We start from the raw sequence: 211,439 nt of genomic DNA on the forward strand, positions 1-211,439 counted from the left end.
CTGAACTGAGTATCAGCAGAGCCTGAGCAGAGAGGCACTGCAGAACAGCCCAGCTCCCTGAGTTTTGAGTCTGAAAAGTACAGAGCTGCACAAAACACAGCAGATGAGATTTGTTAGTACTGGCACTTCACACCTGCACTCAGATTTTGCAAGGACAGCAGTTCCTTGCAGATTCAGGTGCAATTATAATTCTCATTCACATTGATCTTTGATTGAGACACAGATAACTCTGGAACACCTGGGAACAGCTCTGCTGACAGATTCCCCCATTGCCCTCACTCCCCCTTCTGTCAGTTATTAAAAATTTCCAGCATAAGAAACATATTTTTTTAAACACCCAAGTATGCAATATCACTCTTAAAATTTCCCTCATTTCACAATGTTTTTTAAAGGCATAAATAAAGCTAACTAATTTTTATGAGTCTGACATTGTGGGCTGTTTTGTTCAGTTTTAACCCCAGTGCTCAGGATCTCCTGATGAATAGTTAAGAGAACTATGCACAAACCAGATCTCATCTGCAATTTAAAGAAAACAAAAACCTCTGCTCCCCCAGCATATAAATCATCTAAAAGCAACAAAAATACTTAGCTGCACTTCTCACGCAAGTAACATCTTCAGAAATTCTTTGTGCCTCTGAACGCTTGCTTGATTTTTGGATTTTCTAATACCCAGAACAGCTTATTCTTCAGTGTTTAAATACCATTATACAGCAGGTAAATAGTTTATTACCCAGCTTCTTCCAGATAGAGGTATTTCCAGAACATCTGCATGAGTAAAGCAAGAGGCTTCTTGCATAACTGCTCTAGTGGGGGGAAAAAAAAATCTCCTGAAGGCTTTTTAATATGATCTTTCATAATTCAAGTTCTTGGGAATTCATACCAAACCAGGAACAACGGATTCATTAAATAGTTCACTTTCACCTAATGCTTTCTGCATGCTTCACTCCTGAGCTATAAAGCAGCAAGCATCCACCTTTCCATAATGCTTGTGGTCAGGGGAGAGCTTTCCATTTGAAGTCAGAGGAAAAACCCTTCCCTCTTGTGCAGGTTGTGAGCCAAAAGAAAAGTTTTATGAACTGAGGTTTGTCCTCCCACCCTGTTCAATAGCTTAGAAGTGTCTGACTACGAAAAATTCAGGAACTTAAGGATTAAAATAAAAAAAAAAAAAAAGAAGGAGAAAAAAGCTTCCAGAAATATGTACTTAATTTCATTTTCACTTGACATGTCTTATTAAACATTAGAATTGGGCAAAAAGCCATATCCCCAGTCCTAGCCAGAAGCAAGTCTTGAAACACAAAGATTAGCATATGCTCAGTTAAGACCTGCTTATTTATTTTGCAAATGTTTTTACTGAATTAAATAAACCCACCCCTGACCATTTTATCACACAGGGATTTCTGCTTCTTTAAGACAACAACCTCCCCCATTTGTTTTTCTGAAGACAACACCTCAGTCTGTTGCCTGTTTCCCAGGCACAAGGGAGAGGATGTTCCCTAGGGCATGACAACTTAGTCACTTCAGATCTTGAAATATCCTTCCCCACCTCTATTTCTTTTTGCCTAATGAAGAATTAAAACCTGAATTTACATACACTGGCTTCTGAATGAATTTCCACAGGAACATCAACAGCCTCGCTTCACCTTCCACACACATGTGACCAAACACTCTGTTGTGTCTAAAACAAAAGGTTCTTGGCCTTTCAATTTCATTACCAACTTTAAAACTCCCTAATAACACCCTCCTGCTGCATTTCTAACCAAGAGAACTATCAACATGCATATAAACAGTGTAGTCAAAGTTTACACTTGTATCTACTGATAACACAAGTATTCCCAGAGGAAATATTCAGAAACAAGTGCTCAAAAAGCTCTAAGGAACCACTGCTCCCTACCCCAATGCCCACAGACCAGCTCAGGAGCAGCAACTGGCACAGGGACACTTGTCCTGTGCCAACAGGAATCATTTCACTCCTCTCCAAAGACAACCTGGGTTTTGTCTGTTGCATTTTAGAGAAGGGGATGGGATGCTTGGAAAGTTTGGTTATGATGGCCAGTTGTTTTCTGTCCTCAGGGCTGGACAAACACCAGAAAGATGAACACCACACACTCCCTGCACCCCTCACTTGCCAGAGTGACGCCTTCACTGGCCAGAGCCCTCCTCAGCACACACCAGCCTCAGCTTTGGTGCAGCAGGGTCACTTCATCTCCCACCTTGCTTTATACACATTTATTACACTAGAACAAATGCCTTCTATAAAAAAGATGTTGTAGAAAACCACGAGATTGTAAATACTAGATTTATGATGTTTGCAATTATATTTAATATTAATAGTGTATTGTTTTTACAAAGCAGTTGAAATAAAAAAAAAGAAAAAAGAAAAAAAGGAATAGCAAGAACCCCCCTGCCTGCTGTCTAGCATCAGTAATCCTCACTGGTTTGTTTACCATTTATAAGGAAAACATCATTCAAGCTGGCTTGTCACAGAGACTCCTCTGCAGTAACTGGCCTTTGGTGCAAATCCGTGGCATTTGTCAGATCACCTGTGGTTTTTGTGAAAGTCCTCTGCCTAAATTCAAGGTGTCTGCCAATGATAACATCCTTCTTCTCTAAAGGTCTGTGTTTAGCTGGAAGGTAAATCTGGTAACATGTCTGAGGACAGCAAATATCCTCATCTTACAGAGGTAAAGTGAGCATAGATAACTAAATTTGCCAGAAAGCCCAGATCTCACTATCCCAGGTACTTCACTCCCTCTCTACAGAAGAGTGAAAATTAACTGATTGTGCTGAAATTGCTTCTCTCTGCCCTCTCTGAGAGGATCAGCTATTTTTCTGGTTTAGGATCAGCCAATGCGTTACGATTTGGGAACGGTGTAAATCAAACAAACAAAAAACTGTTTGAAGTTAACAAGTGCACCAAGCCAGCCCCAAAGGAGTGCTGGTGACACTGTGACAGGCCAGCTGCAGGCAGTGAGACAGGGGGTGGGATCAAGCTGCTAGTGCCAGGGGACACTAGGGGGGTTAGCCTCATCCACCTGCTGACGGGCCCCGCCGGCCGGGCCGCCAGGAGCACGTCCCTCCTCCTTCTCCAGACAGGGGGTTATAGCCTGCAACACACAGGAGAAACCCACTGTCAGTATCCACCCTCCACAGCCCTTCACCAGCACACAGGGAACACCAAAAATACATCTGATAATATTTACACCTTGCTCATACTTCACACACACAGCATTTTAGGGAAAATGAAAGCACAGAGAACACCCAGACTTGAGAGGGCTTCTTTCTTTAAAAGCCATTCCAAAACACTTGTGTTTTAATTTGATCAATTTGGATTAAATGAAATTGAAATGAATTACCATTTGGTTTTTCTAAGTCTGCACCGAAGCTGCAGTGCTGCTCTGCCAGATGAACAGAGCAGCAACAGCAGCTCTTACAGCAAACTCTGCAGAGTTATCTGTCCTGCAAGAGCCCCAACAGTCAGGGACTTAAAACAATCCTTTATTCCAGTCCTGCAAGGAATACTCTGAAGGTCAAAAGGTAAATCCACTCTTTAACACTGCAAAGTATTTTTTAGAGCATTTGAAAGGCAAGCATAGGCAGTGAGGCAAATACACTTTAGCTGAACATCCTGATGCTGTAACCATGGGAAACTTCATCTCAGAACACACTCAGAAAGTTACAACTTGGCAAACATCTTCAATTTGTTCTGCACAACCTAGTAGCACTGCTAACCAGGAGGGTTACAAAGCAATCTGTTTCACTGAAACTCCCAGCATCACCTTCATCTTTGAAATTTGTTTTTCTCATACCAGCCAAGTTTTGCTTTCTAGCTTAACTGAGCAGCTGAGCAGCACAGATGGTTCTTTCACTTCATGCTGATCTACCTCAGGAGAAGATCTGAGACCTCTAATTCTGTAATGGGTTACTTAAGCAAGGACTTTGCTGAGGATTAAACTGGGACAGGTAGCAGCTGGAAGGGTGCCCAGAGCCAGCTGCCCTGACCCTGGCTCTCAGCACAGCTGAGCCCTGCACTCCTCATCCCCCAGGGAGGTAAATACCCCATGACAGAGGTACCAAAGACAGCTGACAGCACCAGACATCACACTCTCCTATTAAACCACCTCAGATTAATCAATCTATTTGATTCCTTCAAATGTCAGGGAAAATTCTCAAAGCAGAAATCCCAGCACTGCACTGTCACTGAGGTTTAGTGTGTTTAATCAAGAATCCACAGATCTCATGCATTTAATCAGGTCACTTAGCACTACACCCTAAGTGGGGCTCCTTTTCAGCCTGACTGAGGCTGCCTGGATGATCCACTCCACCACAGAAAATTGTCATTAAAATACACCCAAATGAGCACCTGCAGGTATGGCAAGGGCTCTTGGGCTGAGGGGAGAGGAAGCAGACTGTGGCATGGCCAGTGAGCCTGGCATGGGCAGTGTGAGGCCATAGAAAGCACTTCATCCATCCACATGGCTCCAGCAGGTGACTGAGTTCAACAGTGAGACCTTCTGGTGCTTTGTGAGAGTTGGTAAGACTGATACTTCTGCAAGATTTATACATTCAATAGGTCAGCACTGTGTTTTATGAAAAATGAGGTCACATTTTACATAATAATTTCTTTCATCATCTGAATCTACATAATACAAAGTAAAATACCCTCTTCCTGCATTTACTCAGTACTACAGGTGCTTTAAAGACAAGAGACCAGATACTAAATTATTGAACTTACAGAATAATGGGGGAAGGATCCTAGAACTACTGCAAGAATCTGTAATTCTGAGTGACAAAACTCTCAGTAAATTATGCCAAAGCATATTTACAAAAAAAACTGATCCTTTCTTTTCCCAGGGAAAAGCACTCCCAAAACTTCCTGCCAGCTTCTGCACAGAGGACAGAGCAGGCCAGCTGAGCAGAGATAAAGAGCTTCTTTGTGAGGAACGTTTTGTTTCCTCCTTGAAAAAGACTAAAATTATGTATAGAGTCCATATAAAGCAGGATAACTGCCCTGTTCCAAGCTCAGAGTGTCTGAAGGGCTCCATACTCACCCCCTCCTCTCAAAGGCTTTTTGTTCGGTTTCGATTTCGGGACTGCTGAGGCCGAGGCACCAGGTTCTACTTCTTGCTGTTCAGAAAAGCAAAAAGTTACTCAACAGGAATTTCAGCTCCCTAATCACAGGAACACAGCTGTGACCTGATGAACATGGCTGTTACCTGATTCAGTTTCAGGTTTCCTTTGTAGCTCTTCCCCTCCTGCATGCTCTCCCACATGGCGATCTTCTGTCTCCGCCGCTCCTCCTCCAGCTACAGAACAAATCCAGGACACTGGCTCAATCTGAGCTTTAACCTTAAAACCAGGACTCCAGAGCTAACAGAATCCCCAGAAACAGCTACAACAGACTTGTCACACTGTATTTATCTGATGCACCACCTCTGAGGTTATGGAAGAATTTACTCTTTTTATACAGCCACATGTCTCCTCCTCCTCGGGATGCACTGACTGAGCCTGCAGCTTCTTTGGCCACTTGATGCTTTAAAAGATTTTGAAGGTAAAACAGAACCAAGTGGCAAGTTTAAACCCTGAGTCTATAAAAAGTACTAAGTAAAGAATATTGCAGTAATTTAATGCACAACATGGGGTTTTACAGAAGAAAGAAAGGGCTTTTCCTTTGTTTTTAACTGCTAATATTACTTGAAGCATCAGCTACAAACTGAGGTCTGACTGCAAAAGCAAAACCAGAAGAGGTGGGATAATGATCAGTTATTACTATGCTGATCACACCCATTTTCTGCACTGCCCCATTCAGCAGTTTGCTATTCCTCGTGATCTCAAGCTGTAATTCAGACCCTTCTACTGCAGCAATGCCAAGCTACATTTCTAACACTTTATTTGCCTTTGAGAGCAGAAAACACACATGTGCCATGGTACAGTTAATTTAAATGCCAGCAAAACCCCTCCAGCCATTCACTGCACACACAACAAAGCTCCTGCAGATTTACCTGGGCAAAAATGAACACCAGGCCCACAGTGACCCTGGCCCACAATTACAATTTGCTGCTGTCCTTTACAGCAGAAAGGTCTTGACAAATGTATCAGTTAAAGGAAGAAATGCTCTCTGGTTACCTGTTTTTGCTTTTCTTTGTATTTTTCTGCTTGTGCATTCAATTCCTCTTGCATCCTGAGGCGAGCTGCTGCCAAAGCTTCCTGCCTTCTTACCACCACATCAGGCTCTAGGAAATCAGGGAAGAGTTTGCAAAGATACTCAAAGATAATCCTAGATGGTCTCCTCAATGAATAAAAGAGGCTCATAAAGAAAGGCTCACTTCTCTCCCTGCAGCTGTTCTGCAGAAAATCACAATTCAAGTTCAGTTTCCAGCTAATATTTTCTAATAATTTATAATGCTGAATTAAACTACATCGTGCTTTGCTGTTTTAAATCAATTACTTCAACAGGATTTTAATAAGGACACAAGTGTACCTAACCACAAAATTTAAACCTCACACTTCAAGGACACTTCCTTCTATTTCTGAAGGATTTGTTAGACACGAATTAATTCAGAAATATCACCCAGGCTTTGCAGGGACCATTTTTACCCAGAGAACTTCTTTTACGCAGAAGGATGAGGCAAGCAGCCCACATGCACTCCCACTCCTTCTGGCAATGGGTCCTGCTGGTGTCAGTGCAGCAGTGGATGTGACACCCTCCATCAGCAGAGAAATCACTGACAAACATGACACACATCTCAAGAGACACCTGGAGGTCTCAGAAAATCCACACTGAGTCACCACTGCTCTTCATGACTGACCTGTGAAGGTCAAAAGGAAAATTATACCCCCCAAAAAAAAGTCAGTGTTGCTCTGTTTTCTTCCAGCAGCTGAAGCGTCTCCACATTTGTTTGCCTCATTTTTTGTTATGATCCAGTGATGAATATGAAAAAGAAATGTCAGTACTTTCAATAATTTCATTTTACAGGCAGTTTGGGCAATTAAACAGCCACTTAATTATCATCACAAAAGAACAGCAGGAGGATAAGAGCACACAACTCAGATTTTACTGTGGGGCCAAGGGATCAGTGCCAAGCACTCGTGGATCTGGCAGGTCCCTGAGCACAGCCTGTGCTTTTCAGCAGGACGGTGACTGCGAGATCTACAACCCGTGCCACGCTCCCAGAGATAACACAGTGACACACCCCAAACGCACACAGCAGGGACTGCGAAAGAGCGGCTGCAAGGGGGTGATGAATATCCATAAAAGGTGAGTATTTACAGAGGTATTTTCTCCAGGATTTCGATTTGTGCGCTTTGGCTTTGTTTGGTACAGAGTTATTTGGTGACGGCCACAGGCGCTGCTGCCCTCAGCTCCTGCCCACCAATTCCCCACCAGGGGAATGTCCCGCTCCTTCACCCCCACACGCGATCCTGTGGGACACAGCTCCTCCTTCCACAAACGCCTCCCTCGGCCCAGCCTGTCCCGGGATGCCCCCAGGCTCGGCACCTCCGGTTCCCCGGAGCTCTCCATCCCAGCCCTCACAGCGGAGCTCCGGGGCCGGGCCCTCAGGAGCCCGGGGCACCGCAGCGCTCGGCACTCACCCTCCGCCGCCTCCGCCGCTCCGGGCCGGCCGCTCGGCCGCGCCGCCAGGCCGCGGGACACCTTCTGCAGCAGCAGGTACACGGCCACGGCGGCCAGCAGCACGTACCAGCCGTAGCTGGACAGCACCGAGCCCACTGCCGGGGGGACAGGCCGGGGGTGAGCGCGGGCCGCGCGGCACGGGGCCCGCCCTCACCCCCGGCCCGCGGCGCCTCACCCGTGTGCTGCAGCGCCTCCAGCCCGCCCCGGCCCAGCGCCGGCCCGGGCCCCGCCGCGGCGCCGCCGTCCCCGAGATCCATCGCCCGCCGCCGCCGCCGCCGCCGCCTCACGTCCGGCCCGCCCCGCTCCGCCAATCACCGCCCCGTCCGCCGCCGCCTCACGTCCGGGCCCGCCCCGCTCCGCCAATCACCGCCCCGTCCGCCGCCGCCTCACGTCCGGGCCCGCCCCGCTCCGCCAATCACCGCCCCGTCCGCCACCGTCTCACGTCCGGGCCCGCCCCGCTCCGCCAATCACCGCCCCGTCCGCCGCCGGCAGGAAGCGCCGCGCCACCATTGACAGAGTGCCCGGAGTGACGTATGGCTGCGCCGGCCAATGAGAGAAGGGGCAAGAGCAAGGCAGCCAATCAGGGCGCGCCTAAACGCCTTCCGCCCCGCCCCGCCCCGGCCGGGAAGCGGACGCGACCAGCGGGAGAAAAAGGGACCGCTCGTTTATTGAACAGCGAAACGCGCGCGGGCGGGGGCGCGCCCCGCCGGGGACACCGGCACGGCACGGGACAGGAACGGGCTCCGGCGGGCACGGCCCGCGCTACGAGCCGTTTGGCACTGTGTCCTCCTCCATTTCTTCCTCGCCGTCCTCCGATGGGCCTGAAAGGACACGTCAGAGTTTTAGGGCAGGGGCTGCTGACGTTGCTGCTCCTTTTCCCACCCCTCTGCAGAACAGTAATAACGGGGACTTTATTAGAGTTTAAAACCTCTGCAGAAAGGACAATCTGGTAGCCCTGACGTGCAGGAAACTGGTGCTACGGCCAGCCTGCAGCAGAGATCCACCTCTGCAGAGCTGCCAGGCTCACTGCTGAGGCACCGCTGCTCAGCAGAGGCCAGACTCTGCAATTAATCTAATTTTGTTAAATAACTGGGATGAACTCTGGAGCGCCCTGTTTGGCACCTGGCTCTGCAGGGAGAGCAGGGGACAGCCCGGAGCTGCCCTGCAGCCAGGCACGTCACAGGGCCAGGGGCGTGCTGCAGAGGTGACAAGCAGAGATGACACAGGGAGCAGGGAGAGGGCTGGGCTGTGTTTGGGAGGAGCAGCAGAGGCGGAGTGACCTGGTTTGCGCTCCCGGCCGGGGATCTGTCCCGCCTGCAGCAATCCCTTCAGCCGCTCCACCTCCGCCAGGGTCGAGGCGTTGGCGATGGCAGTCTGAGAAACAGAGAGAGAGCTGGCTCAGTCCTCACACAGCCTGGGCACTGCTCACACCACACACAACCTGGATTCTGACAGCTGAGGGACGCTGAACACCTCGGGAAGTTCTACTAAATTCTGGTTCTAGAAAATTCTACAAATGGCAAATCATTACCTCGCCCTCCACTGGAAGGACTCTAAGCTCAGACTGACATTTCATTGAAGTTTTCAAAATAGAGACAGGTCAGAAGAAAACTTAGAGAAAAAGAACCTAAACCAGAGCCAGGACACCCTGATCTGTTTGTCTGAACAGCACAAAGGAAACTTTTGTTCAGTCTGGATCCATGACAGCTTCTCTCCTGACATATTTACCTTAATTGCCTCCACGTCCCCTGGAGAGGGCCCAGTTTTCTTTTTGTCTGTTGGCAGACCAGCCCCTGGATTGAAGCTTCAAACGAATTAAAAAAAAGACCTGTTACACTTTTTGAAGAGTAGCTGCTTCTCTTAACTTGAAATGCTTCCAAACTAGGTTTGAAAGCATTTCATTCCATCAAGTGTAGTATCTTATCTTTGTTAACAAACTGATACAGTGAAGAACTGCCTCCTTCAGAAACACCAGCATCTTGTCCTCATTCCCCCCCACCTTTTCATCTGCTCAGAGGCAGAACTTTATTCATCAGGCAGTTGACAAAAGCTCTTCAGTTTGGATGGTGCTGAACACTCAGCTGCTCTGCTGCCATTACAAAAGCAGGGTGGATAAATAAAGAGTAATTGAAGATGGGGTTTCTGTTCCCATGTGTCAAATGTGTTATTACAGCAGCCTAAAGTAAAGCCTACATTAAACTGGAGTCATCTTAACAGTCAAAAGATAAAGGTTATCTGCTGCTGCTGCTGCTTTAAGGAGATCACCTGACCTGAATCCCTTTGCACTCACAAACTCGAGCTCAAATCCATCTATTAAAGGTTTAAATGCTAAATAAGTTCAACACATTTTTCTATTTAACCATGGATTTAGAAATGCTGTGATGTGAATTCTTATTACCAAATAGGTTGATCAAAACATGTGATGTACCACTTAGCAATTAAACTAAATAAATACATACTGTAATAGCTTAATTAAAGATTTTCATTTGTATTTCATCTCCTAACTACAGCAGATTTTGCAGTTTATTCCCAAAATAAATACATATATATAATTATATAAATATAATAAATATATAATTATTTATTTTGGGAAATAAAATAATTTGGCCAAACAAAACCAATCATCTAGGATAAAAACTCCACCAACCACAAATTAAATAATGGCCATCTCTCTGCAGTTAAATAACAAACATAAAATTAAGGTTTCCTGCTTGTTGACTTCAGTGAATCCACCTTGACCAAGCTAGCTCTTTCAGAAATACTTCTGAGATGTGTTCACCACCATCCAAAACTAAGTGCTTGGACAAGGCACTTGTGGCTCCCGGAGCTTTTGAGGCATCCTGCCAGCAGCTGATATTTCAGTTTTCTGCCTGATACAGCACACAAAGCCAGTGGTGTTTCTGAAGGAGGATGCCAGTGTAAATTTGTTTGTTTTATCTTACGTTTTTGCTCTCCTGGCAATATCCTTTGCAAGCTGTGCACCCCGTTTGCCCTTGAACATTTTCTCTGCCTCCTGTCGCTCCTACAGCGATACCACACACACACACAAAGTTAAGGTGAGAACATCACAGTCTGCAAAGCTTCTGTCTCGGCCAAGAAAGACACTGTGGCTCGTCCTCATCAGTGAAACTGGTACATGGAGACCAGATGTGAGAACAAGCAGATAAACATTGCCCAAATACTCAGAGATTTATCAGCCTTGTGCTGTTAAAATGAAGAGCTCTTTCCCACACTCATCCCCCACCCAGAGCTCAGGGCTGTGCTGTTTGCTCTTTCCTGCTCTCCTCCCAACACCAGAGGGACAGGAAAGAGTAACACTAAACAAAGGCACTGAAACATAATTAAACATCATTAAACAGATTATATTCCTTAACAGAATGAAACCATGAAAGAAAACAATGAGAGCGTTGTAGAGCCACTTACAGAGATTCAATAAAATTTACAGCTATGACAACAAGGTCGCTTTGAATTTGAATTTTCAAGAATGCAAAAAAACAAACCCAAACCCACAAACACCCAAAACAAACCACCCCAAAACAAACAAACAAAAAAAACCCCAAAACAACTAAACAACAAAAAAACCCAACATAACCCCCCACCCAAAAAGGCCTAAAAAAACCCCAAAAACAAACAAAACAACAAAAAAAAAAAACCCAACCAAAAAACCCAAAACAACAACAACAACAACAAAACAACATAACCCCCCCCACCCAAAAAAAAAGGCCTAATAAAAAAAAACCCAACAAAAAAAACCCCAACCACCTAAATGAAAAGCAAGCAGACTTACTTTGAGCTTCACTTTTTGAAAATCCAGCACTCTGACCTGGGGAACTTTATGAATTAGATATAATCTGTAATGTTTCTTATTTGTTACAGGATTCCTTAGAACGCTGTGAAGTAAATAAAGGTTACAAAATATTTTAAAACACACTTGTATTGAAATATATTAATATATTTGAAATGCATTCATGTACTTCCTGCTGTAACAGGTAACAACACCATGAAATAAGCTTAGTGACAGTGCTTTGATGTAATGGAAACTATAATAAAAACTTGCACTTTAGAACTTCAGTAGATTTAACTGAAGGATGACATAAAGAACAACCTCAAAATAATCATAATACTCCCCCAAATAACTGAAACATCATTTTTCCTGTCTGGACACTGATCAACTGAAAAGTCACAGGACAAACTGTGTTTCTTTCTGTCCCTCACACCAAATGTAATATTACTGAAAAGTCCTTGTTTATGTGTATTTTGAACTATTTTTTATCAACAGATTAAACCTTTTGGTTTTGGGTTTTTGAAGGTTAAGTTCACTTGAGCACTTGTGTGCTGGTTTCTAGAGATGTTAGATCTCATTACCCCAACAGCCTGTCAGTGATATAAAACTTCAGACATTAATTACCAGATGCTCATTAAGAGTAGAGCAAACACTTTATCAATTCAATTTTTAGACATAAAGGATCTGTCACAGCTCATCAAAAGCAGAGCATCCCAGCCCAAAGCACAGGGCCAAACACCAGGGGAAGAGCAGCTTTTCTTTGTGGGTTACATACCTCAGGTAAGTCAATGATTTAATTGTTGATAATGGATCCAGTTCACCCTGGGTAAAGAGAACACAGCAAGAAATTTTAAGCCCTTTTAGCAAAAAAAAATAAAATATTTGAAAACATAGCTCCTGAACTCATAACTATTTTAGAGATTAATTAAATCACAATTATTTTAATAGGAAAACCACTAAACTTTGTGACTGCTGTTCCACTGCATGATGCAAATATTGTTCATTAAAGGATGTACACCATTAACTACTGCCAAAACTTAGGATATTACTCTAAAGAGAAAGAACCAACTATTGCCAAAGGGATATGGCACTACTCTCAGGAAAATGGTTAATTAGAGGGATGAAAACCACAAATTTTAAGCTTGTTTAGCTTTATCCTGCATGACAGCTTACCAGTTCAGCAATGTTGTTGTTGGTGAGGATGAGCTCTGTGAGGCTGGGCAGAGCCTGCTCCAGGTTCTCACCAATCCGACTGGAGAACAACAGAAAACAAAGGTTTCACTTAGGGCAGGGATTAGCAATGGTGGGAATACAGAGAGGAACAGCAACAGAGAGGATCTCCCTGTGAACAACCCAGTCTGGCACTCGCAGAAGTTTGGGTGAGATCCAAAACACTTTTCTAATAAAGCTGACAATAAATCACTGCAAATATTCAGTGCAATATGAGATTTAGATCCATTCCCTTGCAGGAATTCCTTTTTTTTTGTGTCTTTATGGAGATGATTACTGAAATCCAAACATGGCCAGATCCAAACTCTGCATCTCCCTGTCCTGGCTGAGCAACAAACACTGCCTTTGGCACTGAATGAGGAAGGCACTGGAAGAGCCCACGCAGCGCTCAGTGCTGATTTTATTCCTGAAACAAACACCCTGCCCCTGCCCAGCTCTGAAAGACCCCCACACCTCTCTCCCAGAGCATTTCCCTCTGCCCAGGCCCCCAGCAGGCCAGAGCCCCTCACCAAATCCTGTTGTTGTTCATGAGCAGCGTTTTCAGCCTCCGCAGCAGCGGGAACCCGTCCAGCTTGCGGATCTCGTTGTCAGAGAAATCGATGGCATCAAACTGGTCCAGAGTGGCCCCCAAGTTCTCAATGACTGGGATTTTATAGCCTGGAGAGGGGGAGAGAGAGGGCAGGGGTTGGGTGGTGCCCAGAGCAGAGCGTGGGGGGGGCAAACTGGGATGGAGTGGGGGTGCTGACAAGGCTCAGACAAAACACCTCGGGATCGACTCTGCCCCACACGGCTCCCAGACCAAACCCTGCCCCTCAAAGCCAACAGCCCTCATGGCTTTTGGAATCCTGTTCCTCCCCTCAGCAGAACCCTGGACGTGTCCTCCGAGCCCAACCCACCTTTCTGGCACATCCCACCCCACCACCGCAGCACGTTCCTCCCACACTTCCCCCAGTTTCCCCTTCTTGGCGCTTGGGACGAGACGATTTTAGGTTCCTTCCATCCTGAACCGTTCCACCACTCTGTGATTCACCCCCTCGCATGCCCCGCAGGTTCCACAGCCAGGGGAGCCTCTTTAAGCGCCCCTCATCCCCATCCCGCGGCCACCACAGCCCCTCCAACAACCTCCCTGCCCCGCCTCGGCACCTCGGGAGGCGCCGGGCCCCACTGGGAGATGCTTCACGGACCCTCCAAAGCCCATCACAGCCCCTCCTCCGGGATCCAGTACAGTCCCACGGCCAGGCCCCGCCGCACACCCCATAACCCCCCATAACCCCCCATAACCCCCCATACCCCCGGGCCCCAGCCCTCGGCCCTCAGCCCTCGGCCGCCCCCTCCCAGCACAGCCCCTTCGCCCCGCGGGGCCCGCGCACCGCGCAGGTCGAGCTCCCGGTCGCGGACGGCGTTGGTGTACTGTGCCGCCTGCTCGATCAGCTCCGCCGTGAGCTTCACCATCGCGGGACACACCGGGACACCGGGACACACCGACACACCGGGACACACCGACACACCGACACACGGCCACACTCCGCGCCAGGCCGCGCCGCAGCACACCGCGCCGAGCGCCGAGCACGCGCAGCCCGGGCAGCCGAGCGCCGAGGCAGCGAACGGCACAGACCGCCCCTGCCCGCGTTCCCTCCCTCAGGGAGCGATACAGCTCCGTGCATCGCCCTTCTCCTGAGGGACTGATACAGCCCTAACACCCCATCCCTGCACTGCCCTTCTCCTCAGTGCCGATACAGCCCCAACACCTCATCGCTGCCTTCCCCTTCTCCTGAGAGGCCCATACAGCCCCAGCCCCCCATCCCTGCGTTCCCCCCCTCAGTGCCAATACAGCCCAGCACCCCACTCCTGTGCTCCCCTTCTCCTCAGTGCCAATACAACCCCAGCACTCCATCCCTCCGTTCCCCTTTCCTCAGGGACTGATACAACCCCAACACTCCATCCCTGCATTGCCCTTCTCCTCAGGGCCAGCTCCAGCCCCACACCCCATGGCTGCGCTCCCCACTCAGGGCCGGCTCCAGCCTGAGCCATGGCTCACGAGCCCAGGAGGGAGCTTTTGGCTTTGCTGTCAGCACAGGTGCCCCCAGAGGTTCCCTCGCACCTTCTGGTGCTTCCAGGCACAGATTTATCTGTAGGAATCCGGGCAGAGCAGGATCATGCTCCATGCCATGGCTTCCCTTAGACAGAACCGTGCTCAAGCACTTGCTGCTCCCCTGGGCACCTTCAGCCCTCGGTGCTTTCCATCCCCCCCAGCAGCAGCTCAGCCTCTCTCCTGGACATTGTGCTGCCCACAAGCACCTTCCCCCTGCAGCTTTTGGGGCAGTTTCTCTGTCACTTCCATGAGCATTCCTGGTCTGAGGTGCTGTGATGGGCTGGGAACACCCCACAGGCTGCAGCGCCACACACGCCCTTTATCTGTGAGACAAAACGTGCTTGCAAATGTCACTACATCCCCCTAAAGCGGCTTTGGGAATTTGGGGCACAGCAGGGAAGGGCTGGCAGTAGAGCTGAGGTGGCTCTGGCTGCTGTGGCTGGCCAGGAGCTCCCCCCAGGTCCTGGTCTGAGGCTGGGGCACTGCCTGGCACCACAGCGAAGGGCTCAGCTGGGGGTGACGGGGCTGAAAGTGACACGTAAAGGGACACCCCCAGACCCCCAAAATCTGCTGAATGCCACCATTGCTGCTGGGGAAATCCTTCCCAGGCCTTCAAGGAGCAGGAGGAGGAAGGATGATTTCTGTCTGCGCTGCTGTCGAGGGAAGGATATTTTTGTGAGCCATGACATTTCTGTGAACCCAGAGGATGTGATAACAGGCTAAACAGTGCTGCCACGCTTGGCACTGCTCAGGGATGGCTGTGCTTTTGTTTTGGGAGCTTCTCAGGGCATCACCCTGGGCACAACGCCTGCCTGCGCCCAGGACTGCAGCGTCAGAGCTGGCCCTGCCAGGGATCACTCAGGCGGCTCCTGTGCTCCCTGCTGGGAAAACTCCCTCACCAAAGCTGTAAGGGAAAGCACAGAGTCAGGTTTTTATAACAGCTGCATTTGTTTTATAACATAGGAGGGAGCAGGAACAAGAGGGAGCTGTCACAAGGAAAAATCCGAGAATTAGCAGCGCTGTTGTACGTGACTCAGGCATCATGCAGCGTTAAAGACAACAGAGACTTTAGTCATTTCAGGCATTCTTGCAAGGAGACTCCTTCCAGCCTCCTGGAAAGCAGGTCCTGCCTCTGACAAGGCCAAATAAAGCATGGACCTGTCTCCCTTAGCACAATACATGTTTGCCTCAGCTCTGCAGCCACAATAGAATTGTAATTGCGAGCAGATGGATTCTGGGTCTCAGACACTGCGCACAAGCTCTCCACAGTCCTTTCTTTGCAGTGGAAACTCAAAGCAATGATTTTTAAGATCTGTGCTCCCCACCTGCCAACTGCACAATGGCAGATGGCCGTGGCTGCAGCCCCACGGCCAAACTGCAAACGAGGACTCAGGCTGTGCTAAGATTTTCCAGAAAACAGCTATTATAGATTTGGCTTTGGTGCCAAGAGACAACAGAGAAATGAGCTTTAATAAATTGCCTAAATATGCATTTATCTGGAAGACACAGCCACTTTGATCCTGTGAGCATACCAGTCAGACTTTAATAGCTCCAAGCAAGTATTGCAACAGCTTGGAGAAATAATCTGAATTTTATTACTTTACAAGAATGATTTCTGAGGGAAACGCTGGAAGCTGATGTTGTTGCATGAATTCAATGTGCAGAATTTGTTTTTCTTTTCCTGGCAGGCTGGAAGGCAGCAGAAAGCAGGATAGAGCTGGGACTGCTGGGGACTGGTCATCTTAAATTGCATTGCCTTCCCCAGTGTGTATTTTAAGTTATGTCAAGATGTAAGAGTAAGCATTTTGCTTTCTTTGTAGCATTTCAGTACATCTAAATATACCAGGGAGCAGTATTTAGAGGCAAGCTGCTGTGAGCCAGAGAACTGGAAGGCTGGCACAGTGCTCCTGATCCACAGCTCCTGTTTTCTCACTAACACAGCAGGAGAAATGAAGTTTGGTATTTTCCACAAAAGTATTTTCCAAAGGGGCAGAAGCCAGGAGCGTGTCACCCCCTTTCTGACCTCTGGTTTGGCCTGAGACTGAAAGGGAAATCCTGCAGCAAAAGGAATTGCTGTGTGTGATTAATTCACATTTATCATCTGATTGTGAAGACCAACAAAATGCAGAGCCCACAGCTGCACATCTCTGAGAAAGCATCTTCCCTTGTCGGAGGGCTCCATTCTTTTCTTTTTTCCCCCACTTCAAAAGCTCAGTTCCAGATATCCAGGCACTTGGCCCATGGTTGTTGCAAAGCCAACACAGCAAACAAAGGATTCCACAGCTCCCTCCATGCCCAGCCACACCAGCAGCTCCTCTCCTTCCCAGACAGCCCACAGGGAACAGTGGCCCCGTGCTGGGAACTGCAGTGGGGAACTGGGGGGCTCAGGATGCTCCTTGTATGAGTGTTTGAGGGGAGCAAGCCCTGCTGCCAGCTCAGCCAGGATCCCCCACACTGGAGAATTCACCCACCCGTGCCCCAGCACAGCCCCAAACCCCAGTAAGAGGGCCCTGGGTGCACCAGCCCAGCCTGGCACAGGGCAGGTATTTGGGATTTGAGTTTCTTCTGGAGGTTAAAGACATTTACAACAACAACAGTGAGGTTTTTGCAGATGCAGCTCATCTGTTCCTGAGCATTTCTCCCATAGGTGCTCTGAACTGAGCAGGAGTTCCAGCCAGGGGAGCTGCTCTATCCAGCAAAGTGAGGATGTGCAGTGCCTCCAGTCAGGGCTGCATGAATTTGGAAAAAGCACAGATTCATTTGTCAGGGGAGATCAATAGTTTATTAACTTAAAGATCAGTTCACCAAAGCTCCATCTTTCCTTGGATTTGGTCCAGGCAGGTGAGGGCTGGAGACAGTGTGGCTTTCCCCTCCTCACCTGGCTGAGGTGAGCTCTCGTGGGCAAGCCCAGGCAGGGCAGGTGTCGTTGCAGCTGAAACCAAGCAGGGATTATCCCAGCTCCGTGTGGAACTGGTGACAATTCATACTGGGAATTTCACTGGAGAAAGGTTTAACTCATTAAAACTATTAACAATGAAAATCAGAACATGCAGCATAGGAAAGAGTGTTTACATATGTCTGGTGCAAAGAGTGGCTTTGCAGGGTCAGAGAGGAGAAAAGGAGAAGGAATAAGACACAAAAAGATACCCCACTCCCATATAAAAAATAGTCCACAGAGAAAAAAAACAAGGATTGTATAAGTTATTTTTTAAAAATCTGTAAAACAACATAGCCAAGGATATTTTAAACACAATTATATAAACACCACGTGACTTACTATTAAGAGAGAGCATGAAAAGGTTTGTTTCGGGGAAGGGTTTTGTAGAATTAAGTTTCCTGGCTGGATCCCTGGAATGTCTCATTTGGGAAATAGATGCCCAAGAAAAATCACTGCCATGAACAGGAGGATTTTGTGAGAGAGAGAGAGAGGGGTGTACCCAGCAAAACAGGGGGAGGATCGTAACGCAAAATGCCAAGAAAGATTAACTGGGGCAACATCTCGTTTAGAGGAAGGATTTAGCTTGTTCCAGAGCTGACTTGATCAGCAATGTACAAGCAGTTCCAGGAGGGAAATAAGGGAAATACATTTCGTGGTAAGGCTGGTCTGTGTGGACAACACCCCCTCCAAAACCCTACGACTCCTTGTAGGCACACACACGGGTTTTGCCTGGCTGCAGTTACCTGCAGGGCAAAGCCCTGCTGGGCTGGCACACCTGCAGAGCCTCGTGGGGCAGCTCTGGCTTTGGTCCTCAACCCTCCAGTTATTGCCAGGGCCAGAGGGAAGCGGTGAGCGACGGAATCCGAACAGGAGTGCCGGAGCGGGCCCCGCTCCCGAGCCGCCTGGTTCATCGTTTTACCTATGTACAGAGCTGGCAGTGCAGGGCTAGATCAGCTGGCACCTGGCACGAGAGGGTACCAAAAATGAGCCAGAATCAGCTCTTTCCTCAGATGTGTGAAGTCCTGCCTCCCTCGTGGCGAGGGCTCCCGCTGGCCGCTCGGAGCGGGTGGATCAGTGGGATTTCTGCGAAGAACCAAGTGTGTGTACGTGGATCATGCATTGGTCCCTGCTCACCAGGAGTGTTTGAGAGTGTTAATATCACCACTTGTCTGCTGCTTCCAGGCCTTGATCACTCAGGGTACGCTCCAATCTCTGCTTAACATATTGCTATAGAAACGCGCCGACAGTGATATTAAAGCTATCAAACTTACGAGCGAATGCTTGACAGCACCATGTAAACTCTCCCAAAGCTGAAAAAATAAACTTTTGTCCTAAACATTTGGCAAAACTGGGCTGGCAGTCAGTGGAAGTCCTGGATGGATGCAGCCGCTGAACTTTACCCGGCCATAAGACACGTCTGACAGCAGAACTGCACAAACAGCTTCTTTTCACAGAGCTTGTTTGATTTCACCATCTCACAGAAAGTCTTGTCAGCTGGGAGGCCGGGGTGAGGAACAAGAGAAAATGAGAGCAGATTAACATTTTAAATAAACAAACATTGCACGTAACAGGCACAGCAACTGTGCCAGTGTTGGGGGAGACAGAATTGAAAAGGAGTCACTTTTTAAGGGCATCTTTCACATGGTTTTGATGAAGGAAAAAAGGAGCTTTGCAGTGAGTGGGAGAATTAGCCCCAAGACTAAACTATAAGAAATACAAGTGCTTGGATATGTTTGAACAACAGGCAGATATCCAGAAGCAATGCCAGGTGAGCCACCTGCCCCCCACAGCCGGAGCCCAGCCCGCTGCAGCCGTGCCCCAGCAAGCCCAGGAGCTCCAGCACTTTTAGCTTTAAATGGTGAAGGGAATCCCCCAAACCTCTCATTTTTGCTACCAGGGGAGCACTACTGTGCCAGCAGCTCTGCCACTTACCATTGGTACAGGTTTCATTTGTCACACAGGAGCCACCGAGGAGGCTGTAACCTTCCTTACACCTGAGGCAGTTTCCACTGGAGCCCTCGCAGGCTGAGCAGTGGTCATCACACCTGGGGACAGAGACCTTGCTGTGGCCTGAGCCAGCACCAACACCCTGGCCAGGCCACCCTAAGTGGGCTGTCAGGCAAAATACATCTGCTGGCACAGCCAGACCAAACCAGAGGATATGGAAAATGGCAGATTTGAAGCTTGAAACGTTATTAAAGCCTTGGGTTTGGTGAGGTCAGCTCAATGCCCAGTGACAGATAGTGACATCCCAAAAGCTCTTGTCTTCTGGGAAGATTCAGTGTGACATGCACCTCACCAGCCATCCCAGCTAGAAAAAGAGCTGCAAAGGGAACCTGTGCTGCTCCCATCCATTTGATCAGAGCAAAGAGCTCAGCACTGTGCTTCCTGCCAGGGGACAGTGGCTTGTGGAGACTGTGCCTGAAATCTCTGAGAAGGGATGCTGGTCCCTTGTTCCTCCCTGCTGAAGAAACAGTGCAGGTGAGTGAAACCCCAGCAGGCAGGGATGGCGTTGTGTGTTCCCAAGTCAACTTTAATCCTTGCCTTTCATGTTTGCTTTCATGAGGCTGAATCCACTCCCACTCCCCACTTAAAGCGCGGAGCTCCGGAGAGAGTGGGAGCAAATTGCTGCCTCGCGGCATCTCCCTGTCTCCACACACAGCCCCGTGCTGGGCCAGGGAGGGGGGAACACTCCTCCAACCTGGCCACGGGGCGAACGGAGCGGGTTTAATTGAGAGCTGGAATATTTATCTAAACATTGCTGCTCCTCCCACACCTCCCCCAGAGAGCCCGGGGCTGAGGCTGAGCCCCTTCCACCGTAGCCCGAAGCCACCTTGGCTGGCTCTGGTGGGGAAGCGTGCAGCTCCCCTGCTCTGAAATCCACAGGCCAGGGGCGTGTGGGGTCCAGCCCCACAGCTGCCCTGGCTCCCTCATCCCTGATTTAATTTCCATCAAGCTGTGGGCTGTTTCCAGCATGATCCCATCGTGGCTGGCAGTGCTCCCCATCAGCCCTGGTTTGCTCTGCTGGTTCTGTACCTCTTGCAGACTTTGTTGGGCAGCCCGTGGCTGTCGGCGGGGTAGAAACCCTCACGGCAGGTGGGGACACAGCGCCAGTGGAGTGCAGGGCCCTCGGGGGTGCAGGGGGTGCAGTCCTCCTCGCCTGGCCCTGTGGGGACAGGGAAAAGGGAAAAATGGCACCTGGGTGGTTTTGGAGACAGTGCAAGCATGGCCACAGCCCCATGTGATGGGGGCACCAGTTTGGCTTTGTCTTGCTTGTGAATTAGATACTTGTTGTGCCATGGGGTCCTGTGCATGTGCTTGGCTCCCACCCCAAACAAATCAGCTTCCATCCCAAAAAACCCATCTGGGACCCAGTGTCTGTCCCTCTGCAGAGCTAAGAGCTGCCTACCAGGGCTCGGGGAGGAAGAGCACATCAAAATCCCCTTGGGGCCATCAGCCACCACTCCCAAGCTTGCACCAGGGTGGAAAAGAAGATGCTGAGCTGGGCCAAGGAGGAGCTGGAGGGGGAAAGTGCTCCAGAGAGGAGCTGGGAAAGCAGAGGGCCCCACTCTGATGCCTGTGTGTTGTGGCTGGACAGCAAAGCTCAGTGATGGAAATGGTATCATTAAAGGGCTTCCATGCACCAAGCTTGAGAAATGGTTATGCAGGAAAAGGAGGAAAGAAAAGGCTGGAAAAATAATTGTGGTGGAGTACCTTCACACTGACTGGAATAAGAATTAGAAGGAAAATAATTTTCTTCAGGGATTAAGAGCCCATTCCCTTCTAGCCTTGCCAACAAGATCAATAAATATTTTGGATTTAGACTAAGGCAATTGCCCATGTATGATAGAAGAGGTTCATGCCACTGAACACGGATTGTCTAGAGATCATATTATCATCAGATCTATGATGATTTTGAGGGCAGACACAAACATTAACAATGGAAAATAATTGGACTTGCAGGAAGCAAGAAAGGCAGGATTTAAAGGGAATGCTGAGCAATTTGAGGCAGCTGGGGGAAGCCAGCCCAGCACCGTGGGGCGGCTGGGATAACATGGGATAACACAGGATAACACACCTCAGCTGCCTGACATTTTTATCCGCTGCAAAGCCACCTTCCATCACCCTGAGAGGGTTTTACAGCCTCCCCCGCAACCTTATTAAACTGAAGCACCTGGCTTCGGGGAGATCGAGAAATAAAAAATGGCTCTAATAAAAATGTAAAAACTCCCCTAAAAACCTTTCCAGCATGAACATATACCTCACGGGACGTGCTGGAGACTTGGGACTGCTTTCCCTCAAGCACGCTGTGCCTCGGCTCAGGGGGGTGCAGTGGGGATTGGCACCTGCTGCAGAGGGGTTTGGGGTTTTGCAGGGGATGCTGTGGGGCCAAGGACATACCTGTGCTGGCGGGGCAGGTCTCGCACCGCCGGGGCTCCCGGCTCAGGTACATGGCAGGCTGACACTCTGGCACACAGCTCTCCCCTGCCAGGCTGCCAGGAAAGCAGAGAACATTTGCACCCAAAGCTACAGGATATGGGGACTCAACACAGCCCATTCCCATCTCCTCATCCCCCAGTGTCCCACAGTATCCTCAGCCTGCAGCGCAGGCGGTGTTGGAAAGCCAGCCAGCATTTTAGGAGAAATTAAAATCCTGCCTGGACCAAAGGGACAGCTGCCGGTTCCTTAATTAAGGATCCAGGAGGAAATAAAATTATTTTTTTCCCATGGGCAGCCAGCCAGGCTCTCCTGAAGACCTTTTGCACCAGCGAGGCTCCCCAGAATAAAAGGAAATTGGTTCAGTGCCGTGGCTGGGCCGGTGCTGCTTCGTGGCAGGGATGATTTGAAGTCCTGGCTTAAAAGGATATTGGACAATAAAAAACAAGCACCGTGTGGATTATGTCTGACAAGTGCCTCCACTTGTGCTTTTCCGAGGGAGTAGATAATCTTTTGGCAGAGGGAATTTCTTTGTCTGAGCGAGCCCCACTGCTACACCATGGCTCTGGCTCACAGTGCCTGAACAGTGCAGACTGCTATGGGATTGTACTTCCATGAGCAATTGGGGATGGAAAACAGCTTTTCCCTAGTGCTGACATTGGGCTCTGTGTCCCACAGATGCCACGGGGCCAGCAGCAGTGGCACCCAGTGGCCCTCAGAGGGTCAGGGCTGCCCTGTCTGCCCCTGCAGCGCTGGAAAATCACTGTCCTGTACTAACCCCATTCAACAGGTACATCAAATAAAATTTCAGCATGGATGAATCTGAGGGAAGGGTTTCTGCATTTTCAGGGAGCATTCTCAGCCTGCCTGAAGCAGCTCAGGCTGGTACCAGCTCTACACAGCACTTACCCAGCACCCTGGAAAGAGCTGGGGAAAATGAAATTAAATTTAAATCACGGTTTTCAGCTAAGAAAGAGACGCTAATCACCATCTTTAAATTCCCAGATCTCCAGCATACTGCACCACAGCTGCAGCACCATGGAAGCAGGATCTCTGGTCTTGAACTTAATTCACTCTCTTAATTTCCCATCGGTTTTCCCAAATTTAAACCACAGGTATGAGTGCTGCAGGTATGAACTCCTCCCGTGCTGGTGTTTTACCTGAATCCCTCTTTGCATGCAGTACATTTGTCTGCTTCGCCGACACATTTTTTACAGCTTTGATGACATTTCAGACAGCGTTTCTGACCTTTCAAAAAACAAAGCAAAGCAGGGAGAATAAAATCAGGATGGTGATTTGCAAGCAGCAGTCAGAGCTGCAAAGCCCCACTGCACCCCAGCACCAGCTCCCCAGGGTGGAAAGGCACATCCCTCCCCAGCAGATCCCTGCCATTGCAGGTGACCTTATCTGTCACCACTTGCTAAAAAGAAATATGCTTTGCAAGCAGCCATGATCATTAATTACAGTCTTCTAATTAAGTTGAGTACCTCTGCTTTGCACCACCCTCTGAACACCCAGAGGTTTCCCTCCTCCCTTCACCGTGCAAAGTGTGTCAAGAGGGAAATTCAAAGCCAATACTCAAGAATCAAGGTGTGTTCTCCACCCAGAGCACTTAAAATAGAAGCAACCCCTGCACGTCCTCATGCTGCAACTTGCAGGTGATAACCATCCTTACGTTCCTCGGCGTAGAACCCAGGAGGACAGAGCAGCAGGCAGGTGCCCATCTCGGGGTGGTGGTAGAGGTTCCTCTTGCAGGCCGTGCACTGGCTGGGTCCCCTCCCGACGCAGCGCTCGCAGCCCTTGTGGCACCGCCGGCACCGCCGGGCGCCGTTGTCGCCGAAAAACCCCGCGGGGCACGAGCTCACACACATCCTGGGGAGGGAAATGGTGGCACTGGCCTTTGGTGCCAGCAGCGGTCACCTCCCGCTCAGGCACCCGCCCCTGTCCCCTTGCTCGCTGTGTTTGGGGTGCCCCCCAGCCCTGGCAGCAACTGGAGCTCATTTACTTCTTATTCTTTGATTTACAGTGTCTTGGAAGTCACAGCTTTAATATGGAGATAGGGAATCTCTTGTCCCAGCTGTAGGTAAAGTTTCCCTGTGCCATCCCAAGAGGCTGAGGAGTGCAAACCCCAGTTCCTGACAGTTCAGCTGGCTGTCCCTTGGGTGTGGGTGACCTCAGCCTGTGAAGTCAAAGATTCTTCCCCCAACATGATTATGTGGTCAAGATCCTCCAGGACTCTCCAGCTCCATGTCCTCTACCCCACTGCACCCTAATTCAGGACAGGGATCCTCACGCCTCCTCCTCCACCCATTTAATTTCTCATACACTTCTTTTGCTATGCAAACATCTATCACCCACACCAAGCTGTGAGACCTGAGGAAAGGAGCTGCTGTCACCTGGAGACCCCATGGGGACACCCCACCACCACTCACCTGCCAGTTTTCACACTGCCCAGGCTGTAGTGGATGCAGTTCAAGCACTGGTCAGCATTGGGGCCATCACAGCCCTGGTCACCACACTCAGGGTGGCACGGACCTGAGGAGGGAGAGACCAGCTCAGTGTGGGAGAAGCTGAGCACCCTCCAGACATCACTGCCAGGATGCCCTGAGCACACCTTCCCTGGACCAATGGACACCTGGACCCTTCCCCCATCTTATTCTCTATCCTATATCTATTATATTTTAAATTTTATCCTGTCTATTCTATGGAGCTGCGTGGCTTTGGGTGCTTGTCTTTCCTGCAGCTCATCCTTCCCAGAATGAATCCCATCCTCTGGCTGAGCAGTGATGCAAGAGCAGCTTTGAAGGAGGGACCTGCTCCTCAGGGAGCAGCAGAGACACCCGCCCCTGCCTGTGCTGGAGGAGGGAAGGTGGGCAGAGGAGCTTTTTTTACCCCTCAGACAGCTGCACCACCAATTTGTGGCTGGGACGGGGCATTTTCCTACCTTCTAATTTCACCATCCTGCTGCCCCATGCTGGCCACAGGCCCTGCTCCTCCCAGCCCGCCTCAGCCCCAGGCAGGATCAGGCCCAGTTTTTATCAGGGTTTTCATTTTCCTGGGTACTCTGGGGGGAACACCGTGGCAGCTCAGGCAGCTCTTACCTGAATACTCCTCCTCCTCCTCCGCCACCTCCACCTGGCTCTGCAGGAAGGCGGCTCTCGACGGCTCCATCTCCGAGGTTGGCGCTTCCAGTGACCTGCCCCGGGACTGGGGCCCGCTCAGGGCAGTGTAGGGGTGCTCGCCCGTCCCGTAGAAGATGAGGCTCCACTCCTTCAGCTTCCCTGTGGGGCAGACACAATGTCACCCACCCCGCTCCCTGTCTCCCCCATCTCTGGGGGACCCGGTTTTGGGGGAAGCAGGAGGGTGGGCTGGACCATCAGGGTGTCACTGCTGGCACAGCAATGCCGAAGGGAACAGTGAATACCCAGAAATGTTCATGAGCCCCTGAGCTTCCAGCCCACACAAATGCAGCTGTTTAAGCCACTTACAAGGGATTTTTAATTCCATAACTCATCTGAAGAACTGCAGCATCACCACAGTCTCCGAGTCCAACACTGGAGAGAACCAGTAATTTTAAAAGCTCCACAATAGAGGATTATTTCTGTCTGACAAAAGCCACCCGGCACACACTGGATTATTTCTTGCTGCTGTTGGTCCAGCCCTCTCTTTGCCTGACACAACAGAAGTCTGAGCTTGACATCCCCCAAAACACTCTAGTGCACCTGGTGAGACCCCCCCACGGCCTTACACCCACACCAAGACCCTCCACAAGCCACATGGCTTAGGGGAGAGAGTCCAAAAATGCTTCTGCTTCTTTCCAATGCTGCTTTTATTCCAATTCCCCATCAATGCGAGTCACTTCATGCCTGCACCGTGCTTGGCTTTACCTCCTAATCCCTGTGTTACCAGGAAGGGCTTAAAATTTGCAATACCCAAATCCCTTGGCTCTCCCAAAGGCATGAGAGGACACACCTGCTGCACAGAGCAGTGCTGGTCTGGAGCCTGCAAAGGGCCGAGCTCCGGCAGCATCAGCTGGGGAAGTGCCTTTGCCAAAAGAATTGAATTTGTTTTAAATCTAAAATATCCTCCATGAGGAAAGCCCAGGCTGCACAGGGCTGATGTGGGGTGCAGCAGTACCAGCAACATGACACTCATAGTATTTAATTTATATTAAATTAACCAATTTAGTGGTATTAAATTAACATTTAATACTAATTTCTGCTAAGAGCTGGCAGCATCTTTCCTTTTTTCCTCCTGCTGTGCCCTCTCTCCTTCAAACCCAGTTCAGACTTTTTGAGGGGATGACTTAATGCACTCGTTTTCATTTTGTTTTGCCAAACCCTGATGCCCGTGAGGGGCTCAGAAACACCATCCACAAACTGTAAATACCGGGGCAAAAGCAGCTCTGTGGGCGCTTTGCTGCTGCTCTTTGAGTTCAAAAGATTTGGGGTGAAGGCAGCAAACAGAAACACTTTCTGTGCAATGCACCTCCATGCGCACCTCCCGCCAGAAAGTAGCGTGGGAGAAATTTTTAATATACTTCTGGCTTCCTATCAATGACTGTGTGGATTTAACACCCCCACAACACACGCCAGCCCCAGGCAGGATGCTTCATGTCCCGCTGCCCCCAGCCAGCGAGGCGGGGCCGGATCCTGCCCACACGGCTCCTGTGCTGGGAAGGGGTCAGGCAGCAGGCGGCCAAGCTGGGCAGGGGGGACACAGCAGGGTTGGGGACATGCAGGGGGCCAGCCTGAGCCCAGCCACCCCCCACCAGCATGGTGGCAGTCCAGGGAGGATGTCCCTGCGTCTGCAGCCCGAGGGGCATGGTCCCCTTGCGCCGTTGCACAACCAACCCACATGCCAGATGTCCCAGCAGTGAAGCAAAACAAACAAACAACAATTACAGCTCTTGGGTTTCCTCGTTTTGACTCATTACAGTTTAATTTTGGAAACCTGGCTCTCGGGTGCAGCCAGTTTACTGCTACTGCTGCTGCTGCTGTGAGAAAACCAGCCCCCAGCTCAGCCAGACCAGCAGCCTCCTGCGTTCAGAGCTAACATTCCATTCCCATTCTTGAAAATCTGGGCAATACAGTTTTGCTGAAGACCATAAAATTCACGGCAAAATTTACAGCCAAGCGAAGCAGCCTAGAAAGGGATTTGGGAGCAGGAGGGCCTGGTGGGCACTGGGGGATCCTTACCTTGCACGGCGGGGTTGCGCACTTGGGACGGCGTGTCATGGATCTCCAGGGTCCACTCCCCCGCCGCCCGCTCCCCCCAGCAGTGCACAGTCATGAACTCCCAGCCCTTGAAGCCTTCATTGGAGTGGTCAAACACCCTGCAAAGGTAATGCCACACACCAAGGAATGTGATTTTGAATGTCATATTTTATCAGAAAAGGTAGATGGGTTAAAATCCTAAATTGAGGATTTTGGGGTTCCCTGCACACACACACACCCTTGCACAAACCTCCCCTGCAGCTAAAACCTGCGCATGCTTCCCACCTTCCCCCCAAAACCCAAGAAAACTTACAGCAACCCCCTAAAGGAGGGTGCTGCCCAGCCCAGACACGCCGTGGCTCCGGCTGCTCTCACCTCCTGGCCAGGAGCTGTGACCGTGTCCCGGCTGGGGAGATGAGGCTGATCTGGAGGTCCCCCCGGCGCGGGTGGGCGATGCTGAGCCGCACCACGACGTGCTCCAGGTACAGCACGTGCTGCTCCCGCTGCTCGGCGCAGGCGCTGCTCAGCGTGCTGGCCCTCAGCACGTGGTCAGCTCGGATGTACCTGCCAGGGACAGGGCACGGCGTCAGGGTGGGGACAGAGTGCCCCTGGCTCCCAGGCATGGACGCCCTGTTAGATGAGACCCTGGTCTCCTGCTGCTTCACAGCAAAAATTATCTTATCTGCCACTGCAATTCCCAGTGTCCTAGCAGGGGAATTTGCTGAATTGCTGGATGGTAACCAGATGAGTTTGAAGTGCTTCGAAGATCTATGCCTTATGGGCTGCAAGGGCGCTGCTTTATTATAATTACGAGTGCAGCACTCCTCTTTGGGCTGTAATTAGTGTCTGTATCAGATAAATAGCTTCATGAACACACTTGGCTCTGCACTCATTCCTGTTTTGCATATGCAAGTCTCTAAAAGACTTTTCTGATTAACAACTGTCTTGCTGTACAGCCAGGCATTGGTAAATGAGGAGTGTCCACTTGGTCACATCCCTGATCCCACTCTTCACCTAGGAGGGGACTGACCTACCAAGGATGAGATGTGAACCTGAGCTGGAATAAACCTGAAGCCAAATTCAAAGAGAACCAAGACACTGGAAATTTGGTAATCTTTGCAACAAATCACCAGTTTTTGGTGTCTTCCATCAAGACAAAGTGTTCAGTATAAGGGTGGAGAGACTAACACATCACTGCTCATGAAGGACCCAGCAGGCAAGGTGGGTTTGGTCTCACACTGTCTGCCCTCAAAAATTCCCTGCTGATCACTCATCTGGGAAGCAAAATCTTGCAAAAGCAGGGAAAAAACCCCACCCACTGTCAAAGCTGGCCCTGGAGAGCTCTAATAGGACCTGCACTTCACTGAGCCATGGGCACAGACCCCACAACACTCACTTGGGCACCCTGTCCAGGCTTCCCACGCAGACGTGCTGGGGAGGAACCATCCTCCACTTCTTGGCTTCCACCACAATAGCATCAGCATCCACCAGCCCAAAGCCATATAGATGGCTAACTGGAAAGAGAGAAGACTCAGAAACCCTCAGCCTTCCCAGCAGGGATCAGGAGCTCCTCCTCAGTGCTTGGTGGAGCATCCCCCAAGCATCAGGGAATGTGGAGTTCACCCTGTTGGGATGTGAGGTGTTTCAGCACATGGAGCTCATCACTCTGGCCAACTTACATCCCAAATCCACACGGGCACCATGGAAAACCCATTGCTGGGAGCAGCCCAAGGAAGGCAGCAAGAAACTCTGCAGCTCAAGAGAGTCTCCACCAAACAAGTTTTCCAAATCTCCACCAAGCAAGAGTTCCAACATCTCACCCCATGAATTACTGCCCTGTCCTCCCTCCACTTAACAGCCTGAAGGTAGGAATGAACCTGATAGTGGCCACCCACAGTGAATTGTCCCGATAAGTGAAGCTCAGGAGACCTTTATTTTCCCTCGGCTGCCCGTTCTTGCCCTGCCATCCCCATGCTCTCTCACCTTTATGCCCTGCTCCATTGGTTTTCCAGTCGGGCGCTCGTAGGTGCCCCGGCCGCGAGGTTTTGACCAGCAGATGCTGCACATCCCTCCAGGTGAGCAGGGGGCTGCAAAGACACGTGGCTCATGGGGTGGCTCTGCTGTTCCCAGTCCTCCCAGCAGCAGCAGGTACCCCACTGAGTTAAAAAAAAAAAAAAACAAAAACCACACCAGCCACCCCTCTTTCCTTTTTCCTGCTTGAAAAAAAGCAAGAATTGATGATTTAAATGCTGACACCCTGCCACCACTTGAGGAGCCTGAGCAGAGTGGTATGCCCCACATGCCCATGGGAATTGCAGGATTTACTCCTGGATAAGGCCATTTAGCTTTCAGGCTCTAGGGTAGAAATGAAGCAAATTAGGAAGGTTTTCCCCATTTTTCTGAAGGAGGCAGAGAGCAAAGCTGAGGCAGGATGGTGGGCTCAGCAGCTCACTAATACACAGTGCTGAGCAAACCTTCCCTTTAGAGAAACAACAGCAAAAAATTGCTGGAAATAAAACCTGGGTTGTTCATTAAACAGAAAAATTAAACCCAAATCGCCTCTACCTCCCCAGGCTGGGTTTGTGTGTTCAGAGGTGCTGGACACTGAGTGCTCTGTGCTTCTGAGCCCCCTCATGACCCCAGCTCAGGGATATTGCTGGAGAATTTTCCTCACTTTACTTACAGTCAGTTGTTCGGCATCTCGAGCTGGGATTTATATTGCTCTTGAGCAACATTTAAAGAAAGAAATTCAATTTATTCTCTCTTGTCATAATGGAATGCCTGAGCACCAAGCTCTGGTAGTTAATGTTGCGGTTTATGCCTCAGCTAAACTATTCAGAAATTACATCTAAAGCTTTTAATATATTTGTAATGAAAACTGCATCTCCGGAAATGCTCTCACCCGACCTGGGTGTTGGGATTAAACCAGACGAGGAGGAATGGAGCCACAATCACCATCCCTGGATGAGAGTGCAGCACTGCCCTGAGGCTTATTCTTATTCCCAGCCTTGATTTTATTTCCACTCCATAAAAATAATAATAAGCTCATGAGAAGACACTCCATGAAGCAGCACAGGGATGCCCAAGGCTCTTCCTGGGCTGGGGGACCATGATGGAACCAGGATGGGACTGGGATGGGGACAAGAGGAAAAGAGCAGCTTGTTTGAACCAGGGGTGTGTTACTGAAAATCAGGTTCTGTGAGTTTTTGACATAATGAAAAAGTAGTCCTTTTTCCCCAGAAATGCAACACTTGCTGAAAACCATCACTCTGCTGACATTTCCCAATGTCTGTGATGTTTTCCGACTTTTTTTTCCTGGGAAGTATTTATAAAACTCCCATTGGAGCTGGCTGTCAGTGGTTCCAATGCACCTACTGAAAAGCCTGACTGATGTCACCAACCCCAAACTTTTCAACAGTGTTGGCAACACATGAAGAATTAGATCAATAAAACACCTGTGGGAAGATCAGATTCCAAACAACAACACTGCCAGAAAGGAGCGATTTAAAACAACTCTGTGCCATTTCGGTCACTCCAGAAGAAACAAAACCACCTTGTTTCTTTCAGGTTTTGCTCAGCAGGTGCTAAGTGAGGGAACATTTCTCCTGAGCAGGTTGCACTTACTTTGCCTCCAAAGCCAAGGCGATGATGCCCGCGACCATCGGGGCGGACACGGAGGTGCCGGTGTGGCCGTCGGTGCAGCGGTGCCGGAGGTCCGTGGTGACCTGTGAGACAGGAGCTGCAGCCCCCAAAACGCTCCCAGCATGGGCACTACCCCACCCAGCACCTCCAATTTGCTTGGGATGCTGCCAGAGAGGAGATGAGCCTGCTGGTATCCAACCCCTGCCATGACTCCAAAGCCATCAGAGGGCACAGAGCCCCAAAAATGGGTTGCAGATAATTTGGTGCATGAGAAAATACCCTGTGCTCACATTTTCCTTTGCTCAAAGGTGCAAAAACTATTTGAAAGGGGGAAAAATCCTTTTGGGTGTGGATCAGCTGGAGGATTATGTAGATGGAGTGGTGTGAGTACACATCCAGGAGTGCATGTTGAGCTGGGCCATATTAAACATTTTCCTTAATGATCAGCCACGATGTGACCAGGCCACAGCAGCTCTTGGGACAGGGGAAATACAGCCTGGGTGGCAGGGAAAACTGCACTGATCCACATGTGCACACACCTTCAGGCAGCTCCTTGGCTGCAGAAAATCTCATCTCCCAGTTTGGGGCTGCCACGCCCTTGTTAAATGCCTCAATCTTCCCCCTTTTTTTCTCTCTCAGGCTAAAAATCCTCAAAATTCACATTAAAAAAACAAACAAACAAACAAAAAAAAAAACAACCAAGATACAGTGAGCAAGCATCTTGGAGAACAGGTAAATATTTACATGGGTATTTTTGCAAACCTCCAGCCCTTTCACCATTTAGCAGGGAAAACACGACATCCCTGAGCAAAAACCAGAGCAAAACCCACTGCAGCCTAAGGACAAACCTAACTCTTACAGCTGAGCCATCACCCAGCCCAGCCATGCAGAAAACACCCGGGGAATGCTGCCCCACTCAATGCTGGGGCAAAACTCACAATTTTCCTCTCATAAAACGCCCCGCTGCTGTAGGTGGTGGCGAGGGTGGAGGCACATTCCTCCAGGTACCAGGGCTTGTAGCCGTTCTCGGTGGTGCTGCTGATGGAGATGGTGTAGATGCTGTTGGTGTAGCCATCACAGGAGCAGTAGTCACCCTCTCTGCCGCCGTTCCCCGACGCCCAGACGAAAATGGACCCCAGTCCCCTGCGACCCTGTGGGCACAGAGAGGATAGAAGAGGGTTAGAGAAGGTGTTTGCCCAGGATGAGAGTCATCTCAGCATGGGGAGGAGGGATAAGTCTGGTTTTGGGGTGTTTGTTTAGGGGTAAATCTGGTTTTTGGGTGTTTGGTTAGGGGTAAATCTGGTTTTTAGGTGTTTGTTTAGGGGTAAGTCTGGTTTTTGGGTGTTTGGTTAGGGTGGAAGGATGGGTCTCACCCTTCCCAGCGCTCAGCCCCCTATATCAGTATTCAGTCCCAGTTTACAGGCAGTGACTCCCCAAAAGGATGGGAGAGCCACCAGCAACAGGATTTTGGCATTTTCCATGGGGGAAAACATCTTGGGTACTCAAAATCCCTGGAGCACAGCATGGTGCTTTTAGGGATGGCCCTCCAGAAGGAACTGTCAGGGAATCCCCAGACCCCAAACCTCTCAAGCCCACAAAGCCCATAATGAACCAACCTAACCACCAGAATCCTTCTCCTAGACTATCCTTTAAGGTTTCTTTTGCTTGTCTTTTGTTTTTTAACTCCCACCCTTTTCTCTCCCCGCCATCACTTGGCTGGAACCTCTGATGGAGCCATCCCCACTGGGTACAGCTGTGACCACACTGGGAATTGGGGGGTGTGAGGGGTGTTCTTGCTGCCCAGACCTCCCCAGAGCCAGGGGAAAATCCCACCTGGCAGCAGCAGCCGTGGTGCCAGCAAGGGGCCCCTGAAGAAGCCAACACCAGGGGAATGAGCCCCATTCACTCCTCCATCCATCCCACTGCCGGGACACCCAGCAACAGCCCAGCCCTGCGGGGGGGTTCACAGCAAGGTGAACATCCCAAAAAGGAGGATTTTTGGTGAGCCAAAAGGGTTAGGGGCAGGAAATGAAGTGGCTGGTTCTCTTCCGTGCCCCACAAGGCAGGGCTCTCGGGGAGGATGAGCGCTGCCGGGCTTGGCAGGCGCGGGAAGCGGCGGAGCAGCCCCGGCTGCTCCTGCCACCGAGAGATTCCGGCGCTCGCCCGGGCAGATCTGGTGTTTACCTCCCTCCCACTGCTCTGTGGCAGCTTCCTCCACAAAAAATAATAATAACGACACTAATAATAATAAAGCAGTTTTGCACTGGAGGAATTCACCGGGATTTATTGTGGGCTTTAGGCGCCGGGGGGAGCGGGAAGGTTTATTACCTGTCTCGCCCCCCTCCTGGGGCAGAGGCTTTCTGAGCTGACCCTGCCTCTGGATAGACAGTCTAAGTCAGGCTCTTTCCTTACTTTATGAAAGTTTTCATTATCTGGGCTGCCTCCCAGCAAAACTGGGTGGGTATTTCCCTAGCAAAGATTAATAGAGCTGTCTGGAGCTCTGCAAGAAAAAGTGCAATTGCCAAGGGAATTACTGCCCTGCTCCACATCACAGAGAGCTCGACCCAGCCTGCCAGCCCACCAAGCCTGCTGCTGGCATCTCCCATCCCACTTTCCAGGGTTTCCTGGATCTCCAAGGAGGCAGCATCCCAGCCCACACGCTCAGCACAGACAGCGACCGTCCAGTTCACCCACACCAAAGTCAAAACAACTCCAAGGATGGGTCCCACTGCATGCAACCCAAGCTTTCCCAAATCACTAATCAGAGGAATAAAACCTGACACAATTGGCCAAGCACCTGGAGATGGAGCAATGATTTTGATTGGGATCAGAACACTGGGAGCCCAGATCTCCCTTTCATCCCTCGCCCCGAGCGTCACACCCACAGGACACAAGAAAGGCTCAGACCTGCTCCAAACCCACATCCTCTGATGCCCAGGCAGGGCTGCACTGGGGGAAAGTGGGTTTGGAGACAGCACGGTCACATGAGGACATGAACAGGCACATGATTTACACTACAAGAATGCACAGCTAACACCTGACAGCATTTCCTGGCAGAACAAGAGTTCACCACATATTGCAGCTCCTTCAGATTGGAAGAATCCATTCTTTCCCTTTGCTCTCAAACAAGGAACAATCAAGATTTCTCTAAGCAGACCCCAAACATCCAGCTTCTTAATTTGCTGTCCTTCTAAGACTATGCAATGCCAGTGAGGGTCTCCTGGCTGCTATAAAACCTGAATCTGGGCATCATTCAAACCAGGGACTCCCTCCCTGGCCAAGCTGGGGCTGATCCAGTTCACCCCAGCAGCTCATGGGTTGGCTGTGGGATGCACAGCATCTCCTGCATCCACAGCACTGCAGGGCCTGGGTGTTTGCCCAACAGCACTCCATGAATGACCAGGATAAATATCCCCTCGTTAGCTCGGGAACTAATAAAGTGTGGCTGGAGGAACAAGAAACAAGATGATAAATTACCCCAGCGCAGTCCTATCGCTAATAGATAAAGGTTATTTTAATGTTTCCATTAAAAACTCAATTTTAAGGATTTATAACTTGGTTACAGCTGTTTGCTCGGGCTAAAGGTGGCAGTTAACTATCTGCTTGCAGTTTTCCTTGTTATTTAAGGAGATGGAGTTGGCAATTATGAGTTGTGCATGTGGGATAGTGGGTGCTGCAAACACGAGGTGGCAGTGGGGGGACTGGGGTGTCCCCTGGGAAGCAAAACCAAGCATCCTAAGACAGTGGGGCTGTGCTAGGCAAGTACCCTGCTGCCTGTTTGCTCCTGCATGGAAAAGTAAGGTCTAAAAAGCAGCTTGTTCCCCTGTATTTACACGACGTGAACTCCCCAGCACTTCAATGGATTCCTCGGCAGGCTCACCGCCCCAGCAGGAAATCAAGTAAACAGTGGGAAAAACACTCCACCCTATTTTTAGATAAGAGGCCGCCCCAACTCCCGGCACACTGCGGGAAGAGGCAGCAGAGGAAGGAGTGGTGGCAGAGGTTGAAGTGGGGGCTTTACAGCCCAACCTGGGGCTGCTGGCAATGGAATCCCACCCCAGATTCTCTGGAGCACCAGGGAACAGCCACTGTGGAGCCCTGAGCCACGGTGACATTTACCCACAGTGCCCACCGAGCTCCCAAAAAGGCCTTTTTCCCAATGCTTTTAGCCAATATTGGGCATTTTTTTAAGTAACCAAAAAGGGAAGGGGCATCTCCAGCAGGGATTGGCAGCTGTCAATCATATATGGTGTTGGCTAAACAAGGACAACAATCAGATCCTGTGGCAACACCCCTGTCCCTCCCCAGCCATGACACAGCCACTTGTTCTGGTTGGAAAACCAAGGGAATGCTTAACGTGACAGAGGCCCCTGGGAAAGGATACCAGGAGCCCAAAGAGCATGGAGGAGAGGGTTGGACATAATAGGGTTTGGGATACTGCTGTTTCCATCCACACCAGCATCCAGGGGGGACATTTTGGGGTGCAAAGTTACCCCCCCAAGAACCGCTTTGGGTTTCTCATCCCGGCAGGGTTTTGCACAGCCTGGGGTCTCCCTGCTCTGTGCCCAGGGTCCCACCATCACCAGGCACCTCCCGCCGTCACCACCCTCGGCCGCCAAATCCACCGGAGCTCTTAGGGAAAACTAGGAAAAATTAGAGATGGTTGGCTCCCCCCACCCCAGCCCTAAGCTGGCATTGCCTCAGGGGCTGAGCTCCCATCCCTGTGCCAGACCCCGGGCCGGCCACAGCCCTTCCCACGGGACAGGAGGAGGAGGGCGAGCGCGTCTGGGCGCCGTGGGATCCACACCTTTTTAATGCCTTGCTCAAAAGCCTGTTTGGCCAATAGACCAGGTCCATCAACTGTCTTCCCATCATCATCTGGCCCCCAGCTCGCGCTGTAAATGTCAATGTAATCGGGTCTGATGCCAAGCGACTTCGCTTCAACAACATCTGTTACATCTCCATCTAACATACGAATGCCTAAAAGCACAAAAACATCAGACATTAGGGCTTCATGGCGTGGATGACAGTGTGAGGATTGCAATCAAAGGGCTTTGTTAACGGCGGCGGAAACCGCACGGCTCAGGCGCGCCTGGAATAGCTTCAGCCCGTGGCCCCGCATGCCAACAAGCCTGGCAGCAGGATGCTGGGGAGCTATGGGGAAAGTTTTCTGTGTTGCTGGCTTTGTGGCAAGTGATGGAGAAGGGGGTGTTAAAATTCACTTCCCCTGCTGGTGGGGAATGGGTGGTTGTAGTGGTACTGCATTCCCCAGGGACAAAATCCCCCCACTAAAATCCTCTTTTCTCCCCTTTTGATTCCTTAGCTAGTGCATTTCTCCACCTGGAAGATTTTGGTGTTTCCTGAACACTCATGCCCCCCAGCTTTAGGCACACTGGTGGGATGAAGCCTCTCCCTTTGAGTGGGGATGGCTGTGACTGTTCCCAAACCCCATCACTACCCAGCTGATGCCAGCAGTTCCCTGGAGAGGGAAAAGCCCCAGGAAAAAAACCCAGGCTGTGGTTTTTTTCAGAGCCAGGACCCCAACACATGGGACAACAATGCTACCTGGGATAACTCTCACTTTCAGCTGGGAATGCCAGCAGGCACCGGCCAGGATGCCCACAGGCAGAGCCCACCAGCCATGGTGGGATGGGCTGGGGGATTGCTGCACACCCCCAGCCTCTGACTGCTGCAATATGACAGCACAACGCCTTCTGCTCTCCATCACTCTTTCTCTGCTGGGTTTCCTCTCCATACAGTGGGTAGAGGGTGCCAGGCACCCCAACAGGCTGCCCAGAAACAGCCCTTGCAGGAAAAGCAATGCTGGAAATTTCAGCATCGTATTTTGTCAGCCAGGGAGAGTCTGGTTTATAAAAACGCATTTCCCCTTCCACATGTATTTTGTCTTAAAGCAAACAAATGCAGGCAGATGTCATTCCAGCTGCAGCTGCGCTCTGGACACCAGTCAACTCAAATATCTCCTTCTGACGCTGTCACCGACCAGCCAAAACCAAGCTTAGAAATGTAAAATCAGGGAGCAGAACTGTTCCCAAAAAATTCCTCTTTGTCAACAAGAAAACACAGGGAGAAGGGGCGAAGAGCCAAGCCCAGTGTCTGAGCTGCACACGACAAGGAAAGCCAGCTGAGGGAGGGGGTTTGTGCTTGTGTATGTGGCTGTTCTCATCAGCAAGCCCAAAATCAGCCTAAAGTCAACCCAAAGCCAACCCAAAGTCTGCCCAGACACTGCCACCCACAATGAGGGGCTCCCTGGTTAAATAATGGGGAGCAGGGGTGGGTGCTGCAAAATAAATGAGCTTTGTGTCACACAGGGAGCAACGACCTCCAAGGCGAGCGTTGGAGGAGAGGGAAGAGGAGGAGGAATGGCAGGAGCCCTTTCCTTGAGCAGTGATGTGTTTTGCCCAGGGCATATGAAAAGCAATGCAAGAGCACTGAAGAGCAGCCAGTAAAATTAGATGGGAGCTCTCCAAGTGTGACAAATAGGCTTCCCCAACAAGTTGTGCTCATTAATCGCTGCTTTATTTGTGTAATCCATCTAAAATCACTCTCGCTGCAGCTATAGCGTATTTTTCTCCACGATCCCAAACTTGATACGGCTCAGACTCTATTTTTCCCCTTTGCCTGCTCACGTTGTGGGAAGCCCCCAGCCCCCAGCCCTCTGCCAGGTGTCTTGTCTCACTCAACACCTCCCCAGCACACCCCTGAGGCAAGGCACTCGTTAAAGGGAGCAAATTAAAATGAGACCCAGAGGTCGTCATAAAGTCAACAAGGAACGCTCGTCTCCACAGCTGCTGTGGAGAAAGGAGCATGAAGGGAATGGCCTGATCCTGCAGGATCCAATAAATCCCACCATAAGCTTTGCCTTGCTCTGTTGCTGCTTGCTGCGTGCTTGGAGATGGGTTTTTAGAGGCAAGAAGACTCTAAGAAGCAAGAAGCCATCACACGTGTAGGGGGCACAGGAGATGGGATGGATGATGTGCCATAGCCCTTAAGCCCTGCCAGTCCACTCTTCACCTTCCCTGGGGTTATTCCTTCCCTCTGGGGATTTTCCCAGCACAGATAACCACAGGAGGTACTTGGCCAAGAGCAAGATCCCTGTGGACACTGCTCCCATACAGACACAACCCTAACACATTCTGCACAGCCAGGATGAATAAGCCAAAAGAAGGAATTAAACCCTGAATCCACCGGTGGACACTTGGTCCCTGCTGCTGATGGTCACATCTCCCAGCACTGGGGTGGTAGGAGGGGCTGCAGGAAAAGCCCCTCTCCTCTTCCAGCCATGCCAGGGATGGGGCTGATGCTGAAAGAACTCAGCTCCAGGCATTTGTCCCCTACACAGTTCCACCAGCCCTGTACGTGGGACACCACACTCCCACCCCCACTAAGACCCTCATCTCCCCAGGGTTGCCTGGGTTAGCCAGAACTGCCCCAGCTCAGCTAACGCAAATGAAGTCAGCAATGCTAATTAGCACTAGGATTGAATTTGGTGATAAAGATTCATTTGCTTTCCACACGTTATTTGAAGGGCTATGCATCTCTGACCCGCCATCTTCTTGGTGTTTTTTCCCCCTGAGGGTATTTTTGGGGTTCTCCCCAGGTCCCCTGCTCTGAGCAGCTCCTCAGCATCCCTTGACCCCCTAAATGAGTGACATCAGCCCTGAACCTCAGCCAGCACCACTGACCCCAGCAAACACAGCCACCCAAAAGGACAGACCCCACAAGAGCTGTTATGGACTTTTGGGGTGAAAACACCACATCCTCAATCCACATGCACCCTCACAGCAAGGATGCATCCCAAGCAGAAAGTTCCACCCTAAATCCATGGAGCCAGAGTCCCCTGCTTGCCACAGCACCCATCATTCTCCCCCAACACCCCTGGGACTCCCTGCACCCAAGGCACCAGGGAGGAGTCTTTCTCCTGGGGGAGCAGCATCCCACCTCTCCCCCAGGAGCGTGTTGGTGTGGCCAGGGTGGCCGTGGTCCCTCGGGGGGATGGTGAAGGGCAGGGGAGCCATGGGGGTGGCAGCCTCACCTCCGATGCGGGCGTTGTAGGCGATGCCCACGATGCAGTAGGAGTTGTTCGCCGCCGCCGCCACCTCCCCCGCGCAGCGAGTGCCGTGCCTGCAAGGAGGAAGCCAGGGAGGAACCCCCATCAGCTCGTGGCCATGGCAAAGGATCCCTCCAGCCACACCCCACCCAGCACCCAAAACCAGCCCCAAGGCTGGAGCAGAGGAGGAAACTGCCCTTACCCAAAGCCCACACCAAGCGGGTGGAGGAAACAAATGCTGAAAGCAATTTGCTGTTTGCATTTTGCACCTAAATCCAATTTGCTGTTTGCATTTCACACCTTGATGCAACTTCCTCTTAGCATTTTGCACCTAAATGCAACTTCCTCTTTGCATCTTGCATCTCTATGCAGGCTGCTCTTTGCATTCCTGTTTCCTTTCCACCTGTGACCATCCCACTTTAACTGAAGCCCAAAAAATGCATCCAAGCTTTATCATCTCAGCCACCCATCCTGACTCATGTGGTTCAATCTCCAGCCAGGGGAAGGAACCCCCTGGTGCTGTATTGGGTGGCTGGAGGATTCATTAGCAATTAGTGTGGTTGGCACCAGCTGAATTTGCATTAAACATAAGGACTCTGTGCAAAGCCCTTAACACAGCCTACTCTGCAGTACTGGGAATGGGGAAAGGGACATGGAAGACACCCCAGAGGGGACACCCAGCCTCAGGAATACCCCCAAACCCCTTGCTCCGTTACAATTATCATCACATACTTGTTCTCATTGCTGGCATCATAGCGTGGAGTTGGGTCATGGTCATTCCCATTAACATCATAGCTTGCAAGAGGATCCTGAAAATATTAGATTCACCATTAAATTCAACTTACTAAGTGGTTATGGTGACCAGTAGCTGCAGTGATGCCCAGTGCAGGCAAGCAGAACAGAAAATTACATTTCCCTTTAGTTTCTGTCTGTTTGCTCGATATAAATAGTTTTAGGCTGCAGTCCTGTGTGTTTCCTAGGGGAAATATCTTGCTACCTCAGGAACTGCTCCTCTGAACACCAAATCCTGCTGGGTTCAGCAGCCCCCTCCCTCCCACTGTGGCCATGTGGGGTTTGAGCTGGGGCTGAACGGGTTCATGCAGGTTTTTGGCTCTGCCCTGGTGAGCAGAGGGAGGAGGCTGCTTCCCAGGCAGCTGTGAAGGGAGTTCCCCCAATCCTCTTTATCTAAAAACCTCATTTCCTTCTTAAAAACACTCAAGCTTTTCTTTAAAAAAAATAAAAAAAACCACAACAAACCTTTTCCTCTAAATGTGCCAATGCACAGACTTTCAGCTGTGTTTACACACTGAAATTCTCCATAAATCAATCCATGGTGAGGATCAGCCCCAGCCCATCCCATCCATCCCCCAGCTCACATAGTTCTGCAGGAGGTCGGGGTGGTTCCTCTCAATGCCGTCATCCAGGATGGTGACCACCACGTTCTTGCCCGTGTAGCCCCTCTGCCAGGCTGCCAGGATGTTCATCTCTGACCTGCACCGACTGTTTTTATCACCGCAGTGCTACGGGGACAAACACAGCTGCAAAAGGGCTGCAACCCCATTCCAGCCCATCTAAGCAAACAGCCAGGCTGGGAGCCCATTTAATCAACCAGAAAATATATTTACAACCCACCCCCTGCCATATAACTTGCAGATTTGTTATAACTTTCCTCCACAGATCAAGCCCATCCAACAGCAGTTAATCCAGGCAATGCTATCTCCCCATTATTCTTTTCCTCTTCCATTTCAAGCACTATGGGCTCCTGGGTTTTGAAGTGCTCACTTCCTTTCCACCCTTAATTTTCAATGAATTTCCCTGTCAAATACAGATCGATGAAGCAGGCAGGAGAAAAATTATATTACAAATAGATGGCTGCAGCTCTGGGATGGGTAAAACACAGTGGTGCTGCTCCCAAGCCTTTGCAGACCATGAAGAGGGGCTGCTAACAAGGGTGAAACACTTCAAACCAAACTCTCAGGTGTATTAATTCACAATTTTAAAATCCTGCTGCCAAGCACATTTGATGCTATTATTTCATTACTGGCTGGGCTGAGCAAAGATTGATGATGCATTTGCTCGGAAATAAATGACCCCCCATAAAGCAGTGACAGAGACACCCACCAGGTACCACATGTTGGGCCACACTGGGTCATTGAAGGGCAGGGCATGTGGCTCCCCTCGGACCTGCCTCTTCACCCTCCTCTTCACCTCCTGCTGCTGCAGCCAGTCCACCTGCAAGCAGAGACCCGGGTCAGCACCACCCATGGTGGGAAAAAGGGGGAAAAAAGGGGAAAAATAAAGGGCAAAAGGGGAAAAAATAAAGGGGGAAAAAAAGGTTTTTTAGTACTAGAAATGGCCCAAACTGTTATAGTCCTGAGCCTGGCATTGCCCACTGAAATGGGATGTGGGATGCAGAAGCAATGCCAGCCTCAACGTGAACCACATGGTCTGGCAAAGCCCCATCTCTGTGGCCAGAGCTGCTGTGGAGACAGCAGCTCCATTTGGAAGGATGGATGGACAGACAGACAGGGTGAGCTCAGCTCGTTGTGCTGTCTGAGCCAGAGCAGATTCCTCTGCTGGAGCAGCAGAGCCCTGGAGCACACAAACGTTGCCTCGGAGCGCGTGCCTGAACCCCCCTGGCTCAGGGAGGCACAGGAGCACGCGCTGGATCCCGCTGGAGACAGACAGCATATTTCAGTGTTTAGTCAAAGTCTTGGAGAAGACTCAGGTGCTTGGCTTAGATTTTGGGCTGATCCTTCCTGCTGGCTGGGAGGCAGCAGCTCAGCCCTGAGGCTGTTCCACCTGGCTGCGGGGCTGCTCATCCTTCGAGCTCCTTCCTCCTGATAAAATAACAAAAACTGGGGGCTTTACCCAAGCACAACTCGCATTTCCCAAAAATATGTGACGGCCACACATGGCTGTGGCAGATCTCAGGGGACGTGGCCAGCTCCACACAAGTATTTTTGGCAGTGGCTGCGTGCGAGGTGGCCTTGGAGCCGAGCACTCTGACATTTGTTTGCGTTCCAGCGGGGCATGACACGCAGGGAGATCAAACGGGAAATGATCTGGAAAAGGCCCTGATTGGGAAATGCTGCTGTTTGCCCACGGCGCTGTGGCAGGAGCTGCCTGAGGTGCTGCTTTGGAAGCAGCCACATCCCATCCCCGTCAAACATTAACCACCCCCCAGACCCTTTATTGCCACACAAAGGGCTTTCCTGCCTTCAGCGTGGAGGTGAAGCACAAGTTTAGTGAAAAAAGGGTGTAAAAGTAATTTATAGACCAAATCTTTACAGATGTTCGTGCTGGGGGAGAAAGGAGGCAGCAGCCAATGAACTGTGAGGGCTGTGTGGCACATCCCTCCTTGCTGGACACTTTCTTCCTGATGGCTCTGGGTCTTTTGGGAGCTGCTCATGGGAATGTCTCTATTGTTGTGACTAAGGTTTTGTAACAAAAGGAATAAAAATACAAAGTGCAACTTTTGTTGAGCTCATTTATGTAAAACTGTCAGCTGAACTGAGTTCTTGCACAGTTTATTGCTTTGTGCCTCAGATGGAGGTGGATGTCAGAAACCCGACAGCTTCCAGCCTAGAGCTTGGGTTTTAAACTCATATATATTATGAAGAAAAAAACACTGTTGAAAGGGGGAAAAAAAATGTATTTCATAGAAAAATGATTTTCCACGCTGCCTTGGCTGCCGAGAGTGCACCGCTTTGCTTATACAGTGATGGATTTAAACACTGGAAGCAAAAATATAACTTCATGGTCTAGTTAAAAAAAAATAAAAATACATTAAATAGAGGTTATGGCCCAAATAACGGGCTTTTTTCCTTAAAGCACCACTCCCTGGCAGCATTTCCATGAGTCTGGCTGCCCAAGCCACAGCTACCACCTTTCCCTGCTGCTTTGCAGGATGCAGGAATGATGGTAAGGTGTGGGATTTTGGGGGGTTTTGCCAGGAGCTGCCTCACAGGGATGTCTTCATCTCAAACAGGCTCCTGATCGACCCCAGCACTGCCAGCCAGGAGTCGATGGAGTCATTCTGTGTGGACACAGAGAAATCAGCAGTTTAAGGACATTGATTGCAAGGAAGAGTTGATAAATCAATGTGGCTGGCATGGGAAAACAGGCAAGCAGGAAGGAGTCTGGGGCATCCCTGCAGCAGCTCCTGCAGCTCATGAAACTCAGATCAACTTCCATTACTGATCCAGGATGGGGAAAAGCTTCTTGGAAATGTAAAATAAAGGGGGAAAAAAGGCTTTTTAATACTAGAAATGGCCCAAACTGTTATAGTCCTGAGGCCCAGGGTCCCAGCTTTACCCTTGCAAACCTTAATTATTGCAGAATTACAGAATGGTTTGGGTTGGGGGAGACCTTAAAGCTCATCTCACTCCAAATCTTCTGCCATGGGCAGGGACCCCTTCCACCAGACCAGGTTGCTTCAAGCCCCATCCAACCTGGCCTTGAACACCTCCAGGGATGGGGCAGGCACAGCTTCTCTGGGCAGCCTGTGCCAGGGTCTCACAACCTTTGCAGCCAAGAATTTTTTCTTAGTATCTCTTCTTCCCCTGCCCTCTGTCAGTGTGAAGCCATTCTCCCTTGTCCTGACACTCCAGATCCTCATCCAAAGTCCCTCTCCAGCTCCCCTGGAGCTGCTTTAGGTGCTGGCAGCAATTAGCAATAAGGAGGTGACTGTGAGTGGCACCAAAGGACCCCATGAGGAGGCAGCACAGGCAGCCCCAAGCTGGGCCCTACACCCTTGCTGGAAACAGAACAAGAGCTTTTCACGTTTCCCTTCACGTTGCGATTTTCAGTGGATGAGGCCCGGATCCATGCCTGGGAGACTCCACCAAGAACAATAACCAGCACATGTGAGGGTGCAATTCCCTTTGCAGCTCCAGAAAAGCGACAGTCTAACTTATCCCAGTGGCTGTGCAAGAGTTAAAGTGGAGATCCAGGCTAAACAAGATGGTTCCAGCACATGTTTGCCATAAAGCACAGCAAATAATTCAGATGGGGTTGATTTTGCCATGGTGCATGGCCAGAGGCACAGGGACTAAGGCCATGGCATCCCCATGGGGATTAAGAGACTGGAGCAGTGAGGATGGAGGCTCAAGCACTGCATGGACCAACACGAGCATTCCAGTGAGCAAGGAAAGTTCATGGCAGTAAGAGCCCTAAGAGGGGTGGCACTGCATGGTGTGACCCCACTCTGCACCCCACCGTCCCTCCCCAGCTCCCACCACCGTGACCTATCCCCGAAATTGCTGGATTTGCCACATCCTTCCTCCCTTTCCATCACGTGCCACATCTCTTGGCTCACATCAGCCCCAGCAGGAGCAGCCAGCTGCCCCAAGGGTCTCCTGGGGCAACAGGGCAGCTCAGCAGCAGCATGGTCACACAAGGATCAGGACCCTGGCCGCGTCCCTGTGTGTCCTGGAGTCTCCCCTTTCCCAGACTTCTCCTGGGGGTGGAGAGCTTGGCAGTGGTCCTCCTGCCCAGCTCATGGCACCAAACCCCACAGCAAACAAATAACAGCATTGCAAACAATAGCCCCCAGAAGGCACGAACCACCCAACATCTGCAAACAACCGGATTGGCTGGTTCGTCAGGATTTCTGCAAGATTTGTTTCCATCCTCCCTATTCCAGCTCCTGTCCTCCTGCCTCGAGGTGATGTTTTCCTGCATGCATGCTAAGCTGGTGCCATCCAGATGCATCACTTAAACGATTTGTAAATGTACATGGGAGAGGGGGAGAGACATGCCAACAGGTTTTGAACTGATAAGAAAGGATTAAGAGAACAGGAGTTAATTGCTCCAGCTTGGAGCCCACAGAGCAAGGTAAGGTAAAGGTTAATACAACTAAAAGCCAATTGATTTAGTTTGCATTATAACCAGACTCATTTAAATGGGGGTATTTCAAATGCAGAGAATTCGTTGTTTGCTGGGATGCCTGTGCACCCCCTGAGGGCAAACAGCTTTAATTAAAGCCCAGCACACTTCCAGGGCACCAGGCTCCCCTCACCGAGGTTTCCCCCGCTGGCAAAGCAGCCACGAGAATGCCTCCTCCTCAAAAATGTGCTACAGACCTTGTCCAAATATTTAACAGCAAATCTCTCCGGAAAGCCTGGGGAGGGCAGGGCTGCTGTGCGTGTCTGGGGAGATGTGGATGGGACCGGGCGTGGAGTGGGCTGGAGATGTCTTGGGAAGGAGCATCCCAAGGGTGTGTGAGCACCCCAAGGATGGGATGGCCAGGCATCGCTGCAGGCACCAGCAGCTTGCCACCTAACCTTCACCAAAATGGCTTTTTCTGCTCTTATGTCCCCCTCTCCCAAAAAAACCTTCCCACCATTAACCCTTCCCATGCTCTGCACAACTCACATGTCACAGTGCTCAGAAGGAGCTGGGGGAGGAGGACAGGCAAAGAGGAGCCACAACCCTTCCCCACCACCCCAAACCCAGCTCGCCCATGTCCCTCCTTGCCTTCTTCCCCCCCTCCCCAATACTTTTGTCAATTCAGCTGCACTGAAAATCCCTTTGGATGCTTGCTCTAGGAAAAAAAGCAATGCAGAGCTATTGCCAAGGATTTCACACATAGCAACCATTGAGGCAGTAAGTGTTGTGGCAACTGGATCAACACCCTGAGCATGCAACAGCCTTTCTGTCCTGGAAAGCTTTTCCCCCTTTTCTTCCTCCCGGCTTGCAGGCAGATGTTAGTGTTTAGTCACTTTTACGTATTTTTCACCACCGGCTCTCCGTGCCCGTGCTCAATGAGTCACTCGTGTGTGCAGGGCTGTGGCTCAAGGGTGACATGTCATCCCGAGATGCTACAGCTCACTCTTGACCCAGACCAAGCCAACAGCCTTCTCGAGGGACAGGTGGAGGGGCTGGGGGACACCAGGGTGCCCAGCCCTGTACCTTGGGGTCCATGCGGAGGAAGTTGTGCGGTCCCCGGCTGCTCAGCGTGGAGCGCTTGAACGTCTTGCTGTGGTGAAAGTGGTAGTAGTCTTCCAAGCTTCCAATCTGTAAAAAAAGAGGTTGTTTGGGTGTTTGTTTGGGTTTTTTTAAAGTCTGTTTTCCCGTGGCTGCCCCCCCATTTTGTACTGGCAGCATCAGTGCAGCCGTGCCCTGCACCCCAAATCCCTCACTCCACAGAGCTCCTGGGGCTCGGGAGGATGCAGGATGCTGGCACGAGCCCCGGTGCCACCACTGTGACAAACAGCCTTGGTGGTCGGACGCTGCACTGGCACAACAGAGCCCGGAAAACATTTTTATGAATTTTCACCCATTAAATGCATCTTTGAAAACTGCCTTTCATCAGCTCCCAAGCAGAAATAATGAGCTAAAAATGAGCTCAGCAGCTGCGGCGCAGCCAGGGGAGCTGTGCCTCATCCTCCTGCCTTCTCCGCCCAGCGCTCCAGCTTCGCCCCGGCTGCACACGAGGAGAGGTGATGCCATCCCTGCCCGCCCCGGGATGCTCCTGGGATATAAATGTGCATCGCCTGGAGTGAGGGATGGCAGCATTTGCAGGAGAACACGGTGCCAGCCACACCACCCTGCCAAGCCCCGGGGTGGCTGTGCTGCCTCCGGCCCTCTCAGCCTGGCATCTGGAGACACCACAACTCCTCTTTTTTCATCCCAAAAGCACGGATAAAGTCCCGGGGCTATGCAATGAATCGAGGGATCTCAGCCAGACACAGCATGTGAAACATCCCACGGGGATGCACAGCCAGAGGGACAGGAGTGACCCAAAAGCTGCACTCACTGGTATGTGGCTCCCAGATCACATAATTTGGGTACAAATTGGGACTTTGCTTTAAATTCACTTTTGTCTGAGTTTGTTTGGGTTTTTTTTCCATCCCGCCGAAAAAACCCACATTCCATGTCATGGATGTTGGGAGCCTGTGACATTCCCTGTGTCTTGCTCACAGGACCAGAAAGGGCCATGCTACAACACCCATCTGCAACACACAAGGCAACATCTTTAAGACCATGTGTGACCCAGGGGCCAGGGTGACATTCCTGAGGCCAGACCAGGGCTGGTTGCAATGGAACAGCAGGGAACAAACAGGTTTGTCTGGATCAGATGCTAAAGCAGATGACAACTACTTACATCTTTATCACACTTGATACCTTGAGATCTGCCAGTGTCTCTTACAAGCATTAAATATTTAATTAGTCTTGCTCTGCCTTTTATGCCAGGATGTCATTTCACCAACTTTACTGCTGTTAGTGTGAATTTTATAATTTATTTCCACTCAAATTAATTTAAACCCTCCCTCTTCCCCCTTCACATTACAGCATAGCTGGGCGCTTTTTTTAACATTCACATAAAGAGGTTGCTCATTGCAATCTACATTTGCCTTTTAAACCCATTCTTCAAATCTATTTGCACTTAAAAAAGAGAAGGAGAGTGCTTCAACCTCTCCATATTTTAGGGAAACCTTGACAAGGCCACCCTGCCTGGAAATTGGAGTACAGGGCTTACCACAAAATCCTGCAATGGGTTTAGGATTGGAAGGGATCTTAAAGACATCCAGTTCCAACCCCCTGCATGGACAGGGCCATCCTCCACTAAACCAGCTTGCTCCAAGCTTCATCCAGCCTGGCCTTAAAGAGGGATGGGGCATCCACAGCTTCTCTGGGCAACGTGTGCCAGTGCCCCACCATGCCCACAGTAAACAATTCCTTCCTAGGTAAAGAATTTCTTCCTTCCTTTTCACAAATAAATGCAAAATTACCATGTGATGCAAAGCAGCAAAAGCACAGGGAAGGTAATGATCTCATCACAGGCTCTGGGGATACATAGCCAGAGCAGCAGGAAAAGAACTCTGTGCCCCACTTCTTTATCCTCCTGGGATTTATGGGCAGAAAAATAAGAAAAACCTTCCCATGCTGGGAATACCTTGAAAGTCTGAGCAGAGGTTGGTCCCAGTGGACCAACCTGGTAGCCCTCTAAATGCCCTATTCCATGTAAGATATTCTAAGGAGAAAAACTTGTAAATGTCATTTTTCTTTTAAATGAAAAAGGATTTGTTGTCCTCCTCGTGGTCACTCAGCTCAGTAAGGGTTCTACAATGCAACCCCATCTCACCCAAACCATTTATTCTGTTCTGGTGCCTTCCAGAAGGGTGGATCCAACAGAGAAGGCAGTGAGCCCTCCCCTCCTGGGGAACACCACCCATTCCTATCAGGGACAAGGGGTCCAGTCAATGAGCTCCTGCCTTCAGGAATGTAATTCTCAAATGATCACGGTTGTGTTCAGCTCAGTAAAGCTCAAGCCAAGAGCTGTGAGATGACAGGAATCCAGGAAAGCTCCAAATACAGCCCAAAATGAATCCCATCCCTCTCCTGCACTGCAGGTGAGACCACTGAGGATGTGTCAGCCCTTCCAAAACTTAGTGTTGGACATGGAAAAATTCATATAAACGCTGCAACCAGGATGGGAAGGGGGTCACCATCACCCCCGGCCAGCGGTGCTGCCCGGGGCTCCGGCACCGCACCGTCCCCACATTGCCCTCGGCCAGGGCCTGTCCCGGCTCGCCCCGGCACGGCACGGCACGGCCCGGGAACAAAGCCCGGCGGGAGGAATGAGCAGGCGTTCGAGGGTGTAAAAGCCGTTTCTTTTGTTTAGTTGTTTGCTTCACTTAAATAGAAGTTGACGCAAGTGATTCCCCGAGGGAAATGTCACTCTGCCATGACCCAGAAGGGTTTAGAGTGTCCTGGCTCGTGGTTTGGGCACGGGAAAACGCAGGGAGAGCTGAGCTGTGTGCCAACCCCAGCAGTGCCTTTCCCGGGCACTGCCGTGTCAGGAGCCTGCAGGATTGCATTGCAAAGGAAAAGATGTCACCAAGGCAGGGCTGAGTCTCCTTGCACCCAGCTGGGTCCTCCAGTGACCATCCCCTCTCCTCCTCCCTCACCACTTTGGACTCCACTCAAGCATCTTCCCAGGGTGATAACATCCTTGGCAGAGTTTTCCAGCAGGTTTTTTCCAGAATCAGGGCCCCTAGGAGGCAACACCTCGCTGGGGACAGTGCCGTCACCAGCAGCTCCACAAGCTGATGATGCAGGAGGAGAAGAGAGGGACACCCAGGTCCCCACGAGGCTCAACACACCATGAGCCTTGAGCACAACACTGCAAATGTCACACACGAGCACATGTGCAGGGAAAGCAGTCCCTCAAGGTTTAATCCTGGACAGGACCCAGTAGAAAAAGCCCAAAAGCCAGTGGGAAAAGCTTGGAGAGATGGAGGGCTGAAGGCAGGGCGTTGAGAGCAGCTGGGGAGCCCCAGAGGTGCACGAGCTCCCAGTATCCACGGGAAAGGCGGGAGCCAGGAACACCCTGATGCAACCACAGAAATATTTGCCTTGCTCTCCAGCCTGCACAGGGCTGCCCCGGGGAAAGGCTCAGGGGGAAAGGATGGATGCTCCAGTGGAGCCACATGGCGCCCATGGGCCAAATGCCTCCAGCATCACAGGGATGAGCTCACATAACCGGGATGCTGGGGAAGGAGGGAGGGGTAACAGATGCTCCAGCAGGGAAGGGACACAGCAAAACCCCAAACCAGGAGCTGACGTTAGGCTGATGCAACTTGGGAGAGTGGGAAGTTCAATCAAGATATTCTCTGCCTGAAGAGGGATAAACACTGAAAAGCTCTTTGGGTTGCACAACCACCTTCGCCCAGCCCTGTGATAGACGCAATTGAACAATACATGTGATTTTCCCCTTGGTGGGACGGGAGCTGAGCACGCAGGTAGGAGACTGAGGGTGCGATGTGAGGGGTTATCCCCCACGGGAGGTCACAGACACGGGCGCAGGAGACAATGCGCTCAATTCAGCCTCCCCCCCCCCCCAAAAAATTGTTTATGCAGCACCCCGTGACTTTAATTATAGTTAAAAGCAGGGTTGCGATATAAAGCAAGGTTATAATTTGTAGTCCGGGAGACACCTTGGGCAGGAGGACAACCTGAAGTGTCACCCAGCCAAAAAAGCGCCGGGCAGCGCCATGGCAGTAAACTCTGGAACAAACTCCGAGGACACCAGTCTGCATCTGGGATTGCAGAGGATGAAGAAATTGAAAGGAAAACGAGCTGCTGTGCGGAAAATCTCTTTTAAGACACCAGTGTTCTGCGGGGCTTTGAAAGCAAAAGTTCTCTGTGTTCCCAGGATCTCCGATAAAAACCCGGGCCAGAGAGTCCAAAGTTTGTTAAACCCACAAATACAACTTTCCGGGGTGGGAGGAACTTGTGCAACCCCCCAGCGGTGCGGGGCGAGGGCACCCCCAGGAGGGGCGTCCACCCGGGGGGAGCCCGCCCCCGGGCCAAAGCGCTCCGGCAGCATCCCCGCATCGGCCCCGTTCCCATCCCCACCGCTCCGGGGGGCTCCTCTCCCGCTCCGGGACCCCCGGCATCGCCTCGGTCCCGGGATACCGGGCTGCTCGGCGAGACCTCCGCCAGCGGGGAGATCTCGGGGTCCATCTCTCGCTCCTGGGATCCTGCCCCGGTCCCGGCAGTTCCGCGGGACCCCCGCCGCCTCCCCGGTCCCGGGACCACCGTCGGCTTCCCGGTCCCGGGAGTCCCAGCGCGACACCCCGGGCAGCTCCCCGGCGCCGAGCTCCCCACTCCGGGGATCTGCCGCAGGCTCCCAGCGCCGGAATCCCCGGCAGTTTCCCGAGACCGCTCCGCCTTTCCGATCCCGGGACCCTCGGTTCCTCTCCGGTTGCGGGACCCCCGGCACTCCCCGATCCCCCGCAGGCTCACGGTGCCAGAACCGCCGGCGGCTCCCCGGTGCTCCCGCCGGTGCCCAGTGCGACCCCCCAGCCCCGTATCCCCCGCTGCCGGTGCCCCAGCACCTGCCCGCCCCCGGAGCCCCCCGGCCCCGCCGCCCCTTACCTGCCCCAGGCTGATGTAGCCGTAGGCGGCGGCGAGGCGGGCGGCCTCGGCGGGGCCCCCCCGCACCCGCACGGCCCAGTGGTTGGTGTAGACGGTGCGGGCGGGCTCGGCGGCGGCCCCGCGCCCGGGCAGCGCCAGCGGCAGCGCCAGGGCCAGCAGGCAGAGGCGGGCGGGCGGCGGGGCGGCCGCGCTCCCCGCGCCGGGGCCGGCGGCGGGCATGGTGCGGGGCCGGGCCGGGCTGGGCGGAGCGGGGCGCTGCGCCTTTTAACCGGCCCCGCAGCCCGCGGGGGCGGGGGGATGCTCGGGGGGGGCGGGGAGGGCCCGGGAGAGCGGGCGGACGGGGCGGCCCCCGGCGCTGCCCCCCCGCGTCCCCCCGCCTGCCGCCGGGCAGCCCCGCTGCGTGCCCGGCGCTGCTCCCCGGAAACCCCCCCGCACACCTCTGCAGCCCCCTGCCCGACTCCGGGCAGCTCCCCGCACCTCTCCGTGCACGGCTCCGTGTCCCTTCCCCGCGTATCTCCGGACGATTCCCTGTGCCCCCCAGCATTCCCCCTACGCGTCCCGGCGCTGGCTCCCGAACAGACCCACTGCGTCCCCCCTGCATGTGACCGGGCAATCCCCTGTCCCCGCTGCATCCTCCCCTGCGCGACCCGGCGCTGCTCCGTGAACAACCACCTGCATCCCCCCGCGTCCCTCTGCATGCCCCAGCACTGCCCTCCGGGTTTCCCCCTGCGCCCCACTTCATCGTCCTTTGTGCTCCCGGTTCCCCGGGGCACCTCCCCTCCCTCCCCCGCAGACAGCCCCCGTGCATCCTCCCAGCTCTGCTCCTCAGGTAACCCATGGCACCCTCCAGAGAGAGCCCCCGCATCGCCCCCGCTTCCCCTGCATGCCCCGGCACTGCATCTTCTTTTGTGCATCTGCATTCCCCCCGGGCAGCCCTCCATGCATCCTCCCAGATCTGCTCTGCAGGTTCTCCCTGAACCCCGCAGAGCGACTCCCCACATTGCCCCTGCATTCCCTCAGCCAGCCCATCCTGCATTCCCTGGCTCCACTCCCCGCGTAGCCCCTGCATCCCCCTGGGCAGCCAGTCCGAGCCCCCCTCCCTCTCTGTCTCCCTGGAATGCGTTGGCACTGCCCACATCTCCCCCACCGCTCTCCCTGCATCCCCCCAGGCATCTCCCCCACCCCTCTGTGCTACCCCCACAGGCACATCCACTGCACCTCCCCCCTGCATCCCTCCAGCACTGCCCCACACCCCTGGCATCCCCCCTGCACCCCCAGGAGAACCCAGACAGCTCCTGGGCTTGGGAAAGGCCAGGAGGAACTGACTGCTGGGGAAGGGTTTGGGACAGGGGTAAACCTGGCCGTGCACACCCGAGGGGCACCACGATAAGCCACGGGCTGGGGCAGACGGGCTGGAGTGCTGACTCTGCCTCCCACGGATGCCATTCAGGGAACAGCAGGGACCTCGCGGGCTATCAGAAGCTGGGCTTTGTTTGGGGAAGGAGTGGCGCATACAAAGGCCAGGCTCAGGAGCGGCCCGGGATGCTCTCTCTGTTCCACAGCCCCCCCTGCCAGCGCGGGCCCAGGCCGGCGGGGAGCTGCCCGAAATGAAAGGATGTTTCAGTGGCATTGCACTCACTCACATCACACCAGAGCTTCACCTGAATCATATCTGAGCTTCAGAAACGTGCCCTGTCTCCCAGGGCCCTGGCACTGAGCAGCTGCATCCACAGGCTTTAGCTGGGATGGTCAAAGGGTGGCTGTGATTCCCAGAGTGGATGTTGTCTGTTTTCCAGACCCTGACCAGATTTGACTGGTATTTGGGGCACAAGCCCCACACCCCATCTCTCTGAATACAAACACCTTCCCGAGCCCCAAACAGATTTGCAAATCCTACCTGGGTGTGCAAGGCTGATGGGGCATCCAAGGAGCAGTAAGTACAACCCATCACTGGAGCTGGAGAGGAAAATCACAGTCTGGTGCCACCCACTTGTACCAGCCCTGCCACTGGACAGGTGAGCTAGTGAGAGTCTGAGCAAATAGGGAAGTACTCCCAGCTCAGCCGTGAGATTAATCCAAGGGAAATTTATAGGGAGCCCATTCTGCATCAGACAGGGCCAAAATCCTCTGGCAGTTCCTGCACTGGGCTGGCTTTGACCCATTTGCAGGCAGCAAATACACGGAGGGGCCAGATGGAGGTGAGTCCCTGTGCCACAGGCAGGCTTATCCCAGGAAATTACAAACATCAGCAAAATGGGGATTTGGAGGGTTTCTGTGTGCAAACAGCGTTGCGCTGGCATTAGGGATGTGACAATTTGCTGCCACAATTTGCAGGCACTGGGGAGTTTGGTGACTCTCACCATAAGATGTTGCTCACTGAAATCACTGTGGGTTATCTCTGCAGGGACACTGGAGCCTCCAGGGCTCACCACCCCACACGTCCTCACAGGGCTGCCCTGTGAGCACCCTGGGCAGAAATGATGGGTTGTGTGTGACCATTCCTTCTGATTATGCAGTGAGGAATGGTTTCCATTAGCACCAGCACATTGCAAATCCAATCCCCACTTCCCATCTGGTTTATGGGCTTTTCCTCAAGTTTCTCATTGATTAAGGTGTGTGAGATGGATGAGCAGTGCTGGCGGGTGCTGGGTGTGCTCTGTGTGTGATGCACGTCCAGAGAGATGCAGCGGGGCAGAGCCAGAGGAGAGGTGGGAATAGATGAAAGAAAACCCTTTGGTTTCAAAACATCCACCTCCCTCTGCCGGGGAAGGTCTGAGGAATGTCGGCAAGGGATGCAAAGTAGGGGCAAAGTATCCCCACAGGGAGCCGAGAAGGGCGAATGAGCTCTGGCAGCAGCAGGGAGGGTTTAGGTTATGGCAGCGGGAAAAGCTTTCTGAAGCTTTTCAGAAGAGAGTGAAGATAGGAAAGAAGTTGCCTTTGTGGGAGTGTGTGTGCAAAATCTCATTGTGTCTGTGCTAGGTGATAAAAAAATGGGCAAATCCCAGGAGAATCAGGCTAAATCCGTTTGGGATTGCTCTACATCCCACTGCAATGCTCATAGTGATCATCATGGCCATCAAAACCGAGCTACGAGTTACATCACAGACCTTCCATCCCAAGGCCATTCACAACTCCCGATGTGTGGGGAATAGTTACTGGTACCAGTAAAACCATGTGCCCAGCTCAGGCTGCAACATCATGTGAGCTGGGTGAGAGCCTTGCCCAGACGCTGACTGCAATGTTGGGACCCCAGTTTTGCTGCTCCCTGGTCCCTGCACTGCTCCTGACCCATCTCCCACTGACATAATTTTGAAATTCAGAGTGGCAATTTTCCCAGATGAACCCAAGGGACTTACCAGGGGTGTCAGGAAAGACTTTGGCCCCACATGCTTTGCAGTGGATGTAGACTAAGGCAGAGGCTCCAGTTAACTCTTTTCCTGGGATTATTTGAAAACCTGGAGAATTACGGTGAGCCACCATAAATTTTATGTACTGAGAGGTTAAACAGAAGCTGCTGCAAAGGAAGCATGGAAAGAGGCACTGCTGAACCAGTAACATTTAAACTCTCCTGAATAAAATTCATAATAACCCTGGCATTTTATATCTGTCCATGAATTACAGTTAAAATCCCACCACGTCCCACGCACGCTCCTTGCTCCGTAACGCAGTAAGATTACAGCAAAGAGCTGGACGAGCAGGGAAGAATGTAATTTAAATGCTGCTCCTTTGAAAACCAAGCCCTTCTTTTTAAGGCACGTTCAGAAAAGGAAAGTACAAATAATGCACCCAGAAGGTGCTATTTTTTCCAGGGGTGGGATGGCAGGGCTGGCACTGAGCTGCCTGCCCTGGGCAGCAGGATTGTCACCCTGTTCCTGCCTGTGGAGGAGGGACAGGACAGTGGGAGCTGTGCCTCTGCCTGCTCCAGTGCAAGGAGTTAAGCAAACAAAAGCCGTTTTGCAAACACCCACGGTTCAGAGGTGTCCCTGGGATGCCAGAACAGGGAAGCCACTTGGCTTGGAGCCATCGGCCAGCCTTGCTGGCAGGAGCTGCCCGGTGAAACCCCCAGCCAGAGGAGCCGGGGTTTTATCCTGTGCGTGATGAGAGCCTGTCGACATGGAGATTACAGCACAAATCAGGTTAAAACCCATTTATCTGACCCAAGCAGAGCCCGTGTGCTGGGATGTGCAGAGCCGTGCCGATGGCTGCGAACTTGTCCCGGTCTGCCGGGGAGCCCGACAAACCTCGGCCGTGCAGATGTGCACGGTGGGTAATCCAGGGCATGCAATAATTAAACAGCACACCTGGAAATAGCTCTTTCTGTAGCTCCCAGGCTTAACCAAATGAATGAAATTTGCGCTGGCGTAATTAAAGCAATGCGGTTCAGGATCTTGTCTGCAGCGGGGAGTTACTGCAGCTTGACTCTTCACTCTCCGGTGACAGCCACGTGGAAGAGCCCCCAGCTCCAGCCCCTGCACGGCTCGGCTCCAGTGCTGACTTCTCACCATCAGGGTGCCCATTAACACCAGCCCATTAACATCAGTTCATTAACGCCAGCCTTCAAACCTGTCCGGCAGCACAATGCCTCCAGCGTCCTCCGGCAGCTGCCCCGGCTCACTCCAGCACACAGCAGAGATGGCAAAGCACCGATGGCTCTCGGCTGCAGTCCCTGCTCTCCTCCAGGGACTTATAAATCTGCAGGAGAAATCAGTATTCTTACATTTTAACTGTTAAACCACGACACATTTATATTCACCATCTCAAACAATCTCTTTTTTTTTTCCTCTCTGCTTGCCCTTTTGGTGTCAAAAATAACCCCAGACTCACTAGTGGCCAGATGGTTTTGGGGATATTAATGGTAAAATCCTGCACACAAGTGAGCTGCCAGTGAAACTTGCCAGTGGAAAATAAGATTTGGAGCCTCCGTGGAGCTTCATCCCCATGGCTGATGTGTCACAGCAGCACTTGGCTCTGGCAATGCCACCGCTGCTGTCAGCGCGCAGCAGCCACCAGCTTTGCAGCTGGGAAAGCCCTGGGTGAATTCCCAGGAGATTCATGCTCACTGGAAAAATCCTGTCCCTGCCTTTTTCCTTCCCTTTCTAAATCTGGATTAAGCTTTCAGGCTGAAGAGGTGACACAAAATATGACGGAGAGGAAGGAGAGGATGAGGTGGAGCAAGGCCCAAGGAGGTGTGGACAAACAGCAGCTCTGTGTTGGTGCCCAGCCCTGGTCACAACACTGCAGGTACAAGGAAATTAATTTCCAAAATCTTGAAACACCCATTTTATAAATCTCTGACAGCTCTCAGTGAGAAATGGGGAAATTTACAGGGGAAAAAGCGCTCTGGCCAGGGTGGAAGAGCTCAGAAGCACAGGGATCACCATGGAGGACGTGCCACTGGTTTTCTGCCATCCAGCACCTCTTCCAAGCATTGAAGGCAGCAGCCAAAGGGATTTAAATGGGGGATTAGAGAGGCTGCCTGGCTGCAGTGATACACTCGGGGTACAGAGCATCCCCAGCACCGGAGGTTTTAGCTGTAATTAGACCAACATCTGTCCGGCCATGGTTGAGGCTGCGCAGTTGCTGTGCTGCTCCAGGCTGGGCTGGAGATTTCCCACAGGCTCCTCCTGCTCTGCTTTTCTGCAATTTCACAGATATCAGAATTTTTTTTCCATCTGATGAGTTCTTCCTCTCCAGAAAGATTAAATCTTGATTGTCAGGTACTGCTGTAGCAGGCAAGAAGATTTCCCTACCTAGTTCAAATGTCATACTAGTAAAAATGCTAGTAATAAAAAATAAAAGAGAAAGGGCCCATTATGGACTTAGGCCTGAAAAAATATCCAGAAGATGGATCCTGAAGTTTAGAAACAATTGAAGCTTGGTGGCTAAAGGGCACTCTGGAGACTGCTGGGCCCAGCACACACATTCATAGGGTGGGGAAATCAATCAAAGATAACTGACTGTGTGCTGGTCTTGAACTACAAAGGAACAAACCCAAGCCTTTTTGTCCATCTCAAATAGGTTTGGGGTTTATTGCTTTTTAGGAAATTAGGGCAAGGAAGGAAATGCCCAAGTGAGGGGTGGTAGAATGGGGAAATGCTTCACTTGGAGAGGGTGCTGGGACAGGGAGGAGACCGCAGGATGTGGAACCCACCCCACTTGTGAAATAGGAATCCTTCCACCTCTCCTGGTTGTTCCCACTATCCCACTTCATCTGAGAGCACTGCACCAGGGAGAAGCATTGGAGTCAAGACGGTGCTGGTAATAAACTGAGCCGAGCCAACCCCACCCCTGGAAGAGCAGGTCTTGGAAGAGCCGGTTACACCGGTGCCACGTGGGGCACGCGCTGTCACCATGCAGGGGAGGCTATTTCAGGCTCCCCCAAAGGAAGCACGCTGCTGCTGTTGGAATGATGGCTCCAGGGCTGCATTTGGAATCAAAAGCTGGACTCCCAGAAGGGGCTGGGGGTCAGCAGGAAGGGACAGCTGCTGTCTGCTCTCTATGGTGGCTCTGTCAGATCAAACATGACTTCTCTATTTCACCCCCAGGTGAGGTGATGTACCAGGACTTGGCTGTGACTGGCACAGGTTGAGCCTCCCCACTGCATTCTCACTTCCCAGCAAACCCCACTGCACTGGAGCAAGCACCAGGAGCAGAAACACAAGAGGAGAGCAATGAGCCTGGGGGTGGAGAGATGCAAAGATCAAACCAGCAGCGATTTCAAAATAAAATCCGACAACCCAGGGAAAACATGGTGTGTCCTTGCCGAGGCTATCATTTATGCCAATTAAAAAAAGAAAAAAAACCAAACTGGCATGGCACGAAGGAGAGCTGCGTGGTATTTCCTGAAAAGGGTGTGGGAAGCATCCTTGGAAAGCCTGCCCTGCACAATGTGCTTGCTGTTTCCAGAAAAATAAAGTTTGCTGTGACCCACCTGTCCCTGAAAAGCAGCTATTTAGGGCTGGAACATGGTCAGCCCGGAGTCAGTGGCTGGGTCTGTCCTGACTGCAGAGCAGCTGGCACCTTTGCCAGCATTTGGGGTTTGGCATTTACCTGCAGCTTTTTAATTGCTGCAAAATGTCTTAGAAAAAAATGCAGGAGAGCTGCCCAAGCACCAAGTGCTCACAACTGAAGGTCTTTCCTCCACAGCTTTTGGCTGATGGCCATTAACCCCAGAGCCGTGTCAGAAAAGGACAGGAGGGGCTTTCTCCTTTGCCACCTTTAGATTTTGGGAGTATTTTGACTCAGCTAGGAATCTGGGGGGTTTAGAGCAGCAGCATTGTGGTTTGCCAGAGAGACAACTGTGGGAGTGATGGGTGAGAACAGCCCTGTGGGACAGTGGAGGGGCTCTGCTGGCAAAGAACAGGAGGGCCCCCCTCGGGAAGGGACAGCTTTTGAGGGAGAAGGGAGTGTCCCATGGATGTGTGTCCACTCATCCCCTGACAAGCCAGGACCAGGACTCACTCCCCATCCCAGGGGCAGAGCATGCTTGGGGCTCACCAAGGGCATTTCTGAAGGTTTTGGGCAGCATAGCAAGACTTGCCAAAGCCTAATCTCCAAGTGAGCTTACCTTTGACATGGAATTTCAATGGTGGAGCGTGGAAAACAAACATAACCCCACAGTTTGGATGGGTTTTCTTTTGTCTGAGCCCCGCTCAGAAGCTGCAGGCAGGCGGTATTGGGTGACCTGACTGGATCCAGTGTTCTCCGGGCGGCCACGAGGCTGAAAGAGAAGCAGCTCCACCTTAGGGCAGGCGCTGGTGCTGGAGCAGGGCCGACCTCGACACCAATTCAACCATCAGCCATCATCTGTGCCAGGGACTGGCAGCATCTGCTTCAGCCTGCAGCCAGACTTGGAGCAAACACCAAGGTCTCAAGACTTGGGATCAGTTTGGGGCTGAAAATTTAGAGATTCCCTTAATCACATCGAAAAAAAAAATTCCCTCTAATGTTTATTTTCTTACTTAATGAGGTGGGGTAAAAAAAGGCTGTTTTCAGCAAATCACCCTTTGTATCCTGCAAAAGCACCCTGAGACCCACAGTGGGTGCAAATCCCACACAGAGAAAAACTCCACAATAATAATAACTCATCCTTGGTGGAAAAATAACTTAAAAAAAAGCAAGACAAAGCAGGGTTCTATGGAGCCCTGGACATATCTGGATCAGTCCCATAAAAATCAGCTGTTGTGGCATATTGGCTTCCCTGCAGGAGACAGCAGGAGAGATGTTAACCTGGTCTTGATTTGAAAGCTGCTTATTAGTCCTCATCAAGCATAATTATGCTTCAAAGCCAAATGAGATGTCCAACTGAATTCTGAACACACGTTAATGTTTTTAAATGTGAAAAAAAACAACAAAACACTATTTATTGAATCCCAGCCAGGCTCCAAATGATAAAATAGATGCTGCTAATGGCTCTGGGAAGGGAGGGCTGGAGCTTCACTGCAGCTTTGCCAATTAAATGGTTATTACTGACCAATTAGTCAGGAATCAACCCTGCTTTTAGTGATATCTGATTAAGTGCGTCCTGCAGATCAGCCTCAGTTGTTAACCAGGGGAAAGAAACACCTTCTCCCCATCAGCCCCCCCAGATACTCAGACTGGGCAGGGTTTGTGCCCACCCTGCTCATGAAAAATCCCTTTTTCTTCCAGCACTGCCACTGTCCTGGGGAAAATACATCTCAAGCACCCACCTAGGCACGGCAAAACCTTTCAGAGCCAGGAAGGAAATGGGAAGGAAATGAAGGAAAAGGGGAAAATTAACCACACGCAGAGGGTGGCTTCTCCCCCTGCAGCTCGCAGGTTGCTGCTGCCCGGCACATGCTGAGCCATGCCCATTCACAGGCTTTTCCAAATATTATCCCAATATTTTCTTTCAGTTCCCAGATAAATGGGCCTCTTCAGAAGGCTTTAAGCCCGCTCTGTTCCAACATTTTCTTTAAAGCAGCAGAGGAAACCTTTGAGTTGTGCCAAGCTGCTGAATCCTGCTTTCAGGGCTGAGCTGCAAGGGGTTTTCCAACAAAAAATAGGGGCAGTGTTGGGCTTTTTCCTTGTTTCATCAGGAAATATGAAGGAGGCCACATCACCCCTTAATCTTCCTTTCTTCCTGCCTCCTCTCCCACCCTACAGTCTTTCTTTCCTGTGCTTTGCTGTGGTTTTAAGAAATTTCTGAGCACATTCCCAGATTTCCATAGGATGCTATGGGCAAGCAGGAGCATTCCCCTGCAGAGAATCCTCCCTCTGTGTACCCCTGAGCCATGGGACAGGGACAGCAAGGCCACAGCACCCAAGGGAGCTGAGGAAAGTGCCTATGCAACAGCCAGGGAGGGTGGAGACAGACAAAACATAGCTAGCACAAAAAAAAGGAGCAAAATTTCAGAAAATGTCAGGACAAAGAGCCACGTCCTTCCAGGGACTGGGTGCAGCAACATGTAGAGGGTGCATCAAACCAAAATGATGCTGGATGAGTATGCTGCAAGCAGGGAAGCTGGTGAGGCTGAGCAGAGGATGACTGCTCACCTCCTTGCTCCAGGTGAGGAGATAGCTCTGGATGCCCTGGCTGGCTTGGCACTTGGGAAGAGGGAACAGCCACAGGGACAGGGCTGGTAAGAAGCTGTATGTGGATCTGAGGTGCAACAGGGTGAAGGAAGGGAAGGAAATTTAAAGACATGGTGGCTCTGGGAGTCTCTGATGGGCTGGAGGGGGACAAGAGCAGACCTGGCACAGGGGGACACTGCTCAAGGCATTTCCTGGCTTCTTACTGTGCCCTACACATCTACAACCGGTGCTCACAGGGTCTGGAGTGGGGCAAGGGAGGTGATGCTCCCCAGGCACTGGGGAGATTTGTGGGGTCCATGGCAATGTGTCCTTGGGAAATGCCACTAAGAACTCCAAAGCTGTGATGTGCAGGAGCATCCCCAAAGTGATACCCAAAGGGGTCCAGCCCTGGTGATGGGACAAGCTTGGTGACTGGGGATGGGATGTGGCCCTGTCCCTCGTCCCCAGCTGGGTTCCTCCTCCTGGAAAGGGGAAACCCCTTTTTTCCGGGCCACACGATGGGGAATGAAGAAGCCATCAGCCCCAGCAGACGTGGGATCCGTTGGGGCATCTGCCTGTCCCTGTCCTCTGCAGCAGCACAAAGGCTGCATCAGCTGATTGCCTCCCACCTTTCCTTTACCCCGGAGCACCCCTCGGGGCCGGGGCACTGAAATTCCCCGCAGGGCCGTGCCACGGGTGTCCGGGTGCAGCCGGGGGTGGAGCAGATGCCAGGGTCCCGGGGCCCGGGGAGCCCGGGGAGCCGCGGGGCTGGCGGCGGCCGGTGCGCCGGGCCGGCACTAGGTGGGGATGGCACCACGCCGCGGGGAGGAGGAAGGCGGGAGGAAGGGCAGCCCGGGCTGGGCTGGGCTGCTGCCCGGGGAGCAGCGGGGACTGCCGGGGTGGGCTGAGAGGGGCTGTAGGGAAAGGCGGAGGGGTGGGATGGGGCAGGGATGCGATGCTGGAGGCAGAGTGGCAGGGATGCTGGAGGCAGCGAGGAGCCGGTTGCACATCGGCGTTATTGCCAAGGCTGAGGCTGTCAGACAGTCTGAGGTCTGAGCCCCTCTCCTCGCACCACTCAGGCTCGTAACGGTTCTTACTGACGTTAATTACATTTTGAAATTTTAGAAAGTATTTCCCACGTGTTCTCAGTCAGATCTTCTGCATCCCACAGCTTGTTCCACCCACAGCTCTGTGCTAAGGTGGGACACCAGCACAGCTGGGCAATTGGTCACCAAGCTCTTGGAAAGGCTGGGAGGTGGCCACAGTGCTGGGAGAGGGATGCAAAGTGCCTGTGGTCTCAGTAAACCTCACTGCAGGGCTAAAGAGGGATGGGTCCATGTCAGGAGGAAACTCCACCACAGGGAGTGTTTCACACTGGCTGCTCGGCCATGCAGTACCTCCAGAACCTGGCTGGGCCAATGCAATAAGGCCTGCACGTGAAAGGGTTTACTTGCTGCAAATCTTTGCAGGACTCACTTGATCCAGTCCTACCTCATGAGTCACCACCAAAACCAGGGCACAGTGTAAATGTCACCCCCTCCCTGCTCACACCAAGACTCAGCTCATTTCCACGGCCACTGCACAAAGCAGCTTCAGGGAAAGCATCACCCTGAAGTCCTGATCTAAGAGACAGGATTTTTCCAGCCTCCTCCTGCAGGGACCCAAGCACTGGCAGCAGGAATTTGGCCATCAGCATCTGCAGGGAAACCCAGAGGTGAGAAATAACTGTTCATATATGTTTTTACATCAAATTTTGAGGAGCTGGCCTCATCACCGGGTTAGGTGCACAGACCACAGCCATGGTCAAGTTGTTTAATTTTTGCTTCCCCTCTTCTCAAAAAAAAAAAAAAAAAAAAAAAGCGTCAAATAAACCAGCCCAATCTTGCAGCATGTCTGTCAAAATCCATGTTCACCACAGAAATGGTGGCTCAGAATGAGCCACTGAGGTCTGCACCCTCAAATCAGGGGGCAAAGGAAGTCAGCACCACTGAGACAGGAGCACAAATCAGAATATTGATTTAAATGTAACTATTGATTTAACCCCTTCTGCTGCCTCTCTGTGTTCTTCACATGCTCATCCAAATCAGAGAGAACATAATTTCAGACAAACTCCATGGCTGCTTGCTGTGCAAGCCATCAGTCCCCAAAACTCACGAGTCCCTTTGTGCCCAGGAACCAGGCAGGGTGGCAGGTAGGGATCAGAATCAGAATGGCCAAAGAGTGCATAAAGCAGGATCTTATTACCAGGGGTCATCAGTGCTACAGGTACCAGATTACAGTTCTCTGAGGGTTTGTTTCTTGCCACAGCAAATAAAGTCAGGTTCTGAGGACATTATCATATATATATATATATAAAATATTTTTTTATATCCCAGCAGCTCCGGGAGGACCTCAATGCTGCATTGCATACAGGAAAGCTGGTGACTGCAATGGACCCAGAGGTGCTGCCTTACCTTAAACTCACCCAGAAAAGTCCCTCCAGAACCTCTGGGCTGCAGCTTCACCTTCTCAAAGTGGCATGCACACAGCAGAGGTGTTTTGGAGAGCTCCCATGCTTAGACAGAGTAGGGAGGCAGTGGGAGGTCAGGACTGTGGAGCAGGAAGTGATCCCCCCCAAACTCAGTCCAGTTTGAAAGCCTGGCAAGCACTAACACTAACAAACAGTCAGTGTGTTTATATCCCACCTTCCTGCTGGAGAGCAGGGGTTATTTTTGGCATATTTTGTCATTGGTGGAGATGTCAGTGAAGGCCAGGAACAGTGCAGAGCTGTTGGGAAAGCCCAGAGGCAACTGCCCCAGGCACAGGATGATGAGATGAGGGATGTGGGAAGCTGCTCCAATTTACACAGGGATTGGGTTTTGCCTGCAGGATGTGGGGCACAGCCCTGGCTTCAAAACACCTGAGGACTAAGAACAGCATGGACTGTCCTATTCCAGCCCTATTGCAGCCCCACACTGTTCCCATTCACCCCATCCAGCAATGGAGCAGGAGCGTCATCCTGAGCCCTCACCTTCCCACCTTTCCTGGTGCACAAACCATGGCCATCAGCTGGGCACCAACAGTGATGTTCTGGCACCATCAGTCACCTCTTCCAGCCTGCACTCGCTGTCTTTCATCAGGACTTACTGCTCATGCTGAGTTAAAACAGAAAGGATGAAGAGAGCACAAAGCAGCATCACTCTTGCCCACTTGCCATTGTGCCACAGGGCTTGGCCACATTCCTTAAAACAAGCTGCTGATTTAAGATCATTTAAACCACTCACCTCCCCTATTTTCCCCCAGCAAGTGACCTCCTTACCTACAGTTTTGGATCTGCTTTTTCCCTCCTGTGAGCACCAGACATCCTCTGCAGCCAGGACTGTTTTTCCCGACAAAACCAGCAAGATCAGCAGGGAGAGCACACAGGTTCCTGCGAGTGCTTGCAGGCTGATGGCTTTAGCAGATAGCTGGGTCTTCTCTTCCAGACATGTAGCTAAAATAGGGAGCATGAGTAGCTGGAAAGCCCAGGTCTGATTTGGGCAGAAGCTTGGACTGGTATCAGCCAAGAGGAAAACAGGTAAAACCAGGACTTTAGCAGGTCAGGAGTTACTGGCCAAACCTCAGACCAGGTGTGATAATCCCAACTGCCCCACTGCAGCAGGGAATGTGGCTGGAAGCACCATCCTTTCACATGGCCTGTCCATAAAGCACAAGATTTAAGCCTAGAAAGCTGTGGAGAGGTGAAGAGAGACCTTTTTCCATGGCAGTTCCAGATGTGTGGTCTCCTATCTCCTCCAGCCTTTCCTGCTGCTAATTCCCCATGCATTACCCAAGGATTTGGCCACCCCCACACTTCTTGTCTAGCACAGGTAGTTTGGAGTCCACATACGAACTGATTTAATCCCACAACCATGGTGTAGTTTATGAAGATGCCACAGGCTCTACTTGGCATCAAGAGCTGGAACTGAGCCCTACCTTTGTGCACCCATTCAGATCCAGCACTTTCCCTGGGCCTCTTTGTTTTAGCCCCAACCAAAAAGACGAAATTAAGAACATTCCCATTAATTCCCCATGCATATGAAGGGGTTGAGGACTTCTCCTCCAGCTCAGGAGCCCTGTGGCCTCACTGAGCCCAGCGCTGGCTTCTAGTCTCACAGGCATGCTCACCTCCTCTCTCCCCAGCGCTGAGGAGATAACAGGGCAATTGCCATAATGAGTCTCTGTCTGTCCAGCCCTGCTCAAAGCAATTAACAAAGTCAGGCACTAATGAACTTGGCTTCAGAGCACCCCGGAGATGGGTTATTGCCATTTGAAGTGGAGGAAAACCAAGGCAAGAGCAGGTGGAGTGGCTGACCCTGGTCACGAGGTACCTCGGGTTGGATGCAGGAGACAGAGCTCCCTGCCTGGAGCAGGGAAAGGACGGCAGGTAGACACGAGGGCGACCACAGCTCTCTAATGTGGTGTCTGTGGCTGGAGAGACTGGTTTGTCCACGTTTGGGAGGGCAGGAGGGACTCCCCACCCATCCCAGTCCTGTCTCATCCCTGAGTGGCTTTGGGGAAGCTGTGTCTCTGCAGCCAGAGCTCCTGACACCCACCTTGGTGGAACTCCTCTACATCCTGCACCCCAAGTTTCGCAAGACCCCAAATGTGGCCACTGAGGCACAGAGCAGCAGGACTCATGGGTCCCCTTGCAAAGAATCTTCCTCAGGCCATGACTCACCATCCCACCCTCCCTGGTGTCACTCGTGACTCCGTTTCACTTTGCTGCAGCAGCATTTCACCATCTCTTACCAATGCAGAAGACAACAGGCAGCCTGTCCTGGCTGCAGACACGTGCCCAGCACCTCTCCCTGCAGCATTTTTGGACCAACCTCCTCATTGTTGTGAACTCAACATCCTCTTGTAAACGACAGGTTCCCCTGCAGTGCTGGAGGGGGTCAGAGTGGGTCTCGCCAGGTCTGCCTGCAAGGGTGAGGATAGCTGATAAATCACAGGGATGTGGCCTCTGCACCACATGCTCTCACAGCACACACGTCCTCACATGCACGTTGACGGCATGCTAAAAATATTCTTCACTTTTTGACCGATTAAAATTTTCCAGGAGAGTTGGAACCACAGCCCCCACCCTATCTGTACAGCCAGAGGCTTCCCCTCACCTCCCCCAGCCCTGCCAGGAAAGCAGAGGATACTGAACAACAGTTCCGGTAATTTGGGGGTTTTTGGTTCCCTTAAAAGCCTGGCTAAAATATCATCTTTTTTCAATAGTTTATTTTGTGATGTCTGGCACCATTCTGGAGCTAAACTTGGCACCCTGTGTTGCTCTCATACACCCACTGAGAAGGCTGTGGGTGAGCTGGGATGATCCCACTTCCCACCCAAAATCCCATTTTGATGGCTCAGGAAATTAAACAAAGAAAATATGTTTTAAAACCAGCTCCCACCTGGTGTTAGGCAACAGAGAGCTAACGCTGGCTTGGTGACAGCTCTGAATGCTCATGGCCAGTCACGATTTTCTTGACATTATCTTTCAGAGCTGCCTGTTGTGCCAGGTAAAGAAGGAACCTGAAGGATGCTGTCAAACCCCCGGCCACTGGCCAGGCCCCTCTGTGCCATCACCGATGCTTGTGGCAGCATTTTCTTTGCCTAATTTGGCTCTTGGCCATGGAGGAGGAGCAGGAGAGGCACAGAAGGTGTTTATACAACATGGGAATTGTCTTGGTGAGACCAGAGCCTTTGCCCAACTGAGCTGAGCTGATAGGAAGGAGATGTCATCAGTGTGCTTTTGCTAATTATCACTAATAATTATTTGTGTGCAGTTTCTCTTAGGAGCACTAGTCCTGGCTCAGCCCCTGATGCTCTTGCAGCCCTGTGAAACTGGAGCAAACAGGAGGGTCCTACCCCAAAATCCTGCAGGTGACAGGAGAGGGAGGGCAAGTGCAGTGCTTGGGCCATGCCCTGACCATGGTGGTCAGCACGATGCATCCTCCCTCTTGATGTTCTCTCCCTGCTCACACCAGTTACAACCAGTTAGACCCTCTCTGTCCTCCCTTGGCTTTTCCGAGTGTGTCTGGTGCCTCAGCCTCTTGTCAAAAGCCAGATTCATCACAGCACAGCTATTAGCTGCTCCCTCCCATGTGAGATGTCTTTCTGCTGACATGGCAATCATTCTCCTGTCAACGTGCCTTGACAGTACCAGGATTTCTCATTTCAAGCCCTGGTGTGTCCCAGGGTGATTCCCAGCTCCTCCATTAACCCCTGGCCCTGCAGGATGGGGATAGCCTGCCCTGATGGATGATCTGCTATCCCTTCCACCTCTGGTTAGCAGAAGCTGCCTCCTGTTTTTCCTCTCAGCACTTGCCACACCTATGCAGAAGAGCATTTAACCTGGAGGTAGAGGGTGTCAGACTTTTATTCTCCTTTCCTTCTTATTTTCTGTGCTGAGAACAATGGAGGCAAGGTTTGCAGAGGGAGGTAATGTCTTTTTTTAGACTGACTGAAATAATTAGAAGAAAAACCAGGCAGGCTGTTGGGTACATGAGCCCTCCAGCAGGCCTGAAATAGCTGCAGAAGTCTGCAAAGCTGAACACCAGTGGAGAACAATAGCTCTAAGCATGACTAGTGTTAACCACTTCTGCTACCAAAGACCATTCCCCAGCTGTTCTCCTTGGGGCATCACCCCTGTGCCAAAATCCACTGTCCAGAGACCACCCCATGGCCAGGAGCCACTGCTGTGGCTGAGGGAGCCACGTGGCTACACAGACCTGAGCCCTGGACATTGCTCCATGGAGCATCCCTCGCCTCTCTCCACCCTGTGCCCTGTCCTGCAGCTCCTGGGGCCTGACCTGACCCCAGCCCCAGGGACACTGTGCCACCCCAGACCCTGCCTCACTGCCGGGACCCTGCCTGACCATGAGGACTCTGATTTCAGCCACTGTCTTACTACAGGGGTCTGGCCTGACCTCATGGGACCCTCTCTGATCCCAGGGCACCATGTGAGACACCAGGGAGCCCCCTGACCTTTGGGACCTGCTGATTTCAGGAACTCCCCTACCATGGGGTCTGGCCTGATCCCTGGGGACCCTGCCTAACCCCAGGATCTGTATGTGACCCCGGGGACCCTGCCTAACCCTGGGGATCCCATTGGACCCTGGGGACTCCGACAGACACAGGGGGCCTTCTGATTTCAGGGATCCTCCGATTTCAGGGATCCTCCGATTTCACAGACATTGTCCCACCACGGTTTTGCCTGACCCCTGATGACCCTGTCCGACCCCGGGAGATCTCTCCTACCCCGAGCTCCAAGTCCCGCTCCGGCTATCCTGTCATCCCCGGTTATTCTGCCCACCCCAGGCTCCACGTCCCACCCCGCAGCCGCCGTGTGACCGCACGGACCCCGCTGCTGCCCCTCCCCGGGCTCAGTCCCAGCCCGTCCCGGGGGCTCCCACCCCCGTCGGCGGCGGGGGGGCCGGGCCGGGCCGGGCGGGGGGGCCGGGCCAGGCGGCGGCGGGGCCGGGGCCGGCGGCGGGGGCATCCCCGCCTCCTCTCTGGCAGCGCCGGAGCCGCCGGAAACCCGGCGGTGCTGCTGCTGCCGCCGCGGCTCCGGCTCCCCGAGAAGTTGTTGCCGAGGGAGAGCGGCGGGGCCCGGGCCGGCAGCCCCGGCCCGCCCGGCATGCCCGTCCGCCCGGAGCCCAGCGGGGCAGCGGGGCGGCGGCCGAGCCCCTGAGCGGGCGGCGAGCAGCCATGGAGCAAGTGAGTCCGGCCGGGAGCGGGGGGACCCCGGGACAGGGAGGGGGGACCCCCGGGCCGGGCGGGAGAAGCGCCGGCCGGGACAGGGGGACCACTTCGGGGTGTTTCGGGGTGTTCGCCGGCGCTGGGACATCCCGCCCCGCTGCGCCCGGGGACGGCGAAGGAGATCGCGGGGCGGGGGGATCCCCATCCGCGGCAGCCCCGGAACGGCTCGGGCAGAGCCTCGGCAGCGCATCCCCGCAGCCCTCGGGATGTTGGACCCGGCCGGGTCCACGCGTGCTCGGGCCACCCGAGTGACTCCCGCCGGGGTGTTGTCCTGCCCTGCTGGAGCCGGGCCTGGGTCGAATCGCCAGCTTGGACATGTCTACGCACCTCCAGCCTTCCCCGCTGCTGTTCTGCTCCTCCTTTCTCTTTGGGACGGGTTTAACTCGGGGAAGGGCAGTGGTGCTTCTTCCGCACACGGTTTTCGTGTCCATGGGATCAGACACCCCAGTAATCCATCCCTGTGAGGATTGATTAAGATGCCACAAATTTGTTAGCAAGTTAAACAGGTCGCTTTCTCCCCTCGTCTGGCCACGCAATTATTCCTGCTTCCTTTCCTTGGATGAGGTTTTGCTGCTCATGCACAAAGAAAGCTCCCGGCAGGACGGACTGCCGGAGGACTTCAGGCTCTGTCTGGTACATGCGATCCCTGTAGCTGTGGCTTGTCTCTCCCCCCTCACACCCCCTTATTTCAGCTCCCAACATTCTGTGGCAAGAATGAAAGCTCTTTTAAAACAGCAGGGAGACGGCAAAGCAGCCCAAGTTGGTAGTGACTGAGAGTTGTTATTATCCGCTGGCATCCATGAAATTAATCCACAGCAGAGAAACTGCTTCCAGCTGGTGGCCGCCGGCCAAAGGGGCTTCACACTTACCCCAGCATTGGCTGGCCCTCTCAAGGGCTTCTCTTCTTTAGTGATACATGAATTCTCCAAGGATTGCTTGTAGAAGGGGTGTCAGAGGCAGTTCTGCAAGTTCCACGTGGATCTGAGCAGTTTGTTTCCAGTGAAACAATCTGTTCTGCTCCAGCAGGCTGGGGAGAAGTGGAAGTGCTAACAGCAAGGTTTGGGAGATAACGTGGAAAGGGAGAAAAAGAGTGGACGTGTGGGGATGCAGGTTGTCTCCTGGGAGTTGTTAATCAGCACCTTGGTAGAAGGGAGAGCGTGATAAGTGAGATGCTTGATTGAAGTAAAGTTGATGTAACTGGCTAAGGCACTTCTGTGCTCTGTGTAACTTTAAAAACACCACTGTGATTCAGCTCTTGGGGGTTTGTTTTGTTGGAAGACATGAAGACTGTGTGGGTTTGTGGGCCCATAAAATACAGGGCAGGGGAGAAAAAACTGCCTAGTTGTTAAATAAAAAGCCATCTTGTCTGATTTGGGTTCTTTGCTGAGCTGCAAAATGTGAGGCTAAACCAAGCTGAAGGAGTGGAACTCATGTTTCACTTTTGATGCCACCGTGATATAAAATGCAAAAATGGCTCCTTTGGGTTGGTTTTGGGAGCGATGCCTTTGGCCTGAGCCAGCATTGGGATAACTTGGTTCTTCCTTCATTTACACTGGCTCACTTGGCTGATGTCAGAGGGCTTCTTCTATGGAATTACCACAAGAATGAATCCAGCCCAAGAACATCCCAGGAAGGATATCTGAATATTTCTTGTAGAATGCTCATATGTAGCTGAGTTAACAGCAGCAGCTCATGTCTTTGTGTCATGCCCCCATTTTAATTGTGGAATTGCAGGCAGGGGACACAGGATGGATACAATGCCCTGCTGCTAGTGCCCTTCCCTGGCCAACCTCCCCTTGCCAATTTGGGGCAGGGCTGGCATAAAAATAATCTGCAAAAATGTCAGGCACCACCTCCAAGACTTCTTGCTTTTGCAGGAACAAAGTTTGCTGTTGAATCATCTGGGTTTTTTATGTCCTTAAGCTGCAGGTGAGGGATTACAGCACCTGCCCTCCTTGAGGGATGTGCTGGGTGTGTGTGAGGGGGAAGCTGCTGACCCAGAGCCCAGCAGCTCAGCATCCCTGAGTGCTGGATCTCACCCATCACATCTGCCTTGTAGCAGGGACTGGAGAAGGCAGCTCAGGCTCAGGTGACTCCTGTGCAGTGCAAGGGGCAGAGCTCTCTGCTTTTGGCTGTTGTCACTTGCTGAGAGCAGCACTCTCCATCTCATTCCCTCACCTTCCCTCTCCTGGGCTGCTCAGGTGGAGTCTGGAGTCATGGATCCTCTGTGTGGATGCTCCCAGCTGCTGGCACAGCAGGAAATCCTGCCTGTATGGAGGGTTCCCCCATGCATGGCTCCTTTCAGCAGGGATTCCATCAGGGCTCCTGAGTGATCTGGGGAGCTCCAAGGCAACCCTGCAATGCCAAGGGGGGAGGTGCAGTCCCTGAAAGGCTGGAGAGCCAGACCCCAAACCAGCTGTGCCCTCGCTGTGCCTTGCACAGAGGTGCCAACATGAGCCCTAGCTCTGCTGGGGCAGGTTGTTTTTCAGAGGTAGATGTTAGGTCTGCCGTGTCTTCACAGGGAGTACTTTTATTTTAAAACCAGTGTAGTTTTCACTCTGCAGAACAGAGCATGGATAGACATATTTACCACGTGACTTCAGCCTTTCTGCCAGGTGGAGAAAAAAAAGCCCAGCAAAAATTCACCTGCCAAGCAAAAAAAAAAAAAAAAAAGCCTTAAAGAGTGAAAACATTTTAGCAGTTGTTGGTCTGGACTCACTTTCATACAGTGAGTATGAAATAACTCTTCAATAAACTCTTCATACAGTGACATCCATGCACAAGTGCTACCAGGGAGGTTAAAGTCCATGCCCAATTATCTAAAAATGACATCAAAAGGGTTCTCGATCAGGAAACCAGCAGGTCTGTATTTGTGCAGGAATTGATGTTTGCTGAAGTCACAGATCTCAACTGAATACAACTTCCTGGCAACCTAAAAAGTCAAGTTTAAAAAAAACCCACCCTATGTAGTCCCTCCATTTCCCGGAAAACTTTTTGATGCTCAGTCATCCTGTATTGTGGCCATTTCAGATGCAGCTCAGTGTAACTGAAATAATTCTGCAAAAGGCACTGAGGTTGTTACAGCTTTCAGCCCATTTTTCTTTTAGGTGAAAGAGTTTGTTTGAGTTTCTTGTTCCCAGTCTGCACCCGAGCCTACCCGCAAAGCCCAGCCCCTTCCAGATCTTAGTGGAGGTCAGAATAAATGTGGGTGCACAGGGTGATTAAGCTGTTTTTGTTCTTTTTTATGGGTTTGAGCTCCCTCTTTGCAATAAGAGCTTACCCTGATGAAAGCTGCTGTCCAAGGGCGTGTTCAGTGGGAGTTTGGTACATGAGAACAGATTCGTTAGCAAGGCTCTCCTCCAAATTTTTTAAGCTTGTCCATACGCACTTGCTCTATCCTGGCTGTGGGAGTGTCCAGCTCTGACTCTGTTCCATGCACTTGGGATTTTCTCATGTTATGAAACAAGATGTCTGAGCTCCAGCTGGTCCAGTTTGTGCAGTGATGCCATTTTGGGATGTTTGGGGCTCTCTTGTCACACATGTTCTTTTTGTGTGCCAGCTTTCTGCAGTAGCATTGCTGCTATTACACATGGGGACATGGAGAAAATGAGTCTGGGGGACAGTGGGGTCCCTGGGAGGAGGTTGGAGGATTTGGGCTTGGCCTCTCCTGACAAATCACAAGGTTGGTGAGGTGATTGTGTAAGGGGATTTGGCTCAGAAGGGATTCCTCTTGCCTTGCTCCAGGGAAAGAGGCTTATTGAGGGGTCCATGGGGTGTGGGGAGCAGCAGGGTGTTCCAAGGGAGGGGTGCAGGGATCCTGCCTTTGTAAAGGCTCTTCCAGTGCACTGGAGAGGAAGAAAGCTTTCATCTTTAATCTGCTGGGAACATTTTAACGTGGATGTGGTGAAGTCCTGTCCCTCATGCTGTGGATTTGCCCACAGGAATTGGTTTGGGGATGGTGACCAAGCATAGATGCCTAGAAGAGAAGCTTGCAGAAGTGGCCTTGGACTGAAATATGAGTGTTGCTACTGATGCCAGCACAATCCATCATGCTGGGATTCATGAGAAAGCTGGAGGAGCAAAGAGGAAAGGAGGGTGCTCTCTTTCAAGATGCACTTGGTGCCTGAGTGAGCAAGGAGTACCTCCCCAGAGAGGGAAGCAGAGCCCCTGGGGAAGCAGAGGAACAAGGTGGACTTGTTGCCATCCCAGCAGTGTCTTCAGGGATGGCTGGGGTCTGTGCCCACTTACCAGTCCTGTGAGAGCTGGTTGAGTTTTCCTCTGGAAGATGCCAGTCTCCCGTTGTGATCTGGTGGGGAGGGACCACATTTGGTGGGTGCCAAATCTTCTCTGGGCTGGCTTTCTGATGATGGAAACTCCTTGTGCCTTCTGTCCTTGCAGGATCCAAAGGAGGAGGTCTCAGAGAAACCAAAGTGTGCTCCAACTGCAGAGAAATATGGCTGGATTAAAAAAAGCAGCGGGGGGCTCCTGGGACTGTGGAAGGATCGTTACATCCAGCTGAGGAAAACACAGCTCATGGTCTACGAGGACGAGGTATGGTCACAGCTAATGGCCTTGAATGAGGGGCAGGAGCAGGCCCCTGGGGACACATGCATGTCCCTGTGTTTTTTACTCTTCCTCCAGCCCATTCCTTTCAAAAGGCCTTCTCCAGATATCTCCAGGAAGGGTAAACTCTGTAAAACAGACAGCAGCTGCGTTTTAAATATATTATATATTATAAATATTTAGCCACTGAATATTTTGACAGAGCCATTGCCAGAATAAAAAAATGGGGGGCAGGACATCCTGTGAGAAGGTGAACAGAGTAAAGCTTTGGGAGGAAGCAGGATATGTGCAATGAGGTTTTGGTTTGGAAGGATAAAAGTGATTGTAGCAGGCTGACTTCCCACCTGCCACTTGAGGGGATGGCAGGCAACCCTGCAGCTGTTTGGCACCCCTCAAGCTGCTCAGATTGTTGCCAGCCAGACTCTTCAGGGTTTCTTTTAGCCACTGAAGGATGCAGAGTGAGGTTGCGAGTGCTTGCTATCCTCCTTAAGTCTGGATTTGGCTCATCTTTTCCCTTTACTTGAGCCAGTTCTGAGCAAAGGACCCCTGGGAGCCTTGTCCTGGACTTCCCTAGATAAACTGCATGCCTTAAGTTCATGGCCACACTTAGAGCTGTTTCCAGACAAACGAGGAGTAAGAGCCAAGCCAAAGCTGTCCTGCATTTTCAGGAGAGAAGAATGAAAAGTGCAGGGCTGGTCCTGCCGTGATGCAAAGGTGGCTTTGTCCCGAGCCAAGCCCTTGTTCCTGGGCTGGAAGCAGCTTCTGCAAGAGCAGAGTTTGCCCCAAAAGTTAGAAAGGACAGTGCAGAGCACAAGCTACAGCCAAAAGAGGTTTGAGATGAGGGGTGGGTAGGTCCAAGCCCTGTGCTGGCCTGTGTGTGCAGCAGGGTGGGGGACTGTGGTCTGCACAAGGACCACGTGCCTGTGAGGTGTCTGGCCCAAGAGGATTTGGGTCATGTGTGGGCATCAGGACGATATAAAAGCAAAATCATGTAAAGCGTCGTGTGCAGTGTGTCAAGGGAAGAAGAATGGGGAAATGTTTCAGCAGCTGCATTGCTGTGGTGGTTTCAGGAACAACAGGACTGACAGTGAGTTCAGTTCTCTTTTTTAAAAACGTACTCTTGCCTAATAAAGAAGATTTGTTATAAACAATTTAGGTTAAAGGGTACTATCTCTTCCCTTATGCTGAACACTCCTGCTCTTCCCAAATCCCAAAGCTTTCTGGTGTCATTTGTTCTTAGCTGTGAAATGTCATCAAGGGTGCAAGAATAATGACAGGAGAAGTCAGTGTCAGGTGATGAGCAGTTCAGAAGGCAGGAAAAGCAAGGGGGGTTTTCTTACCCAGAGGGATGAAGCCTGGTCCTGCAAACTGTTGGCTCTCTGTAGATCATTTCCCAGTGCCCTGGACACCTGTTGACTCCAGCTGAAGCTTCGGGAACTCGAAGATTCAAAATCTATAAACATGACGTAGGTTTTTTTTAAAGGGCATGCCTTTAAAAATAAGATACATGGAGGCTCTCATTACCACAAGGGAAAAGGAGGCTTTTAAAGTAAGATTAATTTTCACAGACATTCAGAAGAAGGAAAAATCCCAATCATTTAAAGGGTTATTTTATTATCTGGAGAAGGAAAATGGCATTTGTAACAACCAGGCATAATGTTTTCTGGTAGCCTGTGGATTGTGGTAACATCCTGTAATAAATTGCATCTGTAAGCTACAGTAGCTGCAAGGTCCCATTATTGTAAATAAGGGATCATGTTAATATCTATAGGCTATTAAACTGGCTTACAGTGAAGTCAAATGTCTTAGGAGAGGAAATTGCTGCAAAATTATCTGGTAGCACAATAGGATAACATGTGATTGTGCAGACTTACTACAGGGAAACCAAAGGAAATGGCAATTTTCTGCACTCAGGAGGGGTCTTGTTGCAACAGAATTGAGGCAGTTCATGTTTATTACTGTATTTATCTTCCTTTAATGTGAGTCAGGGCAGTGTGGCTGTCTCTGTCTTACAAATGGGGAACTAAGTTTTTGAGATGGGAAGGGTGGATGTCTAGGCAGAGTCTGTGGTGCAGTGTTCTATGGGGGTTTGCATTTCTGGAGTTCAAGGTTCCATTTTTCCCACTGGACCTTCTCCACCTATCTGTTCTGTGTGACCCTGGAGAAGAACACAGCATTCCAGACCATCCTCAGGCTGCAACATTTACAGATGGGATTGTTCAGTGCTTGCTGAAAAGGAAAGGAGATAAAACCTCAGGCAACAGGAATAAAAGGCATGTCTCCATATGTATCCTGAATTAGACTTGGATGGGTTAAAGGGGGGGTCAGCTTCCATGTGGGCAGGCAGGTTTGGAGGCTGAGCGTTTCAGCTGGTCTGAGCCCATCAGATTTCCAGGAACTGGGTAGAGCCTTGGACTCAGTGTGCTTTTCTCAGTCCCTCCCGTGTCCACCCCTTCACAAAGGGGTGCTAATGTTGCCTTTAGCAGTTGTTTCCTATGCAGGCTGCCTTGTTGGTGCAGTTGCATGAGCCTGGCTGCACTTGTAGCTGAGGTTTAGGTGCAAAACAAGAGCAGAGGGGACGGCCAGCACGAGATACAGACAAGAACATTGTACAGTGTTGCTGGAAAGTACAGTGTGAGCAGCACACAAATACCATATATCATCACCAGTAGCAATCTCCAGGAATGTGCTCCTGACCTACCCTGGGAACGTGCTCCCCAAGTTGCATCTCTAGTCAGGCTTTGGGTTTAGTTTAAAGCAGAGCCACCTCCTGAAGGCAAATGGCAAATGCTTATTGTGTTACCTGGAGCAGATGGGATGAAAGTCATCCCACATGGCTTCAGGTTTCTTTCAGAGGATGGGGAATGAAGGGAGATGGATTTCTTGTTCTCTGCTGTGCCTCCAGCACCCTGCATCTGTACCTTCACCTAAATGAAGATGCAATTAAGCAAGATGTTTGTATATTCCTTACCCAAATGTCAGGAAAGGAGGCACTGATGCAACTACAGGGTGCTTGGATCACAAGAAACTGCTGTGCACGTCTGCATAAAACAAGTGGGTTATTTTCTAGTGGGTTGTTTTCTTGTCTTCTTGTCTCTGCATATTCTTGCAAGAATAAAAAATCCTAGAGTTTTCTTTTTTTGCCTGAAGACCAGGCAATCCAATGTAGGGTGACTAGACAGATCAATATTATCACTTCATGGATTAGAAAGCATCAGTCTTGAGTTTGGTTTTTTTAACTCCTAAACAGTGCAGCTAGTGCTTAGACCTGTTTTCTTGTTGTTTTAGGGTTTCTTTGTAAGTGTATTATTTGAAAGGGAAAAATCTTACTAGATTCTAGAGACCAGAGGATCCACTTAGTGTTCAACAAATGGACACTTAACATCTACATTTTGCCCCTGGTAAAGGGATAGCAAGGTATACCCAAAATGGATTTGTTAAAACACTTTGAGAGCCTCAAATACAGAAATAAATGATTATTTCAGGTTTAGACATTTTACACTGAACGGAGGGTCTCAGCCCCTGAGTGTGTGTCAGTGAGGAGGTTTTTGCTGGGAATTATATCTTCATATAAATAAATATTTCAGGGAGTCCTTTCCCCCCACCTTTTTATAAACTTTTCATTAAGGAAATTTTTTGCCAGGTGTGATTCTTCGGTTAAGCACATGCATTAATATGTCCAAGTGTTCAGTAGCTTTCTTCTTAAGGACCAAGCCAATAGACACAGATATGTTTGTCACAGGATGTGCTCCATGAAGAGTTAATGGAATAGTTTTTCTGCATTAAATCATGAATGTAAGGGTTCTGTACCAGGATTGAGCTTGTCCAGAACATGTGTCAGGGCAGGACTCTGGAAGTGAGCTTGTCTCCGCATGGTGCTGAGTGTCCTCCAGGTCCCAGGAGGCTGAAGGGACCTGGGGACCTGTGTCAGGGTCGGGTCTTTTGTTCTTTATCTTAGTGTTGCAGGACAGACATAAAGGATCTCTTTGTGACCCAGGTAGGCTCATAGAGTGGGGATGGCTGCTTGCCAAGGGTAAAACATAGACAAAAGCCCCATTCTGGTGCTCCCTGAACTCAGATGCTTTTCCTTTGCCTCATACATGGAGTTTTTCTATTTCTCTGGCTGCTTTCTTCCCTGCTTTCCCTGAAGAAGATAACTCACTTGAAAAGTTCAGGTCCCTGAGATGAAGGACCATAGCTTGACAGTCAAGGTGTCTCTAGGAGACAGCATCCTGCATGTCCCCATCCTCTCTGCCCTTGTTCCCTGGCCAGGTCACAGTCCCCAAAGCCTCTCCAGGGAGAAGACAGGCAGCTGGAAGGCAAGAGGCAATCTCACAGCAAAACCACACCTCTCCACCCTGCCAAGTCCCCTTGTTCCCCAGCTTGGTGTTCCACAGCCCCGAGGACATGGTGCACAGCTTGCACAGGGTTCCTCTCCAAGAGGCAGGACGGATGGCATGAACAGGGAGGGTGACAGGGGCTCTGCTGGGGGAAGAGCTGCTCTTGAGAGCAGGGAGGGTGGGCAGGAGGCTTGGGGCTGGTGTGTGCTCAGAGTGCTGCTGAGCTCTCTGCATCCTGAGCCCAGGGAAGGAGCTGGGAGCTGCACCGGCCGTGCGGCAGGGCTGTAACGTGGGCGGTCGTCCTCCGAAGGCCAGGATGAGATCACCCATCCCCGAGGCATGTATTCCTGACCTCACCCTTCTCTGTCACTGCTTGGCCGCAGAGGGGTTATTATTTCCATCCCTGTCCTTTTGCAGTGACATTGCGATACCAGGATTGCAGCAGGAGCCTTCAAAGGGCCCGGTAGCGTCAGCAGGATTTTATCGGCTGGGTTTTGGGTTTGGGCAGGATTCATCTCCTCCTCCTAGCATGCGCTTCCCCAGTTCACATTCACCTACTCAGTGTTAAATGAAATAAACAGTAATGTCATTAGAATAATAAACCTAAATTAGATCCAGACGTCCCTCGGTGGCTCAGGACTTGCTCTGTGTACTGGCATCAGCTCTGCTGGGCCCCCATCCCCAGATAGGAGGGTTAAAAAAACTGAAACACAGGCTGAGTTCTGCACAGTGACTTAAATGTCAAGTGGTAAAGGGAGGAAATTCCCCGCAGCCCACTTCCCTCTGAACTCTCCATTCCCTGCCTCCAGCCACGCAGCAGCTTCCTGGCTATGACATGTTTCCTCATCCCACACCCCCTTCTCTGCTACAGGAATTGCTAAATACAAACTCATACGGGCACAAGGAGCTGCCTTGGGAGCAGAGCCTGAGCTGGGGGTGGTTATGGCCAGCGATTTTAATTCAGGATGGTACTGGAGAGGTTCATGAGCCGTGCTGACTGTAGCACTTCACTGGCAAGAACTGCTCTGAGATTCTCACTGCTCATTTGTGCTTAGCAAAAGGGAGCTGTGGTCTCTGCTGGGCTACTGAGACATGAAAAATATTATCTGCCCAGTGTTACGCTGCAATTCCTATTAGGGATGGTGCTCTGCAGCTGAACTGAGCCACGCACCACGTGTGGAATTTTAGTTATGTTACTGGGAGAAATGAGCCAAGATCGCGGCCGGCAGTCATCAGTGGAGATACTCCAGAGATAAATATTCCCCACTGAGATGCTGGCCCAGACAGTTTTGCTGGCTGTACAGGGCTGTATTTCCAATCCTAAGCGTTTTGACAGCTCAGACTGTGGCTGCAAGAGGACTGTGTCCATCACACGTGGCTCCTGCTGACCTCTGTGATGTGAAGACCAGTCTGCCCCAGCTCAGTGTGGCAACAGGGCTCCCTCTTATCCCTGCTCTGGCTCAGGCTTCCTGAGGGGGTTGCTTGGACCATCGTGATGCTTGTGTCATCTTCCCTGTGAAAAAGCAGAATCACATCTCCTCCTTTCATTGTGGGATGGAGGTAGTGTCACTTCTGGCTGCCTATCCCCGGATGAGGCCAACAGCAATGACAGAAGCTGGTGTTACTGTCCCCAACCTGTTATTTGCTCAGCCACTGTGGAGCACTAGGCCTGTAGCTTAAAGACCAGGGTGTTTTCTTAATGAGATGCCAGCCTTATTTATGGGGCTTTCTAGCTGCCTGCAGGTTATTTTTAAGGCAGAAGAGCTTTTAGACAGTTGCAAAGGGAAGAAATGCAGAATTTGATGGTCTGTGATTGATTTCAATGCCTCCTATTCATAATAATGTTTCATTCCCTCTCTGCAGGATGAACAGAAGTGCATAGAAACGGTGGAACTGGAGAGTTATGACAAGTGCCAGGAGCTGCGTGCACTACTAAAAAGGAAAAATCGTTTCATTCTAATCCGCTCCCCGGGTAAGAAGGTAGGATTGCCTTTCTCATCACCCTCAAGTTTGCTAACTCTAAAGTCAGTTCCAGCCAGCCCAGAGCAGATGAAAAGCTCTGAGGCTGAGCTCCTTGGCAGCTGGGAGAATGACCTGTAGCTGTGCAGGGTGTACAGTGTGTAAGAAGGAAAGCCACTGTCATGTAGATTTCTTTCTTATTGTGGGGAAAGCATCTTCCTGTGACTTGACCTTTTCCTCTTGATTTTTTTTTCCTGTCTTAGCATTTTCTTTCTTCCAGTACTCCCTAAGTGGTACTTCTTAGATCATTCCCTATGGTTCCTCCATGTCCTCTGAGCACCTGTGGATGCTGCAACTTTGCCCAAGTCCAGTGTCAGTAATTCCAATGCATGTACTGAGACAGTTCCTGGAGTTAGAACCATTGATCTGAGAAACTCCAGTGCAAATTTACTTGCAGCCAAACAGTTCCTAGGAGAAAAGATTTATTTTGCAGAATTCATTAAACCCTACATCTGTAGCTTCCTGCACAGCATCTGGTTAGATCCAGAAGCTAAAAACCAGGCTGGCATTGCATAGAGACTATACATGAATCTGAGCACTGGGTGTATGCAAGGACATCCTGCTTTACTTCCTATCCATAGTCATCATCACTACACATCTTTTGATGTTCTCCTTAGTTCCTACTTGCATGCTATCCATTTCGGCATCTTTACGGGCTAGAATTCTTCATTGTTGCTTTGGGGTGTCACACTTTGCCTTCTAATTTCAATGGGATATTTTTTGCCTTAGAGTTGTTACTAAATCTCCCCATGCAAATTGTGAGGGACAAAACCACATTCATCTCCATAAGAACATGAACAGGCACAAATACCAACTTGCTGCGTTCCCCTATCTCCATTTTGTTTAAATAAATGGAGATTGTTTAGTCCTTGTTGTCACTGTTGCTTATTCTTTCACTCCATTCACTTAGTGTTTATACATATAATAAGACCCCAGCTGAGTTCAGAGCACCATTGTGCTAAACTTCATTCAAAACAACAAAACAAGGACTTTCCTGCCCCAGAACCTGGGCTAGTGAGCTCCAGCAGAGAGCTGGAGCCCAGAACACATTAGGAAGGAATTCTTCCCTGCAAGGGTGGTGAGGCCCTGGCACAGGCTGCTCAGAGCAGCTGTGGCTGCCCCATCCCTGGAAGTGTCCAAGACCAGGTTGGACAGGGCTTGGAGCAACCTGGAATAGTGGAAGGTGTCCCTGCCCATGGCAGGAGGGCTGGAACTGGATGTTTTTTCTCTTCCAACACAAATTATTCTAGGATTATGTGATTCTAATTGTACACCTATTCCCAGGGAGGCCAGTAATACCCTGTGTGCTTAGAGATGGGCAGCATAGTAGGAGCAGGTATTATCTGCCAGTATGTTACTGAGAGAGAATTGTGTATAGCTGCCTATGTCTCTGCACTGCTCCATGAATCAATAGGGTGTGAGACCTGTTCCTAAACCTTTCATTTCTTGCTATGAGAAAAATAGGCCCAAACTGTGCCCAGAAGGGTAACTTCATCCTTTTGGCATGCTGGCAAGTTTACAGCTACCCTGTTTTTCATGCCACTGATTCAATGGAGACCTAGATAGAGGCTACTTTTTATAAGGCTCTTTCGGTGAAAAGAAGGGCTTTTATAAATGAAAAGTTCCCTGTTTGTGGCTCCCCTCCCACCCTTCTTTTGGCTGGGAATCTGGTGAGGGTGTTGACACACAACATACTTTGGCAGATGTTAGCACAGGCTTCAATTAGGAAGCCAACGTACACAACTGTCCTTCTTCTGTTTTGAAATTGCAGCTGTGGCGATATATATCAGTTAAACATTTTCCATTTGGAAGGCTTGCTGCCATCCACAGTTTAAAATCACCCTGTGAGCCAATTTGCCAAACCCTGCCACATCTTGCTAGGGTTTTTTTTCTTTTCACCCTCTCTCCTGAGCATAATGGTGAGGAATGAGTTTGAGGGACTTAGCAACAAGCTAGGAAAGGCCATTTCTGTTTCAGTGCACAAATCTTGAATGCAAGGAGCCCAGTTTAGTTGCAGGGGAATCCCAGTTTAAATCTTGGATGGGATATTTTTGAGCAGAGATGAATCAGTCAGTTAAAACTACTCTGCAGCTGAAGTTGCACCTGAATAAATAAGTTGTCCTGCTAAACATTGGTGGTTGATGAATGCACCCCAGATTCTGCTTGGCTTGTTGACAAGGATGACATTTTTGTTAAGCTGTGACAATATCAGCATGTCACACGCCTGCACTGGTATGGAACTGAAAGAAAGCACTGCCCCCTGAGCTTCAATTCTTCAGTGAAGGAAGCTGGCAGTGTGCAAAAGCCCTGTTCTGCTTAGAAATCTCAAATGCTTCATTCCATCCACAGCAATTAAGTGAAAACTTTTGGATGCAGAGAGCTGGACTTCTAAGAAAGGGCAGTAGCCTTGACCTGGAGACTTTAAAATGTACTACTCACAATGCAGAAAAGCAGTGTAGGTGATGCTTGGTGTAAACTCTGAAAATTACCAAGATTGGCACAAGTCTGGTGTTAAGTGGATCTGAAAAGCTTCAGCTGCAGGGAAGTATTAATATTGGGAAGAGAGTAGTAGTCAGGAAAGAGTCCACCAGGAAGTCCTGCAGCTCCTCAGGCGTCTTCACACCTGTGATCAGGGATGGAAACTTCCATTGCTTATTCTTCCCTCCATCAATTTTTGAGGTACCTGGAACTGCCTTCACCAGGGGCCCAGCCTGGAAGCTGCAGTAGAATGCAGTGAGGCTTGGGGGACTCTGCTCCTGGGGTCTGGCAGAGATGCTGCATTATTCCCAGGGGTGATGTAGCTCTTGGTTCAGCTACAGAAAACCACCAGAATCATCTGACAGTTGTCTCATAGAAGCATGGAATGGTTTGGGTTGAAAGGGACCTTGAAGATCACCTAGTTCCAACCTCTCTGTCATAGGCAGGGAGTTCCTCGTCTTCTCCTTTCCCCTTCATGATAGATAACCTGACAAAGTCATGTAGAAGAAGGCAAGAAATGACCTCCCATCTGGAAGATAGACTCTGCTGTCCTCATGGTAGTTTAAGATCTTACTGACCCAGCTTTGCTGCAGCTTCTGCTGGAGGTGACCACCCTATACCAAAAGTCAGCAGAAGGGAACACATCCCCCCAGAAGTTCACAGGCCAGTTTAGCCCAGCCCTACCAGGCTTTGCACTGAAACAGATAAGGACCAAGCACACGTTTGTGTCACCTACCTCTGCAGCAGATCTGCAGAATTGCGCAGCAAAGAAGTGTTGGTAACAGTCTTAAACAGCAGCTACAAGCTCTCCAGAGCTTGTCTGTAAATCACTTAGCACAGGTACAACAGACTGACCCCAGGAACACTTCTCTTTCCTGGAAAGCAGGCTTGGCATTGCCATCAGGCTGTCAGTGCTGGAGAAGACTGATGTCTCAGGGAGGACAAGGAGCAGTGAGGGAGCTGGTGCCCGCTGCTGTCACGGACAGTGATCCCTGTGGGAGCTCTGCTGCCTGAGGTCTCAGCAGTGATTCAGCAGGAGCTGTGCTGTGCTCTGAGTAACTGTCAGTAAATTGTGTAGCCTGCATTCATGGCTTACAATGGTCACTAGGTTTGGCCATGACAGCTTTTCCTGGCACACCAGCCTGTTGTTTATGGCATGACTCAGTCTCAGCTGGCTTAGCAAGAAGGAGTGCAAATGTGTTACCCTGCCTGCTGCCCTCTCATATTGGTGTCATGACTCTCTGCCTTAAATTCCTGCTGGAGAGCAGACCTTGCTTAATGTTTTGTAGGAAATACCCATCTTTAGATGCATCTGTTGGTATCTGTAAATATTCAAATTAGTAAAGATACAGACAAGAGAAATTAATTTGTTCCTTGTTTGCTGAGAGCCTGGGAGTCTCAGAGTACTGTGCAGAGTCCCAATGACAGGCAGAACTGAGACCAGCTTCTTCCTGCCTCTCCTCTGCAGCTTCCTGCTTTACAGAGAGCTTCCATCCTGCTTTGGGTGAGCTTCTTTCTCCAGTGCCTTGGCTAAGGACAGGAGCCACAGATGGATGCAGACAGACCAGGGACTGCCAGGCAGCAAAGAGGCTGTGGCTGGCAGCAGCCTGAGCACGAGCCTTGGAGCCCCAGCAGCCTGACTCTGCCTTGATGTCTGTGGATGTGTTATAAAAAGGAGAAAAAAAAATTCTAAGATACCTGGGCATTGGGAGGAACCTGCCCCTCTGTGTCACAGCCCCAGGGAGCAGGGCTGCAGCAACATGAGGCTGGCACTGCCCACACTGCCCTGTGGGTCCCACTGTGCTGCTCATCCTCCCTCACCCAGCTCCCTTCTGCTGCCACATTGAGTCCCTTTCTTTCACCATCCACTGGATCTGCATTTGATGGCAAAGGGTTGCGTGCCAGAGGGACATCTCAGCTTCTCATTAACAAGGAACCACCCCCCTGAGGTTCTCTCTGCTCTGCCACAGAGTTGCTGACACCAGTGCTTAGTCACAGACTGGGAGGCTTTATTTGGAATGCGGCACAGAAAGTGGCATTGGAAGAGGAAGCTTGAAGTGAGGCAGGAATCCTTCTCCTGAACAACGTGTACGGAGATTTCTAAACCCTGGTGCAGGCTGCCAGGTCTTTGCCAGGCAGTGCAGCAGCTCAGCTGCTCACAAGTAGAGCTTTCTCATAAGCTTTTATAATCACAAAGCTTTGGGCAAAATCGTTTCCAAACAAAAAAAGTTTTTAAGCACACACAAAACCAGGCCAGCTCGGACTAAAACAAAATCTGGCCGTCGCTCTGTTTTGGAGCCTTGCCTTCCCTTACATTCCCTGGTTAGAGTGGCTCTTCTGCATCCCAGACAAAGGGCTCTTTTTCCAGAGGGCTGTGGGTCAGGCCCTAACCTCCCCTCTGAGCTCTTAGGAAGGCATGTGGTCCCGTCACCTTACGTGCAAACTGATCAAATAAAGAATCTTTTCCTAAATTACTCCTTAACTCCCTCCTTGCCATGATGGTTGTGAGTGTCTGGCACTTGGAAGCTGTGATGTAAATCCATGGCACTGACACGAGAAATAAATACAGAAAGGAAGAACAGTTGGTTTCTAATAGCAAGAGTGGGTGTAAGGAGATCAGGCTTTAGTTCTGCAGAATTTCTGATGGTCCCTTCAGAAGTTGCTGAGACCCAGAACAGTTGCTGCTTTGTTGTGCCATGAGCAGGGAGCTGCTAAGAGCACTCGACTGTCAGTCACCATTAGCTTTGTGCCTCTCATTTAATATAGTCCCTGTTTTATATAGACACTGCTGTGATTTTGGAATGTGGGGCCTCATTTACAAAAAGGCTGAGGCTACAACTGCCCTTCAAGGCAATGGGAAAGTGTAGAGTACCTATAGGATGTTAAATACCCCCAAAAAACGGTTCCAGGCAAAACCCCCATGAGGCTGTGTTTTGAACAAGCCTCTCTGTAGCTCACTTCTCCACCTGGAAGAGGTGGATCATTTCAGTTGCCCTGAAAAGGCATTTGTGAAGCCCCCCAGACACTGTAGTGATAAGCAGCAAAGAAAAAAAGACTGTCAGGGGAATCAGTAATTCTGTTTTCAGGGCTGGAGCAGAGTGAAATCAATAAGACATATTGACCCAGGAGGATAAAACACATGATGGAATAACTCAGTAAGAAGTGCCACCCTGTTGTTAGGGATGGTGCTAGGAGGAGCACACACAGCAGGCTGACATCCCTGCAGCCTGGAAACAGTGGGAGTGTCTAACTTTTCAGTGCTTCATTTTGCAATGTTGCTGATGTCCTTTAGCACAGGACTATTCCTGTGTGCCTGTGCAGTGTGGATTAGGGCACCACTTGGAGCTGTTTGGATCCCAGCTGCTCTGCCATGGGGCCACCTGTAAGGTGAAGATGATATTTCTCTCACCTGGAGTGTACTCTGGGGCACAGCTACATAATACTGGTGAGGTGCTCAGAGGAAACAGCAGTGAATTAAATGACACCCTGCCTATTGTCACTGCTGTGGGCAAGAAGAGAGTGGAAACACTGGGCAAAGCCATGGGGCTGTCCTGGAGGAAGGGAAGGGCTGGCTGGAGGACAGGCCATACAATCACCCATCCTTCCTCCTCATTTGTGACCCATACTTCTTGCCAGTTCCCTCTTGTATGGCCAGCTCTTCCCTCCTTCTTGGGGCAGCTCTTCAGACTCCAGAGTGTGCCTGCCTGCAGTGTTCACTGCTGGATTTCATTTGCAAACAGAAAAAGATATGGTGAATTTTTGCACTTACATTGCTCTTATGCCTCAAGGTGTCTGTGCCAAGCTGGGTCAGGGTTAGAGCAGCCAATGTCAGTGCCTCACATTCCAGTATCAGTTCTGTTCTGCAGAGCCACAGGAACAGGGAAGCAGGCAGAGCCCACTGCATGCAGCCTTCCCATTCCTGGTATTCTGGAGGAAGTGGGAGATAAAGTGTTTTACTTCATCTGAACCAGCCAGTATGACTTGGACTTTCAGTCTGACTCTGTGCAGTGTGACCATTTGCTGTACAACTCACTGATGCTCCAAGAGCTGTTCCAAGTGTTTTGCAGAAGGGAGAAACTTACGTTTTTACTACTTTAGTAGTTACCAAAATAAAACTACAACAAAAAGCTGTCCAGCATAACAAAATCCTGTTCATGGGAGCTATGCAAAGCACAAAGGAATCTGTAGTTTAAACACAGGCTAGAAGTGGATGTTACACAGAAACTGAAGTGATTCAGAGGTATCTCTGAAGGAACACTCAGGCAAAAATTCTCTCTCTGCTCTTGCAGGTTCATGATATCAAATTCCAAGCTCCAACTTTGGAAGAAAAAGAATCATGGATAAAAGCTCTTAATGAAGGGATCAATAGAGGCAAAAACAAAGTATTTGATGAGGTAAGGAAACAGTGTCTGTCTGTTCTCATCCATGGCTCCTTTAGCTGAAAGGAGAACTTGCCTGAACTCTTGTTTTCCCCAACCTTCCTGCATGCCAGCCATGGTCCAAGGAAAGAGAAAGGTGGTGTGCAAGGTGGGGCAGGTTCCTTCCCTTCAGAGCTTGGGATCAGAGGATTTCTGGGAGTCCCCCTGTCCCAATGGAAGCAGCTGGTGCAGAGAAGCAGCTGCAGCTCTGATTGTGTAGAGCTGGGATGCAGCCTGGAGGGACTCATCTTCCCCACACTGCCATGATCCTCAGCACCAAGCAGCCTGGAAATGGAGGTACTTGGTTAGGATATAGCCCAGTCTTCAGGACTGGAAAAGTCTGAAGTGACTCAGTCCACCAGCTATTCTGCAGTCTGGAGAGAAGTCTGGTGGAAAGTTACTCCATGGCCCTGGCAAAACCTGCCTGCCTCTCAGCTGGCCCCAGCACACCTGCACTTTCAAATTCTCCTCCCATCCTGCTGTACAGAGGGGAGGATGAAAATTGCACAACCTAGAGCCTGTTTAACCTTGTCCTGAGCTAAAGCAAAGGAGCAGCATCTCTTCTGCAGTTCTTTCAGTAACTGAAAGGAAATGAACAAAACCACCACCATGGGAATGACACAAGAAAAAATGAGCAGGGTAAGGAGGAACAAGGAAATCAGCAAAACTGTTTAGCAAAGGAAACCAAAGCAATGAGTAAAAGTTCTGAGAAAAGGGCTAACTCGTGTAGAGACAGTGCTAGAGGTGTAAATGCTGAGAAGTTGGGCTTTGCTTTTATTCAGTACAGTGGGCAGTGAACTCTGCACACCTTCAGCAGCACAGCAAGAATCTCAGCAGCACAGGAGGAATCTCAGATCACCTCCCTGCCCTCTGAAGTGGGGTTATCCTCCTTACAGAGGGATCCAGCCTCTAATTCTCAGTCATTCCAGTAAGGATCAAACCTCAGATTTAAAGTGTTTCTACATAGGCCAGGCACAGGGTAATGGGTCAAGCCCTCAGCTCACTTGGATTATCTGTTCTCCCCTGAAGGAGCTGTAAAACCACTCTGCCATAACAGCCATTTTTCTCTTTAAATCCCTGTTTCACCCTCACCAGCTTTCCTTTTGTACAAACTTGTGGTACCAAGGACACACAGATATTTCAGTGTTTCTGGTCACTGGTGCTGCCCCTCCATGGGAAGCAGACTCCAGCCCTTGGCCATCACAGTGTGGGTAGACAGAGAAATACCTGTCAGGGCACTGGGACTTCCCTCCTTAGGAGTGCAAGGCAATGGATTTCTCATCTGATTCCAGAAAATAAATTTGTTAATTCAGCTGGATCTGCAATTAATCCAGGTCACTGCTCACACTTTCTCCTCAGCATCCTGCAGTCATTAGAGCTGTGGAAGGGAAGGGCTGAAACAAAGTGCTGCTGATACAGTTCACAGTCAGGTCACAGTTATTAATGAGCTTTCACCTCTAAGATGGAAACAGCAGTTTTGGTGCTGTGTTCTGCCACATGCAGGAGCTGGTCCAAGCACAGAGTGCAGTGAGGACAAAGTTCCTTGTGTCCTTTTTTCCCTGCCTCTTAGGTGGAGATAAGTTTAGCCATTGCAAACCTCTGAGACCTTAAATATCCATCACATACGTGCAGGGCTTTGCAGGCAGGCTGTAATTGAGCTCTGAGGTGAAGACTGGAGGTGAAATGCTTTAACATTTCATGTGTGACAGTGACAACTTTATAGACATGTCTTGAGAAAGTAATGACCCTCTTCCTTTTTGTTTTCCTGCTCTTCCCCCTGTTAAAAGGTGAAAGTGGACGAGAGCCTTTCCTTGGACCACGTGACTCGGGACAGGGTGAAGGTGTCCCACGGACGCCGGCCACCCACGAGAAGCCACCTAAAGGAGGTGAGTGCACCCTGTTGGAGTGAGCCATGCCACCAGCTGGGATCACTGAGAGCTGCTGCTTCCACTCAGGTACCCAGGGGAAACCCCAGGTACGGACAGCCCAGAGAAAGCTGACAAGGGGAACAACTTCCTGCAGGAAAGAGTGTGCCAGCACCTCTCTAATGAAGCTCCAGGTTCCCATAGATCTCTATCTGCTGCAGCACGGTGCCATATATTTAGCTTTTCATAACTCATAAGCTGCTTCACCATCAGGTCAGAGCCATTAGAGACTGAAGTTCTTATATTTATTTTCAAAGACGTGATAATTTTGTAGCCACAGTGGTCTAAAGGTAGAAGAACTGCATGGTCCATGGGGAGAAGCTGTATTTTTATTAAGCTAACTGGAGAAAGCAGATGAGCTTTCAAGCTTACAAGCCCTTCCCTAGGTCTGAAACAGAATACATTATTTTCCTAGGCAGTTTTATAGACTAACCTGTCTACTTTTAACTGATATTCTGGTCTGTCACTTAAAAAAAAAAAAAGAAAAAAGCACAAACCTGCATTTCATTTCCAGGGGAGAGGTTCTTACTAATGTTTGATTCCTGTGATTTATGAAAAAGTTTCTACAGACAGATTGATATTTTAGCAGAGCGTTAATTGCAAGCAAGGAAGGATTTTAAATCAAACCTTCTTTCTTCAGACTTCCAAGGCTCTGACTTATGTGCCTGCACAACACTCAGATGACCCTTGTGCAGAAAATGAGATGCCTTGAGACTTTTTACTTTGCATAGAAATGGAGGGAGAGTGTCTCTCCCAGAGAAATGCATGAGAATGAATCATAGATTCCCATCCTCCAGAAAACCGCAGAAGAAAACATGACAAAAGTCACAGCAACAATGAAGTGTGGATTCTGTTGCCTAATACGGGTTCAGTAAGGTGGGGAGCCCTTCCCTAGGCACAAAAACATCTCTCTTCCCTGCTCAGATCACTATTTTCACAAGATACCCCTGAGGTTAATATCTCTAAGATGTCTCACCCTCAGCCAAAATCAGGGGAAACCGACTTACAAATTTAGCAGCAGGAATGAGGAGATAGAGCCTGCAGAAAGATGTGTATCATGGCTGCTGGCTGCAGATTCATGAAGGAAATGGCATGAACATGGATTTTCAGTGTTCAAAGCAGGCCAGGTGAGGATGGGTCAGGGCCAAGCCACCAGGATGCAGCTTGCCTTGGGCTGGAAAGGCAGAGAGAGGCTTTAACTGAAGGCTCTGCACTGCAGGAGCCTGGCCCTGGCTGCAGCTATGCCTCCGTGTGGTTTTGGGTTCCTTCACACAGGAACTGTCACTGCGGTTCTCCTTGTGGGGCACTGAGCTTACACACTGCAATGTCTTTGCTAAGTCCACCCTTTTTAGGAAAAGCTCCCTGCTAGTGAGATTTGCATGCAGGCTGTGGTCTGAAGGAGGTTTAACCAGCTGAGGCTTGGCCCTGGTCAGGCCGGGATGACATTGGGTTAGAGGAAGCAAGCAGAAGGCAACAGGATTACAATCTAGAGATCAACTTGGTTTATGACAAGCTCAAAAGCAGAAGAGTGAGCCTTTGGGGGAGCACATTGTAAATGAACGGGGGAGAGGGATCCCACTACCACAGGACAAATAATAAAAAGGCAGAGCTTAACACTAGCACCCACAGGAAAACCAAGAAATTAGGTTATTGTGGTACAGGTTTTAAGGCAGTCTTTTCAAAAGAAGTACTAAAATAAGTTCTGCACTTTTCTTAGAATCAAGGGCTGGGTTGGAAGGGACCTTAAAAATCACCTTTGCAATGGCAAAGAACCTTTCACTAGACTAGGTTACTTAGAGCCCCTTCCAGCCTGGCCTTGAACACTCCAGGGATGGGGAGTCCACAACCTCTCTGGGTAACCTGTGCCAGGGCCTCACCACCCTTATAGTGAAGAATTTCTTCTGAATATCTAATCTAAACCTGTCCTTTTTCAGCCTAAGGCCATTCCCCCTTGTCCTATCACTCTATGGCCTTGTGAAAAACCCCTCTCCAGCTCTCTTGGAAGCCCCCTTTAGGCACTGGAAGGGGCTTCAAGGTCTCCCTGAAGCCTTCTCTTCTCCTGGCTGAAATGCCCCAACTCTCTCAGCTTGAAGCAGCAAGCCCTTGCTTGCCATGCTGGTTGCAAGGGTTTTGCACTTTAACTTGAAGTTAAAGGATGAAACACAGGATCAAGGATAGAAACTGAAAACTTTCTCTCTTGTTTTTCAGGCTGCCAAGTGTACATCAGATGGTATCCTGCGACTAGATCTGGATATAGTAGACAATGGACCACCAACCTTTGATTCCACTGTCAGTGAAAGTGACAATGAACCACCTCAGAAAGAAACTCCAAAGCCCCCTATGCCACCCATAAAACCCACAGGCACAAAAGAAAACCAGGAAGCAGAGAACAATGTTCCTGACCAGGAACATAAAAAACCTCTGTGTCCTCCACTGCCTCCAGATAAAAAGCTTAAGGAAAGCATCAAATCAAAGGACACTGCAAATGCCAAGGAAGAGGACTCTGGAAGTTCAGAGGAGAACATGGAAGAATCCCAAGCACCAAGTGAGGAGAACAAGGAGAACCTCATTGAGATCAGCAACAGGGTTATATCAAAAGCTCCAATTCCACTTCCTAAGAGTGTGCCAGACAAGCTGAAAGTAGCTTGGGACCAACCAACCATTGAACCTAAAAAGAAAGAAGACTTGGAATCATCAGGAGATGATGGCAAAGACAACCTGGCTGAGATTGCTGCTGCAGATGTTTCAAAGCCTCCTGTTCCTCCTAAGGTTTTGCCAGAGAAAATGCTTGCCACAGAGAACTCCAGCCAGGGTGACCTGGAAGCTGGGGGCTGGGAAGAGCAGGAGTCTGGCAGCTCCAAGCCCCCAGTGAATGGGATCACAGCCAGCGAGGTAGCAGAGTTCACATCCCTGGCAGCTGAAACAGAAGAAGGAAATGGGAGGACCGCAGCTGAGAAGGAACAGCAAACTTCAGCAGAAGAGACAGAGACTTCCTTAGCTACAGAAACAGACCACGAGAGTGTAAAAGCAACTATTGAGAAGAAAGATTCTACAGAAAACACTTCAGTTCTCAAACTTCGCTGCTCTTCTCTGGGAGACTTGCTCTCTGATTCCAAAAATAAACAGAGAGCACTTCCAGGCCAAGGTTTCCCGAAGGATTCCCATCAATGCATAGCTAAAATGGAGGAGAAGGTTGCTAATGAAAGGGAAAAAGCAGAAAAGCTTCTGCAGAAGGTTTTACGTGAAGGTTTGGAACAGGCCCAGGAGGGGAATGGACCCCCAGTGGTGGCAGAGACGTTGCTCAATGAGGCAGTAGAACAGCTTCGGCAAGCTTCACAAGTTTTGCAAGAAATTAAAGGTCTTGGAGAACTGAAAAAAGAAGGAACACAGAAACAGAAAGAAAAGCAAAAGGATCTAGTGACTCTTTACAGGAGAAGTGCTCCCTGACATACTCTGCAGAGACTTCTTTCCCAAAATCAAAGCTAAACATTTGCATTTATGATTTGTACCATTGCTAGGCCAGTGTTTAAAGATGGTGTTTTGCTGTGCACACACCATGTTTATGGGACAGAATTGAGCTTTCAGTTATAGCATCTTTCTTTCTTCATGTTGTACGTACCAGTCTGGTTCTAATCCTCTTAGCACAGCAGAAGGTTACAGGACAGTGAACAGTTTCAAAAATGTGAATGCTCTTTAAGAATTCTGTCCAAAGTCCTTTCAATGGATCAGGCTTTAAAAATTACTGGTAATCAGACCAAGCCAGATTTTTTGAAAGGATCAGAATGGCTATTCTAGCAAAAGCCCCAGTCTCTCTGTATTTACAGGCAAGCAAATACCAGATTACACTGGCACCTATCTGGTTTTCCCAGTTAAATCATTTAAAGATAAATGTAGTCAGTGTTTGTTCGCTTGCTGGCACGGTTTCCCAGACCACCTGGCCCAGTGACATCTAGGAATGTAAAGATAAATCATTTAATCTTCTCCAAAGATACTCATAAAACCACATCCACAGTTAAAAAGTGACCTCACACAGAGGCAAACCAAACTGGCCAGTTCCTGACTCCAAGTAGTGTCCCTGATGTGGAGCAGCTGCATGAAGGCACTTTGAGGCTGGCTCTGCAGTGCTTTAGGTGTGCTAAGCACTGTGTGAGGGAACACCAGCCTCAAAGCATCATTGCCAGGCAAGTATTGATTGTTCCTCTTTCATTAATAGGGAAATTGAGATTACACTTGGCCTGTGAAAGTGTCTTCTAGCAAGACAACACATTTATTATTGAGGAACGTACCTATCTGATAACTCTGAATTCCCTCAGCATTGTAAGGAACAAATAGCCAGGCATTTGGAGAAGCTGTGTCCAGGAGATCCCCAGGAGCTTCCTGGGAGAGCTGTCACAAAGCAGCTCCAGGGATGTGTGTTCCCTTAGTGTTGTCTTGGGATGTAACTGACAGGAGCATGCACATTAGCAGTGGGTCTGGGTGAGATCCCCCCTCCCATGGAACACCTGCTGTGTCCTGGCCAGCCTGAGAGCCATGGTTTGGCCCAGATCTCTCTAATTTACACACATGGAGGGAAAGGCATTTTGCACACAAAACTTTGGGGCTGGTCCCAATGGCTTAAGTGTAAGAAAATAAAAATGCATTGCTATAGAAAGGTCTGAGGAAGGCATTGCAGAAGGCTCCAGCATAATTCCCACAGCTTCCCTTGTCCACCACAGTTCTTGTGGTCCTCAGTGATTACAGCAGTGGTAAAATTGTGTCTCTGCACTTCTGCTATGTGGCCCCATGCCTGAGCTGGGCCCTCTCCCCTGTTCTCTCTCGTTGCTTTGAGGAGAATTGTGTGACAGCCCAGAGGGCTTCTCCTGTGCTTGAGCCAGGCTCTGGAAACATGGAAAATGGCAATCTTCCCAGTCTGGTGTTAAGGAGCAACGTGCTACCTAAACTCTTTTCTCTCATTTTCCAGCACTTTGTTCTTAGCTCATCTGTTTCTTTTTCTCCTAACTGCCCAGGTCCCACAAGTCTGCAGGGGGCTGCAAACACCAACCACAGCAGCAGTAAAGTTTGGTTTGAGCCTCCTCTTAGGCTAGGCATAGGTACTTCAGGTATGAGCACAGAAAGGTTGACTTTGGGCTTCCAGATACTCTGGTTTCTGCCACCTGGAGCCAGTGAGACAGATAGTGACCATAACTGATGCTTCTGCCTCTTTTGATTAAACTAGCCTTGGTTTTGGTAGTGAGTGCCCCTCTCAAGAAAGACATAGATATTGTATGAGAGTTCACTTGTTATTCTGTCACATGGAAAGTTCTACATGGTCAAACACTCAGGGCTCAGGTGCCAAAAAGTTTTGCTTTGAGGCAAGAAGTTTCCAATGTCCTAAGCCCACCCTCAGGCACACAGCCTGAAGCAAACTCTGGACCTGTGCCATTTGCTGCCGTGGGTTCAATGTGAACTATGGGTCATATTCACCTTTCCAGACACACTTAGGACAAGGGCTAAGAACACAGACAATATTCAGTGCCTATCTGCTATCTAAATGTATTTTTCTGCATGTGCACTTTTGTTTACCGAACACTGTGTGGTATGAATGTGAGCTGTCAGAACCTGGTGTGCACTGGAAGTGGAGGGACATCAGCTCCAGAGAGCAGGCAGGCTTTTGCAAGATGCAGTTCTGTAACAATAGAGAGATGGGGGAAAACCCAGTTCACACTAATGGGAGTATACACAAACCAGGGCAAACTCTGGGTACAGGTTCATATCCCAAAGCTGAAGGCCTGTCCTAAACTTCAGGACAGGCAAATCAAAGCCTGGCACTGAAATCCAGGAGAATGACAACAGCTTATGGGGTAGCTCAGTCCCTTAATTTATACACAAATGCTTTTCCTCTCTCCTGTTTTCTTGTGGCAGTGTGTTCTGTGGATACTCGTCTGGCAAAGCGCTGGTGAAAATACCCAGACATCCCTCTCTGTTACAGCCAAACCTACAGGATGTGCTTATATTTACTGTATATTTTTATATTATACTCAATATTCTAATGAATAAATGTCTGACATTTTACTGAATAGCCATCAGTAGGAATCCTAACAGATAAATACCCTCTACCTGTTAGGAAATGGGCAAATTAAATAATTTTACAACCTACAGCTAATTACTGTATATGCTGTACTAACAAACCTTACTGGACTTGTATTATGTCTTGTAAATAGGTATAACTTAAGTGGCATCTCTCTATCACCCAGTAACTTTACTGCAGCAAATGCTATAGTAGAGACTCTTGGTTTTAACTGGTTTTTTTTTCTAATAGATTTAGCAGTTTCATCCTAAAACATCCAGCCTTCTATGGCAACTCCCATCTTCAGTGTACATCCTGCCACCATGCACTTTTTTTTTAACCTTCCTTTAAACATGCGTTTAAACTTGCATCTAATTCCTGGCTGCACTAAGGCTAGGGGGTTTTGAGCCTCTGGGCTTGGAGTGCTGGAGTGTGAGTCTGTGTTTTGGGCTGTGCCACCAGTTTACATGTCTGTGACAGGAAGGAAGTGAGTTTGCAAGTGAGCAAGTGTGGATGACGATCTGAAAAGCAGCTGCTGCAGCCCGTGGAAAGGCAGCACTTTGTCTCCTGTTTGTAAAGAGCTTTGAGATTTGGCAATAAAACCTCCTTTTAAAAATCTGCTGTTTCAGAGTAACTTTGTCCTAAAGAGGAGCAAGAAAGTGCCACCAGAAGCAGCACATTAAGGCTTTGCTCTGAAGGAGGGAATGCTGCACAGGCTGTGGTCAGGCTGAGGTGAGCTTGGTGCTGTGCCAACCACAAGACAGGAGGAAGGAGAAACACTGGGGGCTGCAGCTGGCACAGAGCTGGAGCTGCTGCTGCACACAGGGCTGTTCCTGGCTCACCCTGCCTGCCAGCTTGGCTGCCCTGGCCAGAAAGCATGGCTGAGGCCAGGATTTCCTTCTGGAAAGCAGTGGGAAGTGTCACCTCACCAAGTGCAGTCTCCAGCAGAGCTGGCTCGGCTGCTCTTAACGCCTTCATGTGGACTCAGTGGTGTCTGCAGAATGTGGAGCCCACTCAGCACTCGTTCCCTTCGTGGTGAGCAACACCAGAGCCTTGTTCCTCTGCCCAGATGCCAGGAAGCTGCAGCAAGAGAAGGGGGTGGTATCACAGTTACTGCTTCCCTTCTGGAATAACAGGTCAGAAATGGGACAAAAGTAGGTAAGAAGTAGTTTCAAAAGTCACGAGGAAGCAGGGAAAAGCATGCAAGAGTACGTGCCATCCTGTTGCACAATAAGAACATTCATTTGGGTAAAAAATTGTGGTTAGCAAACCCTCTAACCCCTTGTTGGGAAAGGGGATGTTCCTCAAAGGAACCCCCAAAACACAGGGTAATTTATGAAGATGTACTGTAGAGAAAGGCATGCTGTTCTTCTCTCATAAGAAAACACACAACACATCATATTTCAGACTGAAATTGGTGTTGATAATGAAGGGAAATGTCTAGCACTACGTGAAATAATAAAATATGTTAAAAAATGCAAAAGGATACATACATAATATTGTCATATGAATAATTTGTCTGACTTGCTCTTAATTCAATGGATAGTTATGGTTTACTGGTTTGAAGGGACTGTCTTGTGCAATAAACTCTGAAACAGACAATGCAGCTCCTGGATTCCTTACTGTGATCCTAGAGAACTCAATAATTTTCTACTGAAAAGGAGTAGAAAGATCTCTTCCAGTCCCAGGGGACCAGAAGATTTACTACAGCCTGAGCTAGCCTACACTGATGACGAATTATTCTTGCTATTAAAAAAAGCGTGTTTTATCTTAAACATGAGTCATCAAGAGTGAAGCTCTCCAACATTTCCCCTTTCCAGTTTAAGACTCATAAAACTCGTAGATGGAAAGGTACCCGCAGTGTTTAGAGAATGGTGATCACTGTTTTGTTTTGCTGTGAAAATTCATACACTTCAAAAAGCCAGTGCTTAATTTATTCCAGGAAACTTAGTCACTGTGTTCTAGAGCCTTACCTTACAGCTACAAGCCACCATACTCCTGTGATAACCACTGGTAGGAGATGTTACAAAACATTAACAGACTCAAGGAATTATGAACCTCACAGGCTATTCAGGTCTTTAACCCTGGCTTTCCTCTCACTGGGGACTTGTGAGATGTGTGAGATGATCAGTGTGGTGCCCCTGCAGAACCTGCTCACACCTCCTCAGCCTGGTCTGCTCTCCCAAAATGGATCCTCTCCTTCTGGTCTACATTTCAGTTCTCATCTTTCCTTACTTTTCCATCTCATGCCCCTTCTCTGCCAGAACAACTAAGCTCTAGAAAGCTCAAAACTGTGTTGACAGAAACTTTCCCAAAGTTTTAGTTGTGCAGCTGCCAAGAAAATCCTTACTCCCACCGTCGTCAGATTCACAATCCAGTTTCTACATCCCCTGCATCCACAATCCCCATTTTTACATTCCCTATTTCCACCCCATGCTCATGAAGGATGTTTGTGCTTCAGAACATGGGCATTCTTAAAATGAATTTTAAAATTACTAGCTCAAAATAAATGAATTAAAGGCATCAAAATGTTCAAAGCTAGAACTAGTGGTGGTTTTTTTATAGTGTCTTCCAGTACAAAGACCTAAAGGTGTTTTGTAGCCATGAATTAATTTTGCCTTGTGATGCACCCAGGAGAGATGACAGAGCCTCTCACCCTACAGAATGAAGGCAAAGGCACAGAACATTGAAGAGGTGGGCTCCAAACCCACTCTCCTGCAGCAGATATTTTTATTTTTAGTCGGTGAACTAGTGACATTTTGCAATAAACATTGAATAACCAGAATATCCAATGACCACATGAAGTGCCTCTAAAAACAGAAGAAAACAAACAAACAAAGCCAATTCTGAGAACTTGTCCTTTGATGACTTTTGTAACCCTTAACAGGGATTGGGCTGAACCTCCAAATTCTGCTTGTTTTGGACAATATGACAGTTAAAGAACTTGTATTCCCAGGCCTTAAGTGGATAAGACATACTATAAAAATACTGTATATATCTATGATATATGATATGAAAGATATTGTTCATTTAAAACAAGAAATAAGAACTCGAAATATTTTGGAGATATTCTGGGGGAAAAGACAAAGCCATGTGGAGCAGAGACTATCAGGAGAGGAGGTCAGAGGCAGGAAGAGGGCAAGACGTGGGAATGCAATGCCAAGTACAAGCTGTCATTCATGGGTAAGGATATGACATTTATGCAATGCAAACAGATTCAAACTCTCCTTCCCCACAGAACTACACAGCAGGACATATCCAGAAATGAGGATATTTGAATGCTGATAACTGACTTTCCTTTACCCTTTATTGAAACATTTAATTCCCTCTTGGTCTCCCTCTAAATAGTTTCAGATGCTTGTGAAGTTCTTAACGATATTAATATTTTTCCTTTTCCACTCCACAAAAACTCTAAGTTTGGAGGAAAAATATTTTTTCCTTCCAGAGAAACGTGCCTTGCACAGAAAGAAATGTTTCTTAGAGGACAAATCCTAATCTGTTTTAGATACAAGTTATCTAGCACACCAGCACACACTGGGATATTTATCACTGAAACTGATAAAACATGAGAAGATCTCCCGAAGTCCAAGAGATATGCAAGCCAGCGTGACTAACTGGGCAAGGATCTGTGCAAACAAAACTGCAAGTTCCTCAGCTGTTTCATTTGCAACAAGAAGTGAGTTTTGAAATGCTGGCAAAGTCTTCTGGGTTTGTTTAGACCACATCACCATGACAGCAAAGCACTGCCCAGCTCTTCATGTATTGTACAGCTTTGCAAGAGACTGGTGAGGAGAAGCTCAAAGGAAAAAACATGGCCAGATGTCATACGGGAGATCACAGGAGATAGCCCAGCCCATGCATAACCTTTCTCTCCAACCACAGAGCTTTTGACAGGTTCTTTCTCTGGAGCAACGCTGAATTTTCAACAGCATGTATTGAATTTCCTGAGCAAGGCAAATATATTCCACTTGTTTTCCATGGCCAAGAGCTAATGAATTTGTGAAAGGTCAGCAGTGCAAGCAATAGTCATGTATTCAAAAGGCAGGACTGCTCTCAGCTTAGCCACACTTCTGCTCTTCCATCCAGGTGGGTTCAAAACTTTCCAGGGTGGAATCAGGGCCTCATGGGAGTTGCTGGTGAGAAATTTTCTGGCAAAACATTTTCAGGTCAAAACAGAAATGCCAGGCTGTTATCAGAGGACTGCAGATATGGAAAGGTGTGCTGGTTAAAAAACTACAAAAAATAATTTTGAGAAGCTGACATTTCAAAAGGTGACAATTTTGCTCTGCAGCTGGAAAACATGATTTCAACACTTTGGCTTACAATTTCTTAAGTAACTAACCCAAGCATTTTTTAAAATATGAAATTACGTATTTTGATGGAACTCGTGATTGCTTCTTGTTTTCTCACAAAAGTTTTAAAATTTTAAAAATGTTTTTCCTTGCTCTAGGTAAAGGGAAGAAAAATTAAGCCCTTGGGAAAGCTGAGAAGATGTGAAAGCTTTTTCAGTCCGATCTAGGCAAAGTAGGATTCCCGATCATTTTATTGAAAATGAGGCACAAGGTTCCAGCCTGGCTCCTCCTGCTCCTCAAAGGGGCATTGTTTAATTCTGAGATGATCCAGGCAGTCCACGAGCTATGGTCATTTATTTTGTCTCAAGACAACAGCAGCTGCACAGGTACGGGGTTGGTTTTTTAAATGAAATAAAATGCCCACACAATCCCAGTAAATTTGCAGACATCAAAAGGAATCCCCAGAACGTCAATAAGGAGTCTGGTCTCATTCCTGTACCAAGTTTGCATTTAAGAATGTCATGTTCTTCTAGTAAGCCGCTTGTTTGGAATCAAAGTATTTTCAGCACTAAACACAAGAGATGTAAATCTGGGGGCTTGCAGCCAAGGCCACCACTCCTATAGAATAGAAGGAGCACAGGCTGTTCTCTACAGCTCCTGTTCTGCTCATTGAGACAGAGGCAGAGGGCAACATCCACAGCAGCCCCATCCTGGTTAGACTGTGAGACACGTCAGCAGAACAGAAGGAATTGTTCAGCCTCCAAATCAAGACCCTTGGAGGACCCTTCCCATTCACCACAGTGAATAACAGCAAATTGAAATGCAGCCACTGCCTACCCCAGTTTCCTGGCATTCAGCAGATACTTGCATTGGTTAATTATCACCAGTCTTGTCCTATCTAGAGCTCCCAAATATTGCAACAAACTGCTTTAGGGAAGAACAAGCACACGGGGGTCTGAACATGCCAGAAATACCCTGGGAATAGAAAGCATCTGGGTTTGAAGATGTAGCATCATCAGATTGGTTCTGCACAAATGCACTGATGAGGAGAGCCAGCCACTGGGTTCTGACCCCAATTTCTAGATTCAGCAACCAACAGAGGCCAACAGAGTTTAATTATGATTTTTTTTCCAAGCGGTTGGGCACTCAGCTGAGTTCCTGGGGCTGTAACTCAGCTGTGTTACAAGCCATCTCCAGCAAGAAGGCACTGGAGCAGGAGGTAATTGAGGGTTGGCTCCCGGAGGGAATTTTCCCTTAAAAGGATAACTACATTGTCATGAAGAAACCAGCTCACTTCCACTGCCCGCAGAGCTTTTTGCAAGCACGGCTGCCAGAGCTGGGGCGGTGGCGGGTATTAAGAGCAGACAGCCAGGAGCAGCAGGGCAGTGCCTGCTCCCCACATGCCACAGCTACTGCAGCCTCTCTCTGCCATGCTCTGCCATGAAGGGCAGCAGGACACGCAGGCAGCCCCAGGGGGTCACCTCAGTGCCAGGTAACAAGAGGTCAACTCCCATCATCTGCTTGAGGCAAAAAGAAACCCAAGTGAGGGACTGCAATCAAAAAAACCAAAAAACAGTCACAAGAAGCATTTGCACTCAAAATGAGCAATATTTTCAGAGAGGGGAAGGCAGTGCGCCAGCTGAAAGTGTGCCAAAAAATATTGCCAATTAAATATTTTTCCATCAGAAAATAACCAAAATCCCAGGTTTTCATTTGAGAGTTTGTGGAACAATTCTTATCAAAACTCGTAAGATGGGATCCAGGAGAATGATGAAAAGAGCAGATCCCCATGGTGGCCTCCCACCCAGCAGCAGGCTGCTGGGAAGGTAGAGCCAGGTTGAAGGCCAAATTCCCCTCTGGAAGACTCAGCCTGATGACCAGCTTCCCATAATCAAGAGGAAACTGCCTTAGCTCTAACATAGCCCTGCTCCATACCCAGGATACCTCCTTGTCCTCTGGACAGCCCACCCACCTGGAGCTTTGCACTGTGCTCTCTTGTGCAGCTTTTACATGGAATGAAGCTGAAATGGGCAAGGCTGGGTTTGGCCCAGCTGTAATGGGAGGCACCAATTCCCACCTCGCAGCTAAAGCCTCTCTTGGGTGAGGTTTTCAACTCTGACTCATGCTCCTCTGGACTCTAGCACAGAATAAGTGACCTATCACACTGCAAGAGAAGGAAACAGAGACTGGTGTTCCCCTGCACCCTGATGAGAGGACAAAATATGTGCAAGTGAGCAACAGCCAGGTCTGAAATGAGCAGAGACTCCTGAGCTGGCAGTGCAACAGAGGCTTACACAGAGTAAAACACCATCCCTTTCTTTGAGGACTGGCAGCCCACACAACTCCAAGCAGCTCAAGTTCTTCCATTGCAGGAGGGAGTCCAGCCAGAGAGTAGGTGAGACAGATTTCTGGTGACCAAAACGTTATCACTGCTGGAAGTAGGAGCTCCTAGTACTGAGCAGCTTTAAGAGACAGACCACCAGCAACCTCCTCCAGACCACAGAGGTCAGCTCACGAGCTGCAGCAATTCTGCAGCTGCTCCCAGTTCTGCCTGGTGGTTGCTCCATCTGGTCCCATCCTGTTACTATCTTTGTGAAGTGTCCACTTGAAATAGTCCCATTTCAGGAACTCCACAAGCAGCCATGGAGATTCAGCACACTTCCTCTTTGCTTTAGGGGCAGAAAATTTTATTTTCTAATCAGTCTTCCTCTGTAGAAAGAAGTATTAAAAGCTTCAGCAAGGTAAGTGTGTTAGTGTCAGTAAGCAGAAACTCATCCAGAACAAAACAGCAGAAAGCTGGAGAATTACAGGTGGCTACAGGCACAGACTGGTTGCCATTTGGCTTTTCTTTTCTATGAGTAACAGCAAGAAAATGAGTCAGACTCTATGGCTGAGTCACAGTGAGTGAATATAAACTTGCTTTTCAGACCAAGAGAACTTGGGCAGGTGGAGGAAGAGCTCTGTATAATCTGCCCTGGATAAACACAGCATGGTCCCTCCATGTGCAAGTCCTGCTCCAGGGCCTAGGATCTGCAAACCTGTCCCAAAGGAAGACCTCATGGTGGAAATATATGATAAACATATGACAACATCTGCCTTCTGTTTCCTGTGCTGTGTACAGATTATCTCTCTCTACAGATAACCCTGTCCTTCTCAAAGAGAAAGCTGGGGTTGTGCTTTAAAACGCTGCTGATATCAGTGACAATTTGAGTCAGTTCATTCTGTACCTGTTCTCAGACCACGTGTCTCACCACATCTCAGCACCATCTGCTCAACACCTGAGTGATGTGATTACACATCTGCCCGGGGTTGTTTGTTCTCTCATCCCTCCTGAGCACTGAAGCCAGAGGCAGGATAGGCAAAGTGTGCTGTCTGCATTCACGTGTGCTCTCTCCACACACAGAGCGGAGCTGACGCCCAGCTGAGCTCCCCCACCTCCTCTCCACTGGTGTCATTATTTTCCATGTTGCTTGTTGAGCCCAGCAGTGAAGAAGCTCTGGGAATGCAGAAACCCATGTCAGAGCATGATCACCAGCAACTCCAGCAGAGGACTTTAAAGGGAAGCCTGGTGGGCTGCAGTAAAGTAAAAATCATCAGGCTACAATTTGACATCAGCACAGCTCCTTGCAGAACACATGATTTCGGCTGCTGTCCCAGCCCCCTCCCCCTGCCTCCAATTCCAAGACCATAAAATTACTCATTAGGCTTGGAACAAAACACTCTCGGTGCACTTGCATGTGGCTGGAGGCAGAGACAGATGTTTTGGGCTCTGGAAGAATATTGCTGAGGGACAGAAATGAAACACTTCCAAAGCTGCACTGTGCTTGCCTGCTCCTGTTGGACTGCATGGGGGTCAGACTAGAAGGGAGCAATGGCATCACTGAGCAACCCTTTGCTTCCACTTAGCTTTTATTAAATCCTCAAACACAATTTTCTGTTTCACTTCAAGTTTTGCACTGAGTCCTTCAGCAAGGCATAAAAGCAGCTCAGGGCTGTGCCTCTGGAAGTAGGTTTAGCACTTTGGGTTTATGGTTAAAAGATCCTACATTTCAGCTGCACTTTTGTCTCGAAAATAACAGGGAGAGATTGCCTTTAGGAGCCAGACAATCCTCAGAGGCCCAGGAAGCAGAGGATCCTCCCTCTTTTTACACATGCAGTAAAGTGAGAATAAAAACATTGCCTGCAGGCACGTCAGTGAGGGGATTAGGATTCAGTGTCCCGATTATAGCTTGGTTTATAGGAGGCAGCCGTTCCCACCTCCCATAACCAAACACTTGCTCAGTTAACCATCACATTCAAACGAGGGAGCGCAGTGACTCCAGCTCCATCACACCATTTCTCTTCTTAAATTCAAGAAAGAATATTCTGCCTTTAGATCCTTTCCTGCTACATTTGCTTTTGGTCATACAGTAGATGTTTTAAGACCATACTACTGTTACATTCCTGGCTTTGAAAGACCAGGTTCTGTGATTCCAGTAAGGCAAACAGTTCAAAGCACAGACACAATGCCCACTGCTACCTGATCAGCACCATGAGACACAGGCTGTCAAACCAGTAATCTCCCAGCTACTGGTCAAACCTGGTCCTCAGGCACTAAGAAAGTCTGAACACAATGGGCTCATATAGACCTCCCTCAGCCAAGCATCACACAAATAACCAATTTTTTCTCCTACAGTTATTTCTAAGGTATCATTCAGATAGAAAAGATACTGGGGAGGTGGTTTTTTGCCTCTCATGTACTCCTGCAGGATAGATGTGAGCCCAATTCTCCACAGCTGGAAGGAGAATATAATGAGTTGGAAGATGTAGTGGCCATATGTCAGTAAGCTCCATGTGGAGGCCAGGGATCGACAGGAGTGGTCTGATGGTCAGGAACAACCCCTGCCACAGTGCTAATTACATGTAAGCTTCACTTTCAGAGCTACATAGAAGCTTAAGCTCATTTATCTTTACAAGGGATTTAAAGGCCTATCGGCTTTGGGAAGTGAGAGTGACAGGAGAGGGAAGTGCCAAATCACCAGCTCAAACTTCCAGTTGCTGTTAATATGGACTGAGCTATCTGTGTCAGCACCATGCAGCACACTGGCAAGGCTCACTCACCAGCTCCCTGTCTGACATCTCTGCCTGGTTCCTTGAGACTTTTTCTTACCAACAAACAAACAAACCCTTCAGTTTCTCTAACATGATTTCCTCCCAATCCCATAATACTGGATTATTCCTAAGCCTAAAGCAAAGAACATCACTTTGTGATTCAGGCTGCTTCCTGAGCTAGGAGGAACAGCTCTGCTGAAATACCTCATTCTGTGCTGTCTGAAACACTACACAGCAGGAGCCGAGTCTGGGAAGACAGGAAAAATGGAATTATGGGCTCCTGAAATGGACACTGACAAAAACCTGAAATGTCGAGCTCACTCAGATGCAGTCTGTGTTTAATCCAGTCATCAGACAGTCTCTGTTTAGCTAAATATTTGACTTCAGAATTGGGCCTGAATTATTATTGGCAAAGCTTCCAAGCTCCACAGGTCCCTCTAACAAGCTGTTCCTCTGTGGAAGCCTTGCAAGGAAATGAATGCAGCCTTTGAGGAAACTGCTGGAACCCTTTTCAGGCTTCCAGAGTGGGTTTGTGGAGTCCCGTTAGGTGTCCAGGCTTCTGAAAGCTCCGTATGTTGAGTGTTAGAAGCTACAGGGCTGATGTTTGTGTGCATTTCTGGGATGTTCCCAGAGGAGTTCTGGCTCCGCAGCATGTCACAGGAACAGAGTTATCAAAGAAAGCACCAAAAATAACCTAGTCTACAGAACAACTAAAAGCCAAACTCAGACAAAAAATAAATAAGCTGGAGCCACACATGAAGCCATGTAGCCAGAGCTGTAACGTGTATTCCATTCTAATGGGACGTATCTGAACGAGCACAGAACTGGCATGGTTGGTCCCTTGTGAATACTCACAGCAGGGACATAAAGAAGCACAAACACAATTCCTCATCAATGGCAGCTGTATACCACAGGGCCCAAAGGTCTGGCTCAGGTGCTGCCAGGCAGAGCCCATGGTTGCTATCTCAGCACACTGGGCAGTTTGACACCCTGTCACGTAAAAACAGTCCGTCAGCACTGAAAGAGGAACGTGGTCATCCCCTCTCCCATGCAATATTCAATTTCCATCTGTGGCAGCACATGCCAAAAATGACAATCCTCCAAGGATGGAGGCTGTTCCTCACACCAGGCTCTCCTGCTATGGGCAGCTCCAGAGAAGCAGAAGCTTGGCTTCCCAAATTACAGGCAGCTGCAGGCAGGAGGAGTCACCTTCCAGTTTTGCTTCCAAAGGAAGATTATAAATTAAAGCCCAATTTGCTAAACCTCTAGGTAAGCAACTGTTTCTGCATAAACACATACTGGTTTGTGGGCTGTATTACATGGCTAACTGCAAATCTGACTGGCTTGAAAATCACACTGTATACAACTAAACCAGGGAGCTAACAGAGGCACATTTTAAAATTACACAGATTTAAACAGCCTGGCTCATTATTTTTGAATGTGATAAAAAATAATGATTATCCTAAAGCAGTACCTAAAAACTGTGCATACAAAATAAGAGCACAAAATTCTCTGACAGAGAGCTTCACTTCTAAGTGGGAAAGAGCACAAAGCTGGCTCAGCTAAAATTATTCGTCAAGTGAAATAAAGTCGAAGATTTTAATACCATCCTGAAGATGGGGTCAATGTCTGGAATATTTTGCAAAAAGGGGTCAAATTACCACCTCCCCCTGTCATTCTTTGTGCTACAACATTAGTGGAAAAATCCAAGAGCTGTTTCAGGTCTGTTAGCTAATAAATGGATCACCAGGCGAATGTTCAGTGTCGTTAATAAATTGTCAGAGCATTTTGTACTTAATATCAGCAGAAAGTCGTGGTCCCTTCCTCCCCTGAACACATACCACTTTGGGAAGGACAGAAGGAACTGCCTACATTGCCTTTTTTTCTGCCTGCTGGAAACATCCAAGCTCACAAACAGATGGGAACTCTCAGTGCATCTGCACTGTTCCTCCTCGGAGATCAGCACTAACCCGCAGGAGAGCCGTGGGTGATGAGTCCTGGCTGATTCAAGCTCTGGAAGACAATGACATTAACAGTGGCAGTTTAAATCCAGACAGCTTTCCATCCAAGGATCTCTTACAGCATAACAAAAGGCTGGCAAGAGCCAGAGGTCCCATCTACGGCTGGGATGCACAGTACCTCCACAGTCCGTGCAAGCAGGGATTATTCCCTGCCCTATTCAGGGCTGTTTCCCCAGCCCCCCGGCACTGGGATACCCAGTGGGAAGGGCTCAGCCCTTCTCAGTCACTCCTGCTGGCGCCGTTCCAGTTTGTCTGAAGACACTTAAATATTCATCGAGAAAGCGCAAGACTCCGTCTTGCCGGGCACACAGATTGCTCCCCAGGGAAACAGGACACCTGCCTTCTCCACTCCCTGCTCCATCAAATCATTAATTATTTAAAGTAACAGGAAGGAGCAAGAACAACTCTCCGCATCAGACATGCTTGCAGCCCGTTGTTTGCGGGGCTCTCTGGGGTCTTGTGTGGCCCGAGGTTTGCATCTCCCCTCCGGCAGAAACAAGGATCAAGCCCGGCTTTCCCCTTTCCTCGGGGAGGATGCTCTACCCGCTAAGCTACCATACAAAAGAAAGGCTTCCCCTTTATCCAGACAGACCTTATGTTCACTTTTCCTACCAGAGAGAGTGTCTTTTTTTTTAAAAAAACTTCAGCTTGAAAAAAAGGCAAACAAAACACAAATCCAAATCTCTGAGAGAAGCAGCTATCCATAAACCTCCACACATTCTGCATTTGTTCAAGAGCTTAGGGTTCACCTCTCCATTTCACAGCTGGGCAGGCCAAGCCATAGTGATCCAACTGCATCAGCAAGCACTTGGCTACTGAATCCATCGGTGATGGGTTTGAATGAAATGGAAACCATTGTCTCCCTGCCCTGAAGACAGTTCTGGTGTAGCTGTGAGCACAGAGGGACATGTTTGGAGAAGCAGAGGGTCTCTTCTTATCTGCTTACCCTCATTTTCCAACACACCAAACGCCCCACTCTCTCTCACAGGAGCAGCACGGATCCACACAAGGGTCCCCGAGATCGGGATGTACCCCAAAACTGTCCCGAGCCCAGGGAACAGCCCCATCTGCACCCTGGACCCTACTGCTAGAGCAGGAAGTCGTGGCAGGTGAACAGCACTGGCACCCTCATGTGGTGACAGGCATCAGAGTGAGCTCACAGCCAAAATCAGCGGTACACACAGAGATACTTCTCCAGAGGGACTTCTCCAGGGAGTCCTGACAAAGACCACCTGTGGGCCAGCATGGTCTAGGGACGGGATACAAACCTGATGTCACCTCTCCTATTCTGAGACCAGCAGCAAAGAATGACAGAATGATCTCGGCTGGAGGGGACCTTAAGGATCATCCAGTTCCACCACCTTCCATGGGCAGGGACACCTTCCACTATCCCAGGGTGCTCCAAGTCCCACCCAACCTGGCCTTGGATGCTTCCAGGGATGGGGCTTCATATAAGGTCTCCCCAGAGCTGTCTTTTCTCCAGGCTGAACATCCCCAGCTCTCCCAGTCTAGCTCCAGAGCAGAGGTGCTCCAACCCTTGGAGAATTTCTGTGGCCTCCTCTGGACTCGCTCCAGCTGCTCCATGCCCTTCTTATGTTGGGATCTCCCAGAGATGGAAGCAGTATTACAAGGGGGGAGTACTGTGAGGGACCCACAGAAACAGATCTGGTTATGCCCTCAACATCAGCTCACCCTGGTTTCTTCCTCATCATACGATCAAAATGGAGAACAAAATAAAAGATAAAAGCAGCCCAGACGCTGAAACCGGGGAATTCACTAAAACTTTGAGGGAAAAGCTCTTTTTCCCCCTCCTGCACCTGCTGAGGGATGTGTGGTAAGAAGAGCACCTCATTCCCAGGAAACATCAATCCCTGAGCCTTGCTTTCAGCGGAAAACAAAAACAACCCCCCGTATTTCCTGCTGATTAGAAATCCCTCTCCTCCCAAATTGCTCTGGAAACAGAATTAAATTAATTTTAAATTAAACCACCCACCACCTCGAAGCAGCAGAGCCACGCTGAGGTGAGGAGCGGCACCTGGCCGAAATGGCGGCAGCTGGATGTCCCCGCTCAAGTCCTCCCCAGACGGCCCGAAAATGCCGTGCTTGCCGGGAAACGGGCTTGTTTTGTGATCTTTTGCTTTAAAGAGCAGCAAAAGAGCAGCTCGGCGGCGGCGAGGTGGCCCGCGGGGAGGCGGGGACGCGCCTGTCAGCCGGCTCTGAGGCGGCGGGGACGCGCCTCAGCCCGCCCTGAGGCGGCGGCGGCGGGGCCGCTCTGTCGCGACATGGGGGACGACTTGGCGTCGGAAGGCGACACCCGTGAGTGGGGCCGAGGCGGGGGCTGCCCCAGCAGGGCGGGGGGACCAGCGCCGTGAGGGGGGTTCGTGTGGCAGGGGCGGGCGGGAGCCGGCGGGGCTGAGGGGCAGAGCCGGGATGCCCTGAAATAGAACCGGACACCTGAAAATCCGCTCGGAAACAAAGCAGGTGGTTAAACCTACCCGTGAATCAGGACTGCTGTTGTCCAAAAGCATCCTGCACCGCTGAGATGCTGCACATAACCCCGCACTTGGGGTTTTTGGCCTCCTCGGTCCCTCGGTCCCCATCCCAAGTTGTCTTTGTGCCCTGCAGCCCCAGGTGGGGTTCGGTGGATGGGGTTTGCACGTTTCTTTACATGTCTTTCTCCTCCGTTGCTGCTTTTCTACATCTCTTGCATAATAAACTGCCTGTGAGTTGGTGCATTGCATTGAGGGTAAATAATTTAAAATGTTTTCCATGCTGTTTGTGATAACTGAATTCCTGTTCAGTAACTGAATTCCTGTTCAGTAAGCTATGAAGTACCCTGGAATCTGAGCTCGAAAGAGAAGGAACACTGCTAAATATCCACTGCAATGTTGCTGTTGGACAGGTGCATGCCATGATGAGGAGTGCATTTACACTTCCAGAGCTGCTGTGGGTCTTAAGTAGGAAACTCAGACCATCAAACTGTTACTCATGTGTTGCTGAAAATAAATAAATTGTGGTTTCTACAGCCTTAGTGATGCCAGATTTGTTACTGCATCTTCAATGCTATTGCAAAGAATAACTATGGTGGTTTGGCATGTCTTGGAAATGATGCTTTGTGTGTCCATAAAATGTAAGAAAACATTTCTGTCACCTGGACAGCAGGGTCAGCAGCATTTGCTTAATTGGAACATAGGATTTACTCCACTGAAGGGAGATGCTTGTACAAGGAGGTGTTATGTGTGTAGATATTGGTGTTAATAATTAACAAAATCTCAGCGTGTTTTTCACAAGGTCTCTTGATATTTCCTCTCAAATGAAGGGTCCATGCAGGGTGAAATGCAATCCTGTTAACATAGCTGATAAGGTGATAAGAGAGTCTTAATATACAGTATAGGAAACCCTGTTTCTTGCAGAAATCAGTGTCCAAATCCTGCTGCCTTCATTGTAGCAGCAGGTCCAGCACTCTTGAATTCACACTCTCAGGTGACCATGTCTAGTGTTAAGTGGATAAACACACTATTGAATGATCCTGTCTAGCATTAAAATTTGTATTATTTGTGTTTTTCTTGAACTAAAGTTCTTTTTGTTTGAAGGTTCTTTTTGTTTGAATGGAAACTGGAGGATGAGGTTATACCTTTGTTGCTCTAAGAGTCCACGGTAGGGATGCCTTTCTTCTGTGTCCTCCAAAGAGATTAATTGTGCTGTTTAGGCAGCAAGTCTCCTGGTTTTCTCCCTCAGAGAAAATGAGGTGGAATGGGAGCAATAATATGTTTTATTCCTTTTGTATGGCATGTGGTTAATATGCAGTTGATGTGTTGGAACAAACTGAAGTTGCATTGAGCCCCTCAAACTGCAGCCTGGGTTCTGGAGAAGTGTAGAAGAGAGCAGAGCCTCTGGGCCAGCTCTTCAGCAGGATGTGACAGGCTAAGGGTCTGACTCAAGCACTTCTTGAAAGAATTCCCCAAAAGCCCTAGGACAGAGACTGAGTCCAACAAATGCCGACAGCAGCCTTGACAAAAGTCTTCAGAGCCTCCCTGTTGGGCTGTGGCAGTCACAGCCTTGCTCTTGTTTCTTGGCAGAAAGGTTTATTTGATGAAGAAGAAGATTGCTGGGGCAAGGCCCAGCATGGAGAGTAAACACTCTTAAATTGTGCCTAACTGTGCAGGACAAATACTGCCAGTCATGGTAAATTATGTGCAGAACTGCCACGGTTTATTAAGAGATGCAACACTAATCACAGGCCAGGCTGGCAGTTTTGTGCTGCTTGGCTGGTTCAGGTTGCCTGGAGGGGCACCATGTGCAAAGGCCTCCTTGCAGAGCAGTGGCATGTGGGTGCAAGGAGGGATAGAGGAAAGGGTCTGTGTCATCTCAGAGCCTTCACACTGACTCTGGGCCTCAGAGGGTGCCCAGAGGACATGGACCTCATGGATCAAAAGGTTTTGCAGCTGGAGCAAATCCATGCACAGAAAGACACTGAATTAGAAGAGAAGTGGGTAGGACTGGAAGAGCACTGATGTGGCACAGGGGTAGTCAGGGAAGGAGAAACAGTGGTAGAAATATAAATCCAGCAAACATGCCAACATCAGTAGGGCTGGCATTCTTGATGGAAGAATCTTTCTGCAGTCATCCTTCCCTGAAGCCACGGAGGCCGGTGAGATGAAGGGGAGGTTTGTTGGGGCATGCTGCTCCATGCCCTTTGCCAGCACTGGTTTAATGCTCACTCTTCTGCTCTGCTGCAGTGCTTCAGTCAGAGAAGGAGTTCCATGATGCGGCGAAGCGAAATGATACAGCCAGGATGGAGGAACTCATCAGGAGAGGAGTTGACATCAAAGCCAAAAACAATGTAAGTCCTGGGTTTTTCCACCTCCACGCTGCAGGAAGTGCTGGGGGCGTGTTGCAGAACTGCAGCTCCTTAATGCTACTCTTCTCATTAACTGCTTAATTTGTCAAAACTTTAAAATACAACACCCAGTGCCAAATAGGGCCTGTGGCAAGCATGGAGTTTTCACAACACACTCAGACCCCCAGAACTATCATCCTGGCCACACTGGAAAGCTGCAATTGCCAGATAGATATGATTGCCATGAAAGGCTCTGATTTTGCTGTCTCTGTACAGTAAGACTGTGGGACAAACTCTGTTTCTGGTGGAGATTTCCCTGTTGACTAGTAAGTTCATGTAGATACAGGATTGCCCCCATCCCTAGTGTTTCAATCTGTCCATTTATTGTCAGCAATGTTCTTCACTCTGTGCTGTCATTGTAGTCCAGAACTGCAGCTCCTGAGCAGAAGGTGACTGACACCTCTCTGCCTGGCAGGAGAGCAGAGACAGAGAGCTGTGTCCAAAAAAAACTGCACAGTGCGAGAAACTCTGGCTCTATAGATGGCCGAGGACATTTTAGCCTTCAGAAAGGCTGGTGGATGCACACACGCTGCACACCTCAGCCTTGCCTGCCTCTGTCCTTCCTTGCAGGCAGAGCGGACTGCCCTGCACTGGGCTGCAGGAGCAGGGAGCGTGGATGCTGTGCGGCTGCTCCTGGACCACGACGTCCCCGTGGATGAGGAAGACAGTGTACACAGTGCCTTGCATGTGCTGCAGATGTGTTCAGTGCTGGGGCAGCGAAGGGACTGGGTGCTAGGCCAGCAGTTACAGACTGCACCTTAGCCCTGGGTGGGTGGCACAGGGCGGCACGCTGCTGAGCAAGGGGCTGGAGCAAGCCTTGTTGGCACATGTGTTTGTGCTCTGTATTTTGGCTTTTTCCTTGCATGCACAGTGACTTGGAATAGGCTGGTAGAATCTGTGAAGTTTTCCATAGAGCATGGGGATGCTTGGCTTCTTCTGATTGTGTTGGTGAGTCTTGTAGGATGACAGTGGCAGCCAAAAAGTTTTCTCTCCCCCATACAGCCAGGCTAATACACACCATTAAATAGGTAGTAGATGCCAAAAAGCAGGTCTCTGCTCAGTTGCTATGAATATCTGTGACAGGAATAATAATAATAATTGGAGAAAGTGCCACTAAAATGTATACCAGTGAGAAACAGATTTCGAAAACTTCATTAAGCTAAGAAGACAGCTCCCCTCAGGTTGGGGATGGTGATGGCTGCAGTTTAACTGTAAATATCTTTTTTCTTTTTTGCCCAGTTTGGAATGAATGCTCTTCTCCTGTCTGCCTGGTTTGGTCACCTCCGTGTCCTGCAGATCCTTGTCAATGCTGGAGCCAAGATTAACCGTGCCAATAGGGTGAGGGTCTCCCCATGTGGATCCATCACTTGGCTCTAGACAGAGGTTTACCTGTGAGCTCAGTTGTGTGTGACAGCATCTGCTCTGGGGACTGCCATCTGCACTCGGACTTATCCCTGAAGCAGGTGTAATAGTTGGAGCTCTGGAGATGCACACAGCTTCCTCACCTCATGTTTGTGCAGTGCTGATGTGGAAGGTGTTACAGAAATGGGAAATGGGTTGAGTGAATCAGCAGTCCTTGTATTCTAAACCAGACCTTGTCTGGGAAAAGGGGGATTAATATTTCAGTCATAACTTGCTGTTTGCAGCATAAGGAATTTTAGTCCTGGAGGTGCAGGGAGGATGAAATGGGCCTTTGCTAACAGGAGCAGTTTGTCAAAAGAGACTGACTGTCCCACAGTCTTGGACTTGTTGAATGAGCAGTCCTTTGTCTCCTCTCCAGAATGGCAGGAACCTGCTTCACTGTGCAGCTCAGAGGGGACACATCCAGGTCATGGAGTTCATCATGGAGGACTTGGAGGACATGTGTGTGGATGAGACAGACAAGGTAGAAAGGCTTTTCACAGCTTTGTTTTGTGAATTCTGGTCTTGCTGTGCTGAGCTTAGCAGGAGTGTTGCCCTTGGTCTTGGGAAAGAGAATCAGAGTCAGACACTACTCCCAGAACTCTTCCTGCAGAGTAAGCTTAGGGATGATGGGGATTCTGGCTCTGGTCAAGCTTCTTGCAGCAGATGATCTGATCTAGTGCTTTCTGAGCCTTTTGGACTGTGTTTCTCTGTTTCCTTCCAAAGATGGACAGGACAGCGTTTCACCTGGCCGCAGAGCACGGGCAGATGGAGGTGGTGGAGTTCCTCATTCGACTGGGTTGTTCTCACAGTGCCAAAGACAAGGTAAGGGCACAAAACCTCATGCAAGGGAGGTGAAGTCCAAGGATTAGGGGATGTGAAAACCAGGGAACAGAATTCCAGATGGGGCTCAGGCAGGCAAGTTGTCCACAGTTGTTACTATGGCTGTGGTATGTCAGGGCTTTTCTTCCCTATCCACTTCAAGCCATTTTCTTTCTTAGTTCATGATTTCTCTCCAGGACTTTTCAGGCAGGATACACAGCAAGCCTGGTGGACCATGCTCCAGTTTAAGGTAGGAGGGGTTCTACCCTCAATGCTGCAACTGTAGGAAGATTGCTTCATATTTGTGCTACTGGTTACAACCTCCTTTTCAGCCACACTGGATATACTCTGTGCAAGGTTGTTGGTATATGAACACTCAGTCCTGTGAGACATATGTTTATAAAGTAATGTTTACTTTCAGGAAGAAAATACAGCATTGCATTTAGCTGCTAAAAATGGACACCTCTCTGTGCTGGAGAAGATTATAGATGTCGGAGTGGGCCTTGATGAAAAAAACTCAGTAAGTACACTTAAATTAAATCAAAACCACATCAGTTTTGCCCTTTTCCCCCCTAGAAATACTCTCCTGCCACAGTTATCAGGCTGAAAAGCCAGTATTGACAGGATGGGTCTAGAAAATAGCTGATTTTATCTAAAGCCTGTGTGGGTAAAGGCAGGTCACACTTGCAGAGTATCAGTGAAAGGCAACATCCGTCTTGGACCAATTTCCGGCTTTAAAGTGTTGCCTTCTCTTCCTGCTGTATCTGCACACCTACCTTATCACTCCATTTAATCTCCCTTTCTCTCCCTGACCCTTGTACATTCAAGTGCCTAAATGGTTATTGAGTGTGTTTTAAACTAAACTTCACTGTGCTTTAAAGTATTGACTTAGTCCCTGAACATATGGGCCTTCTGTTTGAGATCTCTCTTTTGACAGATCCGCTCTGGAAAATTATGTGCCTGGAACACAGTTAATGACTTAGATAGCAAATATTGGCTTAGTATCACTGTTATTTATTCCAGGGCATGCTCCCAATTAAGTTTATCAGCATTTTTTTTAGTCTTATTTGGTTACTATCTTTGAAAAGTGTATTTGATTGTGATTAAGATCTGAAGGAAAGGGGGAGCGACCTTCTGTGGTAACTGGCAGCATTTGTCTACCCCCATGAGCTGCCCTTTGTGCAAAGAGCAATAATAAAACCAGATGAAATCACTAAGGAATTCTGCTTGCTTGCTTCTGTTTTCTTATAATGAAATGAGCTGCAGCCCTCAGAAGGGAAAACCAGTGATAGAGGGTTACAGGTTTCAAATTCTGTCTCTGGGCTATTCCAGGAAAATGTTTTGTCTTCACTGTCCATGTGAAATCCTTTTTGGTTTATTAATATGCTGGAGGGGAGGAAAGATGGTGAACACAATGTCTGTCTTGTGGCCCACAGCTAGTGACATTCAGGACAGAGCAGTACTCTGGTATGTCCAGGGCAGATAATTGTGTTCTCTATTTTCATAACAATCACCTGGAGATCCCTGGCCCTCAGAACTGGTACTGTAACATGTCATGGATTCAGAAGATGGGGTAGAGTCTGTGACTCATTCTGCTGCTCAGTCTTGGCCTTGTCTACAGAAATGCTGCTTGTGTCCTTTCTTGCCTTGTGCAGGAAGGACTCACGGCTCTGCACCTGGCTGCTGAGGGGGGACACAGCCACTGTGTGAAGCTGCTCGTGGAAATGGGTGCTGATGTCAATGCCCAAACCCAGGTTAGCTCCATGGTGGTGATTCCATTCCCAAACCCTACTTTGTGGATTTATGCCCAGACCTGTGGCTTCCCAGGTCACCCATTAGAGACAGAGGTCATGTGGAGCCCTGCATTCAGGAATAGCACAGGGAGTTTAGAGGAAGGTAAACGTGGTTTTGTACAAAGAGGCAGGTGAAGCTCCCTGGGACTGGTTTGGCTGGAGACAATCTCCAGGAATTTGTCAGAGCTGGGCCATAGGACTCTTGCAGGAGGGAGCAGGGAGCTCTTTGTGGGTAGTCTGTAATAACTGCAGCCTCTGGGAAGAATCCCTGAGTAACACTCCTCTCTTCTGACTTCCCTCTCAGAAAAAGATGAACTGCCTTCATTATGCAGCACTGCACGGCTATGAGGAGATAGCCAGGATCCTCATGGATGCAGGAATCCACACGGATGCTCTCAATCATGTGAGTCCCTCTCAGTGCTGTCACCACTAACAAAAAGGGTAAAGCCAGTTCATGGAGCTGCTCAAGAGCACAGAGTGACTCTGGAAGTAGTTTCACCCATGGAGACTACTGCAGTACTAGTGCAGTATCCCCACCAGCCCCCAGTGCAGACTGGCAGCTGTGATAGAACAGGATGTGCTGGGCACAGCATGGTCCTTTCACTGCTGTGAGCTAAGCTCTCCCTAAGTGCAGGATCTTCTTTCCACAGCAAAATGCATCAGCAATGCACATCGCAGTCCTGCAGAACTTCCCAGCCATGGTGAAGCTCTTCATCAGTGCAGAGTGTGACCTTGACATTCCAGATAATGTAAGACTGCAGCTCCTGTTCTTTGTGTTTGAAATGTGAACCCGTTTCATGGGGATTTTATCACCTTGGGGACAGGATTAAAGAGGAGTGCTTTAAAGTGTGGAGAACCTGGAAGTGCAGCTTAGGAAATGTGAAACCTGTGAAAATATTCTAAGTTTTGCAGTGAGGTAATCACTTGAGGGTGTTCAACATGAGGGCAGTGCTGTGTCCCCTGCAACATTGCACAGTCAGGCTCTCTCGTCCTTGCTGAAAGCAGGTAGGAGGAATTTCAAGATGGAATGTATTCTGCAAAATGTTTGGAGGGCTGAGAATTGGAGGCAAGCCTGGAGGTAGCTGGTTGTCTCACCAAACTGTAATTTTCTGAATGAGGGGCTTTGTGTAGCTTGTTTTGTTTAATCCTCATACTTGTAGTGATGTTCTCTACTGATGATACTGTAAAATTGACACATTTATATTCAGTTTTACTGGTTTCCATTAAACAGTCCCAAGCTCCTCCTGGTAGTGTTCTGTCCTTCCAGCCTCACACTTGTCCTTTTCTGAAGTGTAGCCCTTTCTCCCTCCTTCTGCAGAGGCAGCAGACCTCACTCCACATCGCTGCAGAGCACGGCAGGCAGGACATTGCTGAGATGATTCTCATTGCAGGAGTTAATCTGAAGCTAACAGACAAGGTAAAGGTCTCCATGGGTGAAACAGGTTCTGTGGAAGTATGGAGGGAAAATATAGATGAATGGTCTTCGCTAATGTTTTTTGTAATTTTCAAGGAAGGATAGTAATATTCAAATTTGGATATTTCCAAAGATAAGCCCTTAAAACACAGCTGAATAGGTTATTTTGATGTGTTTTCCAGGAAAGAAGTGACTGGTTCTTAGACAGGTAGAAAATAGATAACACAATGAACAACTCTTTCTTTCTCAAAGTTGTTCTAGTTCCTTCTACTTGTACTATCATGAACAGTAGTAGCAAAGATTTCCTCAAATAATGGTAAGTAATATACCTGAAAAATTACAGCCCATATATTTTAATAGGTTGAAAGGATCTGTTTGGTATAGATCTGGCACAGTTCTGGGACTTTTGGCATCTAGTAAAACCAACAGAATGAATTTCAAGAGCCCTGAAAATGTAGTCTGTGCCCAAAAATTCTGGAAGCCCTTGGGCAGGGATTAAAATATTGTTTGCCATTTGCATTGGGATAGAGCAAGTGCAGACCTGAAGCCACCTGGCTGAACTGGCCTTCAGCTGTGGTGGATGTTTGTCACCTTCCAGCACTGTGGAACTGCAGTGACACTCAGCACAGGGGGCACATTAACACTTTCCTGTATGAAATTGGGTTTCTGCTCACATGTTCTTCCTGTTATGCCTGGTGCCTGGGTTGGCTCACTTGCCTTCATGCAACTTTCAAGTCTCGTTCTTTTCTGCATTCTGTTTTTAGATAGAAATACAAATCTCCCCCTGCCCAATCCAAAATCATATTCATGAAAGGAACATAGCCACATTTTCATAGTCTCATCAGCCTGTGCTTCTCCTAGGAGACCATTTTTAATCATGTGTATCTGGAGCCTGTAAAGTTAATGAGGTTGTATAAATCACTTTGGTTTCATGTGTCAGCAAACCTGCTGTGCAAAAGGCTATAAAATACCTTGGACTGCAGGGCTGAGCTGGTTCTCTGATGGTTGCTCTCATGTTGGTGGGTTGCAGCTTTTCCAGTTGGTGGGTTGCAGCTTTTCCAGTGGCTCCTGCAAAATAGGCAGATCTCTTGTAGCAACAGAGGAGATGCTGCAGAGGCTGGAAAGCCACTCCCCATGCCCTGAGTGCAGGAGCTTGACACCAGCTCACATCTGAAGTTCACAGGTGGAGAACAGGTCCTGGTGGGTGCATTCCTCAATAGTCCATGTGCCAGCTGCTGCAGATGCTGGGTGGCCATGGACATTGTACCTGCTAAGGTACAGCTCATTTTTCCTTTCTAATTTCAGCAAGGGAAAACATCTCTGGATGTTGCTGCCCGAGGCAATCACATCATCTTGGTGGACATGATTATCAAAGCTGATCGATTTTACAAGTGGGAGAAGGTGAGCAGCTTACAGAGCAGCCCCTGTGCTTTCTCCTCTCCATTGAGACTCCACATACCAGCTGTCAAAGAAAAAGAAATACAGGACATCCCGTGACAGCCTGACCTCTATTTTCATCCCCTAACTTAAGAAAAACAGAAGTCCTCACCATGCCAACAGCATCTACTTAAGGCTTTCCTTGTTTAAAAAGGCCTCTGCTGTTAGAAATCCCAGGCAGCACTGCTGAGAATAGGGGTTTCCAAAAATTACTTAACAGCTGCTCCCAAAGGGATAGAATTAGTTCCTTTTCCCAGAAGGAGAAGCTGAAGGACTTGAGCGAAAAAATGCTTGGCCTCAGGTCACCAAAATGGGATTTTGAGAGTTTTTCAGCAGTGGAAGGAGACAGCTCGTGTTGGAGTCATACAACTTCTCCCTCAAAGTGCAGCCTCTCAGCCCCAGTCTCCCCTCTGAAACCCTGCCTACCCCAAGCCTGTGCCCAGACCAAGCTGAGCAGAGTGAAAGTACAGCCCAATGTCACATCCCCTGCGTGTTCTTCAGAGTTTGGTTGTCCTCCCATGGCAGTGCTCCAGAGGGGGAAGCAAAGGGAGGAAAGGAGAGCATGTGCCTGTGGCTCAGGTGCAGCTTGGGAGTCATGCTCAGTGTATCAGCCTTGCATTGGCTTCCCATGCAGCCCTAGAGAATGTCATGCAGCCTGGCATGTAAGCACTGTGAGCACAGCTGATGTTGTAGGGAAGCAGATTTAATTAAATGATTCTGGCCCAAACCCCAGATAAAAGAAATGCAAATTGTGATCCACATGGGCTTCCACAGCCAAGTGGCCATTAATGGCGTTTTAACCCTGATGAGCACAGAGATGATAATAAAGAGAATTAAAAAAAAGGAGCTGTGCCAGAAATAACTCACAGGGCCCACGGAGCTGGGGATGTGGGAGGCTGCAGAACCACAGGCACTGCTGCAGCACCCCTGTTCTGGCTCTGCAGGTCAACCTGAACAGCGACTCCAGCTCATGGGTGGCAAAGGACTTGACCTTTAAGCAGGATCACAGGCTGGAAACACAGCACATTCGCTCAGTCATGTGGAGATTAGCCACTAAGTACCTCAAACCCGGGGAGTGGAAGAAGCTGGCACATTACTGGAAATTCACCGATGACCACATTAGGGCCATTGAGCAACAATGGACAGGTACAAAAAAGCTTCCCAGGTATTTTCCTTTCTTTCCTTGCACTTTGTTTCTAGGAGATAAAGCTGCAGTAAGAGCAAAGCATGAAGAAAACCAGTTGGTTTATTTGAAGCAACTAAAAGATTAGGTTAAAAATTCTGGTTTTACTGAATGTGGAATTACCTACACACTGTAATTTGTCTAGGAATAAAGCACGCAAGCAGGGGAATTAGTGGTTCTTTACTCACTCCTTAGGAGACATTTGGCAGGCTTGTGAGTTCTTGCTACAATTCTTGTTCTACAGAACACAAGAAACTTGCTGGGTTTACTTTTTTCTTTTGAGTAACAGGAAGGCAGTGAATTCTTCAGAATTTAAGAAAAATATTAGCAGAAGCAGGGTCCGAGGGTCAGTAACAGATCACTGATAGTTCTGGCTGTGTCAAGAACTCTGTAGTTTGGATGATGAGCAAGGGGCCAGGCTGTGCTCTGAAGACAGAAACTATTGCCATGAAAGGCTGTGCAACAAGCCCAAGCTCAGCCATAGCCACTCTGTTAAGTTCCACATAAATCCAGCAGTCACATCACAACCAGGAATTAAAACCATGCTTTACAGCCCCCTAGTAAAATCCAGAAAGGAGGGAGGGGTGTGCAAACCCACCAGAGCAGTGAGTGTGGGATTTCATCTGTGGTTTGATCCCGCCAGGCACTAAAAGCTACAGGGAACACGGCCACAGAATGTTGCTGATCTGGCTCCATGGTGTGATCACTGCAGGAGAAAATCCAATCAAGGGACTGTATGAAGGCCTGGTGGGGATTGGGAGAAGAGACTTAGCAGGTAATACTTTTGTCTTCCTTCAAATAATGCACACTGAGCATGATTTGAATTAATTTACCCAAATTCTGTGCTTAGACAACATACACAGAGGAAAACTTCAGCGAAGCCAACTCACAAGGGCTGAAAGCACCTGCTCTGCCCCCTTGCTTCCACTACATGTAATCTCTTTCTCTTAGGTTTGATAAGTGAACAGATCCTGCCACGGCTCTATTGTTCTGTGCAGCAGATCATTCTCTCTTACAGAAAGTATCAGGAAAAAAGCAAATGCAGACCCCACCTCTCCACGGAAGTGCACAGCAATGTAACACCAGGAGCATCCTCGGCTGGTCTCACAGCCACAGGAGAAACACTTCTGTGCTGCTGAGAGAAGGCAGATGCAACCTAAGGGCTTCTTGTCACAAAGTGCTGGCACTGCTGCACCCTTCTGGACAGGAACTGACAAGGGTAAAACAAATGGTCATGGGCAAAAACGCCTCTACACAGAAGGGAGATTTTTATCAGCAATTTCAAACGGTCTGGGCACTGCAATGAGTTTGGTGAGAGAGCCTTACTTGTCATATTGCATCAGGAAATACTACAGTTCTACTGTAACTTGTCTACAGCACAGTTTTGTATATAAATTTTCAATTGTCAAGTTTTTAAGTTAATGAGGGCAAAGGCTTTGTTCTCAGGAATGTTCTTTACTCACCTTATATGTGGGGGTGCCTCATGTCTTAGGCATGTCCATACATTCCCACCATAAGAAGAGAACTTAAGCAAAATCAAAGCTACTCTTTGGTCCTTTTGGAACCTGAGGGGTTGTGATCTTTAATGCTTTGACTCCTCACAAAAAGTTTGAGAAGAATATTAACATATGCTGTTTATAAATGTACATTTAACATGTATGTTTATAAATTAAATAGGTGACTCTGACCTTTTCAAAACATCTTTTCTTTTGTCATGTAATCCTTCATACTTATTTTTTACAGCATCTCAAGGGGAAAATAATGTCTGTATTTCAATAAATCTAGATTTTACCCTTTAAGTTGCAAGTTATATCTTGTCATCTTTATTAAAAAAACACCACAGCATTTCTTCTTAGAGCTAAACCAGTACAACCATATAGTTAAAGCTGGAGAGGAATTCAAGCAGGTGGTGGTGGTTTTCTTCATTTCCAGAGGTGTTTGTAGAGGCAAACCAGGACTGCAGTGAGCTCAGCTGTTGTTTTCTTGGAGTCAAAACAAGAGGCACTTGCTGAAAGTGAAGTTTTATTGAAAACCATTTTTAAGCAGCAAGAAAGTTAAAAATTCAAATGCTTTATTTCAAATAGAAACAAACTAACTTACAACACAATGAACAAAGCAAATAAGTGATGGCAATATTGACACTTAAACATCTTTTAAATCAAATATTCAACAAAAATATATGTCAGCTTATAAGTACACAATCTGCATGTGGTAATATGTACAGCCAAGTGAAAAATATAAAAAGAAATACCGTTCTGCTTAAGAACATGATACAGTGAAGACTTTGGTAGAAAAAATGTCTTTTATTTTTAAAAGTGTAGTCTTCTAAGATGCTTCCTTGAATCCAAAGACCAAAAATTAAACAGATCTATCCCATTACACTGCTGGAGGTTGGTGTCCACGGGTAGTTCAGCGACTGTTGATCCTGCTGGAATCACACAGTGATAATCGGCTAACGCAAGGGAAAAGGCAGAGTGGGAACAGTTGATTGTACACAGGAAGACCACCAGACCAATGCCTCTGTTCCACTGGCACTCCCAAGCCTACTGCTCCTCTTGCTCGTTGCTGGTGTGAAGGCTGATCTTTTGGACTTCCAGCTCGTCTGCACTGACCATGGAGGGATCAATGGCTGCGTACCGGGTGCCGTGGAACTGCAGCAGATGGATCTGTTGGGAATAACACAGAAACAGGAGTACAGTGTTTTGGTAAAAGAGAAACATTTTTTGAGTAACTTTTCTGAGGGTGAAACCACAGCTCTGGAGTACAAGAGTTCAGGGACAGAAAACCTCCAAAGCTGGCCCAGCATGGACACAGCTGCTCCCAGCCCTGCCCTTATCAGCAGCGCAGAGCACACAGGGAAGTTAAGTAACAAAAGAAGCTCAACAGGAGTTTCCTTCTGCTGTTGTGGCTAAACACGTTCATAGACTGAATTCAGGAACTCACTTGAATGTACAGGTTGACCTCGGCACTCCTGCAGAGGTAGGGGAAGTTGCCTCCTGTTTTGAGGTGAGCTCTTCTGGCATTAGGGTAAAGCTTATACATTTCTTCTTTTGCTTCCGTTGAAAGCGCGCTTTGGTCGAACACCTGTGGAACAAGTCCCAGCAGTGAGTTCTGAACCTCAGATTTTGTTGTTACATCAGTTTGGCTGCATACTGCTCCTAGAGGAGACCCTCAGCTTCTTTGTGGAGTGGTGTTAATGAAACAGAAAACAAGCAAACCTGGGCACTGACAGCTAGCAAGCCAATACTGTAATATTGAAACATATGGCACAGAATATCTAATTCATAACACAGCATAGAAAAGCCAGTGTTGCCCAGTCAGCAGAAGGCTTCCATAAATAGGAAGTGACATGCTGCAAATGCTTGCTAAGTTGCTGACTGAATAGTGTGGCTCCACCTGCCAAAGGGAGGAAATAGTGTTTAATTTAAAAATTGAGATTCACTTACATCCATAATGGTTACAGGGATGTCTCGGATTTTGTGGGGTTCTACATAGGAGTTCTGGCAGTTGAGGGTGAGTCTTGAGGCCAGCTCGCTCTGGCCCAGGCTCTCCAGCTTGCAGTAGAGAGAAACACTGATTAACAACATATTTCACTGCAGGAAGTTAATGCAATATTAATAATACAGCCAAAGAGAAGATAGTTTTAAGGGATGAAGGTTGTAATTCCAATTTAGTATTACTCTGCAGGAGACAAATGCCTAAAACACATTCCATGAGTTGTTCCTGCCCCCAGAGCATGGCCTAGAGATCTATCCCAGCATTTTCTCCTTTTCCACCTCAGTTCCTTAACTCCTCTTGATTGACACAAATAAACAGAACTGAGGTAGAGGGTCAGTGAATCAGTTAAACTGCTGGGGCTGTGACAGTCAACACCTGCTAAAGATCCACTTCCCACTCCTCCCTCCCGGGTCAGTGAATGAAGAAAGCAGCAGAAATATCTCCAAGCTCCCAGTCAGTAACTCCAGAGTGACACCACAGCCATCAGAGCTCACCTACCCTGTCCACCATGAAATCAATCCCATCTGCCATCTCAGGATCTAGAGGACCAGATGCAAAATTCCCAAGGACAATTTTTTTCAGCATAAAAGCAGGCATCAGCCAAAAGCTAAAAGAGAAATAAGAGGTAACAATATCTTCAAGCACCAAGGACTCAGCATCAAGATGCTGTATTGTAAAATGCTTTCTTTCCTTGCAGAGGCTTTGTGGTTTAACTTCAAATTAAATCCTTGAAGAAACTTCTAGTTACATGGCAAAAGTATACTTTAAACATGGTGAACAACGCTCTTCTTGCTCTAAATGGTTTTGTCAGACAACAGGCAGAGCTCTTAAATCTGACCACACATACACAGAGGATCACAGAACAATTTGTCTAATTCCACACTCTGGATTGTTAACATTTGCATTCTCCTTGTGGTGTGCTTTTAGAAGTCACAAGTATTCCATCCCACACCTCCCTCCCCAGGCTGGAATCAGGTTAGACACATATCCAACTAATCAATGTGACATTTCACTGCAAAAAAATTAATGCCATGAGTCTGCTTGCTATCTTCTTTACCTGTTTGCTGTCCACGTCTGATTGAAAATAGAAGTGTCACTGAAGGCATTACACAAGATCAGAGACTGGACTCTGGGAGATTTGTGTGTGTATTCAGCAAACTTTTGAGCCAGAAAGCCTCCCAGAGAAGCTCCAAAAAGGTGAACCTAATGCAAGGAAAAAAAAAAACAAACAGATGATGAAATGTGACCTCTGAGCAGAGTGTTTCATTACAAAAATAGGTCATTCAAGTTGGCCTTGTCCTTATAACCCATTTTTTGAAAGAATCACTGTTCCATTCATCTCCTGGCTTTATGTGCAATATAAATGTGATAAATACTAACAAAAGGAAATGTTTCCCAAAAACTCACAGTGTTAATTTCTTTGTGTTCATCAAACTTAAGAAAAAACCCAAATATTTCACTTTGTTCTCTATAGCTATTCCAGCCCAACAGACTTGACTGTGCTGTTCTGTACTGTGTGAGTTAGGAAGGATAACTTGCACAGGATCTCACAGAAAATGAAGTTAACCCATACAATTTAATAGGCCTGGAATAGCAGTTGAATTCAGGTCAAGTATGACAATTTCCAGGGCCATTCACCTTCAAAAATAAACTAGTTTCAAATGTGAAATTGCAACACAGCCTCTTTATTTACAGGCTGTATTTTTGTATCCTATTTTTTGCACTGGCTCTTAAATGAGGCTGTTTCAAACATCAGATTTTTATTGCAGCAATTTGTCCACTGCCTTGTCTTGGAGCACTCACTTTATCCAGCTGAAGGTGGTCTAAGAGTTTCCTGAATCCATCACAGAACTCAAGGTGATCCCAGTACACTGGATACTGCAACTAAAATAGCAGAAAGTTAGAAAAAACTGGCTGAGATCAATCTGCTCCAAAGTTGTACCAGTTCCACATTAAAGGTTTTGAGACAGTGCTGTGCCTCTCCCATGTCATGAAGTTCCTCTTCAAGGTCCCCAGAGCCTGAGGGTGCCAACACCTCCCCCTCAGTTACACAAAAACACACCAAGTGCCACAGAGCAGAGTGTGCTGGGAAAGTGCAGCATTGCCTCACCCTGGGATCAGTGGCAGGGGAGGCTGGAATGGTTCTTCAGTCATTTTGTAGCATGTAACAGAACCTGAAGTCATTAACTGCTGCAAAAGACAGTGGTGCTGCTACAGCCAGGCTGTTTAATGTATTGTACAAATCAGCAGTTCAGCTCAGGAGCTGAGGAGCCCCAGAAGAGCAGGCTGGTAGGATTTAAGGAGTGAATCTGCAGCTATTATCTAAGAACCATGTTATCCACCATCCCAGAGGAAAACATGGAAACCCTGAATTAACTCATGTGCTTGCCTCAGGGCTAACAAAGATGCAGCTGGAGGCAAAAAATACTTCTGTCCAGGACACACAAGGAGAAAAGTAGGCTGAGAAGTCAACAAGGTTTTGGTAAATGCTGCTGTGGACACAGAGCAGATTCCAGCCTGGATCCATTTGCTAACTGCCCTGTAGTGCAACTCAGCACAAAGATTTTTGGTGGATTCCCTACGTCAAAACTAAGAAGTTCATTATCCAACCTCTAACCAGAGCAACAAGCACAAGTCCACACCCTTTGACACAGGAGTGAGAATACTCACAGCAATAACTCTGTAGCCCCATCCAGTCAGTGCCAGAATTTGCTGGAAAAACACATCTGCAGTCCCACTCACAGGAGGGAGAAATATGAGTGGGCAGCGAATGCTCCTTGGCCCTGCATCATACAGTGACCAGACTTTGCTGTCATCATCATCTACTATTATCTGGAAAGAGAGGCACAGAGGGGAGAAGAAACACAAGAGAAGTGAGGTTCTTCAGCCAGCTTCCAGGATGGCTTCTAGAAATTTCCAACTTCTTGTAAATGTTATAATACTTAAGACCTTCTTTTACTCTTCTTCACAATAGCTTTCAGGCTGTTTTCTAACTGGAATGACAATGTGGGTACAGCTGGAACACAACTGTGGCCACACCATGAGACAGAATATTTTGTGCATGGTGAATAAGCTGGATAATGAACTGCACATCAGGAAAGACCCAGGAGATCAGTTCAGGGTACCAAGAGCAGCAGCTGGAGGCTGGAAGAGCCAACACTGCCCCCGGGACAGCTTTTTAAACAACCATTGATATTTGTATCCATGGACAGAAGATGTTGCAGGTCTGGAACCATGCAGGCTTGTGGAATTAAGCAGCTAGCACCACAAATTATTGATCTGAAACACTTACAGAAACAGACACACACACAACTCCCAGAGCAGCACTGCAGGGCTGACCTGGAGGGAGAAATTCTTCCATCACCTGGCAGCATCTCAGGAGCTTCTGGATTGCCCAGGACAGAGCTGGCTGAGGGAGATTACTCACACATGAGGTGCTATCCTTAATGAGCAGCTCCTCATACAGTACCACAAGTCCTAGCAAAATGAGTGCCTTCAGAAGTGTTAAGAATTGTGTCTTCTTTTCTAGCAGCACCACAGCCTGACTTGTTTTGACAAGGCCTGTTCTACCAGAAACTGCTTCTATACTCCAGATGTTTTTTCAACTCCACAACCCAGCAGAAGCTGCATCTTGTACCAGATCAACAAGCACAAACCTCTGGGGAAAGCCTGAGTCAAGCAGCCAGAATGCATCTCCTCTATATCAAGATTTTATAGCTTTTTCAACAGTAATATACTAGCACAATTTGCTTTTCCAACCCAGCAGTTAAGCTTCTCAGCAATCAGAGGAGAAGAGTGTATCACAAATCAGATTTGCTTGACTAACAAATCTGCTCCTAATAAAGCCAGTATTTCAGGCTCTGGGAGCATGTGAGAAATCACATGGTAACATTGTTTTCTAAAGTCTTTATAAAAAAAGTCAGTTTGCATACCAGAGCCTCCAGACCACTGAAACCATTTAAACACCAACCTTGTAAAAAAGCCCTCCCAATCCCCCCCACAACAACTCCTTGCACACAACCCCTGGGCTCCAGGCCTTGCTGTTCTCAGCTGTAATTCCATCAGCAATCTGGATCCATTCAGGGTGGCTACTACCAAGTTTACCTTTAGGAGTATTTCCAAAGGCACACCATAGCCTTTGAAAAAACAACACCAAAGTTACTTCATGCCAAGAGAGCTGAGGCTGAGAGATAATGTTTCCTTCCTTGAGCCCAGACAGTGAATCAATGGTTTAAGCACTTGTTCTGGTTGATTTCTAGCCACATGCTGGACAGTTGAACTCCAGCTCCTGAGCTGTGTAGGCAGCAGTGTGGTTAATTCCTGACTTGGGAGGTCACCAACCTTTTTCTTGTTCTGGTTATCAATCAAGATCAGCTACAGTTCACATAGAAGTTTTGTAAAACCTGCACTGCCTCAAAACAAAGAACAGAACTTTTTAGCAGGGCCAGGGTGTCCCTTGATGAAAACTTTTAGGAAGGACTCAGATAAGAGCAAGTGCTGTATGAAAATGCAGGCAGACAGGCAAAGCAGGAGATTTGGTTAAAAAATGTCATTTTCTGTGCTGTACTTCCTATATCTGAGCAGGGCAGGAAGGAGCTGTGCATTTCCTGTGCCTGTCAAGAGAAACATCTCAGCACATTCTCAAACAAACTGCTCTGGCTCTGCTTCCTTAGGCTGATCTGACAGCAGTTACCAAGGCTGGCCATTCCCTCCTCTGTACTGCCCATGCTTTGCACTTCTGGGGGGTAATGCAGGCAAATGTATTCCCAAAGACTGCTTCAGAGATTAATTACATTTGCAATTTGAGCTTTTTAAAATTCTTTCTCCAATAACCAGGACTAGTCTGTTTGTTTCTTCATACCCCACATTCAGCCCTGTGGCATCCTTTGCCTTCTGAGGAGGCAGAAGCACTCAGGGGGTTAAGGCATTCCCGAGGCTGAAGGTCACCAGGTCACCATCAGCTTCAGCTTACACACATCCCCAGTTATGAAACCCTGAGCACTGGCAGCAGCTGAAGGCAGTGGCTGGCACTGAGCTGCAGCAGAACCATGTTTCCTTGGAATTAAAACCTCCAGCTCCTTCCATCCACCACCTTGCACCCCACCAAGCAGAGCCATGGAGCACCCACACATCTTTGCACTGGCCCTGGCTTTGGTGACCCAGGGAGGCACTGCCTGAAGGCAGCAACAGAGCACGTGGGGTCAGCAGCAATGCACCTTGCTCATCTACAGAAGGCACAAACTAGAAAAATTAATGAGAATGCTACAGCCCTTCCCTAAAGGTGCTTCTGCAGCCCACACAGTCATGCAGGTAAGGGAGCCACACAAAGGTCAGCTTAGCCCAAAATCAAACTGTAACACACCTGAGGCCAGACAGAACACTGCTGCTCAGCCTGCAGAGCCACAGCAGTGGCTGTGCTACAGCAGCAGGGTGCAAAGGCAGGGCTGTCCCTCTGCCTGGCAGGCTGGGCTGCTGCAGGGCACTGTAACCACAGCCCCAGCACGCCTGACCTGCAGGAGGTACACAGAGCTCTGCTGGGTCAGTACACACTGCAGAGAGCAGAAGCTGGGGCCCTGCACACCTCAAACATTCTCCTGGGGCTCAGTGAAGGGCAGTGGGGAAATCCAAGCAAGAGCAGAAAGTGGTTGGACCGTGTGATTAAGCAGAAGAAACTGTCTGGGTTTTTCCCCTGTGGTTAAGGACATTCCCACTCCAGGAGCCTGCCTGACTGCTGGGAAGGTGCCTTTGGACATTGCTTTGGCCCGAGGACACCGGGCAGGAACAGTGGAGGTGGCTCTGGCAGCTCAGTCCAGTGCCCAGGCAGCTCTGAGAGGCCACACAGGCCTGGAGCCCCTGGAGCCCCTCCTCGGGCAGGGCTGGCACTGGGAGGGCAGGTACTGCTGCCATGGCTCACAGCCCAGCCTCTGCTCCCCAGCACAGGCAGAAGTGACCTCCAAAAGCATGGGAAGATGAAGGGTGTGTTTTCATGCACTCACATGACACGTGGGACAACAGTTCAGGAGATAAAGCAGCTCAGCAGCACAGCCACAACTGCTCTGCGTTAACCACACTGAGTCTCTCCCCCTAAAACAGCAGAGGAGATATTTCACCCACAAGATGTACATACCTTTTTAAGAGGAACTGTGCTTCTGAACCAATTATAGTCAGGAGAGACTTTAATCTCTCCCATGATGTTTAGAAAAAACCCAGTTTGGGTCAGCCTGAAAAAGAGAGAGAATGAGAAATCAATAGCAGTTTCGCCGTGGGCAGCTCTCCAAAGCTGGGCTATGTAAATAAAGCAGGGCTGATTTGCTCTTATCAGTTGATGGCACTACCTCTGACTCACACCAAGTTCACTTTTGCTCAGTTTTCATCAAAGCATGCAATTATTCTCCCAAGAGGCAGTCACCTGACTGCCTTACTGCACCAACCTAATTATGAAATGATGATGTTTCTGTAGCAGCATTCCCGTGTGACAGCTGCAGAGAAAGGCAATTGTGTTGCAGGCTGCAAGTGGCTTCAAAACCTAAAGCATCTTCTTGGTTTCTTTTAAATTGATAAGGCACTCCAAGTTTATAGCTAATAAATATTCATACAATTCACTCAGGAATTCACACCACAGACAATATTTCATGAAACTACTCAGTATTGAGGTCATGTTTTTCCATCTGAGTATAACTGACCCAAACGAGTCCCAAAGCACCTCAGGAACATCACCTGATCCGAGGCTTAATTTACAGAAAATCCTTGAAATTTTCATTCTATCCACACAGAAGCAGGCTCTTGTCAGGAGTTACCAATGAAGAAATCCTTGAAGCACACCAGTTAATACAGCACAAATTGATTCTGAGTTGGATCCACACAGGAATGCCACTAATTCACTCCCCAGCCAGAATGTCCAAGCATACATAATGAGTATCTTATAATACTCCATTAATTAGTAATAAACACTGAGGTAGCTCCAAGATTTAACTGTTTGGGGTTTTTTTTTAAGCAGTAAGAGACCATTAGCTTCCATTTATACAACAAATAGCATCAAAAACTTCTGAAGTTTGCAGACTCAACAGCTTCACCCTGAAAGCCAGCTGCCTTGGGAGATTATTTTCATGCATTCACACAGCACCAAACATAGGAAAACAAAGAAACTTTTGCTCTTGTTACTTAACAGTTGCCAAGTCTAAATCAATAGGTTTTGTTTCTTAATTCTTCATAAAATAAGACCTCGTTGTGTTCTGTGAGTCACTCCAATTCTTTTGTCCCTGCAGGAGAGCTGCTGGTGGACAGCTTAACCAGTTTATGGGGTTACAGCTGGATTCACAGTGAGCTACAATTTCCTCATCCTTCAGTCTTCATTTGCCACCTTCCAACTGCAGAACATATTAATTCTAAAAGGGAAAGTACTTTCTAAACTGCAAACACACACCTTCCACAGAGCACGTGCTACACCTCCCATGTTCAAAGGTCTGGGGTGGGATGTTCAGCTGTGGCTGCTGATTAAATTTGGTGTGGTTTCACTCTAGTGCTTGCTCTGCTCTGCTCTCTATCCAAGTCTGGCAGCAGGTAAAATTACAGCTAGGCTAAAAAGTGTCTATTCCAAGAACCTGCAGAGCAGGTGCAAGGATGCTTTCCTGGGCTGGGGGTTTGCAATCATTGGATTAAGGAAAGCATAGCTCACACCAATTCCTCCCATAACCACACAGCAATGGCTCCTAAAAGCTCTTCAGCTTCAATGTGACAAAACTGTGGCACACAAACTACAGGAAATGCCTTATGACACTCATTATCCTGGTCTGATACAGTGGCAGGGCCAGGAAGCAGAAGTCACAGACTCTGCAGGGACACAGAGGGGACTCCTGCCGTGCCCACCCCTCTGCTTCTGCCACCTCATCTTTCAGCACCCTTTGGCTAACTGCTGGGGCTGGCAGCTGTGCCACTGCAGCTGGAAAGGAAAAGGCCCCGTGCAGGGGGACCTTGTGCTGGCCCTGCCCCTTGCCTGGCACCACAGCGAGTTTAGAGTCCACCTGGAACCCGAATTCTGAACTTCCCAGTTCACCTGTTACCTCTCATGGAAGCGAGCCACTGGCCACTAAAGCCTGGGCTGATTGCCACCAGCTTTCTTCTGCAGGAGCACCTGTGCTTGCCACTCCTAAGCACTGCCTTTCTTTGCAGGCAAGAGGAAACCTGCACTAGAGACTGCCCTCTTACTGAAATGGGCTTCTTTCCTCCTTTGCACCGTTAAATTTGTGCACACAAACACTCACACTAACAACAACCACACGTGCTTTCCAGCCAGAGAAGCTGAACCGTGAACTCAAAACAGGGATTCAGCTACTGAAGGTAACTCAGACCACAAAGAGCCTGATGAGCAGGCTCTAAACACCCAAGTTTCACTTTCAGTAAAACCAAACAACCTGAAGAACTTCAACCTTTTAAAAACAATTCCTCTGGAAGAACCACCTAGGGATGTGCTCAGAGCACTTGGTAATAATCTCCCTGTGAGTTATTCCACCACACTAATGACACTCTCCATCCATTATTGATTTGAAAAGACAACGAGAAAGAAGATTTATGGACAACTGGGATGCGGCAGCAGCACCTTCCCCTCTCCCCCAGCCCCTGTTCCTTCCCCTCAGCCACACTTGGCTCCACAGCAGGGAGAAGGGGACAACCCCCGCAGCCCCAGCTCAGGCTTCCCCCGTGCAGCACAGGCAGCCCCTTCCCCTCAGAGACCCCACAGGCGGAGCCCCCGGGGCGCTTCGGGCCCCGCAGGGCCGCGTCCCGGGCCTGTCCGCTCCCTCCCGCAGGGCTCGCCCCGACCCCGCTCCGGAGCCCGAGACACCCCCGCCCCGCACAGCCCCGGGCCCCTGCGGCACGGCCCGGGCAGCGGAGACCGCCCCGCTCGCCTCAGCGCCCGCCCGGCCCCTCAGAGCTCCCCGCTCGGGCAGGCCCGTGTCTCCACGGCGAGACCCCCGCCAGCCCCACCGCTGCTGGGCGCTCACCGGCTGGCAGGGCCCGGGACCGAAGAGCACCGGGACCGAGGAGCACCGGGACCGGGAGCAGCAGGATCGGCAGCAGCAGGATCGGCAGCACCGGGGCCGCTCTGCCGCCGCCGCCGCCCCCCGCGCCCAGCCGGGGGCACCCGCCGGCCGCCACTTCCGGGTGCTGCGCCGCGCCGCCCACGTGATCCCGGGGCGGGGCGGAAGCGGCTCCGCCGCCATCGCTACCGAGGCGGAAGTGAGCGAGGCGGGCGCCATCGCTACTGAGGCGGAAGTCACGTGCCCGCCGTGTTAATTCGTGCATAAAATTTGCGTTGGAAAGGGGTTTTTAAAAATTCGCTTTGTTCCACCCCGCCATGGTCAGGGTCTGCCAGATCACGTTGTTCCAGGCCCCGTCTAACATGGCCTTGAACTCTTCCAGGGATGGGCCGCAGCTTCCCGGGCACTCTGTTCGCTGCGGGGCAGCTCAGGTTAATTGAGGAGGGCGACAGGTGATACTGAGTCATTCGGCTAATGAACAGGTGGAGTCAATTAGCCCCGTTTAATTGGTGTGTAATAAATAGAAGTTGAAGGTGGGCTGAAACAGACTTATAGTTTCCTGCAGTTGTACGTGTGTTCTCTGTAAGGCATGCCTAAAGGATTCGCTTCATTAAATAATATATATTTATACAGTGCTGTTCCCTGTTTGAAGACCACCCCGCAACACGCGGCATCATTTTATATTCGTTCTCAAATCGCTTCAGTTTGCCTAAAATTTTTCTGCTCCCGTCTCAGCCTGATCTTGTCACGAAAGGCCTTTAAAAAAACCCATGTCTGTGATCTAAGAGAAATATTCCTCTCACATCGCACTTGGAAACAGAAATTAAAGGGCGGAATCACAGGGAATAAACACACCTGGACGGCGCGCGCAGGACAGGGAAAGTCGGTGCGCAGACTACATTTCCCGCAATGCCCCGCGGCTCCCGCTCACCCATTCACCGCTGGGACTACACTTCCCATGACACCCCGCGAGGTGTGTGCGCTGACTCGGGGCGCGCTGCGGCGCGATGCCCGCCGGGACTTGCAGTCCCGCGGCGACGCGCGGCGCCGTCACGGGGGCGTTACCGGGGCGGGCGGGGCCGCACCGTCGCCAGCGAGGCCTTGTCGGCGGCGGGGGGAGCCGGCCGGGCCCGCGGCCGCTGCACCATGTCCGCCTGCCACAGCTGCGCCGCCGCCGCCCGCCTCCTGGGCTCCACGCTGCCCTCCGCCCGCAGAGGTAAGCGCGCCCCGGCCCTGAGGGCAGCGCCGGCCCCGAGGGCAGCCCCGGGCCCGCCGCTGCCCTTATCGCGCTGTGACAGCGGCGGCCTTCGCCCTGTTTTCCCTCCTTTCAGCCGTTTTCTGGGGTGAGGGCGGCTGCGGGGGGTTTGCCCCGGCTGCGGGGAGGTGGAATGCGGGAATCGAGTTTATTTCGGCAGAATTGATGCTCAGCAGCTGCCGGCCAGTGTGCTGCTCTGCAGTGCGAGTAAATGTGTTTAATTGGATTAAAAAACGGCTTAGTTGCCTTAACTAATTAAAAGCCTGCCTTTATGGTAGCCTAAACTTGAAATATTTCTCATAGAGATGGGCTTAGCAAAATTAATTATTGCCAACTTGATAAAAGGACGAGACTGTGCCAGCTGCTCCCTGGAAGCTGAGGGCTGTGGGAGGTTGTTACTTTTTTACTGTTTTTCCTCGTTTACGCTTTTTGTGGTGTTCTCGGGGTGCTGAGAGCAGATAAACCATGTGCTGCTTTGGGTGAAAGGCAGAGCGCTCCCAAATTCTGCTAAAAATTCTCTCTGTTGCCACATTTGCAACAATATTTTCGATTCCTGTACCCTCAGCAATAGCCTGATGAGTCAGAGATCATTTACTGGCAGTAAGAGGTGAGTTAACCCTTTGTAGGTGCATTACATTTCTATCTCAAATATCAGCTGAAAGGTTCTAACCTGTGCTTTCAAACCCAGCCTGTCTAGAGCAATCAACTTCAAAGCAAGTCCTGTTTGGAATTCATTAGAGAATTATCTTTTCTAAAATTGGTGGGGGTTTTGGTCAGGTCTAAGATCCAAAAGGATTATGTAAAAGAGCAAATGAGAATAAAATGCAGGTAGAGCAATACAATTGTTTATCCATCAGCTTTCAATGAAAGCTGCATTTAAAAATAAATGTATCTTACTTTTGTGTGTCTTTTATGTTAAATTGTGTCATGTGCCAGGTGCTTTGTTTGCTGTTGCTGGTTGGTGCAAACCCGAGGGAGTTCAGAGTGCACAGATCAGTGTGATCACTCGAGAGTTATGTGGGACAGTTCCAGTTTGTCACAGTGTCCTGTCACTTTCCTGAGCAGTAGATGCCTCCAGGATCCCCCAGGCCTGCCCCAAAAGTCAGTATTTATTCTGTCAAATATCAGTTAAAGGTTAATAAGGTGTTAAGGAGCTTCCCATCGTTTCTTAACTCACAAATCCCAGCACCCTGGATTGGTTCCATTGGTTAGGGACAGTTTTGAAGTCAGTGCTCCAAAAAAACATCACCTGAGCCCCCTGCCAGGTGAGTGTGAGCACATCCTGCCAGCTGTTACGTGTTGGGACATTTATCAGAGGCTGGATCCCTCCGTGGCAGCTGCCAGGCTTTGGGCTGGAACGTTGATTTCCCCTGGAAATCTCCCTCTGGGCTTACTGACTCAAGGAAGTCGTGGTGATAACTTTCTTATTGCTTCATTGTGTAATTATACAATGATATTTTGTCCAAAAACACCACTCACAATAAGCACATGAGGCTTTTCATGCTTGGCCACAAGCTGATGTAGCAATAATATGATTTTGTTTTTCCCCCTGGTTTAGTCTTCACAGCTCAGTGCTCAGTGCTGTGTCAGGTTCCACAGTTCATCCCGTACAGTGCTCAGTGCATTCTCTGTCTCACAAGAGCACTCTGAATTAAAATTATTAAAATGAGGACTGAAATGTTCCAGCTTTTGTGTTAGTGCCTCAGGCCACATCCCCAGTGTTACCTGTGTGACTCCGGGTTTTGTTCAAGCCAGGCGAGCTGCTCATTGTTGGATTTTCAGGAGTTTTTCTCAGTTTCTACACCAAATCTCAGTACCGGGGCCATCTCAGAGGAGTGAGCCTCCACGCCAGGGAGCTGCTCAGAGCAGCTCTTGCCCTGTGAACACTCCCCACAGCTTGTTCCTCCCTGACAAGTGCACTTGGCACACGGGGCTGTCAGAGTTCCCTGCACATCCACTTAAAAGACACAACTGCTTCTGAGAGCCAGCCAGCGTTTTCAAGTTTTCTGTGGTGTTTTTGCAGCTTACCCTGTGTAATCTAAAACGTGTTGCAGTGGCACTCAGCAGAGGAATTTAAAATGGGGAGGCTCATTGATTGTTATTCCTCCCTCGCGTTTACAGACAGAAGCAATGCTGTTAAGAGATTTTTAGAATATTAATTTTTAGTCATGTTAAAAATAGCACAAGTCATCTTCGGGTTAGGGACTCTTAAGCAGCATGTAAGTTAATAAACCAGCTTCAAATCTCATTTGACTCTGTCATCTTCGTTGTGACTTTGCAGAGCCTGTAAGAGTTTTCCTCGTGAATTATGGTTCCTCTTCTTTATTTTTCTCCCTTCTTATTACAGTAACAAGGTGAATTTTCAGAATATCCTCTTTCAGCTAAGCTCCCATCTCTTGGTTGCTGTAGTTTCCTCTTTCAGAGCAAACCAGCTGTGCTTCTCTTGCCATTCTTACTTTTTCTTATTTTTTTGAAGAGTTTCTGGGTTTTCCACGGGATTCTCTCATCCCTATAGCAACAAACCTGTGTGTTGTCAGCAAGTCTGTAATTGCCATTGTTGCTGTACAGCTCTGCTGTCAGTAAGGCACAGAGTCCCTACCAAAACCGGGGAGCCAAGTGAGAAATTTGCCACTTTAAATGCGAGAGATGAGGTACAGATCCCAGGCTGCTGTGGATGTTGAAATCACAAGCACAACATATGCTGCCTCACGTCATACCCTGCCATGAAATGCAATCCTGCCCGTGTTGCAAGAGGAGGAAAAGGCTGTTTAGTTTCTCAGGGAGGGTTTTTTCCATGTTGGCAGAAGGAATTCCAGCAAAGTGAAGGTTACGGCGAGTTTGCCGGTGCCGGCCCGGGGGTGAGTGCCAAATAGGGCACAGCTCCTCAGGTTCCCTCAGCGCTGCTCTTGCTGCCAAGAGCTGCCTCAAATTCCTGGAAACTAATTTTTAGTGGAGTTCCCAAGTGGAAGCCAAATCCAGCCGTGCAGTTATTGAGTCTGAAACACCTGATTTCTGCATAATAAAGAGACTCTTCAAAGGTTTCGTCTTTATTATTTCACAATAAAAGCTGTAAGGTGATTGTGTTTATCGTTCTCAGGATCAGTTTCATAACTGGGATGTTCCCTATTTCGTGCCATAACAGGATTCTAAGTTGTCTGATGTTAGAGGATCTGCAATTATTTTGGGGTCTTTTTTGGACAGCCAAGGTAGCTTTCAACAAGGTAAACATTAAGGTGGTAAAGATCATTTATTTTAGATCATTAAAATCTCTTCAGAGCTGAATTCTGTTGCCAAAACCTTTAAGCTCCACTTAAATCAGTTCTGAGATTTGGTGGCAATGGAATTAAAACAGGAGAATTTTAATATTTAACTTTCTTTTTTTTTTGTTGTTTTTTCTTTTTGTTTTTTTAGGTATTACTTGTGGTCGAACACGCATCCCCGTTTTAGGAAAACTTGGGACTTTTGAAACTTGTTCTCTAAAACGAATTCCTCTCAGAAACTTTTCAGAAACACCAGCATATTTTGCTTCAAAGGATGGTGCAAGCAAGGATGGTTCTGGAGATGGAAGCAAGGTAATTTCCACAAACTGGGGGTTTCAGTAATTTATGTAAAATGTCCCTTACATTTTTAAAATTTTTTTACTTAAAATTAATCTCAAAATTTTGGCCAACTCCTGACATTTCTAATCCCTCAAATTGCTGCAACTGGCAATGAAGAAAAAATAAATTGTATTGTGAATTTGTTAGGAGATAAACCTTGTCAACATCCCACAATGCTTTTCCCAGTTTTATAGGTCTTTTTGCTCAGTGTAAACTTGAAAACTTTACTTGATGTCATAAATCAAGAACAGGATTTCAGGGAAGAGTAGTAATCAGAGCTATTCTCCTTCAAAAGCCTGGTGCTCCCAAGCAGACTTTTTTTAAAGTACATTTTAAATGTTTCTGGGTTTAGAACTGGTTTGTCTTAAGTAAGACGAGTCAGTGAGGACATGAGCTCACCTCTTGTTAGTCAGTAGTAGTCTATTTTTATCCCAGTCATTCTCTGTAATTATAGTTAATAAACAGCTTCTTCAGATAAATGATTACCTTGGAATAAAACTGCTCTTTAGTCAGCAAATAACATTTTGATAGTTCACAGGCAACAACTTTGCCTTAGTGTGGTGTGTTGTGAACCTGAGGAGCTGTCCAGGTGACACAGGTCTGTTCTGAAGGTAAAATTAAACTTCAAAAAATAAATAAAAATATAAAATAAATTAATAATTTTTTTTTCTTGAATAGGGTTGTAAGGAGAAATCAGTAGTCAAGACAGGTTTAAAAAATGAAGAACTGCCTTAGAAATGGGAAGAGAGATTTTTGCTGTTTCCTGAAATATAATAACTTTTATTAATCAGAGTATGAAGGCATAGATACAGATATAAGTAAAAAATGCAGTATTTCCAAGCACTTTGAAATTAATGTTTTAACATAGATTACTGCACCTGCCAAGGAAGTGAGAGGAGCTGTGGCTTCAGAAACCCTTAGAGTCCACACAGTTGAGATAATAAAACACTCTCTAAATATGATTTGCTTTCTTGTCTGGCATTAAAACACACTATTAAAACACTGTTGACAGAGCTTGTTATTGTTCTAGTGCCAGACAAGCAGCTCTAATGCAGGTGTGGGATACCTCTTCCACGGGCATCCAAGACTGGCAGACCTGGGACATGCAGATGTATTTGTAAATAATTTGCAAATGTAAAACACTTCCCAGTGTTTATGTCACATTATTCTATGTATCCAAAGCCTTTAAAAAATCCTGACAATAGCTACTTTGTCATTCAGCTGTTGCAAAATTCAAATTTTTTGATTCCATAAGCACACTGCTAAATGCCTGCTGTACCAGCTCCATTGTTTGGGGCTAATTGTCTGGAAATCTCTTTTAGAAATCTGTTGGTGAGGGTGGTGGTAAAAAGTCAAGCTCTGGAAGCTCTGGGAAAGGAGGGAACCAACTGCGCTGCCCAAAGTGTGGGGACTTGTGCACACACGTGGAGACCTTTGTGTGTAAGTTTTCCTTCAAACTTCCTTGTTTTAAATGGGCACAGATGTGACTTTGTGATTTAACACAGTCCTGATGGTGTGTGGCAGCCTACATGGTGTCAGAAATTTTGTTGTGCTTAGTTTGGCCTTGTTGGTGTGACCAACATTTATTGTCTCTGTGGGTACATTTGTGTAATTCCCATGATGTGGGGGGGGATGTGGTAGTGGAATTCACATTGCATCTGTGAAAATGCATTTTTAAAATAGTTCATGGCATTTTATACTTAATACCATTTGAACTACAGATACTTTCATGTCTCTATTATATAAGTTTATTCTTTATGTATGTGCGTTTGTGATGTCTGTGCTTTCTTTCCTAAATAATATAACTTTAATCCTGCATGTACTATAACCAAAGTGCTTATCCAGCAGAGGAATTAGTATCTGACAGATGGCTTACTAGAACAGTCTTCCATGGCAGAGTCAGAGCTATAATACATTCCAAATAGCAGGCTGGAAAGTCCAGCTAGAAAATCCAAAATCCTTGTTCTCCAGCTGCAATTGCTCCTTTTTAAGTATAATCCAAATTAATGCCATTTATTCTTTAAGTTCTATCAGTCTTGAAGATATTTCATACCTTATTTCAGCACTAGTGAGACCAGCTTAGAAAACAAGAACTTCTGTCAGAAAGCAAATACCCACTGTTAGCTGGTGGGGCTCAAGGAGGAAGTACCAAGTCATAATCAGACTTGTGCACTAAGAGGCTTAAGACAAGGTCACATAAACGTGTTCAGCAATTGTTAATGTAACAGCTGGCAAAATAATGAGTGGATGTGCTGTTGTTTGCTGTTACTCATATAAAATAGTATTTAAAATGATCAAATGTCACAATGAATGACAAGACAGTTCTGTAACAATAACAATCTATTTCTTTAGAGAAAGGATCAGTCCTCAGTAACTTTCTCTCCCCAGGAATAAGGTTGTTTTTCCAGTTTGTTTGAAGCTATAGGCAACAAGGTATTCTGCAAAACCTGGCAGGAGTTCATGGAACTGGAAATCTGATCCTGTCTGGTGTTCAGTGTGGTCTCTCCCTGGACTGGGTGTGGTTGGAAACGAAAGGATTTTTAATCTCATTTACCTTCTTATGATTCATGAGCAGGCAGAGATGTTTTTGAAACTCTCTCACTTCACTGGTGTGTTTCCCTTGGTGCTGCAGTTTGTGCTTTTGTCTGGAAATACCATTCAAGCACTGTCCCAGAATGATCCCTGGAAAGCAGAGATGTGATTTAGTGCTCTGTTAGTGTTGTTGGGAACACTTAAGCATGCCTGGAAACTTCCTTGGGAGCAGCATTTATTCATACCAGCACCATGGGAGAACATTATTGATAGATGCAATTTAAAATTCCCAAGTAGTGAACCCACTTGAATTGCAGCCTCAGAATAACACAGGTTCTGTAAACAGCTTGGGACTGGAAACCCACTTTTTTCCAAAGCTCCTGGAGTCCTGGTGAAGTTTTTTCTGGACTTGTGTTGTTCTGGTTTAGTCTGTTAATTTGAGCAAACTGCTTCCCAACCACGCTCTATAAAGCAGCTGGAAAACAGAAGTTTTAATTATCATAAAATTTATTTGAAAAAAGAAAACAAAAACTAAGAAAAAATCTGTCCAATTCTGCTTGAAATGAATAGGTTGCAAGTTGTATTAAGCCTAGTGTAACTTGATTTTTTTGTTGTTGTTGCTTAGTCAGGAAAAATGATGAATTTGCACAGTTCTGGTTAGAATTGCCAACCTGCAGAGTCTTAAATAAATATCTAAAACCAAAGGAAAACATACAATTAGCATTTGTTTCAGTTTAAATATTAGATTTTCAGTCATTTTGAGAGAAGCAGGGAAGCAAAATACTGAATAAAAGCCATGTTCATTAGAAAATCAATTGCCAGTGAGTGGCAGTGTCACAGGCTGGTTCTCCAGTGGAGTTGTTTTTGATGGAGCTTCTCTTTGTATCTGCAAATCTTGCAGAAAGATTTGCTTGGCAATGGTTTTTCAGCAATTAACAATGAAGGGAAAATTGTTTTGCTTTGCCTTCCTTTCTCAGCAGTTCCTGTATTGTTTTGGCTCGTGAAAGTCTGTGAGGAGAGTTTGTGATCAGTGAAATAAGACTTGATCCTCGGATGTGGAGTGAAATCCAATAGCTGAAAGCTGATTGACATAAGAAGCCTTATCTGGGTGCTGCTTTTACTGTCTCCACCTGATGCCATCAGGTTACTCCACCCTCCAAAGCAGCACTTCCCTGCTATTGTACATACTCAGAAGCTTCCCTGCTTTCTTTTTCCTGGTTTGGGGTTTATTTTTTACCTTAAAGTAATTTGATAGCAGCCCATTATCTCAACCCTACAACTCTTTTTAATTTTAATCCTCTGATTATTTCTGTTTCCTGTATGTTTTGTAAAAACCTGCCATTTCTTTTTGGCAAGATCAGCTCACACAGACTTTAGAAATGCCTTTGCTAATGCAATATCTGTGGCAATGTTGTCTGATGCAAAACAACATTTGACTTGCATTTTGGCACACTGGAAATATTTGCAGACACCTTAATGACAGGGAGGTAATTTGACATGGATGTTCTTTGTTGTGCTTTTATGTGTTTGCTAAAAGAACATATGAAAACCTGACAGTATTTAGGATTAGCAAAGTTGCCTGCAACTCAATTGTGTATTTTTTTTTTTTTAGTGAAGTTTTAAAGATGCCCCATAGTACTCTTACAGTCCACTCCTTATTTTCTGGGGTTTTTAAATCATTCATGTGGCTCTGTAAAGGGCCCAACCATTCTCATGGCTGTTGTATCCTAAATAAGCCTTGCATAAGGAAGGAGAGCAGCCTCATGGCACTGTAGTCATCACAAATACCCGAGGTGTTTTGAGTGAGCCCTGGGAGAAAGCTTGGGTTGTTTTTTTTCCCTACAGTATTGTTGCTAAATAATAGTTACATAAGAGGAATGGGTTTGTGCAAGTGGATTTCCATCACATTCCCATGAAGCAGATAACAGTAATTTGGAAGGTTGCCAGGAGAACTTCCAGGCTGTTACACAGAATTTCTTTGAAGTAAAGTTAATAAAGCTGTGCTGGTCACCGTTTTAGTTGCTGTATTCTTAAAGTAATCTGTTGGTCTTGCTTATGCAGGTATAAGGTGGGATTATTGGTAAGGAAAACCCCTCCCACTCCTCTTTTGCTGATGCCAGTCCTGTGGGAGACAACAAGTTATAAATAAGCAGCTTGTTTATTGCTAGAGGGTGTTGTTACAGTCAGCTGCTGCTACAGTGTTCAAGCCATTCTCTAAAAACTTTCTATGATTTCAGAAGTTCTGACATTGAAATTTTCATAGGGTTGTTTTTCTACAGTTACTTTACTTTTAATTAAATTAATTTACTAGTATATTTCTTTTCAATTTATCCTATTGCTCATAATTTGCTTTTAGTAGCATAGTAGTACAGCTAGAAAGGATCTATTCTGAATTACTTTAATTATTCTTCTCTATTGTCTGTTTTTATTATTTCAACTTTGCCAAAGGAAAAGAAGAGCAATGCAGGTTCTCATTTTCAGGCTTATGAAACCAGCCTTTGCAGATTTCTTGAGACAGAGTTCACAAAGTCAGCAGTAGGAGGGTTTAGCTTTTGGAATTTGAAAGAAATTTGTCCTAGTCTTGACAGTAAAAATAAATAAGCAGAAGATCTTGCAAAACATCAAAGTCCTTGATGGTTTGTTGCATACCACAGCTGCCTCTTGTTGGGGTGAGCCCTTTGGGTGACTCAGCCCTGATCCCCGCAGTGTTCCAGAGGCAGAGGGATGCAGAGAGCAGCAGCTGCCAGAGCCCTCCTGTGATGCTGTCTTTGATACTCTAGACTGCTTCCCTGCACTTTAGTCTGTGCCTAACCACAATATTTTATTTTGTTGTCAGTTTGAGAGTTAGGAACATTTCCTGCACGGCTGAAGCCTTCATTAATTTTGTCTCTCTCAGGAGTGTGCTGCTAGTGGATGAGTATCAAAAGGAGTTTTGTGTTTAATCCATTGTCTGGTTGCTGCCCAGCATTCTGATTTTTTTGGGCAAATTGTGTTCTTTCTGTGTCAAATTTCATAGGCCAATAGTAGCTTTTAAATGTTCTAAGGTGAGTGAGGGAGAAGTGTTGTGTAAACAGAGAGAGGCTGTGCTGTGTTACAGGTGCTTGTTCTGTGTGATGAGCTTGGACAGAAGCAATTCCTCTTACTGTTTTGTTTGACTTTTTCTGCAGCTTCCACCCGTTTTGTGAAGTGTGAAAAGTGTCACCACTTTTTTGTTGTCCTGTCAGAGGCAGACACAAAAAAGAGCATCATTAAAGAGCCTGAGTCAGCAGCAGAAGCTGTGAAATTGGCATTCCAGCAGAAGCCACCACCTCCACCGAAAAAGGTATGTCCTGAATTCCAGCCAGAGTGCCCTCCTGTTGCAGCATGGAGAAATGCTTCCTTTAATCTGCATCAGGTGTGCAATGGGCTGCTGGGACAGAGCAACAAACAATAAAGATGATTAGCTCAAGATTAAACCTTTGTGAGCTGTGTGACCCAGCAGAGCACTGATAAAGGGAACAAGTAGATCCAATAAAGGTATTTGAGCTTGTTTTTCTCTCTTTGTCTTGTGGTTTCATTTTCTGCTGTGACCTTGAGGCTGACCTCAGCCCTCACCAACCATAGTAACTTTTCTTTCTCACTGTGGCCTTGCATTCTGTATTTTTCTTTTGGCAGCTTCTTTCTGTAGCTGCAGAGCCTTTTGTTTGGTGTGGATTTGGGTGAGAGCTGTAGCTGATTAACTTGTGGCCATGGTCCTTCTGAAGTCACTTTGTTTCCCTCTGGAGATTAGTGAGGAGGCCTTTTATGTTTCTCAGTTCTTGGTGGACTGTAATGGTTATTCCACACAGCTCCTTGATAGGCCTCTTTTAAGAAAATAAGTGGTCTTAAAATTTCTGTTCCTCTTAAAAATTTGGGTGAAAATAGCAATGGGCTTATATATTCATAGGTCAGAAGTGACAGACACAATATGAGTGTGTAAGCATCACAGTTTTTAAGTAAACTTATCAGCAGGAATATGTTTTGTATTTTAGATGTTAGTTTCTGTTTCTCAGGTCTGTAGCAGTTCAGACCAAAGTCTGTCTTGGGCACAATATACTATTTTTCCTTTTTTGCTGCAAGATGATTTAGAAGTGTTACTGAGATTGAGCTGTTTTTCAGATTTACAACTACCTCGACAAATACGTTGTTGGTCAGTGTTTTGCCAAGAAGGTGCTGTCAGTTGCTGTGTATAATCATTACAAGAGAATCTACAATAATATCCCATCTAACCTGAGACAGCAAGCAGAAGTTGAGAAACAGACTTCTTTAACACCAAGAGGTTTGTATGATGTTTGGTATTTTTCTGCCATAAATTACCATTTCAGGGCTGTAACTTGAGAAATCTGAGAAAGGTTTTACCCTGACTCTAGATGTTCTATAATTGAAATGATCTATAATAATTTCTACTAAATATAATTTTCACTGTGAACTTCTGTGATTTATCTAAATGGTAATCAGAAGGTTTATGGTGCTTACCATATTAAATGCTTAGCCCTTTTTTCTGATCCATATTATGGGGTATCCTCCTTTAACTTTCTAAAGTGAGTCTCCTAAATTTTCTTTCTAATCTCATTTACTACTTAACTGTAAATCTGCTGCTGAATCTGCAAGCAGCAGTGCAGATCAGGAAGGTGATATTTTTCATAGGTAAATTGATGAGTACTTGGATTTCTAACTTCCCTTGCTCCTGCTGGCAGCATCTGCTGGTCACCACAGTATTGTTCCATATCCAGCAGGTGTGGATGGAGTTACTCTTGGCAGTACTTTTGCTGCTGAGTAAGTGTGTAGCTATGTTGATCTAATTTATTTTTAGAAGTAGGATTAAGTTACCATCTCTGACTCAAAGTGTACCTTGGGTGGTTTTTTTAAAAGGTGTTTTGTTCTATCTTGCAAAAGTTACCATTATAAACCTCCTTTTTTTGAATTAACATAAGTCTTTTAAATGAGGAGGGAGCATTGGTAGCACTGTTCTGGTAATGGTAAGAGAGCAGTTGTGTACCTGGCACCAGGAATTTCCTGACCCCCCACAGGGAGATAACATGATCCATACCCACAGAGACTGATGTGAATGTTTACATATTTCAGAGCTCTGTCTTACAACAAGGAACATTGTTACACTCAGGGAGAGTTCAAGGAAGCCTCTTCAAACCAAAATTGCTACTCCATTTTTTCCCCTTCTATAATTGGTTTTAAAGTGAAAATCTAATTAGAGGTAATAGATTGCTGTTTTTAGAGGTAGATAGCTTGTTGACATTTCAAAAACATGCAATTTGGGGTTTGGGTTAATTTTGACAGCAATAAAAAATAGCTCTGGGGATTTCTTGTCAGAAATACATTCATAGACAGTGATGAGATGTATTCAGAAGAGGGCAAGAGGTGGAGAATTTATAAGCTTTTATAGACTTACTTTTTTATGACTGTTTTCATCCTCTCTCTTAGAATTAGAAATCAGAAGACGGGAGGATGAGTACAGATTTACAAGTAAGTGAACCCTCTCCTCATGTCCTCCTCTGCAATACCTACTTTATGACATGGAGAAGAGTCTTTAGTGACTGCTAGTTTGAAATGTTGGGTGAAGTCCAGTGCTTGCACTTTTTTGTCATGGAAATCCACAGCTTGGGTTTATTTCTTCTTGTATGTTAAAAAAGAATTATAAGAAATTATGTAAAAATGAGTAAATTTGTAAGGAGTGAAAGTTTCTCTTGCTTTTTAATGTAGAGCAATGCTTTTAGGTAATCCACTGTGCCATTGGAAATGCTTTTCCTATATGCCTCTGCAAAAGTGTGGCTGGAGTTCATGTTTGTGTAATAATTGTACTGTATTTCTGTTGCTTTCCTCTCTGTAAGTTCTGTACAGAGAGAATTCTAGGCTTGCAGAAGAAGCTTGCTGTTATTGTGTGTTTAAAGCAGTGACAGACCTTGTTGGTGCTCAAACAGTGCTCTTATTGTTCTCTTCAGAACTCCTGCAGATTGCTGGAATCAGTCCACATGGTAATGCTTTGGGAGCATCAATGCAGCAACAGATGAACCAGCAGATACCTCAGGAAAAACGGGGAGGAGAAGTACTAGATTCAGCCAATGATGACATTAAACTTGAAAAAAGTAATATTTTGCTGCTTGGACCAACTGGATCAGGTATACAGCTGCATGTTTCTATAGGTGTCCTATTTTTCATGGAATTTGGTGTTAATGGGTGATTCTCCTCTTCTGTGATTACTCAGATTTGGTTTATAAGAAAACTAAACTGGATTGGATTCCAGTGCTTTCATGCCATGTTAACACACTGAGCTAGTGGCCTTAAAAAGGAATAAGCTGTATTGTGTGGTTTTCTTTTTTTTTTTTTTTTTTTTAATGCCTTTATTTACTGACTGAATAAAAGATGCCACTTTCACTAAAAAGTGGCAGTTATAGTTTCACTGCTTTAGCTGGCAAGCTGAAATGTTGCAGTTAGTGCTGTTTCACCTCTGGGACAGATTAGTTGCAGGGAGTTGGAAAGAGATTATTTTGTGTGTTCATAAGACTTGGGAGTGTTTGTGCTGAAGTGATGGCATTTTGCAGACTATTTGGGAGAACATTCACTAAACAATATTTTAATTCTGTTTCTTCCCAACTTCAAAGCAGGAGCAATTGGACTTTGCACTGCACCCTGAGTGTCTGCAAAGGACTACTGATTTATTTAATCTTTAAACTCTGCAAGTACATGTATTATGGTTTTTATATTGTGTGACATTTTGTGATACTGTATGCATTTCAAACTGCCTTAAATGTGCATTATTAAACTGAAACCAGAAATACAGCCTGCCAATGTAAAAACCACTGCTTATGAAAGCTATCTCCCTTGGAAAATATTCTTAAGATGTTGGTATGATTTAGAATGTTTAATAAGGTAAATCCTTGAATGGTTTGGGTTGGAGGGTACCTTAAATCTCCCCTTGTTCCACTCCTGCCATGGGCAGGGACACCTTCCACTATCCAAAGTTGCTCCAAGCCCTGTGCAACCTGGCCTTGGACACTTCCAGGGATGGGGCAGCCACAGCTTCTCTGGGCACCCAGTGCCAGGGCCTCCCCACCCTCACAGACAAGGATTTCTTCCCAGTATCTCATCTAAAGCCACCCTCTTTCAGTTAAAGCCATTCCCCCTTGTCCTGTCACTACACACCCTTGTTAGAAGTCCCTGTCCAAGTACTTGGATTTGTGTGCTCTAAGAGAAATGTGTGTCAGTTCTACCACGCAGCTTTTATTCTACCAGGTAAGACCTTGCTGGCTCAGACTCTGGCTAAATGCCTGGATGTCCCTTTTGCTATCTGTGATTGCACCACCTTGACTCAAGCTGGCTACGTTGGGGAAGACATTGAATCTGTCATCGCTAAACTCCTGCAAGATGCCAACTACAACATAGAAAAAGCACAGCAAGGTAAACTTCTCATGTGTGTTACAGAGACTGTTTGTTTTGTTGAAGTGCTCTAACCTTTTGAGACTAACAGTATTCCTGAAATTACTGTCCTGCTGCATGTACCCAAAGTTTAAATCAGAATAAACCTGAAAAGAGCTCAACGTGTATTTTTTGGTTTTGTCCACAACTGGCCAAAATTACACATTTTTGCAGTTGGGAAGTAGAACAGAAATCGTATTATTCTCTGTAGACACCTGCTTCTCTTTAAAAGTAGGGTCATCTTTAAACCAAATTTTCTGTAACTGCAGGAATTGTTTTCCTGGATGAAGTAGATAAGATTGGCAGTGTTCCTGGTATCCATCAGTTACGGGACGTTGGGGGAGAAGGTGTTCAACAGGTAAATATTTCCATGGAGTGATTTTACTTCCTGAGTGAACAGGACGTAGGATCCTGTCATGTCAAACAGCATGGGAATGTGTGGAGTCATAGTTCTTCAGTTCCTTCATTATTCACCTTCAAAAGACATATCTTTCCTCTTGACTTCATTAAAAAACAATCTCAAAAGCAATTTGAGGCATCCTGATGGAAGCATTTTGGTTCAAAAATGTCTTTGCAGCATTCATGCAGCCAGTTCATAATATTCAGATAGCCAGTTCCAGACAAGGACAGGTAACATTTCCCATTTAAACAAAACAAAGCAGCTAATCATTATATGCATAATGTGCATGGGAACCACATTAAAGGAACATTTTAGTCCTTGAGTGGGATTGTCTTATAGGGAAAATTGACTTTTTTGGACACTTACTGTTACTATAAAGGCAAAAGGGAGCAAAAAATATGAGTGAACATATCATGGTGTGCCCCTTTATATGATGCTACAGAATAGAAATTTTTTATTGTTTTTTCTTCTTTCCTTCTTAGGGCTTGTTAAAATTACTTGAAGGCACAATAGTAAACGTTCCAGAAAAGAATTCTCGGAAACTACGTGGAGAAACGGTGCAGGTTGACACAACAAACATTCTCTTTGTAGCTTCTGGTGCTTTTAATGGTCTTGACAGAATTATCAGCAGGAGGAAAAATGAAAAAGTGAGTGCATCAGGCAGTATCCAGGCTGAAAAATCATCATCTTGATCACTGTTCGCAATACTGACTTCTACAGGTCTTGCTGTATTTGTAAACACACTACATTTCTTTATTTCAGCAAGTGGTGCTAAAAACCATAATTATCTTAAAATACCTGGCCCTGCAGTTCACTGTTTTGTAGATTAATGTCTGGGGACAGGGTTCTGGCTGCAGCATTCTGACAAAAGTGTTCTCTGTCTCTAACACTAAAGCAGTGACTGAAATTCAAGTTTTTGTTCACGTTAATTTATGTAGCTTCCCGTGTAAGCAAACTTGCCTGCATTTGCTTCACTTATAAGTGTCACTGGTACTTGTAAAATGACCAGAACGTGTTGATAACCTTCTTTCTTATAAGAAAAAATTGCTCTTGTACTGATGTACTAATCCTTCACTGAGGAGAGTCAATTTTATAAGAAACTGATTGTATGGAAGGGGTCTAATTTTACTCTAAGTAGTTTCTTGAGCTCAAATTAGTATGTAATGACATAATCAGGCACTGCAGATTTTTTAATACTCATGGAAAGTGATGAAGAAAACTCAGTTATTACAGTTCTCTAAGCAGAAGATGCTTGTTTTTGCAGTACCTAGGATTTGGGACACCGTCTAACATGGGGAAAGGCAGAAGGGCTGCAGCAGCAGCTGATCTTGCCAACATCAGTGGAGAGTCTGACCCACAGGAGGATATTGAGGAGAAGGATCGCTTGCTGCGCCACGTGGAAGCCAGGGATCTCATCGAGTTTGGCATGATCCCTGAGTTTGTGGGACGTTTGCCTGTCGTGGTTCCTCTGCACAGCCTGGATGAGAAAACCCTCGTCCGGATTCTGACGGAGCCGCGGAACGCTGTGGTGCCTCAGTACCAGGCACTGTTCAGCATGGATAAGGTTTGAGTTTTCATTTGGTGGCTCTTTGGGGTTCATTTTTGTAAATACAGGGTTTTCAGTAATGCTTGTACTCGCCACATTGAGTTATAAATGAGATGATGAAGTGAACTTGCCATTTTTCTCTGTGTAGTGTGAATTAAATGTAACTGAAGATGCATTGAAGGCTATAGCCAGACTGGCCCTGGACAGAAAAACTGGTGCCAGAGGTCTTCGATCTATAATGGTGAGTAAATTAAGTCTTATAAACAGCAAATGAAGCTTCCTGGATTTGTGTGTATGGACCTAATCTTGACCATTTCCAGTGAAAGCCACACTTAGTTCTGGCCCTCACATGGATACAGTAAGTCTTTCTAAAGCTGTGAGTATTCAGAGTTCTTCAAGGAGGACTCTCTGAAAATCACTTGTTTATGTAGAAGAGGGCATACAGAAATGTTTTCCCCTCTATTTTCTTGTAGGAAAAGCTGCTGCTGGAGCCCATGTTTGAAGTGCCCAATTCTGACATCGTATGTGTGGAAGTTGACAAAGATGTTGTAGAAGGCAAAAAAGAGCCAGGATACATTAGGTAAAACGGTAACAGAAGTAGCAGAACAGACCAGTAATACAACTAGACAGGTATTCTGATGGAATAAGTACAAGTCATGCACACAACCTAAAAAGGATTCAATGCTCTCTATGTTGTACACAGCTGAAGTGCCTGTTCTGTCCTAGAGATTTTGGATTTGTATTGCTTTAGCTTTCAAACAGAAATTTTAAAATAAACATATGTGAATTTACTTTTGTGTGTGTATACCTGTAGAAATGGAAATAAATTTTAAGGTAACAGTAAAACTTGAAATTCAGTTGTGACTGTACTGAAATTTCTGAAATTAAACTGTTTCTTTCTTCCTACATTTACCACAGATATAGGGGCTTTTATACAAGCTCCAGGCTGCAACAATTTTCTACATTACTCTTGCAGCAGTGGAGAGCCACAAAGGCACAGCTATTGATTTGCTGAACTCTAGTTAAAATAATCATTTTAATGTTGTAAAGAGTATGGCAATGATGTGGAAGGTTGAAAACACTGGACAAATCTACATTAAAAAAAATAAATCAGCAATTTCCATGAATGAAGGATGGAATTAAGAGAGAATGGGTCAGGTTAAAAAATTAATTTCTGAATTTCAGGTCTGAAATTTAGGAGCTGTGTCTTAGTTTCTGTCACTGACAGTGTTGTTTGAGTGGCTGTATCCACTAAGGTACATTTACTCATTCCAGCACCTTGTCTGTGCTGAAGCTTGGCTCAGCCTTGTGTTTTTGGAGTGAATGAAAAGTATTACACTGATGGTTGCTTGAAGTGATTTTGTATAGCACCAGAAATAGTAAATTTATTGATTAAATCAAACAACTTACTGAAAGTCAGAAGGCTAATTGAATCCAGCTAATGAGCCTGTGTGCTGGTGGCACTGCAAACGTGCACAGCAGCATTTCCAGATCAGAAGGTCAGAACTTCTGTCACAGGACACTGTGCATGTGATGTGTTTGTCAGGAGCTGTGGAAAGTGTCTCTTGTTTTTTCCTCTAAGGTGTCTGATCATTCCTTCCAATCCTAGGGCTCCCACCAAGGACTCATCAGAAGAGGAGTACGACTCTGGAGTGGAGGAGGAAGGCTGGCCTCGGCAGGCAGATGCTGCAAACCATTAAACACTGTCAGAACTCTCACCTGCAAAAAGCTCACTCGGTTCTTTCCTCGCCTCCAGCCTGGCCCCAAAGGCACCAGATCTGCCTCGGATACGACTCCTGATGAGGAACTTCATTAGCTAAACCAGATCGTGTATTTTACTGCAGCACCACCTGGATGGATGGACAGAGTGTGGACTGGGATGGCATAATGTTCAAATATGAATTGTATATTACACTTGTTCAATTAAAATGTATAGCAAATGCAGCAGCACCTGCACTGCCCTTGCAGAAACTAAACCAGCAGCGCAGGTGCTGCCAATAGTTAGATTTAACAATAATGTTACTCTACAAGTGGGAAATCAAAATTAATAATTAGTAGAGGGTGAGTAAACTATCTTAGCTCCTGGTGCGGCTCACAGGGGGTTATGTTCAGGTCAGTGTTAGAGTCCTGCTGGTGTGTGACACCCAGCGGGCGCTGGAGTGGCTTGTTACATTGGTGGGGGACACGTTTGTGACACTGCTGGGACATTCTGCTAAAATGTGACACGGGTTTGTTACAGTCATTTGAATATCCAGTGACACCCTTCACGTCTCCATTGGGAGCTCGGATCACCTTGGATACTGTGAAAGAAGGTGAAGTCTGGTTTTCCAGAGGGGTAAACAAGATTCCTAGGAAGCAGTAAAACCATCTAAATTTGGATGAGAAGTCGCCATAAATTTTTAAATATTAATGTTCTAATATAGTACATTTTGTTTAACGTATTGGAACTATCATGCATCAATTTTTTGGTGCCAGGTATTTGCCCAACCTATCTTATAATGTTAAGAGATGAAAGAAGTAAATGTATAATATTTTTGCTGTAATCAGTAGTGATTGTTCACATGACAATGCTTTTTAAGTTATATTCTCAAATGCTAGTATTGCATCTTGTGGGTTTGTCTTTGATTTTAGTCTCACAGCAAAGCAATCTTCCCTCTTCTGTTCTCCACCAGAATTAATTCAATCCTTTAGCAAAGTCTTTGTAAAACACTAAAGGACCTGTATGTTTTTGATTTGTTTCAGGAATTAAAATTGTCACTTAAAACTTTTTGTTCTTCGCTGAAAATGTGGACTTGAGTTTCCCTAGAACTTTCATTCACACTATTTAAATAAAACTTTCATCCTTCTTTTTAGTCTAGTGGCTGTTTTAGGACAGGAAAGGATACTAAAAATCTATTGACCCTATTTCTGTCATTAATTTTTGTCATGTAAATTCTATGTAATTCTTGTGTTCTTCCCTAGCAGCAGTGTGATATGCAGTTGTAGCCAGGTGCAACAGATACTTCCCGTGGGATTACAGATTCTTTTCAGGTTAAATGACCCACTAATGGTTCAGAAAAAGCTGCATTTGGAGTTGAGGATATTTCTAGAAGCTTGGTCCCCTCAAAATGGGAATTTGTGGTGAACTATCTGTAACTGCATCCTCACTTTCCTTTTTGTAGAGTGAAAAAAACCGTAACAGCTTTTAATTCTGAATCCTTTAATTCAAATCCTTTTTTAAACAGATAGAAAAAAAACACATTTTAGGTGAAACTGTTCAACAACTTAGTTTTGAAAGTTGTTTGGAATTCTGTAACCAAGAACTGTTTTTAAGGAAATAAAAATGCCGTGTAACTACAGTTTGTACTTCACCTCTGGCGTTTGAATAAAAGCGAATATTCAAGCAGCGGCGAGTTGTCATCCCTGACGCCATCCCCGCATATTTTAACTTTTAGGAGTCGTTTTTGCAATTTAATTTTGAAGCGGAGCGGGAGGCGGGCGGGGCGGGTCCTCCGGGCCGCCAGGGGGCGCGGCGGCGCGGCGCTGAGGCGGTGTCATGGCGGCGCGCTGAGGGATGATGGCGGCGCGCTGAGGGCTGCGGCGCGATCATGGCGCAGCCGCCGCCGTTCCCCGCCCGCCTCCCGCCGCCCTTCCGCGCCTTCCCGCCGCCCTTCCCCGGCCCCGCCGTCCGCCCGGCGCCCTTCGCGGTAGGACCAGCGGCACCCCCGCCTTTCTTCTTGCCGCCGCCGCCTGCGGCTGAGGGGGGAGCGCGCTTCCCGCCGGGCGTCCCTTACATAGCGGCGGCGCCGCCGCGGGCAGCGGCCGAGGAGGAGGCGGTGCAGCGGCAGCAGGATGAGCTGTGGCTGTCGCAGTTCCTGGGCCGCCGCCGCGCCGCTCCCCCGCCGCCGCCGCCCGCCGCCGCCAGCCCCAGCAGCGCCCGGGCCGTGGCGGCGGCGGCGCTGGGGCGGGTGGCGCGGCTGGCCGCGCTCTGCCGGGCCCTGCGGCGCAGCGAGAGCCAGCGCGACCAGCCGGGCTGGGCCCGGGCGCGGGACGAGGCGGAGGCGGCGCTGCGGGAGCTGCGCGAGGTGGTGAGGCCGCTGCGGGAGCCCGGGTACGGCGAGGCGCTGCGCAGGAAGGCCGAGAGGGCGAGGAAGAGGAGGCTGCGCCTGCAGCGGAGGAAGCACGAAGCCAGGGCGGCCAAGGAGGAGGAGGCGGCCCGGGCCGCCGAGCGGGAGGCCAAGATCGACCAGTGGCGGGCTAAGTGCATCCAGGAGGTGGAAGAAAAGAACCGGGTATGGTCCCCAGTGCCTGGTCCTGCCTCTCCACGGGGCTCCGGGTGGGGCAGGGGTGACCGGCCGGTAGTGGGGTCACGGCAGGCTGTGCCTTTGACCCCCTTGCTTCAGTGGGTGCTGCTGAGGTGCTGCATGACTTCAGCATACTGAGAGACGTGCTGTTTCCAAGGCCTGCAGCCCTGCTTCTTGCTTAGAAGTCTTGGTGGGCATCTCGGTTTTGCCATCCTCATATGATAGGCCTTGACATGAAATTGGGGTTTAAGTTGTTTCTGAACTCCTGGAGGTTTTCCTCTCTGGTCCCAAGTGTCGGTTTGTCCACACAGCTGCTCTGTGGTGGTCAGTGCTGTTTCAGTATCCATCAGCCTTCCCTCCTGCTTTCATCCTTCTAAAGCTTGTGGTTTACAAGCTTTTTCATCTTATGGGGAAGTAAAACATTTCCAAAGTAAAAAATACACCTCAAATTAGACTGGTTGGGAAGTGCTGTAGGCACCTTTCTGTTTGTTTTTGGCTAAAGAGCTCCCTTTCTGCTGGTCTGCTGCTGGGATGGTCCAGAGCAGCTGCTGAGGAAGGGTTTGTGGTCAGACTGTGGCAGGTTGATGGTCTTAATTGCAGAACTGTGGAATTGGGGTGGTTTCTGTTAATTGTAAAAGATTTACCCTGAATTTCAGTGGTTAAAGGTTCTCAGGCTTTCATAATTCATAAATCTTCTAGGAAGTGTTCAAAAGTGTGTGGATGTGGCACTTGAGGACATGGTTCAGTAGTGAACGTGGTGGTGGTGCTGGGTTGACAGATGGACTTATGGTCTTGTCCAACCTTAACAATTCCATGATTCTGTGATTTGGCCAGGATATATGAGTCCCACAGCATGTTTTTTTTCCTGAAGTCTGTGGTATTTTAGCCTTTTTTCGTAAAAAGGCAAGGCTGGATGGTTGTCTTGACTTGTTGCCGTTCCTGTGAAATCACTCTGCTCTCCAGTGCTTTGCTACTCTCTGAGAATACCATTTGATTTGTGTCTTTGAGGGATATTTCACACATCTCATCTGTTTTTTTTTCCTTCCTTTGCTAGGAGCAAGAGCTGAAGGCTGCTGCTGACAGTGTGCTGTCCGAGGTCCGGAAGAAACAAGCAGATACCAAGAGGATGACAGACGTCCTGCGCGGGCTGGAAAAGCTTCGGAAACTGAGGAAAGAAGCTGCTGCCAGGAAAGGTTCATTACCACATTGGTCTCAACTGTTTTAATTGCACACACAGGAAATAAGGGTGCCCTGTGCTGACTAGCAAGGCAGCAGCTTCAAAAAGCTGTGTCTTCATTTTGATTTTAATTACAAGAATAGGTACAAAGTGATTCTGTTCATGTTTCCAAGCTCTTTCTGGAAGAAGGATTATTCCAGTAAGAATTCCATCTGTTAACAAGGTTAAGCTCATGTTCCTCTGAGATTGGTACCAAACCCCCTTCTGAATCTGCAAACTCAAAATCACTTCTCTTTCTGTTCAGGTGTTTGTCCACCTCCTTCAGCAGATGAAGCATTTGAAAACCAGGTGGAGAGTCTCAAAACGTTGCTCAAAACTCGCACAGAACTGTATGAAGCTGAGGAAAGAGCATTAAGGGTTATGCTGGAGGGAGAACAGGAGGAGGAAAGGAAGAGGGAAATGGAAAAGAAACAGAAGAAGGAAAGGGAAAAACTACTACAGCAGAAACTGGAAATGGATTCTAAGCTGTTTGGGGATCCAGGTAAATTCTGCCTCCTGTTCTTAATAGTGTTTTTCCACATCACATCCCCATCTCAGACACTGGATTTGAAATGCAGGCACAGATCTAGTTGAGAGAAAGGAGAGTTTCTAGTTGAGAAAGGAGTCATCCACTGGAGTAATTTATGGCCTGAGAATGGGGGATAAACATAGTGCTTTAACACCTGTGGTGTAAGAGGAGCTGTTGAGCTCTTCAACATGGACTGCAGACATCTCAAGCTGGTTTCATGTTGTTTTGCAAGAAGAGGTTGTAGATTAAACTGAAGTGAGAATAAACAGAATAGGTTGAAGACTTCCAGAACCCTAGATGCTTTAGTCTGGTGCTTTGGTAAGTGTGACTCAGGTAATCTGTAAAGATCCAGTGTCCATATGTTCCCCTCTTTTAGATGGTGGAGTCAGGAAGTTTTGCTAGTCTTGGCTTTCCTCTGACAGCTGTGGTACGGACCAGGAAATGTGGAACATATAAACAGTGTTTCATGTATTACCTAGGGACCTGATGTCAGATTACAGCTGGGCAATAGCAAATGATTTTGCAAATTATGGGCTTCTGAGACTCATAGAATGGAAGGTTTTTCTGGATTATTAAACAGTTTCTGTGATTGTGTTTTCACAGCTGAATTCCCACTTGCCCATCTACTGCAGCCTTTCAGAGACTACTACTTACAAGCTGAACATTCTGTAGCAGCTCTAATCCAGATCAGGTAAAACCAAAGAAAGTATTTTATCATCAGAGATGGCAAACACTGTTTTTTTGCAGTTGTAAATTCAGTGCCCCTCTTGGTTTGTCAGCTTCCAAATATGGTTATGCAATGGATTGTTCTGTTTTTTCAAGTTTCTTGCTTGAGTCATGTCCAACAGATGCCCGTTTGAGGCAGAGTGCACTTCATGCATAACCGTTCCATTTAGCAGCAGAACATTGAATTTTCACATTTGTCTTTTGAAAAAACAAGTTTAAGAGTACAAGTATTGTGGGTATTGATCAGTAATATCTGTGTGGGTGTATAATAAATCTTACCACCAAATTCATCCCAGCTCTCCTCTCAAACAACACTCTCTCTGTTAAAGGCACGAATGGGATCAGTACTTGGTGCCAGCTGACCACCCCGAAGGAAGCTGCATCCCTCCAGGATGGGTTCTGCCAAGCCTCCCCACCAATGACACTTGGGCCACTGCTGTCAGATAATCTAGCAATAAATTATTTCAGCCTTGGAGGATTGCTTCATTACAACTACGTGTAAATATGAGAGGGTCCGAAGAGGAGGTCTCGTCCTCTCTTTCGGCAGCCAGGTACTGGAAAGTCTTTACTGCAAGGTCTTGAAAAACAGTTTAAGAGTTGTTTTTGCTGATTGACTGTGGAGGGAAATGGCTGAGCAAGCCCAGAGCTGCCAGGCCTCTCGTGGTGTGGAATTACAATCCAGCTGCAAGTTCTTGTTAAATCTCAATCTTAACAAAGGAACATTGCTGATGGTGGTATTTGAGCCAGTATTAACATCATGTTTTTATTGGCTTTTATCTTTATAAAGGATGATGAAAGCTTCAGAAATGAAGAAATTAAAAAAAAAGAGATCATTAGTAAACATGTTTTTCTTCTTAAATGAAGCATGTCAAGCATCACTGTCAAAATAGTTCCTGTATTTTTGGGTGTAGAGACAAACCTATTACAAGTTTAAACGAATTCTGAAGTACAAGTAAGACAGGGTTTTTCAAGGTGGGTTAAAGCAGCTGTTGACATTTTACTTTTGTGGACTAAAGCTGATACCAAAACATGGAAAAAATTCCCAGTTGTGGTGAAATAGGTCAGACAACCATGTGAATAAATACAAATTTGATGAATAAGCCTGCTGGAAAAAACTCAATAAAATCTGTGGTCTAACCTACTGTGTTTTGACTATATAGATATTTTTGTATATGTCTACAATATTTGATTAAAAACCACAGCTTTATTTTGTAAGTTGGTTTTTTTTTTTTTGTACAGAACAAATAGGGAAAAATGGATTTTTGTTTAAAGCATTTTCCTGTCAGGGAAGAGATTTGTTTGAGTACTTTGCATCAAATACAACTCCCAACAAGGAGAAAATTGCTGGGAAAAGATTTGTGTGAAGGAACTTCTCCCTCCTGCAAGGTGACAGAAGTAACATCTAATGTCAAAGCTTTCCATGTTCTGGACAGTTTGCTTGTAACTGTGATGGATTTGGAGCTTTGCTGTTCTGCACAGATTGCTGTGGCACCTTTCCAGAGCTGCAGTCCTTATTCTTGCTTAGCCCCAGTGTGTGGCAATGGAGTTAATCTCTCTGGTGCTTTGCCTCTTGGCGTCACAACAGCGCGTAATTCACGTGTGTCATTGCCTAAATTCAGTACCTGGGCCTTAGGTGTAATGTTAGCAGTGTCCTGGCTGAACCTTTGCACTGGTTTCTGTCAGAAGGAGACACGAACTGGTAGTTCCTGATAGAACATGACTGCAGAAGTTTGCAGTTCTTGCTCACCTGTAGCACCCTAAAGTACAGATTGCCATGAAGTTCTCTGCAGGTGGTGTTCTGATTTGCTCCTCCCTACATCCTCCCATCCCTAATGTCACTTCTAGTATCTCATTACTCCAGACCCAAGGCTGAGTCAAATCCTGGGGAGTCTTCCCTGATGAAAATGCACAAGATCAAATATAAAAATAAAAACAACTGCATAAAACCAATACAGACCCAACACTCTCAGTTCAGGCAGCTTAGTGACCAGAGGATGCTCTGCTTAAACAATTAGGCTCCTTATCCCATCAGCATGTCTGATGGAACAGGCCAACTGCTTAAGCTACGATTATCTTAAAGCTGTCCAAGTCAGCTGCTTGTCTGACACTGCAGGAATTTACAGAGCTGAGCAGTAGATAAGGAGGCAGCAAAGCAGCAGCAGCCCCGTTCTCCCTGCCCTGCGAGGAGAGAGCTCCATGAGTTCATCTGATGGTAAGGACAGCTTCATATTGCTAATGAACAGAGGGCTTGAAAATGCCAGGGGAGGATGCACCTTTAGGTATGTTCTGTGTATTTGCTCCTGCCTAACGACATCTGCATTACAATGTTTAATAGCTTTAGTGAGGAAGTTATTGAAGCCACAGATGGGGAGGAATGTTTAAAATCTCAACTCGTAAAATACACGGACTCAGGGTATTAATTTAAAAAGTGTGTGTTTAGACTTGATTCCCGTTTTTCTGAGTATAATATTTCCCACTGTTTTTAAGTTTTACCAACTTAGTGTACTCCAGAAGAAGAGAGAGGTTGGCCATGAGTTTCCAAGCTTCATTTGTATCCTATTCCTCCTGCCCTGGTCCTGGTGCAGTTTGGGTTTCTCCTGCTGTTTAGGCACATCCTTTTCCTGGTGTGAACTGGTTCGTGCACCGGCAGTGTCTTCAGTGTGAAAGTGGGCAGGGCTCCTGTGGAGAACATGAGGTCAGAGCCCTTGTAGGAGTTCCCTTCTGGTGAGAATTTGTGTTTATGACTGACCCTCTTTTATCCTTTTCTAGTAGCATTTTTGTTGTGGTTGCTTCTGCCCCAAAGTACTTCTTGTTTTCTAAACTGTGGTTTTGGGAATTAACACTTGTGAGAGCCTCTCTTAAAGCACAGTATTTATGCAGTGAAATACAGAGAGGTACAATACCATCATCTTCTCATATTTTCTTCATTCTGGCTTCAGACACACTCACTACCCATCACCATCCCTTAAAGTATCATTTGCACCTGAGTGGAGCCACTCTGGGTGACAGATGCTGAGACATTGATTTCCTCAGCACCCTGGGATTTTGGGAACAGCCATTTTACAGCCCAAGCTGCAGAGAAGGTCAGTCCCTCCTGCATGCAGGAGCTGCTCAGGGAGTAGCAGAAAGCTGAGAGAAGGTGGCTTTGCTTACAGGTGTTTTCAGGCGTCACCTTTGTCAGTGCTGACGTGGGTTGTCCCTTAGGCTGAGCCCTCTTAAGCTGAGCAGGTGGCCTGGCCCCACGTGGCATCCCAACACGTTGCCTGTGTTGCATGTTAGTGGCAGGACATGTGCAGGAGCACAAAGCTCGTTAGGGGCTCTGCTGGTGCAGGGGTATTAAAGGCTCCTGGCGTAAGCAGGCAAAGTGACACCCCTGTTGTCATTCTGCTATGACTGCCTGAGTTGCCCGAGTGATTGTGCATGTTTATTGTGTGTGTGTCACTTTCTCCGGCCTGGAAGCTCTTTGTGAGTCTTTTGCCAACACAGGAAACTGCCCTGAACCCCATCTCCCATTATAGATTCTTATTTTTGCTTTAAACAGGCAGTTTTGTCATCCTGGTGTATATTCTTGTGCATATTTCCTTTTAGTGGAATGTTTATCCTTGTTGTCATAGAAGCTGTTTGTTTTTAAAGGAAAAAAATAATTGGGAAAAGCACTTAGGGATGTCACATACATATTTACTGTGTGACCTGAGGATGAGTGCTGGGGACTTTGGGATGAGCAGGCACATGATGCCAGTACCAGAACTCAGTGGAAGACTGGCTACCAGCTCCTAACAGTTTATAATCTATAAAAGAAGTGATTTTACACATTGTCATCACTGGGAAGCTGAAAGCTTGAGGCTTCATGTAGCAAGTAATGACTTTTTAGTAAATTCAGGCATTTGTAGAGACCTGATGAAGACACTTGAAATAATATTTTTGTGACAACATTCCCAATTCACCAGCAATTTTTCTCTACCCTGCAATTCCTGATATAAAACCATCACCATACTTAAAATGAATGCATGGTTCCTAAAAGATAGTCTTAAAAATTACTTGTTTGGCATCCCGCTAATTCCCAAGCTTGCCTGATGCACAGTCTCCTTGCCTGGTTCCCAGTAAGCTGCTGCAGTGCCCAAAGGAATGCCCTCACCCCAGCTCCTTCAGGATGCTCTGTGTGATGGCTTAGCAGCACGAGCTGAACATGAGCTCTGTCACCACAGGCTGTACAGACAGGGGAGACCTGCAGGGTGTCCTCCTTGGCTGTGCTTTCTCCCTCTGTAAGTGGGAAAAGTGCTCAGTCCATCCCTTGGGGAGGGGAGTGTTCAATGGCACCAGAGGGAAGAGGGATGGGAAGCAGCAGGGCAAGCACGGAGGAGAAAAATGCTCAGGATCTCTGCCAAAGGAAGCCATAAGCTTGGTCATGTCCTTCTGGCTCAAGCTGAGAATAGCAAAGGTTAGTACAGACAAAGCTTCCTGGTGTCAGTAATTAAGATTTTGCCAATCTGTTTTTACCCAGCTGGCACTTGAAACAGCTCATGTTTTTCTCCTTCCAGCCAGCTTAAGAGATGTTCTTACAGTTTCTGTTTCCCTTCCTCCAGCAGCAACAAATCAGGCAGCAGCAATGAACTACCTGGATGAAGTTCCCTTCCGGACAGCCATGAGCCTCAATGGGGACTCAGAGGGAGAAATCCCTTTAGTCACTGCCCCAGACATTGAGCTCCCTGACTGCACCGACATCCTCATGAGCACCATGGTGAGTCCACACCTGGTCACTGCTGGGGGATGCTGAAAGGAAATCAGCAGTGTTCTCATGAAAGAAGGGAAGGGAAACCTCCTAACTGATCTCTTCACTGGCTGGTTTGCAGCAATACTGGGAGGAGCTGAGGATATTTGTGGTGTGGCAGTGATGATGAGGTTGGTTTGGAGTTGCTTTCTAAAAATCTTTTCCAGGAAGGAAGGTCAGGTTTTTCTGGTATAGGAGGACAAAGGCTCTGCTCTGGGGTTGTTTTCTACTTTGGAGTTAGCACTGTCTCATTTATTAATAATATTTATTAAATATTTACCAATAAATCTACCAGCTATAAGCAGGCAATACTACCTGTGCTGGAAGCATATAGGTAGTGTTCATATATATATATATATATATATATATATATACACACCTCCTGTGTTTCTCCATTTAGCAATGATTTGATGCTCCCCTCTGAGGCTAAGCCATTTTGCTGCTGGTCCAGGCTGATCCTTGTGGAGGGACGTGAGGGTGTTTTCCTTGGGGAGGCTGATTTGGGTCCACAGCTGACCCAAGTGGCAAGAACAGTAAAAACAGCATTCCTGGGCTGTGAATGTACTTGCCTGCCTGTCAGGAGGAGACCTTGTTTGGAGAGCTCTGGGACAGGCAAGGCTTGTTTGTTCCAGGAAAACCCTCAGATTTCAGTCACAAACACACTTATATTTTAAGCTGAACTATGTGGAAATGACAACTCCGTTTGGGGACCAGCCGAGACCCTGGCGCCACTAGATAATCCCATGGCTGGTTCTGCTTCTGCCCGAGGTGGCATCTCCCCTCTTGGTGCCTTCTGAGCCCCTGAAGCAGCTCTGCCAAGCGCTGCTAATGAGGGTCACAAACAAACTCTGCTACCATTCTGGGGCCAGTCTGTGGCTGGATGCAGCGCCTCTGCAGCTGCCTAAAACTGGGATGTCTGCACACTCCTGCCTTCCACAGTCAGAGTGACACAAACACCTCCAAGCATAAAATGCTTTTCCTAAGAATTGTAGGTGTGACTCACAATAGTAATGACTTCATAGGTAAGACTTTTTTCAAGTATAAATTTGGGGATTCCCTACAGAGATGAGGCTGGCATTGCCCAATCCTACAGCCAGCCCTAATGCTCAGGGAAATAGGAGCTGATAAGGGAACACTGCAGCCCTTAAGATGCCTCGTGGAGTGCATGGTTTGCTCCATGCCACTTGGTCTGGTTTCACATGTCCTCACCAGCTGCCTCTCGCTCTTCCGCAGCACGACTTCTCGCTGGAAAGGAAGGTGCTGTACTGGGTGGAGGTGGCCTCTCAGCAGCACACCTCCCGCCATCGAGTCACCTCCGAAGTTGTCCCCACAGCTCCCCCGTGCTGGCTGCTGCTGGTGGACCCTGCTGACAGCTACGGGGGGCGGGCTCGGGAGGGGGCAGTGCGGCGCTCCATCAGCCTGAGCGCTGCCGACAGCTCCTACGGGCACGCCAAGGGCAGGGCGGCCCTGTCGGACACCGAGAGCGACACCTGGCACTCAGAGGAGGGGGACTACTCGGATGATGAGTACTCCTCCACCTCTTGGGAAGAGAATGACAAGGACGAAACGCTCCTCTCCAGGAGGAGAAGCTCTTCAAGAAGCGTCTCTTCACGCCCTGGCTTTTACCAGACCCGACCAAAGACATCGCCCGGCTTGCTGGAGCCCTCGCCAGAGAACAATGTCCACAGCCCAGCCAGCCCAGACCCCAGCAAGCAGAGAAGATCCATGGTGATATTTAACAACATGAAGAACGAGCTGGAAGCAGCCAGGAGGAAGCTGGCTGCTTTGGTGCATCCTTTGAACAGAGCTGCCACTGGGAGCAGGGGCATCCTGGTGCCACGGCTGCTGCCCCAGTGCCCTGGCACCAACCACAGCGTCAAGTATGGGCCAGACCCAGATGTGTCCCAGCAGGGGAATGTTGTGCCAACTCCTCCAGCCACAGCCACGCCGATCCCTCCCATCAAGCAGCACAAGCCCACGGTGCCGGTGAGAAGCTTCCTTTGGTGGCCCCTTTGTTCATCACTGGGAGAGGAGGGAGGTGGAGGGCATCGAATTGGTCTCATTTGGTAGGGGATGGTCAGCAAAAAGGAAGCAAAATGGGGCTTTGGAAACACTGGACCCATGAGGAATTGCTGAAGTTTTCACAAGAAGAAAGGGTTTGATTTTGTCACTGAGGTTGAAAGAAGCTTTCTGGGTGCACATCTACTTGCTCTGTCCAAAACATCTGTGTTTTCCCCAAGTAGGGTCTAATCTGATTTTCAATTGAAATACTAAAAAAAGAGTGAAATATGGGGAGGTTGTCCTCTTTTTGCCACCTTATCCCATTCTAACAGATATATAAACAGGGGTTTATAGGGAAATGTCCCCTTACAGTCATTATGTCTTTTCTAGGAAACTTTGGACTTCATAGTCCTATTAGAAATACAGATAATTTAGTGATAGAGACAGTGATGTGAAAGGATGGAGTAAATAGTACTGTGTCAGCTTGCACCCTGCTTTTAAGAAATTGCATCTAATCCAGCTGCTTGAGAGATGTAGGAGATAAATTACTGAAAACCTGCAATAAAACCATCAGACACTTGAATGAGCAGGTTATTTATATGCAGTTGCATTTGTCATGGAGTAATTAAGGAGAGATTAAATGCCCATGTGTATTTGTATAAACACCCACACTGAGCACTCTTCTCTGACCTGTATCTATAGCTGAGCCTGGGTTTAATTAAGTCCAGTCTCATTTGATGTTTCTTGTATGGGAATTTTCCTCTTCTGGAGAGAACAAGGTAACCACCAGTGTTCAGAAGCATTGCCTCAGCCTGGGCTGTTTCACCTCATTCCATGACCTGGAGCAATAAGCCCATCTGGTTTTTTCCTTGCAGTCCCTCAGCCCCTACACTTGCCTCCCCCCTGCCTCCACGCCTGGACGACCTCTCAGCTGCCACAGATCCCAGCCAGATTCCTCAGCTGACCTGCTCTCTGCACTGAGCCAAGAGGAGAGAGACCTCATCGAGCCTGTCATAGCCTTGGGCTACCCCACCCAGAAAGCCATCCTCACCCTCCAGAAGACAGGAAGGCAAAGCTTAAGTCAGGTTGGTGGAGCTGGCACAGCACTGTCAGAAACTTTTGGTAAAGGAAAGCTTGATTTTCATGGAGAAAGGAATGGCTGTCTTCTTTGGGGTAGATTTTTGATGGCCTTGCCTTTCCACTTTGGTGTCAGACCACAGCTGACAGGATTTTCCATGAGATTACACTTTTGCTGTAATAAAATAGCAATGAGCCGCCCTCAGCTTTTCAGTGCATAATCACGGCTGGCTTTGTTATCTGTTCAATCTGTTGTGTGAAGCATCATGTCCTTTTGAGGTACAAATTTTGCCCCCATATATGGAAACTTTTTGCACATCATTTTTCCCAGCTGTTGGATTTATGTGATTATTGCCATGGCTCATCCTGTCAGAGTGGGGCTGTAGGAATACCTTGGAGATTTGGTTGGGCTCTCTCCAAAACACAACTTCCCTGTGGTGGAGCAAGCAGGGGATCCATGCAAACATTGCAGCAGAGTCCCAGAGCTCTTTTCCCAATAAACCCTCTATGATAACCTGAAATGTATTGAAAATAATTAACTTGCAGCCTCTTTCTACCCCTAGTATGTGAGTACATCCCTTCCTGCTGTGCTGCATCCTCATTCCCAATGTCTCTGTCCAGATGAATGTCAGAAAGGTCCAGGTGGGCTCAGAGCTTCCATGACATGATGGAACCTGCTGGCTCTGACTCCTTTTGCAAACTTGGGGCTGGACCTGCCCATCCCAGCAGAGGATTTTAGGGCTAAATTATCCAAGTAGTTCTTGCAAAGGGAGAAGGGTCTTAATCATAGCTGAGCAAGAGGAATATCCATGGGGCTGTCAGGCCAGGGAGCAGGAGCAGATCCTGGCAGGGCATGAGCAGGCAGAGCACCGAGCAGCCACTGCTGGCTGCCAGTCTCCTTCCCATTCCCCTGGGAGCTGCTCTCACCCTCCTGGTCCGAGCATGGAGCTGCTCTGTGCCTGAGTCATCCTGCAGCTTCCAGCTCCCTCCCTACTCACCCCGGCTGAACCAGCTCCCCAGAGCTCACTGGAGTTTCAGGTGAGCTGAGGTGGGAAGAGAAGCTTTATGTCTTCAATCCATAGAGGTTTCATCTAGGCACAGAGAGATGGGCAGAGCCCAGCCCATGTTGTTTCATAGAGCCATGCAAGGGTGTCTTGTAGCAACTGCTGGCTTCAAAATGAAGAAGCAGTGCAACTTATTAAGGGTGGAAATGGGTACAGCCTGCTCCCTTCTGTATGAACACCAGGACTCCCACTGCCTTGGAGAAGAGATTACTGCACCCATAGACAAGGTCTGCCTTCTATCCCATGCCTTCTTCACCAGCAGTTCCCATCTTTCCCATTTATGCCCAATGCAGCCAAGATAAAGCCTGACCCTTCATGCATTTTTAAACTACCAAATTAGTTTAAATCTTCCTGGAAAATATGTTCCAGCTGAAGTTAAAAAGAAGACCTGTGCTCTTTATTGCTTGCTGTTGATACCTGAGGTTTCTATGTGATAATGACTACTTCAGCTGTGAGGATCGATGGAAGTACCAGATGGTAGCCAAAAATTGCTCAACTTCCTTGCAGTGTCAAGAGAAACTGGCAGAGCCCACCCTGCTAGAGAAGGCAAGGTCTTCTGTAGCCTTCTTTAGAAGCAATGCTTTCCTAATTTTGGTGGAAGAACTTCTCTGAAATGCTCAAGTAGGATTAGTTGCTCCAGCATGCCAGAGGTTCACCATGTAGGATGTCATGGCCAAAAAGGCACCATTGAATTTTGATCAGTCATCATTGATCAATTCAAAATGCATCATTGGTCCATGGAGCCCTCAATGTACGTGTGAGGTGAGACATGACAAAGGCTGCAGCTGGTCAGTGTTAAAAAAATCTTCTTGTTTAGTCTTGAGGATACATATATATATTTCTAGAGATAAAAACCATTAAGTTGACAAAGGCATTGATTTTATGCTGGGCTTGACCAGGCTGCCAGGACTATCTGTGTATGCTGTGGGTGAGTGGCTGTTCTGCCACAACAGGGGAAGAAATACAGCAGTGATCTGGGCTTGTCATTAGCCTGGTAACAAGGGAAAAAACATGAGGTGAGGAATGCCAGTGACCAGTGACTGTCTCCTTTCTGAGTTACTGGGCTCCTTAAGGCTGACATTTCTGAAAATCCCTACCCGACTGTTCAGCCAAAATAGATCAACTCAATGTTTGAAAGACTTTTTTAACTTTTTCCTATGTTTTATGGCCTTTCACTGAGTCCTTCTCCGTGTCTATGGCAGTGCTGGGGAAGGTGGAGGTCTGTGTGCTGGTGAATCTGGGGAGAAATGAATCAGCTTCTCCTTGGATGAAGAAGCTTTGGAGAGACCTGTGGGATGTTTTCATTCCCCCTGCTATTGTATAGCTCATGTATTATTGCCTGTCCCATATGTTTTTGGACAGTGAGTGATTCTCGCGGTATTTAAAAGATGCTGCTGGGAATTGTTCTGTCAGCACTCCAAGAACAACGAGGAAAGCCAAAAATAACTGTTTACTTTCAGTAATGACAGCACACAGGTCTCCCTGGGGTGGGCTCTGCACTTGGGCCTGGAGCAAACCCACGGGTGCCTGAACCCAGCACATCAAAGGGATGCGGGGTCAGCCGAGCGAAGTCATCCCACCGGGACCAGCCCTGCCTCACCCTGGAGGCCGTTGCTCTGCATCTCAAGTGTTCACATGTTTGGTTTCCTCCCTGTTCCCATTCCCACCCTGGGAGGGTGAAGGAGGACAAAGATGTCTCCCTCTGGAAATCCCACAGACAGACAAACAGACCACCCTGGCTGAGCATTAGGTGGGAACTGGCAAGATGGTGGTGGCTCATGTACCCCCCATGGTGTGTCCCTGGGAGGTGGCAAGGGGGCTCCTGACTAGCCTTGCTCCCCATGCCTGCAAGGCTGGATTAACCTGTCTGTCTTCCTCTGCAGTTTCTGAGCTACCTGGGTGCCTGTGATCGGCTGCTGAAGCAGGGCTATGAGGAAGGGCAGGTGGAGGAAGCCATGGAAATGTTCCAGTACTCCGAGAAAAAGGTCAGAATGGGATGGCACAGCCCAGCCCTTTGTGCTGTGTCCTCCAGGCTCTCTTTTTCAGTGGGCTGCATGCTTTCCTCTGCCTCCACAGGCCCTCCTTCAGCCTCATGGAGGGCCAGACCTCTAGGGCAGTGTCACCTTTGTGGGGGAGGACACCTGCTCCTTCACTCTTCTCTGTCCTTCTTCTCACCCTGTTGTGCAGCACAATGCTCACTCAGCCTTTGTTTGGGAATCCAATCCTGAGCCCACCAACACTCACACTGTCTCCTGCTGTGCCAGCTCTCCCTTCTAGCCCCACGGAGGAGAACCATGGAGAACTGGGAATTTGTCTCCATCAGTCTCCCCTGGGGGTAATGGAGATCCTGGGAAGGTAGAACTGCATGAAATCCAGGCTGGCAGTGTTTGCGAGGGTGCCGATGCCTGTAGGGTTGCTGTGTCACCACTCCTTAGGGCAGTGGCAGTGGGAGGGTGCCTGGGTCTGAGGGAAGGGTTTGTTTATTAAGGACCCAGCTCTGGGTGATGTTGTGGTGCTGGGGCTCAGCCTGAGCAAAGTGGGGGAGCAGGACAAGTGAATTTCAGCTGTGCTCCCTGCCATTCGCTGCTCTCTTCATAATGCAAGCAAACACTGCACGGAATTGATATAAACAGTATAAGGAATAGTGAAGCTAGAGGCTGACTTTATTAAATATTTCCTATTTAAGAAGTTTCAATGCTGCCAGGAATATGTGTGCCCCCAATCTGCTGTCACAGTGATACAACTCAGCCAGATCTGCTGGCTGAAGTCTTGTTCCACAGCACTGCTTTTTCTGCAACTACATGATATATCCATCCATAATAAAATCCTCCTTCTCTCCTCCTTCTTCCTCCAGGCAGCTGAATTCTTACATCTGTTGGCTCAGTTTAATGACATGGGCTTCCAGCAAAATGAAATCAAGGAAGTTCTTTTGCTTTGTGGGAATCAGAGGGAGAGGGCGCTGGAGGAGCTTGTGATGAAAACCCACTGAGCAGCATCCTGGAGCAGTTGCAGCTTCCCCTCTCCACACCAGACCAGAAGGACTCAGATGATTCTCCTGCTCCATCCCCACCCCTGGAAGCACCAGACACACAACTTCAAAGCTCTGCCTTGGTGTCTCATTTTATGGACATCGATCATAAGAGTGTTTGTCATGCAGGCACTGACTGCATAGCAGGAATGTTATCTCCTCACCCACACGTCCCCACCCTTGATCATCTCAGCTGTTCAGATTAGATGAAAGAGGATCCAAACTGCCTTTGGCTTAGATTTTTGCAAAACACAAACCAAACCAGTGTTCTCCCTCCACCTGGGGTGATGGGGGTCGTGTTTTCAGCTACAATCAAGTGGGGATTCTTAAAAGATTATATAATCAACAGAATAAATTGTTTTCCTAAAAACTGAAGGCTCCTGCGGGAACATGTGTTGGTCTCAGCTTAGGAAGAGTCTCAGCTGACTTAGTCATGGTTGAATACTGTAATTGAAATCCACTTTGATCACATTAGCTTCTCCTTTTAAACCAGAAATGTGAGGAAAATACACAGTTTTATGTGGATAAAGAAAGAAAACAAGCTGCCCTTGCTCTGAAATACATGAGGTTTATCCAGTGCAATGAAAAATGGTGGATGCAAAGGTTTGTCTTCAGGCTACTTCATGAGATTAGAACAGAGAGATGGGGAACTGCTCACTGCCCTCATGCTCTGCCCAAATCAGGAAAATTCAGGGGGTGCTTCCCTAAACTGTGAGGACAGTGGTTCCAAATGAAGTGAAGCATGAATGTCAGCATCAGGAACATTTGGATGCCCCAGAGAATTTCTGTATGTAACTGAAGGACAGAGAATGGGAGATTCAGATCACTGTACAGGATGTGTGTCTTGGCTTGGCAGTGGAACAGTGGACAGTGTTTTCACATAAAGCATGTTATTTTCCTGTGAATTAGAAACAGATGTAATTTCTTTGAGTAAAGATGCTTGGGGGTTCTTCTGCAACATGTTTGTCTTTTTCTGTCAGGACGCCAACTGGCACAACCCAGCAGAGAAAATCCTTAGTTGTATCCGTACCGTTTTCCATCGTACCCTTCCAAACAATCTCCCAGTGCAGTGTGCTGCCATCAAGGTAAAACACTGTGTCCATTCTCCCTGGATCTCCAGGTGGGTGCCAGACAACAACAGGAAGGTACAGCTCTCCCTGGCTGCCTTCATTCTTGCCTGGATGCAACAAGGAAACTTGGCATCCATGTTTTGGGGGAGTTGAACCATCCATCCCCAAGGGTGCTTTATTCCTGCTCTTCTTTAATGGCATTGAAACAGAAAATGTGGCACCCTGTATGTCCTAGGGAGATATTCCTGGGGAGCTCACAGGCTCTTTTTGGAACTCCCAGCCCTGTTTTTCCTCCTGCTTTCCCTTGGTTATACAAGCTTTTATTTTTGATACGGCCCATATAAGGCAAGTCCATCTACAGACAGCTTTTCCTTACATTCCCCCTTGCCAAGATGATGTCACCTTAAAAACGAGACTTGCAAAAGGTTAAGCTGTGATTAGGCAGATCGTGTCGCCTGGAACTGTGATCTTTGGCGGAGCAAACACCGTGAGCATGGAAAGGGGAAGATAAGGGTGCTGTGCTGGTGCCAGTGGTGCTGAATTCTGCTGGAGCAAAGCACACTGGCAGCATTGTGCCAACTGACTCTGCAAAGGCTGAGCAGCTTGTCGCCCTCCTTAGTGGTTTGCTTGGTCCTGGATCTTGGATTGTTTCTTGCAGAGGTAAGAAATGTATCTTTTTTCCTCCCTTTACACTTAAAATTATCTTGTGTTACTTTCTGGATCACAGTCTGGATTCATGGATGCAACAAATGGCTCTTGGGAGCATCCATGCCATACTCAGCTGCCTGCCAAGATTCACACTTTCCTTCAAGTGCTACACTTAAAATCTTAAAACCTTTTGCATTTTGTTGACAAATATCTTTGTAAACTCCTGAACTGTCAAGAAGCAGCATGTGGAGGTGGGGAGGAGGTTGTATCACTTGCTGTCAGAGCTGGAGGGAAGGGGTGAGCCTGCCAAGTTCTGTGGTCTAGGGTTGGCCACAGGAGCCCAACATAAATATTTTAGTAACAGAATTATTTTAACTTCATTTTAATGGATGTTTAAGCTGTTTGTTCAGCTTAAAATTGTTTTAAAGGAGCATGTTTCCATGTGCTGCTCTCAGGAGAAGACAACGTGAAATGTTAATTCACAGAATTCTGTGAATTCTGTGAAATGTTAATTGGCTTTGTCTGGGAAGGGGACAATGATTTGATCTGATGGGTTGCTCTGCAATGCTGCTCAGCTCCCAGTGCCCACAGTGCAGAGCTGGGACAGGTCTGTTGGTGTCCCCTGCCTCCCTGTGCCACTGCCAGACCCGCAGCTCCACCAGGAGCAGTCCCCTCAGGGGTGACATCGGGGTGGTGGCCTGGCCCAGTGGCAGAGAGCAAATGGGGACAAGGTGCATCCAGTGGTTTTCCATCTGGCTGTGGGTGCAAGCTGGGGTTTTCTGGTTTGTTTTGGTTTGCAGTTGCGTTGAGTGGGTTTATTCTCAAATGCGGGAACTGTTTGGAAAATGCCGAGAACTTGGCGGGGATCAGCAGTGGAGATATTTGAGGCATCCCAGCTGGTATCCCTTCCGCTGCTCCCGGCATGGACAGCACAGGCAGCCCAAAGCCTGCCCCATGGAGGGGAAACCAGCTGAGCCAGGATCTGGGTTTGCTGCTGCCCTGGTCCCTGTGGTCACAAAGGGGAGCTCTGTGCTATCCAGCCATCCCCAGAGCTGGTGTTGAGGGCTGTGAGCCTTCAACACCAGGTAGGGGGATCTGATGGGAACAGCTCCTCTGGCTGTGGAGCTATGCAAGCCTGGTATCATCATGTAATGGCTCCCTAGCCCTCATTCCCTTTTGGCACTCTCTTTTGGATTTCCAAGCTTTGCCATGTCCTCAAAACACCCTGACTTGGCTCAAGCAAGTCTCTGGTGAGAGCCAGTACTTGCCACCCTGTTGGGTCTGTGCTGGGGCCTGGAGGGGGCGTGATTGATGGTTCCCAGGTCCCAGAAAACCCTTGGCACATTAAGCACCTGATGCCCAGGAGCTGCTTTCCTTCACTCCCCATCTGCCCTCCTCCTCCCAAGACCCCGCTGCAGCCACAGAGAATTCCCAGGGGATGCAGGGCTCTGTGGGAACTGCACTCCCACGTAAGGCTCTGAAACTGAGCCACAGCTGAAAAAGCATTCAGGGGCAGAAGCGAGTCCTGACACAGATCCCTGTTAGAAGGTATTTTCCTTCAGAAGCACAGGAGGAAAAAACCCCAAACTCAAGAGTAAATGAAAAACACAGTAATGAGAAGCTTTTCTATAACTTTCCTTTTAATTCCAGCCTGTAATGAATGATTTCCCATCAAAGCAGAGAGGAGGTGGAAAGCTGCACACCCTCAGAGTGCAGTCAGAATAAATAAATCCTATGTTTGCATCTCTATGGTATCTGTCCTCTGCAGAAGCCACAATGTCCTGCACACAGCTGGCTTGTGAGCTCATGGCTAACAGGACTTTGTGCCCGTGCAGGGCAGGAAGAGGCAGACAGCAGCTGCCCTTTCCCTCTGGCAGGGTCTGATGTCACCTCCAACGGAGGATGCATCCCTGGACCTGAGCACAGCTCCGTGGAGGAGGAGAGGAGCCCAGGGGAGCAGCGAGTGCAGAGCTGAGGCCACGTGCAAGGAGAGCATCCTGACATGGGATGGGGACAGCTACGTCGCGATGTCATGGTCACGCCGTGGCAGCCGCAGGAGGAAGGTCTGCAGGGAGCCGCTGCGTGGGAAACCCGCCCGCTCCTTCTTCTGCTTCCAGGTCTCCTCTTCCACGGAGTAGAGCAGCGTCAGCATCTTGTTGACGGTGTAGATGGTGTCACCCCTGACGACGGCGGTGAAGAGAGCTCCCTTGCTGTTCATGAACTGCCCGGGCAGGGCGCTCCACTGCCGCGATGTCAGGTTGAAGCAGTCGATGACACAACGCAAGAAGTCGTCGTAGGGGCCGTTGCGCATGACGTAGAGGTTGTCACGATGGGCCACCATGCAGTGCCCGTAGCTCTGGTGCCGCTTGAGCTCGGTGACGGGAAGCCACACGTCTTGCTGGGTCTCGTACTCGTAGATGACAGTGGTGTCCAGTGGCTGCCACAGGCAAACGAAGATCTGCCCCAGGGCCTGGGCACAGGGCGCTGCCGTGCTCGGTTGCGGCAGGTCAGAGACGAACGTCCAGGTGCTGGAGGCCAGGTCGTACCTCTCCACGGACTTGAGCGAGATCTTCTCGTACTCGCCACCAATGGCATAGAGGTAGCCCTCGTGGCCCACCAGCCTGACATCGTAGCGCAGCTGGTGGGGGCTGGGGAACTGGCTCCAGGCGTTGGCATCAGCATCGTAGCAGAAGCTGCTCTCCACCACCTGCTTGTTGGCCCCGTAGACACCACCCACGATGTAGATCTTATTATCCATGGTTGCCATGCCGGCTAGGAATGTGCTGGCGCTCAGCGGAAGGCAGGAGAGGGTCCTCCACGTGTTGGTCTCCTCGTCCAGGTAGCAGATGGTCCTGGAGAGGTCCTCCAGGAACTCGAAGGTGGGTGTGTGGGCTCCCACTGCCACAAAGGTGCTGGGTAGGAGGGCTTCCACATAGGCCAGCAGGTCATCGGAGAGGCAGTCCAGGTACTCCTCCAGCTCAGCGTAGCTGTCCCTGATGTAGAGTGCAGCACAGTGGAAGAGATCCAGGAGGCCGAAGATGGCAGCGGCTTGGTACAGGAGGATGCAGTTGTCAGAGTTGATGGAGTGGATCAAGTACTTGGCCAAGGGCTTCACCTGCAGGAAGGCAGCACATTCCACTGCCTGGAAGGTCTCCTCGCTGCCAAGGATGGGCCTCTCGCCCGCCAGCACCCGCAGCATGGCGAGGAAGCCGGCTGCGCTCAGCTCCCCCAGCCCGATCTCCTCCTGCGTGCTCTCCCTCATGCCCGAGCGGAAGAGGGCACGGAAGTACTCACTGCTCTCCACCAGCAAGGACTTCTCCACCGAGAATGACTGCTCCTCCACCCGGATACGCACCCGCTCCGGGGGTCCTGCCTGGGAGCCTTCCTCCTCTGGGGTCATCCTCGCCTGGGAGCCCCTCTGTGCCTGCCCCTGCACAGCCCCCTCCGGCCTTCTCCACCTTTTGATGCCTTTGCTGCACTGCCCGGCGGCCTTGTAATATAAATACCTTGGGCTAAAGATAGCTGAGCTCGTGACCGGGGCCCTACAAAGGCATCCACCAGGCTCGGCTGCCCCCCCAAGCTCAGGCAGGGTTCCAGTGTCACCAGCCAGCACTGGGCACGGCAGAGGTGCCTGGATCATTCCATGGAGTGTGCCCAGCCACTCAGGAGAAACTGGATTTTGCTCTCTCCACTCTCAGGCATCCTCCTTTATGATGCCCTACGGAACAGTCCCCAACCTGGGGAGGGCAACACACTGGCATGGCTGGGAAGAACATCTGGCCACACTATTTTTTTTTTCCTTTAAAACGTGGAGTTTACAGCCCAGGGAGGTAAACAGCATCAGCAAATCTCATTGCCACCCAGCTCAGCCATGGAAAAGGGGCTTGGCTGTTCCTCAAGTGTTGCCATGGGCAGGGAGAGACCTTCCTTTGTGACCCTCTCCATGGCAGCAGCATCTGCAATATCCATCCCAGCTAAAAGGAGCCATAAGCCAGCCTGTGCTTCACCTGGGGATCTCATGGTGAGAAAAAGGAAATGCAGCAGCCTCTTCTCACCATAAAACTTCCCCTCTGGCCTCAGGGCTTGCCCAGCTCCCCATAATACCTGGCTGTGTGAAGAGATAAGCCCCTGTTTACTGACACAGAGCTTGACAGTGAGCAAAAGTGTTATTTGTGGCACATCACTTGTTTGTGTGCTAATCACAGATTTTTCTGGCTAGAAATCCCATTTCAGCTCCACCGTGGGGTGCCAAGGAAGGCTGACAACAGGGCTCACTTGGGGGCTCCTTCCTGGATCTCCCCATCACTACCTGTGATTAGTTTGCAGCTGGTGTTTTGTTTTGATGAATAATTTAACCTGAGCAGCTCATCCTGTTGAAGGTCTATTTTTTGCTCCTTCCTTAACCCCTTCATCCCAGCAGCTGGGAACTTCTCAGGCAGTGCATGATGGCAAAGCTTTTGCCTCAGGATTATGGCCACAGCAAGTTCCCCCAAAAATCCGAGTTAGGGGAGAATGGGAAAGTTTTGCACTTGCACCACTGTCACTGATCCTCAGCTTAAAATACCGTGTTTAGTTCCAATTGCTTTTAAGCACCCTCGACCTGTGACCAAAGGGGGTCTAGGGTAAAAGCTCCTCAGAGGGGCTCTGCTTCCCACAGGGGACTTATCCCTGTGATCCCATCCTCCCCATCCCTGGGGCTTGCAGGGACTTCCACACTCCCAGACTATTTTGGGAGGGTTTAAAAATATCCTGCCTGTATTAACGGGCAATATTCCCAAGGGCGCAGCAGCCCCGCATGGCCGCGGAGCAGCCTCGTCCCCCAGCCTCGGCTCTGCTCCCCCCGCAGCCCCTCGGGGCCGGCCCAGGGCCGCATCCTGTGGTCCCGGGCACCGAGCCCTCTCCCAAATGCCTGTGATCACCATGACAACGCTGACTTCAGCCTCCGCCACCTACTCGGGCTCAGAGCCGCTGGGTGCCGGCTGATGGATTGGTACGGGCACCGGTGAGTACTCCCCGGGCTCCTCTTCCTCTTGGGACTTTTGGGTGGCAAAAGGGCATTTCTGTGCCTCGGAAGGCTCTGCCGGCAGCAGAAGGTGTCTGTGCTCCATTGCGTCCGGGCAGGCGGTGCTCAGGGCGGCCGCACGGGCAGCTCCGGGTGCTGCTCCCGCTGCCGGAGCTGTGATGAGTTCGCAGCCTCAGCCAGGACAGAGGGATCCGGCTCGGGCTCGCCGGGGCACGGCGAGGAGCTGAGGGCTCACGAAGGTGCCGGGGCATGGCGAGGCGGCCCCAAGCCCGGCACGGCAGGTCTCGGGCCGGGGGTCCCTGTCCGCAGCCGGGGCAGCTTGGGGTGCTCTGCCGAGGGGACTGTCCTCGGGGTGGCCGGGGCAGCGTGTCCAGCCCCGCGGCGTGGCAGCTTTCCTTACAAGGAGTTTGGCCGGAGCCCGAGCAGCGGGAGCCGCGCTCGCCTCCGCCTGCCTCATTCATCGCAGCCCCGGCCGTGCAGGGCCCGCTGCTGCCCCGGCCCCGCGCTCACGGAGAGCCCCGCGTCCCCTCCGGCCGGGGGCTGTAAGGTGGGAGGCTGCGTTTCTCATCTCTTTCTGGGCTGTGATGGGTGGGCAGAGGGCTGGAGGGTCTTTTCTTTCGCTGGGGTGCTGGGATGAGGATGCCAGCCAGCCTCGGGATGCGGATGGAAGAGAGGGGATCTTCCACCCTGGTGCTGCTGAGCCCTTCTCTCCCCCAGGCTGGGGCCGTGAGAAGGTCCCCATCCGACATGGCAGCGGGTGCTCCATGTCCCCCTGCTCTCTCCCGCAGGACCGAGGATGTCCTCGATGTTCGGCAAGCCCCGAGCCAGCAGCGAGCGGCCGCCGCAGAGTCCCCTCCCCGAGTGCAACGTGGCCATCCTGGGGTGCAGAGGGGCCGGCAAGTCAGGTGAGCCGGGCAGGGCAGGGCAGGGCATCGGGGAGCTGCCGGGCGCCGTCAGGGGACACCTGCCTCACCTGCCTCTTTCACCTCCTGCAGCTCTCACCGTGAAGTTTCTAACCAAGAGGTTCATCAGTGAATATGATCCCAACTTGGGTAAGGCATGTTCTTATCCCATGGAGCATCCTTCCCATCTCCCACGTTTCCCATGAATGTGGCATGTAAGGGGAAAGAAAAAACAACCCACCCAAAATTGTATAAAAAAACAACAGGAAGGGCTGGATTTGACCCAAAACCATTTGCAAAAACAGAGGTGAAAGCAGTGCCCTCTCTGGGGGCACTTCCCATGGGAACGTTCTCTTCTCGCATTGCCCCCAAAAAACAAAAAGCTGAATTTTTCAGGCTCTTTGAGGAGCATCTCATGTCTGTTGGGCAGGGAAAAGGCTGAGGAAATGAGGACGAGTGCACAGCAGGCGACCCTGGGGCTGAGTTTTGCAGTGAGCAGTTCTGGGCATTTTTTTTCCACTCATTTGAGTAATTAATAACTATTTTCCTAGGCCTGACTCCAGGCTGTGGGGAAGAACCATAAATGATTTATTGGGGACATTAAGGAGATATGGACCTTGTCCAAGAACCAACTCCAGCCCCTAATAATTCAGTGACTCTTAGAAAGAAGGATAAATCCTTTCTTCCTCAGATATTTTTGGGAATGTGGTTTCATCTTCCCACGTCAAAACCTTTCCGAAACACATCTGTTAAAAGCTGGCCCAAAGAAAGCATCCTTCTCCTAGGAGAATGGCTCAACGGCTCTCCCTGCCTGCCCTCCTTTCAAAAGAAAGGACTGCTCCTCTCGCTTGATTTATTGGGAAACAGTCCCATGTCAAGCCCCCAGATTGCTTTATCTCATCAGGCCATGGCTTTTAGATAAGGGCCGAGCACTGGGTGCAGTGATTGTTGTGCCAAGCTCCTTCCCCTCCCTCCTTCTCCTGTGGGAGCCCACGCTTGCAGCACGTGGGGAGGAATAACTGCTCCTAGCCCAGCAACATCACCACCAGTCCCCCAAAATAATGTTATCCAGGAAGGAGTAAGGTGGGAGGCATTGGTGGAGGATGCTCCTCATCAGGGCTGAAATTTTTCCATGGTGTCCCAAGCATCCTGGGCTTTGAAGAAGACAGGATGTGCCAGCCCATCCTCACACAACCACCCTTCTTCTTGCAGAGGACACCTACTCCTCGGAGGAGCTGGTGGACCAGCAGCCTGTGCTCTTGAAGGTGATGGACACTGCTGACCAGGTGAGGCACCGGGGGTGTGATGACCAGCTGGACCACGGCTGGACTGCAGCTCAGCCTCTCCTCTCACCCCCAGGATGGCCCTGGGAACTGCGAGCGCTACCTGTGCTGGGCCAGCGCCTTCCTGGTTGTCTACAGCATCGACAACAGGAAGAGCTTCGAGGGCTGCCAGCGCTACCTCGAGGTGCTCGCGCTGCACGCGCGCGGCTGCCAGCGCCGCTGCCCCGTGCTCCTGCTGGGAAACAAGCTGGACATGGAGCAGTACAGGTACCGGGCATGCGGTAAGGCTGCCTGCTCCCCGTGGGAGAGAGCTCACGCGTCCCCATCCCTCCTGCTGGGATGCAAAACCCAACTCTGATTGCTTCACGGGTATTTCCACCCCCATTAGTATTTGCAACATCCTCCCACATCCCCGAAGTTTCTGCTCTCCTGCCTGAGGGCTGATGTGTTTATTTTGAGCCCGTTGGTATTTTCAGTAGGATGTTTTTTGGCTGAGTGGTGAGGCAGCGTCACCATCCCTGGCAGGGCTTGAGCCAGAGGAGCCCCTCTGGACATGCCCTTCCTTTCCCTGGAGCCCTCTAGTTCCAGCCCCACTGCCAGGACTGGATGTGCCCAATATGTTTTTCTGGCCTTTTGTGCTGCTCTGTGGTCCCACGGGCCCCTGAGTCACGTGCGTTGCTGGAACCCTCGTGCTCCCAGGATGGAGGTATCCTCCCTCCCCACAGCAAGGACCTGCCCCTCCCTGCTTCCCAGTGCACTGTCATCACACCCACCCCTGGGCTCCTGGAACACATCCCTAGCAGGAGAGGCTGTGTGATTCCCGAGGAACACAAAGAGACCATTACTCTGGGATTTTGGTAAAGGCAAAACTCTTTGGACTCATGTACCTGCTTGTCCCAGGGCAGGGATGGGCAGGTGCTACCTCGGTGCTCTTTGGGAAGGAGGTGTGGGATGCACGATCTGTTACCTGCACCTTTTTTGGGTGGCTGCCGTGCCTCAAGGGTTCCTGCACCCATCCCCTCTGCTCTCACCAGGCAGGTGCTCTCAGCAGAAGGGATGTCCCTGGCCAGCAGGTTCGGGTGCCTCTTCCACGAGGTGTCGGCGTGCCAGGACTTCGCGCGGGTGCAGCACGTCTTCCACGAGGCCGTGCGGGAGGTGCGGCGCCAGGCGGAGGGGAACCTGCCCCTCTTCATCTCCGAGGAGCGGCCCTGCCCGCCCGTGGCCACGCCGGTGGCCCTGCCCACCCACCACAGCTTGGCCACCTGCACCTTCAACACCCTCTCCCCCGTCAGCTACAAGGAGATCCCCTCAGTGGCCCAGGCCAAGCTGGTCACCGTCAAGTCCTCGCGGGCTCAGAGCAAAAGGAAGGCTCCCACGCTCACCTTGCTGAAAGGCTTCAAGATATTTTAGGACACATCCCTGTGGGCTGCAGAGAGGGAGGAGAGAGACCCTCATCCATCCCCCCAGCTCCACAGGAGCTGGGACCTTCCATGATGGATTGGCAGGCACTGCAGCAGCTGCTGGCAGATGGTGGCCCTGCTCTCTGTGCCGGGGCAAAGCCAGCAGTGGCAACGTGGCGAGCAGGCAGAGTGCCAAGGGTCTGACATGGGCTGTGGCACTGCTCTGCCTGCCCCTGTCCGGGGCTGCTGTGGTGTTTGCACCCTGTTCTGCCACTGCCACTGCGGCCAGCCCAGTTTTCTGTGAGGATGCAGCAGCTCCCAGAGGAGGCAGAGCTGTGGATAACGTTGGCAGGGGAAGGGCCAACCCCACGGCCACAGCCAGCTTGGACACCTGGCCCACAACTACAGGAGCCCAGAATGGGGAACTAATCATTAATCCAGCATGGAGGCACCCATCTCATTCATCCACAGGTCCCCAACTAAGCAATAAGTAGGAGAAATTTTTATTATTTTTTTTAAATCCAGATAAAAAAGGTGCAGATACTGTTTCAGCTGCTTAAAGGCCTCAGGTGACCTGAAACTGAAAGCCACGCATCAAGCTAAGTCACAGCAAAATTGCTGCTTTTTTGCTCAACTTTTTACACTATAGCAGCCCTTTCCAAAGGCTTTGCAATGAGATCATCAAGGACATGGTCTGCAAAGCCTGTGTTTAAAAGACTGATGTATTTCCAATAATGTCTTAAATTATTTCATGGCTTCTATGCGTGCCCAGTGAAGGACACAAAGGGAATCCTGGAGCAGACCAGGCTCTACCTGTGCCCGAGTCAGCATCAAGGGCTGGATGTTTGGTTTCAGGTGCTCTATCAGATGAAGTGTTCTGCTTCTCCCTGGAGTTGCAGTTACTTTGCAGAGTAAAATATCCATGTGTATATTTGTACATATATACAAATATATATATATATGACCTTACTGACAGAGAGATGCAATATGGCATTTTGATCAACCACTTTGGAACGTATTTTAATAAAGAGGATTCTGAAAAGAATAAAAATGTCTCAGCTTCAGTGTTGCTGTTTTCCTGATGGGAAGTGAGGGTGCTTTCCCTGGCTGACTGCAGCCCAAGCTTCCCACTTACTTCCCTGGCTCAGGTCAAACCTGTTTGCAGCACCTGAGGGAGGAGATGAAGCTGGCACTGGAGGGAAGGCTGGAAGCAGCCAGAGCAGTGGGGGAACACCAACCAGGCAGGAGCTGAGCCCAGGGCCCCTCCTGCAGATGCAACTCTGCTGCTTTCTTGTTTCACACTTTTCTTTCTCCAGGCTAAACTGCATTTTTAAACTTGCACCCCTGTGAATTGAGACATTCTGATACCTTCCTTAAGGCCTAAATGGGCTGACTCCAGCTGCCACTATATGGCCTCCTCAGACATCTCTGTGTACAGAGATGTGACAGTCCCATCCTTCCACTGGACCATCACGTCCCCTGGTTTCTGGTCCTGGGGCCCTGGCTGCTGCTTTAGTGGCTCAGCCAGGCTGTATTCCTGCACAGGCATCAGGGCTTGCTTGGCATCAGGGTCAGCCTCCTGTGTGGTTTGTGCTGCTTCTCTGTTCACGAGGCTCTTCCTTTTCCTGCAGGGAAGGCACAACAAGGACACACAGAGAGTGAAGCAGCAAGCCCAGCCCACGTCTGAGGGCACCAACCCTGGTGAGGGTCACAGCCATCCATTTACACCGTGTTCCTGGAACACGCTGCCAGCTGCGTGTGGGCAAACGCCGCCAGGTGAGCTGTGCCAGGTAAGTGCTCTGAAGTGTTTGAGCACGCACAGCTGTGGGATTCCCACTTGGAGAGGACCCAGCTCCTGACGCCAGGAGCAGCACGCAGCGAGCCATCACTAGAGGGAGAGCGAGGCAGGCTCGCAGCCTCAGCTCTTCTCTCGGCAGCTCTGACACAGCGCTGTTTTCACACCCTGGCAAACAGCGAGCTGCTCCTGAGCTGCGGGGTTGTGCAACAACCGGGAAACTGTGTGGGGATGTGGAAGGGGAAAGGCTGGGAGTGCTGCTCCAGAGCCCCTGTACTTAAGGGAGAGCACCTCACACCACAGCTACCATTGCTTCCCTCCCAGCAGCCCTGTTGGGCTGGGCAGAGCTGTGCAGACCTTTGTTCAATCCAAGTGACACAAAAGTGAGCGGGCATCAGGCAAGGTTTTATAACAAAAAATGGTTCAAAGGGAGTTTGTTCTTCTTTGCTCTTCTCCCCATCACTCAGGGCTTGTCCTGCCCTGCCAAACCCCTGTGTCTGTTTGCCTGGGAGGCTTTCAGGGCACTGCCACCCACCAAAAGTTTCTCAAATTTTCCTGTCTCACCTGTTTCGCACAATGTTAATGGTCAGAAGAACGAGACCCAAAATCATGGTCGCGAGGGACAGCGCAAGAACAGAGTAATTCCATGTTGAGGCTGAGGGAAAGCAGAGAGGCAGTGTTAGCAGGCACAGCACAGTGTGACCCATAGAGCCTGGCCAGGGGTTTTCTGAGGACACCCAAGATGCTCTGTCCTTGATTTTTGTGGCTTTGAAGTTGATCCTCATGACGCTGACCTGCTGCTGTGTCAATCTACTCCCTCCACCCTGCCAAAATCCAAAGAGACCTTTGCTCTCTTGGCAGGCTCTGCCTGGAAAGAGGCTGAACCCCAGAGACACTATCTCAGCAAAGCCTCCTGACTGTCTTCACCTATGGCCTGCTTATTCCAGAGGCAAGACTGAGGGTTTGTGTGTCTGGGGTAAATACCACTGTCCTCCTCAGGGTAGTGCCCTCAGGCATCTCTGTTAGGCAAGAAAGTGAACAGCCAAGGACTGTGTCTCAGCCCAGGAGCACCGATGGGACTCACGGTCTTCTCTGCGGAAGAACCAGAGCAGCTCCTCCAGCTGTTCCAGTTCCAAGCCCAGTGGAAGTGTAATGTTGCCTGCTGTGTGCTCGTCCACGTGTGTGCTGGCCAGGGTGGTTGGGAGGTACTTGTGCTCTGCCTCAGCTGTGGTGGAAAGAGAAAGATGCAATAGTCACTCACTGCAGCCCTTCAGACTGGAGGTGACCTTCCCCTTCACTCCCAGGGTTGCCCAGCATTTCTCTCCAAGCAGGCAGAACGCAGCCCTGAGTGCACAGCCTGACCTCGTGCACTGAGAAGTGGAGAGTGTTTTTGGCTGCAGACCCCATTATGGTGAGGCAGCAGGATTGCAAAACTTCTGAATGCTGATAGGGCCTTCCTACATTTCCCACCTCCCACCAAGGAGAGGCAGCTCCGTGTGCCACAATTCACCAAAGAGTTGCCTTGCCAAGACCAGTCCTGGAAATCTGACTCTGGACTGCAGTCCTCCACCAAGAAATTCCTATTCATCATGCTGGCTTGTATACACAGCTTGACTTTAGCATTTTTTATCAGAAAAGCTTCAGTGTCTCTGCAAAGAAGCCAACATTAAGTGTGGCCAACCCCAAGCAGAGAATTCACACACAGAATGCAGATGGGAATGACACCCAGTTCTGGAACTGGGGTGCAACTTTTTCCTTGGCTCAGCCAGGCTGCTGCTGGTATACACTGAGGAAAATAGCCCCACAGAAAGAAATAAACTGTATTTCCAGGAGGTTGAGGTCTTTGCACATGTAACCTACATCACCCACACCATTATCCTTTAAGCCAAGACTACCTTGCAGCAGGAAAAATGGGATTATCCAGAAGAACTTCATATTTGTATATGCAGATGGGATGGATCACACCTTCACAGTATTTCTTCAGCGTGGAGATGCCTGCAAAAGACAGAGAAAGTAAGGAGCTGAGAGAGAACCTGATTCCCCTCCCTACTCCAGCTCTCTTCAAAGAGGGGGTCTCATGTACCTCAGCATCTGTTTCCTCCTGAGAATGTGGGTCTGACCTGCCAGGACAGGGTGCAGAAATCCCTGGACCACCAAGGTGATAGCAGAGGGGGTCTGGCACAGCATCTGCTGCCCGGGTTGGACCCCTTGCCAAGGTGAACCTGTACAGATGTGAGCTCAGCTCTGTGAGCCAGCCCCTCCCCAGCTAACAAAGCGTCCCTGCTTGCTCCCCTGCCATAATCCCTAGAGAACATATACTTTGCATGTGACTACCTATTGCCAACCCATGGATGGCAGAATATGGGTGTGGAGATGAGGAAGTGGAAGGCTGAGCTCCAAGAGGAGGCAAGGCTGGCTTGCCATTGAGGCTGCGGTGTCTCCCATCCCTCAGGGAAACAGAAACTCCTCCTTGACCTTTAGTCCCTCATTTATTAGTGGCATCAATCCAACTTTTACGGCTGCTTGTCCAAATTAGTCCTGAGCAGGGGTTCCTGCCTGTCCACTGTGAGGTGTTGAGGTGGCTCTCCCAGCCCACTGCTCGCTGGCCATCACCCACTGGCAGGTCAGTGACACCACAACACACATGCATCCCTCAGACATTCTGGCCCCACAGGCCATTAATTATTATATGAAGACTTTTATGACAGTCTGATACTCCCAGCTTTTACCTGCCTTTGCTCTGTGGCCTGGTGCTGCCTGAAACTTGCTCCCAAGCATGGTCCACTGTGCCAGGCGTGTCAACAGCACTGCTGCTGACTCCTCAGGGAAGCATTTGTCCCGTCGGTTATAGACCTAATGATTGCTCCTATTTTCCCCCCCATTCTCAATGTCTTCACAATTCAAAGTTCACATTTTATTGCTAACCAGGCATGAAGGCTTACTCCCTGCTGCCAGAAAACCACCTGCTAGCAATTCTTAGAGGAGGGGACTCTCAAGTACGTGGTCCATTTTGTATTTCAGAAAATAGGGGTAAAGCTGCTCCCTGCAGTTACGTGTGCCAATTACCCTTCCATCCAGGTAACCTTTAGCTTATTCACATGGATCACCCCTCACAAAGCAGGAAATAAGGCCTTGGGCCAATGAAAATAAGTTACAAGTCAGCTACACCCTAATAAGAAGTGGCACTTGAATGTGTTAAATCTTGCTGTGCAAGGCTTCTGAGTAATCCTTTGCTCAAAGAGGAATATTTGACAAGCATGTTGCTGATTTTCCCCCAAGGTGTTTCATAAGCTGTGGGCTACCTACTGGTGTCTATGCACAGCAGGGATGCTGGAAAGCTGCTGGAACTACTTGGCTAGTTCATCAAGTAGTGACCAGCAGCCAAATCTCCCCCGAGATGGGAGGCCAGAACTTTGTGGGTAAAACACAGCAGCAGAATGGACCCTTATTGTGCATTAACAGGACATTCAGGTAAAAGATTTTGAGGGAATCTTCTGTTATTTTACAGATCTTTTATATTTAAATCACAATAACAAGATTAATTTCACTCATCAAAGCTGCAAACCAAAGTGTTGTGGGTTCAGTGTGTCTACTCCAGTGGAGTCTGGGCAGAATTTTGCCCAAACCACCAGTTCCCCCAGTAAGGAAACAGTGACTCCCACAGTTGGGCTGGACGTGCTCTGAGGAGTTTGGATCTTCCAGCCTGGAAGAGATTGTTAAAGGCGTCTCCCCCAGCCTCCCCCACACAGCTGCTCTGCCCTGCTGCCCAACGTGGGCGAGCTCTGCTCCACCAGAGCAGCTGGGACAGCGTGGGGGATGTTCCTCCCCATTGCTCCCCTGCCTGCACAACTCAGCAGTGACTGGTGGCTGATGCACAGGGATGAGCCCTTAGATCCAGGCCTCTGCAACTCCGAGTGTGCACTTTGCTCTCCTCTCCCTCTGAAGGCACCCAAGACCCTTCTGAGGTTGCTTCCCAGCTTGGGTACAACAGGGGAAGCTCAAATGAGAGAGAGCTCATGCATTTTCTGCTCGTATGGAAGGAGGCAGAAAGAACAAAGAGGCCAGTGGCACTCAAGAAACATTTTACCTGTGTTATTTTGAGTTTATATTGACTCCTGAACGTCTTTGTAATTTCTTTCTTCTTGCAAATGGGATTTTAACATCAAAAGCTCCAAAATCTGTACAGTATTATGTATTTCAGGAACAAAGAGTCACACAACAATGCTATTTTAAATCCTCCTGTGGATCTGTGGACTTTGCTAGCATTCAATGAAATCTCAAGATATTACAGGAAAATGTCAAGGGACGGCTTTTTGCTCTATGCATTGATCCCAGCACTTAAATGGTAAAAGCCTTTCTCATAATGGAAACCCTTGAAGATCTGAGACATATCACATGCAGGAGGCAGAGCTGAGGGATTGGTGCTCTAAAGGTTGGAATAATCCAGCAAGGGGGCTGTGCCATGTGGGGACACAGGGACACACACATCCACAGCTGCACGTGGACTCTTTCCAGCCAGGGCACAGAACGTGGTGCTGTGAACCCACCCTGTGCTTGGCTTTTGTCAGCTCTGATATTCACAGTTTGCCCTCATTCTGCAAATGAGAAGTCTTTAGATACGTATTATACTGGTTTAAGAAAAGATGTGGGGAAATCTTTTGGAAAGACCATCAAGTACATCTTCTGTTGAGATGATAATGTCCCTCTGGGCTCTGTATTCAAAACTCACTACACAGAATGGGACAATGCATTTAGAAAATCTCAGTCTTTTTAAATTAGTCTCCTCTTGTCATCCAGACTCTCTCTCTGGTGGTTGTCCTATCTCAGCAGATTGCCTTAAAATGGGTCTGTTATTTCAAACACAGTATTAAAGTGGGATGTCCTGTCTTTGGGATTCATAGAGGATATATAGACAATGTCACACCACAGACATGCAAATGGATAATATGGTTTATAAAGGTACATTAAGGTCTGAGCACCATTAAGGAACACAAATAATTGTTTAATATTTAAAATATTGAGGCAAGAAGATAGTCTGTGCTATTTTTTAACCTCTGTACAGTAAAAAGCTAAAGAGACAATCTAAGTTATATTACACTTTTTCTTTTGACTACTTTAATACGCAGGAGTTACCTCAGCCTGCTTCTTACTCGCCATTCAGACAGTCTCTCCTTAAAAAGTCTGCCTTCACTTAAAATTTCCAAGGATTCAAGCTTTCTAACTGGAATAAATAAATAAGCCTTTCTTTACAGATAGCTATAAATTAACCCAGCAGCCAGTGCAGCAGGAATGCCCGTTAATCTCTGCTAACTCACCAGAAACGTGGAGTTCCCAGCAGGGAGGAAGCTACATTTCTTCTTTAAGCCCTGTCATCCGAAGACATCTCCTCGGAGCACCGTGGTGACACCAGGCTCCCCGTGCTCCTGCTCTGGGTATGCTGTGAGCTGTGATTCACTCTGCTCCTGAGTCATGTGTGAAGGCCAGTTCAACAGGTGAGGTACACTCCAGCCCCTGAAAAAACACACCTCTTTAGTGGGACCATTTACAGCACGAGGTGAATGACCTTTTGCCAAAGAATGAGCTGTAGCAACTTCCAGTTTGTTTGCTCAAGTTATTGGCATAATCAGTATTAAAAGAGCATACTGAGTAGAATGACACTCAGTAATAAGTTACCCTTCAGTTAAAATAAATGATAATGTTCACTCTGCTTGGCTCAGTCCTCATTGCATACAGGAAGCATGTCCTGATAAAGCGCATATAATCTCTTTTTTTTCTTTTTTTTTTTTCAATGAATGGCCATTCTAAGGCTGTCAGAGCATCTTACCAGAGTAAACAACTTTGCAAGCAAAGCTTGAAGCACTGGTCAGATTTTGCCATCCCACTTTCACAGGTACTGGTAATGCCTGGCTAAGTCAATAAGAGGCTTTGCAGACTGATGTACTACTTTTTGTGACAGCCACATTGGGAAAGGAGGATTCCTCCCCCCTGAACTACCTGATTCATGGAGGGAGCTGCACACTGCAAAGCAAGAGAGATGCATCTCACCAATGGGCTTGGGACTCTGGTTAGCTCCAGCTGAACTGCAGATGGTAGGTGTAGTACCCGTATGTTTGTCCTGTTCTTGGAGGTTTTCAGCTTGAAATAAAGTGCTCAAGGCCATGTTTGATAGGGATTGGAGCAATCTGGTCTAGTGGTAGGTGTCCCTGCCCATGGCAAGGGTATTGGAATGAGATGATTTTTATGGTCCCTTCCAAGCCAGGCAATTCTATGATTCTATGATCTTTGGCATTGAAGCTTTGTTCAATGTTAATTGTTAATTGTGATCAATCCTTTGAATCCCATTTCACATCCAGAGTTTCCCTGGGCAGCCCCTGTGAGACACTGGCCACGGTGAAGAGGTGACTGTAACATAAGGATGGTGACTTCAAAACCCCAGAAAGTTCCTTTTCTTCCCAATTTTCTACATGGCTTGATGTATAAATCTAGGGTCAGGATGCAGGTAGGTGGCTGAGATATGTTCAGGACTCAGCATGATATACATGGAAATAAAACCAGTTCCCCACTGGTTAGAGTTGGCTCTTGTGCCCAGTAATCCTCTCCTTTTCCAGAGAACCACAAACGTGCTCAGCAGTGCTCCTCTCCAGCCAGGGTGTGTTTGATTCTGTGTCTCTCCTGACAACACTGGCACCGGTTAATGTGAGATATCTTTTTACTTCTTGGAGACACTTTCAGCGTCTTTGGCCAGGAAGCAAAGTGGAGATAAGATCTGATTTCTGTTCTGTTTCCTCCTTGGATTTATCTTCACTATTCTTGAGAAGAATTTATCTGACCTTGGTGTTTTAATTTTGCTTATCTTTTTTGATCCCTTCAGTGTCTTTGACCTGAAATGCCTGGTTACAGAATAACTAAACATTCAGGGTTGTAGGTTTTTTTTCATTCCATGTACAAAAGCAGAGTTCAAATGCAGCAGGAAAGCCAGATTTTTTTATTTTATTTTTGTGAAACAATCAGTTAGTTGCTTTCATTCTGAAAAAATTTATATCAAAATAAATCTTCAGTTAAAATTCACGAACACTACGTCAAAGGCATAATAATGAATAACAGCCATAATGTGTTTGAAATGTGCTGTCATAGCAGAGCCAAGGATGAATTACGTGGGAGCAAGTGTACTGGAGGGAATTTAAGTCCACTTCAAAAACTGACTGCAAATGAAACTTTAATCACTTTGTGCATATGTCTGGCAAAAACTCAGCGTGGAGTTACAGCATTTCCAGGAGCCTTAACTGCAGCCAGAAGTGAGAATCCATCTCTGGCTTAAGTCCTGGAGGAATAGCAGGTGAAACTCAACACACGGTGTCAATGACATGTTCAGTGCCTGGATCTGATACCTGGAAATTAACACGGAGCAGCAGCTGGATTCCGGGTACAAACTCACAACTTTTGGGCAATCCGGACATACACGCACATCCCTGGCCTCTCTGAAGTGGTGGTGACAAATCCAGGGCTTCACCAAGACCTCAGAGAACTGGTATTTGCGGTCACCACACAGGACATCTCCTTCCAGCCCTTCTTCCAGCAGTCGCCCTCACTGCCTCTGGAAACCATGAGTATTTTTCAGCATCTGAGATAAGATGAGGTCAAATTTTTCAGCATCTGAGATAAGGCCTGAAATCACACTCTGTGCTGAACAGTGCTCCCCACATTTGGGGCCTGACAGCCATGAGTGTCTGTAATCATTTAGTTATTGTGCAATGACGAATTGTTCCCTGTTTATGATAAGTCAGACTGTTCATGTTCCCTTCTTTCCAAGCCACCTTCCAACATGAACCATGGTGGGAGCTTTTATCTCTTCTCAAGCACAACCCATTCCTTCATCCTTGCTTGCCTCTTGTTTACATTTTAATTTATTTTTACCATAGCCTTTCATTTATGCACTAAGGTGAGGTGACAGAGTTGACGTGTACTGCCTGTGACTAAACCAAGCATTTTCATGGGGCTCCCCAGTCAATAGAGAATTGTAAAGTTTTTTGAGCATTTGATTTTTGTATACTGATTAGGAAATTACCTCAGTATTTAGTAGTATATTCTCCTTTTTCAGGGTGCAGGAATGTAAGCACCCCAGTTAGGACGGCCTGACTCTTTTTTTTTTACCTGTAACAGCAATTTTTCATTCTTTTCTCCTTATTATCACCACAGGAGACAATAACATCTTCAATGTCTGAGAGAAGAAAACCCTAATGATGGGCAAACAGACATGAAAAAGGGAAGGAATATATACAGCACTGCTTAGTGCAGCACAAAATCCACTTTTTTATTGATCCTTCCCTAATGTATCCAACATAAAATTCTGCTATCCATTTTCCAAGTAATTTACATATTTCCACTGGCATATAGGATATTTACAGATTCTCACACTCCATGCTGCAGAAATTCCTAGTGTCAAAGATGGTAGGACAGCCTGTGATTTAGATGTGCAGGGAATTTGTGGATGTGATTTACATTAAAAGCTACACAAATAATCCATCTTCCCATGGAGGGAAAGAATGTACTTAGCAGAATGATAAAATATTTCCATACTTATGTTATGGGAGGAGACAGTTCTTTAAGTGGCGATTCTGACCCCATAGTTTACAAGAAAACATTCTTTGAGTTACTGTCACTGCTAAAACGAAGCTGTCCGTGGAGTCAGAGACTGAACTCTGTTTTTCAAATGCTGTCGGAGCCAGATCAGTGGCTTTGGGGTCAACGCCCCTTTCAGTCCCTGACGTTTTTCTGCATTATCTTTGCACTGAGGCAGCATGGACAATTCCATCAACACTGTGGGGCTGGAGCCACTGGCAGCACAGACCCTGAGGGCTGCCCTGATGGCTTCCACCACCCCACACCGAGATCAGGGAATTGTTAGGGTTGGAAGGGATCTCTGGAGATCACCCAGTCCAGCCCCCTACCAAGGCAGGGCCATGCGGAGCATGGACACAGCTGGACGTGTCCAGGTGGGTTTGGAACATTTCCAGAGAGGGAGAATCTCACCCTCTCTGGGCAGTTGTCCCTGTGCTCTGCCACCCTCAGCATAAAGATTTTTGTGTTGAAATGGAACTTCTCGTGTTTTAATTTATGGATGCTGTTCCTCGTCCTGTTGCTGAGCACACTCAAAAGACCCTTGCACCAGCATCCTACCACCCTGGGAGATATTTTTATGCATTAATGAGATCCCCTGTCAGTTTTCTCCAGGCTAACCACAATATGAAGGCACTGTGCTCTTGGAGAGCGCCCAAAGGAGGCCACGAGGGTGGGGAAGGGTGTGAAAGGGAAGCTGTGTGAGGAGTGGTGAGGGCACTTGCTTTGTCCAGCCTGGAAGAGACCGAGAGAGCTCATCGTGCTCTTCAACATCCCACCGAGGGACAGCAGAGGGGCAGACACTGCTCTCTTCCCTCTCGTGACCAGACAGGACCCGAGGGAACGACATAAAGATGAGTCAGGGGAGATTTAGGCTGGACATCAGGAGAAGCTTTTCAGAGGGTGGCCGGCCACTGGAAGGGTTTCCCCAAGGAATGGTCACGACCCCAAGCCTGCCATTGCTCAAGAAGCGTTCGGACAACGCTCTGAGGCACCGGATGGGATTATCAGGGTGTCCTGCGCAGGCTATAGGTTGGACTCAATGATCCTTTTGGGTCCCTTCCAACTCAGGTCGCCGATAATTCTACCACTTTATGGCTACGGCGGCGCCGCCTCAGCGGTGAGGGCGGCCCGGCCGCGGGCGGCTCCCGTGCGTCATCGCCGCGCGCGGCGGCGGCCCCGCCATGCGGGCCCGGGTGCTGCGCGCCGCGCGCCAGGCCGTGAGGGCGGCGGGGCCGCCGTGGCGCGTCCTGTTCTTCGGCACCGACCGCTTCGCCGTGACCACCCTGCGAGCCCTGCGCGCCGCCGGGTACCGCCCGGGCACGGGGCAGAGGGGGCACAGGGGAGACGGGGCCGGGAGAGAGGGGCAGAGGGGACGCGGGAGGCGGGGACGTGAGGGAGGAGCCTGAGGGAGGAGATGGACCCCGAGGGGCGCGGAGCCTGAGGGGACACGGCGGGGTGAGAGAAGGGTGGGCACCGAGGGATGGGAGATGGGGGCTGGTGGTGAGGCTCAGAGCTTATTGAGGGATGAGGTGGATCGTGCGGGAGGGACGGTGGGTTGGGCAGGGAGGATGGCAGAGACGAGAGGGGGAAGGAGCCTGAGCGGGGGACAGGGACCGGGATCGTAGCGACTGAGGGAATTGGCACAGGGGCACAGCCCTCGCCTCAGTCTGCCCGCACGACGCCTTCAACAGCTTGTCCACCCCAGGGAGCGCAGCGAGCGCCCGCTCGTGTCCCGGCTGGAGGTGGTGACCCTGCCCTCCCGCCTGCCCAGGGACCTGCCCGTCAGGAGCTGCGCCACGGAGCTCCGGCTGCCCGTGCACGAGTGGCCGCACACGGGACCCGCGGGGCAGTTTGATGTGGGCGTGGTGGCATCTTTTGGACGTCTTCTAAGCGAGGAGCTCATTCTGCAGTTCCCATAGTAAGTGTGTGGACAGGACATTGCTTTGTTAGCAATGCTGCACTCTCGTTTTGGGGCAGCATCTGTGACCTGCAGTAGATGAGGTCAGCTTCCCTGGGTTCATATGCTTAGCCTTATTTCTGTCATGGTGAAATTCAGTGTTCTTTGACACATGGGTGTAAATTTAGGCAAATATCCAGCAGAATGTTTGCCTTTATTCCTCACATCTCTTTCTGTGCTCACTGAGAAACTGAAGTTTGTATAGTGGGAATTTTCCTTCAAGTGCATATTTAAGCCAGGAACACATGAGAAGGTGTGAGCAGATAGCCATTTCACTGAAATCTGTGTTGCACTCCATTTATGTCTGTTTCAGGTACCATTCCTATCCTAACTTGTGAATATTTCATTCCAGTGGCGTGCTGAATGTCCATCCCAGCTGTCTCCCACGATGGCGTGGTCCTGCACCCATAGTCCACACAGTGCTTCATGGTGATAAGGTGACTGGGGTGACAATTATGGAAATAAGACCAAAAAGGTAGGTTTGGTGTTCTTTGCAGACGACTCACTGTTGCTGTTGCCTCTCAGGGCTTTAAATAATCACCGCTGAAGTCATCATTTAACTATTCTACATAACCACATTTTTTTTAATGTATGTGGTAATTTTGAAGTTTGAAACACTTTAAAATGTTCATCTAACTATATGAGATTTGCCACAATTACAGTATTTTAATAAGAGTGCAATTTGCACTCCAGGCCTGTTCTCTAATTCTTAGCATTATCACAGGGAGCAGACAGAGAGCAGTCACACAGCTTTATCAATAGGCTTGGTATGACAGGACAGAAAAGATCTGCTTTTCAAACTTCAGAGTCACCTGTAACGTCCTGTAAGTGGACAGAAGACAAAAAATTGCCTGACTAGGCATGAGGAAGATGGTATGTTTTAGTTTCAGCCCAAGCTCTGGCTTAAAAGGCTTGTGAAAAGACATTATTCTGATTACCTTTTCTTTCTTAGATGATTGCCTAATAATAGATTTCAGGAAAGTGTGCAACTTGAGTGTTTTAGGTTGTTTCTTCTGAGATCTCATGTTCTGAACTGTAAATTGTGTGTTCATATCAGTCTCAGCTTGCTGAGAAGAACCTTGGTGCCAAGATTGGTATTGTCTCTCTTGTGTTGTCTTGTGAACCAAACATTTGAAAACGTGAAGTGACATTTGAAAAATAGTTTTAGAGGGGATAAAAAAGGATAATCAGTAACTGAGCTAATGCATTGAATGCAGACTTTTGAACTGCTAATTCAGCTTCAGCTTCCCCAGTAAGGCTGTGTGTTTTCTACCTTGCAGGTTTGATGTAGGCCCAATTGTTAAGCAAGAAGAGGTCGCTGTTCCTCCCCGCTGTACGGCACAGGAGCTGGAAGGGATGCTGGCAGAGATGGGTGCAAGCATGGTAAAGTCCTGCCAGCTGTGTCACTTCTGACTGGTACTTTGCTTTTAACATGCAGTTCTGTGCAAGCAGAATTTTGCTAATCTTGTTCTGAGCTGGCTCCGAGTTCAGGAGGAGGATGGTGTGAAACTTGGTGTTTGTGAGCACTTTGCCTTGCTAGGAGGAGAGCTCAGTGGTCTGTGATCAGGCATCAGTGTCCATCCCGTGTGTTGCTGTTGTGTTTCTATTCAGTGAAAACCCAAATGCTGTTTGTGGAAACAGTGCAGGTTCTTCCTTTTAAATGAATATCTGATTTTTTATTTTAATGGTCAGCTTTTGTTCTTTTCTGGGACTAATATCAGAGATGAGATCATCCATAAAAAATAACTGCGTTTTTTGTTGTGATTCAGTGGGAAGGATGTCTTTACTGTCTCTGTGTCAAGGATACTCATTTTCTGAATATACTGAGCCAATTTTCTAAAAGCTCACAGGACAGTTTCACTGTTGAAAAATTATGTTTTACTTTGTTATTGATTAAACTTAACTTGACTAATACTCTGTACAAAATTTAATTTTGCAGCTGTTAGCAGTTTTGAAGAACTTGCCTGAAAGTTTAAAAAATAAAAAAGAGCAGCCAAAAGACGGGGTAACGTTTGGTAGGTACACATTGTTTTTAATGTGACTTGTTCATTTTTTCCTTTATCAGCAGGAAAATTAAAGTTTTCTGCCATGCTGGGTTGTATTTTTTTGGATTCACTTCTCAGTATGCTCTCTTCACTACCTTCTCTGGCTTAAAAAGCTCATACAGTAGAAAAATGCTGCAGAATTCTTCAGACTTTATACATTAATTTTTTTTCCAGTTACTTGTACAATATCAAAATCACTATTGATGTCACAAGATCTGAGTTTGTTATTCTTCATTGTTGTAATGCAGACAGAAGGGTTAGAATTGTACTTACAAGCATGATACAAGTTTGTAGTGCAGTGGGTAAATAAAGAGAACAGTTGAGAATAAAAAATAATCCAAATTGGGGTTTTTACAAAATCTTTTCTCCAGTTTTTCTCTGAGGTACCTTGGCTGGATCATAGTCCCACTATTGGTCAGGAAAAACTGAGGTTTAAAATAGGATAAAGTAGTACAGCTGTTTGCTAAAAGATGCAAAGCAAAATACGAAGTCTTCTAATTTCTCTTTTCCCCACAGCTCCTAAAATCTCTATAGCGAAGAGTTGTATAAAATGGGAAGAGCAAACAGCTGCACAAATAATTCAGCTGCATCGTGCAATAGGAAGTATGGTGAGACTGGATTTTTTGGAACCCTTTCTGTCCTATAGCATGGCTGAGTTTGGTGTAGATATTTTAACTAATCACTATACCTCCATTTTAGTTATTTTAGCCTCTGTAATCTTGCATGTGTTCTAAAATCCTGGTAGTTTGTCATTAGAGGTGGAATTAATGTGCAGGAGAATTTTCATGGACTTGATCCCAAAAAAATTTATATTTTTTTGTTAGCTCTGAGATTTTCCTTAGAGGAGGTTTGGAATGTTACAGTGACATCTCTGCATGGCAGTAAACAGTGCAGACAGCCGCAGTGAAGAGCTGTTGTAGCTCATTGCTTAACTAATTTCTGCATAGGCTAATGGTTTGAGTTGAGGAAGGGTAAGGAAAACTAAGTCTGATAAGGGAAATCTCCTATCCAGACATACAGCTAAGTTTTCCCTTAATGTTATTATCACAGGTTTTTTGCCTAAGGAAAAAATAGCCTGGAAATGTGAAAATATTCTGAATATGTCATCTGTTTCTGTTTTCAGTTTCCTTTGCAGACACTCTGGAAGGGTACTACCATTAAACTCCTGGATTTTGTGGAAGTGGATAATATCGCTGATTTTTCTGGTATTTACTCTTAAATTATTAAAATTTTTAAACCATTTTCTTTAAGAATCTGAGTACCATGTGGGCCAAGGTGTGTGACTGATGAGGGCTTAGTGAGTGTTCATGGATCAGATATGGAGTAGTGCCAGAGAATGACTGTTCTGATTGTTTCTGTTCATTTGGTTATAATAAAACACAGAATACAATAAAATATTTTTCAGCAAAATAGTGACTCAAGATGGTTATCATGCTTCAAAGGAACAGAAGTGGTTCAAACCTTTTCTGTACTTTTTGGCATAAAAATGCAGGATAATCTTTCTTTGCTTTTAGATCAAATACAAAATGGCTGTGAAGTTGTTCCTGGTTCAGTGCTGTTCCATAAAATGTCCCAAACATTGATAGCTCGCTGCAAGGTAGGCTTTCCCTGTTTGTTTTATATTCACTGCCCTAAAGATGAGGTTTTTAGTATTTATGTGGTGTGTAACTTTTCTCTTAATTGTCCATTGTTAGTCTCTGTTTGATCAGCACCAGATGTTTTATTTGATACCTTAAACTTTTAATTTCCATTAACAGACTTTGCACATTTGCAAGGAAGAATTTGACTTGTTAGCCTGTTAACATTGAATAAAATGTATTCTGTAAGCCAGCCTATGGAAGCTGAACACAGTTTAAACATGGAAGGAGCTTACTGCCTTTTTTTGTTTGTTTTTGTTTTTAGGAAGGCTGGGTTGGAATCAAAACTGTTGTTTTAAAGAAGAAGCTTACAGCAGTTGACTTCTACAATGGATATATGCACTCTTGGTTCCAGCAGAATCCAAGAACAGTTCATCAGGAGTGCAGATTTCAAACACTCAAACTTAGCACAGCAAAAAAGACTCTGAAAGAGAGGGGAATATTGGCACAGGATATAAAGCAATAAATGTATTTTTTAATGTCTGTAAGTTAATAGTAATATAAAATATTTCAAAGCCCACCTATAACATTTAACTTAATTAAGGGATTTCTTCCCATAGTGTTTGATCTTATTGTCATCTACATGTTTTCATGGGGGGTTCCTGAAGATACTTCTTCTCTTTCCCCATTAAGGGAGAGAATCTCCATGAGTGCTGTAGATATTGAATAAATCCCTGCTCCCACTGTTGAGAAATAAATCTATTTTTATACTACATTTTCAGGGGTTTTTTTTTGAGGACTTTGGTGTAATTTTCTTCAGGCATAAGTTTTGGACAATTACTTTAATCTGGAAATACTAAAATCCAGTGAGCTTTTTTAAGACTTAGACTGTCTAGTTTGATATTCTTGTGGATCCTAAAATTCTCTTTGTATCCCTGCATTGAAGTGACTAACTTAGGTGGGAACATAAGAGCATCTTTCCCTGTCCATCATTATTTTCTTCCTTCCCCTTTCTGTTCCCCTTTCTGTTTTCATGTCCTGAGATACATCCCATTTAAAATTTTTGTGCCCTCCATCCAGAAAATCTGTGTTCTACTGTTTCACTTTCTGATGGGAGAGGTTTTTACCTGATGAGGAGTTGTTAATCTAATCCAAGATTTTTCTCAATCTGTCTTTGCTTAATGGCATATACAAGGAGTATTTCATGTCAAGAAGCCCAAAACTTGTGATTTTTACACTTCTTTGTCTTAAAAGAGGTAATGTAGCACTGAGCATAACAGCAGAGCAAAGACTGGCCATATCTTAGGAGCTGTTCTAATATTTGCTAACTTTTTCCTGCTTTTTGTGAGTAAAAGCAAAAAATCTAGAAAAATGTGTCATATCACAAGGATTAAAATGTTTCTGAAGAAGCATCTGTTAAAGCAGCTGCTGCAATATTTTTCTTCTACTGCCATTAGACCATCAATTAATTGCCTCTGACAGGTTTTCCAAAACACATGGTCCTCCAAGAAATCCAAGCCTATGAATCAGAGTCAAAAATTGGAAACAACAGCAAGGTGGAAGTCAGGCTCCTGTAGAGAATTCCTGTTGTTCCTGACCGCAGACTCAGTGCACTTTGTGCTGCAGAAATTCTGAATCTGGCAAGTTTGCTTCCAAGAAAATTCTGTCTTTTTGTGTTTTGCTCCCTGCTACCTTTTGCAAGTGCAAGTTGTGGAGTCGCTTTGTTTTTATTCTGTTCAGATCAGTCTGGAAATGTTAGTAACTGCTTTATGCCAATAGAAGGGTGGGTGGGTCAGTGAGTTTTCTGTGGGTTTGTGGGGGTAGTGGGTGGTTTGAGAGTTTTCTGGGGCTTGCTACCTCTCTGTATGGCAAAACCCCACCACCACAATTTAGAGATAATCTTGAGCACTAATGGTAAAGAGTTTTGGACTTAAGTGTTTTAGTTAACTGGGAATCAACAATTCCAGTGTTTCAGGATCCAACATTTCAGCTGTTCCAAGTCTTTAGGCACTGGAAAATTAGCTCTTGTTCATTATAACCTGAGCAAAATGAACAGTGAAGCATGACTCCCACAGAAAGAATACGGTGACAAAAGTTCAGGCAAAATAGTCCAGGTTAAAGGCTTTTAGATAACCAAACTGTTAAATCAATAGCTTCTTCCTAGCAGTGACATGAGGAAAACTCTTTTAACTCCTTTGTGTATCTCTCATCCTCAGTTTTAGGTCATGTCCGGTGTGAGACCTATTGCTGGCAGACAATAACCTGGCTCTCAGTAAAGCATAAAGCAACAGGAAGAGTTTGCCTGTGTTTTTGGGAAGCTCGAGGTGGCATGTGCCCAGAATCCCTGTAGATGGAGCTCGCTGCATCCCTTTTGGGTGAAAACCAAGGACAGCTGGACAGAAGATGGTGAAAATCTGGTACAGAACGCCTTCAGTTAGTTGTTTAATAGTGAATAATGTCTAAACCATATTTCAGCCAGGATCCCATGTACTTGTAACTTAATCTTTTGATCTGTGCAGAGTTTGCTATAAGCCTTCTTTTGTTTTCTGTGTGAGAGGTTATAAAAGATTAGACCATTCTGAGTTGTGTAATGTCCTAGCTCTGAATATGCACAACTTTACCCAAGTCATTTTATGGAGCAAAGGAAGGTAAGATTAATTTATTTTTTTATGGAGAAAGTCTTTGGCATGCTATTTTTGGCATGGTAGAGAAGTTTTAAATGGAATTGGTGTTCCCCAGGCAGCTGTTAGCCAAAATGTCTCTTTGGAAACTTTGCTTTCACCTGGCTCTGCAGGGATTTAACTCAGTAAGTAATGAAAATCTGATTATTTTTGCAGAACAGACAAAACAAAAATGGGGCATTCACTGATGAAGTGTGGAATAGCATGTCAGGGTTGACTCTGGAGCACAGACACAGTGATTTGATCCCCAGTACCACTGATGAGGTTGAGTACAGCTACCCTGGCCATTGGAACGGGATCTTAGTGAAAAAAAAAACAGTTGTCCTCCTCTCAGAGGAGAGAGGGAAAGCAACAGAGGTATTCACAGACCCAATGTCCACTATGGCTCAGTTTAACATCACTGGGACCAAATTACTGGCAGAACTGCAACGTATTTGGGCACCAGAAGGGCTCTGGTGTTGGATAGGGATGATTTCATCATGGATTTCAAATAAATGTTAGTAGAGAGAGTGATATTTCCTAGGGTGCTGGTGACTCACAATTAGATGAATCTGTTTCATATTCCACAACCTTACTACTCCCCCTCCTTCCTAGGAAACCTCTTTAGTCCTGTTTTCTGAATACATTACAAATAAATAAAAAGTATAAGTGACTAATCAGAGAAGTACTTGAGCCTTTTTATAAAGTTGTTTGCAAAATCCCCCAATAATTTGCTGGTTGAGGCCAGACAAGAATATCTCTCCTTTTGTTTATCCTGTCTGCTGGTGTCCTGATAGCTTCTGGGAAGCAATAGTTTCCTTCAAAAACAGGAGGGATAGGTCACTGGATTTATCTGTGGATTGGAAACAAAGTGACCTTAATGGGAGATGCTTTGCCATTAGCCACAAACCTGCTGATGTTTAGGAGCCAGGTCTCCTTCTTCAGCCTGTTCCTCAAGGTTGGTGGTCCAAAGGCTAAGGCCAAGGGAGGAGCTGAGTCCCAGCCTTCCTGCATTCCTCCAGCTGATGCTCTGTGATCTGTGGGAGTGTGTGTTGGGTCTCAGGCTGCAGAAGGGACCCTGCCATACACCAACCATAAACACAAGCTGGAGGGGTCAGAACTGACATTGAACTGTAGCATAAAATTTGTGTGAGTAGCGGATTCCAGGACCCTGCTGTAGCTTTGCTCCTATATAAACTTTTCTTCATGTTTTTGGGATGGTGGCTCATCAGTAATGGTGAAGTGTTAGCACTGAGTGGTGGTTATGTCATGGTTGTTTTCTGTTGGTAGTGCTTAAGCACCCGTGTTTGAAACCTCTGTCTTGCTTTGCGTCCAGCACAGTCTGCCAGAAGCCTCCTGGGAGAGCTCAGGGACTCAGTGAGTGCACAGATTAGTTTGTTCCTCCAAGCCAGTGCTAAGCTGCAGAGGGGGACAGTTTGGGGAAACTTGGAGAGCTTCTGGCTGTTCCAGGCTGTAGGGCCGTGACTGTTTCAGGGCTGTTAAACACACATTTCTCCCCAGAAGGAAGAGCCCTGTAGTCTGCTGTGTTTGACTGGCAAGCCCACATGCAGCACAGGGATCAGATACTGAGCCTGCTTTCATCCATTTATCTCCTGGGTTTGTCTGTAGAAGTCATTTGTGTTACTTCACTCTCAAAGTGATGAAACTAAGTTTGGGATTTGGCTGTCTGTCTGCAGAGGAGGAGGGGAGCAGAGGGAAGAGACATTTCTCTGCGCAAGCCAAGAGCTCTGTGGGAAGGTCCAAGCTAATGCTCCCCACTGGCTGCCTTGGCTCCAGCTCCTGCCAAGCCCTTGCAGCAGACTAGACACAAAAGAAAACACACTGAGTCTAAATTCATTGGTATGAAGAGGATGTGCCAGAGTATTCCACAGCTCTTCCTTTTCTGCTTTTCTTTGACAACTGTCAATTTGCATTAAAAAGTGTATTATTAAAGGGGTTTTTTTTACCTGTTAAGGCACAATTCAGCCTGCCCTGTGTCAGACCTGAGAACAAGTTTGGTGAACACTACTGAAAGATTCCCAATGCCCTTGATGGGCAGTGGGTATGGCAGCTTAGGCCTAGAACTGCCTTCATATCCATAGGAGGGGATTAGGTAGGAGAGGGAAATCCGTGTTGGAGCATGTGTTTGAATTTCAGTTTGCAGCCAATTGCACTGCCCACCTTTTTATGATCTCTCTTGGTGGGAGTTTTGGTGTCAGAGACTTGCTGATTTGTCTGCACCCCAAAAGTTCATTGCCTGTAAACATGAGATGTCTTCTGTGCTGTGAGGTCTTTGATTTCACTCTAGGAAGGGTGGGGGATTGAAAGGACAATTTAATAGGGCACTTGGAGAGGGATCACTGACCCCTTCTGTGGCCAGCTGTACCTTCAGCTAAGAGCAGCTTCCTGCCAGCTCCTTATGCTCACTGCTGCTGAGTGTGGAGGGAAGCCCATCTTCTCCCAATCTCCACCCAGCTCCACTCTGCATTGTCTGGTTTCCTATCATCCTTAAAGCACAAATTCCCAGCCCTCCTTTCCCTCTGTCTTGTGCCACTCCTTAATTCATCCTTGCCCAGACCTGCTGCTCTGATTCTCCCAGAACCATTGCTGACTCTCCACTTGTCAAGCTGGGGAGAGATTCCCTGACTGCAGCATGCCACGGCCTAACCCTGGAGCTGCAGGAGAACCAGGCATCCACAAAACCCCTCACCTATATCCAGGATCAGCCTCACACTGATAAAGTCGTGGCCTGTTTGTGAACAGAAAGATGAAATCCTGCAGGTTATTCTTTGTTCAGTGCCACATGTGGTTTATTTACTTGGGCATTTCAAACAAAACAGTGACACACATTGTCAAAGTTACAAAATTACTTTTTTTATTAACCTACCCTATCATAGAGCATAGATTTTCTTGTCAAATAATGCAAGAAGCAAGAGAAAACTTTAGCTGTATCTATGTGGAGCTTACAAATCCACATGGCTTCTCTGTGCTATTGAGCATGTGAGTTCTTAAAAATGCAGCTGCCAGTAGTTTAGCTTGAATACAGTAATTCTAAAACAAGCTAGAAATAAATAAAATACTTACATTTCAAGTACGAAACCTTGCAGTTGAATTCAGTATGAGGAAATCTGTTTATTCCTTTTCATGTTACCAACTACTGTACAGGTACTTGGGCTGGCAAAGTCTGCAGATGCAGAACAGAAGAATGTTTCATGTCCATCACTTAATTGAATCATGTGTTTAGTCTTCCCTTTAGGCTATCATGTGAAGCTGTTTAATGTCACGCGGAAAGAAGATTTTTATGGATGCATTTAATAAGACACAAACTCACTACCTCTGCTGGCCCCCAGTACTCACGTCTTTTCTTTCTGGTGGGGGAAAAAAAATGGCACCTTAATTATGTCTCATAAATAATGACACCTACCAGCTTTCAATTACATTAGCAGGTTGATGTTACTTTCAAATTATATTAATTGAGCGTGAGTGACTTTACCAATGCTCCTATACAGTTCTAGTAGGTGGGACGTTGACCTGTCATCGGGATCCTGGCTTGGTTGTTACGGCGGCTTGCCGGCGGCCTCTGGTACACAGGGCTTTGCCCTGGCAGAACCAGGATGGACTGCTGGCCCGAGTCCCTCGGAGGCTGCTGGCTCCAGTCCCTCGGCGACTGCTGGCTCCAGTCCCTCGGCGACTGCTGGCTCCAGTCTCTTGGAGACTGCTGGCTTGGGTCTCTTGGAGTCTGCCGGCCCGGGTCCCTCGGAGGCTGCCGGCCTGGGTCCCTCGGAGGCTGCCGGCCCGGGTCCCTCGGAGGCTGCCGGCCAGGGTCCCTTGGAGACTGCTGGCCCAAGTTCCTCTGAGACTGGAAGATGCTTTGCTCTGTCGTGCTCCTCTCTGAACAGGTGAAAGTCAACCCAACGCCGACATCGCTCTTCATGATTCTGGATGTGCCATCAGATGTGCCATCGAAACACCTGCCCAGGGCGATTTCTTTGGCGATCCTTGGGTCTTGATCAGTGACTGTGTAGATGCCGTAGTTGTGTCCCAGCGGGTCAAGAGGTGCCAGCATGGTGTACTCGCTGGTGTCGTTGTTGGTGGCCATGGGGAGGTGGTTCACCAGGTACTCGTGGAGCATGCTGTTGACGCTCACGCGACGGCAGTTGCCTTGTGGGATCACTTTGACGAGCGTGCGGTCCACGCGGTCCTGGTCGAAGAGCATTCCGCTGCACTTGAACTCCAGGCAGGCTGCCGACACGTCCCGCTGCTGGGGGTCACGGATGCTGCGCACATCCCGGATGCCGTAGAGCTTGCCGATGGTGCGTGGGTGTGTCCCACCCATGTTACGAGATCTTACATTCACTTCTTGGGGTCCGTTTATTTTTACTTTAATGTAGCAGGCTCTAAATTCCATGGGCTTGGGCCACCATGCCAGGTAGTCATCGGTCCAGCTCATGAGGTCATCTTCACTGAAAGGAACAGTGTTGTAGTCATACCGGTCTCCTTCTATCCTGTAAAACCTGAAGTGAGCAGCACTGTGTGGAGCTTCCTCGCATTCACTGAGGTTTTCATAGGCATAAATAGGGCCATTGTTCTCTTCTGGGGAGTTAGGGCTTGGCTTGGCCATGTTAATGCTGAATGCTGTTTTCTTGATGTTGGAGTCCTCGTGGTCTGTCCTCCTGTAGTTCAGCTTGTTGAGGTATGGCTGTGGGACCCCAATAGCAACAGGGTTGAGTTTGGGAGCAGAGGGCACAGCTTCGAGCTCTTCACCCCCCATGCTTGCCAAGATATAAGCTCCGTAGGCTTCGGGGTTTTGCTCATCGCAGAAGGCGGGCACACAGGCGCCGTTGGGACCAGTGACTACACTGTCAAAACGGCCCCATGCTCTGGGGTTGGAGGAGAACCCTGGTTCTGGCTCCATGTTTATAATAGAAATCACAACCCCTTGGATCTGCTCACTTTGCAGAAATCGCTCGCTTCTGTAGGCTCGGACTTTGACGTAGCACCGTCTGCTCTCAGGGACATCCAGGTTAAAAAGACGCCTCTCTTTGATCTCCATGTTCCCAACCAAAAAGGTTCTCTCCTCCCTTTTGTGCCGTGTGCTTTTCTCGAGGTTAAAGTCCCCTTCTTCCTCCCATAACCCTGTCTCTGGGTTCAGGGACCAAAGCTTCATCTCTTGCACATGTTCTGGCATCTTGACCTGAGCAGCATCCAAATGAACCTTCACCTTTTCTGCATTGAGGGACTCGCTGCCCTGTTCATCTGTGAAGTCCACAGAAAACATACCGTACGTACGGAGCGGAAATACGTCTCCTTCCTCGTCTACAAAGTTCAGGTCACTTTGTGTCACAGGGGCTGTGGAGATGTTCCTTGGGTCCAGAAATGTCACGCTGGCTTTCACTTTGCCACTGTAGACCTCTCCATTTTTTCTATAAAATGCATTGGGAGGAATTTCTAATTCAGCAATTGGATCATCTTCTTCCATTTCCCCCAGAGAAATCACATTGGTTTCAGTGGATTCCAGTGTAACAGGGGCTTTCTTTCTCAGTAGCTTGATCTCATGAAATACAGCACCTCCATTTTCCTTGAAGGGCAGAACTTTTGTTGTGTTCACAAACTTCTGCAGCCGATCCACGAAAGTTAGAACCAGTCTCTCCATATCTGCTGGGACGTGGATGGAGAAGGTTCCCTTGTAGCCAGTCATACTCACTCTCTTGTTCCCCATGTAGATGTGGCCAAACCTCAGTGGCTCACCATTATCTGCTGCTGTGGCTCTGCCTCGAACCATTATTTTGGTCTCAGTGCATATTTTGCAACCACATTCAACAATGACTTTAGTGGGGAGCGTGTAGCCATCGCAGGAGATGTCCCTGGTTTCCATCTTGGACACCCCACAGCAGTAGGAGACATTGTCCTTACACCGAAGTCCCTTATCCAGCTTCCCTACACAGGTCTTTGCTGGGCACTTGCCCACGTCGTAATAGAAGGAGTTTGTTGCTTTTTGGAAGCAATCGTGAGGAAGTCGGATGAGGTGGCTTTGGGGCTGGGAGTCACAGGCTGCCTCTTGTCTTCCTGTTGAATAGGATTTCTTAATGAGCAGCATGAAATAATTCCACAGTTATTGCTATGTTGTCTGAAACCTCAGAGCTAAACATTGCTCCTAAAAGCAGTGAGGTTTTTGCAGGATTTTGGTGAGCTGGTTAACTCATTTCAGTGAAGCAAGTAGTTCAGCTTTAGCTTTAGGACCCTGATTAAGAGCTGTTTGCAGCATCCTTCTTATTGCTGTTTATCCACTGTGGTCATCCAGCCCACCCTCAGATAGATGCTCTGCTGCTGCCTGGCTTTTTGACTATGGCAAGACTAGAATACGTCCCAAGACTTTAAAAACAACCCTAAAGAAGCAGAAATATTCCCATGTCAGGCAGCAAGTACAGTGAGAAATCTCCTGACAGCAGCAGGTTGAGGTTGATAGGCCACCTGCAGTCCAGAGCTCGTTTGTAGGGAGCATCTGGTACATAACCAGCTCACTAAAGCTTGTCTGCCAACAGATGAATGACATAAAACTCAAGAATTTTTCCTGTGACTTTTCTTTACCAGATGTATAACAGTTTCTGGTTCCTGCACACCAACACCTCCCCAGCTGCTTGGAGAACATCAGGCACATTTTCTCTTACCTATGACAGCCAGCTTGGCAACTTGGGACTTTGCCGACCCCCCGGCACTGCTGGCCTTGCAGAAATACTCTCCTGACTGTTCTCTCTTCAGGTTCTTCAGAATCAGGTTGTTTTTATATTTGTACAAGGAGGGATCCAGCAGTGAGCCATTGTGGTACCTGCCAGGAACAGTTAAGGGACAGAGACTGACCACCTGGCTGGAGCACAGCAATGGCCTAATCCTGAATCCTGCGATGCGGATTTTGCCAGATTTCCTGCCTCAGTTTCCCTGAGGTTTTAGTTTGGCTAGGTGGCATCACCTAAAAATTTTTCCCCTACTTGTGGCAGTACTGTGATGTGGCTGCTGGACAGCTGGCAGGGAGGCAGAGCTGCCAGTTGTGTCTGATGAGGTTTTTAAACTCCTTGTGTATTTTTCCAGTGAATCCCTCAGCAGATGACATTACTGAGGAAGGGGATCACTTGCAGCCATCAATTTTCAGTGCATTTAAATGTTTTATAACTAACTCCCCCAATTTATGGAGATGGTAAGGAGATAAAACTGTCATCCATGGGACAGCTAAGACTTCTGGCAGATCAAATTCAAGCTCCTTACCAGAGGTAGCGGTCAGGAGCTGGGCTCCCTCGGGCGTCACAGCAGAGTGACACGCTCTGTCCCACTCTCCTGGCTTTGTCCTCAGGGCTCCTGAAAACATAGGGTTTGCCTGCAGGAGAAGGAAAATGCCATCTCATTACTCTTCCTCTCGTAAAACCACAGTTTATTTCTGAATAAAGCTTCCTGCATCCCCCTCTTTGGGGCTACCTGATCGGTGCAGCTGCACTTGGATTGCCAGGTTTCTCCGGTTGCTCTCAGGCACGGTGACAGTCGCTGTTGCATATTTGGCTTTCTTTATCTTAAGGGTGTTTTTCCCATCAGGACAAACCCCTGGGATCATAAACATGCCTCTGTTATCAGCCATTGTCAACAGCTTGAGTTTCTTGGCTTGCAGGTAGACCCGGGCATCGGCAGCAGGTGACCCATCCTCGAGAGACACCTTCCCATGCAGGGTGGCATCCTCACACATGCAAGTGTCACAGTCAGCATTGACATGGCCCATGGGGCAGGTGATGTTGCACGCTGGAGGAGAAGCAGACAGGTCAAAAATAGCCCCAAGTCCCCACAACTCTCACAGCATGTTCTTGCATCTGCTTTTCATTTAGATGCAATAAGGCAAATACTACATAAGGAGTAAATTGTATCCAAAACATATTTTTCCTGATTACCCACAGCTGTGCATTAGAAAGGCGGGGACGATGTCATTTTGAACCTGACAATTAGTAGAAAGCAGCCACGTGGATATAATTACAGCTAGGAACTGTTATTTACCTTCCCCAAAGGGCTGAATTTCAGGGGAATTTGAATCCAGATCAGCATGTGAGCTCTTAGCTCAACCCTGGCAAGATTGCAAATTCAATGTCATAAACTTTCTAGGTTTCTGTTACCACTGCACGCCCAGAAGTTGTGATTTTGGTCTATCCCAAAAGTTGTCTTCCCTTATTCAATGGTATCCTGGCTTGGGCAGGATGTGGGGTAATTGCCAAGTGAGCATTACCCAATGGGTTTAACATTTGGGCTCACAAGTATTATTCTGTTCTCATTTACCCATAGTGATTAATCCTAAATAATAAATCCTAAATAATCTGTCTTTTCTCAAGGCTCGGGTCATTCCTTTTACAATCACAGAGCATCCCTGTACAGGAACTATCTGATATTTCAAAGATGAAAATAAATGTAAGAAATCAGGGAAAACCTAAAACAACTTTTCTGCACAAAACATATTTTCAGAATTATTTGGTTAAAAGGGGATTATAAGAATAATTTAACTATTACAAGCCCCTTCAGCAGGGACTATGACAACTTGATATTCCCAAATCATCTCTTTCCTGGAGGTTTTATGGAGACAGATGTCTGCAGTCACTGACTCTACCTTGAGTGCTGCTGTTATAAAAAGATTAATGAGATTTTTTCCTATATTCCCAAGATATTGTGAATCCCTGTTATTTTTCTGTTTGGCTATAAAGTCTCCCTGCTCTGCTCTTTATACTCTCCAACCCTGCTCGGAAATCACTAAATTCTGTCAAAGGAGAGAAAAGATGGTAAAATGACAGCAAGGGGAGTTCAACACCTGGGCAGTGCTGGGACCACGACATCCTCCCCTGCCCATAAGTGAGTTTATAGGAGCACCTGAGCAAACATGTCCAATGCAGAGCCGCCCTTCCTCGGTTGCTTCGTTGCAGTGCACGCCCCAGAGGGGCTCAGCTAGGCAGGATCTGGTACGCTTCTGCACCCCGGTTTGGCCACACTTTGCCGAGCACTCGCTCCATTTCGACCATGGAGACAAAAACCTTTTTGAATCCTGCACCAGTGGACCTTGAATAACATCAGTGGTGTGTTACTGAGACGCACATTACACACACAGCTGCCCAAAAATGGTTTTAGCAACTTCTATAGAGCTCAGACTATGAATATTACATACCACATGGATTAAACAAACTCAAAGCATGTTCAGGGAGCTGGGAATTAAAGCATGAGAAGGCGTCTGAAGGCTTCTGACTTAATTCCCCGCAGGTTACCAAACTCAGGATGATTAAGATAAACCCAAGGGGAGCAAAGTGCAGGCAGCTCGTGCTTAGTGTTGAATAACTTTGGCTTAAGGAAATCAAACACACGTTCTCATTTAAATGTTGTTTGAGGGGCAACACTTGTCTGTTTCAAATGTGGTTAAATGTTTAAATAAAAGGTAAAATGGTTAAATAGTTAAAAAAGGGTAAAATTGTTGGTATGATCATGTTGAATGTCTTTAACCAAATTACAACATATGTTTTCTATAGGGGCAGCGTGTGTCCTATTGTGAGCACCACTTTTACTGAGTGCAAACCAGAAGCTTAAGATGCTACCGAGCAGGCTGAACATGTCAGGAGCCAGCTGATTGGTAAAACAGAAAATTTGCAAAACACATTGGGAGTTTAATATGAGGTTATATTTTTAAAGGAATTTGTTTAAGCAGGCTACTAGATGTTATTAATTTAAGCTACTTTGAATGGATGAGATCCAGTCCAAGTCTGTGGTTTGGGCTTTTATAAAAATGACAGTGTTCTAATAATGTTTATGAGGATGCACTAGTGACTAAAGTTTCTAAAAATGAAGTTTCTTGGAGATGTGGCTATGTCATCTCCCATACCTATTCTTCCACCCAATTTGTAATAGAGCAGGTTGATTTGTTTCCTAGAAAGGCAGACAGGCACAGGGCTGGACTGTTCAAATTGTGGCTGAAAACAATTCTGGCTTATAAAAGCAGGTGGGTGGAAAAGACCCTTTAAATGAGAGCAGATATGGGAGTGTCATGTCTGGCTTGGAGCGAGCACTTGGCTTAACTGGGCAGGGTTTTAATCTGTTGGCATGTTAGTATCTCTAGTTCAGCATCCCAAGTAGTGGGATGCATGACTTATTATTTAGCAATTTGAGGCATGCAGGAGGAGGTGGGCTTGTGGACGAGGTCACATCCTGTGGATAAATGCCTATTTGTGCTTGCCCCAAGCAAAAGCTGAATGTGCAACAGATTAGAGCGGGATCTCAGCAAGATCCTAAACTTGTTTGGGATCAGCTGCTTTAATCTGCAGGGCTGGTGATGATAGGAAATGTGCAGGGGAATCCTGTGGAGGAAAATGGCATTATATGGCTCTAGGTAGCGTTTTGACAGCAGAAAAAGCAGAATGTGGAGGATGAGGGAGAAGCTGAGGGACGGAGCATTGGTGGGGACATGGGAGGGACAGGGCTGCCCCGTGGCAGGAACGTACTGCGTCTGACGTAGGTGAAGGTTGGGTCTCCCCGGCGAGAGCTGCTCCTCGTACCTGTGGGCAGAGGGGTGATTCAGGCAGGGTTTGCCAGCCAGGGAGCCAGCCCCACTGCCTTGTGCCATCCACTTTCAGGGGAAAACTATTTTACTGGTGGTTTTCAAAAAAATACCTCTCAGCAAGTGGAGGGGACTTCTCAGTGTCCATGGTTTTGGTGCTTTGATTCTTCCCAGTGGCTAAGAGAGCTGCTGGGAGCTGGGCAAAAGGCTGGGAAAATCCCCAAATCCTTCAGCATGGCCAGCCCTTTCAGTGCCTGCTGGAATTTAAATTCAGAGCCCTGGACAGTAAAGATGAGAGGTCGGGGCATCTCCCAGGGATTAATGAGCAGAGTGGGCTCTGCAGGTTAATTAATTCCCCACAGGCTTTAATTCTGAAGGAATGGTGTCACAAGCTGCCCAGGGTGTGGGGACAGGCTGGGCAGGGTAAAGGCAGGTCAGAGCATGTGCTGGCCCATCCCTGGGCTCTTCTCACCCTCCCAGCCTGCGCGTGCCTCCCACAGGAGCTGGGGCTGTGGTCACACGTTGACCTTCCCTTTTCCAGGAGAGGAGCCAACAGCATGTGTCAGTGATAGCCAAAACCCTACAGGAGCTCGTGGATGATTAACATTTATTCCATTGCCTAAATCATAGAATCATAGAATGATTCTAACCCTAAATGTCCTCTTCGACTCAAATAATACTGGTTAGTTGTAAATTATTGGGAAAATTGTCCAGCGAGGAAAATCCACCCAAGGTGGGAATTAACTTACTCTCCAAGCTGAGCATTACCAGCGGGCTGAAGGTTCTCTGTCCTATCTGGACCCTGCTGAGAGCTGGTTTCAGAATCCTTTGTCCTAAGGGTAAATAAATGAAAAAAAAATTAGGTTCAAGGAATTGGGCATCCTTAGGCTCAATATTACATCTTTCCCATTGGACTGTGGCTGGTGAGAGCTCCTGTAGGATGCAGTGCAGAAGGTGCCAAGAGAGGGACATAATGGATATGTCCCACAGCATCACTGCAGCTCAGGTATGATACAAATTTTCTATTTCCCTTATCACCCAAGAAAAACTTATTTATACTTCATGTGTTGAAGCAGCTCAGATCAACTAATCTTTTCATAGCTGGAAAGATAAAATCTCCTTCCTATCCATCCGGAAGGAAAAATTAATCCAAAGTGGGTCATGTTGGTTGTTTTTATGGGACAAGAGCTGGTTTCTAAACTTGCTGGCCACCTGCATGCCCGAGGGGAGCTGATGGCCATGGCTGGTTCCTAGGGTGCTTGCTGGGAACAGTCCCATATAAACTGGGGAGCTGAGCCCCAGCACCAGCTCTCCCCTGTGCCCAGCTCTGCCCCTGGGCTCCTCTGGGTACAGACTGGACGCTATGGGATCTCAGAGAAAGCAGACAGGGATGGTCCTAGCATGACCAGCGGGCCGGGGAGCTCATCCCTGGTCAGCCAGAGGCTCACTGACTCGCAGACAGGCTTTGCTCAAACTCTGGGGGCTGGATGGGAGCCAGTCCTTGTGTGGAAGTTGTGTGGCCGGGCCAGCGCCGCAGTGACCCAGAGCAGTCCCAGCGTCGATGTCGGGCTGCTCTGCTGGCTCAGCGGCTGCCAGCAGACGTGCCTGCACTGGCCTGGGCAGGGGACAGCACAGTGACCAGAATGGAAACGTTTAACCTTCACCTAAAACAGACGTGGCTCCCCAGAGGAGGAGGAGGATCCAGCCTTTCATGGTGACCATCGCTGTCTCCAGAGGTGACCAGGGGATTCCTGGAGTTTCCGCAGCCGTCCCACGCCTTCCCCAGTCCTGCAGAGACAAGCCCGACCGTGTCAAAGCTCACCCAGGTCTGGCTGCTTTTGGGAGCTTCTCCCAGGCTGAACCACTCCAAAACATGCCACAGGGGCACTTACACCCCCTGTTCACCCACCCCCAGCAGCTCTTCATTTATCTCCCCAGTGGGGAGCAGCAAGGGCTCCACATCTGTGCTCCCACCCCCCCTGCTTCTCACCATCACATCTGAGCCCAAATCTATTTTGCAGAGCACTGCTTTGTAACAGCATCTCCTTAACATGCCTAGGAACAGCTTAAATACTTCTGCAGGGATCTCTCACAGCCCACGCAGCTCTGCAGGCCCCCCAGCATCCAGATCTGCTCCCTACAGGAGCAGGGACAGCCCCATGCCTCCATCCCTCTGCCTGCAAACTGGGCAGAGTGTGAGGATAGCATCTTATCCCAGTACATCCCAGAGTGTGAGGAGAGGGAAGGCATCTGAGCACCTCTGAAAGCAGAAAAACCCATGCACTAGCCAGGTCTTTCCTGCAAATGCAGCAAGAAGCTCAATATTTTCCTTTTCCCACAGGCACAGATGTGGGACTGAGGCTTTGTGTCACTCTTCACCAGCTCAGCCACTTCAGATTTTATTTTCAGTGAGTCCCTTTGCCTTACAGCATTAAGCATTTGGGTATTTAATTTCTGAAAGTACCTGTGGAGCTGGTGTTATCCCTGGTGACACCAGGTGGAATTCCAGCTGGTGCTTTATTTTATGCACCCAAAATTAATGAACTGGGAGGAGGAAAGAATATTGCCCCAGCCGTTTGGTGCCTCAGTTTACCTATAAAATGGGGCTGACAAAGAGCAGTCATTGGTGAGAGCATTCTTATTTGTAAGTGGTACTAACCATCCCCTCTGAGACCAGAGAATGTGGGACTAGGAAATACTTTGATTATGGCTCAGCAAATCCCAGTCAAGCAAAAATAACAAGCAACACATGAGCGGTGTTTTGTGGGCTTACGGTGGGGTCGTGAACTCGCAGCCAGACAATAACCAGGAAAAAATTAATCCTGTTTCCCACTTGGCAACTATTTTTGGAGCTGACTGCAACTGGTTCAGCACTGGGTTTGGGATTGGGATTGGGATACATCCCTCTGTACCCAGACAGGCGATGGTACAAAGGGGGGCTCAAGCGGCCGGGTTTTGGCAGCAGGAGGGTTTGGAGCTGTGTCCCCTGTCTGGCAGGGGGCTGTGCGAGCCGGGACGGAGCCGCGGGAGATGAAACAGCCTCACGGGAGCAAAGCCCCCCAGACCCCCGCTCCAGCTGTAACCTTTCCCCGAGCCCATCAGCTGGGACGAGGAAGGGAGAAGCGGGACGCAGGGAACTGCATCCCCCTCGATGTTTTCAGCCTCTGTGCCGTCATCTGCCCGTTAATTAATTTCCACCTCACCTTTAATCACAGCCACTCTTAATTACGCCGCCTTAGCACAACAGAAGTCTATAACCACTATCTGCCACAGAAGGGAAAACAGCAGGATTGGGGTTTTTTTCTCTTACCTAAAAAGCCATTTAAACCCCACTTAAGGAGAATCCCGTCTTCTCGCCGCAGAGCTGCCAGCCGAGCTGAGATCCGCGGGCGAGACGAGGGCTTGTCAGCTGCGTGTTCAGGGATTTGCAGCCGGCTGGGAAGAAGAGAGAGCTGCAGCTTACCGAACCTCCCCTGCGCCGAGCGGAGCCGGGCTGTGTGCGAGCCTCCCGCCGCCGAGGCTGCGAGGTCGCTTATATAGCCCGGCGTGTAGCTTAGGGGATGGCAGCGAGCCACCGGCCGCGAGCACAAACAGATCGGACCGCGAGGAAACCGCAGCCTGAATAATCCCTTAATAAGGTGATGGTAAACAGAAACCTGCGGCGATGCCACGGCGTGGCAGCCGCTGCTGGTGGGACAGGGTATGGTGTGGGTACCACGTCCTGGTGTGGGCACCGCATCCCAGCACAGCACCGTCTCTGTTAGGGGCTCACCCGGGGTCTGGGTCTGAAATAGATGCTGCTAAGTGTTGGAGGTGGAGATACAGTGAACAGGCAATGAGTTTTGGGGATGCTTTTTGGCTTTACCCGGTCTGGGACACATGTGGTGCCCACCCAGCAGTGCATGTGGATTTGCCCCATTTTGCAGGTATGGGCTCAGCTGGGCACCACCATTCCCTGCACTGCCTGCCTACCTCTGCCCCTGTGCTGGCTCTGGCAGGGATCAAATGAGGATGCTGTGGGGATGTGAGGATGTGGGACAAAGCTAGTGGGACTGGTTTGAACACCCAGGGTAGCACAGAGTTGCAGAGGCAGGACCATCCTTGTAAATGAATGTGACTGCATCTCAAGCCATGGGGAGATCTAACAATGACCCCTAACCAGAGTTTCCTGCTTGCCCCAGTCTGGCTTCAGCCTTCCAGGCTTTTCATCCCTTTGCAGTCACATTTTTCTCATGTAACTTGTGGCAAGTGGTCTGTGGACACAGGGCTCCTGGGTGTTGAAAAAGCACGTGGCCTTGTGCAAGTGACTGCCACCCATGCATGCAGCCCTGGAGCCACTGGACTGTGCAGATGGTTGCTGCAGGAATGTGGTGTGAAAGCATGTGCTCTTTGTGTCAGGAGCAACCCCCAAAAGATGGGGATGGGTGTTGGGGCAGCCAGTGGAGGTCAGTGGTGTCCCAAGCTGCTTCCTAGTAATCCTTGTCAGCCCTGCTGCCAGAGGGAGTGGTGCAGGAGGAACACAGATCAAGATGTCACATAAAAAATAATCAGCGGTGACCTACACTGGCTCCTGTTTATGTTTACAAGGGAAAAGGAAAAAACACCTGAGATGTGCCAAAAATGGCAGAATGTTTATATGGTGGACAGAGAGTGCCCAGTGAGCTGGAAGCTCCAGACTTCTGACATAAACATGAAGATCATCTATGTTTCCCCTCCGTGATGAAGATAAGATGTGGGAAAGGTGCTGAGGCAGGGAGCAAGGAATTCATCTTCCCTAGATGGAACCTACCTCCCAACACATCTGACCCACACTAAGCACAGCACCAATGCCTTGGCAAGACATCTCCAGTCCCACCAGCTGCTTGTCCACATCCTGGCATCAATTTCTATGGGTCACACTGCTGGGTAAGGAAATGTGCTGTTCTGCAAAAGGAATAAAATGCTATTCCTTACATTATGGAAATAGGATGATAGCTCTAACCCAGTGCAGGTGCAGGCATTTCTGCAAGGGATTTTGCAGCCTCCTCAGCATGGCTGTTTTCTCTCTAGCGTGTCTCTTTCAAGACAAGCTCTGGAGACGTGTGTGGCTTTAGGAGCAGGTTTGGGACTTATGAGTTCATGCAAATCCCGAGTCCCTAGAACAGTTCATTTGCACAGTCTCTCTTGGCTTGACCATTCCTTGCTGCAGCTCTAACATGTGGCTGACTTTGGAGGGAACAGCATGAGAGGAGCCCCAGATGTTCCCAGTGCTGAGCACCACCAGCTCTGGGGGAGGCTTTCCATCTGCCTGGAGGTGAATGTTGCCCCAGCCCATGGGGTGGAGAGGACAAGTCAGGGGCTGCCCCATGCCTGGGGTAGTCTGCAGGGCTGTGGTACCTGTAGCCAGTGACAAGGATGCATCCAGACCAAACTGCTCCTCTCTTTCTGCCCGTCACCAGTGGCTTCAGCTGCCTAAGGTGCTCCTTCCCATCAGAAAGCAGCAGATCCACAGGCTCTTGGACTCATTCCCCTCCTGGATTAATG

General features: G+C 48.4%; 14 protein-coding genes and 2 long non-coding RNA genes across 43 annotated transcripts; 7 read left to right on the forward strand and 9 right to left on the reverse strand.

Annotated features, from left to right (window-relative positions):
• Positions 1–2,282: 2,282 nt before the first annotated feature.
• Positions 2,283–7,982, reverse strand: SELENOS (selenoprotein S). 2 transcript variants are annotated; one of them, XM_064388570.1, is made up of 7 exons: positions 7,954–7,982; positions 7,806–7,896; positions 7,591–7,725; positions 6,124–6,230; positions 5,214–5,303; positions 5,049–5,124; positions 2,283–3,104 (listed from the first exon to the last, which is right to left on the reverse strand). In XM_064388570.1, the coding sequence occupies exons 2-7, from the start codon at positions 7,885–7,887 to the stop codon at positions 3,025–3,027; spliced, it is 570 nt and encodes a 189-aa protein (XP_064244640.1). In that variant the 5' UTR covers positions 7,888–7,896; positions 7,954–7,982; the 3' UTR covers positions 2,283–3,024. The 2 variants fall into 2 exon arrangements, with proteins under 2 accessions (XP_064244640.1, XP_064244639.1); XM_064388569.1 differs by lacking the exon at positions 7,954–7,982 and having other exon boundaries at positions 7,806–7,947.
• Positions 7,983–8,274: 292 nt separating this feature from the next.
• On the reverse strand, positions 8,275–14,189 carry SNRPA1 (small nuclear ribonucleoprotein polypeptide A'). Of its 4 annotated transcripts, XM_064388564.1 has the most exons (10): positions 14,146–14,174; positions 14,015–14,111; positions 13,154–13,301; positions 12,588–12,666; positions 12,190–12,236; positions 11,418–11,520; positions 10,573–10,652; positions 9,359–9,434; positions 8,911–9,004; positions 8,275–8,451 (listed from the first exon to the last, which is right to left on the reverse strand). In XM_064388564.1, the coding sequence occupies exons 2-10, from the start codon at positions 14,094–14,096 to the stop codon at positions 8,393–8,395; spliced, it is 768 nt and encodes a 255-aa protein (XP_064244634.1). In that variant the 5' UTR covers positions 14,097–14,111; positions 14,146–14,174; the 3' UTR covers positions 8,275–8,392. The 4 variants fall into 4 exon arrangements, with proteins under 4 accessions (XP_064244634.1, XP_064244638.1, XP_064244636.1 ...); XM_064388568.1 differs by having other exon boundaries at positions 14,015–14,189; XM_064388566.1 differs by lacking the exons at positions 14,015–14,111; positions 14,146–14,174 and adding an exon at positions 13,788–13,870.
• A 4,833-nt stretch (positions 14,190–19,022) lies between these two features.
• PCSK6 (proprotein convertase subtilisin/kexin type 6) lies at positions 19,023–70,392 on the reverse strand. 4 transcript variants are annotated; one of them, XM_064388712.1, is made up of 25 exons: positions 68,558–70,392; positions 63,759–65,401; positions 58,494–58,646; positions 55,490–55,618; positions 54,283–54,381; positions 45,953–46,057; positions 41,159–41,269; positions 40,414–40,557; positions 39,770–39,846; positions 39,023–39,111; positions 35,777–35,949; positions 31,908–32,120; positions 30,952–31,052; positions 29,311–29,414; positions 28,724–28,841; positions 27,703–27,891; positions 27,310–27,446; positions 25,213–25,392; positions 24,544–24,646; positions 23,787–23,983; positions 23,272–23,359; positions 22,076–22,167; positions 20,711–20,840; positions 19,607–19,719; positions 19,023–19,168 (listed from the first exon to the last, which is right to left on the reverse strand). In XM_064388712.1, exons 6-25 carry the CDS (start codon positions 45,962–45,964, stop codon positions 19,071–19,073), a joined length of 2,469 nt encoding a protein of 822 aa, XP_064244782.1. In that variant the 5' UTR covers positions 45,965–46,057; positions 54,283–54,381; positions 55,490–55,618; positions 58,494–58,646; positions 63,759–65,401; positions 68,558–70,392; the 3' UTR covers positions 19,023–19,070. The 4 variants fall into 4 exon arrangements, with proteins under 4 accessions (XP_064244782.1, XP_064244780.1, XP_064244779.1 ...); XM_064388710.1 differs by lacking the exons at positions 55,490–55,618; positions 58,494–58,646; positions 63,759–65,401; positions 68,558–70,392 and adding an exon at positions 52,824–52,882 and having other exon boundaries at positions 54,283–54,421; XM_064388709.1 differs by lacking the exons at positions 54,283–54,381; positions 55,490–55,618; positions 58,494–58,646; positions 63,759–65,401; positions 68,558–70,392 and adding an exon at positions 50,927–51,238.
• PLEKHO2 (pleckstrin homology domain containing O2) lies at positions 67,927–94,635 on the forward strand. Of its 3 annotated transcripts, XM_064388726.1 has the most exons (6): positions 67,927–68,188; positions 72,629–72,781; positions 78,997–79,113; positions 85,920–86,024; positions 87,836–87,934; positions 90,182–94,635. In XM_064388726.1, the coding sequence occupies exons 1-6, from the start codon at positions 68,180–68,182 to the stop codon at positions 91,418–91,420; spliced, it is 1,722 nt and encodes a 573-aa protein (XP_064244796.1). In that variant the 5' UTR covers positions 67,927–68,179; the 3' UTR covers positions 91,421–94,635. The 3 variants fall into 3 exon arrangements, with proteins under 3 accessions (XP_064244796.1, XP_064244798.1, XP_064244797.1); XM_064388727.1 differs by lacking the exons at positions 67,927–68,188; positions 72,629–72,781; positions 78,997–79,113 and adding exons at positions 82,059–82,187; positions 83,099–83,134; XM_064388728.1 differs by lacking the exons at positions 67,927–68,188; positions 72,629–72,781; positions 78,997–79,113 and adding an exon at positions 82,048–82,187.
• On the reverse strand, positions 70,893–107,555 carry LOC135280640 (uncharacterized). 2 transcript variants are annotated; one of them, XR_010347507.1, is made up of 7 exons: positions 107,417–107,555; positions 105,244–105,415; positions 94,949–95,099; positions 85,400–85,557; positions 74,134–74,283; positions 72,479–72,671; positions 70,893–71,807 (listed from the first exon to the last, which is right to left on the reverse strand). It is a non-coding gene; the product is annotated as an uncharacterized LOC135280640 (long non-coding RNA). The 2 variants fall into 2 exon arrangements; XR_010347506.1 differs by having other exon boundaries at positions 70,893–72,300.
• Positions 74,309–82,019, reverse strand: LOC135280643 (uncharacterized). The gene is made up of 3 exons (XR_010347511.1): positions 81,592–82,019; positions 75,597–75,720; positions 74,309–75,022 (listed from the first exon to the last, which is right to left on the reverse strand). It is a non-coding gene; the product is annotated as an uncharacterized LOC135280643 (long non-coding RNA).
• Positions 107,555–120,172, forward strand: ANKDD1A (ankyrin repeat and death domain containing 1A). 5 transcript variants are annotated; one of them, XM_064388732.1, is made up of 15 exons: positions 107,555–107,739; positions 110,163–110,266; positions 110,894–110,992; positions 111,563–111,661; positions 112,104–112,208; positions 112,451–112,549; positions 112,968–113,066; positions 114,202–114,300; positions 114,644–114,742; positions 114,990–115,088; positions 115,658–115,756; positions 117,059–117,154; positions 118,135–118,336; positions 119,017–119,148; positions 119,392–120,172. In XM_064388732.1, the coding sequence occupies exons 1-15, from the start codon at positions 107,706–107,708 to the stop codon at positions 119,451–119,453; spliced, it is 1,527 nt and encodes a 508-aa protein (XP_064244802.1). In that variant the 5' UTR covers positions 107,555–107,705; the 3' UTR covers positions 119,454–120,172. The 5 variants fall into 5 exon arrangements, with proteins under 5 accessions (XP_064244802.1, XP_064244800.1, XP_064244799.1 ...); XM_064388734.1 differs by having other exon boundaries at positions 107,585–107,739; positions 119,325–120,172; XM_064388730.1 differs by lacking the exon at positions 114,202–114,300 and having other exon boundaries at positions 119,325–120,172.
• A 210-nt stretch (positions 120,173–120,382) lies between these two features.
• SPG21 (SPG21 abhydrolase domain containing, maspardin) lies at positions 120,383–131,804 on the reverse strand. 2 transcript variants are annotated; one of them, XM_064388743.1, is made up of 9 exons: positions 131,762–131,804; positions 127,999–128,092; positions 124,542–124,703; positions 123,675–123,755; positions 122,929–123,074; positions 122,370–122,478; positions 121,820–121,927; positions 121,317–121,457; positions 120,383–121,039 (listed from the first exon to the last, which is right to left on the reverse strand). In XM_064388743.1, exons 2-9 carry the CDS (start codon positions 128,059–128,061, stop codon positions 120,917–120,919), a joined length of 933 nt encoding a protein of 310 aa, XP_064244813.1. In that variant the 5' UTR covers positions 128,062–128,092; positions 131,762–131,804; the 3' UTR covers positions 120,383–120,916. The 2 variants fall into 2 exon arrangements, with proteins under 2 accessions (XP_064244813.1, XP_064244814.1); XM_064388744.1 differs by lacking the exon at positions 131,762–131,804 and adding an exon at positions 130,871–130,969.
• A 161-nt stretch (positions 131,805–131,965) lies between these two features.
• Positions 131,966–151,072, forward strand: CLPX (caseinolytic mitochondrial matrix peptidase chaperone subunit X). Of its 4 annotated transcripts, none has more exons than XM_064388724.1 (14): positions 131,966–132,122; positions 135,573–135,733; positions 137,083–137,200; positions 141,460–141,614; positions 142,430–142,589; positions 143,750–143,791; positions 144,268–144,444; positions 145,559–145,723; positions 146,011–146,099; positions 146,624–146,788; positions 147,406–147,705; positions 147,836–147,928; positions 148,161–148,317; positions 149,297–151,072. In XM_064388724.1, the coding sequence occupies exons 1-13, from the start codon at positions 132,053–132,055 to the stop codon at positions 148,269–148,271; spliced, it is 1,806 nt and encodes a 601-aa protein (XP_064244794.1). In that variant the 5' UTR covers positions 131,966–132,052; the 3' UTR covers positions 148,272–148,317; positions 149,297–151,072. The 4 variants fall into 4 exon arrangements, with proteins under 4 accessions (XP_064244794.1, XP_064244792.1, XP_064244795.1 ...); XM_064388722.1 differs by having other exon boundaries at positions 148,161–148,267; XM_064388725.1 differs by lacking the exon at positions 143,750–143,791.
• A 94-nt stretch (positions 151,073–151,166) lies between these two features.
• PDCD7 (programmed cell death 7) lies at positions 151,167–154,916 on the forward strand. Its single transcript, XM_064388739.1, has 5 exons — positions 151,167–151,958; positions 153,025–153,163; positions 153,452–153,688; positions 154,319–154,406; positions 154,771–154,916. The coding sequence occupies exons 1-5, from the start codon at positions 151,275–151,277 to the stop codon at positions 154,886–154,888; spliced, it is 1,266 nt and encodes a 421-aa protein (XP_064244809.1). The 5' UTR covers positions 151,167–151,274; the 3' UTR covers positions 154,889–154,916.
• Positions 154,854–166,344, forward strand: UBAP1L (ubiquitin associated protein 1 like). Of its 3 annotated transcripts, XM_064388737.1 has the most exons (7): positions 154,899–154,992; positions 157,050–157,165; positions 159,025–159,179; positions 160,443–161,195; positions 162,086–162,295; positions 165,235–165,336; positions 166,206–166,344. In XM_064388737.1, exons 3-7 carry the CDS (start codon positions 159,048–159,050, stop codon positions 166,338–166,340), a joined length of 1,332 nt encoding a protein of 443 aa, XP_064244807.1. In that variant the 5' UTR covers positions 154,899–154,992; positions 157,050–157,165; positions 159,025–159,047; the 3' UTR covers positions 166,341–166,344. The 3 variants fall into 3 exon arrangements, with proteins under 3 accessions (XP_064244806.1, XP_064244808.1, XP_064244807.1); XM_064388736.1 differs by lacking the exon at positions 157,050–157,165 and having other exon boundaries at positions 154,854–154,992; XM_064388738.1 differs by lacking the exon at positions 157,050–157,165 and having other exon boundaries at positions 154,856–154,992; positions 159,028–159,179.
• A 1,631-nt stretch (positions 166,345–167,975) lies between these two features.
• RASL12 (RAS like family 12) lies at positions 167,976–177,756 on the forward strand. Of its 4 annotated transcripts, none has more exons than XM_064388747.1 (6): positions 167,976–168,109; positions 173,909–174,025; positions 174,116–174,172; positions 175,235–175,308; positions 175,382–175,572; positions 176,340–177,756. In XM_064388747.1, the coding sequence occupies exons 2-6, from the start codon at positions 173,917–173,919 to the stop codon at positions 176,713–176,715; spliced, it is 807 nt and encodes a 268-aa protein (XP_064244817.1). In that variant the 5' UTR covers positions 167,976–168,109; positions 173,909–173,916; the 3' UTR covers positions 176,716–177,756. The 4 variants fall into 4 exon arrangements, with proteins under 4 accessions (XP_064244817.1, XP_064244820.1, XP_064244816.1 ...); XM_064388750.1 differs by lacking the exon at positions 167,976–168,109 and adding an exon at positions 170,974–173,099 and having other exon boundaries at positions 175,382–175,586; XM_064388746.1 differs by lacking the exon at positions 167,976–168,109 and adding an exon at positions 170,974–173,099.
• KBTBD13 (kelch repeat and BTB domain containing 13) lies at positions 170,008–171,497 on the reverse strand. Its single transcript, XM_064388735.1, has one exon. It carries the CDS (start codon positions 171,495–171,497, stop codon positions 170,115–170,117), a length of 1,383 nt encoding a protein of 460 aa, XP_064244805.1. The 3' UTR covers positions 170,008–170,114.
• A 137-nt stretch (positions 177,757–177,893) lies between the features above and the next one.
• SLC51B (SLC51 subunit beta) lies at positions 177,894–188,159 on the reverse strand. Of its 4 annotated transcripts, none has more exons than XM_064388754.1 (6): positions 185,889–188,122; positions 183,816–184,011; positions 180,396–180,495; positions 179,585–179,725; positions 179,065–179,155; positions 177,894–178,330 (listed from the first exon to the last, which is right to left on the reverse strand). In XM_064388754.1, exons 3-6 carry the CDS (start codon positions 180,433–180,435, stop codon positions 178,111–178,113), a joined length of 492 nt encoding a protein of 163 aa, XP_064244824.1. In that variant the 5' UTR covers positions 180,436–180,495; positions 183,816–184,011; positions 185,889–188,122; the 3' UTR covers positions 177,894–178,110. The 4 variants fall into 4 exon arrangements, with proteins under 4 accessions (XP_064244824.1, XP_064244822.1, XP_064244821.1 ...); XM_064388752.1 differs by having other exon boundaries at positions 184,546–188,122; XM_064388751.1 differs by having other exon boundaries at positions 183,816–188,122.
• A 107-nt stretch (positions 188,160–188,266) lies between these two features.
• Positions 188,267–196,035, forward strand: MTFMT (mitochondrial methionyl-tRNA formyltransferase). Of its 2 annotated transcripts, XR_010347505.1 has the most exons (11): positions 188,267–188,425; positions 188,825–189,037; positions 189,429–189,551; positions 190,357–190,459; positions 191,016–191,091; positions 191,638–191,729; positions 192,245–192,326; positions 192,636–192,718; positions 193,024–193,242; positions 194,181–194,338; positions 194,915–196,035. XR_010347505.1 is itself a non-coding variant. In XM_064388742.1 (10 exons), exons 1-9 carry the CDS (start codon positions 188,301–188,303, stop codon positions 193,222–193,224), a joined length of 1,098 nt encoding a protein of 365 aa, XP_064244812.1. In that variant the 5' UTR covers positions 188,267–188,300; the 3' UTR covers positions 193,225–193,242; positions 194,915–196,035. The 2 variants fall into 2 exon arrangements, 1 of the variants encoding a protein (XP_064244812.1); XM_064388742.1 differs by lacking the exon at positions 194,181–194,338.
• Positions 196,036–198,207: 2,172 nt separating this feature from the next.
• CILP (cartilage intermediate layer protein) lies at positions 198,208–209,382 on the reverse strand. The gene is made up of 9 exons (XM_064388708.1): positions 209,227–209,382; positions 207,581–207,704; positions 206,666–206,749; positions 205,861–205,914; positions 204,248–204,433; positions 202,826–203,140; positions 202,619–202,727; positions 202,027–202,184; positions 198,208–201,424 (listed from the first exon to the last, which is right to left on the reverse strand). Exons 2-9 carry the CDS (start codon positions 207,636–207,638, stop codon positions 198,870–198,872), a joined length of 3,519 nt encoding a protein of 1,172 aa, XP_064244778.1. The 5' UTR covers positions 207,639–207,704; positions 209,227–209,382; the 3' UTR covers positions 198,208–198,869.
• Between the last annotated feature and the right edge of the window lie 2,057 nt (positions 209,383–211,439).

The sequence above is a fragment of the Passer domesticus genome, chromosome 14 (genome assembly GCF_036417665.1).
Source record: "Passer domesticus isolate bPasDom1 chromosome 14, bPasDom1.hap1, whole genome shotgun sequence".
NCBI classification, from domain to species: Eukaryota; Metazoa; Chordata; class Aves; order Passeriformes; family Passeridae; genus Passer; species Passer domesticus.

What these genes read in the sequence shown, in the direction of transcription:
- MTFMT (XM_064388742.1), top strand. Translation starts at nt 188,301, where the DNA reads ATGCGGGCCCGGGTGCTGCGCGCCGCGCGCCAGGCCGTGAGGGCGGCG. An exon ending in CTCATTCTGCAGTTCCCATA is followed by an intron (nt 189,038 to 189,428) that starts GTAAGTGTGTGG and finishes ATTTCATTCCAG; the next exon opens with TGGCGTGCTGAATGTCCATC. An exon ending in CAGAGATGGGTGCAAGCATG is followed by an intron (nt 190,460 to 191,015) that starts GTAAAGTCCTGC and finishes TTAATTTTGCAG; the next exon opens with CTGTTAGCAGTTTTGAAGAA.
- SPG21 (XM_064388743.1), bottom strand. Translation starts at nt 128,061, where the DNA reads ATGGGAGAGATTAAAGTCTCTCCTGACTATAATTGGTTCAGAAGCACA. An exon ending in GCACAGTTCCTCTTAAAAAG is followed by an intron (nt 124,704 to 127,998) that starts GTATGTACATCT and finishes CTCTCTTTCCAG; the next exon opens with ATAATAGTAGATGATGATGA. An exon ending in AGGTCAACCTGTACATTCAA is followed by an intron (nt 121,040 to 121,316) that starts GTGAGTTCCTGA and finishes TATTCCCAACAG; the next exon opens with ATCCATCTGCTGCAGTTCCA.
- PLEKHO2 (XM_064388726.1), top strand. An exon ending in TCATGGTCTACGAGGACGAG is followed by an intron (nt 72,782 to 78,996) that starts GTATGGTCACAG and finishes CCCTCTCTGCAG; the next exon opens with GATGAACAGAAGTGCATAGA. An exon ending in AAAACAAAGTATTTGATGAG is followed by an intron (nt 86,025 to 87,835) that starts GTAAGGAAACAG and finishes CCCTGTTAAAAG; the next exon opens with GTGAAAGTGGACGAGAGCCT.
- ANKDD1A (XM_064388734.1), top strand. Translation starts at nt 107,706, where the DNA reads ATGGGGGACGACTTGGCGTCGGAAGGCGACACCC. An exon ending in AGATTAACCGTGCCAATAGG is followed by an intron (nt 111,662 to 112,103) that starts GTGAGGGTCTCC and finishes TCTCCTCTCCAG; the next exon opens with AATGGCAGGAACCTGCTTCA. An exon ending in GTGTGGATGAGACAGACAAG is followed by an intron (nt 112,209 to 112,450) that starts GTAGAAAGGCTT and finishes TTCCTTCCAAAG; the next exon opens with ATGGACAGGACAGCGTTTCA.
- RASL12 (XM_064388747.1), top strand. Translation starts at nt 173,917, where the DNA reads ATGTCCTCGATGTTCGGCAAGCCCCGAGCCAGCAGCGAGCGGCCGCCG. An exon ending in CAGAGGGGCCGGCAAGTCAG is followed by an intron (nt 174,026 to 174,115) that starts GTGAGCCGGGCA and finishes CACCTCCTGCAG; the next exon opens with CTCTCACCGTGAAGTTTCTA. An exon ending in TGAATATGATCCCAACTTGG is followed by an intron (nt 174,173 to 175,234) that starts GTAAGGCATGTT and finishes TTCTTCTTGCAG; the next exon opens with AGGACACCTACTCCTCGGAG.
- UBAP1L (XM_064388736.1), top strand. Translation starts at nt 159,048, where the DNA reads ATGAACTACCTGGATGAAGTTCCCTTCCGGACAGCCATGAGCCTCAAT. An exon ending in ACATCCTCATGAGCACCATG is followed by an intron (nt 159,180 to 160,442) that starts GTGAGTCCACAC and finishes GCTCTTCCGCAG; the next exon opens with CACGACTTCTCGCTGGAAAG. An exon ending in GAAGGCAAAGCTTAAGTCAG is followed by an intron (nt 162,296 to 165,234) that starts GTTGGTGGAGCT and finishes CTTCCTCTGCAG; the next exon opens with TTTCTGAGCTACCTGGGTGC.
- SELENOS (XM_064388570.1), bottom strand. Translation starts at nt 7,887, where the DNA reads ATGGATCTCGGGGACGGCGGCGCCGCGGCGGGGCCCGGGCCGGCGCTG. An exon ending in GGAGGCGCTGCAGCACACGG is followed by an intron (nt 7,726 to 7,805) that starts GTGAGGCGCCGC and finishes TCCCCCCGGCAG; the next exon opens with TGGGCTCGGTGCTGTCCAGC. An exon ending in ACAAAGAAAAGCAAAAACAG is followed by an intron (nt 5,304 to 6,123) that starts GTAACCAGAGAG and finishes TTTGTTCTGTAG; the next exon opens with CTGGAGGAGGAGCGGCGGAG.
- PDCD7 (XM_064388739.1), top strand. Translation starts at nt 151,275, where the DNA reads ATGGCGCAGCCGCCGCCGTTCCCCGCCCGCCTCCCGCCGCCCTTCCGC. An exon ending in AGGTGGAAGAAAAGAACCGG is followed by an intron (nt 151,959 to 153,024) that starts GTATGGTCCCCA and finishes TTCCTTTGCTAG; the next exon opens with GAGCAAGAGCTGAAGGCTGC. An exon ending in AGAAGCTGCTGCCAGGAAAG is followed by an intron (nt 153,164 to 153,451) that starts GTTCATTACCAC and finishes CTTTCTGTTCAG; the next exon opens with GTGTTTGTCCACCTCCTTCA.
- SNRPA1 (XM_064388568.1), bottom strand. Translation starts at nt 14,096, where the DNA reads ATGGTGAAGCTCACGGCGGAGCTGATCGAGCAGGCGGCACAGTACACC. An exon ending in TTCAAAAAGTGAAGCTCAAA is followed by an intron (nt 10,653 to 11,417) that starts GTAAGTCTGCTT and finishes GTATCGCTGTAG; the next exon opens with GAGCGACAGGAGGCAGAGAA. An exon ending in ATTGCCAGGAGAGCAAAAAC is followed by an intron (nt 9,435 to 10,572) that starts GTAAGATAAAAC and finishes ATTCGTTTGAAG; the next exon opens with CTTCAATCCAGGGGCTGGTC.
- PCSK6 (XM_064388709.1), bottom strand. Translation starts at nt 51,145, where the DNA reads ATGCCCGCCGCCGGCCCCGGCGCGGGGAGCGCGGCCGCCCCGCCGCCC. An exon ending in GGCCCAACATGTGGTACCTG is followed by an intron (nt 40,558 to 41,158) that starts GTGGGTGTCTCT and finishes TTGTCCCCGTAG; the next exon opens with CACTGCGGTGATAAAAACAG. An exon ending in CCCAACAAAGTCTGCAAGAG is followed by an intron (nt 19,720 to 20,710) that starts GTACAGAACCAG and finishes CTCTGTCCCCAG; the next exon opens with GTGTGATGACCACTGCTCAG.
- SLC51B (XM_064388753.1), bottom strand. Translation starts at nt 180,435, where the DNA reads ATGAAGTTCTTCTGGATAATCCCATTTTTCCTGCTGCAAG. An exon ending in CCCATTTTTCCTGCTGCAAG is followed by an intron (nt 179,726 to 180,395) that starts GTAGTCTTGGCT and finishes TTTCCACCACAG; the next exon opens with CTGAGGCAGAGCACAAGTAC. An exon ending in ATTAACATTGTGCGAAACAG is followed by an intron (nt 178,331 to 179,064) that starts GTGAGACAGGAA and finishes CCTTCCCTGCAG; the next exon opens with GAAAAGGAAGAGCCTCGTGA.
- CILP (XM_064388708.1), bottom strand. Translation starts at nt 207,638, where the DNA reads ATGGTCACCATGAAAGGCTGGATCCTCCTCCTCCTCTGGGGAGCCACG. An exon ending in GGTAATGCTCAGCTTGGAGA is followed by an intron (nt 205,915 to 206,665) that starts GTAAGTTAATTC and finishes CTCTGCCCACAG; the next exon opens with GTACGAGGAGCAGCTCTCGC. An exon ending in GCTCCTGACCGCTACCTCTG is followed by an intron (nt 202,185 to 202,618) that starts GTAAGGAGCTTG and finishes TGTTCCTGGCAG; the next exon opens with GTACCACAATGGCTCACTGC.
- KBTBD13 (XM_064388735.1), bottom strand. Translation starts at nt 171,497, where the DNA reads ATGACCCCAGAGGAGGAAGGCTCCCAGGCAGGACCCCCGGAGCGGGTG.
- CLPX (XM_064388722.1), top strand. Translation starts at nt 132,053, where the DNA reads ATGTCCGCCTGCCACAGCTGCGCCGCCGCCGCCCGCCTCCTGGGCTCC. An exon ending in GCTGCCCTCCGCCCGCAGAG is followed by an intron (nt 132,123 to 135,572) that starts GTAAGCGCGCCC and finishes TTGTTTTTTTAG; the next exon opens with GTATTACTTGTGGTCGAACA. An exon ending in GGATGAGTACAGATTTACAA is followed by an intron (nt 143,792 to 144,267) that starts GTAAGTGAACCC and finishes TGTTCTCTTCAG; the next exon opens with AACTCCTGCAGATTGCTGGA.